Source organism: Ochotona princeps, chromosome 11, assembly GCF_030435755.1.
Source record: "Ochotona princeps isolate mOchPri1 chromosome 11, mOchPri1.hap1, whole genome shotgun sequence".
Lineage (NCBI taxonomy): Eukaryota > Metazoa > Chordata > Mammalia > Lagomorpha > Ochotonidae > Ochotona > Ochotona princeps.
This window is the reverse complement of record NC_080842.1, coordinates 22,450,457-22,738,814: the sequence shown is the minus strand read 5'-3', so window position 1 is coordinate 22,738,814 and position 288,358 is coordinate 22,450,457.

The following is a 288,358-nucleotide window of genomic DNA, read 5'->3' as shown; positions in this document are numbered from 1 at the left end:
ATTTCTCTGTCTGCACAGCTTTTTCTGCCTAGCTCTGCATTTTCTTGCTGACTGTCCAGATGCTTACCTAATTGGGCTATGTCTGTCATTTTTAGAGTTCCTCTGTCCATAGGTGTAGGTTGCTACCCCTGTGGTTACTTCATATCCTACTACTCTTCTTCCTCTACATATACTATCGAAGGATTCCATCCATATTTAGAGTGCCAAATACCCACCAGACCCAACCTGCGGCTGAAAACTTTCTTTTGGTGTTTGGAGTCATGTTCATCTCCAGGTGTGTATCTTTCCCCAGCAGTCCTTGTCATCTTGAGGCCAGCTCCCTCCAAACTCAAATCTTCAATTTCTTCACACTCCCAGATCCCTTGTGTTATAACACAGGGTATCTACTTACCTCAACCACAAGAGAGAAAACTCATGGAATCAGAGCTTATAACTAATTTTCAAGTGAACAACAGACTTAAACAAGTTTAAAGATGGGAAGGGCAAAGAGGAAGTAGCAAGAGTTCTTTGTCTTTGAGTTTTAGATTCTGGTTTCAAGGTCTGCCTGACTATCAAGATTGATGGTCCATGGTCTATTGAGTGTCCCAAGATATCCACAGTGAGGAGAGATGTGGAGTGGCAGAAAGAATAGGGGTTTGGTGTTGGTAGTGAGGGGAGGCATATTGGTTAAAAGTAGCAGTTAATTTTTGCCAGTAGACATCTGAAATAGCAATAGCTAATTTTCTCTCCAGAAAAAGCAAACATAGGCAGTCTAGGGTGGTCTGATTGCACCATGAAGTCTTCAGTGGCACAGGCTACTCTAATTTTTAAACTCTCCCATCCTTACCATTTGCTGTTCATTCTGACAGATTCCCCATGTCCACAGAAAAGGCTGTTGAAGCTCTAGCCAGCCTAGCCATGTTTAATGTAGATAAAAAAGGTCAAGCACAAAGGACCTTTCCAGAAATTCCCTCCAAAAGCACTCTGTTGACATAACAAGCAGATTGGCTGGGCACCTTTTATTTTGCACCTAGCAATGTGTAAGTTCTACTAGTGAAGAGGCTGAGTTCTTGGATATTTGGTGGGAAACTAGCAGTCACTGATGTTTGAGTTCATAAAAATAAATTTGAGCTTTCAAAGTATCATTTCTAAGTCTGTGCTTTCTAGACTCATGTTGTTGGGCATTGCCCATCAAGAGCTATTAGGAAAATATTCCTTGATTTCCATATCTCCTCACCCCCTACTTTTGTTGCAGTTGTCAAGACCTACTGATTTTAATTCCATCATCTCTTTTTCATTCCTGCTGCTACTACCCTAGTTCAGATCATTGCAGTTCCCTGTTGTGTTATGAAAATCGCCTCCTGACTATATCCTTTGCACAGGGGCAGGGTGATGTATTAGCAGTAAGCAGTAATCCACTTGGGAGCCAGAATTCTAGTTTCTCTAAGGAGATAAGTAAAAATAATATATGTAAAGCATTTGCACAGTATTGGCTCATAGCAAGCATTCAATATTTGCTGGTGACTATCACTATTTGTCCTTTTAAAAATTACAGTTTCTGTGTTATATTGCAGCTATCTGTTTAAATACTTAGTTCTGTCACTGTCAAGTGATTCTACAGCATCTAATGGAATCAACACGTGGTAGACTTGAGAAAGAAGGATGCAGTGTTACTTCCATAGGACTGATTGCCCATTATTTCTAGTTAGTAATCTGAAACTTTTAGTAGATCAAATGTCTTTACTTTTCACATGTTGTTTCTCCTGTCTCAGTCTCTACTGCTATTCCAAGCTCCTAATACTTCTTCTTTGATTTTATTTGTTACAGTTGAATACAGATATCAGTAGATTGATAGGTAGATAGGCAGATACTAGGGTAAGATATTATTTAATATTTTCACATGTAGTTTCCATTTGTATTTCATATATATTTTATTTTCAGAAATGCCACACTTGGAAAATAGTATTAGCAGCAGCAGTAGTGACCATATTAATAGCTATATTTTTAGCATACTCACTTTTCTGAGATTTGAAAGAGAGAGCTTCCATCAGCTGGTTCACTCCCCAAATGGCCACAGTGACAGGAACTGGGTGGATTCAGGGCCAGGAGCTTGTTCTGGGTCTCCCAAGTAGGTACAAGAGTCTAAGCACTTGGGCCATCTTACACTCCTTTTCCAGGTGCATCAGCAGGGGTCTGGATTGAGAGTGGAACAGCTGAGACTTGAATTCACATTCATATGGGATGTTAGTACTGCAGGCAGTGGGTTTACCAGGCTATCCCACAGTGCTGGCCCTAGTAGCCTCATCTTCTGGATAGGGAAACTGAGGCACAGGATGATTAGATACCTGCCCAAGATCTCTGGCTAGTATTTGTCAGGGTAGCTGTTAAATGTTCACTGGATGGTCCTAGAAATTTGATCTCTTTTTTTCCTCATGATTTTATTTCCCACTATCCATATTTCAAAAATATTTTAACCTTTACAACACATAATGTACCTTTATTTGTAAATCACTTTTACAGACATATCCTGTTTGATCTTCATAATAATACTCTGAAGTGGGTAAGGTAGATTTCGTTAAATCTATTGACAAATGAGAAAAATGATGTTTAGAAACATTGTTGTTTAAAACTATAGGGAATGGGGTCTGGCGTGGTGGCCTACAGCTAGAGTCCTCGCCTTGAACACGCTGGGATCAACATGTGGGCGCCGGTTCTAATCCCAATAGTCCTGCTTCCCATCTAGCTCTCTGCTTGTGGCCTGGGGAGGCAGTTGAGGACAGCCTGGAGCCTTGGGACCCTGATCAGCTCAGCACCGGCCGTTGTGGTCTCATGGAGAGTGAATCATCAGATGGAAGATCTTCCTTTCTGTCTCTCCTCCTCTCTGTATATCTGACTTTGCAATAAAAATAAAATAAATCTTTAAAAAAAACTATAGGGAATTAATTTTGGAAGTGTTTTAAAGAGCACCTAATCTAGCCCACTCATTTTTAGAAAAAATAATTCTCCTCCCTCCTTCCCGCATACTGCTAGTTGCTGCACCTCTAGCCCATTTTTGAGTTCAGTTTTCAGCTGGACACTGTGGAAGCTGTATACACTTTGGAACCAGTTATTAAACTTCTCTGAGGTACAGTTTATTCTTGGTAAAATAAGACACTGTTTTCTGAATCACAAGGCTGTTTTGAAAAATAAATGAAATTAATATGTAACAATCCTAATGCAATTCAGACACCCATTAAATACTCAACCATGGTCAGTTTTTTTGGCCTCTCCTCATCTCACCTTTGCTCTCTTTTAGATTGTTGAGAGCATATAAGAAGATAAATATTTTATCCCAGATCATGCATTTTATTCTGTACGATGGAGCTATAAAGCAAAAAACTCCTATATCCTCTCCTCTGATCTTCTTTCTGAGCTGGAAGCTTTCCTCTTTCCCTGACTCCTGCCACCATTTTACTCCCCAGAAACCTACAGGTCCCATCTGTCAGGTCACTTCACCTCTCACCAGCTTCCATTTCCAGCCTCACCTCCATAGTTCCTCACTTCAGTCACTCTCTCACCACTATTTATCTTTTAATTCCCTTGCTATTTTTTTTCAGCATAACTCCAATTCCCAAAGCACTTGACTTCTCTGTCTAGACACCAGCCAACCTTGCTGCCCACACCACAATGGTGTCTTCCCTCATAAAGCAACCCATTGTTAGTCTCATCCCAACTCTGCATACCCAGTTTTGCATGGTGATTGTTCTCAGTTTTAATCTCTTGCCTCAAACTCCTGACTTCACCCTGTTACCCTGCTGAGAAAACAGAATCATCCTTATGAATAATCATTAGTGTAAGCTGAGTGCTACCTGCATACAAGGTCCTTAATTTACCTCATCTCCTCTAACCTCTCTATACTGTCATGACATAAATATAGCTATGGTTTTAGAATGGAAGCACTGTAGGCTCAGAGAAGTTGAGTGATTTTCCTAGGAGGAACTGTTTGGGGTGGATGATGGCCATAACAACTTGGTGTGGTTGTGACCAGAGCAACAAATTTCTCAACAGGCTTCTGTTTGTTTGTTTTTCTAGTTATCTATTTAATTGAAAGGCAGAATGGCTAGCAGGGGAGGAGCATCCATGCTGTTGAATAGGACAAACTCAAGTACCTTGGCCATTATCACTGCCTCTCAGGACATGTTAGCAGGGAGCTGGATCAGAAACTCAGAGTATCTGGGATGGGAACACAGGCACTCTATGGCATGTGGGCATTCCAAGTGGTTGCTGAACCTACTGTGTCCTATTACCTGCCCCTACCTTCATTAATTTTTCAAAATTAAATTTAAGGCAAGCATTTGGCCTAGCAACTAAGAGGCCTGAGTTTGGTATTACCTGCAGCTGCTGAATTCAGCTTCTTGCTTATATGCAGTCAAAGTCAGCAGGGGATGGCTCAAGGTCTCTGCTACCTACATGGGAGAGCTGGAGTGAAACTTGGCCCCAGCCCAGGCTATACAGGCAGTGTGAGAGTAAATAGGGTATGCTTGCCTCTCATTCTTTTCCTTTTTCTCTGTTGCTCTACTTCCAAAATGAATAACTAAATAACTAAATATTTTAAAATTAGATTTATAAAAAAGTTTCTGAGTTATTCATGCACGTAAGTCAAGGAGACAAATAGGTATGAAAACAGCAGAGCCTGACCTTCTTAGCCTTAATCTCCTCTTCCTGAGAAGCAACTGCTCTCAGCTGAATTTTTTTTTTGGCATGCACATCTGTTTCTAAATATCATGCTGATGTTGCTACTTACTGATTTGTACCTTTAATCCACTTTGTATTGACTTCCCACAGGAAGCATGAAGATTTAACTTTTTCATACAGAAAACCTCCCACCCACTCAGTGCACCCACCAGTTCTGCTGTTCCTTTTCATCCTTTCACAAGTCTTATTCATCTGTATGTTGTAGAATCTAATTGCTATAATCATGGCTACCATTGGTAACCTCTACATACTCTGCTGCCTTGGAGAAGGGCCTGCAGCAAAACCGTGCTCTTTTTCAAAGCACCAGTGCCGTTTCTGTCTGTCCCCGGGTGAATAAAGATTTTCATCCATGTCAGTCCGCAGATGTATTCAATTCAAATAAATCAATCACATCATGCCATGTGAAGCAGGCATCACCCCATCCCCTCACAGTACCCCTCCCATATTACTCTGTTGGTCACTTTGTTCCTAAGAGCGGTCCCTACAAGTTGCCCTGTGTGGTATGCTTATCCCCCTTCCATGGGCTCGGTGCACTTGTCGTGAATAGGCTCTGTAGGGTTGTCTGCCCAGTGTCAGATGTTATGAGTTTAGTTATTCTTCCTTCATCAAGGGATGAAGGGGTGTCTTAATCCATTTTCTGCTACTGTAACAGAATACCACAGATCAGCTAATTTAAAAGGAAACGAAATTTGTTTGCCATAGTTATGGGTGTTGGGAAAATTCACTATCAAGGTGCCAGCATCAGGTTAATGCCTTCTTGCTGTATCACAACTTGGCAGAGGTTGTGGCATGGTAAGGCAATGGAGTTTATAAGATAGAGTCTCTTCAGTGTAGTATGCATTTCTGCTTCCAGACAAAGATGGACTTACAATGAAACTGTTTACTATATCTTGACAATAGGATTCTGGACTCTCTGCCATTGTCCATGCCCACAATGATGGACATATGACTGTGTATGAGGAGCTATATGTTAGTAATGATATAGAGGAACTAGGTGGGGGGAGGGAATTGGGGAGGGGATAAGGGACTATGGAACTGTATCATCAAATGATAATAATAATAAAATGTAAAAAAAAGTCAACAATAAGTCAGGGTACCATGAAAAATTCAAAAAAAACAAAGATGCAGTCTCTTTTCTTATAAATCCGCTAATCCCATTATGGGAACCTTGCTCTTGTAACCTCAACTGACTCTAACTAATTACCTCCCAAAAGACTACCTTTCAATATGGTGAGCATATGCATTTAATGATTAATTTCAAGCAATGAGCTTTTAGCAGACACAGTCAAACCATAGAAGGAGCCTATTAAAATGTACCTGTTTGTTTCTTAGGCTCCATAATGAACCTACTTGGTTTTCTCTAACCTCTTCCCAACTGTGTAAATATTCTCTTCGTCTCTTCAGTCCAGATTGATAAGTTGCTCTGGAAAGGGCTCTTGTTGGAGCTGCTGATCTGTTCCAGTTTGGTTGGATGAATACTATGTCTTTCGCAGCTGTCATCTTTTCTGACATTTTGCATGTCTGAAAATGTCATTATTCTTATACTTGCTTGATATTTGGCTAGCTTTAGAATTATTGGTTGGAAATATTTTTTTCTGTGGAATTTTGAAGCTACTTTCCATGCCATTTGGTTTCCAACAACACTGTTGAGAAGTTCAAAACCTCTGAAATGTCTAGTACTTCATGTGTGAAATTTTGAGAGAAAACTTCCTTGTATCCCTTTTTTAAAGTTTATGTATGAATTGTACATGTGTAGTGCTAATTCTGTTTATCAACTCTGGCATCTTTCTTTCTTTCTTTCTTTGTTTCTTTCTTTCTGTCTGTCTTGTCTTAGTCTTTCTCTCCTTCCCTCCTTCCTTCTTTTCTTCCTTCTTCCTTCCTTCCTTCCTCCTTCCTTCCTTCCTTCCTTTTTTTGTCTTTCTTTCTTTTTAAACATTTGCTTATTTTTTATTGGAAAGTCAGATTTACAGAGAGAAGAACACATAGAGAGAAAGAAGCATCTGCTGTTTCACTCCTCAAGTGGCTGTAATGGCCGCAGCTAAGCTAATCCGAAGCCAGGAGCTTCTCAGCCTCACAAATAGATATAGAGTCTCAAGGCTTTGGGCTGTCCACCACTGTTTTCCCAGGCCACAAGCAGGGAGCTAGATGGGAAATGCAGCAGCCAGGATGTGAACTGATGCACATATGGGAACCCTGGGCGCATTCAAGGCAAGGATTTAGTCATTATGCCATCGTATGGGACCCTGCAGTCTTTCTAATCTGTGAACAGATCCCTCTGCTTTGGGGAAATTTTCTTCATCAGTTGATGAATTTGTTTCATTTTCTTTACCTGTTTTCTTTTTCTGGAAATCAAATATTTGTTCTTTAGAATGATTCTCTAATATTTTATTCTTTCCTATTTTTCTGTTTTTAAACTTCAACTTTCTTTTCTTCTTCTTTCGTTTTTTAACCTAACCTTTCACTTCAGTCTTTATCCTAAAGTTCTCCTTTGCACAGCTATAGTTTTAACTCCAATGCTGATTTTGGGTGTTCTTTGAGAATACCTGTCTTTGTGGGTAGAGTTTTATGGATGGTTAGCTTCACTATAGAATGAATTATCTGGCTATTTCGTTACCACATCCCTGACATCATTATGTTGGGTCATTTCTTGCAGGTGGACAAGATTCCCAGAGAAGGCTTCCTGCAAGCTCTTGACTGGAGGAACATGCTCCAATGTCAGTATAATGTAAGTCGATTGCTTACATTTCAGCATCCCCAGAAGGTGGGAGATATATGCTGGGTTTATCCTTTAGTTGTCCCAATACCACATTTCTCATTCATTCGTTTTCAGTTTCCCAAATCATGTGGTTAGTGTTGACAAACCTTTGTATTTTTATACCTTTATGTATTGATAATTTTACTTCAATTAAATTGTGACCTGGGGAGGATTTGAAACTAACACATGTTTCTCTTTTCTTTTATTTCTAACCATTGTTTCTTCATTTCCTCTTATTTTAGCTAAATTCTTTCTACTTTAAGGCTGTTACTTCACCAGACAGTTGAATTCAATGCCTTTCTATCTCTGTAGAGGCCTTGTTGCAATAGTCTTCATTGTCCTTTTCAAAAAATTATTTTAAATTGGCAAATTGTAATTTTATATGTTTGCTGTTTGGAATGTGATATGGGGATATGAAGCACAGCTTCCAAGATATTGATGACTTTTCAATTTCTTATCTAAATCAATAGCATCATCATTCATATAATTGACAAAGCCAGAAACTGGTTTGACACCCTCTGATTTTCTCTCTCCTTTTTCTTTTGAATTTAAGTAGTCATTGAATTGGTTGACTTCTGCCTCTTAAACAGTTTTTATCTAGCAACCTATCTCTTTCACCTTAGATCGTCACTTTGGGTTAAGATTTTATGCCTTTTGTCTGAATATTTATATAAACTACATGATTAATATTCTTTTTTCCTGGTCTTAATTTCCTTTTGACTATTATTAATAATGCTATCAGAAGCACTGATGGAAAACACTTTTTCAATCATATCACTACCTTGCTAAAAATGTTTTTTAACATCTCTCCATAGCTTGCTGACTTAGGTTGTGGTTTCTCAGCCTACTAACCATGACTTGTTTTTGTTTTTTGTTTGTTTTTTTCAATCTCTGGAATGCCTTGCCTCTCTCCATTTGGTTATCCCCCATCTCTTCACAATGGATCATGCTGTTTTTCTCCTTTAAATTTTTCTTCATTCTATTTTTTCCTTGCTATCTAGTGAACTGTTATGCATTCTTCAAATGTTTTGAGAGTATCACTTCTTTAAAGACCATCCTTTACAGTCTAATCTAACCTAGAACTTTCTCCTAATTGCCTGCATATTGCCATCTGCTGATAGCTAACTCATCACTTAAATGATGGCTATTTTGTCATTTCCTCTGTTAAAATATAGATATCTTCAGAATTGATAATGTATATTACTTATATTTGCATTTCTAATACTAATCCAATAGTTGACATGAGGTAGGCTGGCAATGTTTACTGAAGAAAGAGCTTCCCATTCTGACATTTATATGGATCTTCTATTTTCAAGGGAAAAATAGAGTGGAGATTATTATATAATATGCAGGAAGCAGAGAACAAATACAAAAGTTCTGATAGATCATCACAAAAGATTGTTCCAAATGATTGTCTTTCTAGTTGTTTTCCAGATATGGCTGGAATTGAGCTAATGTGTGAAAGTAGGAAGAGCTGGAAAATCACCTCATTTGAAAGACCTAGACAATGTAGTATGTGTTTTCAAAGGGAAATTTTACTGGAATGGAACCACTAAAGCATTTTAATAGATTGTGTGTATAGTCTCTTACTCAATTGCATCCTATGATAATAGGACAAAGTTTATCATTTACACTTAAAAAATATTGAATGCTAAAAGCCACATATAGGTTGAACTACTCACAGTAGTGATTTCATTAATTTTCCATGTAGGAGTTTTCTCTTTGTGCACATTTTTTAAATCTAAGCTAACAGTTAACTCTTTGCCTTCCAGTGGTGCGTCTTTCATTCTTTGCTGCAATAAAAAACATTTCATTTGGAGACCTGTAATTCTCTGAATTGGATTACTCTAATATGAAGAGAATTGGACATAGGAATGAACTATCAGATATGTTAAGGTAACCTCTTAGCAGTTTGATAGGTCTAATTGTGACACCCTATTTATTTCTTTTCAGGTAGCATCATATAATGTTAGAGATCAATGGCAATATCATGTAAATTAGATTTTCTACTAGGAGGTGACAAAGATGGAGATGGGTGTGATTTCCATCAGAAGCATTTCAGGAACTTTTTTCAGAACACGTATCTCCAGACTCTTAGCTTCTTTGCTTTGTAATTTTGGTGGTAGGCAAGAAAATTGCACACCACACATACTCACTTTCAGGTGATCGTAATATTTTCTTGGCTTGTCCTTCTCTCACAGTTCAGAGCCACTGATTTAGCATTGCTTTTCTTTTCCAAGGAACTTAAGTTCAGAAACTTCAAGTTTCTATGACCTGTCCTGGTTTGTGGTACTAATCAACAGCAAAACCACTCCAGAACCTTTTTTTGTGTGTATAATTGATATGGCGCTTCTTTTCTGCATAACCTACTTCCCTAGTCTATTCAAAAGCCTGCCGCCAACCTCTGAAAAACCTAGAGAAGGATTTTACTTGACTCAGGACCAAACAGCTCAAAATTCCACAGCCATTTCATTTTTACTGGAGACTTGTTTATTATCTCCTCCTCTTGCTGTATTTCCAAAAGCCAACCACGACATTACATTTTATTTTAAAGATTTAATTATGTATTTGAAAGAGTGAGAGATATACAGAAAGAGATCTTCCATCCACTATTTTACTCATCAAATGACTTCAATGAGCTGGAATCCAGGAACTAGGGACTCCATCTGTGTCTTCCACATGGGTGGCAGGGGCCCAAGCACCTGGGATACATTATGCTGTTTTTTCAGGTACATTAACAGGAAGCTGGACTAGAAGTGGTGCAGCCAGAACTCAAATGGGCACTCAGATATGCAAGTAGAGGCTAAAATTGCTGTGCCACAATGCTAGCCCCACTTCTAGGACTTTAAATAGCTATTTAAAACTCTCAGAACCTTGTTCTTTAGGTGTAAGAGCAAGGGCTGGAAAAGAAACTGGAATAATTATTATTTTCTGTCATACCTTAGAATCTAGGGAGACCTAAACATATGAAGCAAATCCATCGTCAATGTAATATACAGCTCTAATTGTCCAAGCACAGTTTAAGAACTGAGTTGTCCTATTTTCCAACTCTTGGCCTACAAATCACTGCCACCAGGTGCTAGAGAACATTATTTTTAATTCTTAAGCCAATATAGGCAAGCAGGGTTTTTGCACATCTCTGGAAGGTACAGATCAGATGCTTTTGTAGAACAGAATTGCTTTGCCACACAATAGTCTCTTTCCTGTCCCCACAACCCAAAGAATGATTCTTGAGCTTGCATTTTCTTTTTGGCAAAAAGCAGGCCTACACCTTTCTGAGTCAACCAGCTGCTGCTTCCTTTCTTTTTTCAAATGCTGTCATATTAAATAAAAATTCTTTCTCACAAACAGTCTGATTACAAAAGGAAAATAAGACTCAATTAAACACCTTTTTTAAACATCTAAGAACCTGTTTAGTCTTCCATCTCTCTACTGGAAGTGAGAGCCTAATTGCAGAGAAAGGTGCCAAGAAGACACACCAAGGTGGAAGGAGAAAATGGAAGGGAAGTGCACCTGTGAAAGCTCAGCAGTCAGACTACATTCAGCCTGGGTTAAAAGGAGCTTCAGGCCTGACTCTATCAAGAGTGCAAATAGAACAGGTCTGTAGAGCAAATTGGGGGGAGCGGGCTTTACTGGGTTGGAAGATGGCAACTATATTTTATGGCCTTACTGGGAAAAGCTATATAGAAACCTCACTTTTAAACACTGCTACCTATCTCCAGTCACAAAGCCATTGTATCAAATGACTTCTTTTGGGCTGAACATTAATTACGTGATTACAAAGAAAGGTAAGTTCTAGTTTCCTCTAGCAAGCTAAGAAAACAACAGATGGCTGAAGGTTTGCTTATCCTGCTTACAAACCGCATGAAGTAAGGCAGCAAGCTGTCATTCGATTTTTTGCTTTTGTTTTGAACAACCTGGGTTTGATTCAAATGGTTTTTTAAATTTGGGGAAGTGTTTGAACATATCTCACTAGACTTTCTCTACTTTTCAACATTAAGATAGTTGGCACATAGTTCCCCCCTCCCCTTTGGAACAAGCATAACTGATGACCCAGCAGAGTGGAGTTTGAGTGCACATATATTAACATTACCTATTGCCCTACTTCTCCACCTTCCAGGTGTCATTAAGTCCCATCACATCTATTGGTGACTCCATTCAACTTCTCCTTTATGGTCTCTATTCCAGACTAGCATTTCCCAAGTTTGCTGTCTGAAAAAAAAAATTGAGGACCAGTTCTTTTCTGTCCAGGTTAACTCTAAGTCCAATTAGCTTGACCACTCAGTTTTCCAGACAGTAAATGTTTTCTGTACTCAGAAGTCCTCCTTCATGCCCCTTTATTTGTAGAGTGGAAATGAAATCCAAAGCCATCTGCTATGCCTGCCCGCAACACCCCTCACCTCCTTGCTCGGCTATCTTCACAGTTTATCTTGGCCTGCTCTCTTGGCCCATCTTCTGCTGCTGCTCCACATTTCTAGAAACCTGTTTTTTCCCTCTATGTTGTTAATTGGAAGTCCTGCCCATTCTGTAAGACTTTCCTCAGTTCGGTCTTTTCCAGAGGGACTCCCTTACCCTTCACCATGAAATGAGTTTTTGCCTGGGTGTTTTCAAGTAGCACTTCCTTAATGACTTTGATGCCATTTTCCCTAGTCTGTTTCATGTTGTAGCTATATGTATCTGTCTCTGATGTTCTCTTTACACTGTGAGGTTAGGGAGGGAAAGGTATTATGAGAACTAATGGGAGAAGAGCAAAATAAAGAGCAGGAGTAAGGAAGATTACAGTAAAGCAGAGACCTCCCTCATGCCGTCACTTTGATATTATAATTTGTTTTATACCCCAAATTTAACTTTGTAAGGCTTTTGCATGTATATTGGAACTAAACATCAATCCAGTGTTCCACAATATTTGTAAATATATAATGCTCAACTATAAGTTGAGTATATGCATGTACTATCTATCATACAATGTAATCTGAAAATAAAGAATAAAAAATATGCTACGCCTGTAGCTCTGGCATCACATATGCATGACAGCACAAGCCCTGGCTGCTCCACTGCTGAACTGGTTCCTTACTGACGTGGCTCAGGACGCAGTGGAAGATGGCCCAGGAGCCTGGGCCGATGTAATTCATCTGGGAGACTTGATTGAAGCTCCCGGCATAGCCAAGACTGAACTGATACATAGACAGTTTCTTTTTCTCCCTTTCAAATAAATAAATAAATCTTAAAAATGAATCTGTTAAAAATACCCAGAAAGTCTAAAGCATTGTAACTAATTATTAACATAAAATATTTAGAAGAAGGGTTGACAACCATAAAATCTAATCAAATTTAATACAACAGACTTTTAAACTTCCAAATACACAGGATGCCTTGTTACCCGATTAAGTTCTTGGGTTATAAAACAAATAGAAATTTCTGCCCATTATGTTTCAACATTTATTTATGCAAATGAGACATAAGTAACAAGGCTGTAGCGATGAACCCTGATGTATGACAATATCAAAAAAGATGGCTAAAAACAAGCCTGTCTCATGATGACTCAAGGTGGAATAAGGGGATTTCCAGTGACTAGCAAATGTAGCAATCCAACTCTATTTATTTTTTCCAGCAAATATTCTCAAGGAACAAAAAAGTGGCAGCTCTATTATCTGAAGTTAATTTTTTTCGTGATAATTGATTCAGCCTTTTATGTCAATTAAAAATAATAAAGAAAGAAATGAAGGAGAGGAAAAGCGATAGAGTATATGTAATAGATCATGCTGTATTATGAACAACTTTGAAAATAAAACCTCTGATAATCTGTCAGTAGCCTAATATTCTGGTCTTTAAACCTAACTGTATGGAAATCATATCATAAACACATAAAATTATACTCTTGGTAAGAAATCCATGTGCAAGAATTCTAGACCCCAGAGCACTAAGACCATGTGATATTACCGACTTCAGTCTCTTTCCTTTGGCAAGAGTTGTTACTAGCCTGTTAAACATGAATAGCAATTGAAGGTCCAATGTCTTCTTTTAATGTCTGCTCAACAAATAGCCACGGGTAGGTTGGTTTAAGACACAAGTTATTGGGCCCTAACAGCTAGGGTCTTCGCCTTGCTCATGCCCCGGGATCCCATATTGGTGCCAGTTCTAATCCGGCGGCCCTGCTTCCCATCCAGCTCCCTGCTTGTGGCCTGGAAAAGCAGTAGGGTGGTCCAACATCTTTGGACCCTTCACCTGCGTGGGAAACCTAAAAGGAGCTCCGGGCTCCTGTGTTTGGATTGGTGCAGCTCTGGCCATTGCAGCCACCTGGCAAGTGAATTATTGGATGGACGAAAGATCTTTATCTCTGTCTCTCCTCCTCTGTGTTTATCTTACTTTCCAATAAAAATAAATAATAAATCTTAAAAAAAGACACCAATTATTTATTAGCTCACTGTTCTGGAGGACAGAAATTTGAACTTGTTCAGCAGCCCCCACCCTCCACTAGAGACTCCATGGAAGAATCCATTCCTTGATGGATTTCTAGTTGCTGGTGGTGGCTAGCTTTGTTAGTTTATAGTTCTATTACTGTAATTTCTGCCTTGGCTTTCAAATCCACCTCTCTGTATTTCTTCTAGAAAGACATGTCATTAAACTTAAAGACCACTTGGATAATGCACAGTGAGCTCCTTATCTCAAGATTTTAATTCAATGCCATCAATAAATATCTTTTTCCTCCCTACAAGATAATATTCATAGGTTCCAGAAACTAAAGTATGGACACATTTTTAGGAACCACAATTCAACCAACTTTAGTCTCCAAAGATAAAGTTGTTCATTTTGGATGGATTTTATTAGATAGGCTTTTTGGTTGTTTTCAACAGTGTATGAAGTTCAAGGAAAAAATGGATTGATAAATTTAGAAGTTGTCCTGCATTTGAGTACAAGAATTTGGTGCCCAGCTCTGACTTCCCTCCAGCTTTCTGCCAGTGCAGACTCTAAAAGGCAGTGGTGATGGCTCAAGAAGTATTTGAATTCCTGAAATGTACATGGGATACCTGTGTTGAGTTTCTGAGTCTTGACTTTGGACCTTGGCTAGACCATTTTAGACATTTTGGAGTGAACCACTAGATGGGATTTTTCTCCTGTTATTTTTATCTCCCTGTCTCTTAGATTATAACAAAAATTAAAGAGTTTGTTCAAATGTTTTTGAAATCCATGTGTAGTTTTCTCGTAATTAGAATTTTCCATGAACTTCTGAAGGCATTATTTCTCTGTTACTATTTCAGGTAATTCAGGATTTTGCCTCCTATTTGAGCTGAAATGGATTCTCTTTTTTTTTTTTTTTCCAGAACATAGAGCTAGGACATGAACTTACAGTATAAGTAGAATTCATTATTTCAATTATTGGATTCTTGAAGGGGGCACATCAAGTTCAGAGCCAGGGATTGTTTATGGCTGCATTGTATGTTCCCACAGAGTCCAGTGGTACAGGTATCTATGGTGATTTAAGCCAAGATTGTTGTTGCAGGGCTCTTGTCCCAGCCTTGCATTGTTTTTTTGTTTTTTTGTTTTTTTTTTCCTATCTGGACTTGTTTTCTATCACTCCAAGTGCATTCCATAGCGATTTTTATCATTTGCTGCAAAGAACTCTGTCGCACATTAATAGTGGCTGTGTGGTGTCACATTCTCTTCACTGGGTGGTCAAAATGGTACTTGGGAATATACACCAGATACAGTACCCAGTATCCCTGAATTTTGCTCCAGCAACCTCTCACTATGCTGCTCTAAGTGAGCATGATACTCTATCCTCTTCAATTTCCTCCACACACTTTCCTTTCTTCCAAGCCAAATATCTCTAGATTCTTTGTCCATGAGCTAATTTCTAGAGCACTATTTTCTAATATAACATTATTTTACTCTGTTGAATGATTTTCTGTAGAAATCACTAGTGCTTTTAAGTCATGAAGCTACCCTCTGCAAGAAAAAAAAAAATCCTTCTTAGAAATACTCTTCAAACTCATTCCAAAGTCCTGTTCTCTGTTCCTATCAAACTGTTGTCTCCAACTATATCTATAACCCTAAACTTTCATGAAAATCCCTGCTTCTCCCACATCGATCAGTTAGCTTGAATTCTTACCCTTGATTATCTACTTCCCAAATAGTCACTGCTCCCCAAATACATCCTCTTTTAAGGTGCTGCACACATCACTCTGCATCTTAGCTGTATAGATTTGGTTATAGTCAACTTAGAATTTACAGTAGACTCAGTTTTTTGCCCTAAATCTATTTATTTGCAAGTTTTGTCTTTCTAACTATATGGTCAACTCCCAGAGGGTAAGCATATGGTTTTAAGGTTTAGAGGCATTTAATTGACACAAGAGATTTTAGTTTTTCCACTTATAAACAACTTGACACTGTGATTTTTAAACATTAGTAATTTTGCTTAGGTAGGACTTTTTAACCTGTAATGCCAATACAAGATTATGGAAAATAAAAGTTACCTAGCAATACTGTTTTCCAATTCTATTTGTCCTTAATTTTAACCAAAATTTAGTTTCTCTTGTATATCTTTTGAGAAACTTCTTTTATATATATAAAATCATATCATCTCTTTAAATAGATACTGAAAGAAAAAACCGCTGTGCTCATTTAAACTTCTTTATAGGTATTGCTCAATTGTCTCTGAAAGTTTGTAGGAGTTAAGAATTTCCAAAAGCTGCTAACTTTGTTGAGCAGGATGAGTCACTTGAACTACTGGAAAAAGGCAGTTCAGCTTCACATCTCATGAAAATCGTGATTCTCTGCACCTTTTCAATTACCCAGCATGTAATGCTCAGTGCCTTAACTGAGAAAAGTTTCTCAGAAAAGGAAATCAGTTGATAAAGATGTTTAAAACAGCAGAAAAAAAAAGCCCTAAAGTTTTATGGCTTTTGTTTTTGGCTGTAAGGAAGGTAAACAAAATGAGAATATGTGTTTACCAATTTCAGAGACCTCCTTTTAGGAATGTTAAGGATTTACTGTCCATTGAACTGAAAACAGTGACAAAGAACATGAGCATGGCATATTGTGCCATGCCCCACACTGGTAAGCCATTGTTCCTTCTAGTGAAATGGGCACAAACACATGTATACATAAGACAAACAATATTGAAATCTGGAAACAGAATTCCATATTTGATTATCACGTTATCTATTTCTGAGCAATATATAAATATTATAACTGGTAAAGATTTATTATCAATAAATGCTTACAATGTGTGCAACATAAAAGTGAATGAACTTGGAAGTGAACGTCGTCCACATAATTTCAGTTAGAGATCAACAATGTTCACAAGCCTATAAAAATATAGGTTTACATATTTATAGAAAATTAGTTCTTTCTGTGACTCAGTTGTGAAGTCATAGACATTGAAACTTTTATTACCTATACTCTGAAGCCATTCATTTAAACCTGTATTTACTATTTGCTTACTATTTATTGTTAAGTCAAACAACATTGTAATCTTAACAGACAGTTGTAAAGCCTTCTAAGTTAGTCCTAGTCATCTGAGAAAATAAATAGTAAACTTTTGGTATTTCTGGATTTTGTAACATTCTTTTTTTTTTTTGGTATTGTCTCTATTTTTTAATATATTAATTATTTTAATTTTTGATGATTTTGTCATATGAATAATTACCTGTTTTCCATCAACTTCTATGATTTCACTTTTATAGGTATAAAATTTTGATGAATCTAGAAATCTTATGTTTGCCTCAGAATAAGAAATGATTATTTAGTTACATTTTATTTGCTCAATAATTCGTTGTCTTATAATGGCACCAGTGTCATGTACTAAATTCCATGTATGATTAGGATTTAAATTTCTTTTCTTGGGTGAGACTTAAATATCATAGTTACTACAGTTTAACTGTAGTTTTTAATATGAAGAAATATTTACGGAGTGTGAAATACTCAATTTAATCCTGAATAAAGTGAAATCCTTCTGTATTACTTCTCTTCTTGGAGAACAATACTACTCATAATTTGAAACTTACTCTTCTGTAACTTTTCCACACAACATGATGCATAAGCATTGGATAATTTACATGGAATCAGACTATATGCTGATCAGCTGCTTTTTTCACTCAATAATTATTTTTGTGTTTTTGGTAGTTTTACTGTTGTTATTATTTTCCATGACATAGTTTTGAGGGTATCAGGATTCCTTCTTCCACCTCCCCTTCTTCCCTCTCCATTCTTCCCTCCCCCCACTGTTTCTGCAAATTATTATAATAGTATAGTCTTTCAGCAACAGTCACAAGTCCAACATTCTGCTATTTAAGTGTATTAGGCATTGTAGGTATTTAGATCTGATCATATGCATGTGCCAAGTGTTCTGGAAATTATTGTTAGAAAAGGGAGACAGTTTTGTATTTTTCAGCAGCTTACTTCTTAGTGGACAAATAAAAAGACAGCAATACCTGCTTATGTTGGAGGGTGGCATGATTAAGCATTTTTCTTTTTAGAAAATTATTACTTTACATGATATGATTTTGTAGGTGTAGGGATTTCTTCCCTCTAGTTCTGATTCCTCCTCCCCATTATTTCCCCCCTTATTATTACAATAGTACAGTTCTTCAATAACAGTCACTAGTCCAATATTCTACTATTTAAGTGTATATGGCATGGCAGGTATAGGCAATGGTAGAAAATTTTATATTATATTGTCAAGTTATAGTTAACAGTTGGGATCCTTTTATTTGGGAGTAGAGATGCACACTGTAGTGTGTCCTCACTTTCTGGTGTGCTAGTCTCCATTATACAGTTCACCTGTGAAAATACATGCATAGACATGCTTACCTGGATAGCTACTTGTTTTGTATTTTGCATGAAGGCTGCCTTATAAGAATGAATATATGTTATTTGTCCTTTTTGGGTTGGCTTATTTCACTGAGCATAATGGTCTACAGTTGGGACTATTTTGTTGCAAATGGCAGAAGTTCATCCTTTCTAATGGTTGTTCACTCAGTGATTTTTGTGGGAATTTCCAAGTCAATACAGGAAGATACACTCTCTGTTAATAAGTGAATGTATCGTTTGTATGATTATGCCATCTTTTACCGTACTTTTTACTGAAAAAAATTATGAATATTATATGAGTATTATGGTATTTTATTAGGACCAACAATCTTAAAAATATTTTAAGAAAACTATTTTTAGATTTTATTTTATTATTTTTATTTGAAAAACATAGTTACAGAGAGAGAAGGAGAGAAAATAAAAGAGAAATGTTCCAGCCACTGGTTCACTCCCATAAGGTCACAATGGCTAGAGCTGGACTCATCTGCAGCCAGGAGGCAGGACTGTGTTTTAGGTATTCCATATGGATACAAAGGTCCAGGGACTTTGGGCCATTTTTTTCTGCTCTTATAGGCCATAATCAGGGAGGTGGATTTTAAGTGCAGCAAGTAGGACTGGAACCAACCAATCCCATATGTGATTCTGGTGCCACAGGAGGAGGCTTAGCTTGCTACGCCATGGCAGCAGTTTCAAAATATTCTTTAATTGACCTTTGTGTTCTGTCCTTCTTTAGAATCAATTCCTACAAATAAAGTTATTAAGATAATGCTATATATAAACTATCTTCTGAACCCTTAATTGTATTTGGTTGAGCAGTAACCAGTAGCCTGCTTAGCTTTTCAATGTCCTGGAAAATTTTAGAGGACAGAGAGACATACAGAAGAGGTTAAGGAAAAAGAAAGGCTAAAAATAGAATGAAGAAAGAGTTGGGTTAAATGTTTGGTTTTTTAATAGATTGAAGAAAAAGAAGGACAGGTATTTCAGGAATGAGGATAGATTAAGAGAAAAATTGGTGGCATCTTTCTATAGCCCACCCATCCTGCAGTCATTCAACAAAACAGAAAAAAAAAATAGTTGCAATATTTATTGAGTTTCTCTAAAGATTTTGCATAGCAAGTATTCTGAACCTTTTGATTTATTTTCCACAGCTGTGAGATTTGATATAAAAAAAGAATAGTAAAATGATAACAATAAATACATTAAAGGGGAAATAATAATTTCTATGTTAAAGATCAAGTATTTTTCCAATATCTTAAAATAAAACTAGTGTATAGCATGAGGAAATACTGAGATTAATAGAATAAAATCTTACATTTTTATGCAAATGAATATTACCTTCAGAATTTTAATTTCCAGTGAGCTGATGCACATAAAACAATGTGGTTATGATAAAATTTTGAAATAAGATTTAGTCTTCAATGTTGTATTCAGCAGCAATAGCTCGCTCTCTCTCTCTCTGTTAATGGGAGGTAGCTATAATGTGTTTTCTCTCCAAGGAACCTTAATGCAGACATCTATGATACTAGGATGGCACTTGCTATAAATGAAAGGGCTGTGAATGGCTCTGGGGCTTCCCTTGCAAATTGTTCCTTAGAGAAATTTGCCTGCCCTGGCATCGAGCCCTGGCTGGAAGCCAGAGAGAGGGCTATATGGAAAGAGATTAAGGTGTCAGTGCTAGAAGCAGGAAAAAGACATTGGACGATGTGTTTGCCTGGTGGTATCACACACCTGATTTACACTGAGGTTGTGAATACAGTCAGTAAAAAGCCAATTGTTTTTCACAGAGGCTTCTGAGTGATTTCTCTCCTATGTTTTCAAACGTAATGCAATATACAATATAATTTTCATAATAAACAATTTTGGAATGTTTTTCTGTAGTTGTGAAGCACTGATAATATAAAATACTCAATACAAAATACATATATATGATAAAACACATTAGTATTCTTTAAGGTCAAGTATAACTCATGTTTCCAGACAGTGTTGTCATTTATGTTTAGCAATTAGTTTGGTAGTAGAAACACTAAAAAAAAATCTATCTCCGTACAACAACATGATCAATAAAATCTAAATAACATTAATTCTATTGAAAATATGTTTTCATGTTAAAAATAAAGCTTGTTGAGATTATTTCTGATTAGAGAACCATATCGTATAGCGATTATATAAAAAGGCAGTCTTCTAGCTAAATGCATTACTTAATTATAAAATTAGACTGATAGGAACAAAGCTTTTCCCCAAAGTTATTTTGATGGATAGCTCTTCTTATGGGTGGTTCAGCATAGAAATTAAGATTTAGGGCCCGGCAGCGTGGCCTAGCGGCTAAAGTCCTCACGTTGAAGGCCCCGGGATCCCATATGGGCGCCGGTTCTGATCCCGGCAGCTCCACTTCCCATCCAGCTCCCTGCTTGTGGCCTGGAAAAGCAGTCCAAGACGGCCCAAAGCTTTGGGACCCTGCACCCGCGTGGGAGACCCGGAGGAGGTTCCTGGTTCCCGGCATCGGATCGGCACGTACCGGCCCGTTGCAGCTCACTTGGGGAGTGAAACATCGGATGGAAGATCTTCCTCTCTGTCTCTCCTCCTCTCTGTATATCCGCTTTCCAATAACAATAAAAAAATCTTTAAAAAAAAAAAAAGAAATTAAGATTTAAAGACTTTCTGTGTTAGTGCACATTGTAACAAAAACTAGATCTTGTAAGGATTAAATTGATCTTTTTTTAAGATTTATTTATTTTTATTGGAAAGTCAGATATACAGAGAAGAGAAGAGACAGAAAGATCTTCCATCCGATGATTCACTCCCCAAGTGAGTGCAAATAGAACTGGCGTCCATATGGGATCCTGGTGTGTTCAAGGCGAGGACTTTAGCCGCTAGGCCACGCTGCCGGGCCCAATTAAATTCATCTTTAAAAAGATAATAAATATTGCAAACTAATCATGGTTAGTTAAGCAACAATTTTAAAAGCTAAGGCCTTGGGCTTGGCAGCGTGGCCTAGTGGCTAAGGTCCTCGCCTTGATCCCATATGGCTGCTGGTTCTAATCCCGGCAGCTCCACTTCCTCTCTATCTCTCCTCCTCTCAGTATATCTGACTTTGTAATAAAAATAAAATAAATCTTTTAAAAAAAAAAAGCGCTAAGGCCTTCTAAACATCTATTTCATTCATTTTGAGAAACTTATGGAACCAATACAAACCTATGGATGCAGCAGAACAAAAGCAGTGAAAATACAGTGTTTCAGTGCTGTGCAGCTGTGTGGTCCTAGAATGGTATTCTCTCACCTGCGGGGGTCTGCAGCCCACCCCTTTTCTACTCTCTCCTCCGTCTCTTCTTTCCTCTCTTTCCCCCCTCCTCTCCCTTGCTTCGTCTTTTCATCTGACCTGCTGTTAGCCAGTACAAGGGATTCTTAGCTTGCAACATCCACAAGCAGTCAGGCTGAAGTGAGTGATACTCAGAGGAAAGTTTTCTTTCCTTGGGACAAGTGAAGCGAACAGTGGGAGGGTATAGTGCCCTAAAGAAACTGCTGTCTCTGAGAAGCAATTTATCAGTGCTTTTATTGCCAGGGTTGGGGAGTGTCTGGAACGTGGAAAAGGGGGAGTAGCAGGACCCTTCCTGTCCAAGCAACATCCATCTTCATACATTGCATGTTTGAAACTTTGACTCAGACTGGATTATTGCAACCTTCCTTTGCCGGTGATGTTTTCTTTATCCTTTCACAGACAATCCTCTGCAAAACAAACTCAAAAGAGTCAACTCAGATTTTCTACCCATGCTTCTGAGTACCTCATCTTGTCTAACGCCTACACTCTTGGCTACACTTCTTCTTTCTCTTCTGTGCTCCTTCCTTTTTCCCATCCCCAGTCACTTTCTTCCATCCTTCCTTCTCTTACAACTGTCTATTATCATCCCAGCTGCCCACTTTTCATGGTTTCCCTGGTTAACTGCTGGTCATCAATTAACTTTACAGTTGGAAGTTTGCAGCTCTGAAAAGAGTTTCCTGGTACCTAGTGTCTGCTTACTAAGTTATATTACTTTGTACTGGCTCTCCAAAAGGAAGCTCATCACATTATACTCTAACTGCCTCTTTTCATGCTCACTTTGTATCTTTATGGTCCAGTATAGTGTTTACAACTGGTAGGGGCTGAATATCATTTTGTGAATGAACATTGGACAAATAAGCAAAGAAACAGTGGTTTGAGAAAGCAGTGTAAGGTGTAAAAATGTTTTTTGAGTAAAACAAAGTGTAAAAACATAAAACAAACTGTAAAATGTTTTGTGAGTAAATTATTGTTATGTAGATTTTTACATCAGGAATTGGTTAAGGATCTGTTGAAAAGAATGAAAGCCTGTCAAGGTTTATATTTAATTCCCTCCAACTTTATTTATTTCTTTGCCCAAAACATAATGATGAATGAAAATTTTTCAGTTTGTTGTGTCTAGAGCTACAACTACTAGTTTATTTTTTTCATCCTATATTTGTTTGATCATGGACCAAGGTGATAGTTGGTATGTTTAAATTTATAGGATGAATATATCCTGAGGTGAACCTATTGTAAAACAGGTGTCCCAAAACGTGTGACTCATATTTATATGAGTGTAAACTTGGGCTCATAAATATAGGAGGTAGGCAGAAAGGAAAATGATGGTGGTGTTTTCTTCTTGATGTCAAAAGCTTTTATTGCCTAGATTATGATGATTAGTGAGTTTAAAGGGAAATGTGCAAAGTGGTGAAAATACTGTGCCAAAAGCTACCAATGGCCTTTCTTTACTGTCTGCCTCTGTTTCTTTAGTGTCTTTTATTGTTACAAGTGAATTGCTGTAGTATAGCTAGGAGAACTATGGTGTTTACACCTCAGTAAGAGGTTTACAGGTGATAAACACATATAATATAAAAATGGAAACGGGGAAGACTTTCCTCTCTGGGTAATAAATGAAGCCACAAGTGTGACCACTTCATCTGATCACTCAGATTTTTGCATAGCATGCAACATTGTTAGCGTGATTAAAAGCAATTTACAAACAAGTGACTACCTATATGATGCCCAACCCAGAGAAAAACACATAATACTCTATGAAATGAATTATTTAATAAGGCTTGTATCTTAAATGGTCTTTGACTTTGAGAATAGATAGTTTAGGGAGGGTCAGAAAGAGCAGGGAATGGAATGTCTCTAGGGCCCTGTAAGACTAAGTTAATCAAGGATAAGTTATAAATTAATTTCAAAAAGGAAATTCTTTGCATTATAGCACTTTGTATTTGTCAGGTAGATTTAACCTAACAATCTAACTAATATCTCCAAGTAACTCATCTAATATTTTCTTCTAAGTTTAATATGCTTAAATAATAGAACACTTGTTACCTATTTGTAGAAAGAGATTGGGAGTAGTGAAGAGATTATCTGGGATAATTCAGGTCTCAAAGCTACTTTTTAAGGTCAAACATATTCATAAGCTAAAATTTTTGTAAAAGAATTATTCTATAATTTACAATCGGTTACCAAAATCAGGTTCCTTATGCAAAGTCCTTATGCAATTCATACCATGTGAAAGAGGGAGGGCTAGGCATTTGATTTGAAATGAAGTTGTTCTACATCCACGTGTCATGGCCTCACATGCCACCTTCCCTTCTGTGCACTGTCTTATTCTTGTTATTTATTGCTGTTGTTAGGCAAAGCACTTTAAATAGTGTAACAGTCATTATGTGTGCTTCCTGGGAGACCTATTTTCATTTTTTCTAAAAGTATTGGCGAATCACTCCTTATAACAGTTTTCTATTTGATTATCCTTCCCCTAATATATATCCTAAATGCGTTGCTATGAACTATAGAAAAATACATGGCTACAGAAAAAAATGAGATAGAGGGGAAAGTTGAAGACAAGAAGGTTGCATTTGTTCTGAGGTGACTTCACAATGTTCATGGAAAATGAAATTAGAAAGCAAATATTTTGGGTGCAAAGCATGTTTTGAAATTCATGTAAATATCAGATCTTCAGAGAATTCATGAAAATTTTGTATTGTGAAAATGTATGCATGGATTTCAAACTCTTTTGCTCCCCAGTAGTTTATCTTGTAATTGTTTTATATTAAGTTCTTTAATGACAGTGGATTTGTATATTTTATTTTCCCTTTTTTTAAAAAATAAATTGTGATTTTCATCTATTGGAATGGACGTGAGAAAGAGGGAGGGATGGAGACATATAGAGACAGAGTAAGCCAGCTCTATCTATCTATCTATCTATCTATCTATCTATCTATCTTCCATCCATTGGTTCACTCCCAAATGGACGCAGTGGCCAGGGACGAGGCTATGCTGGAGCCAGAAACCAGGAACTCTTTCCAGGTTTTCCCACAGGGCTGGCAGGACTCAAGCACTGGAATCACTGTCTGTTATGTTAGTAGGAAGTAAGGTCAGAGGCAGAGCAACCAGCTTTCTGAACGAGATCAGGATCACTCACACAGTCTGCTGCTTTCTGAACTTTTTGAAGTACTTTCATATATCATATATGAAATAGAGAAAAGGAATTACCTAAGGGTTTGAATTTAGTTGGTGCAGGGAGTCACATCATAGCATTATTGTGACAAGTAAATGAGATGCTGGCCATAAACATTGAATAGAGTTTATATCTTTTAAGTGACAGCTGTAATAAAAATAAATCTTTTTAACTGTACTAGACTCTTAGTAATTAGTTAAATAACTTTTTTCTGGAAAATTTCCCTATTATGGAAGTATTTAGGAAGTTGTTTAAAAGTTCAACAACCACTTTTGGAAATGGACAAAGGAGTGTTTTGCAACCAATTGTAGTCATACTATCTGAAGTCTGAAGCCTTCTTGGTAGGTAAATTGTCTCTGGCAAACAATGGATCCAGCTGCCAGAGAATTTGCAACTGCTGCATTTGATTATGCTAGTAAAAACATTTGTTTACTCTAATTCATTGTCCCATTGACCACCAGAAATCTTTGCTGTAGGTCTTGCCAGACTGGAATTACACAGTGTGTTTCTGCTCCATTCTTACAGCTCTGGTCACTAGTGGATAACCAGGTAAATTTTACTGTCATGTAAAGTGTTGCTGCAGGGGACTTTGGTCTTTCTTGTTCAGGGCTTTCACTCAGAAAAGGCTGACATTCTTATTTAGTACATACACTTAGGGAGCTGTTCTTATTGAAATCATCTGATACTTGTTTCAGAGATTTTCTTTGAACCTGACTTTTCTGAATGTTAGAATTCTATTTAATATAAGCCTAGGTAGAGCACCTAGGCAAGAGAAGGAAATAAATGGCATCCAAATTGGAAAGAAAGAAGTCAAATTGTCACTGGTTGCAAACGATATAATTTTTTCTAATCTAGAAAGCCCTGAAACACTTGACTAAAAAGTTGATAGAAATAATAAACAGAATCAGCAACGTAAAAAATCATTAGTGTTCTTCTACATCAATTTTTGGAAAAGAAGTTAACAAAGCAATCTCATATCCAATAGCTGTACTGAAAAAGTATAAATTAAGCCAAAGAGGTAAACAATTTTACCATGAAAATGATAAATCACCGATGGAAGACATTATGAGTATTTTTAAATTTGGGATTAACATGTAATACTTAGTACAGCATTTCAGCATGCATACTTTGCACAAACTGATCATACCAGATAATTAACTTTCCCAGAGATGTTAATTCTTTACTGCTTTGGATTCATGTTTAATGTTTTGTGGTTCAAGCTGAAAGACTCCCTTCCTACATGGAAGATCTAGTGGTCTCCTTCCAAACTTCATGTTCAAACTTCAAGCTAACACCACAGTATTAAGAGGTCAGGGTCTAGGAGATGATGGAATGATAAGGACTCTACCTTCATGGACAGGATGAATGTCATTTTTTAAAAAAACAAGAAAATGTGCATTTTTTTTTCCTCGAAAGGCAGAGTTGCAGAGAGGGAGGGGCAGTGAAAGAGAGACAGAGATTTTCTATCTGCTAATTTACAAATGCTCATAAAAGCCAGTGCAGAGCCAGGCTGAATCAGGAAGATGGAACTCCATCTGGGTCTTCCACTCTTGTGGTAGAGACCTGAGCATGGAGTCCATCCTCTGCTGCTTTTCCAAGTACATTAGCAGTGAGCTGGATTGCAAGTGGATTAGTTGGGACCCAAACTGGCACTCATACTGGATGCCGTATTCTTTAGGGTAGTTTATCTTAGTAAACCCAGGATGGGTAACTGTCTAAAAGGGCTCAAAAGGTGAGGTCTTTCCTTTTACTGTTTGAAGATACAATAAGGAAATACCTTCTTTTCAAAAAATTAACTTTTGAGTTTTAAATTAAGGTGTAGTACTCACTTTTCTTTTCAAGGACTATAATGCAACTTTTCAACACATGTGTATAGCTTAATGACCATACCAAACCACCAGCCTTTCCATTTCCTTGCTTTTCGTGTTTTGTTTTTCTGTGCAGAAGGTACTGTTTTAGAAACAGAGTGAGCTCTTTCCAAACATCAAGCCTGCTGGTACCTTAGCTTCCAGAACTCTGAGAAGTTCATTTCTGTTTGTTTTCACTTATCTAGCTGAAGGTAATTTATTACAGTGGGTCAAAAAAAAAAAAAAAAAAGCCCAAGCCTTCTGGAAATGTCTCAATTTCTTGCCACTAGTCCCAGGACAGTTTTAGAGGACAGAGCTTTTTCAGTTGATACGTATCTGTTCTTCCACACCCGGCCTACTATCAACTCCTCTTTCTGGTCATTCAGAGTTTCTGATGAGAATCTAATGATGAACTTGGGGGTGGGTGGGGGATGATAATGAAAGACACCTTTCTCGGCATGGTAGCCCAGTGGCTAAATTCTTCACCTTGCATGCCCAGGATTCCATATGAGCGCCAGTTTGCATCCTGGCTACTCCACTTCCCTTCCAGTTCCCTGCCTGTGGCCTGGGAAAGCAGTTGAGGATGGCCCAAAGTCTTGGGACCCTGTACCTGTATGGGAGACCTGGAAAGAAGCTTCTGGCTCCTGGCTTCTGGCTTCGGATCAGGTCAGCTCCAGCTGTTGTGGCTACTTGGGGAGTGATCCAGCAGATGGAAGATCTTTCTGTTTCTCCTTTTCTCTATGCATCTGCCTTTCCCATAAGAATAAATAAATCTTAAAAAAAAAAAAAAGAAAGAAAAGGCACCTTTTCCTTGGCCCTGGAAATATGAGCAACGTGCCCTGATGGTGTCTTGGGTGACAGAACTTTTTTTTTTTTTTTTTTTGCCAGAGAAGCTAGCCCAACATCTTGAGACCTGTCATTCAGAAAATAAAAGAAAAGCAATGGATATTTAGAGCGTAAACGCTAGAATGTTGTCAAAAGCACAATTTATCATTTCTTACCCTAGTAATAAAAAGGCCATTGAAGGAAGCATCCTATAGGCTTCAATTTCTAAAAAAAAAAAAAAAAAAACAAGAAAAAAAAAGCATCAATCTCTATAGCCAACCTAAGTAAATAGCTCTAGGAATGCTTGCTATTGTTTAAATGAAAGATTCTTGAGAAAACTCTGTGGATCATCTGTAGCTGTGATGGGGCCATGTCTTTCTCTGACTTTGTGAAAAGTCACTACTGTAATATATGTGTTACTGCTGGGCCTGTGTTTTTGCTGGCCTTACCCAGGGAGCTATTTTTGGTGAACTGTGTGACTTTGACCCATCTAACCTAGCATTTGTGCTTCTCAGTAGTATTTTGTTTGTTTCTTGACCTATTTTGTTTTTCTACTGTTTTTTTTTCTTTTCCCTTTTTGTAGTTTTATAGCACTGTTAAATTTATTAGTTCTGTTAGTGGCATTTTATAATGGAGTGGTGTTTTTATTTATTTTTTTCGGTTTTCCTCTTGCTTGCTTCAGTTTTACTTAGCACTTGGATTTGTTGCTTATATCATTAGCAAAGTTAGTCATATTAACAGCTAATATCCTTATTGTATGTTTTATTATGGATGATAGCATAGTTGAATTGTTTGTGTTTGTTAATAGAATAGATAAAGTAGTTGATAGAGTACTTAGGTGGGTACCCTTATGGGAGTTCTGAGGCATGTTATTATGGAGTCAGTGCTCTTGACAGGTGTGACTGTCTGTATACCATCAGCCAAGGCAGCATATACTGTCTCTAAAAATCCTCACGCAAAAGCATAAGTCCTCACATAAGTTGAGGACAGAAATGGCCATAATGGAGAGCATGTGGTCCGAGGACACCATTGAGGTCATACAAATGAGGTCCACGTTTAAGTGCGTGTACCCAGTGATAAAGCCTGCCAGAGGGGGTGATCTCTGAACTCCCATGATGGGGCATGGTGGCCTGCAGGAGGACCAAACCTAGTCCCTGTTCTGCTGGCATGGATTATTGCCATGTGAACTATGTGGCACATAGGGAACTGTAGCTGGATAACTTCCTGCTGCAGCATTGCATGACCAGCAAGGTGACAAGTAGATCAGAGCATTTTGTGGGGCCCCAGAATTGTTTTTGTGGGAGTGCTATGATGCCTGCAAGGCTGTTGATTGAAACCTGAAGGTGCTGTTCTCCACAATGGCAGCACTCCTGTCCTTCTTTGGGAACTTGGAAGAGCTTCCTGGTTGCTATTCTGTCAGTCCCCTGCTAAAAGATCTGCTAGGCATGGCTGCTAACTGCAGATGCCTGGGAGACACCCAGGGCAGAGTTTGCAAGGAACCACTAATGGATCATCACCTGCCAAAGAGAGACAAAGAAGAAAGTTAGCTTCGTGCATCTGCTGGGTCACCCAAGATCCAGAAGTCTAAGAGTATACCTGGAGGAGCTGGGTTTGGAGCTGGCCACTGGAGTAGTGACATGGTCATAGTTTCACAGCCATCATAGCCCTGTGTCCCTAAAGCCAGTCTTGCAGAATTCTGACCAGATCTACACCAGGAAGAAGAGCAAGTCTCAGGGCACAACCTCCCATCACAGACTTACCGTTCTGTGGAGTGCACATGCACACACTGATGTGAGGAAGGTTCAGAGTAAACCTGTCCTGCCCTACTCTTAACACTTCCCAATCCCTGTTGCCTCAGGACTTGCAGGAATCACAACCCATGTCCTCCAATGGAACTCCCACATTTTTAATTCTCTGTCTGACCAGTCACAGGAGCAGAGCCCTAGTCCTAGCCTAGCCCCTGTGGCTTCTCCCTTCATCCCTAGAATCAGGAATAGTGTGGATCACATGGAGCCAGAAGCTGTCTCAGCAGGTGAGCATGAGGAGGCTGGGACCTCAGCCACTGTCCCAGGAGGAGATCCAGGACCAGCAGGGAGTCTGCAGGAGGACTGTCAGGTTCCTCCTGCAGGCATGCTGAATCCTGCTGGCCCCACCAACTGGCCATGACATCTGCCAAAATCTGACTCCCTGTGGAATAATTTGGAGCATGAGAAGAGGAGGAACACTCAGTCTGAACTGAGCGTTTTCATTCTCTTGAAGCTTTTCTGAATGCTTTTCATCAATAAAGAGTGATAACTGCATGCATTGACTGTATTCTGTGTAAACTATGGATCCTTGTATATATCAGATTGTGTTGACTGGCACTTGGATCACAATGGAAGAATAAGTGCTGTCCATAGTCATGGCTGTGGGGAATCCAAAAACGTTGACCTCATGGGTGTAGAAAATAGAGTGCTGGTTACCAGAGGCTGGGGGTGGGGAAGGGAGAGGGAAAGAAAGACTCAAAATCAAAACAAGTTTCACATGCCTGGGAGGGCTAGGTTCTGAGTCTACAGTGACATGTATTGTAGCAGAGCTTGTCTAAATCCTGGGGGTGAGAAGGGAGATTGATGAGGAACATCAGCAGCACACAGAGATGGAGGACTGGCAGGCACTGGACTCTTACTAAAGCAAATTCTAGATTTGGAGTTACCAAGTATACTGAAAAATGATACAAGAGGGTTTCTAGGAAGTGGTGAACAAATGTTCAATCCTTTAACTCAGTGGGTCTCATAAACTGGATTTCTGGGACCTCCTCAGATGTATTTTTTGGGATCAGTGAATTCTTCAAATGAGTGTTTAAGGAGTGTTTAGTTTTGATGATAACCTAAAAGATTAACAGAAACATATTCTGCATATTCTCAGTGAAAACTTTATAATTCAGTCTCATTTCCATATCTGTTTCTAGGTCTTTAGAATCTGATTCTTTTTTTTTTTTTTTTAATTATTTATTATTTAACTTCAGTAATTACATTGTATTATGTGACACAGTTACATAGATACTTGGGTTCTCCCCACCCCTCCCCAAACCCTCCCACCATGGTGGATTCCTCCACCTTATTGCATAACCACAGCTCAAGTTCAGTTGAGATTTCCCCATTGCAAGCGTATACCAAACATAGAGTCCAGCATCTTATTGTCCCGTCAAGTTCAACGGTTTCTTAGGTATACCCTCTCTGGTCTGATGACAGAGCCAGCAGAGTATCATCCCAGTCAATTGAAAGCTCCAACATACCATCAGCAAAAATTTACATCATTATGGAATTAATTGACATAGTAATGAGTAACCAATATGTTAAAAGTAAATGCGGGTTCCCAGCCACCTTCTGTGACCACCTCACCTATACTTCAATTTTAGTTTATACACAACATATAACATTCAAAACATAACATGTTATACATAACATCATATCATCTTAAATTAAGGCAAACATGTGGTATTTAACCTTTTGGGATTGGCTCATTTCCCTTAGCATTATGGTTTCCAGTTTGGCCCATTTGGCCACAAAGAACTGCATTTTGTTTTTTTTAATAGCTGAGTAGTATTCCATGGAGTAGATGAACCATAGCTTTCTTATCCAATCCTCTTTTGATGGGCATTTTGGTTGTTTCCATGTTTTTGCAATTACTGATTGTGCTGCTATGAACATAGGAGTACATGTTGGTTTCTCATAGAACAAGTGTTCTGGATATATTCCTAGGAGTGCTATTGCTGGATCATACGGTATGTTGAATTTGAGTTGTTTGAATATTCTCCATACTAGAATCTGATTCTTAAAATGAGAACATTTACTTTGCCAGTTGCTTCTGAGGCAACATAAAGTGACAGCCACGAAGCATCACAATTGTGCAGATGAGGAATTCTTTCGGCACTTAGAGAAAAGTATCTACACGCTGGGAATTCAAGTTGTCATTTTGAAGTATTTTAATTCCTAATGGGCTAACATGAAATGGGCTACTGTGTAAAAGAATCTGTTATACAAAATGAAAGCTTAGGAGATGCTATGGACGTGAGATTTTTCATAGGTGACTGGCTCTTTTTAAAAAAAAAAAAAAAGATTTATTTTTTTTTTTATTGCAAAATCAGATATACAGAGAGGAGGAAAGACAGAGAGGAAGATCTTCTGTTTGCTGATTCACTCCCCAAGTGAGCGCAATGGCCGGTGCTGCGCCAATCCGAAGCCAGGAGCCAGGAGCTTTTTCCGTGTCTCCCATGCAGGTACAGGGTCACAAGTCTTTGGACCATCCTCAACTGCCTTCCCAAGCCACAAGCAGGGAACTGGATGGGAAGTGGAGCTGCTGGGATTAAACCGGCGTCCATATGGGATCCTGGCACATTCAAGGCGAGGACTTTAGCTGCTAGGCCATGCCTCCAGGCCCAGGTGATTGGTTCTTCCAAGTTGAAGACAAAATGTAAACAATGATAAGGAAACTTTATCTGTGGTCAAATTACCTTTGGATCAAGAAGAGTGAATGACACCTAGAATTTGTCTATTTTTTAAAGATTTATTTTATTATTATTTTTTTCATTGGAAAGTCAGATATACAGAGAGGAGGAGAGACAGAGAGAAAGATCTTCTGTCCATTGATTCACTCCCCAAGCGACTGCAACAGCCAGAGCTGAGCTGAGCTGAGCTGAAGCCAGGAGCTCGGAGCCTCTTTCAGGTCTCCTGGGTGCAGGGTCCCAAGTCTTTGGGCCATCCTCGACCGTAAGCAGGCTGCAAGCAAAGAGCTGGATGGGAAGCAGGGCTGCCGGGATTAGAACTGGCGCCCATATGAGATCCTATTGTGTGCAAGGCAAGGACTTTAGTCACTAGGCTACTGCACCAGAACCCAGAATTTGTCTATTTCCTTTAGTAAAGGTTATTTTGAAAGTTTCAGAACTGAAAATATAATTTCTTTAGATGTTTCTAGAACACTGTTTGAGAACATCTGCTGTGTCAATGAGAGGAATAAAACGTGTGTTTAAGAGGATCCTTCAGTCCTTTATCTAACTGTGATTGTAACAAAGCTGAGCCTCTGACAATATCACCTCTGTGTATTACATTTTTGTTTCACAGAATAATTTCTGCTGTGAAAACTTAATTTCTTTCTTAAACTGCAAACTTTTATAATTCTGAAAGAATGAAAGTGTAACTCATACACTCTGAAGGAGGGATTTAGGGGATTAAACTCAGACATCTGAGAATAAAACAGATATCAGATTTCAGTCTAAGACCTATCTTCTAGCTGCAATGAACTGTGGAGAAGCCTATCAGGGACCTTCCCACATCCTGAGTAAGTAGTCAGACATTCACCTGTGACTTTGCAGCATATATAAGAAGTTGCTGATGGCAAAGTTTGACTTAGACATGTCTGAAAATGAGTCATAGCTAGGTATTAAATTTACTTTCAGTATTAATTATATAACTTCAACTCATTCTGTTTTACAGATACCCCAGAAAATATGTATATCTATAGACTAAACTTTAATAACTTTAATTAATTGACTTAATAGGAATTTTAAGCTTAGAAAAATAAGTTACAGTAATTTTATTAACCTATGACAATTTTTATGCCCTTATACTTTTCAGCAAAAAAAATATGCCTATGTCTGCAAACATGAATTCATTATGAGAACAATGACTTTTTACTCCATGGCATGATGCAATTTTTTTAAAAGCTACTGATGGTTTTGTTGATACAAAAATGTGAATTGTATTATGGCAGATATTCATGACTTTATTGAAATTACCTTTCACTAAGATTTTATCTTAGCATATTAATCTTGCCAGAAGTTAAGATTCTAAGTGTTGGTGATGAACTGCCTTGGAAGAAGAAAGTAATATTATCATTATGTCATGAAAAGTTAAATGTGTTAATCAAGCATGGAAGAGCTCAAAAGGATGGCTTTCTATGGAATTTTGGCTCTAGTACATTGTGTCAACTTCAACCACCTAACAGAAAACACCGAAGGATCCTTTTGTATGTTACACTTTCCCAAAGTATTTACTCTGTTGCTCCTCTTTTCTCTTTCTAATTTAGCTTTTCTATGAATTTTGTAGTCTATAAATGCCATATTTTATTTAGTTTATGCATAATTTTGGCTTTTTCCAAAAAATACATTAAAATGTATTTATTGAGTATATATTTTGACATCTGTAATGAAGGTAGAGACTTTAATCAAGTGAAGAACACACAGTTCATAGTCTCTGACATCAAAGAACCCGTATTGTGAGAGAGAGGCTTCTGCATAGACACATAGCATATGATGGATGCGGTAACCCAGAGCTCTGACTACATTGTTTTAGAAGCACCATGGATACATAGCTACACTATAGCCTGGGAAATCAAGCAACACTTAACAATGGGTACTACATTTGACCATGGCCTTTTAGAATAAATAGGACTTCTGTGAGCAAGGAAAAACAATTAGGGGGCATTTGGGAAAAAAAAATCCACCCATGTAACAGCCATGACATATGCAAAAGCCTGGAGTTTTGAAACATTATATTGTATTCAGTTAGTCAATGTGGCACAACAATTACTTTATCCTTCCTTTGCCAAGTAAGAAAAAGAAATAGAGAAGTGAAGGAAGATAAGATTAAGCGTGGTCATCCAATATTAAAAAACTGTGTTTGGGAGGTAATACAAACTGTTAAGAATCAAATTAAAAAGAGAGGTGATGGGGCGGGGGCTGCAGGAGAGAGCATCTTGCTCGGATCCCGATCCCAGCCAACATGTGCTCATGCTGAGCTGGGCCCGGGCCCACCTGGATTCAGGGGCTGCTTCCTTTCTGATTGTCAACAACAATACAATAAAATAGATTTAAAAAAAAAAGAGAGAGGTGATGGATAATTGGGTACAACAGAAGCAAACAAATGGGATTTAAAACGAAGATTCATTGAACAATTATTACATAGCTAAGCATGGTTTTGTTATCTCTTTGAATTAAATACATACCCATCGTTCAATAGAAACGTAATGAAAAATCAACTAAGGGTCAAAAAGTTGTGGGGTGGCTCTTGGATTTGCTGGATCTGGGTCCTTGTCTTCACATGAGAAAGAATTCGATAAAGAGATTTAAGAGTGAGTAGAGAAGTGGGATTTATTTGCAGTAAATTCATACACCTAGGAAATAAGTGCACACTAGCTCCAAAAAGAATGAGCATCCCTTACTAACACTTGGAACTGCCCTTTTACATGACCTGGAAACACAGGAGATGGTGTCTATGTTGATGGGCTGGAGGAAGATTAACTGAATGTTTTACGGGAGTGGAGTTTCGCTTCAGGTCCTGAATAATGACCTTTTATGTGCCCCTTTTTGCAAATCTTGGATTGTATGATGGAAATCTCAGATACACGATGGGAGTGGAAGTGCTGGCCATGGTAATTTTATTACAGTGACTTAAAGGTACGTTTGAGAACATAGCATGCAGCCATATTGGCTATTTCCAGATGGCACTGGTTCTAAGTTGCAACATCGCAGAATTTGTAGTTTTTCTGCTACACAGATGAGAGGGGAGGTTGGGTGGTACACAGAAGGAGAGTTTATGCAGCACACAGAAAGGGAGGCTTGTTTAGTGCATGGAATCTGCTTTTGGGTGGTGCATGGGAAGGGGAATGGTCTGAGCAGCACACGCCAGGCTGTCTAATGGCCGGGACAGCCATACAACACTCATGTGGGTCAGCGAGGCCTGCTTCTTGGGTTGGCTGGGGTTGTCAAACTTCACTTCCTTTCTGCTAGTGCTATATTCTGCCTATATCAAAGTCCAAAATGATATATTTATATTTGCATATATTCATATCCTTGATACAGGATTTGAAACTAGCTTATCTCATTCTGGAGTTCTGAGGGCTTAATCACCATGTGTCCTGCTTCTCCTAATACAAGTGTTTAATTAATAAGACTCTGTGAGACTCAGGATCAGGATTCATGTAGTGATATAGATGGGATGTATAGGGAGTTGAATCGAGATAGAATGAATGCAAAAGGAAACAAAAGGAATAACAGTAATATCTTTTTCTGGACAAGTGTGGACACATTGGTTCAAAGGAGACCTGGCTGAAATGGTCATCAAGTGATATAATGGGATAGAAATGAACTAAGTTTGTCTATACTAAAGCAATATATGCTCCATAAAAGATTTTTCTGGGCTGGCGTTGATCTGAGATAAGGATCGTTGGACACTGTATAAGGACATGTATCACAAGTCCATATACTGCCATCTTTTGAGCATTGTTAGTGTTTTTTCCTCCTCCTTTTAACAACCGGATTGTGATTGTTGCTGGAATCACCTCATATCTATTTTCCTACTATACCATCTTTTACTTGTATATTTTTTCTTGGTAAGCAGCATATATTGGCCAGAACATACTCCTTTGGTTACACTCTCTGAGATTTATGGTTTTATGGGGTGCTGTGAGGACCTGTATATGTGACTACAGAATAACGCTCCAAGATGGTGGGAGAGGCCCTGTGGTGAAGCTGAGGTGAACTTGCTCCCTGAAAGAGAAGTAGCCATAGGACTTGTCACCTGGGGAGGCTGCTGCTGTGTTAGAAGGGCTGCCTCTTTTAATGGCTAGGACATTTCCTGCGAGTTTAGGCAGAAAGTTTAGTGCATCTTATATCAGAGAGGCAGAACAATATCAGATCAACTTGAGATCCAGTTTTGCTGTTGCCACATACCCGTATAGGTCAAGGAAGTAGACAAAGCTTTGCTTGGCTTGTTCTGTGTATGTTACCTTCAGAATTTCAGTGGGCGTTAGTTGCTAGGGAGGATACTAGTGCAACCCTGTTCTGTTTTTGTGCATGATTCACAGTGGATCAGGGTGAGTGGTAGTTAGAGAAAAATTGGTCATGAATAACCAACACTTTCTCCAGAAACAAAGCAGAGATAAAACTCATAATAGGCCTTTGGGCTTCTGGCAGGGAATTACAGAAGGAGACAGGGAATTACAATTACTATAAGAGAGTTCAGGTCACATTTTTAAAACTACAGTAGGAATTTAGCTATGCAGACCATACAATGTAATGATACAGATATATCTGCCATGATGTCTTAAACATTCTTCACATAACTTCTTGGATTCCTGGTGGTCCATTCAGAAAGCTTACATAGAACAATTTACACAATTTTTACCTTTTATAAGGAACATGTACTAGAGGATGTCAAATGTTAAAATTACTTTCCATCACAATTCAAATTGAAACAATGCAGGAAGAGGACAGAAACTGCTCAGAGAGGAACACTAACTCGAATAGGGCTTGCAGATACCTTTATTTTTCTGGTTAAAAAAAATCTTCCAAAGTTTTTATTTTTTTGTGAATTTGACCACAATAGCATATCCCCATGATGTGCTTACCAGTACATTCTGTATATGTAGTCAAGAGGTATTTTGGTTACATTAAGAACGCATCCACACTGAAAATAGATTTACTACCACTGGCTTTGATTTATTTGTATTAGTAGTCTGAACAAGTGCAGAACAGATAATGAAAATATACATTTGTGAGGAGGCATTCTTTCATAGTGCTTGTTACATTCTGAAATGGAATATAGTTCCTTTCTCTCCTTTCTCAGTTCAGTAGGTTTGTTTTTAAGAATCAGCTCTGATTCAATGCCTTATTGAAAGTAGCCCAATATAACGAGCCATGGGCAAAACGCTGAAGAATTCTACCTGCAGAAGAAAATTAAACTTGAGAACAAAACAACAATGTTGGCAGTGAAGTACTGTGTGTCACTGAGCAAATGATATTCAGTATTGTTTAATGGTTCAATGATCTAAGGGCCCGAAGATTACTTAAAGGATATGCCCGGGCAAAGTCCTTTCAATTTGCAGTTCACACAGAACAAAATATCATGAGATCCTAAAAGACAGCTCTGGTTTCATTTAGACCAAAGTTTAGTTAGTACTATTATTAGACTGGCCTTTGTAGTGAAATACAAAATAAAAGGCATGCTTTATTGGTCTTTAAAAACAATTTTCACATGGATATACTTTGGAATGCTTCAAAACCTTGAAGACTTAAATGCTTTTCTTTTGAGATAGAATAGAAATCTGATAATACAATTAAGCCAGATTTGTGCTGACTGCATCCCATTAAGCAATCAGGAAATATTTACATTTAGTGTGGACACATGAATATTTTAAGAAATAGGCAAAAAATATATCCCTTTTTAAAGTTCAGTGTAACTCACCTTCATAAAAGGCAACATATTGAAATATCAATCAATCCAACAATTGCTTTCTTGTTGCATGATGCTAGATGGATCATCAGGGACTTCAGACAGTGCAGAGAACTAATGGGAAACAAGATCAGATGTTTTATATGTCATCGATCCTTGTCCTTGATGAATTGAATTAAAATTGCATCATTGAAATGAAACAACTGTTAAACCATTTCTACAAAGGGAATTTGTCAGTTTATTGGTTCAAAGTATCATCAATCCAAGCGCCCGTGCACAAAGGTCAGAGAGATTCAGACTCATAGCTGCTAGGAACTCGATAACACCCTCCAGCTTCCCAAGCCTGTGTTTTCTTCTTGCATTGGGAGAAATCATAAAACGTGCAGTCTGTTGTAAGCATCAGGGTTTACTCTGTTAAGAAAGATTCATGATGTTTATGTTCCTTTGTTATAAAGTCACAGAAAAACGACATGCATCAATAATATTGCCAGCAAGAGACACATTTTCAGGTTACGTGGAATAAATGACTTTCTATGAAAAATTAATATTACCTTCATTGCTTTTGTGATGATGGAATACAAAAAGAATGCAAACCTCAGGTGTGCATCTTGGCAAAGTATTTTTAGCTGAAGGGAAATACGAACATCTCAGAACCTAACAGTTTCTGGCTCTGGCCTTCTGCTTTTCTCTCCTTTCACCTGGACGTGTGTTTAAGCCACTGCCTGTAGCATTGGCGTTCCATGTAGGCACCGTTTCCAGTCGCAATTGCTTTATTTGTGATCTGCCTCTCTACTATGTAACTGGAAAAGTAGTAGAAAGCAGCCCAAGTGCTTAGGCGCCTGAGTCCATCTGGAAGACCTGGAAAAGTTCTTGGTTGCTGCCTTTGGAACAGTGTACTTGTAACCATTGTAGTCTCTCTCTCTCTCTCCCTCCAACTCTGCCTTTCAAATAAATAAATAAATAAATAAATAAATAAATAAATAAATAAATAAATAAATAAATAAAATAGACATCATTCCAGAGAGGTTCTCAGTTATACCAAGAAGTCAAGAACAATCAGGACTTGTTAACATCCTCCCACTTTATTGCCAGTAGATCATAACCCTGTTTGTACAACAGTGCTTCTATGTGACTATCCATTCTAGTCAAACCTGAGCATAGAAATATAAAGATTTCAGGGTCTTTGGGACTCCAATTTAAAGGTCACCCTGTCACATAAAACTTTGAGTAAAGAAAAAAGTTAAGAAAGGAAGGAGGAAGGAAAGTTGATGTGAAAGAGGAAGGGAAGGTATCTCTGTTTTATTTTTTTAAAGAGTTATTTATTTTTATTGGAAAGGCAGATATACACAGTGGAGGAGAGACAAAGAGGAAGATCTTCTGTCCAACGGTTCACTAAAACAAGCAGCCACAATGGCTGGAGCTGAGCCAATCCAAAGCCAGGAGCCAGGAGCTTTTTCCAGGTCTCTTATGCAGGTGCAGGGTCCCAAGGCTTTGGGTTGTCCTTGACTGCTTTCCCAGGCCACATGCAGGGAGCTGGATGGGAAGCAGGGCTGCTGGAATTAGAACTGGTGCCCATATAGGATCCCGGTGTGTGCAAGGGGAGGACTTTAGCCACTAGGCTACAACACCAGGTCCAGGTATCACTGTTTTAAAATGAAATGTGTTGCCTTAATAAAAAAAAAAAAAAACTAAAAAAATGCTATGTCTTTCCGTTATTAATCTGGCTTTGTCATGTAGGTGTCAGCCACGAATTATGCAATGGCAGAGGGAAAATTATTTTCTTTCTCTAGTGTAGATTTTTAACCTTGAGTTTTTTATTCACGAAATGATATATATGATTAACTTTCAAGATAAATCTGTAGACAAATAATGCTGATCATTAGTATGAAGTAGTTATAATGCCAGATTTTTCCTTACTTATAGTTTTACAATTTTCTCTATTAGTACTTCTAAGAGCAGAAAAGCAATGGAATATTCTGGGAGCTTCCAGTCAAAGTGTATTTTCTTATATGTTTGCCTGTGATTTAGTCAGACAATGACTTTAACTCACATTGTTAGCTATTATTTTTTTACAAAATGGTTTTCTGGACAGCTTTTAACTTGAGAACCCTACATTTTATGCTTATTAAATGTTTTTTAAAATTTTTTTTCCTTCAGGGAGTTTGGTTCTTAAATGTATTTAACACTTCAGTTTGCATCAGAAAGAGAAATGTAAGTTTGAGTGTATTTTTCAGTTCCATTTATTATTTCTCCTCGCCACATTTTAGATTCTATAGTTTCAGCAAGCTTTATAAGTTTTTATACTCAAGCTAGTAGTTTCTACAAACCATATGACAATTTTCTTGTACTGAAAAATATAAAACTTAGTCAAAATTCATTCTACCTTGGAGTAACCTCAAGATGAAATGATATTCCAGGTGCCAAGCCTTAGGGTGAAGTAAAAAGCTACAAGAACGATGAAGATGCCCATCCCTTTATATTAATGTCAGTTCTTCGCTAACATTCATCACCATTCACTGATTCTAACGGCTGTGGGAAAAATATTCAAACTACCCAATGTCTTGTAAGTGCTCTAAGGGAAAATTCCTTTCTGATTTCAAATTTTGGCAGACTTAAATGTAGAAACATGATTCACCAGAGTAAAATATAGAGTTCCATTTATAGTCTGAAACCTCAAGTGTACAATAAAACAAGTCACATACTTGAAAATGATGTCCTATTGCTCCCTGCTAGTGATCTGCTGGACTTCACAATGAAAAAGCAGTTTTAAGAATCATTTATTAATATTTTACCAATTATGGTATATAATCATTTCAATAACTCTTTAATTTTGCTTTCAAAGTACAGCCTAAGAAACTCTTAGAGGCAAGATTTTTTAAATTAAAATGTTTCCATTTAGTTTTTTAATATGTTCATTATAAATCTGAGGATACAGGATTGTAGATCAATGTGGCCCACTGGAGAATGGAAGAGGTTGAAGGGATTGGGAGAAGAAGAATGTGCCTGAGGCAGGGACTCTGTATGTGTGTGTGTGTGTGTGTGTGTACAGGCTCCCTACTCCTTATTGTTGCATTGTTTTAGTGCCAGAGGAAGAAAGTGGTTTATCGATGCAGCCTCAGGGGTCTTGGTAGCAGGAGTGATGGAGGATAAGGGGGGGTAGGAAGTGGGGCGGAGAAGAATGTCCTGGGTGTGTTACTTGGGTGGTAGATAAGTAAGACTGACACAATAGAGGCGGGACAACTTAGAGCTTGTGGCCTTAAGCTTGCTGGGTAGTTGTCCTAATCTGGCCCTCATCAAGTGAATCTTTATCACTAGCTAGAGACTTTCCTTTCAATGGCATCTTTTTGATTGCTCTAAGATGTTGTTGGTCTTTGTACAACAGGTGACATAATCCATCTATCCTCACAGGGGTTCTTCACTGCTTTCTCTGTGTAAGTCTCTATGGCCTACTGGTTGTCCATATCTGTGTAAGAGTGACCGCAGGCCTAGGTGCTTTCCATAGAACTTGATCTGAAGTGTTGTTCCACTTGCTCTTCTTCTGATCCTTTGAAGAGATACTTCCATTGGATTAGAGGAGCTGGTCATCTTGTCTTTCATGGCCATCTGGATATGTTCTTCATCCTTTTTCACAAATCATGTACTCCTTGGTTGGATCACATGTCTATGAGGTGTCCCTGAGGTTGGCCATCATATAGGTCTTGAGTATTCGTGCAAGTCAAGGGGCCCACACCTAACCAGGTTACCTTAGCTAGCCCACCCTAGCCACAGTTTTAGTACACCTCAGTAGGCAATACAGTTTGATCTGGACCACCCATCCTAGCTCTTGTACATATCTTCAGGTGTGTCATATTGGTCATGGCCTCTGCTGAACCCCTACATGGCTGGCCCCCAGCCTCAGTTGCCATGACCTCTGGTAGGTATAGTGGCCCAACCTGGCCTGACCCTAGCCCAAACTCTCATGCTCACCAGCCGATGCCTTGGCCTGGTTAAGACAACCTGGAGGCATTATGAAGATGAAATTTCAAGTTCCGTTTAAAAATATCCTAAATGTTGTGCAGCATTTATATATATATTTTAGAATTGCTTACATACAATAGAGATAATACAATTCTTTCCTAAATACATCCAAACCTATATCAAAGTATATAAAACTGACATTTTATAATGAAAAATTATCTTATTAAAGCTTTGACATTGGTTTGTTTCTCAGTACTATAATTTATATTGGTTTGCTGCCAGAGATAGGATGTCATAAGAATTTTAATGTTGGTAGTGTACTAAGCTCATAGTATTCATCAAGGAAAAAGATGGCCAACAAAAAGATAAAGAAGATGATCAAGAATGGAAATACCTGCAAATAACTTTACTTCAATTTGTGAAAGAGTTTAGCAAAATTCTAGTTCTGAACTATGCACTTTAAGTAAAAAAATTTGACAAACTGAGTTATGATCAATGTTCTCTTATAAACCACCAAGTCCAGGGCAACTTTGTTACAGACTATTTTGTGTCCTTTCAGCCCATATATTTCTCCTAAAAGCAATTTAGTATCCCTTAAAATGTCTCACACCCTTCTTGGCATCTCCCCTGGATGAGGGGCACAGGAGCTCCCGAATCTCATGAGCTTCATGGGTCTTTGCCTTCCTGTGATACACCAGTGCATGTTAACAAATATGTTTGTTTTTTCTTTGATTAAACTGCCTGTCTCCCTAACTATCTAGGCCAAAAAGAGAAATGAAATGTATAACTGTTCCCATATAATCACTCTCAGAAATGACATCCACTATTTATCATTAAGAGTCTTCATTTCTAGTTCATATTTGTAATCTGTACTTATGGTAATACAATGACAAATCCATTGAGGTCACTTTTGTTCATCTGTGAAAAACCTACTGGTTGGTTCTGTTAACAAAAATAAACAGGCTCTGTAAAAATGGCTAATACATGGTCTTTTTAGGGCAGAGTATGAGTGATGCAGGCCCAGGAGACGTGAACCCATTAATGTTGAATGAGTCTTGGGAAGCATTCCAAAGTAGTCAAGTGCTACTTAGAATTTATGTATTCTGTGACACTAAACTTTCATTTTTCTTTATATAGTAAACACGTATTGGCTTGACCCAAAAAGGCATGCCTTAGGTAAGTGAGGGATAACTTTCTCCCAGGACATCACTGGTTCCCAACAATGTGGATACAGGGAATTAAAAAAAAAAAAAAAAAAAAAAAAGAGAATATGAAAAAGCAGGTTATTGGTGATTTTAAGCTGTCCCTACAAATAGATAAGGACTATGTTGATAAAAAAATAAAAGCAATGTGCAAGACTATTGCAGGTGTCACAGGGGGAACAGACACTCTGTGCACAACAGCCAAGGCTAATGGACCTGTTTGGACCCTCCTTGGACAGGTCTCATTATATAGTGGAAATATGATTTATTTAATAACATTTCAATGCATTAAAGCAAGTGATTGTTGAATGACCTGATCACTTATCTACAAGAAGTTTTTTAGTTTTCAAATAATAAAGATAAGCAAAATTTAATTTTGGGAAGGCTGTAAGAAACTGAAGATTAGCAAACAAAAAAATCTGTGTAAAACATGATTTAGTGGTAATAAACTATGCAAAAGAACAATTTGAAGATAATATGAAAACTTTCCCTTTTTGTTACATATTAATAAACATATTTAAATTTATATTTGAATGCAAGTCTTAAAAATGTATGTGTGCATGTATGCATGCATTAGAGAAACTGGGAGAGGCAGAGACATCGAGACAGCTTTCATCTATCGGCTCAGTCCCCTGAAATGGCTGGACTGGGCGAATGCTTGAACCCAGGAACTCAATCCAGGTCTCCCATGTGGATGGCAGGAAGCCAACTACTAGTCATCAACTGCTGCTTCCCAGGGCAAAAGGCATACACCTGGGTGGTTCCAAGATTTAATTTTATCTTTCTCATTCCTTTCTTGAGCAATATCTTGAATTGTTGTTATTGCTATTACTGTGACTTCATTACCAGAAGCAGATGACACTTGGTAGAACAGGACATCTACATTGTGTTCCATGCCTGAACCTGTACTGATGTACAGCCAGCCTGGGTGCAGATGTGGACACACAAGAAATTATTTGTTGCATTGTTAGAAAAATTTGTTGCACAGATATGAGGATCACGGTTGAGATGGAAAATGACAGTTTGGATCAACACAGAGATATTTATAATTCATGAAGTTAGACTGATTGAAGCATAAAAAGAAGGAAAGAATAAAATGCAACAAACGTTGGTTCAGAACGTAAGTCGTAAATATGTCAGAGGCCTAAGAAACCTCTGACTTTCTGTAGGTTTGGAAAGTAAGTCTTGCACTAAGTTGCTTTCCTGAAAAGACAGCTGTCTGCCTCCAAATGACAGATTGTAATAGCAGTGTGGTATACCAGCAGACATTTGATGCAGAGATTGGAAATGCCTCTTGGGACACTTATGACCTTTGCCGGAGTACCTGTGTTCACGTCCTGGCTCCACTTCCGATTCCAGCTTGCTGCTAGTGTGTACCCTTGGAAACAGCAGGTGATAGCTCAGGATTTGAAATTCTGACACCCACAAGGGAAACCCAGATTGATTTCCAGGTTCCCAGCTTTGGCCTGAGCCAGCCCAGGCTGTCACAGACATTTAAGGAGTTAACCAATGGATGAAAAATCCTCCTCCTTTTTTTTTTCTTTTTATCTCTCAAATAAATAAAAACTTGAAAATAATTAAAAGTAAACTTAAAAAATATTGTCAAACTGTTATTATATTTTCAGAGTAATTATAAGCTGCACTATTATTATTAGTGTGACAGATATAAATATTTTCTCAGCACTAGCTGGAGTGGAGCACAAATGGATGTGCTTTCTGAAACAATCACTTTGGGTCGCAAAGTAGAAAATAAAACTGAATGTTTAAGAGGAGGGATGGAACATTTTAGCCAGGGGAAACTGAGTGAATGGCTGGAGATTGGAGCATATCTGCTCTGAGTAAGAAGGAAAAAGACAACATGGAACTAACTGATGGGAACCCTAGTTATTTTGACTTACACCCAACTCCCACGACGGAGTAATACTGTGTTTGCCCAGTGTAGCCAGGAAGATTAAGCCTGGTTCTGGGGGCATTCTAGTTCTTAGAATCAAGCACATTTAGTTAACATCCAGCCAAAGTGATTTTCTTCATGCCTGTTTTGCTGCTGGTTCCTACAGTTCTTACTCTATCATGCATGGACTTTTTTTCATCTGGTTGTTTCTTTGGGGTAACCGAGTCTGTGTTTTTCCCAGATCTTTTGCTCTAGATCTAAGCTCTTACTTCAATGTCTAAGTCTATGGGCTATGATAGTCATAGGATGTTGACTGAGCATTGACTATACTTTGACCTGAATGTAAGAATGAAGTTTGTGGAATTTGATGAGTATCTCCGATTGGACCAGTTCAAAAATCTTGGCAAAAACTGCATAATGAAGATAAGTCTTAAAATAAGTTATTAATATGTTAGAATTCTATAAAAATAACTACAAATAAAATAATTACAAATAACTGCAAATGAAATTAAAATAATTATTGATGAAAATATTTCTTCCAGGATCCTGACAAACGTACTTATTTTCATCTCCTTTTTCATATGAAAATTACATATATGAATATATGTTTAGTTCTAACTGTAGTAAATTGCTTAGTTCTAACTGTAGAAACTATCCAAATTAGTATACCAGGTCTACTCTGAAGAGAAAATGTAGATTGTTTTACTGCCTAACATGTTGAAATAAAAGTAATTTATCAAAGAATATGCTGCCACCCACTGAGCTAACTGGTAGGTACTATAGCTCTTCAAATTCTACTTTTTTTTTTCTTGTAAATGAGCCAAATTTCCTTTGTAGGAAAAGTACCTCCATTCTTAGGAAAATCCTGGAAATGTGCAGAAACCGTTAGTCTGTGCAGTGCGAAGACAGCCTCAATTTTACCTGCTACTGCAGCCCTAACATCACCCGAGCTCATCTTGAAATCAGCTCCCTAAGGTTTTATTTACCATCCTATCCTTACTCCCTTTCCAGTTATGTTTGCAAGAGAAAACAGTCTGAAAGAAGAAATGCAGCAATAATCAGCCCAGTCTGGGCTGTAAAGAAAGGATGATTAAACTTTGGGAAAAGGCACTGTAGCTGTTGTCACTTGTCAGGGAATTTCTGCATATGTTTAATTTGAATTTCATGGTGATACACACAAGAATTGCTCTAAAGTGTGGAAAACAACTATAATTTTGGTGATGGATAACCACAGTCAAGAGAATACTAAATGATACTAGTTTAAAGCAACGTGTACATTTAGTCGAACTTGTCTTTGAATTACCTTGTCCCTTCTTTGTTGTGTTCATCCATACCCATGGACAACCTATAGTACCAAACTACCCAGAAAGATTTTGATGGATTAATGACACAGAGGTGTCAGTGACTTAATTACCATCCTGCTAGCAGGGTATAAATTTTATAAAAGAAATCTCAGGGGACAATGTTTAACCCAAGTGAGAGAGTCTAATAGTGAAATTCCAAGTGCTGCATTTTTGGAGGTGGAGGTATTTGCTGGATTCAAGGCTTCCTGACCCACAATTATACATTAGAGCAAAATTGCTGTGTATGTGTAAAGATATAGTGAAAAAATATGCAAGATCTTTGGAAAAGGGATTGGGTAGATAATCTCAAGATTTAGAGGAGAAAGAGGAATAGGAAACTGAAAATTGTCTCTATTGAAAGAAAGGATATGTTGTGTCTAGTATGTGAATACTCCACAGCCAACCATCTCTCCCAAAGATTTTATCAAGGCAAATATTTTCCTCCAGGAATTTTGTAAACCATTAAGTAAAATCACAGCTTTAAACACATCTGTAATTTTAGGATATTTTGGTCCTCTTAACAATGTATGTTCTGCAGCAATTGGCTTAACAGGTTTTCTAAGACTTCTCCCTCATGGAACATTCGAACCTGCTTTAGTAGCTAAGGTTAAAATTAGATGAACTTGTTGCTGACAGCGCCTGGACACCTCAAAGTCTGATGAAGTGTAAAGGCATGGCCAATTTGCTGTCGTTTTTTTCCTCTTGGAGTTTTTGTGTCATGGGACTTACTTTGTGAGATACAGAATCTTTGCAAATAAAAAAAAATTTTGCAGGTTTTTTTTTTTGCTGATCACCTCATTGTTGAAACAGAGCATGCTTATTTAAATCAAATTTGAGAATATCTTGAAAGAAAATAGCACAGTGATATTTATTTACTTTTGTAAACTCATTTATGCATCTAATTTCTTTGGAATTACATGCAAGTATTAATAGTCTCCCCTAGCTAATATCTGAATGTTCTATTAATTTTCTAAGGAATATCTTAACATAACAAAATCATACTGTATAGAAGAAATACTATGGGTTCAGTTAATTAGAACTTTTCCTTTCATTTTGTTCTTAAGAAGGCAACATATTTAGGTTGTATTATAGCATGTCATAAGTAAATTAAGTAAATGTCTACTTTCATGTCTTTTATATCTCAACCACAGGCATCTGTTTTGTGAGACACTGCCATAAAAATTTATACAACTGGGCCTGGCACAGTAGCCTAGTGGTTAAATCCTCGCCTTGCATAAGCCAGCATCCCATATGGACACCGGTTCATATCCCGGCTGCTCCACTTCCCTTTCAGCTCCCTGCTTGTGACCTGGAAAGCAATGAAGGATGACCCAAAGACTTGGGACCCTGCACCAACTTGGGAGACATAGAAGTTTCTGGCTCCTGGCTTTGGATTAGCTCAGCTCTGGCCATTGGGGCTACTGGGGGAGTGAACCAGTGAATGGAAAATCTTTCTCTCTGTGTCTCTTTGTCTCTGTAAATCTGCCTTTCCAACAACAAAAAAAATCTTAAAAACTTCAAAAACTTCTTACTATCATATTTGGCTAAATGCAAAGTATCGAGTATTTGTTGCTTTGTGGAATTTATATGCACTGATATCTAATGCTTCACTGTGAGACAAGGATGGTTTTGTTTTCATTTGTTCTCAGAGATGAAATGTTTTGGTCTTTTTAATGTATTTCAACGCAGAGCAGATAAGATATTAACTATCTGTCAGTTAAATTAATTGCTCAACTGACAATGAGTAATTCTTGAGCACAGTTTGCAGGTGGTTATCACCAGCTCAACTATTTTTCCTTCTTTCAATATTATTTAGTTATATTCTTGCTTAAAAATATTTTCCCTGCTTGAGAAACAGTGATTGTTTGATTTATTTTTGAAAGGTTGGGAACCCACAAGATTATGACTGAAAGTATGGACATTAAATATCTTGCATTAAATTAAACACATTGTATGGCACTTCTTGGCCAGGGAGTGTCTGTTTGCATCCTTTTCATTTAGCCAGTGAAGTCAGCTCTAAATTCATCACAGTGGCAAGCTGATGACAATTGCCTGACCTGACTGAGAGGTCTGGTGTAGAAGTTCCCTTTGTTCTTTGTGGGTCTGTCCTGTGACACCCTGTGATTGCTTCTGAAGTGGAGGCTGGCATAACGGACTGCAGAAAAGATGACCTGGTCTAGTCTGACTGCGCAAATGTGTTTGTCTTTATTCAAAAGGGCTTTCTGACAAGCCCTTCTAGATGTTACTGCATTACTGTGATATTGGAATGAAAGAATTTGATTATTTTGGCAATCAATAGCTGCTCCAGACATTTTTGAAACATCTTCAGCGACATGAACTTGCCACTTTTTCCCTCCCTCTATTTTTAGACACATGACTCTATTAAGGGAAATTTAATCCGTATGTTTCTGATTCCTTTACACTTAACTCATCAAAATGTTGTTTTGTAAGAGCCTTTGAAGTCAAGGAAGCCTTTTAAGTCATTTTTTATGAGACTTTTTCAAGCCTTTTTTCTTAGGAACAGGAAGTGGCATTTAGCCAACAGTTCACAAACTCAAACACCAAAAGGTTCAACTTGGTTTTGAATCTCTGAACCCACAAGTGTTTGAATAGAGTCTTGACATGGCCCATCTTAGCTGTATATTAGTGCCAGTAGCCATCAAAACAGTCCTAATTACCGAGACGACTCCAGCATCCTAACTGACTGCCAACTTGTAAGCTTTTTGCTAATCAATCTACTTCATGCTAAATTATGACTCATTTAACTTTAAAGGAACTACTTTGTTACCCACTCAGCCTAGTGTTTTGGTGACTTCTGTGAGAGCTATTTAAATCGTCACTCTCACGAAACTAGCTAGACAGAACCTTTAAATCCAGTCACCAGTAAAAATCACACAAGAGTTCAAGTTCACAGAACAATTGAGTTGATTGACCACGAAGGCTTCTACCCACAAAGACACAGATTATTTCAGCCATCCAATTTCCGAGTAGAGAAGATAACATAGCTTCTCCAAACCTTTAGAAAATAAAATGTACATTAAAATAACAAATGAAGCATCTGGCTTCAGAACTCCTTGCTTGATTTATATTCAACAGTTGTTGTAAGTATAAACTAGCCTCCATTTCCCATGAAATTTATAGTCTAAACAAGCCCAGTGCTGTCATGATGGTTCCCAATGCCTAATACATTTGAAGTGATTCTGTCCAGGAGGCTTTGAAATCATCCCATTAAGTCCTAATGTTGCAACTTGCAGATTAGGCAACAATGAATATGCCAACTAGCAACAGCTGGTCCAGGTTAAAAGCTTTAAAGTGTTCTCAAAGGTAACCCACAAAGGGGAAGCAAGAAATAATTCTAGAAACAAGTTTCAGTAATCAGCATAGATGGAAATATGGCTCAGGTAGAATGCTGCACCTTTTTAGGGAACTGTGGTTCAGTAGTCTGTGGCCAGTATTTATTTCCCAGGGCTATGAACCTAGGGATGTATACAGATTACCATCCTGTTGTATAGATAACAACAGGACAGCAAAGCAGCCAAGTATTCAGGGGCTCCAAACTCAAACCATCTCACTCAAAGACAAATGCTATCATTGGATCTGTGATCTTGTGAATATGGATGTAATAATAGGAGCTATTTCACTGAACTGTTGCAAAGCTTAAATAAGATGATATGTGTGAAATTCATGGTAGAGTCTTGATGCATGTTTGCAATGGTGATGGTGATGGTGGTGATGATACTGTGGTTGGATAGTACCAGGGAGTAGTATACCAGGACAGCAGATTTAGGTATAAGTTAAAGATTGTGAATTCCGAGTTTCTCATGGCTTTTTAAGTCTTCCTAGGAATTCTCATCTATTTCTATGGCTTTAAATGAAAGCTAATTATGACTATTATACCAATGTTCTTGCTCTTGGCCTCTCTAAATAAGACCACAAGCCAACTATTAGACTAATCTTGAGCTCTTCTTCATGAACTATGGTTTTTTTTCTTCAACTTGCATGTTCTTTGCATACATGGAGAAATCCAAGATGGCTGAATAAGGTAGAGCATGGCTAACTTAAGCTGCTTTGGGATATGAAAAGAATAAAGGAAAGTCTGTGTTTTCAGAAGTCTGACTGATGGAAATTTTTAAGAAGAAATAACAGTAGTGACAGCGACAGCAAAGACTCCATGGGACATGAGGAAATATGACAGAGACATTGCTGCAGCCACCCCTGCAAAGAAGCCAGCTCTTTGCTGTGAGCCACCATCTTCTCAGTCGCTATGGCAGCAGCAAGCTGCAGTCTGGAAACTGGACTGGGACTTGAACCCAGAACTGGCCTGGGTGGCAGACATCTCAGTTGACATCTTAATCACTATTTCAGACACCTGCCTCCTCCTCCATAACTTTGCATGGGTGTTTCCTCCACATTCAGTATCTTTTTTTTTTTTTTAAGATTTATTTACTTTTATTATAAAGTCAGATATACAGAGAGGAGGAGAGACAGAGAGGAAGATCTTCCGTCCGATGATTCACTCCCCAAGTGAGCGCAGTGGCCGGTGCTGTGCCGATCTGAAGCCAGGAACCAGGAACCTCTTCCAGGTCTCCCACGCAGGTGCAGGGTCCCAAGGCTTTGGGCTGTCCTTGACTTATTTCCCAGGCCACAAGCAGGGAGCTGGATGGGAAGTGGAGCTGCCGGGATTAGAACTGGTGCCCATATGGGATCCCGGGGCGTTCAAGGCGAAGACTTTAGCCACTAGGCCACCATGCCGGACCCCATATTCAGTATCTTAACTACTTGTCCTGCTGGAAAATTTTACTCAGCCTTGGACACTTCAGTTCAAAATTTCCTGTAAAAGCTTCTGACTCCTTTTTTCTGATTTAGTTAATTTTTAACAGCATGGTTGATTTTGAGATTTATTTTAAAGCTACAGAGTGAAGGAGGGAAAAAAAGACAAAGATACCTTCTATCTGCAGATTTACTCTTCAGATGACTGCAGTGGTCATGGTTGGGCCAGGCAGAAGCTAGGAGTGTCATGTAGGGAAGGTTTTGTTATACCTCATCTTGTGGCCTTTGTTGGGTTGCCTTGGGAATTACTTGTGTGTTCATCTCCACATTAGTCTGTGATGACTGTGAATGACTGTGCCTTACTTCCCAAGGAATCAGCTCCTAACATAGCACTTGGCATGTGATCAGTATTCAGTACAAATTTGGTGTAGATCAATGGGTTGTAAATTGTTTTTTTTTTTAATTAGTTCCAATGTCACTGGTGTACTCCACATCTCAGTTCTTGTGCGCATTTGTAGCAAATCAGGATGTCTTCAAGACAGTCTGATTGTCTAGAAGATTTTTATCTTTATGAAGTATATATGTGACAGTGTCCTGTGGAGGAAGAGGACACACTGTGCTTCTTATGTGACATGTTGACTCTCACAGTGCAGCTTTTAAGGCAGCTATGCCAGGATGAATTCTCCTTACTAGATCATGACCTGTTATGGAGGAAGCATACAGCATTAATGAATGCATGAAAGCAAAGGAGAAGTAGTATCTGATTCACTAAGATGAAAACACTGGGGTTCTTAGCACATATTTAGATTTTTGTATCAGTTTTTACACTGCTTTTTCCAGTCTTTTGAGTGACTTCTTATGTCCACCCTCAGCCAATGGGAGTCTCTTCTTCCTCCATGCTCACTGCGAATTGTTCTCACCCGTGTGGTGGGAATTCCCAAGAAACTTGCACACAACATTTACAATGCAGCTATGTGTGCTTGGAGAAAACTGAAATTCACTCCCTGTGAGTGACTCATGTCTCTGTCCAGGAGGTGGCTAGAAGTTCACTAGCTATTCTGGATGAATGTGGACTCTGCCTGGCTTCTGAGTTATGTGAGCTCCAAATTTGCAAGTGGGTGTGCTAGAGATAAGCTTTGGGAGTCAAACCATCATTAAGAGCAGTCTAGACCCCTGTGTCCTGGTGAATCCTTTTCACCAGGAATTTTACTCCAAGGAAAATTGGCTTCAAGTTCCTCTCTCTAACCAAGTCACAGCCCTCAGACTTAGCTCAAGTGGTCCTAATAGAGTGATTTTTTAAATTTACTTTATTTAAATATTTACTTAAAATATTTATCTATCAATCTGTCTATCAATATATTTATTTATTATTAGAGTTAAGTCCAATTTGCTGGTTCACTTACCAAATATTTTCAACAGTCTGAGTTGGGCCAAGAGCCTGGAACTCGATTCGTTTGTCTTTAATGGCTGGCAGAGACCCAAGAATTTGAGCCACTACTTGCTGCCTCCCAGGATGTACGTTAGCAAAATACTGGAATAGGAAATGCAGCTGGGACTAGAATTCAGGCACTCTGGTATGGAATGTGGGCAACTTGACCATTGTCTAAACCACTTAGCCAAACGCAGGTTGAAGGGTAATATTTTAAAATTATGTGTCACAACATTATTTATTGGTCACAGAAGTACTATAGTGAGCTATAAATATGTTTAAAATGAAATAAGGAATATAATTTTGCATTTTATGTAGAGTATGGATAGGTATTGTTCCATGAAACTTTTGGTTTTTAAAAATATACTTGTGTGTGTCTTTCTATTTATGTCTGTGTATGCAATGTGCTATGTGTGCTGGGTCTTGAAGTAAAATTTATTTCATAGTCTAGGTTTGAGCAAAAACAATTTGAAAGCTGCTTAGAAACTGAAGCAACTCAGAGTTTGGATGTTGATCAGGAAATCACAACCAGCCCGTAATGCCAAACAGCTGAGCTGGGACATTGCTTGGCACAAACTCATCCATGTCATGTGGCTTCCATCAATGCCAACTCTCAATTAATCGTATGTGAATGGGAGACGTGACTATCTTACATGATTTAAAAATTCTTTTGTCTAATTCAGCTTCCTTTTCTGCCTTAATTTTAGAAACGTTTGTTGTGTAGCTGGTGTGCATTAGGGGCTTTTCTATATAATGGAAAGATGACAATATGAAAGGCAGTCTCTGCCCCCTTGCTACATCAGACCTTTACTAAGAAAATGTCTTACAACTCTGAGTAATACAGTTGACTCACTAATTATCTCCTCCTAACTCCAGCAGTCAACTTTCTCTGATACGAAAACTGGTAAACAGAATCATGTTTAGTAGCAATCAAAGAGAAAAAAAATTGCAAAGTAGGGGGAAAAATTAAGTCTGAATAACAAGGCACCATTAGCCCCAAGGTATTTGAGGCAACAGGAAAAGTAACAACATTATATACATGATTAATTTGCAAAATAGTAAAAGCAAGCAAAGGGACAAGTAAACAAAAAACCAATCAGAAGGACCTTTAAAAATGCTTCTGCTTTATCTGTGAGTCCAGAATCTCCTGAGCATGATTGTAATGCTTGTTGTTATTGAACTTCCTGCATTTTTTCCTTGGAAGGGAATAACAAGCCTATCGTTTAGTTTAGATGAAAACTTAAAATTTTCTCTGGGAGCAAACTGTAATAGCAAATTACTTTTTTTTCTCTTGCTATTTATTTTTCTGCATTTCTGTCTGCTCTGTGCTGGATTGTGACATTGAGGAATCTTTGAATAAAGTCCCTCCTGAATAATCAGTCATAAACGTTTCATGTTTAGCTAAGCATTAGAGTAGGAAGAGCAATGTATTTGCTTTTTAAAGAGGAAAATGAAAGAACACAAGTCATGACCTAAGAAAGATTTTCCTATGATTTGTTTACCCTGGAATTTCAAAAGCTGACAATATATTTCCTTCCTTCTTGCTTCTTGATATAGTAAAAAAACTTCCCATGTAAGTTTGATCGTTTTCATTTAAAATATTTAAACTGTCTTACGTAATTAAATTCTCTTCTGCGATAGAATCCCACGGTGTAAAGGCTTGGTAGCTTTTAAACACCTATTTTTTCTCAACGAACTCAACTTGTCTTAACTATCATGTAATTCAGCTTTAGGGTGCAGTCCACATTCTTGCAGGAAATCTCCTTTTAAACATGATTATATACTTTGAAAATGGTGATGCTCATTTTTAACCGAGCTGCAGTTTTCTGCAGTTGTTCCCTTACTTCCTGGTAGCGAATTTTTGATGACACATCCATAGCAACCGTGGTTTATTTATAAATATACTCAAGAAGAAAGATGGACTTTGGCTAACCTGGGTGTACAAAGCACACCCAAAATGTGATTGTAGCTATGTCACCATTGGAGCTGTTGTTCAAAGTGAATCAGGATTTCCAAAGAAATCTGTTCTGTGGGAGGAAATCTCCCAGTCATCGCAGCACTTAGTGAAATAAACTAATGTAGAAATTTCCATTCTTTTAACACATTTTATATCTAGTGTTTAAAATAAGTAAGAGTTAGTAAAAGGGTTGAAGTCAGTGAACAAGCTGAATCTACTTGGTAATTAGTTCAACAAACCTATATAAAGTACTTATTTCAGATACTGTGGGAAGTACAGAGACAAAATGTAATCTTCAGCTTAAGGAACTGACTCCTGTGGTGCAGATAAATACATGAAAAGCAAGCAAAATGTGAGGACAATATGCTCTAAAGTTTGGAATGCATTGCATTAAGGTCAAATTGGTTGAGAAGATGGAGCGTTGCTGTTTCTAGACTGAAGCACTGGCGAGTCTGTGGTGGGAAAAGGGGAGCAAGGAATGAGAGAGGTGAAATTTCAACCTCTATGATAGAAACAATGACGGTAATTTTGCTGTAAATGAGCAGTTGAATACACGTTCATTTTGCATGTTGAGTATAGAATATAGAGATGGGGAGAGTATCCAAAAAGTAGGTTGAGGGGCTGAAGTTGCAATTCGGTGGGTTAAATCACTTGCTAAAATCCTATATTCAAGTGCCAATTTGACTCCCTGAGATTCTGCTTCCAAAGCAATTCCCTGCTAATGTACCTGGAAAACTGTGGGAGATGGCCCAAGTATTTAGGTTCCAGGCACCCACATAGATGATTCCTTGATGGAAACATTCTTTTGAAAGAACATTTTCTTTTTCTTGGATGAGAAGACTATAGTATAATGTACAACATGTGAAAGGAACTATCAAGGCAGTAGGATGACAATTACTTTATAGAAAATTAGGAGTGGTCTTAACAGTTCAGAGTGAACTTTGGGAAAAAAGGGTGGAAGGATTTATGTCTGCCTCAATGATGCATTGGTGTGTAACAAATCACCTGAAAACATAGAGTTAATAAACAGTTTATTGTTTCTCACAAAACTATGTGCTGGCTGGGCTGGGTGCTTCAGAGATATCTTCTCTGCGTTGCACAGTATCTAAGGTGTGCCCATCTAAAATGACCACAATATGGAACAGAGGTTTTAAGATGCACCCTGCCTACCCCTTCTTCCCTACCAGACATCTAATCCCTGTGCTAAAAGGCCTGTCTTTTATCCTCTAGGGCCTCTCTTTCTCCATGGCTTTTCCAGCAGGCTGGTGTTGTTGTTGTTGCTGCTGTTGTTTGTTTTCAAGTTGGTTTAAGGCAAAGAAGGAAGCAGGTAGGCCTTTTGAGGTCTGGCACTGTAACACACACAACATCTTTTGGCTATCTTCTGTAGGTGGCCTGGAAAGCTAACACTCACTGGGAGAGGACTGCAATACATTGAGATCATTTTGTGACATTTTACCACCATCTATCCAAAGCATAAGAAAATTCAATTAACATAGACTGAAAGAATTTCAACTCTTAAGAAGAAATCATGAAACAGTTTATATGAATTTAAATATGATTACCTTTTATTTTTTAAAAAAAGTTTTATTTTGCTTATTTGAGAGAGATATTGGTCTCTTTTATCTGCTGGTTTACCAGATGGCTGTAGCAACTGGGCCTAGGTCAAGGCAAAGCCAGGATCATGTAACTCCATCTGGGTTTTTCATGTAGATGGTAGAGACTAAAACACCTGACTGCCTTCCACTGCTGTCCCAGGCACATCAGTGTGGAGCTGGATTGGCAGAAGAGTATCTGAATCCAATATGAGATGCTGGCGTCACAAACAGTGGCTCAATCTGTGGAGTCACAATGTGGTTCCCAGGAATCCTTTTTCCCCACCCCATTTAAAATATAGAGTAAAACCACTCTGGAACTCTAGAATAAAGTTGCTATTAAAATTTTCTGTATTTTTGAGAAAAATATTTTTGAAATTAAAAAGGAGTATATGCTATTTGCACCTTCCTATTTAGTGTACTTTGAATAAAACTAATGTTGAAATCTGTTAAGGATCTGATGTTTTTCCCAGATTGCTAGTTAACACATTAGCTTACTATAGGAGACATGAGACAAAGGATTTCATTATTTACCACAACAGCAGTATCCAGAACATCAGACACATCAGTATTCTCCAAAGTCACTTTTTTCAGTCCTATTCCTACATGACATTGTTGTGTGGGCAGATCACACCTGACTCTGAGTCTCTCTCTCTCTCTCTCTTTCTCTCTCTCTCTCTCTCTATATATAGTATTGTATATGATATGATGTATATATGTTTGAATATAGTGTTACAGGAGAAGAAAGTTGGTATTAGGAAGCCTGAATCTTTTGTAGTAGACAGCAAGTTTGTGCTTTGCTTGGAGGGAATGTCTTTTTTTATTTTACTGTATGGTTTTTATGTATTTCTCTTGCTGTGGAGGAAGCTGTCACCTTATCTTCCAAGAATGAAAGCAAAGTTAGCTTTGCTTCAGAAGAAGACACTATCTCTTGCAATACTGCTTGCTCTGTAAAGCAATTTTGAGAAAGTAGCCCAGAGCAAATATAACTAGTACTTCCATTTGCAAGGAATACAGGAAACGTGAGAGTCATGAGGAATTATCTACTAACAAAATTTGAAACATTACTTTATTATGTAAAAAATTGTCATGATAACATCTAAATATTTTATAGCAAGTTTTAGTACATAACTAGTTAGAAATGGCATGTTCATTTACATTGTGAATTTAAGATCAACACATTTTCATGCAGGCAGTAGAACAAAGCATAGAAATGGGGAACAAGTCTCTTGGGAAAAATGATGCCACTGTGTAATCCATGAGCAAGCAATGAATTCAACAGGAGAAAAGAAAGTATTTGGAATAAATAAAATTGAAATAAAAAGATCAAAACACATGGGATGCAGTAAAAAAAAGTATGGATGGGATTATTGAAGTTGTACTTTTCCGGCTGGTTTCCCTATGTAAGAGAGAACATACGGTATTTGTTTTGTGATTGACTCATTTCACTGAGCATAATAGTCTTTAGTTGGGACCACCTAGTTGTAAATAGTATAATTTCATTCTTAATAGCTGAATAATATTCCATGGAGTAGATGTACCACAGTTTCTTTAACCACTCTTCTTTAGACACACATCTGGATTGTTTCCATGTCTTTGCTATTTTAGATTGTGCTGCTACAAATATAGGATTACAGATCCCCTTCTCATATGCAGATTTCACTTCTATTGGGTATATTCCTAGGAGCAGAATAGCTGGGTCATATGGCAGATTTATTTGCAATTCTTCAAGCACTCTCCATACTCATTTCCAGAGTGGTTGTAATAGCCTACACTCCCACCAGCAGTGAAGGAGGGTACCTTTCTCCCCACATCCACCCCACATCCCTTTTGTCACCCATGTGTTGGTTACTCAGTGGTGCGTTTTTTTTTCATGGTGCTGTAATTTGTTGTTGTTGTGGCTGTTGTTCTAAGTCATATCAGTTGTTGACCTTTTTCACGGCTTCTCAGTTATGGAAATGTATAATGATAGAGTACTGGGATCTACCCTATCTAGATGTGGGGGTATAATGCAACATGCATCCCTGCTTCCAGACGAAAGATGGATTCCCAGTGAAACTGTCGGAAATATATAAGCAATCGGATGCTGGACTGTCTGACATTGTCTGTACCAGCAATGCCGGGGTACACTTAAATAAGAGACTGATGGGATTAAGTTCCTTATGAAGGACTATGCTTTTTGTAGCAACATAGGAGAAAATCTGTCAAGGGGTAGGAGTTTGGGGGGGGAATCCCAGTCTATAAGGAAAAAAGAAAAAAATATATATATATACATATAAATAAATAAATACAATAAAGGTATTATCCCTTTACAAAACAAATAACGACAACAGCAAAACAAAAAAGAAATAGGAAACAACTGACAACACTGATTTCCATGCTCCATTTCTTGGTTGAGTCTTTGAGGTAAATTGGAATCACTCTAGTGCTGGTGGGCCCACGGAGTAGCAGTGACACAAGCTGCTCCTTTGGGTGATTTTGTGTATGTGCCCCTGGCTTTAACATTGGACTCTAGTCTATATCAAAGGTATCTTACAGTTCCTAGAGACAGTTTTGTAACCCATTGCATTCTATGGCTATCCAGAACTTTTAGTACTCCAGGGATTTGTTCCAGCCCAAGATATGAATTGCACATGAAGGTAGAAACCTGATGTGATCTTTATTGTAAGTTTACCATGAGTCATAGGGGTCTGATCAATCCCAAGTGTAATAGAACCCAGAGATGCCTTCAAAATAGGATACGAAATTTAGGATATTGGTGAAATGCTCTTACTTATTAGTGAAGTTTGAGTACTAACGTTTACTAATTATTATTTAATGATGGATTTTTGGCAACATTAAAGAACTCAATTTTTTTTTTTTCTACAAACACGGAAATACATCTCCTATTTTGTTTTACTTTTATTCTGCAAACTCTTATTGGGGAGGATTATCAACTTTGTGTCCTGCTTAACTCAATTAAAACACAACTGTAAGATGCCCAGCAAGTAAGGCAAAGCCTGAACTGAAGTTAAAAATGTTCAACACAGGGCCCAGCGTGATAGCTTAGCGGTTTAAGTCCTCACTTTGAATGCGCCAGGATCCCATATGGGGGCCAGTTCTAATCCTGGCAGCCCCGCTTCCCATCCAGCTCCCTGCATGTGGCCTGGGAAAGCAGTCAAGGACAGCCCAAAGCCTTGGGACCCTGCACCTGCATGGGAGACACGGAAAAAGCTCCTGGCTCCTGGCTTTGGATTGGCTCAGCTCCAGCCATTGTGGCTGCTTTGGGTGTGAACTATTGGCCAGAAGATCTTCCTCTTTGTCTCTCCTCCCCTGTGTATATCTGCCTTTCCAATAAAAATAAATAAATCTTAAAAAAATGTTTAACACATTACCTTAGCCTTAAAACACTAATATTGAATTTGGTGCTGTTTTCTCCAAAATTTATGTCTGCATTCTTTCATTGATTGAATTCACTTTGAAATATAACTTTATTTTACAGGGGAAATCAACTGGTTGTCTTTATTTAAAATATGTTTATTGATGCATTTGAGAAGCAGAGTGACAAAGAGACAAAGCAGGAAGAGAGGGAGGGAAGTAAACAGGGAAGAAAGGAGGGAGGGAGGAAGAAAGAGGGAGAGAAAGCGAGAGTGAGACCGAGAGAGAGAGAGAGAGAGAGAGAGAGAGAGAGAGAGAGAATCAACAAGGAAGGGTTAAAAGGAAGAGGAAGGAAGAGAAGGGAAATATAAGGTTGATCTTCTGTCTACTGGTTTATTTTCCAAATGTTTGCAGTATCTAAGGTTGGGCCAGACCACAGCCAGGAATCAGTCTTCCACAATGGGTGACAGAGACACAAATAATTGGGCCATTGTCAACTGTCTTCCCACATAAATTATGAGGGAGCTGGATCAGAAGGAGTATATCCAGCACCCAAACTAGTGCTGCAGTGTGAGATGCCAGCTTAAGTTGTAGCTTGACCTGCTGCTGCTACAGTACCAGCATATATATATTTAAATGTTCTAGCCGTGCCTGGTAAAATGCTAAAAAGGTTTGGAATATAATTTTAGTCCATCTGTCCAAAAAAGGATAAGAGAATAAATCAGTGGAAAGAATGCATATGTCAATAACAACTTCTTTTCCAATATTCAGTATACTTCACTTTTTCTGTAGGACAAATGTAGTCTCCTCCTAAAATGCTGGCTATATTTTACTTCTTTAGATATTTTAAGCATTTACTCCTTTATTTCCTTTTTTATATGTGCTGTTTTCTTTCTAGAGTTCTTTACAATTTTCTCATTTGAGTTCTTATTTCTTATGTTTATTTGAGAAGCAGAAAAGGAGAGAGAGAGAGAGAGAGAGAGAGAGAATGATAGACAGATCACCTATCCCTTTGATTGTTCTGCAAATGCTTTCAGTACTTGGGCCAGGCTAGTGTCAGGAGCTGGGAATTCAACTCAGTTCCCATTCCTGGGTGGCAGGAACCTAAACACTTCAGCCATTACCCACTGCCTCCCAGAATGTGCGTCAGTAAAAACTGGAGATGGGACTTGAACACCGGTTGTATGGAATGAGAAACAGCATCACAAGCAGTGTATTAACTGCCAGATACCTGCCCCTCCTGTTTGCTTATTTGTTTCTCTTTTCCCCTTCACTTGGCACAGGGTGGCCAGCAAAATAATAATAATAAAAAAAGACTTTGGAGAACTTAGCACACTGTATTTTTATGAGTAAAAACTCATACTTAATATTAGGTGATTTTGATTCTCAAGATTTTCTTCTTTAAATATCCAAGCCTACTTTTTCATATTGAGTATACTGTCCAGTCTGATATTGGGAGATGGTCAAAAAGAACACTGGTTCAGAGAGTCACATACATCATACTCCAAGCCAACAAATATCATGACACAAAAATGAGAAATAGGATTTCTAGGTTCTGTTTGTGTCCCCCCTAAAATTTATGTTCAACCTGTAACCCCCATGATAGTGGTATGTGAACAGATTATGAGAATGATCTCTCACAAATGGGCCTAGCAGCCTTATACAAGAGATCCTGGGGGATTTCTTATCACCCTGCCATGTGAGGATAAGAAAGACTACTGCTGATGAACTTGGAAGTTCTCTACAGTCTCTATAGTGTCTGGACTATACAGTGCCTGGAGCTTGCACTTCCTAGGTTTCCAGGACTATGAGAAATAAAGGTTTGTTATTTACCATTTGTTTTTGCTATTGCAGCCTCAGTGGATTTAAATAAGGATCTCCCTCCCCCCGCCCCCGAAAATCTTTAGTTTCTTCCCCGGGTTTTTTGGACTTGGAAAAAGCATAGACATCACTTGCAAAGAGTGCCTGCTGGCATTCAGCCAGGTAAACAATAATTAGAAAGATGCTTTCCCCTTGGCTACCTATGTGAGGAGAAGGAGAGTGTCAGTAGAGGGAGCTGAAATAGTGGGATTAAAAGCCGAGAAAAAGCTTTCAGAAGAAAAATCCAATTCAAATGTTGCCATTGTGTAGTGAATTGCAGGGGAAATGGCTATCATAAGAGACCATCTCAGGAGTACCAAAATCAAATGTGGAGTTTTGACCCAGATGACCTCCTGACTGCTGGTGTCATGATGTATCTACTCTGAGTGGTGATCACTGCGTTACCTGTTTCTTTGGTTGAAGGGACTTTGGGTCATGCATTTATCTTTCTTCCAATACATGTGCCTGTTGGGAGCCTGGTAGTGAAGAAATGTAGCACTGTGATATTTAGAAATGGCTGTGAGAGCAGGGGGAAGACACAAAACTTGAGTGTCTGCAAGAAATCGGGCAAAGAGTGATAAAAAAAAGCAGACAGCATTTTTGATTGCTATCTGTCAGGCTTAATGCTAGGGTGTGGAGATAGAGTGTCACATTGAGTGAATTTAGTCCCTGCCCTTAAGTTTACAGCCCACTGCAAATCCACCAGGAAGCAGGGAATTCACAGGCTCCAAAGGGAAAGCCAGTGCTTCAAGATGTCAGCTTAAGACAAAATGTCAAAGAAATGAACACCGGATGCTTTGCCATGAGGATCTCGAACAAAAGCTGTTTTCTTTTTGCCAAGAAGTCTTTTTCCGTGTAGTGGGGTGGAGTCTGTTAGCGGAGACTTACCAAGGTAGAGATCCACTGGCTAAGTACAGAGGGTGGGTTCAAGACCACAACTAGACATATGGGTTATAACTCACCCAGGGGTCAGACATTCACTTTTGATAGACATATCCACCTTCCAAACAAGGCATTAAGTGGACTCCAAAATATTTGCAGAAAACTGAAATTTAAAAGAAAATTTATTTTGGTGCAAAATCCATATAGTTTTTTTCATACTATGCATTTCCCATGAAATTTTTGACGATGCCTCATGTGTGTGTATTTTTAAAGAATTGTCCTCAAACAAACTTATCTTTTAATTCCACTTTCCAGGAATGTTTTTGAGATGCTCTCATATTGTGCATGCAAACTCAGATTGAACCCTGAACATGAGATTTCATTTGATTATGTCACTCCTCTTTTTAGTCCTCTACATTTCTGTTTACATCTTTTATGTCCCAGTAAAAGTTGAGGCTGCTTGTATTTTGGGAACTGTGCTTTGTGCCAAAGCAATAACAACGAAAGTTTGCTAAAATTAAAATGATATTTCTCTGTTACAATGTAGAAAAAAGTAAAAAGATGACAAAACAGTACATTTCAGTATAGAGGAAGTTTGTTCAAAATATAAGACGATCTTGAGGGTGGCATCCCTAATTCTAGGTGGCGGAGATTTTTAAGGGAAAAGTCAAATAAGCATTCTATGCTTATATAGAGTTTTAAAAAACAACAAATAGTTTGCTCAATTCTTATTTCTAGAATTTTGGATGTGGAAATAGAAAGGGAAAAGTTTCCTTAGCAGAAAAATAACACGTGAATATATTAAAGGGTAAAATATGTAGGGGACTTAGTGAACTACAGAACTGTGGTTTAGAAAGTTGGAGGTTGAAAAGACAATCAGGCAGATACAAAAAGGCTTTGCTTGTTGCTACACACTCAAATTGGCCTGCCCTAAGTCTTTCTATGGACTCGCCCATCACTCACACTTTGCTCAAGGTGGTCCGAAGGGACATGTTTGTCTCTGTTGTGAGCCACAGCTGATTAGACAAGAGGTAGTTATATAACCCTAGAAGAACCAGACCATGGACTTGTTGATTCAGTGTACTGACGTCTTTTCAAAACTGTGAACTGAAGGTCATATTAGTGTGTGATGGTTCTGTGAACAGAGGTTACACAGGGTCAGGGCTGAGTCTGCCCTACATCATGTGCTTCCTGCAGAGAAACTAGTGTGTCTACAAAGAGAAACAAGCAAATGCAACCTGTGCTCTGAGAGCGTGTGAATCGTAAGAAGGGTACTTGTGGTGCACTTCCTGCTTTCATGTGTCATAAGAGAACATTGTAAGCATTAAAAGCAATCTTATTTGTTCTGGAGTGGGGGAATAGTTTATATCCTTTGCAAACAACCACTCAAGAAAAAGGAAGCTAAAGAGTCTGGAATTTATCCTTTAGGTATAGGGAAATCTATAAGAATAGTTAGAGGTTAAACACGGTCAGTTTTGTTCTATTATTTTAGAAATTAGCTTGAGGGACAGGTGTTTAGTACAGTAGTTAAGATGTTGCTTGAAATGACTACATCCCACGCTGGTGTGCCTGGCATTGGGTCTGGGCTTTGCTTTTGATTTAGCTTCTTGCTGGAAGCCAGCCTCAAATACCTGGGTTCCTGTGAATCATAGGTCTTGTTTTTAATACCAACTTCAGATTTTGGCCTGGACCAGCCCTGGCCATTGCAAGCATTTTGGACTGTGAACCAGTAGATGGACAATCTCAGTCTGTCCCTATCTCTCTGTACCCATCATTCAAATAAGTCGGGAAAATTATTTCATTTTAGTAATTTGCTACAACATGTTGAATGTATCAAAATCACAAGGAAGAATGCTGCTAGGCTGTGAGATTACTTAGGGAAAATGCTGACAAATTTCTTAGCTGAGAAAGGACTTTGTGGATAGGTTCTGGACCTAAGAGATATCTAGAAAGCCTGGGCAGACAGACCTAGGAATCAATTGCTGCCTTGGATATAAGACAGAAGAATGGGTGATGCATTAGCTGGTGTGAGTAGCAAATTGATAATCTTGGTAAGAGCTGTAGAAGGAGATAAATTTGCAAATGAATAAGAAATGAGATTAGTTTTAGAGACACTGAGAGATATATTGGATATTAGTGATTCAGACTTTACCTGCTGTCTTTTTAGGACATGCATTAGCAGAAAGCTGAGATTAGATGCTCAGCTTAAACTCAGACCAAGGTTCTCCAAAGAGGGATGGAGTTAGAGGTTTCAAGAAATATTCTGGGCTTTCAAGTACAAGTGGAATTTGAAACCATTGGAATGAAAATGATTGCCAATGGGAGTAAGTGGAATGAGGAACACAAAAATCTAAAATGGGAAGGGGAACAATAGGCAGAAAAATAAGCCAAGAAAAGGAGTGAGGAGTGAATGAGAGATTTAAAAAAAGTCAATGAACATACTTTTTAAGGCCTGGATCTTGACATTTCAAAGGCCAGAACAAAGTATGTTTTCACTTACAAAACAGGTTCACAGGCTGGATCAAGCCTGACCATTTGGGGGTTATTGGACAGGTGTGTCCTGCAGGGTTAGCTGGACTCCACAGGCACAGGCCATACCAAGAAGGCTATGCGGGGTTTATTTTACATGGCACAGGCCTGCACGCCCGAGAAGTTTTTTTTTTTAACTGCAGGCTTCCTTTACTTTGAATTTTAACTAAGTACCTAATAGCTAACTATCTAATAGCACTTAAGAGCTGCATTTTTTCCTGGCTTATGAAATGCAGAAAGTTAAACCTCCCACTTTGCTAATGAGAGAATATAATTACTGTCTAACCAAAATAATTTAATGGCTAAGTATGATAATTTAAAGAATCCTGAAGTCATGAATGTAAACAAGTCATTTTATAGAATGTTTACCCCTCCCTGCTGAAGTCACCGATATCCGCACCTACAGATTTAACTACATAGTCCTGATGGGACTGGGCCTAGGCAATGTACTGGGGACCCATGTCCCAGTTTCAGGAGGGTTATGAGCAGGCCTGGGGCACCCTGAGCCTCAGCTTTCTGCAGGTGGATCCTGAGATTTTTCTGACACTCATACCCTTTAGTGTCTTCAGTCAATCTTGCTCTCTTACCCAATCTAGACTTTGGAAGCCTGTACTGTTGCCTGTCTGTGCTGTTTGACCCAACCCCATGGATTCATTGAGCAGATTCAGGTCCCAAGTATCCCCAAGTTGCCCTTATCACTCCTGGGCCTTAGCACTGTGAGTTTCTCACAGTTTCTCTCAAGCTGTCCCCACCTTCTCATTTGGCAATATTCCAGAGGGCTGGTCCTCTATTCATGAAAGTTCATGATTAGAGGAAAGTTCAGTCACAGAAAATGACTACTTTCATGAAAATAACATTCAGTTTGCCTCTCTCTGTTTCCAGAGATAAAAATTGAAGTTAAACAGAAGGAACAAAGCATCATATTCAACCAAGTCGGGGGATGATAGCCTGAGAAACTGCATAGAAGTGTCTGTCATGGACATTTAGAACTGGAGTAAGCACTTAGAATGGATGATGCAGTGAGCAGGGAAGGGTTGCGGCAGTCTTTTTGGCAGAGGTGTGCATCGGCACGGTAAACAAGGGGCCAGCGAGATATGCATGAAATTCTGACTAGAGGATTAAGGGTCCAAATTGGTGTTTTAAGGACTGACAACCAAAAAGTACAGATGTGACAAGTATGTTATGCATTTTTGCTTGTAAAACAGATTTGACAAATTAAAGAAAAACATGATTTTATTGTCTTATCGAGCACTTTATAGAGATGCCATAGGGAAATATGTTATAGCACAAATGCCCAGCAAGTTTAAAAAAATTTTTAGTATATGTCTACTGATATACACTAAAACTCCAAAGTAAATTCTATCCTTAGTATATTCTTGTCTGTCTCCACCTCAAATGCTATTCCTAAGAAACAAGGTTGAATCAATCACTAATTTTGGTCCCGGGAACATTTTAAATGCTTAAATTTTAGAATTACAATAAAAATGATTATTGACTTTATCTAGTCTGGAAATGTAATAAGATCTTCTTTGAACATGATAGATTTTAAAATACCTCCTTTTTAAAAAAAATATAGCCACCTTTTATAGAAATACTATTGTACCAATATTGTAAGGTATCAGGTCTATTTTCTCCTATGTGGAAATATTTAGGTAATTTATAGCCAGAGAAGATCAATAGGATAGGGTTGAAAACTTTGTCAATATATTGAGATTCTCTTTATTTCCAGACTGCAAATGGACATGGGAAGCTTTGCTCTTAAGAAGTGAGTATTTAACCACTAAAAATAGCTCACAGAATGTGAAGTCACCAAAAAGACATCATGAGCATGGGAAAACGAGAGCCTTTTGATTCCTTATCTGTGATAAGAAAGTTTCAAAATGAGTTAGGGAGTGGACAAGACATGAGATTCCTGTTCTATCCCCAGAGGGCTTCTTTTGGACATTTTCATGGATGATGAAAACATGTTTGTACAGTAAATACAGGAAAGGCACTAGAATTTCTACTGGGCTGTATTATGGCAGCAAAGGCAGCACTTTCTTCCCTGCTGTCAGGACTCAGTTTGTGGAAAATCAGATTAGGAACCTTATTAGCCTTTCAAATGCCAGCCTGTTTGTCCTGAGTGAGGTTAAGGGAGGGCAGTGAGAAAACCAACAGCTGCAGGAATTAGTGTTAATCAAGTGCAGTGTGTCTTGTGAGGCAGTGACATATTTGGAAAGATCTCACAACATACTTTTTTCCTTTCCTGTCTCCTACTTAATCCCTGGAATTTCTTGTGTCTTGTGTATTTCATCTTAGAATAGGAAATGTCCAGCTTAGCCGTTATTTTAGGGCTAATTCCTCTTTAAGGATATTTGACCTCTGCATTTCTGCAGCCTTCCCCTCTATGTTGACATCATCCTTTCCCATGTAACCTGTGAGAACCTGCTATGTCTAGAGTTAGAGACGCAGGTCATTCATGCCTGTAGCTGGAAGAAGGGAAAAACTCCAAAAACAGAGGGTCTTACTCTCCCTTGCTGTCCTCCCATCTCAGGCCACAGGTTGGCAGTGGAGCCCAGTGTTGAGTGGGAAGTTATGGGGCAGGGGAAACTGTAGCTCTGGCTCAATATTCCTTGGCGATCGCCACAAAGATAGTCAGAATTATACCACTTTATTTACAGACTACCCCATGCAAACAGGGTCAGGGATAGAACTAGTAGTTCCCCTGGGTCTTAGTTTAGGGTGCTGAAGATGCTGAGATGACTGAATTAGACATCCAATGAATTCTAGAAAGTACCAGTCCTGCTCATCAGACAAGAAGAACTGCATCCAAAGTCGTTTTGGGGAGAACTTAAGAGTGCTATGGTTAAATATTAGTGTCTATTTTTATGTCAGTGTCGTGTCTGTTTTTAGAACTCTGTAGTTTTAATCTTTAGAAAATAAGAGTAGGACTTCTTCAATTATTTAATATCAAAAGGAAAGCAGTTACAGGAATGAAAGAAGTCCATGCTGTCAGTGCTTGGCCTTCCTGCATCGGGGCTAACTTGTGGCCCCTGATGATATATGCAGTTGTTAACATAACCTTGCTTCCTCTGCAGCATGATCTTCTGGCATGTACATTCATGGAAACACCAGGCCACCCTTTGCTGGCTGAATAGGCTTGGGAGATCATTTAACATTTCCTAGCCTCAGTGTTTCCACCTGTAAATGCATGGACAATAACTTTTTTCAAGGGTTTTAATTACAAATAACACAATATGTGTAGCACATAGCAAGATTCAATATGCAGTATGCTTGCTTGGTTATTATAAATTAAAATCTCAGGTGTTCTTATGCTTTATGCTTCTATTAATCATTATTAAGACAGCTTGAGTTTCCCTGTCTTTTCCATACCCTCTCATAGCCTACTTCATAATCCCTTGGATTTGAACCTCTAAGAAGTTATTGGTGTTTAAGTTATGTTTTGTTTTCTGCTGTTGAAGGATCACCTGGAATGTGTATTAACATGCAGATTCCCTGGTTCTGCCCCTGGAGTTCTATTTGCAGTGAAGACCAGAATAGCATTGTTAAGGAGCACCCCGATACTCCTGATGCAGATAGCCTGGTCACGGTTTAAAAAATAATAGCACCTTGTATGTATGAGAGCCCTTTGTGGCTCATCAATCTGCTGCTTGTCTATCATTTCCTGAGTAACCAGCCGTGTATCAGGCATCATTTTAGGATCTTTATGCACAGCTCATTATTTTTTCTTTATTATAGTCTCATATGATATAACTGGAGTGTCCCAGGGAACAAGTCTGGTCCTGGACTGAGCTGACTAGTGAATATCATAGATGTCTAACACTGCTCATTCTTTACTTTGGGTATTTATTACACATTATACCTTTAACCTTTAAAATATAATGTATTGCCAAATTCATTATTTGCAGTGTTAATATAGGTATGCTTCTAATAGTTCATTGAAAACAAAGTTAAAAGATGTTTATTTCAGTGCAAGACCTTTTGACGTTCATGCAAAATGGATTTCAGCATTTTTCACGAAAAAAAAAAAAACTTGTATCTTAATTCTGTTTTCCCTCAAACCTTTGGAAGTACCCTCATAAGAATCGAATTGAATGACTATAATTAAAGAATAGTCAAAGACTAAGAATAAGTCTGAATGTAATTTTTTGAGCAAATAACTCTGACATGAATTTAATGAGGCCCTCTGAAAACACACCTTTCTTGGCATGGGTCATTTTAACAGGCTGATACCTTCTGAGTGGTCATTAAATCTGACCTAGCTTATAAAATGTAGGATGGGTGGTTGGTAGAGGTTCCCATAGAGTCAAGCAGCAATGAAGTCTGTTTGGATAAGAACAAGACTGACCAGAGCTGTCTTGTAACAATTAAATCAATATTCATTGTTTTGTTATTTGTGGACATTTGTGTTTACATTTTAATTGCTATTAAAAAAGTAAAACTGCTGTGACCATGTTGAATATGTCTCTAGGTGCACATGGGAGACTTTCTGAAAACACACATGCATGAGTAGAATATTTGGGTCATTATATATGTGTATCTTTAAGTTTATTAGCTGAGACCAAATTGATTTCCAATGGATTTGTGCTAGCTTCCACTTTCACCACTAGTGCTTAAGACCCGCAGCTGGGCATTCCCATAACACCGTGCTTCTCTAGCCAGCAATGAATAAACTTATCCTTTGTGAGTCAATTAGGAATGTGAAATGAGAGCTGAATAAGTGAAACTTGAAATTTGCACACAGTCAGCATTAGGGATCTTCAGGAATTGACTCTGGTCAGCCATCCTTTTGTCTGCAATCAAAGTTTCTGGCTGCACGTTGGCACTTGGAGAATTCTTCACAAACTCATTTTTACTGCAATATGAAATTCTAGCTTGTGAATTGCCTTTCTATCTGGCTTGTGTGTGTTTAAAACACTTAAAAGTCTTGTATGCATTATTTCTGCTCTGAAATCGGTGTAATTCCTACCCATCATTTAGGATTTTTGTGTGGGTTTATAATAATGGGCCTAATGGCTGAAAAGCATAATGTAATGCTCATGTAAATAATGAGGTAAATAAGATACAAGTGAAGAAATGCTCAGAGGCTGAGTTAATGAGACTTAGATGCAAAAAAATGCCTATAAGTACAGTAAAAAAATCAGATATGCAATTATTTAGGGTGAGCCACGATGCAGAACAGCTGTGACTGCCTAGTTTTTAGCAGGTGCAGGTCCTCACACAATCTCTACAGTGGTAGCAAATTTAGGTCACCAGGGAAGGCAGCTCTTGCTGTTCCTGTCACTTTCTAACCATCTGAAAAATGATACAGTGTTGTTCTGCTGGAAGGCTAATAAGCCTTCAAGGAAACTCACAAGGAAATGGAGAACTCTCAAAGTTTCAGGAGCCAGAGTGCACAAGAAAGAAAAATGTGGGATGCATTGTCTTCCTTGTTAAATTGCTTGAAAGAGACCTGCTCACACTGCTCATGACTCACAGTCCGCACTCAGTGCCTGGCAGCAGCCTGTGAAAGCAGAGTGATTCAGCTGTCTTTGACAGGTCGGCACTTCAGAAAACCACTAACCCACTCGGCAGTCCTCAATGCCAAAGCCAATCAGCGACTAAGCTTTGAGTATCTGAATCAACTGCAGAAAGACACCTCTGGGAGCAGGAGTACAGAGGCTGTCAAACTTCTGTTCAGAAATAAAATTTGGGGATCTTCAATCAATTGATTGAATCATCAATTCAATCAAAGAAACTTATGTTGCATTTCTACAATGTTCATAGCAATGAATTGGGCATTGCAAAGAGAGAAGGTAGAGGTGACGCTTTTACATGTGACACTTCAAGGAGCTTGCAATCAGGTTACATTCTGAGCTTGGGAAGGAAAGAAGTGGGAAGAAAGAAGCCATAGATACTGTGAAGATAAAGTGAACCTTTATTTCATCTTGCTTTATGAGCTATAATTTGCAAATTTACTGTGATTTTCCAGAACACGGCAACTATTTTAGATGTATGAGGGTACCTCAAAAAGTTCACAGGATAGTGGAATTAAGATATCAATTTATTTTGGGTGCATAGTCAATGGAATCCATTCATAGTTTTCTTTTAATGCAAATTTTCTGTGATTTGTGAAGAGCCCTTGTGTTTTGCTAGTGACAGAGAAAAGCTATATCCCAGCAATTCTCTGGAAAAAGAAGATTGGAGAAAAATAGGCCCCTCAATTGAAAGAGATGAGTATCTTTGGAGAAGTGTAGTTTGCCTCTCTGTTTGACACTGCAGTGGGGTGAACTGGACCAAAGTCAACCCAGAAAAAATTGAAACAGCCGGAGTCTATCTGGAAGCAAATACTCCACAGATGGAGAGGGAAGAGAGAGGTTAGCTCAGACCACTTGATTTTAATTAAACGACTTTCAATTTTGTGAACTTGGAAAAGAAAAGGCTAGCAGAACTGATAAAGTCCATGTGACATTGACTCTGTTTCTTTAACACCTAGATAAATAACAAGAGCAAAGTCTATTAGCACTGAATTAAAGGAACTGTGTTGCAACTCCCTTTTCTAAGGTGGATTGTGTTTGTATGTCTGGGAATAAGGGTGAAGTATTTCAGAAGCACAGTATCATAGATGGAGGAATTAATTATTTTTGGCATATTACCTGAAAAAAGAGCATATGTAGCAGTGATATTTTCTATTTAGGGATGTTTGACAGGGCACCTAAGGGGGTGGAACACGGCTTCGTGGGTAGTAGAACAGATGGACTAAAGGGCAGTTCCAACCTTGGGAACACAATTGACTGCATCCTCTTGGGTAACATTTAGAATGTAGCCATTCGGAAGCAACATTATGCAGGTGCAGGAGCCATGCCAGTGTCCAGGTGTACACTGGATTGGGGGTGAAATGGTTCGTTGTTTACAGCTAGAGCTGACACCCTGTCTTTAGTTCTCATTCTGCATAACTTGGGGTGTGGCAGAGAGTTGGAGATTTTTTTTTTATTATTATTAGTTGGTCTTGAATATAAAGTTGTTTTAATGAGATGATTCTGGAATTTTATTTTTTTTTATCATTGGAGCCATACAAGTGTTTAGGGGTTTAAGTAAAATAATCAAATATTTAGCAGCTTCTTTTAAAAATCAGAAATAGAAAATTACTTTCCTTTTTCCAAGATGCAATTTATTTTAATTTTTTAAAAAATTCTATGTTTCATAATGCAATTCCATAGGTTCAGGGATTTCTTCTTCCATCCTCCTTACTCCCCCTCCTTCTCACTGCAATTTTTTGCTTTTTTTTTATTTGGGCTGGCAAATTAAGTAAACATGTGTTTATTTATTTTGGTTAATTAGATATGATTATTATTCTTGTTATTTTAAAGGATTATTTCTTGGCCTTATATGATGGCACAGCAGGTTAAGTTGTTTCATGTGACACTGGCATCCCATGTACACAAAGGTTCCAGTCCTGACAAACACGCTCCTCTGCTTGTATTTCAGCTCCCTGTTAATATGCCTGGGAGGGCAGCAGAGGATAACCCAAGTGTTGTTCCTGTGCCACCCACATGAGAAACCCTGATGGAATTACTGGCTCCTGGTTTTGTCCTGACCCAACTGGGGCAGTTACATCCTTTTGGGGAGAGATCCGGCAGTTGGAAGCTCTCTCTCTGCCTGTTTGTTTGCCTTCTTTCACAGATTTATTTGTTTGTTTTTTGAAAGTCAGGAAAACAGAGAGGGAGAAAGGCAGACAACAGCGAGAGCTTCCATCTCCCAATTCGCTCCCTAAATATTCACAATGTCCGGGACTGAGCTATGCCAAAACCAAGAGTTAAGAATTCCATTCAGACTTCCCTCCAGTGAAAATGAGCCCCAGTACTGGACCTATCTTTTGCTTCTTTCCCAGGTGCGTTAGCAAGGAGATGGATTGGAAAGAGAGTAGCCAGCATTTGAGCTCAATGATATGGGATGCTATTGTTGAAAGTGGTGGCTAACCTCACTGCACTAGAAAGTCAACTCCTCTTCAAATATTAGTAGGGAACTTCTACTTGCCTGCAGTCAGAATAGTTCATTTATTATTTGACTGTAACTTGGACATATTGCGAAGAGCCTGATAGAGTTGAAAACAAGTTGAAGAAAAGATTCTTTGAAACATTCACAACGTTGTTAAAGTTTGTTTAAATAATCCATCCTACTCCCTGTTCTGATCTCTAAATCTCAGAAAAAAACTCTTTCTTGCTTGTTGTGGGATAAAAGCTTCTTGAATAATGGCCACATGGGGGAAACCACAAGCCCAGGTGCTCTGTTTGTATGACTTCATCCTGAAACTGCCACATGTTTACCCCCAAAGAGATAACAATATGTTTCTGAAATAATATGTAGGCTAGAAAAAAAATCTATAAGAAAAAATGCATAAAATATGAATCCAAAGCACATGGGTTCCAGGTGTGCATGGCAAGACAGCTTTTTGACAGATGTAAATATTTCCTGAGCAATTAAGCTTATCATAGATGCAGATCTTAAAGTCATTTGAACAGAATAAATTAAGACAGGCAACACGAAAGAGAGTGCCGCTTGGATTTTAACGTCTCTACTATTTACTATCCAGGTGACCTTGGACAAGTCACAACTGCTTTTCCGCTTATCTCTAGGGAAGCTTCTCAAGACAGCTGCCAAGAAACATGTGAGATAATGTGGTTAGAAATGCCTGGCACTTAGGTGTAAGCTAAAACTGATTAGTAAAGCATGAAGTGTTGGTGATTCAGTGATCAGCTGGATCTTTGATTGCCAGTAATTTATTTCTACCATTCTGATGGCTGAGTTTGGAAGTGTTTTGAGGGGCTCTAATCATACGTTATGTTAATAATTTGGAAAAATGACGAATAGTTTTGCCTTCAAATTCGAGACTAATGGAAGCTTGGAATTTTAGAGCATATTAGGTAGGTTTAGTTTTTAATGGATATGGGGGTATGCAAGTCTCTCCCCAATCTGCAGAGTGCTTTGTTTCCTGGAAGTTCTTCATATTAAGTCATCACTTGTTCTTTGTTTGCTTGGGCCTGTAGCCATATCTGACTCAGATCAGTGTAAACTTTGAGTCAAATGGTTAGAATTCTGGGCAAGGCAGAGGAAGCTGATTGATAAGACGATCAGTGTAACAACTCCTGCAGTAACAGAGGGTGCTGGGGTCATTTTCTGGGAGGTAAGTGGCAGCCCACGGAGAACAAGGAGACGTTAACTAGAAATACTAGGAAAAGGTTGTTTTCTCATTGTGCTCTTTTCACCATTCTGCCCTGGATAGTTCAAATATGAAGAAAGCCAATCATTTTAGAAGAATCAAATGGCCACAGGACTAAGACATGTGACAGCAAAATGGCTGTAAGCCAAGACTATATTAGTGAGATAAAGGACTTGACTTAAAGATATTCTCATGAAGGCTGATTACAAAGATAGAAGATGGACGATGTCTAATAACAACTAAAAACAGGAAACAGAAGCAGAAAGGGCAGGACTGACCTACTATCCAAAGCTCAATGGGATAGACTAAATTGTTGTTACTGAAATAATGGCTGCGAATTAAAGAGAGAAGATTCAGATCCAAGTGGCTCCAAAGAGCCACAGATGACACTGATAAGCAAAGTCGCACTAACTGTCACATTATATTTAATACAAGACTCCAAAGGCAAAATTCTATAAACATCAAGAAAAAATAGCATTTCACTATATATTAAAAGTATTTGTCATCAGAATTTTAAATGATAATGCTAAATATCAAAGAAAAAAAGCCTCACATCTAGAATTTAAATACACAGTAGAATATAAAGATATAAAGGTATTCAAATATGAGCATAAGAAGAAAGACATATAAAACTTTAAAAACATTTTGCAGATAATACTCTACAGAGATAACAAATAATTTAAAAAAGAAGTTGACTACATAGACAATGGAAAAAACTATGTGAGTGTGTGGTGTATGTGTGTATGTGTGTGTGCATATGTGTGTTTAACAGCACTGCCCAATGAACCTTTCTGTTTTAGTGGAGATATTCTGTTTGTACTGTTCAATACAATAGAGTTTAGGCATGTGTAGCTGCTAAGAAGTAAAAGTATGGCCAAGTGTGGCTAAGGAAATAAGTTTTAAATTTTATCTAATGTTAATAAATTTAAAATTGAAAAGAAACATGACTTAATGGTCACTACATTGAATAGATTCATGTAATTATTTCCTATATTAATCCACATTTGAATCCCAGATTGCTCCAATATAAATGTATTGAACTTTAGGGAAAGAGTAAATCTTACAGGATTTCTCAACATTGGGGGTTCTTGCTTGCCTTATTCAATAAGAAAAAATAAATAGTAAAAAGAATTCCAAAAATAAAAATATGAGATTTGATATATTGATACTAGCAGAAACAAATTTAAAAGTATACATTGATTTTTTAAAAACCAGATGAGAAAATACATTGTTCTAATCAACAGTAAACAGGAAGAAAAAGTAAATGGAAAGAGAGGATGGTACTTGGAAAATAAATGAGATAGTGGAGATGAATTGTAACTGAAATAAATCTAGGTAGATTATAAACATGTGCATAATATCAAAGAGAACCTTAGGTAAAGAAATAGATGACGTATTATGTACATGAGAGATGCTAAAAACAAGAACTAGAAGATGGTTAGCTAAAATGTATTGGAATAAGTTTTAATACAGAAATGCAATTATCTGTAAGCTATATAACTAAATATCTACTTATTTATTTAAAAAAGAAAATCACAAAGATGATCAAAGATTTTAATATTATTTTGTTTGTAGGATTAAAACTTAAGCTTGTTTTGTTCCAAATTTGTTTAAATCCATGAGTAATTTTTTCATATTTGAAGTTTCTCATGAAATTTTTGATGACTTTATGAAAAGATTTTTATTTTTCTGTCAAAGCATATTTCATATAATTAAATTTTCTCATAAACTTTCAAAAGTACCCCCATTTCTGTATGAAATATAAATTATGAGGAAAAATAAATAAATCCGTAATTACAGGTAAAGCTGTTAACAGATCTTTGAGAAGCCAATTGAACAAGACAAAAAAAAAAACTTTAGAAGATCTGAATAAAAAAACCAGAGTATAGGGCCTGGCATGGTAGAATAGCGGTTAAAGTCCTGGCCTTGCATGCACCAGGATCCCATATGGATGCTGGTTCTAATCCCAGCAGCCTTGCTTCCCATCCAGTTTCCTGCCTGTGGCCTGGGAAAACAGTTGAGGATGGCCCAAAGCCTTGGGACCCAGAATTCAGCAGGAAACCCAGAAGAGGCTTTGGCCTCTTGGCTTTGGATCAGCTCAGCTCGGGCCATTGTGGCCTCTTGGGGAGCGAATCATCGGACGGAAGATCTTCCCCTCTGTCTCTCCTCCCCTCTGTATATCTGCTTTTCCAATAAAAAAATAAAGCAAATCTTAAAAAAACAGAGTATATAATATTTTACGTGTAAAATAGTCAAGATCTATAAAATATAAATCATAAAAATAAGAGATAAAACACTAAAATAGCTTTTAAAATATATTATTATCTTTAGTTTTTGTAGTTTTGAACAAATTCAACAGCATTTATAGCATACTTCTAACATTGTAATGTCTTTCCCATTGCCTCCCTCCCCTTTCATTTTTTAGTTTTGAGATAATATAGTTTAATTTGCCTTACAGTGAAGGGCTTAATGTTCCATGAAATTAAAAAAACAAGCTTCAACAAGGAAAAAACAAAAAATCCTTGTTTAGCAGAAATATTGGCAAGGGTTATAAACAATAATCAAATAGTAAGATGAAGCTTTCACTCATATACAGTAAATTTTGAAGTGATCACAGATCATTACAACTATGGTATTGTAACATTCTTACCCATTGGCTTGACAAAGGTAAAAAACAAGGACAAAATTATATTTTCAGCAATGCTAATATACCCTGTAATTTCTTTAAAATTTTTTTAAAAAAATGATTTTATGTGCTATTTATCTTTCTGTTTCCAGCTCATTTTATTAAGCAAAATGTCCTCAAGTTGCATCCATTTTATTGCAAATGGTAGAATTTTGTTCTTAGTTATAACTTAATAATATTGAATTTTTGTGGAATAATTTTATGTATTTATATTTATATCATTATATTAGATATATATAATATCTTTATATATCCCAATGATGATGGGCACCATTTAGATTCCATATTTTGGCATTTGTGGACAATGTTGTTGTCAATTTATTTGTTACAATGTTTGTGTGTTTTGAGAATGTACCCAGACAGGAGATTGTTGGATCTTATTGCAAGTTCATGTCTAGTTTTCTAAGAGATCTCCACACTGTTTTCCACTATGACTGTACTAATTTACATTCTCACCATCAGTGTACACGTGTTCTCTTTTCTCCACATCCTTGACAGCATTTGTTACTGTCTACCTTTTGGATTTCAGCTATTCCGCCGGAAACCAAGTGATACTTCCTTGTAGCTCTGAATTTCAAGTCATTGGTGACTATTGATGTTGAACATTTTTCCACGTAACTGTTGGTCATTTGTATTTCTTCTTTTAAGAACTGCTTATTGCTCATTTCTTCTTATAACTTATTTTTATTTAAAGTGGAAAAATTTCACACATTTTGCGTTATAGATTTGGTAGCATCCTGATATTTTCCACTCTACCCTCCCTCCTAACCGCATGCCCATTTCATAACTGAAAGTTTTTTTTAGTTATTGACTTTTAAAAGTTGCCAATATATTCTGAATATTAATTATTTATTAGATAGGTAACCTGTAGGTGCTTTTTTCCTATTCTGTTGGATGTCCTTTTACTCCATTGGTAGTTTCCTTTGCTGTGTAAAGCATCTAAGTTTGATAAAATTCCATTTGGATAGTTTTTATTTTTGTTATTTGTGATTTTAGGGTAAGAAAATATTAGCTTTAACTGAAAACAGATATCTGTTTTTTTTAAAGATTTATTTATTCTTTTATTGGAAAGGCAGATATACAGAGAGGAAGAGAGACAGAGAGGAAGATCTTCCGTCCGCTGATTCACTCCCCAAGAGGCCACAGTGGCCTGAGCTGAGCTGATCCAAAGCCAGGAACCCTGTTAATACAAATGTTTAACATAAGATTGCAAGTCATAGTTAATGTATGATAATGAGAAAAATAATTAGGATTTCTAAGAATCAGCAGGATAGCAACAAAAATCTCATTTATTTGCAGGTGTTAGGACCTTCTAAATACAAATCCAAGGAAAATCAACGCAGAAACTCAGGCAGGTGGGCTAAAATTGACCAAAGATGTTTAATGCAGGAAGGATATCTGAAATCCAAAGAATTTTCCAACATTGAACATGAAAATAATATGAAATACAGAACATTATGCAGTTACTTGAAAATTATAACAAGGAATACAATTATTTTTACTATTAATGAGTTAAATCCCTGACATCCCAAGTATCACCTTCATAATAATATTTACTTGAGTCCAAATTATATAAGTGATGTGGTTGTCAACCTTCAAATGGTTTCAAAAGAACGTTGCCTACTTTATTCACATCTCCTGCCTCTTGATACACAGATTATGGCCATGGGGATAGGACATCATTCCTGTCACTGACAATAAAGAATTTTTGTGGCCCCACACTCCTGCTTACTCTCCACACTCCTTTTCTCCTCTCTCATTCTCTTTCTCTGAGGGCAGCCAGTTGCCATGCTGTGAGCTTGCCATGGAGAGACTGTGGAGAGACTCATGTGGCAAGGAAATGAAAGAGGCCAATAGCTAGTGAAAAACTGACTCCTGCTCAAAAACATATTATTAAAGATCTTAAGGCAGAGAACCCCAGCTAAGCTGCCTCTTCTCTGCTGACACACAGATAATATTTACTCTTTTAAGCTTTTGGCATGTGATGTAACCTTTTATGTAGTGATGGCTAACATCGTTATCTAAAAGAAACTAGATAATTTGCTAAAAAGACGTGTTGATGATGATAGACCTCTAAATAGGACCTGCAGTGAATTTAGTTTTTTTTTAAGTTTTTTTTAAACTATCCAAATAATCAACAAAAGAACCCAAAAAAGCCCTTAGAATTGCTGAGTCTATTCAAATGAAAACTGAAAAAGACTTTGTCAGGAGGCATAGTGTGTGCAGTGGATTAGCTCACTTAAAGTCCATTGCTTCTTCATTTCTTGAGTTGAAGGAAATGCTTGGATTTCCAGCCTTCCTAACATTAATAATATACACAATTATAGATGAGAAAAATCAAGATATATATTCTCAAAAAGAGTTTCACTTTTTTTTTAAATAAAGAACAAGTTCTGTAGCAAAAATCTTTTATCTTCATCATTTACACATTCTTTCCATGTTGAATATGAAAGTGTTGTTTAAATTCAAGACATCTTACAACTGGGACCGTAGAGGGGAGCAAACCACATGCTAATAATGACGTAGCAGGAAGCTGGAGCTGCCTTGGATTCTAAAGGCATTGGTGAAGTGAAAGACAGTCTGCTTGTTCCTGTATCAAATGATTCACTTTTTTTTGAGGAGTGTGGGGTGGTAAACCCATGTGATAGAGTCTTCTGCCATTCATATTCTAAACTACATAAGCATTTCTTTCTTTTCTTTCTTTCTTTATTTCTTAAGATTTGTTTTCTTTTTATTGCAAAGTCAGATATGCAGAGAGGAGGAGAGACAGGAAGCTCTTCCATTCATTGGTTCACTGGCCAAGCGGCCACAACAGCTGGAGCTGAGCCAATCAGAAGCCAGGAGCTTCTTCTGGGTCTCCTACGTGGGTGCAGGGTCCTAAGGCTTTGGGCTGTTCTCAACTGCCTTCTCAGACCACAAGCAGGGAGCTCGATGGGAAGCGGGGCGGCCAGGATTAGAACTGGTTCCCATATGGGATCCCATGGTGTGCAAGGCCAGGACTTTAACCTCTAGGCTGCTGTGCCAGCACCAGGCCCCACATAAGCATTTCTTATGCCATGCAAATTCAATTTAAACCGAGTAATTTGAGAGAGGCAGAAAATCCTTAAGCTTACATGATTCAGTAATGGGTGAAATACAGAGAATTCCAAGACTGCCCATTCATGCTTTAGCAGAAATATAGCAGAAAAAAATGCTATGCAATATTAGTAAAAGCATACTAAATTTTTGTGTAGTGTTGGTTTACTTATGGAAGATCCAGTGATTCTGGACTGAAATGTATCTGGTTCCAGTAAGTTTCAAATTCAACCCAGGTATGAATAATTCAAGAAAACCTCTCTTTTATTACCGTGTTTAGCTTTGGGGGAGTTTACCAGCGATATTAAATGGGATTTCCATGACCGGCTGAAATCCGGTGTTGGAATGAGCCTGATCTGTGTAGTATAATGAATCCAGTCACATTTTACCTCTGATTTTGGGTTCCTAAGAAACACATATGAGTTTTAAATTTAAGGCACCATTCAGCACCATCCAGGAAATAGTACTCTCATAGTCTGAGAATCCAATAAATCTCCTGGTTTTACTCAGGGTACTATGTGGACAGCAATAGAAACCAACTCTGGCTGGTTTAGACAAAAGGGAATTTCATTGAAAGGAGCTTGGGAAACACACAGAATTGCCAAAATAGCTGAAGAATCAGACATGGAAAATGGGCAAGCACTGTGGGAGGTGGCAGACCAAAAGCACAGCTGAACTTCCATCAGGAAAAGTCTGGCAGGTGGTGCTGGACTTGGATAGTTCTCTCTATATAGAACGAACAGCTTAGAAACTAATATCTGCATTATATTAAATACTTTTTCAAAATCATTTACACAGCTTAGCATCTTCATCAAATCACTTGTGCCGTTAGTTTTACTTCTCTAGATTTTCCCCCTTCTTTTTGTTAATTTTGATTTACTTTTTTTGATTTCTATCACCTCACTTAACTAAGCTCACATGGTGTTCTGAATCATAAATTTGCCATTGTAATTGTCACCAGGAATTAACCTGTTTATGTGGGTGAATTCTCACCAGACAGGATGTTTTAAAACATTTGCATCATTCATGTGTAAAACAAATTCAGAAATGTTAAAAGTTAGAAAGAAAGAAAAGTAAGACTTTGTTCTGATGTTCTTTTTGTTGAGGAAGACAGATGGTCTGGAAGATTTTTGGTGTCAGATCTGAAGTCTAATCAGTTAAGAAGAGATATTTTCAGAACTGGGTGGTCAAAATGGCATCCTAAGAATTTTCAGACTTGCATTCTTGAATAGAACAAAAAAGAGGATACAAAGAAATTCTCACTCTGGAGCATTTTTATGCAAAATGATGAAATTTTAAAGAAAATTGAAAACAGTCATTTTCTGAGTATTATCTAGACAATGGTCATTATTTGTGATAATACTATTAAATATTTTGGGGAAATTGGTTTCCCTGATGAAAACCAGAATTCTTCTTTTCTAAAATGACTACATGATGTCCTGCATACATATGTCTTTGCAACACTTTTTCATGGTGGAATAACACATGTAATTTCTTTATTGTCTTTGATTCTAGTTGTTCATTTCAGAGGGAAGAAGATAGGACAAAGAAATGCCTGTTTTCTCTTGTTTGCCTTACTTAGCACAAACCAACTTACTTTAAAAAGTTATTAAAGAGGTGTGACTTGAGCCTAGAAGTTTAGATGTAGGTTTGGCCCAAATCTGGCTTCAACTCCTGATGCTGTTTCTCCTTACAGCAGGTCCTGGCAGCCAACTGTGATAGAATTGGGTTCCTACCAACCATGTAGGAAACCTGGCCTAACTTTCCAAACTCTTAATTTTGGCTTTGCCTGGGTCTTGTAGACACTGGGTCTTACAGACACTGGAATGTTTGTTTTAGTGCAAAAAAAATAAGAAATCTAAGAATTCTTCAAAAAGTTCATAGGAATGCATAGTATCATAAACTGTATAGATATCAAAATTTGCATACTAAGAACTTACCTTTTAGCTGCATTTTCCACAAATTTTTTGAAATATCATCATATGTACCTGGCATCTAACAAATTTTATATTTTTTGATTAATTGGCAAGTAAGAACAGAAAAATTATTTGCAGAAAATTACATTTTTCAGATATGCACTGAAAGCAGACAACAGGGTAAATACTCTAGTTAATTCAGCCTCATTTCTTGACTCCTCAAGCTTTTGTTAGTTTTGTTTCAGTTCCAAGATTCTATCTCTGTTTCATGATTGTTCCTTGCAAGTCCCTGGAAAGAACTAATCCTTGTGTACAACAGACTTCCTATAAATATTTATTATTTGGATATTGTTCATTGTTGACTGATCAGGGGGTCTTGGCTGCAATCTTTTCATTAGAGTTTGGTATGAATATATGTGGCTGTGGAATCTGAGGTTGTTACAAGCAGATGTTAAGGCTAGAATTGACTTTAACATAATTATACATATGTAATTGGAATCCATGGACTAGGGGGTGCTCTGTCTGAAATGAGAGCACACCCCTCTTCTCTGTCTGTTCTAGGATGATTCAGTGTTGAAAGCAGTAATGTGAAGGCATTCTTATTTATTTTATGTAATTAAAAGGTATAGACACACACACACACATACACACACACACACACACACACACACGAGGTGGTGGGTGTGGAGAGGGAAACCGGTACCTCCCCATCCACTGGTTTACTCCCCTAATGCCTGCAATAAACAGGGCTAATCCATGCCAAACCTAGGTGCTCAGAATGCAATCCAGATCTCTCACATGGGTAATGAAAATCCAATTACATAAGCCATCCTGTGTTGTCTCCAAAAATCTGCATTAGCAGAATTAGTCTAGAACTGAATCAAGGTATTTGATGTGGGACATGGGCATCTCAACAACCAACAACTAAGATTGTAATTTTTGCCTATACATTTTAAGTTCAGTGACTTTTATCACTGATCTGCAAATATTTTCAAGTACTATAAAACAATGTTTCTGTTATTACTTTTGACCATGCCATTATTTTATTTTTTGGCTTCCGTGCTTTGGTGTTTAATCTTAATTTTGTTTGAGGTATTTTTCTTAGTGGGTAGGTGCTGTAGGGGACAAGGTGATTGCTTGTGACACAGGCAACTACTATCAGAACACCAGCTGGAATCCTGGGGATATTCCTTGCTAACACGTCTGGAGGGCACCAGAGTGAGGCCTGAGTACTGGGGCCTATGCTTTCTGGAGCCTTTGATTTCTGGCTTCAGTCTGGCTCATGCCTATTTGTTGTGGGTACTTTGGGAGTGAACCAGCAGAGGGAAGGACTCTGGATCTGTGTTTGTTTCTGTCTGTCTCTCTTCCCCTTCAACCTCTCCTTCTCTCTCTGTTGCTCTGCCTTTCGAAAAATCAGTCTTAAAAAGGGAGAAATATTTTTCTTAGTATTCTCTTCATCTCAACTCTTCTTTTACCCAATTCCCAAAACTCCAATGATAGTTTCTCTGCTGTATGCTTCCCTGCTATAAACTACCATATGTTTCCTCATTGTTATTGCTTTGCACACATTATATATTGTTGCCTGTTTGAGTTTCTGTCTCCCCTACTAGACCATTGATAAGCCATATGAAGACATATGTTACACCTGTCCTGTATTCCCAGTGCTGGCACAACATCTGCCGTCTGGTCCACAATGTCTTTTTGTTGGGTTAGAAATGAGTGAACAAATCAATGATTGAAAACATGGTCTAAGAAGAGTACTTTTCTGGTTTATGTTTATGTATCTGCTCTCAGTCTTTTTCATAATGTTCAGACACTTGGGAAATGGGAAATAGATGTATCAAGCCTGTTTCAGCTCTGAGTCAGACATGTGACCACATTATTCACATGCCACACTGGTCCCATTGCCAGCACCACGGGCACTTGGCATATCGATGAGACTTGGGAAAAATAGCACGGACCACTGAGGAGTCAGGTAATAAAATGGATTGGTAGATATTAGCTGGGTTTGTTTTTCAAAGAATATATGCATGTGTGTTGTGTCTCACTGCCAGCTCCTTTCTCTTGGCTCATGTCACATGGACCTCTAAGGGATCCACTTCAGCTGATTCACTACAACTGAGTGTAGCCTCACTGAGTCCTTCCTCTATGTCTGCAGCAGCAATTGCACACTGATATGGGTGGAGCACCAACACAGTGCAAGAGTTCTGTTCTTCTACTCAGAATTCTGAGAAGGTCACCAGGCAAGATAAGGATGAGGCAGGCATGCTCAGCAAGGGGGTAGGGATTCTCCTGTTGGAATCTTTCTCAGAATTTTAATCGGCTGACCACATTGAACATCTGTATCATCATTAGATGTGAAATACTGACATCTTGTTGATTCTGTGTGCCACATATTGCATTTCAAACAGCTTTTCTTAATGTGTCAAAAGTGAAATCTAGTATGGATTTATGTTTAATTCTTGACTTGCCTAGAACTAGTTGTATGAACTTAAGCAAGTGACTTCAACCCTTTCAGATTCAACTGCCTCATCTCTAAAAGAATGCGTTGGATCCTCTAAAGTCACTTAGAGTGCCATAATTTTAAGACCTGTCCTCACTATCTTTTAGTGCTAACCTCATTTAGTGATAACTTTTCTAGTTCTCCAGTGATTCCTTTGAACAAAACTAGAACACACAGATACTTCAGATAATGTCCCAGTCTAAAAAGAAAATCACCAAGACCAGAATATGAATTCAGCAATCACAACCGATGTATCAATTTCCCTTCTAGTGGAAAGCGAATGCTTCGTGTGTGAAATGTGTCCATTGCTTTTTGCTTATTTGAAAGCTGGAGTTACAGAGAGAGGGAGAGGGAGCAGGAGGGAGAAAGGGAAAAATAGATTGATCATCCATCTGCTGATTCATTCCCTAAAATGGTCACAATGGGCAGAGCTGGGCCAGCCTGAAGACAGCGGTGTGGAAATTCTTGGTGTCCCACATGAATGCAGGTGCTCAAACACTTAGGTCACCTTACACTCCTTTCCCAGATACATAAACATGGAGTTGAAATGAAAGTGGAGCAGCCAGGTCCTGTATGTACTATAGGCATTGGCTTTATCTGCTATACCATAAGACAGGTCCCAAGCATGACATTTCTAACTGACAAAAAAGCAACACCATTTTTGAGGCCCTCAAAAGATTACTGCAAGTTGAAGTTATTCTTTTTCTTTACACAATTATAAAGTAAAATGAATGTATAGGATCCTGTTAGAGCTGCTGGCATGTCTCTGAGTCTTGATTTTTTTTTTCATACTAGTGTTAACTGCTATAGAATAAGGACAGGGCTGGCTAATCCTCCAAGCACTGGCATCAATATGGGTGCCAGATTGTGTTCCAGCCATCTAGCTCCCTGCTTATGGCAGGGAAAGTCAGGGGAGGACGTCCCAAAGCCTTGAGACCCTGCACCCACACGAGAGATCAGAAGAAGCTCCTGGGTCCTGGCTTCAGACTGGCTTAGCTCAAGCTGTTGTGACCATTTGGGGAGTGAACCAGGCAATGGAAAATCTCTCGGTATCTCCTCTCTGTAAATCTTCCTTTCCAGTATAAAAGTAAATAGATAAAATTATTATTATTATTATTACTTTGACAATGCAATGAGGCTTAGAAAAGGCTAAAACAGTCAGTAGAGAAGAACATAAGATAAAATAAAAGTCCTGTTCACTTCTCATTCACATTTCCATTAGTTTGTGAGCTTCTGCAGGAGAAACAACTGGTAGCACTTTATCTTGCAACCTTCCATATTCCTGCTGCTTTCATATTGAACTCCTTTTTCAACCTTGGCATATGTGTCTTTGAATAATTACTCCTTTAATTTTTGTTTCCAGTTGTGTGTCAGCTCATCGAAGAGAAGCTGTTTCTGACCAGGTCAATGTCCCTCCATGCACATTTTTATTGAATATATTGTTTGTATCCCTCATGAAATGGTGTACAATTATTGAAATTATTTTACCTTTTTCATAATATTCCTTGCCTTCTTTCTCTCTGCCTTTTAAGCCCATGAACTCAGACTAGAAGATATCTTTATTTTATTTGCTGTGTTCTGAATTTTCTTTGTGCTGACTGAAGTAAGTATTGGTGGAATAAATTAACACACATTAATATACCAATATATACTGAAGTATATTTAAGTCAGTACACAAGGGTCTGGATTATTTTTACAGAATCTTTCTGTTTTTGAAATATTCAATCTTATAGAACTTTTTATGCTGGGACATTCTCTCATTGATTGACTAACATTGAATTTCATGGAAAAAACCCATAATTTGCTAATGCTTCTTATAGTAAATGGGCAAACTAGGTTATTTCCAGTTTTTTTGAAATCTAAAACAATGCCTCATTGACCATCTCAGTTTTGCCCAGACCTTATCTGGGTACCCATGGAATTATTTCTTTGAGATAAGTTCCTAGAAGTGGAGTTATTAAACTTAAGAGATGAAAAATTCTTAATTCTCATAGAAACCATAGATTACATTCATAATTGAAGTTCCAAATTATATTTGAGCCAACTGCAATTATGAGTTCCAGTTTGTAAGTCTCAGCATCACCAGCTATTATCTGTCTTCAGGTTTTATCCATCTGAAAAAAAAATGAAACTGAAATCAGTGTTTCAATTTGCATTTCTGATTACTGATAAGGGTAGTCATTTTCAGTGTGGTCATGGTCATGTGTAATTTTTCTGTGAACTTTACATGTATATTTTCCATTTCCATTGAGTTATTCCTTAGCTATTTGCAACAATTTTTATTTTTTATATTTGTCACTTGCCTGTTAAATGCATTCTAAATAATTTCTGCTGATTTTTGTTAAGACTCAACACTTTTAACAATTAATATTTGACAAACAGAAAGACAAAAGAAGATGGATAAAGGGAAAGAGGAAAAGGAAAAGAGAGAGAGAGAGAGAGAGAGAGATGTTCTGTCCACTGGTTTATTTCCTACATAGACCAATGTCTAGAGTTGGGCCAGGCTGCAAGTAGGAGCCTGGGACTCCAATTGGGTCTCCCTCAAGGATGGAAGGGACTGAACTATTTGAGCTCTCTTCTGCCTTCTTCCACACATAAGCAGGAAGTTGAATCTGAGATGGAGCAACTAGGACTTAAACCTGCACTCTAATATGGGATGCCTTTTGTCTCAGGCTTTGTCTTAACCTCCTGTGCTACAATGCCAGCCCTAAGATTTAGCATTTTTGATGGTACCATTGTTCACATATAGCAATCTTTATCAGCTTTTTTGAGGCATAATTGATATGCAAAAACTTCACACTGTCAATTATGTACCATTTGATCAATGTAAGAATGTAAAAGTGCCTGTTTTACCATCATCACAAGTTAAGTTACAGATATTATTCAACAACTTCTGAAATTCCTTGTGTTCTCTAACCCCTTTTCCTGTGATACACTTGACATAGGATTTCCCTCTTCATTTTGAAGGGCATAATACACTGTAACTTGTAGGCATTGTGTTTTACGACATAACTGAAACTTTATACCCATTGAACAATTCCCCCAGTTCCCCTACCTATTCGTCTGTAGTGACAGTGATTAGGTTTTCTGCTTGTATGAACTTGACTATCTTTGATACCTCATGTGGAATCATGCAGGTACTTCTGTGTCGAGCTTTTTTATGTAACAATGTTCTTGAGGTTCATACATGATTTGAATGTAACAGGATTTAATTTTCTTTGTAGGATGAAGAATATTCAAATGTGAATACACACACACATATGTATTCATATATTACATTTTCTTTGTTCTGTTACTCTGTCAATCTGGCATCTTTTTAAAAAAAGATTATTTTTATTGGAAAGGCAGATTTACACAAAGAAAGAGAGGAGAGATAATTTGTTATGGGCTTTCTTCTTTTGTTCTATTGGAAGTTCTTTGGATCAAATTTTGATGGTAAAACAAAATGATCACAATAAAAAAGAAATTGATTATGACTAGATCACACTTGCATTTGCAATGATTTAATAGAAATTGCTGATATGGTGGGTTGAAATCAAATTAATATTGAGATGGAATTGAATGATTATAGATTTTATTTCTATGGTGAAACAGAGATGAGCAACTGTATTCTTTTATATTTCTTTCTTATGACAAGATATAATCTTTCAGAGGAAACTACTATTTTGTTAGTCTCACTAAACTATACAAAGTTAAGAAATGTAATAAAAGCCATTAGTAACTTTCTCAAAAAGAATTTCTGTTTTACTTACCAATCCAATGACTTAGTAGCATAATGGTTAACATAAAGGTGGAGGTTCTTTAAATTATATTCACAGAGGACCAGTAATATAGACTTCATTCTCCTGGGCTTTTGGGAACTGTCTGTGAGTCTTCGTGGGCCGAATACTCAATGGCATTGCGATCTGTCATCTACAAACATGTGATTGTACTGGCTGGCTCGATTTCAAAGGGAGACCTTTAGGGAATGGTTGAAGAAATGCTTGTACAAAGATTTAATTCCTCAGAGAGAGCACAAAGACCTATAATAGAAAAGATTCAAGTTAAACAGTCTGCATCATATTTAGAATTGAATTATTAATGTCAAGTCTAAATAAAAATGCAGCCTGGCTTAATCTAATAGCCTTACTATGTGAAATATACCTATATTTTATACAGTAAATATATGTGAGTCTTTATAAGTAGTTTTTATTGTCAAGTTACCCTGGCAGGTAGAAAGAAATAAGACATCTAGGCTTCATTTGCATTTGCAAACAGAGATAAGGAAGTGAGAAGATAAATGTCTATTTTAATGTTTTCTGAACTGGGTAATTACTTTAAGGAAAAAGAATTTTAATTTGAATTGATTGAAAGTTGATTATCTCACCCTTTCTGGTATAAATGAAAAGCTTAGAAAATTTTTTTAAAAAATCCTTAAAGTAAAATGGCCTTTCCCTGTATCTATGAGTCAGAGAAATATAAGAAATTTTGAGGACAAACTGTATGTGTTATGTAACACCATTTATTAAGGAACTTCTTCTATTACATTTTTACTAAGTTGCTGTTCACTTCACAAGAGGTATGTGGTATCTAAAAGCAAAGCATAATTTCAGGACTTCTTGTACTTCGACAGAAAAGTTTTTTCTTCCATAAGTAATAATATTTGCTGGCAAAATTTAAAAAAACCTTTAACCACATTACTTTCTAAAGTTACATATTCTTTAATTTTACACAAATTTATTGATTACAGGTTTATGAGTCTGTAATTCCCCAATGTGATTTGAGTACAAAACTACGATAAATTATAATCCATATCACAAGTGCTCTAAATCCAATTATAGCAGTTCACCTGATGTACTTCACACATTTTTCCAGTATGTAGTGAAGCAAAGAGAGCTGAAATACTGTATAGTTGAAGGATTTGGCGTGAAAGTCAACCCAAAGACTTGCTAGGGTATGAGTCTTCCGACTGGGTTAAAAAGATACTTCACCTTTTTAAGAGAGTGAAGGTTAATTATACACTAATCAATTTTTCCTCCTCATATAGTAGGAGTTTACTGAAAATCTCTAGAAAGATGTTGTTGGCAGTATGTGCAGTAACAAATAATCTTTGGGGAAGTAATTGTTTCTAAATGTGATATGAAGAAATTTTCTTAGAAGCCCTTCTATCTTTTTGAGGTAGCTCTAGTTTGTGCTGTGTTTGACAACAAAGATGCAAAATGAATTTTCCCTAGCCAACTATTTGTTAGACACTACTCAGGTTTTAACAAGAAATGGATTCAAGTGATGAAAAGATTCTTATATGTTAACAGGACTACAATACATGTTAGCTCATCATAATTAGAAAATAGTGGAACGTGAAATGACCACAGAATTTATTATTGACTAAAATATTTGAGGTATTAAAAGGCTTTGCACAGAAACTCCTAAATTTAGCATCTGCGTTTCTCCTTCATATTCCCTCCAAATAGTCTGTTTCTCATCCTTTCTCTTCCCATTGTATTCCTGTTTGTACCATTTGAAATCAGCTCTCTGTAAACATATCTGAAATGGGGAGTAAAGCCTAGATAGATAGAAAGCACAAGTTTGTTAAGACTGTAGCCCTCATGATTTGAAGACAAAGCTGTCACCAAACTTGTATTTTCCTTAAGTCTATGGTTCATTTCCCTGCTGAAAGTGCCCTTGTGCAGGAAAAACAAAACAAACAGACAAAAACAAAAAACCAGTCAATCAGACCACATTGAGAGTCACAGAGAATGTCTCTGAAGTTTCCACTGTTACACATATTCTGAAAGGGCAATATGTGCTCCTTTTTACAAAATTTTAAATTTTATTTTTAACTTTATTTACATAGTTGAGAGGGATGCATGCCCATGTGGGCCTCCTATAGATATAAGAAGGTTGAGGTGTGAAGGAAGTTGAGTGGAACAAATGTTTAGTTCTTTTTTTTTTAAAGATTTATTTATTTTTATTACAAAGTCAGATATACAGAGAGGAAGAGAGACAGAGAAGATCTTCCGTCCGATGATTCACTCCCCAAGTGAGCCGCAACGACTGGTGCTGCGCTGATCCAAAGCCAGGAGCCAGGAATCTCTTCTGGGTCTCCCACACGGGTACAGGGTCCCAAAGCTTTGGGCCGTCCTTGACTGCTTTCCCAGGCCACAAGCAGGGAGCTGGATGGGAAGTGGAGCTGCCGGAATAGAACCGGCATCCATATGGGATCCTGGCACGTTCAAGGCGAGGACTTTAGCCGCTAGGGCGTGCTGCCGGGCCCAAATGTTTAGTTCTTTTCTTTTTATGCTCCTGGTCTGCTGCGGGGGAAAGGGAGGGGAGTACTTGCTGCCAAACTACATCAGCAACAGGGTATGGGGAATGGTCATTTGATAATGCCATAGAAACGCAATGTAAGGAAGAATGTTTCAAGGGTGTTACTAGAGTTTTCATAATTCTAAGACATTGTCAGCTTCAATGTACCAGGGTTAAGAAAATTGTTGGTTGACCAATTCCACTTCAATGTGCATCCATAGACCCAGACACTTCCTGCAAATCTTGGCCAGGAGAGGTGTCCGACCTGTTCTGCTTTCCACCCTCTAATGAGACACTTGACATCCTTTACTTGCCTAAATTAACTGGCTGTGATATGCCCTTTGTGCATCTGAGCACGTTGTCCATTGCACAGGCATCAGCAACTGAGAAAGTCCAATCCCAACACATGTACTCCAAGGTTGTAGCGCATATGTTGTGATTTTTCTGGTGGCCAAAATTTGAGTCCAGCCATCTAACTGGGAGTCCTCCAGGAAACTTCATATAGGGTCACCTCAGACTTGGTTTTTATGTGTGCCACCCAGTGCAAGGTCAGGTTTGGTTTATCATTTATACCAGCTAATGCATATACTGGTGGATGCAGCTGTCGGGTCAGTTCTATCCCCATCCCCATCTTTCATTCAACTGATGGGTGCTGTGGCCTAGATTAGCCCAGCCCATAATAGACCCAGTCTTCATGTACATGGGCAGGTATAGCAGCCTAGACAGGGCAACCCCCAATGATTCCCACTAGGCCTGACCCCAGCCCTTGTTTTTGCATGTGCTGGCATGTGCTGTGGCATAGCCCAGCCCATCCTGCATGTCATCCAGCCCTGGTGTACACCCTTGGGTCCTACAGCTTAGCTTAGGCTGCCCCTCCCCTAGACCTGGCCCAAACATATGCTAATGGATGCTGCTGCCTTGACCAGCCTGGCCCACCCCCAGCCCTGTCTCTCATGCTCAACAACAGGACATGCAGACCAACAGGGGAGAGCCCACAGTCTTCCTACCAGGCCTGCTCCTGGTCCTGATTCTTATGCCTGTCAGGGGATACTGTGGTCCAGTCTCAGTACTTGCCATCTGGTGCTGCAGCCTAGCCCAGTTGTCCTGTACCCATCCTGGCTCTCTTTCATGTCAGCAGGTGTGGTAGCCTGTTGCAACCTGGCCATCCCCCAGACCCAGCCCAAATTTTGGCTGATGGGTGCTACAGCCCTGCCCTGACTGACCCACCCCTAACCCCAGCTTTCATGCTCACCAGTGGAAACAGAAGCCCAGTAGAGGAGTCCCTGAGGTTTTCCTGCCAGGTCCACTCCCAGCTCCAGGGCTTGTGCATGCCAGTGGGTGCTGTGGCCCAGTATGATATGGCTTGCCTCCAGTTTTGGCATTTGCCAATAAGTGCTCAACCTGACTCAACCCAGTGCAGCCTGGCCTAAGTCCCAGTTCTCATGACCAAGCAACTCTCTCATTTCACTGAAAAATATTTTTGATGAAGCATTACTAATTAAAGCAGTCTCTTAATTGTGGTTTTACTTTCTGTCATTTCAATTACCCTAGATCAGAGAAAGATGAGTACAGAATAATAAGACAGTGACAAAGAAAAAGAAATAGGGAGAGAGCGAGGAGGAGTAGGAGAAGGGGGAAAGAGAAAATATATCCATTTGTTAACTTTCCAATGTCTGGGGTTGGGCCGAGCTGAGGCTACGTGCTAGAAACTCAATCTAGGTCCCCCAAGTTCTTGAGCTATCATTGCTACTAGCTGCACAGAGCTGGAATCAGGAGCTATACCTGGAGATAAAACTGCAACATTTTGATATGGAATATAGTGTTCTAACTGCTAGACCAAATGTCTGTCCCTAGTGGATTTTAATAGAATAGAGCACAAATAACTGATACAGTTTTGGATTCTACATTGTAACTACCTTTTAGTAACAATTGTGAAGTTTTGGTGTAGCAGTGAAAAAAAATGCAATGCCCCCAGTTATATGAAAGGGCAATGAAAATGTTCCTCTTTTTCCCCCGATATGTGTATGAGAATGATTTTTTGACTAATGTTCTTTAATAAAAGAGCTACTCAATTCTTTGATTCTGTCAGATACTAAAGATATTTGTAAAATGTGAAATAATGTTACTGTTTGCCTTATATTGCCTATGTCAGCAGCTTATTTTTAAATAAGTAGTATGTATGTAGAAGTGTTTTAGAATATAAATTTCTTTTTTTATTAATTATTTTGCATTATGTGACAGTTTCATAGGCTCTGGGATTCCCCCCACTCCTCCCCCTCCCCTCCACCACGGTGGACACCCCCCACCCCAGTCTCGCCACTCCCAGCTCGATGAAGTCGTTGCAGAGTTCACTGGTTGACACTGTCCATCATAGAGTTTTCATTCGCCCATTTTTTGCTGCCAACATATATCTGAGATGGTTGATTGACCCGTTCTGTCCTCTGTCTTTTCTTGGCTAGGGTTCTGAGTCCAGCTGGTCATCGCCTCAATCAGCTTGTAGTTGCAGTTCCTGGGCTGGTTCTGTTTTCGGACTTGAGTTGCACTGGAACCAGTGGGTGTTGCAGACCAGGTTGATTCTGCCCAGCACGCACTCGGCACTTGCATCAGCCAGTGGGGGCTGCCACCCAGTTGGGGCGACCTACAATGATCCCCACTAGGCCCGTCCCCTATCCTGGTTTACCTGTGTGCATAGTAGATTAGTCCAGTCTGTCCCACATCCCATTTAGCTCTTGTATTTGTCCCTGGGTTTTAAAGCTTAGTTCTAACCCACCAACTCAGTCATCCAGCCCCCACAGATGTTGTTGAGTTCTTCTCTGTCTAACCACCCTGGGCCCCTTCCGTGTTATCATGTCATCCCGCGGGAGTAGTGATCCAGGAGGGGGGAACCCATTGTTTCCCTCCTGGATCTCTCTCTGTCCTGATTTATGCATAGAGTATAAATTTCTAATACAGTATTATTGGATATAATATACACAAATAAAAGTTTCTGTTTTCTTTTTTTTTAAAAAAAATACTTATTTTATTTATTTGAAAGACAGGGTTATAGGGAGCGGGGAGAGACATATAGGGAGTGGGGGAGACATTTTATCTACTGTTTCACTGCTGAAATGGCCGTGATGGCTGGATCTAGGCAGGGTGGAAGCCAGGAATTTCATCATAGTCTCCCCTGTGGGTAGTAGGGGCCCAAACACTTGGGCTATCTTCCATTGCTTTACCAAGTCATTACAGGAAACTGGGTTAGAAATGGAGTAACTGGAGCTCAAACCAGTGCCTGTATGGTATGCCCATCAGCATAGGCAGTGGTCTTATCTGCTATGTCAAAATGCCAGCAAGCTCCATTTTTTTTGGTTGTTGTTAAAGATATATTTTAAGTCTTTGTATTTTTAGTTTTTATATGGTTTGTCTTGTTTTTACAAAACTATTTGGCAGGCAGAAAGAGACAAAAAAAGACAAATGGCAAGAGAATTCATATCTGATAGTTAGATGCCCCAAATGGTTGGGCATTTCAAGCTAAGTGTGACAGGATCCCAGTTCCTTCATCCGGGGTATAATTTCCAAGGTGTGCATAAGCAAGAAGCTAGAGCTGGGAGCAACAGCTGGATACTGACCAGACTTTTAGTCTGGTAAGTTGTTTTAATTGGTATCTTAACTACTAGACCAAACACTCACCTTGTTTTTAATATTTTTCAAGAATGTAAAGGAAAGGTCTTGATACTGCATAGTTTATAGCCTATTGTTTTGTTCAAGAAAGTCTGGAAAAAACTACAGGGATCTAAAATACAACAATGAATCTCTCAGTTTGCTATTTAATAGTGTTGTGAGAGCTAATATAATATAAAAAAGGAATTTATAATCTTTTTACTGGTTTTCCACCAATGAAAGTTGTTATGTACCATAAAATTGAAGATATATACTTTCTTCCTAATTGCAAAATATTCTTGTAACTGTAATAGATATATATCATCATATAAATTATATTGTGAAATATGCTATGATAATTAACAGTCTAATCAAATTACCTTCCCTCAAATGTTTTCACTGTCTATATTTGTTTTTATAAATGCATACTATGTTATAAAACACTGTGGCTCATGATTTCCAATAAGGCTTCTAGCGGTCAATAACATCCATCAGGATGTCCCTCCAAGTCTTGACAGTGAGAAGACCTTCTGAGAATCAAGCTGTTGTGTGAGGAGGCATTTCTGGGTTTCTTTTGTTGGTACAGAAAGCCAACTGTAGTGGGCACCATTGGTGCCCCAGATTCCCTGTCTGCACTGGAGTTCTCACTTTGGTCTGCTGAGGCTGTTGACTGCTCAAAGTCACAGCTGCAGCTTTTGAAGAACTTCCGCTAGCCAATCAAAAGTGCCTTAGTGATGGCAGTAACAGTTCTGGTGCTTGCAGTGCAGAAAGTCAACTCTGCTTCCAGGCAGAACCTACTGTGTGGCACATTGTTTATGTTCCCAGAGCACTTGAGTGCCAGGCTGAAGCTAAATTGCAATGGAATCCACATCCTGTTTGGCCTTTTTCCTTCCCTGCTTCTGTTTACTTCATTTTCATTTTTTCCTGGGTGCAATACCTCAGCATTAATACTTCAGAGCCTGTAGCAGAATTTTCAGTTTTAGATCTCCCACTTTGAAATTCTATTTTGCCTGCAATTTCCTCTGGGGCTGAAGGAAAGAGGAGAGCTGATTGGATATTTGGGGTACCTTAGTTGGGATCCCTGGAGTGAAGATGTACTCATTACATTGTAATTTTACTTTATTTACTTAATAACAATTACAATTTTACAGCCCAAATTTCTGATTTTTAGATGAGAAACATGAATTATTCATGAGAAAAGTAAAAGTTAATACCTGTTGAAAAACTCTTGTTGAGAAACTGAATCCTAACAATGAAATTGTAGCCATCTAGGCCCAAAGCCAGAGTGGCCTCCCTGCTCCCTCCCTGAGCACTCACCGAGTTTACTGCTCTCCAAGTATCATAGCTGATCCGTTCTCCCAACCGTGCCCCTCGTGGTAAATCCCAGGGGTGACCACTTTTCCACCCAGATATACAGAGAGGAGGAGAGACAGAGAAGATCTTCCATCTGATGATTGACTCCCCAAGTGACCACAACAGCCCGTGCTGCGCCGACCTGAAGCTGGGAACCAGGAACCTCTTCCTGGTCTCCCACACGGGTGCAGGATTCCAAGGATTTGGACCATCCTCGACTGCTTTCCCAGGCCAACATGAGTGGGCCTGATGGGAAATGGGGCTGCCGGGAATAGAACCAGCGCCCATATGGGATCCTGGTGTTTTCAAGGTGAGGATTTGGCTACTGAGCTATGCTGCTGGGCAAGGATTATAGTCATCTCAACACTGTCATGAATGGGAAGAGAGTGCGTATTGCTGGCTGTAGCCTCAGAGGCTAGTGTTACTGTTGAGCATCCTACCATGAACAGTCAGTGCCACAAACAAGGAATTGTTAAGCCCATAATGCCAGTATTGCTGAGCTTGCAAAATCTGATTGAAAATTACATAAATAAAATAAAATTCAAATACAGTGCTCATTAGTGAAGTGTAGTTAGGCTTCAGAAACCATTTGTGAAATTCAAATTAAAAAAGTAAAGGCATATATTTGCCTCCTTAGGAGAATGTATTATTATATCTGTTCTTTTCTTTTTGGCACATCCCATAGGAGGAATAAAAGCAATTTACGGTAGAAAATAACCAATATCATTGATTTTTTCTCCAGAAATTGGCAAGCATAATAAAAATAGAGCTTCTGTTTGTATTAGTTTCAGAGTTTTATTGTATATCAAATGTATTTGAATGAAATGACAAGAGCAGTCAGTATATTTAAACAAAGAACTCTCCTTTAGTCTCATTTCATTGATGGCAAAGCCCTAAGAAATGCTTAGAAGGCAATTATTGCAGCTTTTATTCCCAGGCTGTTATGGGCACTTGACATATTTGTACCTTTTAGTACCGTTGACATCATTCTTGTAAGCAGTCTGTGAAATAATTGCATGAAAGATTTGTCTTTTTGATTTAAGTAAAAAGGAATGCTTTGAAATACTGTGCTACAGTTATTCGTCAAACAGTAGCATTAATGTAAATCATTTAGTTAGCATTGACTTTGAATGACTCTCAGCTGAGTGTAATGTGTTCATCATAGAAATAGCAGATTTTTCATTTTGTGTGTGTGGGATTCCCATATACATCTAGATTTTAGATTTTCAGTAACTCGTTCCTGTCACAGTGATATTTCCACTGCATGCTATCCTTCACTTTCAGTTTTCTTGAAAAGAAAAGCTCTTTCTTCATTATGTAGTCTTTACTTGTCTGTCTTTACTCCCCAAATCTGGGAGTAAAAAATTTTTTTTTTCTTTGTTCATGGATGTGTTTATATATGAGCTGTTTTATTTATCGTAAAGATCTTTCGGCTCAAAAATTCTTCTTTTATTTTCTGCTATGTTTTCTCTTTTGGCCCACATTTTAATTTTATTAAAAATTTTTTATAATTTTTATTGCGAAGTCAGATATACCGAGAGGAGGAGAGACAGAGAGGAAGATCGTCCATAGTTGATTTACTTCCAAAGCAACCTCAATGGCCTGAGCTGAGCTGATCCAAAGCCAGGAGCCATGAGCCTCTTTCAGTTCTCCCACATGGGTGCAGGGTCACAAGGCTTTGGGCTGTCCTCGACTGCTTTCCCAGGCCACAGGTAGGAAGCTGGATGGGAAGCGGGGTGACCACAGGGATTAGAACTGGTGCCCATGTGGGATGCTGGCATGTTCAAGGTAAGGACTTTAGCCAGTAGGCTGCCATGCTAGTTGGCCAAAATTTAAACATACACTATGATATCCACTTCTGTGATGTGTCCTATTTTCTTCAGGTAAAAACTATGGAGATCTAATCATAAGCAAGTAACCTCAGCAGAAGTAACATTTGTCTAAACATTTCTTTCTGTTCTTAAAAAAAAGCATCATTGAAGGCCCAGCGAGACAGCCAATTGGCTAAATCCTTACCTTGCATCAGCTGGTATCCTGTTTGGTTATGGGTTTGTATCACAGCTGCTGTGCTTCCCATCCAGCTCCCTGCTTGTGACCTGGGAAAGCAGTTGAGTATGACCCAAAGCCTTGGAATCCTGCCCTCATGTGGGAGACCCAGAAGAAGATCCTGGCTCCTGGCTTGGTGAAAAATAATCTAGACTATATAAAGATTTGTTGATCTTAAAATTAAAGCATTGCCATCTTTCCTAACTAGTTTTTTAAAATTAAAAAAAAAAATGTTTAGGCTTATTTGAAGACCAAATGGCATAGAAACAACTACAGAGAGAATCTTCCATCTATTGTTTCACTCCCCAAATAGCTACACTGGTTGGAGTTGGGTCAGAGTCTTGAACTCCATCCTGCTCTCCATATGGGTGGCATATCCATCAATGGCTTTTCTAGGCACTTTAGCAGGGGGCTGGAATCGAAACCAGAGGAGATGAGACTCAAGGTACTCTGATATGGGATGTCAGTTTTAGAAGTGGCAGCTTAACCCATTGTATTTCAGTGCTGGCCTCAATATACTCACTTGTTTTTTAAATTAAATTATTTTATTTTATTTCATTATTTTATGGTACAATTCCATAGGCTGGCATTTCTTTCCTCTCTCCTCCAATTCCCCTCCCTCCCCTGATTACCCCTATATCATTACAATAGCATAGGCCTTCATAAATGGTCATAATCCCTCATTTTGCTACTTAAATGTGTCCTGACACTGTAGGTATGAACAATGTAAGACAATCCAACATCCTATTGTCAAGGTGTATTCAACAGTTTCATTGGGAGTTCATCTTTGATTCGGAAGTAGAGATACATACTACATTGTATCTTTATGTCTGGATGTGATAGCCTCTATTACATGGTTACTATATATCCCCTTAAATGAGAGCCATAAAACAAAACCAACAACAGTAAGAAAAAAAGAAAAAATAGAAAACTTACAACAGCATGTAGTTAAATAGCATGCTACTGAATGACCAACGTGTTCCTGAGGAAATGAAAAAGAAAATAAAAAACCTTGAAACAAACGATACTACTGAGTGACCTGTGAGTCAGTGAGGAAATTAATAAGGTGAAAAACACTTCAGTGAAGTAATGAAAATAAAAGCAAAACATCAAATACTCTGTGATGTAGAACAAACAGTATGGAAAGGGCTATTGATCTTGTTTTTGCGTGAAGGTTGCCTTATATCAGAGAGAACATACGATATTTGTCCTTTTGGGCTTGACTTATTTCACTGAGCATCCTGGTTTCCAGTTGGGACCATTTGGTTGTAAATGGTAGATTTTCATTCTTTTTATTGATTGAGTAGTATTCTATTGAGTAGTTGTACTACAGTTTTTTATCCACTCCTCCTTGGAGGGGCATCTGGTTTTTTTTCCCATGTCTTTGCTATTGTAGATTGTGCTGCTAAAATGTAGGATTACAGATCCTCTTTTCACATGCAGGTCTCATTTCCTTTAGATGCATTCCCAGAAGCAGGACAGCTGGGTCATATGGTGTCGTGGGCTAAGGAATTGAATGGTGCTCATTAGCCTGGGCAGGAGCAGGAACTGGGCTTGTGGCTAAAAACAGCAAGACTAATTAAGCTCATCTGTATCCAATATCCTGCTAAATGAGGATGTGGGGGGAAGAGTATGTAAGGAGAGGTGAAGGAGCAATAAAACCAGGCTTCGCAGACTTCTACCATCACTGGTCTCCTGTCGGTGCTTCATCCCCAGACCCTCTCCCTGTCCGCGTTACTGACTGCTGGTCGGAGCAATATGGTAGGCCAATTTTCATTTGTCTTAGCACTGTCCATACTGACTTCCATAGTAGTTGTACTAGCCTGCACTACCGCAGCAGTAAAGTAGGGTACATTTCTCACCACATCGGTACCAGCAAGTATTGTTAGTAGAGTTCTGAATGTATACCAGGCTCATTGGAGTTAATTAAGTGGAACCTCAGTGTATTTTTCATTTGTATTGTCTTGGCAAGTAGGGAGCCTGGGGATTTTTTCATATGTCTTTCTATTAGCCATTTGATTTGTTTTTTTTTTCAAATGTCTTCTCATTTCTTTAACTCATTTCTTCACAGGGTTGATTGTTTTGCTGTCGCTGAGTTTTGGAATCTCTTTGTAAATCCTGGATATTAGTCCCTTATCTGTTGTTTAGTGTACAGAGATTTTCTCCCATTCTGTTGGTTGCTTCTTCACTTTGTTGATCATTTCCTTTGCTGTACAGAAGCTTCTCAGCTTGATGTATTCCCATTTGTTTATTCTGGCTTTGAATGCCTAAGTTTTGAGTGATTTTTCATAGAGGTCTTTTTCAATCCTTTATTTTGGAGAGTTCTTCCTATGTTTTCCTGTAAAGGTTTGATGTTTTCTGGTTGCAGATTTAGGTCCTTGATCCATTTAATGCTGATTTCTCTATAGGGTGGCAGGTGGAAGTCTTGCTTCTTACCTCTGCAGTCTGCTATTTAATTGTCCCAACAGTTATTGTTGAAGTGAAGAGACCAGGCTTTTCCCCTGGATTAGTTTTCAGTTCTCTTGTTAAGATTAGTTGGCTGTACATGTATGGGCTCATTTCTGGTATTTCTATTTTATCCCATTTATCTTCTCTGTTTCTGTACCAATGCCAGATTGCTTTGATGGTCACTGCCCTGTAGTATGTCTTGAGGTCTGGAATTGTGATTCCTCCAGGTTGATCTTTATTCTTCAGAGTATCTCTGGCTATTCATGAACTTTTGTGTTTCCACATGAACTTTTGTATCATCTTTTTCTAATTCTGAGAAGAATATTGTTGAGCTTTCTATTGGGATTGCATTGAATGTGTATATTACTTTTTCTAATATAGACATTTTGATAATGTTGATCCTCCTAATCCAGGAACATGGTAAGTTTCTCTATTTTTCAATGTCTTCTATTTTTTTAAAATGTTTTATAGCTTTCATGATACAGGCCTTCCATATATTTAGTTATCTTAATTCCTAGGTATTTAAGATTGCTCTCCGCTATTTTAAAGGGTACTGTACTTACAATTTCTTTCTCAGTCTTGGAATTATTTGTGTACAGTAGAGCCATCAGTTTGTGTTCATAATTTTGTATCTTGCTACCTTGCCAAAGTCTTTTACGAGTTCCAGTAGTCTCTTGACTGAATCTTTTGGTTCTCCTATGTAGTGAATCATGTCATCTGAAAACAGGAATAATTTTAATTCCTCCATTACAGTTTGAATTCCATTAATTTTTTTTTATTGCCTCATAGCTCTGGCAAGGACTTCCAATACTATATTGAATGGCGGGGATGAAAGTGGACATCATTGTCTAGGTTCAGTTCTTAGTGGAAAAGTATCAGTCTTTCCTCATTTAGCATGATGCTGGCTTTGGGTTTTCATATATTGCTTTGATTGTGTTATAGAATATTCATTCTACGCCTATCTTGCTTAGGGTTTTTGGCATGCAGTGGTGTTGGACTTCATCAAATGCCTTCTCTGCATCGATTGAGATGATTAGATGGTTTTATTTTTCGATTTGTTGATGTGGTGAATAACAGTTATTGACCTGTGAATGTTGAACCATGCTTGCATAGCAGGGATGAATCCTACCTGGTCCAGGTGAATGATCTGTCTGATATACCGTTGGATCCTATTGGCTAATGCGTTGTTGAGGCTTTTTTGTGTCTATGTTCATCAGAGATATCAGTCTGTAGTTCTCTTTTACTGTTGTGTCATCATGAAGTCAATCCTATTGGGAGTTCTGTACCCCTTTTGCCTGTTGTTTCCCAATTCTTTCTTCATATTCAGGAAGTTCTCATTTATTATTTCATTGAATTTATCTTTAAACACAGCTTCTCTATCTGTTCCTTCTGGAATTCCCATAGCTCTTACATAGTGTCTTAATTCTTGAATACTCTTCTGTTTTCTTTTTTCTTTAAGCTTAACTCAGTTTCTCTTACAGCTTTTTGATTGTTTCCCCATTGTGGCAAGAAGTATCTTCCAATTCTGAGATTATTTCTTCTGCCTTCAGTCATTCCATTATTGAGAATTTGCACCGAATTTTAAACTTTCTGGATTGTGTTCTTAATTTCTAATATATCAGCTTTCCTTTGATTCATTGCTGTTATTTCCTGTGTAACATATTCCTTAAATTTCTTGAACTCCTGTATGTGCCTCTCATTGTTGGAGAGAAACTTTATAGTAAGTTTTTAAAATGTCTTAGTCTCCATTTTCTCGATGTATTCCTCAGTTGACTCTGAGGTTAGCAAAGGTTTTTCTCCTCTTCAGGGGAGGCATCAGTGATGCTCATTGTGCCTCTGTCACTTCTTTTATTGTGCTTCTGCTTCAAAGATCCTTTTCCTTAGGGCAGGTTTCTAAGCTGTGTTACCCACAGGCCTACAGGTAGACTTTACTGATTACATTTGGTACCTGGTTCTTTGTTTGCAATCATTTGTGCCACTGCCTCCAGTGAGTTTCAGGCCTGGGCTCTTGTTCTGGGCTTCAGTCACAGTCCATAGCTCCAGTTCCTGGCTCACACCACTCTTCATCCCCTTTTATCCTGCACAACCTTTCTCTTGCTCCCAGCTTGAGCAATGCCCAGATTAGGGAAGCACCAGCTGTCCTAAGTCACTGGGTCCTGGTATTGCCAGAATCTCTGGCCATTAGGTCTGAGGGCCACCAGGCTCATTTTGTCTGGAAGCTGTAGGATGCCACGTCAGTACGGTTTTCCCTGTGGGTCCAGTTTAATGTGTTGAACCAGAATTGAGTTTGCTCCTGGCTTCGTGAATGTGCATCTCACTGTTGTCCCTCTGATCCCACAGCCTTTATCTCAGTACTCAAAATGGTGCCTGATGTGGCACTGGTGTGGTTTGGGTCTGCTGGCCACCCAGACCTATTTTGTGCAGAATGCCACGTTGGTACTGTTTTCCCTGTGTGACCAGTGCAGCATGCTGAACTGGAAGTGAGATAGCTCCTGGCTTAGTGCTTGCACAGCTTGCTGTTGTCTCTCTGGTCCTACAGCCTTTCCCATAGTACACAAAGTTGTGCCCGATGTGACAATGGTGGGGGTTTTGTCCATGAGATCTACCCTGTTCCTGCACCACTGCTTGGGGTCTGCTGCTCTGCTTTTATTAGATAAAACAAACTAACAGTACGGGCAGTTCTTTACCTGGGTTCACCTGCTGATCTCCTATTGAACTCCCCTTCCCACCTGATTGCTGACAGAGCTCTCACCACGGATCGCTGACAGGTGACAGCTGACTGCTTCTGGGATATCTCATCATTGCAATACCACTTCCACATGTCTGTGGGTCTCCAGGTGCCCCTCTGCTGTTGGCCTGTCCTCTCCTGTTTCCTGGAATCTGTCCTCTCTGCTTCACCCTGCTCAATTATTCCCCATCAATTTAATACTGTCCTCACTCTATACTGCCATCTTGCTCTCTTGGACCACTAGTTTTTAAATGGATGGAAGTTTTTGTTTCATTTTGTTTTATTTGCATCATCCAATTGGTTTGGTTATTGCTTATTTTTAAAATTCTTCCTTTCCCCACCATGGCCAAATTCAGTGCAGTTGATACCAGTTGCTGCATTTGTTAAAGCAGATGATGATTGATGACTGCTTAGCTTCATATAAATGCCGCATGTTTTGGTATCTTTTCATACTGGACTTTTATTGCTTGTGTTGATTGATGGTGTGTTATTTACCTGGCATTGAAGTACTACTACTTCATACCACCCAAGGTAAAATATTTTAAGCAGGACACAATGTAAAAACTACTTTCTGTGTTGGAATGCCTTGGCTCTCTGAAAAGGGAGGGGATCTGCATACAGTAAAAATGAATGATATATTCTGGAACTAAGACTGACTTATGGGGTAATCTTCAGTCACCCTGGATAATTAATTTAGTAGTTATTGATCATTTTAATTGTCCCCAGTTTCTTGAGGGAAGGAATTTATGGTGATTGGCTTTTGATAATCTACTTGCTGAATATATTTATATTTGTAGTGTTCAGGATCTAGATTACTCTTTCCTTTTATGTTTTGGCAATGCTGTTGCACATCAACACCAATCTCATGTTTGTAGGGGGCATAATCTTTTTTCCGAAGACGTATGACTTACTTATTAATTTAAAAGGCAGAGTTACAGAAAGAGGGAAAAGAGAGAGAGAGAGAAAGAGACATCTTCTATCTATGGTTCACTCCCTAAATGGCCACAATGACTAGAGCTAGGCCAGTTGGAAGTTAGGAACCAAGAGTTTCTTCTGAGTATAATGGGCCAAACACTTGGGATATAATCCACTGCTTTTCCAGGTATTTTCAGAAAGTTGGATTAGAAGTGGAGCAGGCAGGATTCAAAGTGGTGCTAATATGGGGTACCAGTGCCACATGTAGTGGCTTTTACTGGTTCTGCAACAGAGCTGACATAGTGGGCAGTGGGGAGATATTTCTGATTTGTGTGTTATTTTCTGGGGCTGGCACCATGGTGTAGTAGGCTAAGCCTCTGCATGTAGCTCCAGCGTCTCACATGGATGCTAGTTTGTGTTATGTGTTCCATTTCTGATCCAGCTTCTTGCTTATAACGTAGGAGGGCAGGGAAGTGTGGCTCAAGTCCTTGGGACCCTGCACCTATGTGGAAGACAGAGGAAACTCCTGGCTCCAGGCTTTCGAACAGCTCAGCTATGGTCATTGCAGCCATTTGGGGAGTGAACCAGCAGGTAGGAGATCTCTCTTTCTCACTCTCCTCTCTAAAAATCTACCTTTCAAATAAAAATAAAATAAATATATTTTTTAAAGGATGCATTTTTGTGTTTAATTTATATTCCCCAGACTATTTGCTATGATGCTGATTATAGGATAAAAAATCCAGCATCTAAATATTTGGTAAATAAAAATAAATGATGTAAATTCTACTTTGGAAATCTCATTTTCCAACTTTCTATGTTGAGAAAGTGAGTGAAGTTCTTAAACATTTTATTAAAATGTGTTTTAAGCCCTCATATTTAATTTTATGAGTTTGTTATGTATCTGGTGGAACTGTTTGAATAACACAGATGATAGATACAGTTGTGAATTAGAGCAAGGAACAATAGAAAACATGTTCATGTAGGCTGAAATAATTTAATGAGATAAATGGTGTTAGTGACAATTCTGCTAGGCTCCAATTTGTACATCCAACATTCTGAATTTCTTCTTAAATTTATTAAAATATGTAAGCGTGTGTTAATTTGAAAGACAGAGAAATCTTTCAACCTCTGGTTTGTTCCTCCAATGCCCACAACAACCCCCAGCTCAGGCAGAAATTATATTATTATGAATTACAGAAATACAAAAGAACATTCCAGAAAGAAATTGCCAAATAGGCGGCTACAGGTTCAAAGAATGACTAAATAGAAGGAACTTCTAATATGTTAGAATTTATAACAAGTTCTGGTACTGTTGTTAGCTATATAAAACACCCAGTAGGGTTGCTGGAGTCATTAATGGACACTGTTAAAGAAAAATTGGCAATAAGACAATAGTCTTTGTTTAAATGGAAAAAAAATTCCCTGCATTATTTCTTTTGAGAGAATATAGCTGCATTATGGATGTTCTCAAACCTTCCCGTTGAAACAAGTCACCTTTTCAAAAACTGTCAAGTTTGATGTTTCAAAGATATATGGAAGTATTAAGATAGTGGCTGTGTAAATGTACTAATCGCATAGAAGCTGTTTGTAGTTTCCCCTTGGTGATGTTAGAGTTTCTGAAGGGGAGTGGTGTTAAAGGTTGAATATATAAGTCAATAATTTTCCTTTAGTGAAGCTTTATATAACAAGAAATCTTAAAAACTTACTCTGTCCAAGTAAGAAGCCTGGTCAATTCAGGACAAGGCAGGGTTGATCAATCCTTATTCTGTAATTTTCAGATTAAGTTTGTTAAAAAAAAAAATTCCCCTAATAGTTTTATTGAGATAAGGGATTCTAACTTGAATGTAGTTATTTCAAAAAGAAAATAAAATTCAATGATTTTATACATTTTACCTATACTGTTTCTTGTGTGTTATAAGTAAAAGGTACTGTTCTTTCACTCAAAGATCTTGTAATTTAATTGGCAAAGTTAGCTTAAAACCCATTTCTTGAACAGAAAGCCTAATGGTAGTTGAGTTTTGCAGAATGTCTCAGATTTTGGGTGGTTTTTGCTATGCATGTTTTAGGAAGTAGAAGATTGCTTTGTGTCTGGTTGATTCAGTAACTAGTGATCCTGTGGTTCTACTTAACAGTTACGAATGTATTATGAGCACGGCCCGATGCAATAGTCTAGTGGCTAAAATCCTCACCTTGCACACACTTGGATCCTATATGAGCACTGGTTCTAATCCCGGCGGCCCCGCTTTTCTTCCAGTTCCCTGCTTGAGGCCTGGGATAGTCATTGAGGACAGCCCAAAGAGGGCCAAAGAGGCTCTGGGCTCCTGGCTTTGCATTGACTCAGCTCCGGCCATTGCAGCTGCTTGGGGAGTGAATCAACAGATGGAAGATCTTCCTCTCTGTCTCTCCTCCTCTCTGTATATCTGACTTTGCAATAAAAATTTTTCTTAAAAAAGAATGTATATGAGTGAAATTGAGACTTTGAGACTTTTAATTTTTTACAGCCCTTGTGTATACCTTTGAGGAGGAGCAATTTTCTACTTACCATATGCTTAATTAATTTAGTTAGGGTAAAGCTTGTGATTATGAAATAAACTGTAGGCATACGATTGTAAAAATTAAATAATCTCAGGCCCAGTGCTAAATCCTTGCTTTGCATCCACCAGGATCCTGTGTGGTTGCCTGCAATCCTTACTTGTGGCCTGGGAAAGCAGTGAGTATGGCCCAAAGCTTTAAGACCCTGCACCTGCATGGGAGTCGTAGAAGAAGCTCCTGACTCCTGGCTTCGGATCGGCTGGTCCCCGGCTGTTGCAGTCACTTGGTAAGTGAATCAGCAGACAGAGCATCTTTCTCTCTGGTCATGCCTTCTCTCTGTGGATCTGACTTTCCAATAAAAATAAATAAATAAGTCCATCTCCACTCTACCCTTCTAACAGGCTGATCTCCCCCTGACCTGCTCACGGCCTTTATGAATTTACCTATTTCAGACATGTCATGCATATGCAGACATAGAGTAGTCTCTTGTGTCTGTGTCCCTTTACTTTGTGTAATGTTTCAAACGTCCATCCATGTTATAACATCTATATTCATTTCTTTCCTTTTAAAAATGGAATCATATTCCATTAATGGCTAAATCACATTTTGGTTATCCATTTGCCCGTTGATGGAAATTTATTTTAATAACCCATCTTTTCACCATTGTCAATATTGCTGATGTGAAAATTCATAGGCAAGTATTCATTTAAATACCTGTTTTCAATTCCTTTGGTTATGTAACAGGAATGGAATTGCTGGGTAATAATTCTGCTTAATCTTCTAGAGCAAAGCCTCAGTATTTTCCTTAATGGTTGCATCACTTTACCTACTAATAAAGCGCAAGTGTGTAGAGTTCTCAAAATCTTCACCCATACTTGTAATTTTCAGTTATTATTATCGTTGCAGTTATTGCTTTAGCTATTCAGTAGGAGTGAAGTAATATGTGGTTTTTGACTTGCATTTCCTTAATTGCTAATGATTTTCAGCACCTTTACATAAGCTTGCTGATCATATATGTTACATCTTTGATTCATTGAGTTACTTTTTGTGTCTGGTATCTGGTAAGACCTATTTTTATATTTTTATATGAATATCTGATTATCCTCATACTGTCTGTTGAAGACACAGTCTTTCCTTATTTTGTGGTTTTTGCACCCTTGTCAAAAGATCAGTTGAATATCCACACAGATGTGTGCATTTGTTTTTCAGCTCATCTTCAAATTGTTCCCTCAGTCACTTTGCCTTTTTTAAAAAGATCATTTTGTCTATTTTACAGGGGGTGGAGAGATACAGGAGGAGAGAGAGAGAGAGAGAGAGAGAGAGAGAGAGAAAGAATTTTCCATCTCCCATAGAGGGCAATATCTTGACCTAGGCCAGGCTGAAGCCAGCCTTCAGGAACTTCCTAGTGGTGGGTGGAAGGGCCCTATGCACCTGGACCATCAACTGCTGCTTTCCAGGCATGTTAGTAGGAAGCTGGCTATGAAGAAAAGCAGCTGGAAGTATTCCAATGAGGGCTGTGGGTGTTACAAGAAGTAGCTGGATCTACTGTGCCACAGTCCCCTAGCAGTGTTATTCCTTGATCTATGTGTTTATTCTTACATCAACATCTTACATTTAGACTACTGCAACTTTGGTGTAAGTTTTAAAATTGGAGAGCCTTGTATTTACTTTGGTTTGGAATATTGTTTTGGTTATTCATCCTCCCTGCAATTGCAAATGAATTTTAGTGTTTTGCGGATTCTTTAGCATTTTCTATAGGTAAGATTATGCATTCCGCAAATGTGTACTGTTTTACTTCCTTTTCCAATCTGTGTGCCTTCTATTTCTCTGACTTGTGTGATTGCCTTGGCTGGAACTTTCAGTAAAATGTTGACTAGAAGTGGTGAAAGTGGAAGCTTTATCTTGCAGTTGATCTTAGAGGAAAGATTTCTATCTTTCTCTATTGTATAGGATGTTAGCTGTCATATTTTCCTAAGTGCCCTTAGTCATGTTAGGACATTTCTCTTGATTCGTAACATGTGTTTATTATGAAAGCATACTGGGTTTTTCAGATGCTGTTTCTGCCTCACCTGAGATGCGTGTTTTCCCCTCCATTCTGTTAACAGGGTGTGGTATATTGGTTGACTTGTATACAGTTGAAGCACTCTTGCATTCTGGGATAATTATCATTTGGTAATGGAATGTATTTTTAATGACACTGAAGTTTGTTTTCTACTACTTTTTGTGGGTTCTTGCATCAATAGTAATGGGGGATATTTGTCTAAAATTTGACTTTGACTTTGCTGTCAGAGTAGATTTGACCTCACAGACTGATTTAGGGGAAGATTTTCCTTTTTTACTTCTTGGGAGAGTTTGAGATGAGTTGGTGACAAATCCTCTTTAAAAGTTTCTCAATATTTACTAGTGCAATCATCTACTACTTTCCAAGGCCGTTGGCCAGAAGCTGGATCTGAAGTGGAAAGGCAGATTATTGGAAAGGCAGATTAGATTTACAGAAAGCAGGGACAGAAAGATTTTCTGTCCACTGGTTCACTCAACCAAGTGATCACAGTGGCCAGAGCTGAGCTGATTCAAAAGCCAAGTACCAAGTACATCTTCTAGGTCTCCCATGCAGGTCTAGAATCCTAAGACTTTGGAAGTTCCTCTAATACTTTCCCAGGCTATAAACAAGGAGCTTGATGGGAAGTAAAGCAGCTGGCACAGGAACTGGCATCCATATGGGGAACCCTGGTGCTTACAAGATGACAATTTTAGCCAACGTACTGGGCCTGATTTTTATTTTTCTAAAACGTGAAATCATTATTTAAAAATTTTCATAGGTAGTGTTTGACTATTATAAACACAAATTAGTTGATGACTCAGTTATACAAGTAAATGAATTAGAAAGTATCTAGCCATGATTTAGACATTACATATAATTCTTCTAGATATCAGTATTTATGATATCATTATGATGAAAATATTAGGTCCAGAAGGTATGGATCAGAGAGTGTCGTAGGAGAGACAGATTCAAAGTAATGTCTGACAAGTGTTTGAAGGATAATGATCAACATCCATGAGAGTAACAGAACTGAGTTTCAGAGTTTTTTTATTGTCTTTTTGTAGGAAATATGTCATTGTTCAGATAAAGAGACAGATAAGCACAAACCAATGATAGAGGCAGGAAGTTGATAATTTTGCTAACTCTTGAAATAAATAAAGGCTGTAAAAACACCATTTAGTCCACTTGAAATTTCAGAAACAGAAGCAACCTACATGGCAGACTGCATGGGTTATTGGCAGACATTTCAGACAAAAAAGTTTGTAGAAAGCTTCTGGGTGAATCATATTAGCTTTTCTCCAGATAAGGGTTTGTATCAGAAGGCCTGACTCACTCTGACATTTCATATAGTTTTCTTTTAATAAAATAATTTTAAAGGCCTTTAGAGCATTCTTTTCACAGTGTTACCTCATAATAACTATATTAGCCCATGGACCTTAAGCAGCTTAAAGCCAGAGTTCAAATAATTATTTTGAGTGTGTTGGACATACACAGCAAGTATTCAGTAGACATTTGTCGAATAAATCATCTTAACACAAAGAAGCCACATGGACCTAAAATTATTCTCTTTTAGCTTTAGAAGTATAGAATGATTGTAGCAACTGTGATCACTTAGACCTATAATATTAACTGACTTAAATTTTCTGAACTTCAAAAGTTTGGTTAAATGTGTATTTCTTTCATTCCTCCTAGTTTCTCAATGTGAGGACAAGTATTCAAGAATAGGTTCATGAGAGTCTTTTCAATTGAATTCAGTTTGCAGTGTCTTATACCAAGTCTTATAGAAAGAAATCATTGGGCAAACTAGTATCACTTGGATGTTTTTCACCTGACTTGGTATACCTGTTGGTATATATTCTGCACCTGTTGGTACCTCTGCAGCTACATATGCACTCAGAAATTTTCTAAAGTATAACACATGGTCTGCGCTCTCAAGGAGTATATGATCTCATGCAAAAAGAAAGAAAATACTGTGGGTGAGATATTTTACACTGAACATGACAAAATTCAGTGCGATTTGGAAAGTGCTTTATAATTTCTTTAGCTGTGATTTTAGAATTACTTGAGTCTTGAAATAAATTTATCCAACTGTGAAAAAGAAAATAGCCAAGGTATTATTAAAAAATTATTTGGACATAATATGGAATCTTGTAAATTTAACAGCAGAGTCACTATTCTCTGAATCCATCCTAATCTTTTCCATTTGTAATCTACTTTTCCATATAAAATGTGTGCATCAATCTCTAAGACAGTCCCAGTTTGATTATACTTGTGGTCATGGTGAATCATATTAATGATTTTTATCTAATACTTATTTTCCCAATGAATTCAATACTTTTTTTGTTAGTTTTTTGTTTTTATTTAAATAAATGTATTTTAGAAGGAGTCTTGTTATAAACCCAAATAATTACATATATATGCACATATATTGTCATATATATAATAATTATCAATGAATGGTGCATTTTTCACTTTCCACATGTCTTTATTTCTGACTCTGCCTTTAAAAAAAATCAACTAAAAAGCAGACTGATGGAAATAAAACAATCTTACTTTTTTGAATTTTTTAAAAAAATATATATTTTATTAATTACATTGCATTATGTGACACAGTTTCATAGACTCTGGGATTCCCCCAACCCCTCCCGAAACCCTCCCCGCATGGTGGATTCCTCTGCCTTTTTGCTGTATTACATTTCAAATTCAGTCATGATTCTTTCATTGCAAGCGTATACCAAAGCATTTGGATTTGCCAGTGGATAATGTGAACTGATTCAGCCTGGTCTGCCCCCGACTCATGCCAGTGGGAAACTTTCCATGACCTCTTTTGGGCTGCTTTCTTCCATGCTTCTTGCGCTTACCTGCCGGGTCTGTGTCCTGCCAGAGGAGTTGCCCAGGCTCCTCCATCAGAACCCCTCTGAGTGCCAGATTTCGCACATACCAGTGGGTCCATGAGCCAGCACTGCTCAGTTCATCTCCTGTCCTAGCAGGAACAGTGGCTTTTCCTAACTGGCCTTCAACCCAAACTGGTTGTTGCTGTTGCATGTTTCAGCCCAGCCATGGCTTGTCCATACCCACATACATGGCTCACACATGGCTCAGTAGGGGTTGAGACCTAGCCTAGTCCATCCCACATCCACCCTGGTGCTCCAGAACACCAGAAGGTGTTGCAGTCTGGCCCGGCCTGGTGCGTCCAGTCCCAGTGCAACACCTGTGTCAAGGGAGACTACAACCATATCCTGATCAGAATGCAGCCTCCATTCCAGCCCACGAGCCCCTTAGTGGAAACCTCAACCCAGTTAGGGTGTCCCTTAACCCCCCAGCCGGGCCTGTTTCCAGCCATAGATCACGCACATGGCAGTGGTTGCTCTGACTCAGGTTGGCTCAGCCCGTCCCCTGACCCGACCTCTGCCTTAGACACTGTGGCTTAGTGTCCCTGGCTCACGCAAACCAGAAGATGCAAGAGTCTAGCTTGGCTTGACCTGTGCTCCATCCTGGTTTCTAGTTTCACTTGTGGGCTAAGGTTTGCTCAGTCCTGCTCGGTGTGCTCGTTCCATCGCCTTTCCATACATTGACCAACCATTGGAGCTACTTTGCCCAGCCCGTCTGACCCCCAGGTTCGGGCCACCTGTTCACCAGTGGGGGCCATGACTCGCTAGGGGAGCTTGCCAAGTTTCTCCCCCTGATCCACTCCCAGACCCAGTTCTCATCCATGTCATTGGGTTTAGGCCAGTGCCCGGTGCAGTCCGTCCCTCCCCTTGGCCTTGCATGAGCTGGTGAATGTTGTAGCCCGACCCACCCCACACCCCATTCAGGATGCGCATTCGGGTGCTGCTGCCCTGACCAGTCCAGACTGTTGTGGGTTCTCTAATCTGTGATCGATGGCAGGTTCCTGGTCACACCCAATTTAGTCCACCACCACTCCATCTCTTGAAGTAACCTGTGGGCTAGAATCCATAGGGTTTGGCCCATATCCCCCACAGAATCTTCCCCCGGATATGGTTCTCTAGCTTGTTTGTTAATGTCATGGCCCTGCTTAATGTGATTGGTCTCTGCTGGGTCAGTTCTGTTTCCAGCCCTGTCATCTACTTAGACCAATGGGAATTGTGTTCAAGCTCGTTCCTACCCGCTTCATACTCGGTCCTCACGCAAACCAGTGGGAGCTGCAGCCTAGTTGGGGGCGACTCCCCATAACCCCCGCCGGGCCTGCTCACTTCCCTAGTTCCCATGCATGTGAGTATGTACCGCAGGCTTGTTCAGTATGCCCTACCTCCCATTAAGCTCTGGTACTTGTCAGTGGACATTGAAGCCTAGTTTGACCCAACCAGCCTACTATCGAGCCCACAAACATACTGTAAGGTGCCTTTCTGTTTAGCCACCCCTGCCCCTGTCCTGGTTTTCGAGTCTCCAGTGGGAGTGGTTACCCACGAGAGAGGTGCCCACTATCTCCCTTCTAGGCCACTCCAACTTCTGGATTGTGCACTCTCCAGATGGTTCTAGCATTTAACTTAACAGAATCTGTCCCCGGTGCCAGTCTCTGCCATCTGATGATGTGGCAAAGCCCTGCCAACCCTTGCCCACTCTAATTTTGCTTGCACCATTTGGAACAGTCAGCCCAATCAGGCCCTTCCCCGATCTAGCTCACATGAGGCCCACAGGTGTTCCCCTCACCTGTCTCGGCCTTTGTCTTCAATGCTGTGGCATAGTATCCCTGCCTCATGTAGACCAGTTGTTGTAAGAGCCTGGGTTGGAATGACATGTGCTCCATCCCAATAACATGTATTATTAGATGGTTATGGTCAGATCAAATCAGTGTCCAGAATTGAAACTTCTAATGACTTGATGAATAGTATGCCCGATTTCTTATTTTTCTGTGCTTTTTAGAAAACAAGCAAACAGAGTGGAACTAGTCCCTGTCTGCTTTGCTCTTTGGCTTAGATGTCGCACTTTATTCCCAGCCTACTCTCCAGTTCTCCTTGTAATCCTTTTTGTAGTCTAAAATTCTTTGTGTTTGGTGCAACAGCTTCCCTGGCTGGGTCAGTGAAACACTGCAGGCTGATCTGGCAAGTGTCGTTCTTTGAAGATCTCCAGCATCAATATTCTTAGATATTATTCTCTTTCTAAGATCTCCCAAGAAATTTCTCTTCCAATTCCCTGCCTAGGTTACATAAACCTCCCATAGGAGGTGTTTTATTTAAAAACATTTTTGACTTCTTTTATTATTACAAAAGCAGCATATGCTTTTAAAATTAAAAGGAGAAGTGCAACAAGTAGGAATTGAACAGATATAAATTTTAATTTCACTGTGAAAGCAAACAAAGTAGAGACTCGTTGTTTTATGACAGTCTTGTTTTCTTTCTTCAGCATCTGACAAAGCAAGCAGTAAGGTAAGGCTCTGGACATTTTTGAGAAAGCATTAACATAAGAATCAATATTGTATAAAAGAATGAGGTATTTAAAATGTACAATAGTAATAAAAATATTTAAATGTGAAAACTTTGAAAGATATGTACAGTTTTGCATAACTTGTAATTTCTATGAATTTTTTGATGATCCCTTATACTTACAATGGGCAATACTTATGTATGTAAAGGAAAAATACCATTAAACATTAACTTTGAAAATAGATATGCAAAAAGCTGATTTTGTACAGAACTCTGTCAATGCAATGCAGTGCAGAAAGGTAAATCGCAACCTGGTGGATTCCAGAAAAGTGATGTGAAACAGGACCGACAGGACTGTAGAACATCGATTGTGTGACTGTGGTTAGTGATTCGAGAATAGAGTTTAATAAAGGCAATTACCGGTTTAAAACTTCTTAAGTAATGGGAGAAACCAGTTCAGGCAACGTTCAACTTGGAAGTTTTTGCTATCTTTCTGTCTCCTACAATGCTGCGGTTCTCTGCAGGTGGGTTAGACATCATGCAGAGTTTACTTTGCTTCCAGTCGTTGAATGAAAAAGTCATGAACTACGGCATCGGGTTGAATAAGATGCCTAAAGTTCTAGAAAAGTTATGGTGGAATGAGAATTATCTGCAGGATCGCTGCAAATTCTGAAGCAAAGAAGTGTTTGGTACAGAAGTGGTCTCTGACTGAACTGCCTGGGATTGAAAGAGGTAAAGGAACAACTAATGCTGAGAGATTAGAGCAAAACAAAGAAAGAAAAAATCTTAAACCAGGCAAAGATAATGTTCAGTCTGTCCTGATCAAGGCTTAGGTGAGAACATCTTTTTTTTTTTAAAAAGATTTTATTATTATTGGAAAGCCGGATATACAGAGAGGAGGAGAGACAGAGAGGAGATCTTCCATCCGATGATTCACTCCCCAAGTGAGCCGCTACGGCCGGTGCTGTGCCGATCCAAAGCCGGGAACCAGGAACCTCTTCTGGGTCTCCCACGCGGGCGCAGGGTCCCAAAGCTTTGGGCCATCCTTGACTGCTTTCCCAGGCCACAAGCAGGGAGCTGGATGGGAAGTGGAGCTGCCGGGATTAGAACCGGCGTCCATATGGAATCCCGGGGCATTGAAGGTGAGGACTTTAGCCACTAGGCCATGCTGCTGGGCCCTAGGTGAGAACTTCTAAGAAATCAGAAATAACAAAGTTAATTTTTCTGATTCATTTTATTTTTTTTAAGTGGTTATACATACGAAACTCTCAGTAAATTATTATATAAGTATGCTAATTCAAGCAGTTGAGTCCGTATTTACTTTTTTTGAAAGTCGATGAACATTCAGGTATGGTTACCCTGAACCAACCTCTTGACTGGGCGGATGGCTGAGTGAGACAGAAATGAGTGAGAGTCAATCTTGTCCATCTGTGGTTGGCTCACGGTAGCTCACTGTGTTGGTGTTTGAATCTTCATTCCACAAAGACAGTCAGGTCACTGTGCTCCTCGGATGTGTTCTCACGGCAGTGACATCAGAGCAGTCCTAAGGTAACAAACACATCAGATCTCCAGGTGCTGGATTTAATTCATTGAATCTGGAAAACTGTAGGTTTCTTTGGGAAGTGCTGTCACCAGGTAAGTCAAAAACAGTAGGTAAAAGCTGATACAAGGAATCACAGATTTATCAATGAAACCTCACATGTCCCCACTGGACTATTGTCTGGGGAGGCAATATGGCTCCCTCTGGGTGAGATCAGTATTACTTAAGGCATCAGATTCAGTACTTTCTAGAGTAACAAAACAATCATGGCTTTAAAAATCACTTTTTGTCATTTTCTTTCCTTTCCCTAGTGCATAGACTACATGTGAAAATCAAGCTACTTTCCATAAGACATTTGGCTTATTTTCCAAAAAGAAGTAAAATATTAAAATGTCAAATATTTGTAATTTGAGAAGCAAAAGCAAGTCTCTTTTGTTCTGAAATAGAATGTTCAAGGTAGAAAAGAGGTTCACATTGTTGCAAATTATCTTAAACCAAATTTAAGAGATTTGTGAAGATGACTAAATTGATGTTCACTCTCCACGTGCCTGCAATGGACCTAGCTGAGCTGATCCGAAGCCAGGAGCCAGGAGCACCATCAGGTCTCCCACATGGGTGCAGGTCCCAAGGCTTTGGGTTGTCCTGTACTGGTTTCCCAGGCCACAAGCAGGGAACTTGTGGGAAGTGGATCAGCCAGGAGCCAAATTGGCTCCCGGATTGGATCCTGGTGCATGCAAGGCATGTATTGTGTATTGTGTGAATGTGTATATATAAACATATATACATATATACATATACATGCATGCATATACATACATATATATATGACATGAGAAATCAAATGCACATGTAATTTTGCACAACAAAGTGAAGAACAGAGTCTGCATTTCTTTGTTTGGAAAACTTATTGGGAAGTAGCACTATATTTACATATCCCAGATGTGTTTCTTAGCAAGAAACCTAGAAAACATTATGCACTGATTTGATTTGACTTGAAATGACATAAAAGTAACTAGTCTTTCTGATACAGCTCAAAAGATAATCTTGAAATTTTCACTGGGTGTCAGTTTAATTCTATAATGCTGAAATACAGATTGAAAGTATGCATCACATGTATATCTTCTTTAAAACTAAATGAGAATGTGGCTTTACTCTATCATTGTAGTTTTATTAAAGAAAATTACATTCACACAACTCTTCCTGGGTATCCATAGTACTGTTGCTTTTTAGTCAGCAAGTGAAAATGAAACTTTCTCTTTCTCCTTTTCAGAGCAAATTCAGCTGTATTTTATTTGCAAAGTGACTATAGCAGACAAAAAATATTTTTCTCCTTTTGAATATCCACAGGAAAGCTCATAGTCTGTCTAAAGCTAAAACAGCAAGTAGTACCACCCTCATTATGATTTGCTGGAGCGCTTATCATTTTACTCATCTGTTAAGTTTGCTTTTATGATATAGAAGCAGAGAATATATCTGCTTGATGATGCTCTTTCTGTAGGTATGAACATCAATTGTAAGCATTATACCTGGTTCCCCATGTCAAATATCGCTCTGTGAAAATGTTTTTTCTTAGCCTAGAATTCCTCTGGTCCACTATTGCCAATCAAATTCAGCATCTTAGTCTGGCCAGTGTGTAACTTGATACCCTTGCAGACAAAAGTTATCATTTGCTCCGCTGCCAGTGTATATGTGCTAAAAGCTTCATTATGGTACATATGATGTCATACTTTTTGTGTGACTGTTTTGATTTTGGATTACGGGTTCATGAGCAACCCCCTTGGAATGTAAGCAGCAGGCAACACTGTTGAACTCTTCAGTACAGTTAACTTTGCTGGAGTTACGAGAACTGGAAGTAAAATTCTTTTCTACAACATAAGCCCAAGGAAAGGATCTATCCCCGTCTGGCTCACGATTATGTCTACAGATAACTTCAGGTCCACTGAGCATCGGTAAATATTTACTAATTAAATAAAGAAAAAAATCCAAGGCAATCAAAAGAGCCTTTACCACATACCTTACTTCATTCCGTAAATGGTATGGAATTTGCCAGTGGGATCCCACAGTTTTTAACCATTTTATGACTACTTCCTCCTTTTAAACTTGTGAACATTTCCCTAGGAACAAGTTCACTTTTCTTTGAATCTGTATTTTAAGTAGTGAAAAAAAAAAGAAAACTAAGTATTTGAGCATGTGTTGATGTGTGTGCATGAGTGGGCATGTGTGGTTTTTCAGAAGGGTAAAGTACATTTTCCTTTATCTCCTTGCATTCCTAGTGTGATCCTTGGCAGTAGTTAGGTTGACATCTTTCATTGAGGTGATAGGGAAGACAAGGTTGTGCACATGCTGCCTTTGCAGGTTTTTCCTTGGTAAGTCTACACTCTGCACTGAAGAATTCCCACAGCCCTCCCAGCTGGTGAGCTGATTGGTTTCTTCCCATACAGTTCTTCCTTGGTGAAGAGGGCCTGTGCAGCTTGGAAGGCAGAGGGTAGGGAAGAGAGCTTGTTTCTGATTTTATGTGCTATGTGTGTGAGTAACTTAAGTGCAGCAGTTCTTCAGTCCACATCACAGACAGGGGCAAAATAATCATCCGTTTTATCATCCCACGGTCCATAAAGTGAGGACCTTTTAATGGGTATGGGCATAATGAAAGGAAATATTATGCTAATTGGACAGACACTGATGTAACTGATTGGACAGACTTAAATATAACTGATTGTGGTAGAGTACATTGCTTTAACTTTCACAGATTATATTTCAAGTAATTACTGCTAAGAGAACTCCCAGACATATTTGCAGCTAAAATGATTCCTCTCTCTTCCGTCTTTCTTCTTACCATCATTCCTTCCTCCCTGTCTTCCATCCTTCCTTCTTACCTCCCTCTCTCCCTCTTTCTCTCTTGGTTCATCATCTCTAGTGGACATTAACTATTATGTTAATGATGTTATTTGGATCTTCCACAACATTTTCTTTATAACCTACTTGGAAAAAAATGACTTTTTTTTTTAAACAAGGTATCTATACTCTGAACCAGGAATCCCAAAGTTATGGCTACTAGAAGTCTAGTCACTTTTTATAGACTTGCTTCAAAGCAGGCTTGTATTTTATTTATATCTCTTATTAACATTTCAGTCACCTATAAAATAGAAGAGGAAGATTTTCACTAAATCTAGAGCCATTTCTTTGTGGCATATCCTTTGCAGACAGAGTCCCATGCATTTTAAATAATCTCTATTTAAAATACTTTTAAGATATTTAAAATTTAGTTTTGGCGGGGGGGCAAATCTTTATCTTTCCTCTCTAATTGTCTGGATTGTAGATAATCAACAGCATAGATTCCCTTTCTAGGGACTGCTGTGTTCATTCTTCTCATTGTATTTTGTTCATGTTTTATGGATTTTGCAAAGCTGACTTCTAGTAAAACTCATGCCCTCTGAGGCTCAACTTTTGATTTAAAAGTATTTGAAGTGTTGGTGTCTCCAGAGTCTGGAGTGCATAAAGGCCCATCTAAGGCATTAGGTGAATCCCAGTGAGGAGGTGACATATTCAGAGTGGATGCTAGTGACCAGCTACTGGCATCACAGGATGCAAAAGAGGTGACATTAGGTGACAGTTGCAATAGTACCTGGAATGCTGCAATGGCGCTGGTGAAATCCTCAGCCATGGTCCAATGACACAGTGCCCAGTTACAATAACATGTGGCCCATTTCAAGCACTTCAGCATTTGCATTTGTAATTCATTGAAAGTCTAACATCTGGTCAAGCTTTAACCTGCAATTGTAATGATTTGCCCAATTCTAGAATTTCACCTCCACTTTAGCTCTTCATCAGTCCACCCTGCTATTTTTTTAAAAGGTTTATTTATTTTTATTGGAAAGGTGGATATGCAGAGACAGAGGAAGATTTTCTGTCCGATGGGTCAATCCCCGAGTGGCCGCAACGGCTGTAGCTGAGCCAATCTGAAGCCAGGAGCCATGAGCTCTTCCAGGTCTCCCACGTGGGTGCAGGGTCCCAAAGCTTTGGGCCATCCTTGACTGCTTTCCCAGGCCACAAGCAGGGAGCTGGATGGGAAGCAGGGCCACCAGAATTAGAACTGGCGCCCATATGGGATCCCCGGTGTGCAGGGCAAGGATTTAGCCACTACACTATTGCACTGGGCCGCCACCCTGCTATTGAACAAAACCTAAAAGACTTGACCTGGCACTTCGTGAATGGATTTTACTTTATTGTTCTGTCTGCCTCTTAGTAAGTAATATGTACTCCTGCAAAGACCAATGCCCTTACTCAAAGATCACTTCTGCCAACTTTCCCTGAAAGCTGTATCTCTTGTTTCTAACTGTATTCTGAACTCTACCTCTGCTACTGCATAAATTGCTCTTCTTTTACCACTGCAAGTTCAAACTCATATGTAAATTAAAGTTTATCTTCCCTGTTAACATAACCCCTGCACCTGAATAAATTACTCTTCTTTCATCACATCAAGCTCAAACTCATGTGTGAATCAAGTTTATATTCTCCATTAATATAATGTATACAACTAGAAGGAGCTCATAACTTGAAGTCAAAGCACTTGTGTTTGAGACTTGGCTCAAACTTCAACAGATTTTGTGACAAAATTTACAGAGAATAGTGTGATGTGTTATCCTAATATATTATAATTTTGAATGATGTTTTTATCTTCCTTTTTAAAAATTCTACCTACCAATGATCTAGGCCCAGTATACTCATGGAAATTCCAGACATAGCCTCCTTAGAAATTGTTTTGATAAATTTCTTGTCCGAAGTCAAACTTTTTGATACAATGTTTAAAGCAATAAAAACTAGTACTTATACAAATGTGTTTTCAAATTTCAGTTTTCCTTTAAAATCTTTGCTTTTCTCAAACCAACCAATATCCAGGACCCGCCCCCTGCCCAAGAAACTGCCTTAGTTTTCCACTTCTATTATATTTTTCTTTTTCTTCTCTGCTCTAACCCTTTCATCACTTTCTAAACAGAGTTGACTGCTGACTACATTTAATTGAAACTGTGACATTATCTAACATAGTACCTGCTTGTGATCTAGAAGCTACATTGAATTATTCTTATATTACTTATTATGTAACCTGCTGGTTGCTGATTAAAATCTCATGTCCAATAAAATCTTCATTCCATCTGCCTTTGTTTTCTAATATATAAACTGGCAAATTGTATGTTTTTCTATTACTGGGCTTCATGCCACTTTATAAATGATTAAAATTTTCTGAAAAGCTTCTTGAATAAATATATGTATATTTTTACACATATTTTAACTTTTTAAGTTTTTTTAAAATAAATTTATTTGTTTATTTCTTTCCTATGCTTGTTTTAATACTCATTTCTTAAATTCAACAGACTAAGAAAGCAAGGGGATTGGAGAAACAAATAAGAAGAGAAGGAAAAAATAAAAACAAAATGATTAAAAGTCTGCAAGCAAATTTTATGGAGCTCACTTACTCAAACATTAGAGATAGAGTATTTCATGTCAGAATTGCATCTGCCTTTGGTTTCTTTTGTAGTAGAAGAAATGAGTGGAATCAGTTAGTGTTATCTGTCCTGTTAAAGTGTTCCTAAGAGGAAGAGTAACTAGTCATCAAAACTAGCATCCTGCTCGTGAAATTCTTTTTCCTCACTGGATAAATATTTTTGTTTTCTGTATTGTCCTGTATGTTTTCCCCATCTGGTAACCAGTGGGGGAAGTAGACAGTTGGCATAAACTTGAAAAACATTGGGAGATACAAAATTAATATGAATTTCAGGTTGAAGGCTTTTAGGTAAGGTTGACTTGAGTAAAAACAGCTTTGCCTTTTCAAGTGTTTCTGCTCTAGCCGTTTTGTTAATTTTGCTGGAAATTGGCAGTGCTTCCTTCTGGAGGTAAAGTTCTATTTCTGCATAACAAAGTTTTCAGTAATTGTATTGCTGTATCAGTTGTACAGAGCCATTCATTTTTATGCACGTGTAATTTCTTTTAAGCCTCCCAGCATATTCTATTGGGTCATCAGTTATTGCACAAGATTTCATGGTAATTAAGGCCCAACATTAGCATGGAATCCAAAATCTACAAAGATCCATTTCTCCCCTATGAGCACGCGTGGATGGAATGCTGGCATAGGGCCCAAGTCCAGCCAAGCATAACATCCGGCTTAGTTCTGGGACTTTCAGTCTAGAGCTAGTGCTGCAAAGGAGGGACAGCTTGGAGTTTCCTGCAGAGGCACCAGAGGGAGCAGGATTCAGTGTTAGACAAGTGATAAGCTGTGCTGATGGTGTTGAAGTACTGTGTTAGTAGGATGGTTAACTAGGCTTTTCCTGGGTGTGATTTTTTTCTGTTGTTTTGGAACTTTAAATTCTCATGGTTTCACAATATCTGAGCTACACAGTATCTTTCCAATGAATATTCTAGGAAATTTCTTTCCTACTTGAGGTCATCAAATATGGTGTTTTTGTTAGCACATAGGAACCTAAATACACATAAAGAGGAGGAAAAAACTAGCTTATTTTTTTAGGCTGTGATGAGCTCCTTTAAGCCCACCCATTGATTCCGTCTGTCTCTACCCACTGGTGTGGTGGTTTCAGGGAGTGTTAGGAGTGAAGAAGTTCATCCCCACACAAGAGCTAGAGAAGGAGATCTTCTCAAAAAGGCATCCAGTTAGTGCTAACGTTGTTATAAAAATTTTCACACTGTGTTAAAACAAGGAAAAAGTCAAAGAGCTATGCCTATCTATTCTAGAAAGACAATTTTATTTAAAAAGCATAGACTATTTCATAAAGTTGATAAAGCTTGAGTATCAACTATTTTCCTTCATGTTTGCTCTGTTCCTCTTATTTTTGAAATGATGAGCAGGGCAAATATCTATTTCCTCTACAAAGTAAACAAAATGAGGTCCTTCATGAATTCATCTTCTGAAGTATGTACTTTAATAATGAAAGAAGTAAAGCAGCATGACTCACATAAGGGCTATCACTGGGTTCCCATTTGTCTGAACTAGCACTTCTCTCACACTGTGTCATTTCTCTAAGGATTTTCAGAGAAGAAACACAGTGCTGTACTCTGTTTCTGTTTCCACTGAGACAAGTGATAGAAATCAGCCCCAGAATGCCTGTCAATGGGTGGCCTGAGCAGAATGTAATACTTTAACATTCATATCATGGGCTTGCTATGTACTTGAATGGCTGATTTTGTTTTGTTAAAATATTAATAACTGACACTTAGGGTAGCAAGATACAAGTTCCAGCAGGTACGTGTGTGAAAACTTTCCTCCAAGGTCAAAAAGGTCTCCCTGTGGAACTTCTAATATCTCTTGTGAGGCCAACGGTATTATTAACAATTTTAAAATAAAGTTGTTAGTAATTCTGAAATTTAGAGAGTCAGTGAGCTGGACAGGTGACATGACTTCAGAAAATGGGGAGAGAGGGGAAAACATTTCCATTTTCTTAAACCCTTTCATATTCTTTCTTATTATGAAAATGTAATCTTATCCCAGATACTTTAAAAGAAGTTCAAAAGTAGGTTTCCTCTTTTCATTTTAGAAAGCAGCTTCCATTGAAATACAGAGAAAAATGTCTGTCTATTATGACATTGTTTCTTTATTACGATCCATTATGACCTCACACTGGCATTTGTAGTTATCTACATCATCTCTTCCTCATTTATGGTACCATCAGGCAGCAAAGTAACTTCTACAGAGGCAAACAGAGGAGGCTTCTTGTGTGACCCTTGGGATTATTCATTTGAGGCAGGATTTTTCTTTAATGCTTATAGAAGTCTCCAAACTAGAGTTGTTCACTTGACAGGAAAAGACCTTTGCATTGGAGCTAAAGCAAGAGGTCTCTGTGATAGAGAGACTGTCCACAAGAATTGAGTCTTGGCTTCTCTATTAACTGGGGAGTTGCATAGGGCAACTACATTTTTTTTTAATACTGAAGCTGCCTGTTTGCTAATGCCTGAGCTGACACTATCACAGCACAGAGCTTCATAAAATAGCATGGGAATACATGGCTCACAATGAATGTACATAGATAGATCTTTACTCTTGGCAGCGTAACAGGCCACAGCTTTCCTAAGTAGATTGACTTACTGGTTTTCTAGTATTTATTGCATTTCATTTGAATACATAGTTATTATAGTTAAATAACTAATTACTTTATGGCAGGTGCAACAAGTATCATGGGGGTGCCATCAATTAAAGTGCTTTATCACTACTTCTTCTGTGTCACAAGGTGATTTGGCAATCAAAGACAGAGCTTAAAAGAAATAGAATGTGTTCCATTAGCACAGCAAATTAAAATTTCATTTTCAGACTGACTCAATATGCTTGACTGCTACATGAATAAACTAATGTAGCTCTAAACAATGACTATTGAAGTAATTTGTATTGAATGAGTGAATAAACAGACAAAGATCATCCAAGTCTACTCAGGGGCCTTACCTCTCCTCTAGGAGCTGAAGGTTCACACTCTTTATTTTAATGGTTGGCAGATTACATAAGGAAAACAAACACTTTACTCTTAATTCATGATTATTTTACAGGGGATGTGAAACAAATGGAGATATGTTAAAAATAGCAAGCATACCTGTATGGGTCTATATGGAAGTAATATTTAAAACTAAATATTGAAGTCAGAATAATATACTGTTTTTCAAAAAACTGTAGTAGGTATTTTGGAAACATAATGGCTGATATAACATGTGAAAAGTGAAAATATCCAGATAACCAAAAACCCTATTTTCTGCATTGCTAATTCTCTTGATCTAAGTACACACACACATGCATATACATCACAATGTTTGCCTAGAAAATGATGTGATAGACTCATGGAATATTAGAAGTATTAGAAACCATAGCTGACTTTAAGAATCATTATTTTTTCTCGTTAATTTATATAAAAACACAAGCTGAAGTGTTAAATTGGCTTGCTCAGTTTTCACAATATTAACCAGAATAATCTTTCCTATAAGTGTAATAAACATATTTGCATATTACTGCCAACCCAGAATGTAAAGCTCTCATTTATAAGTGAAGGTGAAATACTTTCCAAAACAATGTAAGTTGAAAGAATTTGTCACCACTCATTCCACATTACAAATGATTGTTAAGGATGTGCTATACACAGAAAAAGATTGTCATCATTATAAATCAATGGAAAGACAGAAAATCTCCTGTAAAAGTACAAAGAAATTCCAAAGCAAAGGATAGAAATATTTATGGAAAGTGGCATTATCAAGGTGTTACTTATCAATCATAAGTTTGCATATATATATAAAGTTCTTAAATAAAAGCTACAGATTGTCAGAAAAAAATTAAAAAACAAGATTAATAATTTTGACACTGACAAGAAGCGCACTTCAGCAACAAAGATGCATGAACACTGAAAATGAAAGTATGGGAAAGGAAAACTGAAGAGATACATTCATCCTAATGTCATGAAAGCACACTTCAATACAAATAAAGAAGGGTATTATGTGATGATGAAAGGATCAGTCCAACAGGAATACACAACTATGGTAAATGTGGATACACACAGCCAGCCTATTCAAAACTGTTCACGGATCTAAAAGGAGAAATTTTCATGCTCATGAAAGACCTCAGCATCCCACTTTCATTGATGGACAGAACGACTAGGCAAAAAAAAAAAGATATCAATAAAGAGAAATAGAGCTAAGCTATACTACGAACTACCTGGGTCATATGGAAAACAGTATGGAGAGTCCTCACAAATTTGGTCTACCATATAAGTTAGTGAGCTCAGTTCTGACATTTTACCCAAATGAAATGAAATCAGCATGTGAAAGAATTACCTAAACCCCATGTTCATTGCAGCTCACTTTTTAATAGTTAAGGTGTGGAGTTAACCTAGGTGTCCATCAACTGATGACTGGATGAAGGAAATGTGGTATAGGTACACTAGGGAACACTACTCAGCCATAAAAAGAATGAAATCCTGGCTTTTGCAACAAAACGGATGCATTATGCTTATTGAAATAAGCCAGTCTCAAAAAAATATATATGCTTTCTGTGATATGTTACAGCTTAATATAAAATACAAAAAATGTGTACAAATGAAATGAGCATCTTGTGATACCATTTTCGATTGCCATTTTTAGCCTTGTGGAACTGTTGACTTGCTATTTTTTATTTGTTGGATATTATGGTTACTGGTGAACTAGCCTGTGATTATAGAATGGTTTAAAATTGTGTCTTTGCAAAGGTTAAAGAAATGAAAAGAAGGGAGAGAAGGAGTGGGTTTCTGGGAATGAGAAGGAGAGGGTAGAATGGTGATCTTAGTATTATTAAAATACATAAAATCTGTTCTCTTTATATTAACAAAAATAAAATTCTTTGAAATTGCATTTAATTCATTGTGCAAAAAAAGATTTTTTTGATTTTGCATCAAATTTAATCTCTCTATTGGCTAATATATTTTACATAGGGATATTGACAATGTGTGAAATGTTTGCATCACCATGGAAAGTAAAGCATTAATCACAGCTGCTTTGAAAATACATTAACCAGTTAGTATATTCTGTCCTATTTATTTTTCAGTTAAGAAGGTGCTTGTAGTAGTATGACACTCCAATCTCCTTACCTCCCAGTTCCCATCCAAATTCTTAGATAGAACTTCAAAGTAGGATCTTTTTCCAAGTTATTTCAGGAATCTCCAATGTGGTAATGATTTTCACAGGAAAACAACTCTGAATGTCCTTTCCTTCCATATTCTTTATGGAAGTGTGCTGCCTCTCAGCTCTGCTTCCTGAGCTATAATGTATGACAGAGGAATAGGGAGATTATCAGTGACTCTGCTTGTGTGTGTTGGTGCTCAGAGACTCTCAAAACTTTTGTGTACTTTCCCGGAATCCTTGAGATTCCATCTTCAGATGTTGTCCAATACTTCCTCCTATTTTTTAAATTCCTTCTTTTACCCTCTCCAAATCTCCCTAAACGTCTTTTTTTCTATAAAATTCTAAAAGGCAAATGGATGCTTTTTGATCATGTTTTGAATGAAACTTGGAAAAGCATTCAAGTTCCATATTTACCCAATCAAGAAAATGCTTCAGGAATATTTGGGGATACATGTTACTTTCTGATACCAGGAGTAGAAAATCAGTCGTTATTCTAGTCACTTATAGTTGTAAGGATAATGAGATTGGTATGGTGGTGTGGCTGAAATAAAATTTAACTCACAAACTGATAGATAAATAAACTACCAATTCATTAAATTGCTGTTGCTATGAGGCTGGAAACTTAAATCTAAGTGTGGAGTCAAGGATGTGGGCCTGGAGGAGATCCTTAGGTCTTTAGGGGAGTGCCTTTTTAGGGAGTGCTCATGAAGTATTGATGCTGAGTTGAGCACAGTCACTCTCCCTGCCTGTTATTCTCACCTCACCAGATGGTTGAACCAAAGAGTCAAAGGCTGAACCCTTGGACTGTGTACTTTCAAAGCTGTGAGTCAAATCTTCTCCCCTTCTACCTGCACCAGAAATATCACTGTAGTAACAAAAAGTTGACTAGTATAATTTGTAGATGATAAAGATTGGTTTGATTGGGCCAAATAGCAAAAGTCAAGAAAAGGTTTCTCCAAGTATTAAAACAAACTTTTCTCTTAAAGCTGTGGAGGAAAAGCTAAGCTCACTTTAGGCAGAACTTGTAATGCCACACTTTTATAAACCCCAAATGTACTTCAAGCCTTTTTCTGGACCAGTGATATGGAAAATGATAGTTGGCAGGTAGTGGTCATTAAAATTTTTTTTCTTGAAATGCTGCGATAGCATTGAACACCGATTGTCATATTGTGAGTGAACAAGATAGAATCATGTTTTGTTTTTTTTTTTTGATGGAAGGAAGCATGACAATGATTTCATTCAACTCCTTTCTCTGATAGATAAGTGTATTCATGTATCAACTTGTCACTTTATAGTCAATTTAGAAGTTTGCAGTGTTTTCTACAAAGTGAAACTATGTAATCAAATATGGCATTACTGCTGGCAGACACATTTATTGAACTTCATGCCCTTCCCCCCTCACGCACACAGTCATGTCCACCTTTGCTAGACAGTGGTCCCAGGCCCATTTTTGAGTGCCTACTTAATTTTATTAAAAATACTTGAAATTAGTTCACATTTTAGTAAGGATTCTACAAAATTCTCTCAGCATAATGGAATATTTTGCAAATAAAATAAAATTAGGTAAATTCAGTAACTCAAAATAATGGGATTCTTAGAGCATTGAGAATATTAGAAGGCTGGAAAGAAAATCTTGACCAGGCAAGAACATTTACTTTATATTTCCATGTATAAGATGTAAGAATATCTAAGTTTTTAGAAATTCTCTCAAAATGTTCAACTTCATTTCCAATTGAACGGATTGCTTTGTTTCTCCTAAATCATGTTCACCAAATGCAGATCTTCACAGCTTCCCTTGCAATTCTGGATCTTCCAACATATGGTTACTTTTTTTCTTTAACTCAAGGTACCTTTAAGTAAAGTTAACATGCTTATTTCTTCTAATTAATTGAAATATTTTAAGTGGTGATAAAAGCCTTAGTGGTCATTTAGAATTCCAAGTGGTAAAAGCCCTTTCCTTACAGGTTTAAACTATCTCTATATAAACAAATCATGTGCTCATGTGCATGGGAAATATTTACATAGCATTCTTCCACAGGTGAAAGTCAAATGATGGAGATCTACTAGAGTGACTGCGGTGACACTTTTTATGTAAGAGCCATGAAGTTTCCAATGACTATAAGTGCATTGCTTACAATTTACATGTGAATGTTGTGATGCCTACAATCATTACCTTCTTAAACTGGCTTTTAAAATCAAAATAGTAGCCTTCTGGACACACTGAATAATGCATTCAAGAAGTCATTTTGCCAAATCCTTTTGAGAATACCTTAAATAGATATTTTGAGCATTCATTTTGATGAATGACATGTTAGTAATGACCTTGTTTAATCCACAGAGCCAACCATACAACAAAAACATTGACTGAAAGGGAATTTATTATAGTGAGATGGGATTAATTTTTGGGACACTGAATGATTATTTGTCCCAGTATGTTCTTTGATTACAGGAAAATACAAAAGAACAAGCAAAAATAAAAGCAAGATTAATCCAGCTCAGAAATTATTTCTGTTTTGCTATAAATGTTTTAGTATTTACATTAATATATTTGTTATGTGTATCTTAATTTGCATTTAACTTCAGTTAAAATTTTAATTTCTGTGTGATTGAAACTAAACAGTATATACTGGTGTACAAATTGCAATTTTATAACATGCATCTAACAGAATTGTTAGTTCTTTATAAGCAATATAATTTATTTCTCTATTTCCCTATAATTGAATACTTATGGAGTGTCCATGTTTGTTCCTATTATGAGTAATTCTTTGATGAGCATTTGTATATTTAAATTTTATTAGCGCCTTTTAAAATGTAAGCAGATCAGAATATGATTAAATTTTGTGTTAATTTTTTTTAATTATTATTTTTTATTGTATTTTTGACAGTCTTTACATAGGGTAAAAAGGTTCAAGGGCTACAGGAAAGTGGGCAAAACTGTTATTTCCATTTTGATTGTTTACTTCAGGTATCTGAGGTAAAGGAGGTTTTAAGGGAGAAGCCCCACCCAGTTTCCCACCAACCCCAGGTCTCTGATGTGGAGCCTGCTCTGAGATTCTTGCTCAAGTGGTTTTGATAGTTCACCAGTTATGAATTACTGCCAATCTCACCACTCCAATCATGATGAGGTCATTGAAGAATCCACATAGTCCATCTTAGAGTCTCCGTATGCCCAGTATTTTGCTGCCAACATATAGCTGAGGTGGTTGATTGACTTGTTCTGTCTTCAGTCTTTTCTTGGTTAGGGCTCTGAGTCCGGAATTTCAACTGGGGAGATCTCTAAAGCAACTTTGTCTGAGGTATTCCCAGACCAGATTCTTATGTGTTCTAGCAAGTACAGGGCCCGGTACAGTCCATCACCCTGATCAGCTGGTGGTTGCACTTGCTGGGTTGGTTCTGTTTCCAACCCTGTCTTCCACTGGAATCAATGGGTATTGCAGTCCAGCCTGGTTCTGCACAGTATATACTCGGCCCTCACATAAACCAGTGGGAGCTGCAGCCTAGTTGGAGCGACCCACAATAATCCCCACCAGGCCCGCCTCCTACCCTGGTTTGCCAGTCTGTGTAGCAGACTAGTCCAGTCTGTCCCACATCCCATTTGGCTGTCATACATGTCAATGGGTATTAAGGTTGAGTTCCATCCAACCAGCTCCACTATCCAGTCCACGCAGATGCTGTTGGGTGTCTGTCTAGCCACCCCAGCCCCTGTCCTAGTTTTCATGCCCTCCCATGGGAGTGGTAACCCAAGAGGGAGGAGCCCACTATTTCCCTCCCAGGCCACTCCCACTCCCACTCCCGAATTATGCACTCTCCAGGTAGTTCTGTGGTTTGACTTGACAGAATTAGATCCCAGTGCCAGCTTCTGCCAGTTGATGCTGTGGCTAAGCCACAACACAACCCTCACCCACTCTAATTTTGTTTGTACCAGTAGGAATAATCAGCCCAGCCTGGCTTTTCCCTGATCTAGTCCACATGAGGCGCACAGGTGTTGTAGCCCTGCCTAGTCTGGTCTACCCCCATCCCAGCTCACACTCTCCAGTGGGAGTAGCTGTCCAGCAAGGGAACCACCCCTTATTCCCCTGCCGACTCTGCCCCCTCCCTTCCTGACCCTCACATGTGCTGGTTGGGTGCTGTGGTCACATCTGGCACAGGCAACCTCACCTTGGCATTCCATGTTGTGCGCTGCTTTTGTCATGACCAAACCTGGCTCGAACCAATCTGTTCTGGTGTTCAGATTTGCCAGTGGATGGCGTGAACTGATTCAGCCTGATCTGTCCCCGACCCATGCCAAATGTATGCCAGTGGGAAACTTTCCATGACCTCTTTTGGGCTGCTTTCTTCCATGCTTCTTGCGCTTACCTGCCGGGTCTGTGTCCTGCCAGAGGAGTTGTCCAGGCTCCTCCATCAGAACCCCTCTGAGTGCCAGATTTTGCGCATACCAATGGGTCCATGAGCCAGCACTGCTCAGTTCATCTCCTGTCCTAGCAGGAACAGTGGCTTTTCCTAACTGGCCTTCAACCCAAACTGGTTGTTGCTGTTGCATGTTTCAGCCCAGCCACAGCTTGTCTATACCCACATACAGCTCACACATGGCTCAGTAGGGGTTGAGACCTAGCCTAGTCCATCCCACATCCACCCTGGTGCTCCAGAGCACAAGATGGTGTTGCAGTCTGGCCCGGCCTGGTGCGTCCAGTCCCAGTGCAACACCTGTGTCAAGGGAGACTACAACCATATCCTGATCAGAATGCAGCCTCCATTCCAGCCCACGAGCCCCTTAGTGGAAACCTCAACCCAGTTAGGGTGTCCCTTAACCCCCCCAGCCGGGCCTGTTTCCAGCCATAGATCACGCACATGGCAGTGGTTGCTCTGACTCAGGTTGGCTCAGCCCGTCCCCTGACCCGACCTCTGCCTTAGACACTGTGGCTTAGTGTCCCTGGCTCACGCAAACCAGTAGATGCAAGAGCCTAGTTTGGCTTGACCTGTGCTCCATCCTGGTTTCTAGTTTCGCTGTTCTGTTACCAATTCACACATTAGCCAGCTATTGGATCTACTTTGCCCAGCTTGTCCGACCCCCAGGTCTGGACCACATATTCACCAGCCGGAGCCATGACTCGCCAGGGAGTTTCCCTAGTTCCTCAACTTGATTCACTCCCAGACCCAGTTCTCATCCATGCCATTGGCTTTAGGCTAGTGCCCAGCGAAGTCTGGCCTTCCATTTGGCCATGTACGAGGTGGTGAATGTTGCAGCACGGCCCACCCCACACCCCATTCAGGATGCGCATTCGGGTGTTGCTGCCTTGACCAGTCCAGACTGTTGTGGGTTCCTTTACCTGTGAGTGATGGCAGCCTGGTCACATCTAGCTTAGTCCATCACCATCCCAGCTCTTGAGCTAACCAGTGAGGATAGAATTTCCACAGGGTTTGGCTCATATATTCCACACAGAATCTACCCCTGGATATGGTTCTTAAGTGCTAGTTAATGTCATGGCTCTGCATAATGTGACCCTTCTCCTGATCCATCATCATGTCAGGTAATTCTGTGTTAAATTTTTATAATCAAATATGTTGGTTAAAGAAAGGGAGAATTGTTAAATGCTCTCAGCAGATACTCAGTGTAGCAAATTGTTCTCCATAAAAAAAGTTCAGTAGTTACTCCTCAGTTCAGATAGTCTATTTCCTTAATATAAATCAATTTTGTCAATTTTGGTAATTTATATCTTTTTATCCCATGTATTTCTATAAGAGAAGAATATTTAATGATGATATTATAATGTGAAAGTCCCTATCTTCACCACCTGACTCTAACATTCTACACTGCTTTAAGGGTGTTGAGGATGCCACAAATTCTTGTATTTGAATACTTCCCGTTCTCCTGGCTCCCTTTTTTCTTCCTTGATCCAACTTCATCCTACTCTCTGTCTAAGCCATCTTTCTTGGTCCCGCCTGGTGAGTCAGGTTCCCTTTCTGTTAGTTGTTAAACACCCAGTAAAATCTCTAAAATACTGTTCTCCCATTTGTCAGGAATTAAATACTTGTTCAACTGATTAGGTTCCATTTTATCTTGTGAAATCCCCAGGAATACCAACTTTATCTTAGTATAGCGAACATTGAATATTGGGAGCTAATAGGCTCTTGGTGAATTCAGGTTAGATTGTGCATCATATGATTTTGGTTTGTGATTTTTCTTAACATTATTTCCTGAAATTCATTATTATCACTAGATGTCTTGAAAGTCATTATTACTCAATGTGTGACAAGTTTAAATACATTTAAATTGTTTTCTAAATAATGTTTCTTTAGAAGAAGAATAGCAGGGCAGTAAAATAAAATTAAGCTAGCCCTGCTATCAAAGTGTGATTACAGAACAGCTTAAATGTAACTAAAAAATTTGTGAATTCTCATCAGTCACTCCAAAGGTAATTCAAGGATATCTCTAATTAGACAGTTGGATAATCTTGATGATCATCAATAGGATCTGTACTGACTTGAAATGAGACAAGGAAACTGTTAAGGGAAAAATAAAACAGAACAACATATAAAATCAGGTACATTTTATATATTGAAAAGTATCAGAATGCATATGAAAAAGCACTAATAGAGTTCATCTCTGAAGAATGTACCATGTGACTCATAACATACTAATTTTCTGATAAAGAAGTAAACCACTGTAGGTTGCTTTTTTAAAAAAAAGATTTATTTATTTTTATTTGAAAGGCAGATTTTATAGAGACAGAGGGGAGACACAGAAAGACAGAGAGATCTTCCAACTGCTAGTTCCCTCTCCAAATGGCTGCAGTGGCCAGAACTCAACCAATCTGGAGCCAAGAGCCAGGAACTTCTTCCAGGTCTCCCATGCAGGTGTAGGGCTGAAGGACTCGAGTCATCCTCCACTGCTTTCCTAGGCTATAAGCAGGGAGCTGGTTCAAAAGTGGAACAGTTGGGACATGATCTGGTGCCCACATGGAATACTGGCAGTTGTAGGCAGAGAATTAGCATACTACGCCACTGTGCTGGTCCCAGCTTCCTTACTTTGTTATTTAAAATTAGTTTTGTGATTCCTAAGAATTATTTACAGATTCAGTTTGCTTATTTGAAGAGAATTATACATGAATTGCAAAAATTTTGAGACTTTTGCATATCCAACATCAATGACCACATAGTCATTGAGATTTTGATAATCCACAGCTGATCTGTTACAGTCAGAAGACAGAACTACTATATTCAATAAATTAGAAAAAAAGGTAGACAAGCAGTATTAGGTTGCTTTACTCTGTGCACTGTTTTAAGTAAAAGTTGAAATTACTATCTACTATTTTCTTAATTAGCATGGAAACTAGTTCTAAGGAAAACTCAGATAAAAATGGCAAGTGTTTGTTTTCTTTCTATTAATGGCAAGATGTAGTTTCTTTTGAAGTCCAATAGCATATTATAGATATTGAAAGAATATAAAATGTCTATCAGAATATAAAATAGTTTGTACCATAGACATCGTTATTTGGTGTTCGTGCTCAGTTAAGATCTCATTTAAGGAAAGATTTCCTGGGGTACTCTGGTGGGCTCCAAATGTAACTACAAAAATCCTTTTAAACTAAGCGGAAGGATGAGGGAGATTTGACAGGAGATGTGGTGACAGAAGTAAGATGTTAGGCTGTTGACTTTGTAAATGAAAAAGCGGCTGCCTGCTAAGGCATACAGGTGGCTCTGAAAAGTGAGAAAAACCATGAAGTAGATTATCCCCCGACCCTGGCCTCCAGAATGAACTAGTCTTACTGAAGTTTTACCTTTAATCCTAAGAGTCTGATTTGGACTTTCTCATCTTTCATTGCTTTGTGTTACCAAATTTGCTAAATTAGCAAAAGGAAGTGGGTATACTGGTAGAGTCTATTCTGAATTCAGCTCTTTCTTCATAAAAGTCTTCCAGTCTGAGTTTCTTTGAGATTTCCCATATATCTTCTTTTGGGCTTCTCAGGCTCCTGTTTCTGAAAGTTCATTGATAGTAGATTCTGGATGATAGCAAAGTATCATTGTAGCTTCACCAATTGTAAAATAATGTTCCAGTTTAAGGGGAATGGTGATTCTGAGTGGGGCTGTGCATGTGTAGGGGCAGGTTGAGTGAGGAATCTGCAGTTTCTTCTCAATTTTTTTTTGAGAGCATAAAACTTCCCTTTAAGGAAAGCATATTTTCTAGGACACACACACACACACACACACACACACGCACGCACACTTCTCAAAATTTGGAAAACATTTCCAGAGAGGGAAACAGAGGGTCTGTGTGCCTGTTGGGTTGCAGTCAAGGCTGCCCGAGAGGTGACATGAACTTTGCTCTTGAAGCACACAATGGCCAGTGGCCGATCTTGGAACATGGTCTCTATTTGCTAACTCATAAATGTACTCCCAGAAGCAGATGGATGGATAAACCAGGAAATGAAGCCACATTATCTGGTGAAATAATCCTACAAAGTGCAAGGATAATTCTTGAAGTTATCTTATTAATTAATTACCTTATTAATTCTTGGAATTGTTTGAACAGATGTAATACTATAATAATGAGGCCCAGAAATTGCCCAGAGAAAGAACTTTTCATGATTCGGTTGAGTACTTTAGTCCTATTTGAATAGACAAGAGCTAAAACAACAGCTAGTACAACATCTGAAGCTTGGAAGCTGATGCTTCTCCTGTACAGCATCATTGAACTTTTCAAGAGTCAGGGCTGATAACACAATGTTGACCACAAGCCAACTTCTCTGTTGGCAGACTGACCAGAAAGAGGCTTAGTCAGCATGGATGTAAGAGCTACTGCTTTTTTTTTGGTGTCTTAGGACATGGGTACATAGGACTTTTAAACAACAAATTTTAATTGTAAGCAGTGAGCCTAAACTGCTGAGTTTACGCTTGGGCACCTTCAGCTTTACTGAATTCACCTGCTTCTCTGTCTTTTCCCTCTTTTTCATAATCTAATTGAAGGATTCTTGGGATGACTTTGCTCCAGTATTGATAGAAAAGTACAGTTTTCACCATTGGCATAACCACCCATTTCCTTGGCAAATGCACTGGGAACAAATTGAACTGCTGTATCTCATGCCTTCCTCATTTCTGAATCTCTCCTTTCTGTCAAGTATCGAGACAAAAGAACTCGTAATACTTTCAAATGTGTCCTTTTTCAAAAAGCTTTTTGACCATTTCTATAAATAAAACTTCCACAGGCAGTTAGAGACTTCTGTATGGCTCTGCTATTGGTTTCCAATGTTTGATCAGAAATACATGAGCTCCAGGAATAGATGAGAAGACTGAGTCTATGACGTGTTGTATGTTTAAAAACAACAAATGCTCAGAAAGGGTGTGAAACAGCAGTAGCTGTCATGGATTCTGTGTTTAGTCGCTGATTCAGGTAGCTCATGGAAGCCTGTGGAAGAGGATTCTGAAGCATAAGGTGCTTTTTTATTATTTGTGTTATTTTTAATCTGTGTTGCATGAATCATCATGTAAAACTTTTTTTTTTTCCTTTCAGTGCCTTGCCTTTTGGCTCTTGCTGAATCTCCTTATCCTATAACTGTCTCTATTTCTTGGCAGAGAGATGGTTTGGTCTGGTGAGAGAACACACATGAGAAAGAGAATGAGTGTTACTGACTTTAAGAGAGATGAGCTTGTATATGCAGGGAAGATGGTAGGAACCGAGAGGATACACCGGGTGTATGGATCTCACATTTCTGGAGAGTTGTAGTTATTGCCAGTGATATCAACTAGCATATGCCACGAATATTGTCATTGTTTAGAGATTAATAAATATTATATATCACTTTTTAAAACATAATACCTTTATTTCACTTTAAAACGAACAAGTTTCTTACTGTTGTCAAATATTCTGTTGAAATTTAATTTGTCTTACTTGTCTCATAGACTTTTTTGTGTTTTTTTTTTCTTTTACTTTGAATTTTATGGAACAATTCCATAGGGTCTGGTATTCCTCCCCTGACCAAATTCCCACCCCTTGATTGATTTTTCTCGATATTATTACAATAGTATAGTTCTTCATAAGCAGTCATAAGTATAGTGATGGCATAATAAATGCAATCATAAGTACAGTGATGGAGTAAGACTATCATACTCAGATGTGAAGATACAATGCAGTACACATCACTACTTCCAAATCAACAATGGACTCCCAATGAAAATGTTGGACATATCTAGACAATGGGATACCTGACTGTCTGACATTGTCTGTACCAGCAATGTCAGGGAACATTTAAATGGCAGACTGATGGACTTATGACTGCTTATATATCAGTTTTTTATGCTAGTAATTTTCCATATAACAAAATATACATTTATTTTAAATACTAATAAAGTCAGGTAAATGTATTTTTTAAATTATTTATTTTTTATTGGAAAGTCAGATTTACAGAGAGGAGAGACAGAAAGAAAGATCTTCCATCCACTGGTTACTCCCCTAGTGGCCAAAATGGCTGGAGCTGAGCTGATGTTAAGCCAGGAGCCAGGAGCTTCTTCTGTGTCTTTCACTTGGGTTCTGGGTCCCAAGGCTTTGGGCTATCCGCTACTGTTTTCCCAGGCTACAAGTAGGAAGGTGGATGGGAACTAAAGCAGTTGGGACTTGAACTGGTGCCCATATGGGGTTTTGGCACATGCAAGGCAAGGATTTAGCCACTAGGCTACTGTGCTGGGCCCAGATGAATGTATTTTTAAAAGCAGTAATATTGTTGTGTGGATATTTGGATGAGAATTTTTTTCCCATTAAATTTTATAAAAACTGAAGTAGGACAATTTTGATATCTTAGAAGGAAGAGATGTTTTATTAAAGAATGAAATTGTGGTTTTCTCAAATGTGATGCTTTTATTTGTGTAAAAGCTTGTCATTAGGTATACATTTATAAACATGTATAATAATGAAGCAGCCTATTTATTTGTAAGACAATTGCTCATAATCAGGTGTTTTTCCCAATTGAACCATACATGTATGTGTTTCCTTTTAGCAAACAGTATATATTCAGTGTAAAAATGTATATAACTGTATAAACAAAAAGGAAAAATAATTTCACAGTTCTACCACTACAGTTAGTCACTAATATTTTGAGCAATTTCCTTACAGAACTTTATACTAGTGATGTTTGTGTATGTTCTTTAGTCACAATCAAGAAAGACATCTCTAAGTCTTGTTTATAACCTGTTGTCTTCTCCATAAACAATGTAGAATCAACATTATTTCACAAGAAGACATGTTGCTAAAATTTGGAATCCCTGTTCCATCATTCTCATAGGATGCTATGATCAAGGTAAATCCAGGATCCTAGAGAGAACAAGGAAATTCATATGCCTTTTTTTAAAAATTGTGCCTGGGAGATGTGATAAGTTCATTTGCACAGATTTTTTTTTCTCCAACACTGCTTCCTCCCATTTAAATATTTTTTTTTTCCTTTAGGCCACATGTTATTCTCTGTGTTTTACTCATTGTCTGTGCCTTTATAATGAGGAACTAGAGCATTCACTATAATTTAGAATTCATTTAAAATTTACCAGTTTGGACTTTCAACTCTAATCTTTCCCTGCTTGTCTCACACTAGGATGCCTGTAGCAGTACATTGCTTCCCATTTTTTAAGAATAAAATGTTCTTTAGCATCATATTTTATAAGACCCTGAGGAGTACAACACCATAAAACAGCACTCAAGTATTTTGCATCCTGTAATTTAAATAAGATAGAACCACAGGAGCTAGATTTTTCCTAATAAAATTGCAGGCTCCCAATTCACACTCTATATTTCTATGGCCTCTAGTCTCCTTAGAAAAGTGCAAATTAAATATTTTTAAAGTAAATTTTAGACAAAGAATTATGAAAAGAACTCAAATGAGGGGAAAAATATTAACTGCTTAAAAAATTGTATCTGCAGAACAACTGACAGAGTTGTAGTTGCAAATCGTGTTGACAATAACAGTTTTGTTCTATGTTAGCTAGTAAGCACTTGGTAACCCCTGTGGACAAAACAAAAATTGAATCTCTTGTAAGAAATTCTTATCTATTATCTCCCAAAGGAGATTTTTTAAATGTTATTTTTTAAAAAGTCTGGGAATTCAATGAAAAGTGTAATAGTGCAGTTGGAAGACAGGAGATCTGAGTTCTGTTTGGGCACTTGCAATCATATCCTACTGTTTCCTTATGTGACAATTCACTAACCTTTTTTTTTAATTAATTACATTGCATTATGTGACATAGTTTCATAGGTTCTGGGATTCCCCCAACCCCTCCTTGTGCCCTCCCCCCATGGTGGATTCCTCCACCTTGTTGCAGTATTACAGTTCAAATCCATTCATGATTCTTCCATTGCAAGCATGTACCATGCATAAAGTCCAGCATCTTATTGTCCAGATAAATTCAACAGTTTCTTGGGGAGACCATCTCTGGTCTGAACGTAGAGCTGGCAGATTATCATCCCAATCAATTAAAATCCCCAACATAACATCAACAGCAATTTACAACATTATGGAATTAATTGACAGGGTATTAAGTAACCAATATGTTAAAAAAATGCAAGTTCTTAACCACATCCTGTGACTGCTTCATTGAGATTTCAATTTCAGTTTATATACAGAACTGGCTGCTATACACCTTAAAATGGTTATAGGGGACTATTCAGCTGTCTCGTGTCTGTTTTCATTTTAATATTTAGCAGTTTATAGTGTTGAAGCATAATTTTGCTGCACTTGGTAGATTTTAGGATAGTCTAAACTGGCTGATAACTCTAACAAGGCATATGTCAACAGTTGAGGTGCAGAACAGTTTTAGGAGGGGTGTGCAGAGAAATCTTCGATACCCTAGTGAGGAGTAACTAATCTTTGTGTTCTACCTAGCAAGGTATATGAGAATTCACTAACCTTTAAAAGGAAGCCATAGTAAAGATTGTCAAATAAAAAAAAAGTAAAAAAAAAAATAAAAGGAAGCCATGGAATTGAGGGATAGTTAATATTCCATCAGGTCTGTGTGATAGCCTCTGATCAGATGAAATCATTCCTACCCAGGGAGACAGAGATTGCTATTTAACCTTTCTAGCTTCCATCTTCCCACTTCGTCACTGAAGCAAACCTCCCCCTTCTAGCTGGACTTTGAAATCAGACTTCTCAGTTGTACTGTATCATGGTGTGGTCATGTAACTAAGGTCTGATCAGATCAGTAGGACTTTAAAGAAGGTCACTTAAATAAAGCTCACTCAGATTTAAGGGGAACCGTTTTTTTTTTTTTTTTTTTTTTTGTCTTGCTTTTTTCCATTTAGATAATCTTGGCCATGAGGTAACCCTGAGAATGGAAGCCTTTACAGACATGGTGGAACAAAGAGAGTAGTGTGGGCTACTTTAATGACACCAAGAGACACCATACAAATGTCATGGGCACTGCTCAGTGCTTCTCTTAACTGAGAGAGATACATTTCCATCTTCTTTAAGCCAGGAGCATTTTTTTCCCTCTGTTAAACAGCTATATACAATCTCAAGCGATGCAATCCAGGAAATGTGATCACTTGTTTTAAAAGGACGACAGCTACCAATTATTTTTCACTTAGTAGATGTCAGATACTGTACTAGTAAGTGTTTTATGAACATAACCCAATTTTATTTGCATAATAAGAGTACTTATGAGATAATTGTTAGTATCTATATTTTAAAATGAGGAAATAGAGGCTTAGAAAGATTGTCTGGTATCTCTAGGGCCAGATTTTGCATATATGTGACAATTTGGATTATTTTATTTATGTGAAAATCAGAAAGACAGAGACAAGTACAGAGAGGTTTTGCATCCACTGGTTAACTCCCTCAATGCCCAAAACAGTCAGGTCTGGACTAGCTCCAAAACCCTTGAGCCAGTACTTCAATCTGGGTCATCCAGGTGGATAAAGGAACTTAAGTGCTTTGACCCATCACCTGCCACTTCCCAGGGTGCACATTAGCAGAGAACTAGATTCAGAACTGGAGCCAGGATGCTGCCCCAGGCCCTTTGACATGTGATGAGGGCATCCCAAATGGTGTCCTAATTTCTGTAAGCTGTACAAGGAGGATTATGTCAGCTAATATTTCTAGGGGACTTTATAGAAGTCTCAAGATCTAGACAGGGTAAAGTCCAATCACTGTCTGGTCAATGTTGATACCAAAGACCCAGTTTGGCCAGTAGAATACAAATAATGATAGCTGTCTCAACTCCTTACCTAGATTGTGAAACATGATAGTATTAAGAGATCTGTAAAACAGAAATAACACAATCCAATGTAAAATAGTGTTGGTGTCTAAAAATGAGCTATGTAAAATGAACAATAGAGTATCAGATATGCAATAAATGCTCCACAAGTGTTACCTTTTATCTAAAGGATACATAGAGGTGTTGCGAAAAATGGTAGGGATTCAGAAACAGATCCAAGTACAACTTCAAGAATTTGGTAGTTGCATGAACATGGTTCAATCACTTCACTTCTTGAAATCATTTTTTTTTTTTAGAAAATTGGTTGCCTATGGAACTGTAATTGAAGATAATGTCTTTAAAGTTTCCAGTGCCTGAAATGCATTAGCAATGCAGCCAATGAGGTGATTCATATTTGCATTATTATTTTTGCTATGCTTGTCTAATAAACATGTTTACCAAGGGAGTGTTCGCTGTTGGGTGTGTCTGAACCGCAGCTTCGTGTGCCCATAATTAAGAGGGCACTGTGGAGTGGATTTAGTCAGAGACAGACAGCTGCAAAAATACGATTAATGTGGCAGTTCATAACTGAGCCATTCTGCTTGTCCTGCCAGATGGCTTTGGAGTTCATTTGTCTCTTCTGTGTTTCATTCTTCACATGCTTTGATCTCCTTTCTATCTTCATGCCATTGCTGAGGCCATTCTAACTTAACCAGGACACAAGCAAAACCATACCATGCATGTCTAAAAGATGTAGTAGTTGTGGGAGAGCCATAGCAGGACAGAAGTTCTGCAAAGTGAGTACTCCACCTAAGAATATTTTCATAAATTTTAGTATTCATTCTCTAAACAGATTCTTCCTTCTGAAAAATCTTGTTTCCTAGAAATCAAATTAAACAGGATAAAAACAAAGGTTTTCTTGTCAAAATATCTTTAACTCTGGCCCTAACACTTTATTTATAAGTTTCTCTAGGAAGTTGTCTTCATTCTTAGGAGCTCACACACTCTAAGCCTCGTGCAAATATCTAAACAAGTAGAAATCTTTCCCAGTCTTTTACTACTCCCTGTCCTACACTTCAGGTTTTATCTTGGGCTCAAATATATATGTGCAATATTTTTAATTAAAAATTCCAAAATGTTTAATTTAAATTTAAAAATTCCTATTTAAAAATTCCAAAATGTGTTCCTATCCCTGATGGCAAAAGGTGCCAGTAAAGCCCTATTTCTAGTTACTAGTGATAAAATATCTCATAAGGAAGCAAGCAAAGAAAGGCATTCCCTGTTTCTACACTTGCTGGCCATACTTGTCACAGATCTGCTCCCTCAGCTATTGTCTCAGGAATAGAATGTTTTGTGTAAGAGTGGAAGGGAGCTGACAAAGTCGGAGCAACCGATAAATGATCACTTGAAATAATTTTCCCAAGTGGCTGAATAAACATGTAATCAGACATTAAACTGTATCTCAAAGAGATGAGTCCTTTCTTGTTTCCTAATTATTATTTTAAAATCTGTAAACAAAAAATTAAGCCATTTGATGTGTCCAAGAAAGTGTATCAAGGATTAACTATCTTTTCAAAAAAAGTAAAACATAATATGGTGTTTGGCACAATGGCTAAGATACCAGCTACAATGCTGGGTGTCCAACATCAGACTATTTATCTTTAATTCCTGGCTCTGAATCCTAAATCCAATTCTCTGCGAACATGGATGCTTGGAGGAGGCAAAAGGAGGTGGTTCAAGCCTCTGAATTCCTGCCGCAGGGTGGGAGATTGGGGTTGAGTGCTTGGCCGGCTGTAGAGATGCTCATGTGGGTATTTGTGGAGGTAACGAGAGGGCAGGCTCTCTCTTTCCTCTCTCACTGCTGTTTTCCCTCTTGCAACAACTGAATTAGTGAAAAATACAGTTGAGTTTGAAGATATGAGGTGTGATGAAGTCCTTAAATTTGGTTTTAAAAACAGGGTAAATGTTACTTGATGATAAAAAAAAATGTAACCAGAAAGATAGAAATTATGACAAAGAAAAGGATGTAGAAAATTGATACTTTAATTGTGTTTACATTTTTCAAATCTGCATTTTGGAGTGGAAATGCCAAACACTGGTTAGGGTTGGTGAAAAATTATTCCAGAAGACCTATCTGCTTAAATCTCGCTCCCTTTCTGCTTCTTCTAGTATGAATATTCTGCAGTCCCATGCTTCCCCTGCAACAATGACTCCCAAAACAGGAGTGATGTCAGCTTAAACTAATCTGGCTGCCTGTGCTGCTAGACTATAGGAATAGGATGTTTTGTATAAGTTCAAACCATGCTCCCCGCATTCAATTCAACACCTGTCATTGTTTATAAGTGTGTTATTGCCATGCTTCTTTGATTATATTTTCCTTTAGGCTCCCATACTAATTCATGCATAACTCTGTGGTGGAATTTTTGAGACTGTTTTATAACTAGCTATTGATATATCTTCAACATACATAATTTTTGATGGTGGGAACACAGTTTCAATAAAATTTTTACCCCCAGTGACTGGAATATTGTTTGACTTGCTATAGAATAAGAGCTCTCCAGGCCATGGCAATCACTTCTAGAAAAAAAATCTTAGGGAGGAATTGGGTTTAACATATGATCTTTTAAAAACAGTGGAAGCTTTCCAACAATAATGGAGTACAAGGCCAATACATTTTTATAAAGGACATTTTATTCTTTTAGTGAACCAGTAGATATGTGTGAAACCCAGAGTTTTGCTTCATTTTCACTACAAAAGAACAATTTAAGAAGACTATTCTATTCTAGGTTCACATTAAATCATTTTTCTTCTGTTTCACTCCTTTAAATATTTTCACTCCTTTGGGACCCATATCATAAGTGCAGGGTCAATGAAAGAAGGGAGCAGAGAATTCCACTTCCATGAAGGATCTCTAGCTTGAGCATAGGCCACCAGCCAAGTCCCCTAATCTATACAGCTAAATATCTTTATTTCTACTGCGCTTCTGAATCCTTCAAGAAAGCAGCACTTCATAGGTGTAGCACTGCTGCTTGGAGACAGTGGAGTAAGATAGGACTGCTCATTACTACTATTGGCTAGCTAACTGCTTGGAGGGCGTCTACTGCATGCTGAGTGAGTTCTGGTTCTTTGTGGCTCAGTCCTGCTGGTGTTAACAGATGCAAATGGAACATAGATGATGTGGAGACTGTGAGGGTTCTGCCAATCCCCCACTTTAAGGGAAAGCACCTATTCTAGCAACTTCCAAATGTGTTGGCATCAGAAGCTTGGCCAATTTTTCATGTAGTTGCACCAAAGTTTAGTTTATCTGTTCATTCAGTCCCACTCCCTTCAATTTGCTATGGGCATTTATCTAGCAGGAATTTCCTTACAAATTTCTGTATGTACATTTCTGTCTCGTATCTGTTTTCCAGAGAATTTTATGCAAAACATGGAGCAAACCTAAGCTTTCTAGGTACCTAGGCTTGATGATGGATTTAAGGAACAAGGGAGGGAGGAAGGGAGTTGGAAACATGTAAATTTGTTCTGTCTGAGCAGTGAATCTTGGAGACTCTCGTGGGAAGATGCTGGGATCAGTTGTCACCTAAGTCCTAGCCTCTTACTAGCTCAGGTCAATAAGTCATGACCACAGGGAACATTCTGAGTAGAGGCTTATAAAGCCTTCACTGAAACCCAGATCTTTAAGACCTGTAGCAAAGTGGGGTGGGGGGGGAAGCCAAATTTCTAACTTAAAGGAACTCAGTTTGCAATTCTTATTTCTTGACTTTATGAGATCAACGATATAGCTTATTTGTTTCATCATTCGGATTTGCAGTATCTTTGTCCATAAAGAGTAAGAGCTACTCCAAATATTTTTGTGAGATATCAGACAGAAAGTTGATTCAAAGCTTATATTACAATACTTGATGTCTGAAAGTGCATAGGATTTTAATTAAGAGGTTGTCACTCCTGGCTTAATTATGTAGTCAGTCCTCCTATTTCCATAGGTTCTGCATCATGGATTCAACCAATTACCGATTGAAAATATTCAAATAAGAAGTTGAGTGTGTGTATGTCTCTCTCTCTCTCTCTCTCTCTCTCTCTCTCTGTGTGTGTGTTTGTGTGGTGGGTACTTAATGCAACAGTTAAGACGTTTCTTGCGATGTCTGTATCTCATCTCAGTTTGCTTGAATTCCTGCCACTCATGTGGGAGAGCTGTATTAAAGTTTGTACTCCTGACTTTAGCCTCACTCAGTCTCAGATAATGCAGACATTTGGGAAATGAACTAGCAGATGGAAAATCTTTGCCTATATCTCTGTGCCTATCAAATAAAAATAAATAAGTTGATTGTTCGATGTCAAAAGAAAATTGAGTCTGCTGAATGTGCACAGGCACTTTCTTCTAGTTACTTCCTGAACAATATACTATAGTGATTATATACATAGCATTCAAATTATATATTTTAAGAGATTTAGAGATGGTATGAAGTATACAGAAAGATGTGCATAGTTATATATAAGTCCATGTCATTTGATATAAGTAACTTGAGCACAGTATCTATTAGAAGTTCTGGATTTAATCTCCCTTAATGCTAAGGGATAACTTGTCCTACTTACCTTTTATTTAAAGGCTGTGTTACAGGTTTAATAATTCCCATCTCAAATCATTCAAATTTGGTCATTTTTTCCTTATTAGAACATTTTCACTACATTCAACCAAGAGTCTCCCAGAGTGAATTCTGCCCCTTTCTATTTCTGCGAACAATCTTTTTGGTCCAGATATATGGAGATAGAGTTAAATCACTTGTGGAAAAAAAAAAGACAAAAATCATACAAAATCAACAAAGTCGTCATAAGTTCCCCTAGTGACATGTGTGCGGCTTGTTTTCCCCGTTGCTCTTTAAATAAAGTTTGTCCAGGTTGTTTCCTACTTGGAGTGCTGTGAAAAAGCACACATTGGCATCCTTTCTATCCACCTGGCATGATGGACTCAGCCTTCCTGTTCGTTTGGGCACTGCAGACCAGATGATTTCCTCTATTCCTGGCATGTTCCTTTTCTCCTGCCAAAGAATCATCTATGACTTTGAAGGAGGTAGAATGAGTAATATGTATGTTAATATCCATCAGGTGTGGCGGCACAGTGGGATGAGATAAGGCTTACCTGTTGACCTTTATAACCTCTGGTGGTGCATTTCCTGCATTTATTTATAGATGAGTTCCTGTAACAGTGGGTAAAGGTGAGAGACAAGGAAGGGAGTAAGTGATGGCAAGGAGAACAGTATATTGGCTGCCTTTGCTGCAGCTCAGAGGCCTGCCCTGGACTGAGCTGGACAGCAAGAGAGCTCCTCAAACTGCCAGGCAGATTCTGCTTGGCTGTATCAAAAGTGTGTGGAGTTGGTTTTTCTCTCATTGCTGGTAGTCTCTTAGATAGCTGGCTCAGACTCCCCGCAACCATTGAATTCTTGGCATTTTATTTTTCCTTTTTTGTTTTTAAATCATGAACTGAAGTGAAGAGAAATACTTCTGTTTGAGGAGTTAATTTTTTCACAAGGTCAGCTTGTACCCATTACCTACTGAGAGAAGGACAATTTGAACTAATGATCACGTTTAACTAGGGAAAGAATGAGGGTAAGCTTATTATGACAATGGGCAATTTGGGAAATTAAAATTATTTTTTAAAAGCATTGGTATCTATCTTTAAATTAAAATATGCTCAGAATCTCATTTACAATTACATGTACATATTTAAATGCCTTTTGTTATTTTTTATATTTCATTTTAAAACTCTTGTGAGCTGACTTTTCCTTTTATGCTGGAGAACATTTTAAATCACAGACTAATAATTGAGGAAACCCCATCAATACTTTAAATTTATTCAGCTCTCAATTGCTTCATTGAAATAGCTAAGGAAAAGGATAGAATTCTAGGAAAAATTGATCTTGGCCTTAACTTTATTATGTTCAGCAGCTTTCTTATTGTTGAAAGTCCCCAAATTAAAATGCAAAAGCTCGGTGTCTTGGCTGGGCTTGCTTGCTTAACCTTAATAAAATATAAGGTTCTGTTTCATTAATCAGAAAGACACTAGATGCAGTACATGCATTTCATCTTCCACTTTGCCTTTTCTATTTCAGAGTAATAATAATAAAAAGAAACCTCTGGGATTTGGCAGGCCAGACAATTGTGCTCTCTTTGTTTCTATCATGTTTTCCTGTGTAAAATGGATTTCTCAGACAGACTAAATGCCTTAAGGGGCAAAATTGCGTATGATCTTTTTCTCTGGAAATCTTTAAAAATCAAATAAACTTTGATTTGTCTGGGTATGATTTAAATACAGTCCTTCTTGGGTGGAGGGAATATTTATGTGACCCATTGATGTTGCTGTAAACTGCATGATTATTCAGATGGAGAATTTTCCCTAATCCTTAACAGACTTATCAGCTGGATGTATATTTCTATGCATATAGTAAACCAAAAATGGAGCATGATCGTTTTTCTCTATGGTAAAGTAGTAAAACAGTTTGTTTCTCAAATCTGAGGGGTGAAGGAAGTCAGAAACTTGTGTAATGTTTTCCTTTCCTCACGTTTTTGCTAAAGATGGTTTTGTGATGTGCTGAATGGAATGTAGTGTAACACACCCGAATTTCAACCTACCAGTCCAAATCAACAAAACTGAATCACATTGCTGCTTGATGTTACCTCCATGCTTCTCAAGTGAATCCAGAGCTGGACATCTAGACAGACAAGGAGGCTGATCAGGGTTACTGAGCACAGATAGGAGAGATGAGGAACCAGAGGTATCAAAATGGCTTCCCCAGTATGGACTGAGCCTGCATCAGCCTGGGCCACATAGTACCCACACATGACTCTGTTACTTGACCAACTTCCTGCTGGATGAGCTTCCCTGTTTATAATGACTGTATTGTGAAAGTTTTCACTTTCCTAAGAAATACCAAAGAAAGCAACAGTTATTGAAAATTCAATCTCTCCCTCTCTCTGTCTCTTTCTGTCTTTTTCCCTCCCTCCTTCCCACACACCATACACCTTGATAGAGTCCTAATAATAGTTGTTTTAAACACCATATTACAACTACATATATTCAAATCCCAAATCATTAAATTCAAACATTCAGGAATGGCTGTTTTTTGTTTGTTTGTTTGTTTGAAGTTTGTTTTTTAAAGGAAAGTTTTACGGAGGTATTATTTTTTTTTACCTGAAAACACAATCATATGCCCTCTAATCAGAATTTTTCATTAATAAAGGCACAGACTGTGTAATAATCACCTCCGAGTTGTTTTAAAAGGTTTCCATTACTCAAGTAAGTTCCTTGTTCACACGTACTATATTTACCTCTCCCCAGTGCAAGGCAAGCCCTGTTTTCTGCCCTACAGATTTGCATTTTCTGAAAATTTATATCAGAGAGAACATAAGGTATTTGACCATTTGGGACAGAGTTATTTCACTGAGCATGATGCTCTCCTGTTGGAACCACTTAGTAGAATCTGTTCTTTTTAATGGGTAAAGTAATATTCCACAGAGTAGAAGTGGCATGGTTTCTTTAGCCATTCCTCTCTCGATGGGCATCTGGGTTGCTTCTATGCCTTTGCTATTGTGGATTGTGCTGCTATAAATATAGGGATGCAGATCACTTTCTTATATGCACATTTCACCTCATTTGGATATATTCTCAAACATTGGATAGTTGGGTCATACGGTAGATCAATTTTTAGTTGAGTGAGCACTTCCCATACTGACTTCGATGTTGGCTGCACTAGTCTACTCTTCCACCAACAATGGAGAAGGGTATCTTTTTCCTGACACCCTCACCAGCTGGTGTTGTTAGTAGAGTTCTGACTGTAGACCAGTCTCACTGGAGTTAGGTAGAATCCAAATGTAGTTTTTATTTGTATTTCTCTGATAGCTAGGAAGCCTGAGCACCTTTTCATTTGTCTAATTGCCATTTGAATTTGTTTTTTTGAAAAATGCCTTCTCATTTCTTTCTCGTGTTTCTTCACAGGGTTGTTTGTTTTGCTGTTGTTGAGTTTCTGATACCCTTTACAAATCATGGATATCAATTGTATAGTGTACAGAGATTTTCTCCCACTGTGTAGATTGTCTCTTCACTTTGCTGACCATCTCCTTTGCTGTATGGAAGCTTTTAGTTTGCTGTAGTCCCATTCATGTATTTTGGCTTTGGCTATGTATGCTTTTGGTGTCTTTTACAAGAAATCTTTCCTTATTCCTTTATCTTAGAAAGTGTTTCCTATATTTTTCTCTAATATTATGATGGTTTCTGGGTGCAAATTTAGACCTTTGATCTATTTAGAGTTGAACTTTATACAAGACCAGGTAGGGTGGTCTTGTTTCTTATTTCTGCAACCTGATATCCAATGATCCCAACAGCTTTTGTTGAAACCAAGCATTTCCTCTGGGTATTTTAAGTTCTCTTTTTGAAGATTAGTTGGCTGTAGACCTGTGTTCTCACTTCTGGAGTTTCTATTTTGTTCAATTCCAGTGATCTCTGTTTTTGTACTAGTCTCATACTGTTTTGATTTCCACTGCCCTGTAATATGTCTTAAAATCTGGAATTGTGATTTTTTCCAACTTAATATTTATTCTTCAAGATAAGTTGGGCTGCTGTGGTCTCTTCTGTTTCCAGATGAATTTTTGCATCTTCTTTTCCAGCTCTAAGGAGAATGTTGTTGGGATTTAGTTGGAATTGTCTTGAATGTGTATACTGTTTTTGGTAACATGGACATTTTACTGATGTTAGTTCTACCAATCTATTCACATGATAAATTTCTCCGTCTTCTAATGTCTTATTCCATTTGTTTTTCAGTGTTTTGTTTCATCATAGATTCTTCCATATTTTCAGATTGATGAGTTTAAGCCATTTGCAATCGGAGTTAATGGTGGTAATTGTGATTTGGCACTGTCATTTTGGTATTTCTCATTGTTTGATTCTGGTTTCTTTTATGTTTTTGCTTAAATGGTCTCTACTTTTGTCCTCATTGGCAGTGGCAGGTGTCATTCTTTTTCTGTCTAAAACACATTTGTGTGTGTGTGAGATAGAGTTCCATAGGATCTGGGATCTCCCTCCTCCACCACCCCACTGACTTCCTCTCTATTATTTTAATGCATAGTCTTTCATGAACAGTCATAAGTCCATCATTCTGCCATTTAAGTAAATCCTGGCATTGTAGGCATGGACAGTAGCAGAGTCTAGCATCCTATTGTCAAGACACATTCAACAGTTTCATTGGGAGTTCATTTTTGGTAGTAGGGCTGCATGTTGCACTGTGTCTTCATATCTAGATATGATATTCTACATTACACTGTTACTATACATCCCTTTAAATAAAAAGCCATAAAACAAAGACGACAACAGGATCAACAGAATGAAAGATAGAAAATTTACAGCAGAAATGTAAGTAACATGCTACAGAATGACCTGTATATAGCTAAAGAAATGAAAAAAAATAAAAAAACTTTTGAAGAAAACAATCCTACTGTATGACCTTTATGTAACTGACAAAATTAATAAGAGAAAAAGAAAAAAAAGTTTTTTGAAGAAATGATAATAAAATATCAAAACCCATGAGGTGTGGCAAAAACAGTATTGAAAAGGATATTTGTAACATCAGTAGCTTACGAGTGATCAAAATGTCTCATATAAATGATCTAATAATGCATTCCAAGGACTCATTAAAAAGGAAAAATGAACATGAAGTGAGAAATGATAAAATACATAGCCAAAAATAAAATGGAATTGAAACGAATTGCAATAAGAGAGGGCCATTTTTTTTTAAAGAAGCTAAGCAGAACAAACTTTTAGCCACATTAACAAAGAGAAACATGTGGGAAAAAACAATTAAAATTAGAGATGTAAAAGAAATGACTCCAACTCTGTGCTCCTTACATGAGTCATGGCACTGTTGGTATAGGTAATGGTAGAAAGTCTAATATTTTGTTGTCTAGGTATATTTATAAGATTCTTTGGGAGTCTATTTTATTCTGTGGTGGAGATGTATTCTGTTATTTTCTTTGATTCCTGGTATTCATGTCTCCATTTCACCCTTTTTTTGTGAGGTTAAAGATGTGTGTTTATTTAGCTTTTTCTGTTGTTTTGTATTTTCGATGGAGGTTCTTTTATTAGAATGAACATATGAAATTTGTCACTTTGGGCTTGGCTCTGTTTTGGCTCCATTTGTTTGCAAAAGGTAAAACTTCATTCTTTTTAAAAGCTGAGTAGTATTGCAAAGAGTAGATGTTCCACAGTTTCTTTATCCAGTCCTTCAATGGGCATCTAGGTTGTTTCCATATTTTTGCCTGTGTTGATTGTGCTGCTTTCTCATGTATATGTACCATAAGAAAGCAACCTGCACCCCGTGTTCATTGCAGCACAGCAATTGGAAGGGACTTCACTGACTAATTCTCTTTCATCTCCGGAGTTGTTTGTATACACTAGGGCCATTGACTTACATTCAATTTTCTACCCTGCCACCTTACCAAACTCTCTTATAAGTTCTAGCAGTCCCTTTATTGAGTCTTTCAGTTCTGCTATATATGGAGTCATGTCACCTGCAGAAACAGTTTGACCTCTTCTTTCAATCTGAATTTCATTAATTTCTTTTTCTTGCCTAATAGCTCCAGTGAGGACTTCTAGTACTATGTTAAAAAGCAGCGGCCATAGTGTACATCCTTGTCTAGTTCCAGTTTTTAATAGGAAAGCTTCCAATCTTTCTCCATTCAGAAGGATGCTAGCATTTTTTTTTTTTTAGTAAATGTTGTAGAACATTCCTTTTATGCCTATCTTGCTTAGAGCTTTTGGCATCACGTGGTGTTGGATCAAATGCTTTCTCTGCACCTTTTATACAATTTTTGTTCTTTAATTTCTTAATGTGGTGTATCACACTTACAGATTTGCGTATGTTAAACCATTACTTCATGGTAGAAATAAATTTCACTTGGTCTGGGTGAATGATCTGACTGATTGTTGTATTCTGTTGGCTTGTATTTTGTTGAAGATTTTAGTGTTTATGTTCATCGGGGATATTGGTCTATAATTTTCTTTATGTGTTGTGTCTGGTTTTGATATTAATATGATATTGGTCTAATAGACATGGATTGCCTCCTTTTCTGTTGTTCTGAATAGATTATGAAGAATTGGGGCCAATTCTACCTGGAATGTTTTGTAGAATTCAGCAGTAGTTTGTTCTGTGGCTTTTTGCCTGCCACAGTTTCCTAGGGGAGGCTCCCACTGGCTTCTGTTCCCTTTGTCCTGGCTCAAAACTCACTAGGCTTTTGTCTCTGAGTTGGAGTGCTTTCCTGAAGCTCACCTGTGCTTGCCTTTTTCTTGGGCAGTAGGCTGCAACTTTGGACATTTTCAGTAGTTTCTCCTTGTCTGCACTGCTTCTGCTTCCAACCAGTGGCCTTCGGGGAGCTTCGTTCACCTTGCCTGGTGATTTTTCTTCTTCGGCTCTTTATTCCAGCTAATTTTGTCTCCTAGTTCTCTCTGCAGTCTCAGCTACACCTGCCCACCCTGTTGCCATTTTTCTAGCACATCTTTAAGCAACATTTATAGGTTTGGGCTTTCAGTGGCAGTCTTTCAGCTTTTGTTTGCTTTGAAAGTTTTAAATTTCATTTTTCAAATACCTATTAAAGCTTTATGTTATTCTAGGTTGACAGTTTTTTTTTTTTTCTTTTAGGATCTGGTATATATCACTCCATTCTCTTTTGGCTTTCAGGGTTTCCTTTAAAAAAATCAGTTTCTGATCTATGTTCATGTGTAAGAATCTGACATTTCTCATGTGCATATTTAAATATTTTTTTCTTTATGTTGAGCTGAAGAGTACTGGACTATATATGCCATGACAAAGATCACTTCTGGTAGAGTCTGTTTTGGGTTTCTGCCCTTTTGCATTTATTTTCTTCTTTCTCCATGTTGGGGATGTTCTCAATGACTATTTCATTCAATATGTCTTTCTACCCAACTTTTCTTTCTGTGCTTTTAGGAGCATCCATGATCCTTATGATTGGCTTCTTGATGATGTCACCTAAGTCTTATGTTTTCTTAGCTTTATTCAGTTCCTCTTCCAGAGTTTTTACTTTTTGGCATTTTCACAAGTGGTGTCTTCCAACATTTCAATGTAATTTAAATTTGCTCTGTTGAGCTCTTCATTTCAGTATGATTTTGTTTCAGTGCTGCTGTTGCCCATGTTATGTGTTCCTTGAATTCCTTGAACTTCTGTATCTGCTTCTCACTGTTTTTAAAGAATTTTATAGTGATTTTTAAAATTTCTTTATGCAGCAGTTTCTCCATGTCTGAATCAGCTAATTCTGAGGTTAAAATAGTCTTTTCATGCTTTGCTGGTGAGGCATCACATTTAAGAAAATTTTGCCTAACCCAATGTTAATGATATTTTCTCACATTGTTTCACTAGAATTTTTAGAATTTTTGGCCCTTATATTTGGACTTGGCTCTTACAATGGATGTTTGATCTATTTTAAGTTAATTTTTGTATGAGCCATATAAAGTGAATCAGGACATGAACTGGTGCCCATATGGGATCCCATTATATGCAAAGTGAGGATTTAGCCACTGGGCCATTGTTCTAGGTCTCTACTTATTTTTTTTTTTTTAGATTTATTTATTTATTTATTTATTTATTTATTTAATTTTTAAATTATTTATTATTTAACTTCATTAATTACATTGTATTATGTGACACAGTTACATGGATACTTGGGTTCTCCCACCCCTCCCCAAACCCTCCCACCATGGTGGATTCCTCCACCTTGTTGCATAACCACAGCTCAAGTTCAGTTGAGATTCCCCCATTGCAAGCGTATACCAAACATAGAGTCCAGCATCTTATTGTCCAGTCAAGTTCAACGGCTTCTTAGGTATACCCTCTCTGGTCTGAAGACAGAGCCAGCAGAGTATCATCCCAGTCAATTGAAAGCTCCAACATACCATCAGCAAAAATTTACATCATTATGGAATTAATTGACATAGTAATGAGTAACCAATATGTTAAAAGTAAATGCGAGTTCCCAGCCACCTTCTGTGACCACCTCACCTACACTTCAATTTTAGTTTATACACAACATGTAACATTCATAACATAACATGTTATACATAACATCATATCATCTTAAATTAAGGCAAACATGTGGTATTTAACCTTTTGTGATTGGCTCATTTCCCTTAGCATTATGGTTTCCAGTTTGGCCCATTTGGCCACAAAGAACTGCATTTTGTTTTTTTTAATAGCTGAGTAGTATTCCATGGAGTAGATGAACCATAGCTTTCTTATCCAATCCTCTGTTGATGGGCATTTTGGTTGCTTCCATGTTTTTGCAATTACTGATTGTGCTGCTATGAGCATAGGAGTGCATGTTGGTTTCTCATAAAACAAGTGTTCTGGATATATTCCTAGGAGTGCTATTGCTGGATCATACGGTATGTTGAATTTGAGTTGTTTGAATATTCTCCATACTGATTTCCATAGAGGCTGTACCAGCCTGCAGCCCCACCAGCAGTGGAGCAGTGGAGTAGGATTCCCTTTTCCCCGCAACCTCGCCAACAAGTGTTGTTGGTGCTTTTATTCATGTGGGCCAGTCTTACTGGCGTTAGGTGGTACCTCATTGATGTTTTAATTAGGATTTCCCTTATTGCCAGGGAACTTGAGCATTTTTCATATGTTTATTTGCCATTTGGGTTTGTTCCTTTGTGAAGTGTTTGCCCATTTCCCGTGCCCATTTCTTGAGTAGCTTGTTTGTTTTGACATTTTGGTTGTTTTGTAGCTCTTTGTATATTCTGGAGAGAAAAGTATGAAATATCTGGGAATAAATCTAACCAAAAATGTAGGAGACTTATTTGAAGAAAACTACAAACTACTTAAAAAAGAAATTGAACAAGATCTAGAAAGATGGAGTAACACCCCATGCTCCTGGATAGGTAAAATCAATATCATTAAAATGTCTATACTGCCAAAAGCAATATATACATTCAACGCAATCCCAATCAAATTGCCCAAAACATTCTTCACAGATCTGGAAACAATGATTCAAAGGTTCATCTGGAAACACAAAAAACCACGAATAGCTAGAACCATTCTCAAGAACAGGAAGTTAGCAGGGGGAATCACAGTTCCGGACCTCTGGACATACTATAGGGCAGTGGTTATCAAAACAGCGTGGTACTGGCACAAAGATAGAGAGGAAGATCAATGGAGCAGAATAGAAACACCAGAAGGAAACCCACACAGATACAGCCAAGTAATCTTTGACAAAAAGACAAACGACAATCCAGGCAAATGGGAAGGTCTGTTCAATAAATGCTGTTGGGACAACTGGTTAATAGCCTGCAGAAACAAAAAAATAGATCCACATCTCTCACCATACACTAAGATCAGATCTAAATGGATAACAGATCTAAACCTACATCCAGAAACCTTCAAACTTTTGGAAGAAAATGTTGGAAACACACTGGAACACTTAGGGGTAGGCCCTCACTTCCTAAAAAAGACTCCAAATGCAGTAGAAATCAAGACCAAAATAAACAATTGGGACCTCATCAAACTAAGAAGCTTCTGTACAGCTAGAGAAACAATCAACAAAGTAAAAAGCAACCCACAGAATGGGAGAAGATCTTCGCACACGACATAGGTGATAGAGGGCTGATCTCCAGAATATACTTATTTTTTTTTAAAAGATCTTTAAAAATTTATTTGGAGGCCCAAGTGACAGAGACAGAGAGAAATCTTCCACCTGCTGATCTACTCTCCAACTGGCCATAGTTGCTGTAGACAGGGTGAAGCTGGGAGCCAGGGACTCATTCAGATCTTCCACATGTGTGGCAGGAGCCCAAATCCTTACAGCAACATTCATTGTCTCCCAGACAATGAGGAAATGTAGAGTAGTTGAGAGTCAGCCGTTACACTTCTACACAGCATGGGGACTTTCCAAGCAATAACTCCAAAATGTTCACCCTTTATTTGCTTTTGTATTTTGAACCAAGTCAGTATCCTACTGTTATGCCTTCCAATATTGACAATAGTTTAATTTTTATTTCTGAAAATTCCTGAGAAAAGGAGTCATCTTCACCTTTACACCTCCATAAATGTGTTTGGATCTTTTTATTTCCTCATGTAGAGGTTAGTTTTTGTTACATCACAACTTACCTTGAAATTAGTGGCTTTAAAAAACCAGCATTCATTGAAGATCACTGCTCAAATCAATAATTTGGTATGTGCTTGGGTAAGCAGTCCTTCCTTTGGCCTGTTGTATCTTTGGTCATCTGCCAGTCACTGTGGCATTTCTGCTTCTGGGATGGACTATCATCGGGAAAATGGGAGTAACTGCCATTTCTCATCACCCATCAGTCCATTCTGAGCTAGCTCCCATGGTGACAGGGTGCCAAAACACACAAGGGAAGGATTTCCTGGTCTCCACTGTGTTTCTCCTGCTGTGTCCTATTTGTCACAGCAGGTAACAAAATCAAGAGAAGTGTCAAAATGAGAGCGCCATCCCAAAAGCAAATACAAATTGTGTGATGTGTGAACAAATCGAAAGTTTGATTAGGATCAGTGTACCATATTTTCCAACCAACCATATTTTCTAACATGCACGTTTGCATGTATAAACCAAAGAAAATATTTAAAGTGCATATATTTCAAAGTAATTGGTTTTGCTATTTGGGGACTTAGTATACCACAGGCTACCAGCACACTGCTAACTATAGTAACCAAAGATTTATGGAAGAATTGAAAAACTCAGAGGAAATAGTAAGAATGAAAGCAATTAGGTAAATTAAAAAAATAGAAATAGGCTGATATGATTTGCTTACAGAAAAGGGGATTTTAGTGGTTCACATAGATTGCATATGAAGGCTGGATGGACAAATGGGTGGGCTTGGAAGTAAGAGGGGAACTGGTGGTGCACCCTTGGAAATGGAGTTGGAATTCTTCTCAGATACAGAGCTTTAGTCAGTAATTTTAATTCATTAAATAAATATTGTGAATTGAATATCCTCTTTGTGCAAGAAGGCCTACCATCATTTATCTATCTAGCTATCCATCCATCTATCTATCTATGTATAATAAATAACTAGGCAGGCAGTTTTTACAAATATGATAGATCTTGTATTTGGATTAGTTTGATGTTTTAAAATATACAGATGAAACTTGATTCATATGAAAATGTTGATAAACTTTTTCTCTAAGCTATTCAACTAATTAATTTCAATTAAGAGAATTCAACAAGGCTTCTTGGTTTTCCCATTGGTCTTCCAAATTTCATAGTTGAAACAATTGTTTTAGTGTATTATGTTGGGATTATGGATATAGAATTGGACCTGACAAATTTAACTTATTATGTGTTCAAATCACTTTACTTGCTGACTAAAACACTAGTTTCTTAGTGATGTTTCATACAGCTGTCATTATCCAAAGATGCTTCTGAGAAATTGAAGAGTTAGTTGTCTTTGGTCAAGGATGGGCATAATTATTGTCTTCTTTTTAGCAATTTTAGTAATCACCTACAGGCTTGAGGTTCTGTTAAAATTAGTGTGTGTAACAAGGAAGATGATGCTTGACAAGGATGAGTTGCTTTGTTAATTAAATTACCAGTGGAAATTTTACTAGCTTTAATTAGTGTAAAATAAGCTAGAGAAATAAAGATAGTAATTAAAGCATGCTAATCTGATTAGAATCACAATATGCATTGTTATAGGTTCCTTGACAATAGGAAATCACCAGACCAAGACTGGAAAGATACAAGGACTTGTCTTAAAGACAAGGAGAAAGTTGCAAATGGTACAAGAACTGAAGTTACTGTTGGATTGCCAAGTTGTTTTGCAAAAGATAAGCTTGAAGAACACTGAAAATCATGGGGCCCTGCTGTGCTGATGGGCTCTATTCTAGGACAAGGAAAGAGTTAAAATACACCACCATCCACAATGTAGGTAGCTAACTCCAACTTCTCTGCTTTTATGGGCACAGCAAAGTTTCAAGCTTGTGGAAAGTCTAAAAGTTGTAAAGATGGTAGTAAGTCTAGACTTTATTTTGATGCACACAGTAGAAGCAGTATCCACTTCAGACATTTATGCAAAAGACATTCTTGTATCTGGTGATCATGAGGAACATCGTCTGGGTAAATTCAGTAGAGTACCAACCCCATCATTAAATAATCCTGTAAATTCTCAGTTTTTGGCCCAAGTTTGCATGGAACTAATTTGGGCTTGTGAGTGGAGACAGGTGGAGACTCTTATATTCTTTTCTTCCCTCTGGTTCCCTCTGTCACTCCCTCCCTCACTTACGATGTGTAAACTTTTCAATGATCTCAAAGAATAAATGGTAAAACAGGTAATCTGTTGTTATCACTTGCTGGGTATATATAGGATGTATTGTTTCTGAGACTTTATCAATATTCAGATAATCAGAAATCATAATAACACTTCACTATTAAACTATAGCCAAGCTTTATTAATACTTCAATTATAAATTGAATAAAAATAACACGGCTAACACTGGCTGACTTCTAATATTTGACATTGACTATTTCAAATTTTATTTCTTCTTTATGAGCTTATTTCTTTATGAGCTTATTCTAAGAATGGATTTTACTTCAGTTTCATAAATACTAAGGCAGTTTATTTATTTTTTATATAAATACTAATGCAATTTATTTATTTATTTTAAGATTTATTCATTTTGTTACAGCCAGATATACACAGAGGAGGAGAGACAGAGAGGAAGATCTTCCATCCGATGATTCATTCCCCAAGTGAGCCTCAACGGGCCATGCGCGCCGATCCGAAGCCAGGAACCCGGAACCTCTTCCGGGTCTCCCACGCGGGTGCAGTGTCCCAAAGCATTGGGCCGTCCTCAACTGCTTTCCCAGGCCACAAGCAGGGAGCTGGATGGGAAGGGGAGCTGCCGGGACCAGAACCGGCACCCATATGGGATCCCGGGGCGTTCAAGGCGAGGACTTTAGCCACTAGGCCACGCCGCCGGGCCCAGAAAGTTCAATTTAAATGATCGGTGTTATGCCAGAAGGTTATGACGATTTCAAATCAAATCATTAGAAAAAAATAGACATTTTATTGTCAACCTGATGGTACAGATTTCAGTTACTAGTGTGTTACTCTGTCTTTTGAAATGGTTTAATTCAAAATAAAACATTACTCAGTATAGATTTTTCATTTAAAAATATCTATAAGAAGAAAATAATTTTCTTTAGTCCTTATGGCTGGAATACATAAAGATGGAGTGAACAGCCATTGAAACAGATTTGTTAAATGTATTTATTCAACTCTTTATATGTATCTGACTCATTAGTTATAAGTCATAATATATAATTTACAGATCTCAGAAAAATATTATTTAAAGTTCAATTTCAATTGCATTACATGTATATGGTAACAGATTGCTTTTTGCTAGCTCATAAATATTTGTTGAGAATTCCAGAATATACATTATTCTACCTTGTGTGTCAGACATCTTTTTAAAGGAAAAAATATATGAGCTAGTGTATTAATTGGTTTCCAATCTTTTTCAAGAGGCACATAATAATGTGATGATATCAATGTAGATAATTAATGATACAAGCACTAACTTGGTAGAATACTGACACTTCATTTAAGTTGAGACTGATTCTCCTTCTCCCTATCTTTTTCCTTTGCATTCTGAATGCCAGTTGGTGGGGTAAAAATAGACACCAGAAAGTGAGGTAGCAAAGCACAAATGTCATTGTACTAGCAGGCTGAGATGACAGTGCTGCAGATTGGTGTGGGAATGTTGAAGGCTGTTTGTGATGAGGTTTCTGTTCAGAGTAATGGCTAATGAGGTGCTTATAGATGTCCCATTGACTGGTGTTGGTCGGAGTAGCTAAGTGTGCGTGTGGAAGGCTTACTAGAGGAGGAGAGTCCTGTGTTGAGGGGGGATGACTGTGACCTGGATGAAGGAATTGGATCTCCTGTGGGTACAGAGAGCATATTTATGGCTTAGCAAGGAATACTGGTGCCCAAAAGGGGAAGAGTGTCTGTGTGAGGGGCACTATGAGTCTGACCCATTGTGGGTCATGAGGATGAAAATGAAGTGAGGAGGATATTGGGTATGGGACAAAGACAATGACAACAGCACAGAATATTGGCACTGGAGGCCAAACAAAGAGGACAGCATCTGCAAGGAGCATGGAAGAGGAGCTAGCAGTGCAGAGAGAGTATTGACATGAAGTGGGTGATGGTGAGGTGTCGCTAGACAATAGGCTAAGCCTTGGGAAACTAGGTGAACAAATAAGTACAATAAACTAAAAGAGATCCAGATAGTCTCATCTGAAATCTTTGCTCCTAAGGGAGCTATAATTTCTGGAAGTGGCTGGTTCTAAGAATAGATCAGGGTCATTCCATCATGCATCTCATGCTGAAAAAAAAAAAAACAGGTAGTAGAAGAATGATGAAGATGTTTGAAAAGTTTATCATAGCCAGAAGTAACTTTAGTTTACAATCAAATGACAAAAAAATTTTTCCTTATACTTGAATATCAACCAATTGATACATAAGGAAGAGAAAAATAATTTGTCAGAATTATAATACTTCAGACAAGAAATATCAGTGAATGCTAAAACTAGTGCTTCGACGAATTGTAATTATCCTCAAGTAGCATCACAAGGGAACTGAGCAATTTGATGGTGAAGAAACCTATTTAATACCTAGCTTATACAAATTCCTACCTAAATCCAGGAATGGAAATATTACCAGGTGGAAAAGTTAAATTTGTGTAATACCTGCAAAGATTCCATGAGAACTCAGCATCACATTTACAAAATTTTTACTAAAACATGCATGAGTGCAATCGTAAGGAAATATCAGAGCAAATGCAAGTGAGGGATATTGCTGTCAGTGATCAGTTGGTGATCTTCTAAAGTGTCCATGTTATGAAAGCCAAACATTATACCCCGAGGTTCTGTTGGAGATGGAGGGAGACTAAAGAATTGTGATCACCAAGTAGGGATGAGGTAGGCATCCTTTTACAAAGATGCATTATTCGTGGCCTTTTGGTGAAATATGTGTATCTTTTTTTAGATCCTACTAACACATTAATTCTAAGTTTTTTGTTTTGATTATTGTGTTGGGGGTTTATAGAAGGTACATTTTTCATTCTAAAGTACTTCATTCTTCCCTGTTTTTGTTTATGTCCTTTTTTTAATCTGGCATACCTACTTGATCATTTTCCAACATTCTAGACTCATGATGAAAACCTGGGGGGAGTAGAGATTTTTAAAAAGTATGGATTCTGCCCATGTCTGCAGTTAAACATTTAGTCCGCTGGCTTAAACTGCCTGTAGTCTGATGCAGAAGGAAAGAACTAGATAGCACAACAATAACAACAAAACCTGCTTAAGCTACATTGTGGTTTTAACAATTTGGTACTCTACCTCTGACACTCTGTCACAATTAAATTTAACTTCTCTATCAATAATCTTACCAGCTTCCTTCACATACATTCTTTACTCCCTTACTGATTCTTTTAAAATAAGTGACATGTGTCCTTTTGTCTTCCTTTGGTAGCTGTAAATTTTATCAGGGAAAAGAAATGCCCATGTGAGGTGAGCATTGCTCTAGACACTTCACCTACCCAGTGGCTCTAGGATTAAAATGGAATCTTTTTCGTGTGATTTTAAAACAAAAAGTTATATTACTTTCCATTTCCCATCACAGGAATGATGGCAATTTAATAATTTACACATAAAATGGTTGATTTTATTATGGTAAAATTGAAATACAGTAAGAATTTGGTTTATTATGAGTGTTGACTCTCCTTTATGCTGGTAGAGAGCATATATTAATTTATATAATATCAGTTTTGTTATAGACAACAGGGGATTAATCCTTAAAATCCATGTATTTTATTTAAGGGTAGTTTTGGAAGAGAATGGAAATTGCATTGTTTACATAAAATATGTTTTTAATTTATTCCCAAGTAGGATTTTCCTTAATGTTCTCGCCTGCTGATTAAGCCTTCATGAAAAGGATTAAAGCACCCCTTAAGTAGGGGTTCAGTGGATCTCTGTTTGAAGTGTGCATTACGATTACAGCCAATAATATGTCTATTGTTTTAGAAAATGCTAATTGTTAAATTGATTCTGATATTCATGTTCTGATACTCCGGTCCTATACTATACAATGTGCCATGTGATGACAGATAATAGCTTCTTGTTTGATGCACTGTGACAGCAGATTCACATCCATCTCCGCTATAAAAGGTTGCTTCGGTGCCCTGAGTGTTTTTCTAAATGTGGAAAGCTGAAACCAGAGAAAGGCAATGTGAGATTTTAAATTATGCTTATTCTTTTCACTAGTCAAGTTGTCTGAATCAACAGACAACTTGAGCGAGGAAATTACATTTGATTTATTTATAATAGATTCTGAGGGTGGCTAAAAACAGGCAGCCTAACACTGTAGAAGGTACAAAGCTCTAGGAAAAGGCACACTTGATTCTGGCAGTCTGTGACCTTGAGACATTGGCAATTTACTCTTTAGTATCTCTTCTAAATAGTAGCGGTTTGGATAAAACCGGAAAAAAAAAAAAAGAATCTCTTCCGACTTGTTTGAATATGAAATGTGACTATCAAGCTTTATTGGTCATTTAATATGGCTGTTAAACTAGTAGTAGGGAAAACTGATCAATAGTCTTCAACAGGGCTTTCATCAACTAGAAACTAGTCCCCCTCCTTTCCTTTCTTTACCAGGAACTGGGCTTATGCCAAGAGTACAGAAATTAACTAATCAGGGCCCAGGGTGATGGCTCAATAGCTAAACCCTCACCTTGAACATGCCAGGATCTCATATAGGCGCCGGTTCTAATCCCGGCAGCTCCACTTCCCATCCAGCTCCCTGCTAGTGGCCTGGGAAAGCAGTCAAGGATTGCCTAAAGCCTTGGGACCCTGCACCTGTGTGGGAGACCCGAAAGAAGCTCCTGGCTCCTGGCTTCGGATTGGCTCATTACTGGCCCTTGCGGTCACATGGGGAGTGAATCATCGGACGGAAGATCTTCCTCTCTGTCTCTCCTCCTCTCTGTATATCTGACTTTGCAATAAAAATAAAATAAACCTTAAAAAAATTAACTAATCAATTAATTATACATGTTATCACAAATCTGTAATCTTACCTAATAAAGGGAGCTTGATGAATGATAAAATTACTGAAGTAATGTTACCAAAAGTGCAATAATATAACTATATTCTAAGATCTAATCTATATTAAAATAAAATGAGTACTTAAAACATTGTGTTAAATTTACTGAATATAATCACATTGTTGTTATTTAGAAATCCTTGCTTTTAACAGACAGGAAAAAACAGTGCTCATCACTGGTGGAAGTATATGCAAAAATCCTTTATGATTTTTGTAATGTTCTGAAGGATCAAAACTTTTCAGAATAAAATAATCAGAAAGCATAATAATAATTAGAATATTAGTGCATGTACAATGCTATCGGCATGCAAGATCATTATATTCAAAATAATTGCAATAGTAAGTTCAACCAAATAGAGCGTTATTATAGTATCTGATATTATAAGTCTGAGCCCTCAAGAAAAAAGTATTGTTGATCAGAACCTAAGGATTTTGAAGAGCAATATCATTAACTCACCTCCCTGAAACCAGCGAAAGGTAGCCTAGACCAGGTCTAGCTCCAAACTTCTCTCAACCTGGGAGAACAGAGCAAGATTATGTTAAGTTAGGTAGTCAAGTAACTTGTTGTGGTGCGTACATCAGGCTGTGGCACCACTGAGCCCAAAGTCATGCTTCCACTGCCTCCCCAGCTCTTTCTAAACGTTTCCCCTTTACCTCCTCTGCCATGGAATTCAGTTGAATTGTTCCATTCTAGACTTTTTTTTCTTACTTTTTATGTTTCATTTGAAATAAAACCAAATATGGTTGGATAGTTATTAATGAAATAGCTAAATGGAAGCATTGTACCTCTGATTACTTCTGCAGCTTAATTATCACAATTGGTCCTTCCTGCTGATCGTAAATGATTGATGGCTTTGTCCAATCATTAACTGTGAAGTCTTTCAGAACAGTCAGATCTATAATGATGTACGTTGGGTGATAATATTTTATATATATATATATATATTTTAAGATTTATTTATTTATTACAAAGTCAGATATACAGAGAGGAGGAGAGACAGAGAGGAAGATCTTCCGTCCGATGATTCACTCCCCAAGTGAGCTGCAACGGGCCGGCGCGTGCTGATCCGATGCTGGGAAACTGGAACCTCTTCCGGGTCTCCCCCGCGGGTGCAGGGTCCCAATGCATTGGGCCGTCCTCTACTGCTTTCCCAGGCCACAATCAGGGAGCTGGATGGGAAGTGGAGCTGCCGGGATTAGAACCAGAGCCCATATGGGATCCCGGGGCTTTCAAGGCAAGGACTCTAGCCGCTAGGCCACGCTGCCGGGCCCGATATTATATATTTTTGAAGCATATAAAGCATAACGTTCCTTTTAAAGGAAACAAAATATACCTAATTCATAGTTAGGAATTGAGGGTTGTATCTGGCAGGACTTCCTTTATCTAAGCTATTCATATGAGAACAGTGATGCAGAAAGACATGATTAAAGTCCTTGAAGGTGTGACAAGTCCCTTTGAGTTTAAGAAAATGTTAGTGTTTTAGAAGATACTAAAAAATGAAGTTACAAATACTTGCCTCTAAGGTTCATAAGATAACAAACAGTAACTTAGCCAAAGGTGTTTTGGGGAGAATGTTGTGGATTCTTGTGTGCCTTTAGAAAAACTATCAAGATGGCGTGATGGTTCAATTGACTAATCCTTTGTCTGCAAGTGCCAGCATCCCAAATGGGGCCCAGTGTACATCCAGCTGTTTTGCTTCCCACCCAGCTCTCTGCTTGTGGCTTGGGAAAGCACAATAGAATGTCCCAAAACCTTGGGACTCTGCACCCACGAAGAAGACTTGGAAGAAGTTTTTGGCTCCTGGTTTGGGATAAGTTCAGCTCTGGCCTTAGCAGCCATTGGCTAGTGAACCAATGGCTGGAAACTCTTTCTGTGTCTCTCCTTCTCTCTGTAAATCTGCCTTTCCAATAGAAGTAAATAAATCTCTTAAAAGAAAAAAAAATCAAAAGAAAGTGTTTATCATTAGAACAGGAAATTATGTAGAAGAAATAAAGGGAGATTTTACTAAGTAATGGTAATCTATGGTTCTGCAACTTTGGGAAAACTTGTCGTGCATATAATCCTTCAAATGTTTGCTTCTTTCCACTGTGAAGAGTCAGCCTTCAAGCAAAGGCTGTAAGGTTATACCCTATAAAACCAGCCTTCTGGAGACTGTCTTCAGTTGAGTAATAGCCTTAACTCTGTGAGCCCACTCCTGCCTTCCACGCTCATTCATCTCAACCATGCAGCAGCAGAGATCTTAAATGAGCCATACAGAAGTGCATTTCACAAACAATGTAAGTTGTGAGGCTTGAATAATGCCACTTTTAGATCTTTTAAACAGTTTTTCATAAGTTCGTTACAAGGCTTACTGGAAAACATTTGACATTTCGGAAAAACGACTTATATTGTCCACATTTACCAAATAGCATTTATTTAAATGGTAGTCCAAGAAATTTAGTCTTAGAAGTAATATTTTATAAATGCTATGAAGTTATGCAGTTAACTGTACTTAATATATTTCTTCTAATACTCTTCTGTGACTTAAAAATATTGGTTACTCATTACTATGTCAATTAATTGCATAATGATGTAAATTTTTGCTGATGGTATGTTGGAGCTTTCAATTGACTGGGATGATGCTCTGCTGGCTCTGTCATCAGACCAGAGAGGGTATACCTAAGAAGCCGTTGAACTTGACGGGACAATAAGATGCTGGACTCTATGTTTGGTATACGCTTGCAATGGGGAAATCTCAACTGAACTTGAGCTGTGGTTATGCAACAAGGTGGAGGAATCCACCATGGTGGGAGGGTTTGGGGAGGGGTGGGGAGAACCCAAGTATCTATGTAATTGTGTCACATAATACAATGTAATTACTGAAGTTAAACAATAAATAATTAAAAAAAAAGAATATATTAATTATTCCTTAATTATATTGAATTTGTCAATTGTGATGTTTTATTTACTTTCTAATTGCTTTATGTATGAATATTTTTATTTCATCTGAATTGTGAGATACACAAAGTTCTTGACATGGAGAAAGAGAAAACTAATAGAGATGAGATTTCCCCTGGTAGAGAGATGGTCTAAATTTGGAAAAAGCTGTCTTGGTTTGGCTTTGTTTTGTTTTAAACATCTGTTTATTTTTCTTGCAAGTCAGAATTTTAGAAATAAAGGAAGCTATAAAGACAGAGGGCTTCCATCTGCTGGGTCACTCCCCAAATATCCACTGTGACCAGAGCTGGACTCATCCAAAATGAAAAGCCAGGAGTTTATTCTGGGTCTCCTAGGTAGGTGCAAGAGCCCACATCTAGAGCCATACTCCACTGTTTTCCCAGGCCATAAGCAGGAAGCTTAATGGGAGGTAGAGTAGCTGGGACATTCACTAGTACCTATATTGGCAGCTGGTGGCATCAGTGGAGGATTAGCCTAGCATGCCATCGTAGTGGCCCATAAGGTTTTATACAACAATGCTCAGGAAGTGGTGATCATGTTGGGGACACATATGGCATGGTAGCTCTCTCGAAGCCTTAATGCCCTAGTAGATTATCACAGCAGAAGGTGGTAGGAATGAAGGTGAGTTATGCCATCTTAATTTCATGGAGTTGTGTCTTTAAGCAAAACCCCAGGTGGCTATTGGAAGTGGAGGGAATGTATCTACCTCTTGAATCTGGAGAGCTGGTAAATCTTTAGTGGGTTCAGGGTCTAGACAAGTGGGTTAAATTTCAGTACAAGGCTCCAACTCCAGTGTCAAGAACAGTAAATTGCCTTAGGAGTTTGGGGAAAAAGCCAGTCTTTAGGGCAGAGTGTGTGACCAGGTTTTCCTGTAAGTAAGCTTTGGATTATATTGGCTCAGGGCCTACAAAATAAAACCCATTCTCTGCTGCTGGGAGTCACTGTCAGTTAGTAGTTGTTTAGGGGGTTGTTTGGGTTGAATTTTGGAAGTAAAGAATTATTTGTTTTGGATAGTATGTCTCAGTGAAAACTGATAAATATTATTTGTAACCTAGTCATCTAATTTTATATCAGCTCCTTGAACCTAGCATAGTATTTACACAAAGTAAGATGCTCAGAGTAGGTATTGAGGTGATATTTGTGAATTATACAATATGATTCCCTAAGTATATTTAAGTAAAAAGGACAAATTCATATCTAGAACCCCTGTTTTGCCTTATTTAGTGTGATTTTCGCGTATGTCCAAATGAAAGAAAGACCATCTTTGAAAGTCGTTCTTTAAAAACATTTCCTTATAGTGTTCCAATGATGACACCCAAATAATAGCATTAATCTTCTTTGAAACTGAAGATACAATACTCACTTCTGTATACCTGTGGATGGGTTATGCAGAATGAAGTTGTAAGGTTTGCCATATTGAAAAGTTAATGCTGTTGAGACTGCCAGTGTAGCTAAATTACTGTTCTCATTATTACAATGAGATATAAATGATGCTGCCGAAATCTATTGCAAGAATTGTCCTTGGTCATTTACATACCCTTAGCTTAACCTACCTTGTGACAACTATATGTACTTAAAGCTAGGGACTAATGTTACCATTAGGAAATATCTTATTTCTTGCTGCTTGCCCCAAAATAGCAACTCACAAATAACCAATCATCTGTATTTTCCGTTGTATTTCTTTTCTTGAACAGAAGCTCAATGATCCAATTTCCTTACAAATTTTCCACTTTATGAAAATTGTTTAGTAATTACTTTGCGAAACCAACTCTGATGACATACATGAAAGCAAAAAGTCAGAGGTCAGATAATTTTGTTGAGGTAAAACAGTTTTATATTTTTGAATACTGGGATGTGATTGTGCAAACTTCTTTTCCTTTTGTATCATTTATCTCTAATATGAAAATACTTGCAGAAGTACTTGGTTGACTTTTTTTAACCATCATCTGTAACCAGTTGATTAATCTTGTCCTTGCACCATTCTCCTTTCTTCTGTTATCTAGGTCCATTGTCATGTATTTCTTTTTTTTTTAAAGATTTATTCATTTTTATTACAGCCAGATATACACAGAGGAGGAGAGACAGAGAGGAAGATCTTCCATCCGATGATTCACTCCCCAAGTGAGCTGCAACGGGCCGATGCTGCGCCGATCCGAAGCCGGGAACCTGGAACCTCTTCCGGGTCTCCCACGTGGGTGCAGTGTCCCAATGCATTGGGCCATCCTCAACTGCTTTCCCAGGCCACAAGCAGGGAGCTGGATGGGAAGGGGAGCTGCCGGGATTAGAACTGGCGCCCATATGGGATCCCGGGGCTTTCAAGGCGAGGACTTTAGCCGCTAGGCCACGCCGCCGTGGCCCATTGTCATGTATTTCTAACAGTGTGGATATCCAACACACAAGCAGATGACATTCAGTTCATGAAGATAAATTACATCCTTATGAAATTAAAAATTCAAAAATTTAAAATTAGCCAAATAACCAGCTGTATTTTAAATTCCCACATTTGTGGTTTTCTGTGAAAGATGTTCCCAAATAAATGCCTGAATCTTTTTAACCTTCATATGGTGACACTATCCATGTAGATATTTTCTAAACCCTTTCTGATATTTTTCTCCACTCCCTCTGATATTATTTTAAATAAGAAATTGAATGACAAGTATTGCCTTCCTAGAAAAATTAGTTTATTTTATTAAATTACATTTATTAAAGATGATATTCTTTCTTATTACCTCACTTTTTTCGATGTAATTATATTCACATTGATATAGACATAATGTTCTCAGTGGTATCTTCAGGCTGTATCATCAATTACTTAACAAGATCATTAAACCCATTATTTAACACCAGCAAAAAGAAGATGAATAATTACCAAACATGATAAATTAATAGGTACCTAGTACCACAAAATTATCAATTTATATACCTCCCTTTATCATTTTTCTTTATAGATGGTATTATATTAATATACTGAAATATTCTGAAAACTTGGGTTAGCTTTATTTGAAATCATATTTTGTGTGACAACATAGTCAACAATAGACCTTATTTGACATTACTTCTAAAGCGTTGTTACAATTGTCATTACTGTGATTTGAGTTGAGTTCAAATTTATATGTTTAATAGTGCCTCACAGAATTATGCTGTCTTCAGATCGTGTAAGTTACTCTTATGAAAAAAAGATTTCTTGAAAATAACCATATTAAATAATGCTTATCTTATTAAATAATTCATGTTTATAAAATACATAGTTAGCATCAACAATGCAAATGATTAATTTTGTTTAAAATATGGATGGATACTATGTGGAATGTGAGTGTCCCAAGCCATCTCCTAACCACTGCTTGCACATCCCAACAATGTCACTTTAAAACTGAATCTTAAGGGCAGGCATTTTGTCACATTGATTTAAATCGCTCCTTGAGATGCCAGTTTCCCAGCATGAAGTGTGAATTCAAGTGCTAACTGCTCCACTTCCTGTGCAGCTTCCTGTAATGCTTCTAGGAAGGCAGCAGGTGATGGCATAAGGACTTAGGTCCCTGCCACCTATGTTGCTCAACTAGATCACTGGCTCCTAGCTTCAGCCTGACCAATCCAGTTTTTGCAGGCATTTGAGGAGTGAACCAGTGAATGGAAAATCTCTCCCCCTTTTATTATTATAAATTATAACAAATGATGTATAAGAGGCCTGTGCTGTGGCACAGCCAGTTATTCTGCCAATTACAATGCCTGTGCCAAGAGACTTGAGACTGTCTCTTGCCATCCTCTCTCAGCTTCTTTTCCTGTGAAAGTTTCATCCTATTTCCACTGGAGTTCTGGCTTCTATGTCTTTCCTACAGATTCTTGCTAATGCAAATGGGAAGGTAGCAGAGGATGACTACAGTACTTGGACTCCTGTTTCCCATTTGGAAAACCCATTGGAATTCCTAGCTTTCAGCTTTTTGTGGTCATTTTAGGGCGTGAATTAGTTGATGAAAGACTTCTTTTTTTTTCTGTTTCTTCCTTTCTCTTTCATGCTGTCTTTGAAATAAATACATATAAAAATTTTTAATAACAATCAATAAAGTGATATAAAGCACATAAAATAAGATTATATTGCTGTTTACTTATTAATTTTTTAAGATGCCATGCCTCATCACATTGTCACCATTGCCCTGTCATCACATTGTCTGACTGCACTTCTGGAAACACTATATTGTGTTGTTTGAAACTGATATTAAGTTTTAGTTTTCATGCATAAGACAAGAGTGCTTCAATGTTTTTAGTTAAAACCATTTACCTGTTGTTAAAAACTAATTTGAACAATTTATTATATGTTGAACACGTTTACTTAAGAATGTTGATAAAAAGCACATAGATATTAGTTTAAGGCAGTTCAGCAAATATATGGCTTTGTTGTTATATGCCAGACACCATACTCGTTTCTGTGTCAACTGAAAAACATTGTGCCTGGGGAAGGTGTTTGGTGCAGAGGTTAAGGTGCTGCAGTGGGGTAAGATGCTAGTGGGATGCTCAAATTCCATGTCAGAGCAGCTGAGTTTGGTCATGGTTCTGCTTCCAATTCCAGCTTCCTGCTCACGTATAAATGTAAGGTAGCAGGTGATAGCTCAAGTAGCACCCACATGGTAGACCTGTATTGAGTTCCTGGCTCTTGGCTTTGCCGGGTTCATGCTTGACTGCTGAGCACATTAGGGAAGTAAACCAGAAAAAAGAGTTTTCTCCCTAAGTCCCTTTCAAATAAAATAAATTAGTATGTAAACATTTATTAAAAGTAATACCTCTGAGAAACTGATCACTTAATTCATTCTTTTGAAGATTTATTTGTTTTTATTTATTTTTATTTATTTTATTGTAGTTGTTATTTATTTATCTCTACAAAGAGAGACAGATGGAGTTTAAGAGACAGAGATAAATCTTGTATCCTCTGGTTCACTTCCTAAATGATTCCAATAGTCAGGTCTGGGCCAGATAAAAACAATGAGCTAGGAACTTTCTTGGGAGGGGGTCTCCCACCTGGCTGGCAGGGGTTCAAGAATTAGGGTCAATAAAGAAGTACTTCCATATAAAATGTTAGCATCACAAATGGTGACCTCATACCTTCTGCTGCACTTATCATCTGACTTATTTTATGAAAGACATAATGTAAATTTGTAATTTACACTTTAAAAGTTCATAGTATATAAGCACAGAATTTTTAAAGGTTTATTTAAACTGGGAAGGCAGGTTTAGAGGGAAGAGAGAAAGATCTTCCATCTGATAGTTCACTGTGATGATGAGTTTTGTGAAAGCTCCCCCAGCAAACTGGAAGGCCTTGGAGGAGACGAAGTTGGTGAAAAGTCAGCTAGTCAAACAGCAGGGATGTGGAGAACCCAAGGTAGGTAAAAGGGACCCCCAGTCCAACTTGAAGGTTGTGGAAGAACCAACATTGGTGAATTTCTCTGAGTTTATCTGCAGGGCTGTGGAGGAGTCTGGGTTGGTGAAAGGGTACCAGTGAAATGTTGTGAAGGAGGTAAGGTTGGTTCAATTCGCACTGTGGAACTGGAGGGCCTTTTGGAGGACCCAAGATTGTTGAAAAGTCCTCCAGTTGCACAAGAGGGTCGTGGAGTAGCCGAGGTTGGGGAATTTCCCTCCCCCAGTTGAACTTCAGGGCCTGGGAGGAGTAAAGGTTGGTGAATTGTCCTCCAGTCAAACTTGAGGGCTGTGGAGATGAGTTTTGTTAAATGCCCCTCCAATGAACTGGAGAGCCTTGGAGGAAATGAGGTTGGTGAAAGGTTCACTAGTCAAAAAGGAATGTCACAGAGGACCTGAGGTAGGTAAAAGGACCCCAGTCAAACTTGAAGGTTGTGGAGGAGCCAACCTTGGTGAATTTCTCCCAGTTTAACTGTAGGGCTGTGGAGGAGCCTGGTTTGGTAAAAGGGGTCCCAGTAGAAGCGGAATGTTGTGGCAGAGACGAGGTTGGTTCAATTAGCACTGTGCAATTAGAGGATCTTAGAATTGCTGAGGTTGTTGAAAAGTCCTCCAGTCACACTGGAGGGTTGTGAAGTAGCCAAGGTTGACGCAAGATACACCAGTTCACCTGGAGGCTTGTGGAGTAGCTGAGGTTGGTGAATTTCTCTCAGTGGAACTCGTTTTTTGTGAAGTAGCCATTGTTGGTTGAATTCATACAGTCAAACATAAAGGTTTTACAGAGGAGCTGAGGTTTGTGAAAGTTCAATTGGAGGATTTTGGAGGAGTCGAGGTTGTTGAATTTCCCCCAGTCCAAGACTGTGGAGTTGTGAAGTTTTTGTAAGTTCCAGCTTGGATCTGGAGGGCTGCACTGAACGGAGGATGGCAAATGGCCCTCCACTCAAAGGTTTTCATGTTGAAGTAGGTGAAAATTTTTACAATCAAACTCCAGTTCTGCAGAGGAGATGAAGTTTGTGAAATATCGCCTGGGCAAACTGCAGGGCTGCGGAGTTGTTGCTTAATTCAAGCTGGGAAGTCGTGGGTGAACCGTGTGGTGAAAGGTTTCTTGGTCGATTTGGAGGGCTGTAGAGCTGCCTGCCGAGTTTGGTGAGAGTTCCCCCAGTGAAACTAAATTGTTTTGAAGGAACCAAGATTGGTGTTTAGGGCCCCTAGTCAAACCTGAGGGCTGTGGAGGAGATAAGATTAGTGAAAGATCCCCAAGGCAAACAAGAGGACCCCTGATGAGCCAGAATTGGTGAAAGTTCTCCAATTGAACAGGACCACTGCAGAGGAGCTGAAATTGGTGAAAGTTACACTAGTCGAGCTAGAGGCTCTGGTGGAGCTGAGGTTGGTGGATTTCCCGTTAGGATCCTTTCATACCTTGATATACATACATACATATAACATATATATGTTATATGCATATATATTATATGCTATTTTATGATTTTAAATATTAACTTGCTCCATATGATATTTTAGCTAAATTGTATGCATCCGGTTTGGAGGACATCTCAGGGTTAGCCCAAAAAAAAAAATCTGGCTCTGTTCAGCATAAACTACAGAGTGCAAACAAATTTATTGGTAAATCTGCATGTAATGAGATTTGCAAACTAAAGAGACAGAGACCTCATAATGCAAGTGCTTTCCTTAGCTTCTGCTCATACCAACTAACAACTCTTTACAACAACATACCTAAAGCTGGAGGACATTCTTAACGACTAGCCAGCCAAAAGAACAAATATTGCATAATTATATTTGTAGAATGCATAGAAAATCATCACCTATACCCAGAAAATTGATGGATCTCAGGCTGCTTTTTTTTTTTTACACTTTAAACAACTTTAATGCAATTTTTGTTTATAATCTCAATATGTGTTCCTTGTGTAAAATTTGAAAATTCAAAGTGCAATAAACTATGCAGGGCCCCGCTACCGGGAGCCAAGGAACTGATGTTTTTGTCTCATCCCTTTTTTCTCCTGTTTGTGTGCATAAACATATAACTGCTATTGAGAGGTATGACTGTTTTTCTTTTCCAAAATCTTTTATACACAACTTTAACTTATACACATTTTAATTGCATCTTTAAATTACAAATTGGCTTCATTGTTTTTACAAAATCTTATATAAATGAAGATTTAATGTTAGCCAAAGGCATATATGCATATGAAAATGTGTACATATATGTAAAAAGACAAAATAATTATTCCCAAATTCTATAACTCAGTAATAAGTATGTTAAAATTTATAAACATCCTTCTAAACACTACTGTGCTTATGTAGATATAACAGATATACATGTATATCTGTTAAAAATACTGAACATGTGGACCCTGTGAAGTAGCCTAGTAGTTAAAGCCCTCGCCTTGCATGAGCTAGGATCCCATATGGGTAACAATTTGTGTCCCAGTTGCTTCACTTCCTTTCCAGCTCCCTGCTTGTGACCTGAGAAAACAGTACAGGACGGCCCAAAGCCTTGTGATCCTGCACCTACGTGGGAGACCTGGGAGAAGCGCCAGGCTCATGGCTTCAGATTGGCTCAGCTCTCAGTCCTTTGTAGCCACTTGGGAAGTGAACCAGTGGATAAAAGATCTTTCTCTCCATCTCTCCTTCTTCCTGCAAATCTGACTTTCCAGTAAAAATAAATAGATCTTTAAAAAAATGTATTGAGCATATATGTGACAGGAATCTTTTTACTCTTTTTAATATTCATAACTTTTTCTCCAACAGTAAAAAAATAAATGACTCATTATCTGTATCATACTATATTTGAAGTATCCAGAATTGGTAACCTATTTGCATAAAAAGCAAATTTACTAATGGAAGTATAATTCTTTTTTTTTCACGATTGAAATACAGTTTAATTCTAGTCAAATATGTAGGAAATTTTGATAAAAGTGACTTGCATACTTCAATAGCAATAGCAAGAAGAGATTAAGATTTAAATTGTAATCCCTGTGTTCTTTTTGTAGTTTATCTCCAATGTGTATATTCAAGCAAAACGATGACCAGGTTAAGTGACTAAATGATGAACTGGTGGAATACCCTGCAGTTTTCAGTGTTTGTTTACCACTTCCTGGTGTTCCGAAATGACTGAAGACCAGGAGATTACAGTCTATGCTTGATCTCACCCATACTCAGTTGGTGGATATTGACTATTTCTTTAAATTAATTTCCTATATTTTATTAATTACACTGCATTATGTGACACAGTGTTATAGGCACTGGGCTTCCCCCACCCCTCCCCAAACCCTCCCTCCATGGTGGATTTCCTCCACCTTGTTGCATTACCACAGTTCAAATTCAGTTGAGATTCTTTCATTGCAAACATCAACCAAGCATAAAATCCAGCATCTTATTGTCCTGGTAAGTTCAATGGTTTCTTGGAGAGACCATCTCTGGTCTGAAGGTAGAGCTGGCAGAGTGTCATCCCAGCCAATTAAAAGCCCCAACATAACATCAGCAACAATTTACAACGTTATGGTATTAATTGACATAGTATTGATTGACTAATATGTTAAAAGGAAAATTCAGGTTCTTAACCACATCCTGTGACTTCTTTATAGAAATTTCAATTTTGGTTTATATACTACCGGTTTCTGTACACCTTAAAGTGGCTATAGATTGCTATTCAGCTGTCTCATGTCTATTTTCATTTTAGTATTTAGCTGTTTATAGTGTTGAAGCATGATTTTGCTGAACCTGATTGTTTTTCGGGTGGTCTGAACTGGTTTATAACTCTGACATGTGTCAACAGTTTAGGTGCAGAACATTTTTAGGAGGGGTGTGCAGAGAACTCCTCAATACCCCAGTGAGGAGTAACTAATCTTTGTGTCCCACCTGGTGAGGTATGAGTGAATCCACACTGACCATTTCCTGTCTGATTCTAAGCTTTCCTTGTTGTTGTCTCTCTATATAATCTAGGGTTTTTTCTTTGTTTTGAGGGGTTTCTGGAGCGATCCTCAGGCTGCTTTTATCTCACACATATACACAAATATAGATAAAGGAATACAAGCGAATTTTGAACTATATATAGTCCATATTATGTACTGTAACTATAACCCTGATTGAGGTGATGGTATCATGTGTACTTGCCTGTGTTAAATGTTTGTGGTTGTCTTCAGAAACGTACTCATTGAAAGCTTGTCAAACTTGTCAAGCTGAGATCCTCAAAAATATATACATTTTCTTTTTTTTCAAGATTCCTATGCCTAAGGATTTGTTTTGTGATCAAATCTTCCTTACAATAGAAATTCATAGAAATCAAAGGAGATCCCAAGATTTAAGATCAAGAAGACACCAATTAGGAACATCTGTACCTAATTACTACAAATATTCATAAGGTAACAATTTATTAGCACTGGAGAGGGTAGCATCATCAGCTTAAGGGAGTTCATCAGCCAGTGTTAATCTTTTCCTTGCACATCATTGATCGGTATTTTATGGGCTTATCACATACTACTATATGTCCCACTGCCACTTTACTAACATTTTGAGAAGCCTCGCCTAGGGCCTCTTTGGTGATATTTCAATTATATTGTGTTGTGAGTTTCGTAACCCTAATTTTTTTCAAGATTAAAGAGTTACTTATTTTTATTAGAAAATCAGACTTAAAGAGAGGACAGACAGAAAGATCCTCCATCTGCTGGTTGACTCCCCAAGAAGCCACAATGGCCAGAGCTGAGCTGATCCGAAGCCAGGATACAGGAGTCTTCTTCTTGTGTCCCACATGGGCACAGGGTCACAAGGCCTTAGTCTATCCTCTCCTGATCTCCAGGGCAACAAACAGGGAACTGGATGGAAAGTGAAGCAGCCAGGACACAAGCTGTCACTCATAGGGATCCCAATGACTTCAAAGTGAGGATTATGGCCCCAGCTATAGTGCTGGGCCCATATATTTAATAACTGAGAGAAACACAGGGGAAAAGAGGGAGAAGTCTTTCATCTGCTGGTTCACCCCCCGCAAATTGTCACAACAGCCCGGACTAGCGTTAAGTTAAAGCCAGGAAGTGAGCACTCTATCTGGTTTTCCAATATGGGTGCAGCAGCCAGGGTACTTGGGCCATTCTCCACAACCTTTCTAGACACATTAGTATGGAACTGGAATGGAAGTGGAACAGCTGGGACTTAAACTGACACTCACATGGAATTCTGGTATTTCACACAGCAGCTTAACATGTTGAAGTGCATGTATTGTATCCTAAGATATTATTGAATATTCTTTTGAACTGGCTTGGGAATAATTGCCAAATTTCAACTCCTATCTCTACCAATAGACCATAAATTGTTCAGAGGTGGAGGTATCTGTTAGATGTCGCATTCTCCTAAATCCTCAGTGCATGTGGTTGTTGCAGATGTCCCAGCATTGCCGGACTGTTCACTCAAGAGGCAAAAATCATGGTCTCCAGAGCAAAATCGTTATGCAGAAATGTTCAGTGGAATTAGAGAGGAACAAATCATAATTTCTACTTATGAACTTTGTAAAAACAAAATGATTTTCTTTTAGAAATTTTTATCTACATTTATTTCAAAAGCAGAGCAAGAGCAGCAGTATGAGAGCAAGAGCTATCTTCATCCATTGGTTTATTCCCTTAATTTGTGCAATAGCCAGGACTAGACAGGCCTGAAGCGAGAAGTACAATCTCCTCTCTTCATTTCCCAGGTGAGAGGTAGGGAATGAAATACACGATATATGAGATACTACTTAAGAGGGCAGGATTATCTGGAAGCAAGGAAAGAGGGATATATGCCAGGCAATCTTACATATGAAGTGGGTTTCCCAAAAAGGGATGAATCAGCAGTAAATGAAAAACCACTACTTCTGAAATGTACCAACATGAAAGAAACAAGCGTTGCTTCATGACTATATACAAAGATCACAGAGATATAAGATGCTAACATATTATAAATGAATTGATAAAACGTTGCAAAGCTTGACAGGCTTAAATAATTTTATTGCAAACAGCAAAAGAGGAGGTATTCAAAGAACAAAGGGTGGAAAAAGATATATAAACTCAACTAGAGAGATCTGGAGGAGAAGAGCTTGGTAATTTCATCAAGCTGCTGGAACTTATGCGGTGATTGAAGGTTGTGAATTTTTCTCGTGTGAGTTTTAGTCAAGATTCCGAGGTTTGTTAAATTCTTGCGGTCAGACTTGTGGTACATGAGGAGCCATTGTTGGTTAAAGGTCCTCTAGTCGAAGAGGTGGATTCCGGAGGAGGCTCAGTTGGTAGACGATCCACCTATTCAACCCGAGGGTGCTGTAGGAGCTGATGTTGGTGATTTCCCGCAGCGGAATCTTGGGGCTCAGGAGGAGCATGGTCCTCTAGTCGAGCAGGCCGATTCTGGAGGAGCTATACTTGATGGAAAACCGACCAGTTCGACTGGAGGCTGCTAGAGGAGCCCAGGTTGTTGATTCCCCCCAACTGATCCTGTGGTCCGAGGAGTTACACGGCTTGTTGAATTGCCCTCCAGTGAAGCTGGAGAGCTGTGGAGGAGGTGAGATGGGGGAAGGGAAATGTATCCCAGTGAAGCTGGAAGGTCTGGGAAGAGGTGGGGTTGGTGAAATACGCGCTGGCCAAAAGAAGAGGTTCTTGTAGGGCCCGAGGTTGGTCAGTACCCTCGGTCAAAGTGAAGGTCTGGTGGAACTGATATCGGAGAGATTTCTGGCAGTTTAACTGCATGGCTGTGCAGAAGCCTGGGATGTTGGATGGCGTCACAACAAAGTGTACATTTCGCAGGAGGCAAGGGTGGTTAATTTCTCACTGTGCAACTCAACGGTCTCGGAGGAGCCTGAGGTGGTGTACATTGCTCCAGAGGGACAGGAGGGTTTTGAGTGAGTTGAGGTGAAGTTTTCTCGTGTGAGTTCTAGTCAAGATTCCGAGGTTTGTTAAATTCTTGCGGTCAGACTTGTGGTACATGAGGAGCCATTGTTGGTTAAAGGTCCTCTAGTCGAAGAGGTGGATTCCAGAGGAGGCTCAGTTGGTAGACGATCCACCTATTCAACCCGAGGGTGCTGTAGGAGCCGATGTTGATGATTTCCCGCAGCGGAATCTTGGGGCTCAGGAGGAGCATGGTCCTCTAGTCGAGCAGGCCGATTCTGGAGGAGCTATACTTGATGGAAAACCAACCAGTTCGACAGGAGGCTGCTAGAGGAGCCCAGGTTGTTGATTCCCCCCAACTGATCCTGTGGTCCGAGGAGATACACGGCTTGTTGAATTGCCCTCCAGTGAAGCTGGAGAGCTGTGGAGGAGGTGAGATGGGGGAAGGGAAATGTATCCCAGTGAAGCTGGAAGGTCTGGGAAGAGGTGGGGTTGGTGAAATACGCGCTGGCCAAAAGAAGAGGTTCTTGTAGGGCCCGAGGTTGGTCAGTACCCTCGGTCAAAATGAAGGTCTGGTGGAACTGATATCGGAGAGATTTCTGGCAGTTTAACTGCATGGCTGTGCAGAAGCCTGGGATGTTGGATGGCGTCACAACAAGGTGTACATTTCGCAGGAGGCAAGGGTGGTTAATTTCTCACTGTTCAACTCAACGGTCTCGGAGGAGCCTGAGGTGGTGTACATTGCTCCAGAGGGACAGGAGGGTTTTGAGTGAGTTGAGGTGAAGTTTTCTCGTGTGAGTTCTAGTCAAGATTCCGAGGTTTGTTAAATTCTTGCGGTCATACTTGTGGTACATGAGGAGCCATTGTTGGTTAAAGGTCCTCTAGTCGAAGAGGTGGATTCCGGAGGAGGCTCAGTTGGTAGACGATCCACCTATTCAACCCAAGGGTGCTGTAGGAGCTGATGTTGGTGATTTCCCGCAGCGGAATCTTGGGGCTCAGGAGGAGCATGGTCCTCTAGTCGAGCAGGCCGATTCTGGAGGAGCTATACTTGATGGAAAACCGACCAGTTCGACTGGAGGCTGCTAGAGGAGCCCAGGTTGTTGATTCCCCCCAACTGATCCTGTGGTCCGAGGAGTTACACGGCTTGTTGAATTGCCCTCCAGTGAAGCTGGAGAGCTGTGGAGGAGGTGAGATGGGGGAAGGGAAATGTATCCCAGTGAAGCTGGAAGGTCTGGGAAGAGGTGGGGTTGGTGAAATACGCGCCGGCCAAAAGAAGAGGTTCTTGTAGGGCCCGAGGTTGGTCAGTACCCTCGGTCAAAGTGAAGGTCTGGTGGAACTGATATCGGAGAGATTTCTGGCAGTTTAACTGCATGGCTGTGCAGAAGCCTGGGATGTTGGATGGCGTCACAACAAGGTGTACATTTCGCAGGAGGCAAGGGTGGTTAATTTCTCGCTGTGCAACTCAACGGTCTCGGAGGAGCCTGAGGTGGTGTACATTGCTCCAGAGGGACAGGAGGGTTTTGAGTGAGTTGAGGTGAAGTTTTCTCGTGTGAGTTCTAGTCAAGATTCCGAGGTTTGTTAAATTCTTGCGGTCAGACTTGTGGTACATGAGGAGCCATTGTTGGTTAAAGGTCCTCTAGTCGAAGAGGTGGATTCCAGAGGAGGCGCAGTTGGTAGACGATCCACCTATTCAACCCGAGGGTGCTGTAGGAGCTGATGTTGGTGATTTCCCGCAGCGGAATCTTGGGGCTCAGGAGGAGCATGGTCCTCTAGTCGAGCAGGCCGATTCTGGAGGAGCTATACTTGATGGAAAACCAACCAGTTCGACAGGAGGCTGCTAGAGGAGCCCAGGTTGTTGATTCCCCCCAACTGATCCTGTGGTCCGAGGAGTTACACGGCTTGTTGAATTGCCCTCCAGTGAAGCTGGAGAGCTGTGGAGGAGGTGAGATGGGGGAAGGGAAATGTATCCCAGTGAAGCTGGAAGGTCTGGGAAGAGGTGGGGTTGGTGAAATACGCGCCGGCCAAAAGAAGAGGTTCTTGTAGGGCCCGAGGTTGGTCAGTACCCTCGGTCAAAGTGAAGGTCTGGTGGAACTGATATCGGAGAGATTTCTGGCAGTTTAACTGCATGGCTGTGCAGAAGCCTGGGATGTTGGATGGCGTCACAACAAGGTGTACATTTCGCAGGAGGCAAGGGTGGTTAATTTTTCGCTGTGCAACTCAACGGCCTTGGAGTAGCCTGAGGTGGTGTACATTGCTCCAGAGGGACAGGAGGGTTTTGTGTGAGTTGAGGTGAATTTTTCTCGTGTGAGTTTTAGTCAAGATTCCGAGGTTTGTTAAATTCTTGCGGTCAGACTTGTGGTACATGAGGAGCCATTGTTGGTTAAAGGTCCTCTAGTCGAAGAGGTGGATTCCAGAGGAGGCGCAGTTGGTAGACGATCCACCTATTCAACCCGAGGGTGCTGTAGGAGCTGATGTTGGTGATTTCCCGCAGCGGAATCTTGGGGCTCAGGAGGAGCATGGTCCTCTAGTCGAGCAGGCCGATTCTGGAGGAGCTATACTTGATGGAAAACCGACCAGTTCGACAGGAGGCTGCTAGAGGAGCCCAGGTTGTTGATTCCCCCCAACTGATCCTGTGGTCCGAGGAGTTACACGACTTGTTGAATTGCCCTCCAGTGAAGCTGGAGAGCTGTGGAGGAGGTGAGATGGGGGAAGGGAAATGTATCCCAGTGAAGCTGGAAGGTCTGGGAAGAGGTGGGGTTGGTGAAATACGCGCCGGCCAAAAGAAGAGGTTCTTGTAGGGCCCGAGGTTGGTCAGTACCCTCGGTCAAAGTGAAGGTCTGGTGGAACTGATATCGGAGAGATTTCTGGCAGTTTAACTGCATGGCTGTGCAGAAGCCTGGGATGTTGGATGGCGTCACAACAAGGTGTACATTTCGCAGGAGGCAAGGGTGGTTAATTTCTCACTGTTCAACTCAACGGTCTCGGAGGAGCCTGAGGTGGTGTACATTGCTCCAGAGGGACAGGAGGGTTTTGAGTGAGTTGAGGTGAAGTTTTCTCGTGTGAGTTCTAGTCAAGATTCCGAGGTTTGTTAAATTCTTGCGGTCATACTTGTGGTACATGAGGAGCCATTGTTGGTTAAAGGTCCTCTAGTCGAAGAGGTGGATTCCGGAGGAGGCTCAGTTGGTAGACGATCCACCTATTCAACCCGAGGGTGCTGTAGGAGCTGATGTTGGTGATTTCCCGCAGCGGAATCTTGGGGCTCAGGAGGAGCATGGTCCTCTAGTCGAGCAGGCCGATTCTGGAGGAGCTATACTTGATGGAAAACCGACCAGTTCGACAGGAGGCTGCTAGAGGAGCCCAGGTTGTTGATTCCCCCCAACTGATCCTGTGGTCCGAGGAGTTACACGGCTTGTTGAATTGCCCTCCAGTGAAGCTGGAGAGCTGTGGAGGAGGTGAGATGGGGGAAGGGAAATGTATCCCAGTGAAGCTGGAAGGTCTGGGAAGAGGTGGGGTTGGTGAAATACGCGCCGGCCAAAAGAAGAGGTTCTTGTAGGGCCCGAGGTTGGTCAGTACCCTCGGTCAAAATGAAGGTCTGGTGGAACTGATATCGGAGAGATTTCTGGCAGTTTAACTGCATGGCTGTGCAGAAGCCTGGGATGTTGGATGGCGTCACAACAAGGTGTACATTTCGCAGGAGGCAAGGGTGGTTAATTTCTCGCTGTGCAACTCAACGGCCTTGGAGGAGCCTGAGGTGGTGTACATTGCTCCAGAGGGACAGGAGGGTTTTGTGTGAGTTGAGGTGAATTTTTCTCGTGTGAGTTCTAGTCAAGATTCCGAGGTTTGTTAAATTCTTGCGGTCAGACTTGTGGTACATGAGGAGCCATTGTTGGTTAAAGGTCCTCTAGTCGAAGAGGTGGATTCCGGAGGAGGCTCAGTTGGTAGACGATCCACCTATTCAACCCGAGGGTGCTGTAGGAGCTGATGTTGGTGATTTCCCGCAGCGGAATCTTGGGGCTCAGGAGGAGCATGGTCCTCTAGTCGAGCAGGCCGATTCTGGAGGAGCTATACTTGATGGAAAACCGACCAGTTCGACTGGAGGCTGCTAGAGGAGCCCAGGTTGTTGATTCCCCCCAACTGATCCTGTGGTCCGAGGAGTTACACGACTTGTTGAATTGCCCTCCAGTGAAGCTGGAGAGCTGTGGAGGAGGTAAGATGGGGGAAGGGAAATGTATCCCAGTGAAGCTGGAAGGTCTGGGAAGAGGTGGGGTTGGTGAAATACGCGCTGGCCAAAAGAAGAGGTTCTTGTAGGGCCCGAGGTTGGTCAGTACCCTCGGTCAAAGTGAAGGTCTGGTGGAACTGATATCGGAGAGATTTCTGGCAGTTTAACTGCATGGCTGTGCAGAAGCCTGGGATGTTGGATGGCGTCACAACAAGGTGTACATTTCGCAGGAGGCAAGGGTGGTTAATTTCTCACTGTTCAACTCAACGGTCTCGGAGGAGCCTGAGGTGGTGTACATTGCTCCAGAGGGACAGGAGGGTTTTGAGTGAGTTGAGGTGAAGTTTTCTCGTGTGAGTTCTAGTCAAGATTCCGAGGTTTGTTAAATTCTTGCGGTCATACTTGTATTACATGAGGAGCCATTGTTGGTTAAAGGTCCTCTAGTCGAAGAGGTGGATTCCGGAGGAGGCTCAGTTGGTAGACGATCCACCTATTCAACCCGAGGGTGCTGTAGGAGCTGATGTTGGTGATTTCCCGCAGCGGAATCTTGGGGCTCAGGAGGAGCATGGTCCTCTAGTCGAGCAGGCCGATTCTGGAGGAGCTATACTTGATGGAAAACCGACCAGTTCGACTGGAGGCTGCTAGAGGAGCCCAGGTTGTTGATTCCCCCCAACTGATCCTGTGGTCCGAGGAGTTACACGACTTGTTGAATTGCCCTCCAGTGAAGCTGGAGAGCTGTGGAGGAGGTGAGATGGGGGAAGGGAAATGTATCCCAGTGAAGCTGGAAGGTCTGGGAAGAGGTGGGGTTGGTGAAATACGCGCTGGCCAAAAGAAGAGGTTCTTGTAGGGCCCGAGGTTGGTCAGTACCCTCGGTCAAAGTGAAGGTCTGGTGGAACTGATATCGGAGAGATTTCTGGCAGTTTAACTGCATGGCTGTGCAGAAGCCTGGGATGTTGGATGGCGTCACAACAAGGTGTACATTTCGCAGGAGGCAAGGGTGGTTAATTTCTCACTGTTCAACTCAACGGTCTCGGAGGAGCCTGAGGTGGTGTACATTGCTCCAGAGGGACAGGAGGGTTTTGAGTGAGTTGAGGTGAAGTTTTCTCGTGTGAGTTCTAGTCAAGATTCCGAGGTTTGTTAAATTCTTGCGGTCATACTTGTGGTACATGAGGAGCCATTGTTGGTTAAAGGTCCTCTAGTCGAAGAGGTGGATTCCGGAGGAGGCTCAGTTGGTAGACGATCCACCTATTCAACCCGAGGGTGCTGTAGGAGCTGATGTTGGTGATTTCCCGCAGCGGAATCTTGGGGCTCAGGAGGAGCATGGTCCTCTAGTCGAGCAGGCCGATTCTGGAGGAGCTATACTTGATGGAAAACCGACCAGTTCGACAGGAGGCTGCTAGAGGAGCCCAGGTTGTTGATTCCCCCCAACTGATCCTGTGGTCCGAGGAGTTACACGACTTGTTGAATTGCCCTCCAGTGAAGCTGGAGAGCTGTGGAGGAGGTGAGATGGGGGAAGGGAAATGTATCCCAGTGAAGCTGGAAGGTCTGGGAAGAGGTGGGGTTGGTGAAATACGCGCCGGCCAAAAGAAGAGGTTCTTGTAGGGCCCGAGGTTGGTCAGTACCCTCGGTCAAAATGAAGGTCTGGTGGAACTGATATCGGAGAGATTTCTGGCAGTTTAACTGCATGGCTGTGCAGAAGCCTGGGATGTTGGATGGCGTCACAACAAGGTGTACATTTCGCAGGAGGCAAGGGTGGTTAATTTCTTGCTGTGCAACTCAACGGCCTTGGAGGAGCCTGAGGTGGTGTACATTGCTCCAGAGGGACAGGAGGGTTTTGTGTGAGTTGAGGTGAATTTTTCTCGTGTGAGTTTTAGTCAAGATTCCGAGGTTTGTTAAATTCTTGCGGTCAGACTTGTGGTACATGAGGAGCCATTGTTGGTTAAAGGTCCTCTAGTCGAAGAGGTGGATTCCGGAGGAGGCTCAGTTGGTAGACGATCCACCTATTCAACCCGAGGGTGCTGTAGGAGCTGATGTTGGTGATTTCCCGCAGCGGAATCTTGGGGCTCAGGAGGAGCATGGTCCTCTAGTCGAGCAGGCCGATTCTGGAGGAGCTATACTTGATGGAAAACCGACCAGTTCGACTGGAGGCTGCTAGAGGAGCCCAGGTTGTTGATTCCCCCCAACTGATCCTGTGGTCCGAGGAGTTACACGACTTGTTGAATTGCCCTCCAGTGAAGCTGGAGAGCTGTGGAGGAGGTGAGATGGGGGAAGGGAAATGTATCCCAGTGAAGCTGGAAGGTCTGGGAAGAGGTGGGGTTGGTGAAATACGCGCTGGCCAAAAGAAGAGGTTCTTGTAGGGCCCGAGGTTGGTCAGTACCCTCGGTCAAAGTGAAGGTCTGGTGGAACTGATATCGGAGAGATTTCTGGCAGTTTAACTGCATGGCTGTGCAGAAGCCTGGGATGTTGGATGGCGTCACAACAAGGTGTACATTTCGCAGGAGGCAAGGGTGGTTAATTTCTCACTGTTCAACTCAACGGTCTCGGAGGAGCCTGAGGTGGTGTACATTGCTCCAGAGGGACAGGAGGGTTTTGAGTGAGTTGAGGTGAATTTTTCTCGTGTGAGTTCTAGTCAAGATTCCGAGGTTTGTTAAATTCTTGCGGTCATACTTGTGGTACATGAGGAGCCATTGTTGGTTAAAGGTCCTCTAGTCGAAGAGGTGGATTCCGGAGGAGGCTCAGTTGGTAGACGATCCACCTATTCAACCCGAGGGTGCTGTAGGAGCTGATGTTGGTGATTTCCCGCAGCGGAATCTTGGGGCTCAGGAGGAGCATGGTCCTCTAGTCGAGCAGGCCGATTCTGGAGGAGCTATACTTGATGGAAAACCGACCAGTTCGACAGGAGGCTGCTAGAGGAGCCCAGGTTGTTGATTCTCCCCAACTGATCCTGTGGTCCGAGGAGTTACACGGCTTGTTGAATTGCCCTCCAGTGAAGCTGGAGAGCTGTGGAGGAGGTGAGATGGGGGAAGGGAAATGTATCCCAGTGAAGCTGGAAGGTCTGGGAAGAGGTGGGGTTGGTGAAATACGCGCCGGCCAAAAGAAGAGGTTCTTGTAGGGCCCGAGGTTGGTCAGTACCCTCGGTCAAAATGAAGGTCTGGTGGAACTGATATCGGAGAGATTTCTGGCAGTTTAACTGCATGGCTGTGCAGAAGCCTGGGATGTTGGATGGCGTCACAACAAGGTGTACATTTCGCAGGAGGCAAGGGTGGTTAATTTCTCGCTGTGCAACTCAACGGCCTTGGAGGAGCCTGAGGTGGTGTACATTGCTCCAGAGGGACAGGAGGGTTTTGTGTGAGTTGAGGTGAATTTTTCTCGTGTGAGTTTTAGTCAAGATTCCGAGGTTTGTTAAATTCTTGCGGTCAGACTTGTGGTACATGAGGAGCCATTGTTGGTTAAAGGTCCTCTAGTCGAAGAGGTGGATTCCGGAGGAGGCTCAGTTGGTAGACGATCCACCTATTCAACCCGAGGGTGCTGTAGGAGCTGATGTTGGTGATTTCCCGCAGCGGAATCTTGGGGCTCAGGAGGAGCATGGTCCTCTAGTCGAGCAGGCCGATTCTGGAGGAGCTATACTTGATGGAAAACCGACCAGTTCGACAGGAGGCTGCTAGAGGAGCCCAGGTTGTTGATTCCCCCCAACTGATCCTGTGGTCCGAGGAGTTACACGACTTGTTGAATTGCCCTCCAGTGAAGCTGGAGAGCTGTGGAGGAGGTGAGATGGGGGAAGGGAAATGTATCCCAGTGAAGCTGGAAGGTCTGGGAAGAGGTGGGGTTGGTGAAATACGCGCTGGCCAAAAGAAGAGGTTCTTGTAGGGCCCGAGGTTGGTCAGTACCCTCGGTCAAAGTGAAGGTCTGGTGGAACTGATATCGGAGAGATTTCTGGCAGTTTAACTGCATGGCTGTGCAGAAGCCTGGGATGTTGGATGGCGTCACAACAAGGTGTACATTTCGCAGGAGGCAAGGGTGGTTAATTGCTCACTGTTCAACTCAACGGTCTCGGAGGAGCCTGAGGTGGTGTACATTGCTCCAGAGGGACAGGAGGGTTTTGTGTGAGTTGAGGTGAAGTTTTCTCGTGTGAGTTCTAGTCAAGATTCCGAGGTTTGTTAAATTCTTGCGGTCATACTTGTGGTACATGAGGAGCCATTGTTGGTTAAAGGTCCTCTAGTCGAAGAGGTGGATTCCGGAGGAGGCTCAGTTGGTAGACGATCCACCTATTCAACCCGAGGGTGCTGTAGGAGCTGATGTTGGTGATTTCCCGCAGCGGAATCTTGGGGCTCAGGAGGAGCATGGTCCTCTAGTCGAGCAGGCCGATTCTGGAGGAGCTATACTTGATGGAAAACCGACCAGTTCGACAGGAGGCTGCTAGAGGAGCCCAGGTTGTTGATTCCCCCCAACTGATCCTGTGGTCCGAGGAGTTACACGGCTTGTTGAATTGCCCTCCAGTGAAGCTGGAGAGCTGTGGAGGAGGTGAGATGGGGGAAGGGAAATGTATCCCAGTGAAGCTGGAAGGTCTGGGAAGAGGTGGGGTTGGTGAAATACGCGCTGGCCAAAAGAAGAGGTTCTTGTAGGGCCCGAGGTTGGTCAGTACCCTCGGTCAAAGTGAAGGTCTGGTGGAACTGATATCGGAGAGATTTCTGGCAGTTTAACTGCATGGCTGTGCAGAAGCCTGGGATGTTGGATGGCGTCACAACAAGGTGTACATTTCGCAGGAGGCAAGGGTGGTTAATTTCTCGCTGTGCAACTCAACGGCCTTGGAGGAGCCTGAGGTGGTGTACATTGCTCCAGAGGGACAGGAGGGTTTTGTGTGAGTTGAGGTGAATTTTTCTCGTGTGAGTTTTAGTCAAGATTCCGAGGTTTGTTAAATTCTTGCGGTCAGACTTGTGGTACATGAGGAGCCATTGTTGGTTAAAGGTCCTCTAGTCGAAGAGGTGGATTCCGGAGGAGGCTCAGTTGGTAGACGATCCACCTATTCAACCCGAGGGTGCTGTAGGAGCTGATGTTGGTGATTTCCCGCAGCGGAATCTTGGGGCTCAGGAGGAGCATGGTCCTCTAGTCGAGCAGGCCGATTCTGGAGGAGCTATACTTGATGGAAAACCGACCAGTTCGACAGGAGGCTGCTAGAGGAGCCCAGGTTGTTGATTCCCCCCAACTGATCCTGTGGTCCGAGGAGTTACACGGCTTGTTGAATTGCCCTCCAGTGAAGCTGGAGAGCTGTGGAGGAGGTGAGATGGGGGAAGGGAAATGTATCCCAGTGAAGCTGGAAGGTCTGGGAAGAGGTGGGGTTGGTGAAATACGCGCTGGCCAAAAGAAGAGGTTCTTGTAGGGCCCGAGGTTGGTCAGTACCCTCGGTCAAAGTGAAGGTCTGGTGGAACTGATATCGGAGAGATTTCTGGCAGTTTAACTGCATGGCTGTGCAGAAGCCTGGGATGTTGGATGGCGTCACAACAAGGTGTACATTTCGCAGGAGGCAAGGGTGGTTAATTTCTCACTGTTCAACTCAACGGTCTCGGAGGAGCCTGAGGTGGTGTACATTGCTCCAGAGGGACAGGAGGGTTTTGAGTGAGTTGAGGTGAAGTTTTCTCGTGTGAGTTCTAGTCAAGATTCCGAGGTTTGTTAAATTCTTGCGGTCATACTTGTGGTACATGAGGAGCCATTGTTGGTTAAAGGTCCTCTAGTCGAAGAGGTGGATTCCGGAGGAGGCTCAGTTGGTAGACGATCCACCTATTCAACCCGAGGGTGCTGTAGGAGCTGATGTTGGTGATTTCCCGCAGCGGAATCTTGGGGCTCAGGAGGAGCATGGTCCTCTAGTCGAGCAGGCCGATTCTGGAGGAGCTATACTTGATGGAAAACTGACCAGTTCGACTGGAGGCTGCTAGAGGAGCCCAGGTTGTTGATTCCCCCCAACTGATCCTGTGGTCCGAGGAGTTACACGGCTTGTTGAATTGCCCTCCAGTGAAGCTGGAGAGCTGTGGAGGAGGTGAGATGGGGGAAGGGAAATGTATCCCAGTGAAGCTGGAAGGTCTGGGAAGAGGTGGGGTTGGTGAAATACGCGCCGGCCAAAAGAAGAGGTTCTTGTAGGGCCCGAGGTTGGTCAGTACCCTCGGTCAAAATGAAGGTCTGGTGGAACTGATATCGGAGAGATTTCTGGCAGTTTAACTGCATGGCTGTGCAGAAGCCTGGGATGTTGGATGGCGTCACAACAAGGTGTACATTTCGCAGGAGGCAAGGGTGGTTAATTTCTCGCTGTGCAACTCAACGGTCTCGGAGGAGCCTGAGGTGGTGTACATTGCTCCAGAGGGACAGGAGGGTTTTGCGTGAGTTGAGATGAATTTTTCTCGTGTGAGTTTTAGTCAAGATTCCGAGGTTTGTTAAATTCTTGCGGTCAGACTTGTGGTACATGAGGAGCCATTGTTGGTTAAAGGTCCTCTAGTCGAAGAGGTGGATTTCAGAGGAGGCTCAGTTGGTAGACGATCCACCTATTCAACCCGAGGGTGCTGTAGGAGCTGATGTTGGTGATTTCCCGCAGCGGAATCTTGGGGCTCAGGAGGAGCATGGTCCTCTAGTCGAGCAGGCCGATTCTGGAGGAGCTATACTTGATGGAAAACCGACCAGTTCGACAGGAGGCTGCTAGAGGAGCCCAGGTTGTTGATTCCCCCCAACTGATCCTGTGGTCCGAGGAGTTACACGGCTTGTTGAATTGCCCTCCAGTGAAGCTGGAGAGCTGTGGAGGAGGTGAGATGGGGGAAGGGAAATGTATCCCAGTGAAGCTGGAAGGTCTGGGAAGAGGTGGGGTTGGTGAAATACTCGCTGGCCAAAAGAAGAGGTTCTTGTAGGGCCCGAGGTTGGTCAGTACCCTCGGTCAAAATGAAGGTCTGGTGGAACTGATATCGGAGAGATTTCTGGCAGTTTAACTGCATGGCTGTGCAGAAGCCTGGGATGTTGGATGGCGTCACAACAAGGTGTACATTTCGCAGGAGGCAAGGGTGGTTAATTTCTCACTGTTCAACTCAACGGCCTTGGAGGAGCCTGAGGTGGTGTACATTGCTCCAGAGGGACAGGAGGGTTTTGTGTGAGTTGAGGTGAATTTTTCTCGTGTGAGTTCTAGTCAAGATTCCGAGGTTTGTTAAATTCTTGCGGTCAGACTTGTGGTACATGAGGAGCCATTGTTGGTTAAAGGTCCTCTAGTCGAAGAGGTGGATTTCAGAGGAGGCGCAGTTGGTAGACGATCCACCTATTCAACCCGAGGGTGCTGTAGGAGCTGATGTTGGTGATTTCCCGCAGCGGAATCTTGGGGCTCAGGAGGAGCATGGTCCTCTAGTCGAGCAGGCCGATTCTGGAGGAGCTATACTTGATGGAAAACCGACCAGTTCGACAGGAGGCTGCTAGAGGAGCCCAGGTTGTTGATTCCCCCCAACTGATCCTGTGGTCCGAGGAGTTACACGGCTTGTTGAATTGCCCTCCAGTGAAGCTGGAGAGCTGTGGAGGAGGTGAGATGGGGGAAGGGAAATGTATCCCAGTGAAGCTGGAAGGTCTGGGAAGAGGTGGGGTTGGTGAAATACGCGCCGGCCAAAAGAAGAGGTTCTTGTAGGGCCCGAGGTTGGTCAGTACCCTCGGTCAAAGTGAAGGTCTGGTGGAACTGATATCGGAGAGATTTCTGGCAGTTTAACTGCATGGCTGTGCAGAAGCCTGGGATGTTGGATGGCGTCACAACAAGGTGTACATTTCGCAGGAGGCAAGGGTGGTTAATTTCTCGCTGTGCAACTCAACGGCCTTGGAGGAGCCTGAGGTCGTGTACATTGCTCCAGAGGGACAGGAGGGTTTTGTGTGAGTTGAGGTGAATTTTTCTCGTGTGAGTTCTAGTCAAGATTCCGAGGTTTGTTAAATTCTTGCGGTCATACTTGTGGTACATGAGGAGCCATTGTTGGTTAAAGGTCCTCTAGTCGAAGAGGTGGATTTCAGAGGAGGCGCAGTTGGTAGACGATCCACCTATTCAACCCGAGGGTGCTGTAGGAGCTGATGTTGGTGATTTCCCGCAGCGGAATCTTGGGGCTCAGGAGGAGCATGGTCCTCTAGTCGAGCAGGCCGATTCTGGAGGAGCTATACTTGGTGGAAAACCAACCAGTTCGACAGGAGGCTGCTAGAGGAGCCCAGGTTGTTGATTCCCCCCAACTGATCCTGTGGTCCGAGGAGTTACACGGCTTGTTGAATTGCCCTCCAGTGAAGCTGGAGAGCTGTGGAGGAGGTGAGATGGGGGAAGGGAAATGTATCCCAGTGAAGCTGGAAGGTCTGGGAAGAGGTGGGGTTGGTGAAATACGCGCCGGCCAAAAGAAGAGGTTCTTGTAGGGCCGGAGGTTGGTCAGTACCCTCGGTCAAAGTGAAGGTCTGGTGGAACTGATATCGGAGAGATTTCTGGCAGTTTAACTGCATGGCTGTGCAGAAGCCTGGGATGTTGGATGGCGTCACAACAAGGTGTACATTTCGCAGGAGGCAAGGGTGGTTAATTTCTCACTGTGCAACTCAACGGCCTTGGAGGAGCCTGAGGTGGTGTACATTGCTCCAGAGGGACAGGAGGGTTTTGCGTGAGTTGAGGTGAAGTTTTCTCGTGTGAGTTTTAGTCAAGATTCCGAGGTTTGTTAAATTCTTGCGGTCAGACTTATGGTACATGAGGAGCCATTGTTGGTTAAAGGTCCTCTAGTCGAAGAGGTGGATGCTGGAAGAGTTTAATGTGGCAGAATACCAGTAATACCTGTATGATGTTATATCATCTCAAAATGTTGATTTTTCCCGAATGTCTTGTCTGCCCGTTTACATTGCTTGGTAATTGCTGTGACATGAATTGTACGGCTTTATGGAAGATGTTATGGTTGAAGGATAGCCGTTTGCATTGTAGATTACTGTGATATCTTTCGAAGATTCAAGAGATTTGATTTTCATTTTGAAATTTTTCTGTGAATCTTGTCTTGAAATGTTTTCATTTTGTCTTATTGCTCTGGATGCTCAAATTTTTATCAAAATTCCAACGGTGAAACAAAATTTTTGTGGATGAAGTGCTGTTAGATCCTGAGGTCTGTGGATGAGACCAAATGTGTTAAAGATTCTCCAGGCAAATAAGAGGGCTGTTGGTTTACTGAAGTTGTTGAAAGTCCTCCCATTGAATTGGATGGGTGTGTTGTAGGTGCAGTTGGTGAAAGTTACTCCAGTGAATGTGGAAGCTGTGCTGGAGCTGAGGCCGATGTATGCCCCACTGGGATCCTTTGATACCTTGACTGTGTGAGAATGTTAAGGATGTGACACATCTAAAGTGAGATCATAATGCAGTTTTGAAATTCCACCCAGGTTCCTTGGAACACTTTTCTCAGGATGCTTGATACCTAATGTAGTTTTCTGTACATGCTAATACTTCCAGTTTTTTGACAACTATGCGTGAAATCTGGCCCACCAAGACTTTAGACATGATTGTGGTTAATTTGTCGCCTCTAGAGGAGACCATCCACCAGTCACATAACATGGCTGATGCCTCCCAGAGCAGGCAAATTACCATGTGCTTTGTTGAATTTGTGACCAATCCATGTAAAACCAAAGCCCAGAGTAAAAGCTGGAGCAAACAAGGTGTGTCTGCATCCTAACCATATTACCAAACTCCCCAGCCCTGCTCCTGCTATTCCTTCCACTGCTCTTGGTCTCTGACTGATTCAAAGCGGGAGAGGTCAGATGCTTGTAGTGCGAAGTCTTCCTCTGTATCTACCACATACTGTCATCTTGCTTCAAGGCTATGCTTATAGGAGAATTCAACTGCCAATTAGAGAGCGTTCTCTTCCCATCAGTTATGGAAAAGCAAGAACCATAAACCTATGAAAGCAAAAGATGATTCAGGAGAGTTTTGACCCACAAAAACTGCCACAGTCTTTCTCAGAGGGCAAACAAAGGGCAATACTTGTCTGTTGGAGCCAGTGAGCTGGTTGACATTAAAAGTTTGATGCTAAGAGCCTGGATGCCCTGATGACCAGGGTAGATGTGAACTGTGGAGAAGATGTTTGAGAACTAAAGAATATTCTGAAATGCAGCTATTTCAGTATCATTAAGGACTGTGCTATTATATCTACTCCTCACCTGAACTCCCAGTTAGTAATAAGCAATTCTTGTTTTAGAGCCCTCTACAGCTTTTCCATTCTGAGTAGAGGCAAAGCCAATTAAGGCTAAGGTTGATAAAGATGGGAATGCTTGGCTTATTACTGGGCAAATAGAACAAATAGGGGCTGTAGCAATTCCTAGAATCAGTTACTAAGCAAAGGCGAGTGGTGTTCAAGTGTTAATTATTTTTTTTATGGTTAACGCTTAAACTTTGGTTCAGCTGCTCAGAATGCTGTATGTGATTACAGAAAGTACACAGGAATATAATTCTTGAGCTTCAAAACAGAGATCTTACACCCTACCTGACAGACCTGCAGGACATGGACTGCATGGATGAATTTGAACGTGGTGGTTTAGTTATCTCAACCTTGATGTGTGCTTTGCCTGTGTCCTTTGCTGCACTCTTCAGTAACACTAAAGCTTCCTCCCGTGCTGAATTTCTAGTTTCTAGTCTGTGCTAATAACCAGGACTTCGAATCAAAGCAACTTTGCTGGTGAAAGTATGCTGATGTAAGTATGCCCTCTCATCCACTCTCAAGTCAACCTTGCAAAGGTTCTCTTGCTATTTTACTTTGTATTGGAAAGGCAGATTTACAGAGAAAAGGGATTACAAAGAGAAAGATCCTCCGTCCGCTGGTTTACTCCCCAAGTGGCCACAATGGTGGAAGCTGAGCAGATCCAAAGCCAGGAGCTTCTCCCATGTGATTGCAGGAACCCAAGGCTTTGAGCCAACCATGGCTTCCTTCCCAGGCTACAAGCAGGGAGTGAATGGGAAACAGAATAACCAGGACACGAATCAGTGCCCTTATGGGATGCCTGCACTTGCAATGTGAGGATTTAGCCACTAGGCCATTGCACCAGGCCTGTAAAGTACATAATTTCAGTCAAATTTGTGAGAATTGTGATAAAAATATGTTCAGATTATTACCTCATGTAAGTTTCTAATCTCTGCCTAATTTCTACTAACAGCAGGTTATGCATAAAATTATAGTGGAACATGAGAAGGAGTATAAATGCTGATATTGTATGTTTTTATTGTGAAGTGTGAATGTTAATCTCAAGAAATATGTGTTAAGAAACAACATATATTAAAATATTGATAACTGGAGTTGAATAGTGCATTCATACAAAATTCTCTTTGCTTTTAAAGATTATTGCTTTAGGGCCCGGTGTGGTGGCCTAGCGGCTAAAGTCCTCGCCTTGAACGCGCCCCGGGATCCCATATGGGTGCCGGTTCTAATCTCGGCAGCTCCACTTCCCATCCAGCTCCCTGCTTGTGGCCTGAGAAGGCAGTCGAGGATGGCCCAAGGATTTGGGACCCTGCACCCATGTGGGAGACCTGGAAGAGGTTCTGGATCCCGGCTTCGGATCTGCACAGTACCAGCCATTGTGGCTCACTTGGGGAGTGAATCAATGGATGGAAGATCTTCCTCTCTGTCTCTCCTCTCTGTATATCTGACTGTGTAATAAAAATAAATAAATCTTAAAAAAAAGATTATTGCTTTAAAAAGATTAAGAGTCATACATATTAACGTATTTTAGGAGATAATACATGAAAGCCTCACCTTAGGAGGTCCTTAGTGTAGTGAAGGGAGGCCATGCACTCAAAGCTGAAGCACTCGAAAGAAGATTGAAGAACTTAAAATATCCATAGGACTTGGCTTTGTGTATATATCAACCTTTTATAAAATATAGTAATATCTATTACCAGATTCTTGGTTAAAAATAAAAGATTTTTGAGCTGCATGAGCCAATAGTAATTGAACATTACAACATTCAAGACTTTTAAAGACTAAGACAATTTTCCATCCACAAAGTATAAGTGAAATAGAAATTTTGGTTCTGACATAGGTGAACTTTTCAGTATAGTGTTAAGTTAGGTGTGACCACTGTATTGCATATATTTGTCTCCCTTACTTTCCATCTTCCATTTCTCCATTTCCCATTCATCCCTGCCCGGGAAAGTAAGAGAATTAGGGTCTGTAAAGATTAGGTGTGCTTCGGGGGGGTAGGGTGGGAGCTGAAGAGAGAAGGAAGAATGAGTAAAGGAGTCAAGGCGAGAGTAGGAGCCCAGTGTAACCTGTGGGAAGGTGGAATTATACTCTTTTAGACAGATACTGTATTTTAAGGCTGTTCTTGAGTTCTATGTTTAAAAGAGTGTTGTGCATATTTTTGTACCTGTGTATAATTTTGCTGTCTGAATCAATGAAAATGAGATTATTTTGAGGGATGTTGTATGTTTTGCTTATTTTTGTGTGTGAGAGTTTTTATTCTTGTCTTGTACAGATACTTCTAAACTCATAAGCTGACTGACTGTGGAACTCTCTGTTACTATTGTCCCTTCCCAGTCAAGAAGGAAATATGATGCAGTTTATCACCATTCACTGATCTTCCTGCATTCTCCTTTTATGATATATAATAAAACTTATTAATATAAAGCCAAATGCACATTATTAAGCAGCTTCTTGTAGTTTTCAGACAAACATGTTGTATCAGTTTGATCTCTCTTCTTGTGGTGTGACCCTGATTATTGTCTTTTTGCTTCTGTTCAGTAATTTATTCTACACAGCATAGACATAAAGGTCATTACTGTGGGTGCTAGTACGTTAGAAAGTCAGGGTGTTCCAGATAAATTCTACAGGGAGAATTCTGTTAGATGTAAACAGTTTCTCGCAAATAAATCCCATCCCTGGAAATGTATCAAATTTATATAGGGAAATGTGTTTTTCTTAAGATTTATTTTATTTTTATCGCAAAGTCAGATATACAGAGAGGAGGAGAGACAGAGAAGAAGATCTTCCGTCTGATGATTCACTTCCCAAGTTACCGCAACGGCCTGTGCTGAACTGATCTGAATGCAGGATCCAGGAACAACTTCTGGGTCTCCCACATGGGTGCAGGGTCTCAAGGCTTTGGGCCGTTCTTGACTACTTTCCCAGGCCACAAGCAGGGCTGGGAACTGGATGGGAAGTGGATGGGAAGCAGGGCTGCTGGGAGTAGAACCAGTGCCCATATGGGATCCTGGCACATTCAAGGTGAGGATTTTAGTTGCTAGGCCACCATACCAGGCTCTTTTTTTTTTTTTTTTTTTTTTTTTTTTTTTTTACAAAGAACCATTTCTAGTTCAAAGCATTTAGACAGAGACTAGTATATATGTTCGTGATTACCTTTTTATCTGAGCAACATTCTAGTAGTGAAATTATCTGGAAATATCTTTGGAACACATTAGCATCTTTTTAGATTAAGCGCTCATATTTCATGTCTATTTAGGTTGCTGTTTTAAGAAGCAGTTTTAGGCCTTCTGAATATGCAAGATAATGTTAGGCAAAAATCTGAATTAAGTTCTAATGAATTTAGAGTTTACTTGCCTTTAAAACAGCAGTCACTTCAAATGAGGTCATTTTTGTTGCCCCAATTGTAATTTGACGATGTAAGCTCTCAAGTTTCACAAATTGTCTATGCTGCTTATTACAATATTAACATTGCTAGCCATCTCTTTGGGTTAGTTTACAAGCTTAATTAATCATGTTTCATTTTCTTCTAGGCTTTCAGAGCATTTTCTCTTATTTTTCAATTAAATGACTTTTGAAAAAGAACATCCTGTGGGGACTCACTAATTCTCCCATCTTTATAGAAATTCCTTCTCAGAAGAGGTAAATTAGCTCACTATTGAAGCCCAGACAGGGGAAAGCAGTGCTGGATATAGGAGTCTCAATGCTGACAGGGACTCAAGATCAGAACTTTTGAAGTCTGTTTCTGCAGCTCACTGTGTTGCATTTGGGACTGTGCTTCATCTTTCTTTGCTTCATTTCACTTGTCAGTTAAAAAGGACATAATATTTTTATCCCCAGTGTCTTGTAAGTAATTTACTTTTCGATTTCTATTACGAACTCCTTGTTCCTATTAAAACAAGCCCATATTATTCACAAATGACGCAGTCATATTGAAATCTCTCTTCCTTAGAGAATCGCCTAAAGGACAGCTCCATCTGTATCACTCAGCTTTAGTCCTTTCTACATGAATGATTCTGTCAAGGAACCTAAAGGTCAGTACACCATGAAGCTGCTGACTCAGCCTACAACGATGAGAGTCCAGAGTTTGTTTCCCTGTTTAAGACAGAGACTCTAATTCTTAGCAGATAAAACCCAGGAACACTAAGAAAAGAATAAGCACGTTTTTGCAAATATTATGAGTTTCATATCTCTTCTGGGTCATGGTTACTTAATAAGCCACATCAGAGAAACAAATGTTTAGATATAACTCATCTCACGTGCCAAGGTTCTCCCAGCCAGTCTTCATCAACTGTGAGAACCTCAAGAAATGAACCTTTCTTCTGTAGCAGGTTGTTTATGGAATGAGGTGTGATACATACAACTCCTAATTAAAGTATCTAATTTTTCAAAATACAAGACTACATTTTTTCTCTTATCTTCCATCTAGTGTTGATACCATAATAAGACAATGAGTGGTCTCAAAAACGAGGATGCTAAAACCAAATCACATGGTTGCATTTTTAAATGCAGCTAAGTAGGAGACCTGGAACATTTTGACTCCTGTTTCTCGACTGGTTTAGTTCAATTGTTGTGGACATTTGGAGAGTGACCCAGCAGAGGGAAAATCTCTTTCCCTGTATTTCTAATACAACTGAATAAGTCTTTAAAAAAAAAAGGAAGAGAAGAGAAGGAAAGAAAAGCAAAGCAACAAAAAAGAAATAGCAATTTTTGGTCTTTACCCCAGAGCAATTATTGATCAGAAATGAAGGAGATGGAAATCAATAATCTGATGTAATCTGATGTAATCTGATGCATGATAATGCTCAGGATCACTTACCTTGGCTGTTAGTAGTGAAGGCACTGAAAAATAATGCTCTATGTTTTATGTGTCTGTTACATTAACAAAGTGCAGTACAGTGAAGGAAATTAGGAACAATGGAAGTTGTCACCAAAGGTATGCATATCTGATACCAGTGATTTATGTGAGTTCTTAATTAATTTAATTTTATTTTTTTAAGATTTATTTATTTTTATTACAAAGTCAGATATCCAGAGAGGAGGAGAGATAGAGAGGAAGATCTTCTGTCTGATGATTCACTCCCCAAGTGAGCGCAATGACCAGTACTTGTGCCGATCCGGAGCCAGGAGCCAGGAAATTCCTCCAGGTCTCCCACACGGGTGCAGGATCCCAAAGCTTTGGGCCGTCCTCGACTGCTTTCCCAGGCCACAAGCAGGGAGCTGGATGGGAAGTGGATCTGCCGGGATTAGAACCAGTGCCCATATGGGATCCCGGCGCGTTCAAGGCGAGGACTTTAGCCACTAGGCCATGGCACCAGGCTCCTCTTAATTTTAAAAGTGATGATTGAAATCATTGTTTTTCCTTCCATGATATTATAACAAAATTCAATTCTTGATCACAATACCAAATGATTAGAGCATTCAGGGCCAGGCTAATTCTCTGCTTGGAAAGCCAGCATCCCATATGGGCACTGATTCCTGGTTCGTGTCTTGGCTGCTATACTTCAATTCAGCTCCCTGTTTATGGCCTTGGAAAGAGCAGAGGGATGGTTCAAGTCCTTGGCCTCTACCTGTGTGGGAGACATGAAAGAAGACAGGCAAGACAGGGAAGAAGCTCCTAGCTCCCAGCTTTGGAGTGGCCCAGCTCTGGTTGTTGCAGCCAGTTGCAGAGTCAACCAGCAGGTGGGATATCTCTCTCTCTCTCTCTTTCTCTCCCTCCATCTTCTCTGTAACTGTTTCAAGTAAAATAAACAAATCTTTAAAAAAAGATTTGAGTGTTCAGTGTGTTTGGAGAAGACTAAGTTAAATTCTCAAAATTTGGAGAAGTTTTGTTATTACTGAATGAATAAAGATAAATGCCTAATTAAAATCTTGGATGGTTAATCCTGGTGTTACCATAAGCAGCAGGAAAAATGAACTAAACTCTTTTGTCCTAACTGTCTGAGACCTGTAAGGTAGCAGTAGCAATGATGTCCCAGTGAGTCCCTTCTGCGGAGCTAGTCTTGATAGGCACAAGCATCTTCCATCATAATCTTGTGCCATTCAAAGGACAAAATTCTATTTCTAGATGATGCATTCTGAGTTAAACAGCATGATGACAATTCCCTTCAGTTTTAGAGGAAAAACTTTATACTAACAGTTTGAAAACTCAGGTTCTTGTAGAGATTGTGTTACTTCTTAACAAGCTTTGTATCATTGGGAAAATTATATATGCTCTTCTGAACTTGATTTTTAATTGATAAAATAGAAATTAGGTTGTGTGATCCTCTGGCATCCTTGGATTCTGAGTAGTCCTAAAGGGCAGAAAGAGCCTTACAATATGAACAATACCTGCCAAGATTGGTTCCTACATCAAGTCACAGAAACTCCAGTGCCAGTAACATTCTCCATCTCATCTTTGGATGACTTTGTGTCTCATGTTCTGTGTGTTCTGTTCTGTGTGTTCTTCCTTGTTCTCTATCCTCTGACTCTATCTTCTGAATAGACTTTGCTGAAAGAATACACACTAGGGAAGCAGGCACCTGGATCGGACTTCCCTAAGGAGGAGTTATCCTATCGTTGGATCACCCACTTCTGGTGTGCTTCCTGATGAATGAGAAATGATGCAGGTGGATGCACTGACCTGGCCAAAACATGCTCTTCCACTTTGAGCAAATTCCCAGCATTCTCAGAGGTCCAGCTCTTAAGGCATCTTGCCATGTTGGTTGACAGTGTCAGAGTAGAGAACATAGCTTCAAGCATACCCAGAAGGCACTAATTTGAAAATCTCAGGGTTGTCAATGGGAAATGCTGTGATATTTCTCATTAGGCAACGGGTAGCTTAACACTCACAATCTGATTGAGAAAAAATGGGGCTATTTTGTGATCTAATGAGCTTTACATTGTTATTGTACTCAGAACTTTATTGTTTGGCTCTTTTAATTTGATAAACAACCTGCAATACTAGTAAAAAAATACAGATGTTGTAAGTTACGATTTAGAAATTAAATGGCCAGTGACAATTGAGAATACAGTTTTCTTAAGTTTTCTCCATGGCAGATTTTATTTTCTTCCACGTCTATGCAGACAAACTGGTTTGGTCTTCTGAATATGATTGGCTGACAAAACTGTGGAGCTGTCAGTGACTGAGTCACCATGATGACGCACTGGGGGCCACAATGACTTAATTTTACCAAAAGTTATTGTTGGGAGTTACAAACTTGAGGAGATCTCTGTAGTGCAGCCTTCTTATGCTTTGTCTGTAACATTGCCTTGTTATGTTCTGAAAATCAGATTTTTGAAATCATATTTATATGTCCCAGGAAACCAATTTGTATTGAAGGATAGTCCACATTGCTAAAAATTATGGCTCTCAAGAACAACACTCGAGCATCATTTTCCTTGAAAAGATCTCTGATAGCCATGCTGGCAATGTATTTAAAAATTGACAAACCTGAAAGTTGTGTCTTCTCTTTGCACACATTGTTTCTGCCATTTTTCCTTTGTTCTTGATTTTCTTGCTAGACATTTTAGGTTCATCCTTCGATTATTTGAAAATGGACTTTTCTCAGTTTGTGGTTCTGATTATCTCTTTGTGAAACCATTATCCTCCCTACAGCTGAATCCACACATTTTACTTGATCTCTTTTTCTGGAGCCTGATGCAAATCCTTCATCTTTACCTCTCAGGGGTTTTTACCCATACCCACCTTGCATGGGCTCTTCCTCTTTCTGAATCATAAGTTACAAGGAGGCAGGGTCATTTCCCAAATCGATTCCTGGCAGAGGAGAAAGGGCTTCCATGCATCAGGAAACCACTTGCAAAGGTTAACAGTTTATCCAAGGACATTAATTAAACTTCTTTCATAAATAAGGTCTCAAGGCTGTCAAAAGGTGGAGTGCGTGAAGAGACAATTCCAAGGCTAGAGCTTCTCTCACTAAAGAGGAAATGAAGCTCTTTACGGTCAAAACCTATTAAGCACATTCGCTTTCACATGGTTTGATGTAACAAATGAGAAGGAGGGAGACACACAGATGGTGGAAAAGCCCTTAATACAAGGAACAAAGACACCGTCTATGTTCTCTGGTTTCGGAAAAAATTCAGAGCACTGAAGTAGGGGATAATTAAGCGAATGATTGATACCAAAACCAAAGATGATTTTTTGAGACTCATTTGGTGTCAATTTTCTCCAGAGACTGTTTATTCTTTTTAGCATTGATCTCTGAATGTGAGATTAAAAATGACATAGCCCTTCTTAACAGTTAAAACGAATTAGAGAATTTTTACTCTTAGGCTTTAATGAGGCTCTTTGCCCAATTAATGAAAAAGGAAAATGGAAATATTGTAGAATAAATTTTCACAGTTACTTTAGTTGCGAGGTTTTCATATTAAGATTTGAGATTGAAAAAAGTAACATCAAGGGCAAAGAAATAAACAGCCTGTAGTTTGTTCCTGCATAAGAACAGGCCATATCAAGATGAAGTGCAGGTATTAGGAAACTGTAAGCAAATGTCAGGCAACAGAACATGAAGCAGCTTATCCACTGACTTGTGTTGTATCACATATTTCTAAGATGAGTGACAGACATGTCATAGATAAGATAGAATGTATGTGATGTAAAAAAATAAGCTCAAAGCACAATAAAATTTCAAAGTACTATTTAACAAGTATGCACATTATCATACTGAAATCATCCAACCTAGCATTGTGTGTATATCTGAGAGCTGCCAAATCTTCCAAAGGACGATTGGCACCAGTGGTAGAAAAAGCATAGTGATTCTGCAGGCCTCGGCTGCAGACATCTATATTTAGTCAGAACTCCTTCATGCATCCATATGCAGTGGCTGTCAATTTCCACATCTCTCTCTGCACCTTACCTCACATCCCTCAGAGACATGAAAAGCTATGAGAATAAAAGAGAAGTAAATGGAGTGGAGAGTTTTCAATGTGGATGGTGTCAGAGACAGCCAGGTACAATGAGCTCTACGCTGTTATTCTACTCAAAACTTTATTAGCTAAACAGATAAAGGCGATGGAGGAAGGCAGATGATCTGTATACTGGCCAAGAGTGAGTGTTCATCACGCAGAATCAACATTTCAGGGACTCCCAGAATTGCTTGTCCACCCTCTTGAGATAATGTTTTGCAACTAAGACAGGGCCAGAACTAGGGTGTACTGGAAATTTGGGTCTATTGATTCACAAGTCATCTAATTTTTCCCTCAGCACAAAGGGAGGTTAGGATAATATGCAGGCCACATACAATAATACAGCAGTGGGAAATATCTCTTCTAAGAAAGAGACTGAAGGCCATGTAGGATGACCGACTTCACAATCCAGGCCGATGATGCGGTTAACCAATCAGAAAGAATGCATTAGAGACCAGAAGTCAGATGAGGGGATCCAAGAATCTAAAATTTAAAAACAGACAAAAATCATAGGAAATAGGTTAATTTCTGACCATTTTTAACAAAAGCTGGAAGATGCAAATAAATCCAGAAAATCCAGTCTGAAATGCTCCCAAACTAAGTATTTTTGAAAGCTGACACGATGACAAAAGTGGAAATTCTGTACCTGACGTTCTGTGTTGGGGGTGGCAGTAAAAAACGTAAGTACAGGGAATGGTCATTTTGGCTAGTGGTTAGGATGGAAACTGGGACATCGGTCATGTGTAGCAAAGTGCTTGGTTCAAGTCCTGGTGTCAGCTCATGAATCCCACTTCTTGCAAACATGAACCTGAGGTGCAAGCAGATGACAGTCACTCAAGTGCTTGTGTTCTGTCCCTGTTGGAGACTTGGGTTGAGTTATTAGCTCCCAGATTCAGTCTTTGAGAAATTAACCAGTAGATAAAGATGCTCTTTCCTGCCACCCCTTATTTCTCTCTCTTCTCTCTTCCTACCGCCGTGGGAAAATATATGAAAAACTAAAACCAGAAAAAAAGCCTATATAATCTTATTCACCTTGTGGTTTTGCAAGATATGCTTTGTTGCTAAACATATCCCTAAAAAAATTTGCTATGAAACATTTTAAAAACAAAGGCAGTGGACAGCATATATAAATGTCTCTGAAGACAGAGTCTACATATTTCATTTCTGCTTTACAGCAATGTGGGGAGCTATTGAAGTTGCTCAGGCTCAGACCCCAGGAGATGGGAATTGTAACCCCTCCATTGCTGCTTCCAGGCTAAGCGACCTTTAGTTGCATCTAGCCTTCCAATCAAAAAGGGAAATTAAAGCATGTAATATTTATAACTCCTTTCACTTCCTTACTGTTTGGGGCTTCTCTACAGAAATATATGTTTACACTTAAGATTTATGTATGTTTTCTGTGTTTATTTGTTAGGTTTTGATGAGTTTATTTGATAAAAGACCATCTATCATTATGATAAACTATGTGGCACCAGTCATCCAATAAAACAAATTTCTGACAATTTAAGCCTCTCACATTCATTTGGAGTCCAGGGGGATGTAAAAGAACTGCTGTTTCTGATATGCAACATTTTGCACTCTTGTGCTGCTGTGCCTACCCTGAAACGCATGTTTTCATACGTGGATCATTTGAATACTCTGTTTTTGAGGCAGTGGGCATTTTAAAGTTCAAGTTAATTTCATGATTTAAACACAAGACATTATTAATCCTTCTATTTAAAAATAGTCCCAGTTTATCTGTTGTTTATTCTCCCCTGATCTATGATTTCCATTTTGAATTCAAGCTCCAATCTCTCCCTGAGCCCTCATAGTCACATTTCCTTATGACCAGAAAAGTTCCTGAAAAAGTTTGGAATGGGATATGGGATTCTTAAAAGATTAAGTGGGTGACTGTTGCAATGCTTTGTTCTATGCTGACATCTCACACCCATTCTTAAAGGCACAAGGACACAATTATTCTCTCTCTCTCTCTCTGTGCGTACGCATGCGCATGTGTCTATAGTCTTCCTAATGCTCAAAGGAGATTTTTTTTCCCATTATGGATAATTTAAAAAGCTGATTTTTGTGGTTAGTATTCTAATTGCTGAAGTGAATAACAAAGATTGTTAAATCTAACACAAAGGATATTTACAGCACACAAGTGTATGTTAGCACATGTTTGTGTAAAATTTAAGTTATGAACATATGCATGGCGCAAAGGATAAAAATAATTAAGAATTAGGAACAATAGAAGTATGCATAAAGCCTCCAACGTGACCCATAATGACCCTCTCTCTTGGCATTTATGTGAAATTCCGCTTTTTAAATTTTTTGTTTTCCACAATACATTCTTTTTAAACCATGGAATTTTCTTTCTTGAACTCTTTTACTTTTTATGATGCTGTTTCATAGGTTCAGGGATTTCCCTTCTATACCCATTTTCCCTTTCGCCACTGGTTTCCCCTATATTAATAGAATTATATAGTCCTTCATTGAGTCAGAAGTCCATCATTCTGCTTTTTAAGTGTATCCTGACATTACAGGTATAGACAACGGTAGAAATTCCAGCATCCTGTTATCAAGATGCATTTTAGAGTTTCATTGGGAATTCATCTTTTATTCAGGGGTAGAGTTGATAGTACAATGTATCTTCATTTCTCAGTTTGCTAGTCTCCACTATACATTTCTTCTAAATGAAGGTATGCATGTACACATTTACTTACGTATCTATTGATATTATGCTTTGCTTGAAGATTGCCTTATATCAGAGAGAACATATGATATTTGTCTTTTGGGGATTGGCTTATTTCAATGAGCATTTTGGTCTGCATTCAGACCAATTTGTTATAAATGTTAGAATTTTATTCTTTTTTATGGCTGAGTGGTATTTAATGGAGTAGATATACCATAGCATCTTTATCCATCCCTCTTTTGATGGGCATTTGGGGTGTTTCCATGTCTTCATTGTTGTGAATTGTACCGCTATAAATATAGGATCATAGCTCACTTGCTAATAATGCAGATTTCACTTCCTTTTGATATATTCTCAGAAGTGGGATAGCTGGGTCACATGGTAGTCAATTTTCAGTTGACTTAGTGCTCTCCATACTGATTTCCATAGTGGTTGTACTAGATGATAAAAAAAAGTTCATCTAGAAACACAAGAAAACACAAATAGTCAAAGGTATCATGAGGAATAATAGTAAAGCTGGTGGGTTCACAATTCCAGATCTCAAGGCATAATACAGGGCAGTGGTCATCAAAAACAGTTTGGTACTGGTACAGAAACAGAGAAGAAGATCAACGGATCAAAATGAAGACCCCAGAAGTGATCCCACACATGCACAGCCAACTAAGTGAACTGAAAATACTCAGGGAAAATTGTTGGTCTCTTCAACAAATGCTGTTGGGAGAATTGGATAGCAGCCTGCAGAAGTAAGACACACAACTACCTGTCACATTACATAAAAATCAACTCTAAATGGATCAAGGACCCAAATCTATACCCAGAAACTATCAAACTATTGTAGGAAAATAGGAACCACTCTATAAGATATAGGTATTGGTAATGACTTCTTAGAAAAATCAACAAAAGCTGAGGCATTCAAAGCCAAAATAAACAAATGGGACTATGCCAAACAAAGATGCTTCTGTACAGCATAGGAAATGATCAACAAAGTGAAGACACAAGCACAAGAATGGTGAAAAAGTCTTTGCACATTGCACAACAGACGGGATTAATATCCAGGATTTACAAAGAGCTTCAGAAACTCAATGACAGCAAAAATCAAAACAAAAAACCCTGTGAAGCAATGGACAAAGAAAATGAAAAGACATTTTTCAGAAGAACAAATGGCTAACGAACATGAAAAAGTACTCAGCTCCCTAGCTATCAGGGAAATACAAATAAAAGCCACATTGACTCCACCTAACTCCAGTAAGATTGGCCTAATAACAATACCTGCTGGTGGGGATGTTGGGAGAAATGTACCCTACTCCACTGTTGATGGGTGTGTAGGCTACCACAATAAATTTTTGTATATACAGATTCATCCCTTCCCTTCCTCTTTGTCTTTTGCCATTTTCTTCTGCTCTTTACCCCCTTCCATTTTACCCTCCCACCATTTTGCCCCAACCACCCTGTATGGTCAGAATAGTATAGTCGCTTAATACAAGTTACAGTTTAAGTTTCTGACATTTACATATTTCATGATGTGGCAAGTACAGACAAAGGTAAAAAAAAAAAAAAAAAAAAAGCCTAACATCGAATCAGTCATTCTCTAAGGTGATGGATGAGGTTATGTTTTAATACCATTATAGCAATTAAGAAATGGTGGTACATGAACTTTGTCTCAATATATAATGCCTCTTGATGTAATTCAAGGTCAGAGTGCAAAATACCTCCTTTTTAAAACCAGAACCTTCAAAAATAGTGTAGATACACTCTATGTTGACAATGAGGTTTGGCCTTAAGATAAAATTTAGAAAATGCAGATATGTGAATGAACAGATATTTTATGAACCTATACTCAATAATAATTAGCATAAATGTCAAAATAATAATCAGAATTCAGATCAAAGGCTGTGCTATTTGTGTTGTGATTTGTAAAGTCTAAAAATTTAAAAGCAATCAAGAATTCATTGAGTAAAATCAATGTCCTTTTGTTAAGCTTGAACCCAGTATTTGGTGATTACCTTGCCTCATGTATCTAGACAAGTTACCCTGTCAGGAAGTATTTCACAAAATGGGAGAATATGAGCAGTTTCCACCCTATAGCAATTGCTCCAGCCAGTGTCAACTATCAGTAATGAAAATCTTGTAGTAGTCAGATCATCTCCTTGCAAAGTCTCACTTTGCTCAGAACTAGGGAATGACTTTTTAAAACTGACAGAAAAGAAATAGTATCAGCTTTCCTTTACCTACAGTTATCCATCCAAGTTGGTAAGTTCAATCAACTTTGAACTGAAGATAATTGGGAAAAATTACATTTGTACTGAATATGTATAGGTTTTATTTTACTCATTATTGTATCCTTAACCATGTTTGCATAGCATTCTTTTGTATTAGATGTAGCAGGTAATGTGCAGGTGACATACAAGTACTATGACATTCTATGCAATGGATTTGAGTGCCCAGGGATTTTGGAATCTATAAGGCTGGGTGTGGGGAGGGAGGTCACGGAATCAATTCCTTGCAGCTAAATCCCTTGAAAGGATGGTATTTACTTTCTTAAATCCCAAATAACTTCCTAACAGAAAAACTTATTCCATGTATTACTAATGACTTGATTACAATGATTTGTCGATTGAGAATAGCTTTATCAAACCTCTTTTCCCCCTCACTCCCCTTGCTGTTCTGCAAATATAATTTTTTCTATCTTACCAATCTCCTGTACATATTTGATATCTTGAAGCATATTAGAGACAAACCTACTGTTATGTCCCCTATTAACAATGCAAAACCTTATTTTCTGCTGTACTTTTCTCCCTTTAGATCAAAGGAAATGTGTGGATTTACAGAGGGAGATTTGTCAGCTTTTTCTTATTTACTTGGATTGTGACATATAAATTGAATTTGAGGCTCTTCAAGAATAAGTTATTTGTTATCAAATAAGTTTATGTGAATGGATTGTACATGGATAAGGTGTTTCTGGTATATCATTTGTTAGGTGAATTCAAGTGCTCTGAGTTCTGGAAGATGATTTGCTTTCTTTGTGTGAAGTTGGTTTTCATTTCTGACTACCTTGTTTGAACAGACTTGGTCAGCTGGACAGTGAATTCTTTTCACATAATACTGCAGTCTGAGGACAGCTGAACTGCTAACTGCAGCCGTCTCAACAGACTCTCAGGTTATCACAGAATTGCCCGAGCTGCTGTGACTATCACTGACTTAAAATTCAGTCTGTGAAAACTATGTCATTGTTCACTGAAGTTTTGTGACTGTTTTCAATTTTAACTGTGGTACTCCTATGTTTGAGAAATAGTCAAAAACTGAAATTAAAATGCATTGTGTATTTGGCCTGGTAGATCTATAGTTTGATTTTGTTACTGCATTGCACGCACAACAGAGTGTTCAACTCTCACCTCTGCTGCCAATTCTGGCTTCTCGCTAATGCAGTCTCAAGAGGTGATGGTGATAGTTCAACTGATGGAGTGCATGCCACTCACATGGGATGCCTGGATTGATTTTCTGGATCTATAGTTTGTCCTGGACTACTCCTGACCTTAATAGCCATTCAGAGTATGAGCCAGCTCATCTGTCTCTCAAACAAATAATAAATTAAAAAATTTAAATAAAACAAAATATAATTATTAAAGTATGGATTTCCTGTTCATAGTCATCCAAATTCCTTGATTGACTTGTTTAGGAAATGTGAGCCATCTAATATAATCTCAAATATATTGGAGAATATTTATGCACATGTAATAATACATTATCTAAAATAACTAAAATTCAGCTGCAGCTGCATAATGAATGCATTGCCTGCTGTACCTCAGCACATTTATGTTTCTTTTCTGTCCTGGTACTTATTTATTTACTGACTAGATTGGTATATTCAGTAATTTGCAGTGTGGCACCTCATCATTAGCGTGAATTAACAAAATGATTCTGTTTTCCTTAATAATTAGCCTGAGCAGGAAATGAAGAAAAGAACACATTTGAGGACTTCTCAGTACTAACTTTATCTTCCTATAATGTTTGTTAGCTAAATATGGAATTTTAATTTCCTCCTTAATTATCAAGAAGTCTTTTTGCTAAATGGGCATATCCTCCAGGCACAATTGTTTATTTTCACTCCCTTTATTTTTACCTCACTTTTTTGAAATGTGTTGTTTATGGACTTACCTAGTAGCAGTTCAAAAACACCATGGAAAATGGAAAAAGGGAAAAACTGCTGTTCTTCAACAGTTACCAAGCCATGATGTTCTTCAACAGTTCTTCAAGTGTTCTTCAACAGTTACCAAGCCCGTCCTGCTGGGGACTAGCAATGAAGTGATATCTCCTTTGGTCTAGTTTGTAAAGAATGGATGCAGTCATGGAAAACAGTGGTGATGGCTCAAGTAATTGTGTTCCTGCATTCATACTGGAGAGCTGAATTGAACTCCTAGCTTCAAGCTAAAGACTTAGGTGTTGTAGGTGTTTTGGAGAATGAATGAATGGCTGGGCGCTCTCTCGTCTGTCTCTTCTGTGTCTGACAAAACTAGATAAATAAGAACTAATTCCTGCTGAACTTTTGGTGTGAGTCAAGTGCAATGATAAGTGCGTTTTGTTTTAATTGCAGACATGCCATGTATGATGACCTGATGTAATAGGTTGTAGTTTCAAGAAGCACTTTACAAATGAGAAAATTGAAGCGTAGAGAAGTTAAGCAACTTGCTCAAAACACATGAATGCTATGACTATTACATTGTCAGAATTAAAACATGGAGATATTTGATCCCAATACCAAGTTCTTAACTCCATGCCGCATTACCCATATAAGACTGGCACAAACAGACCTGTCATTAACAATAAAACAAACATTCCTGAATTCATTTAAAAATACTGCAAGATGCATTATTTTTTACCTTTCTTCTATAAAATTTAAAATTTCTGGGAGAGGCAGTAAGAGCAAACATTTGTAATATCAGTAAGGATCAATATATCTTAAAACACTGACCACTCAACAATAATAATGATAGCTATCTTTCTAAAGTGCAATGTGCTTTATGAAAATATTTAGTATAAATATTGCAAATTTACTGCCCCTTAAATTTTGTAAGAACTTTTTGTGGGTGAAAATGTGAAATTTAGGAAAAACTTTAAAGAATCATCAAATAAGTTGTACAAGGGTTACACTGAAATCAGTTCTAGAAATTCAACCTAGGTTTCTGATTCTGAATCTCATACATTTTCTTAAAAGCCATTGCTAAAAGCTTCCTGTAAATGCAAACTAATCTTCATTCTAAAGAGAGAAGTAAACAGCAAAATATCTACCCGGTACATGTAATATGTAGCAGTTAAATTTAAACTCAAGCTCAAGTTTTGTAAAAACCCTTATTATACTCTTTAAGTAAATACCTTTTTTGATTGAATAATTGATCCAGTTCTCTTCATATGTGCATTTATTGTTTGTGTTCTGTATGATCCAGCTGAACCCAGTGATTCATGAAGAGCAATCACAGCCATAGAAATCGGTCTCTAAGATATATTTCCAAAGCACATGTCAAGCATTTGAATAAGCTGCAGTAAGCCTTGCCATTAATCCTTTTTGCTGCTTTATAGTCATGGCCCATTGCTTTATATTTAAGTGAATTTCTCTGTGATTCCAACAAGATAGGAATCTCCTTAAAGAGTGCATCTCAAAGGAATACTGTGAAGAAAATATGTATTATTCAGAAATGTATGACACTTTTTCATTTCTATTTTCATTTTCAATCATTCAGTCACTATTCACTGACTGCCTCCTCTGGACTGGGTTGTAGGGTCTGTGTGTACCAGCACTGAACCAACAACAGAGCTAAATACAAGCAACAGAGCTATGGTGAGCAGATAAGAAATATACAAATAATCAAGAGAATGCACGGGAGTGACAAGTGCTGTAAGTTTGGTAGGCTCGAATAGCAATACATCAATTCAGGGCCTCTGTAGTGGACTGGAGAAAACAGAAGTAGTCAGAGATTAGACTGGTACCAATCAGAATGGTTCTTTCTTACAGGAACTGCTGCTCTGTGGGTCCTTCCTCACACTGAAAAAAACCTGAGGGATGACAGATGGGGTGAAATGTCAGGTGAGGGAGACTAAAGATTTATGTTACTACTGTAACCCGTAACTAATTGGTTCAAAAAAGCTATTGCAACAGCTCCTTAAAAGTGCAAGAAAAACAAAGAAAAGCAAAATCTAGCAAAATAGACTAATATTAAACATTGAAATGATGGTTTCTGCATACACACATACATATCTGGATAGAAATGATAACTGTGTATCATTGTCACAAATTTTAAATACTGAAACTGCTCTTTGCTTAACCCTTGGAAGTTCAGTTTAATTCCTCAGCAAAATACTTGAAAATTTGTATTTGTTGTACAGCAAGAATTTCGTTGTCAGTCCTATGAATGTGATAAAGAACAAACAAGAGAAAAGTAAACCAAAAAGGAAGAGAGGAAGAAAGAATGACAAAGGCATTCTTTGGCCAATAAATTTCTTAATATCAAGTAGTATAAGTCATTGTGGGTTAGTGTCAGGCAGGAGGAAGAAAAGAAAGCAAGATGAAACTCAGATTTCATCAGGATGTGAACTCTGTTGTTTGATGATTTTTTTTGGTCTGATTTACCTGTCTACTGATACAAATTAAATGTGAAAATCTGTATCTATTTTATTGGAGCTTATGATTCCCTTTAAATCAATTGACATTGTTTTATAAAACTGGGTGCCCTAGTATTGGGTGCATATACACTTAATATAGTCAGACATTCTGCTTAAATTGATCCCTTAATTATTACATAATGACCTTCTTTGTCTGTTTTAACAGTTTTTTTTCTTGAAGTCTATTTTTTTCTGATATGGATACCATGATTCTGGTTCACTTTGATTTCCATTTGCATAGAATAATATTTTTGTGCCAGGCAAAGTAACCTAGTGGCTAAAGTCCTTGCCTTGCTCGTGTCAGGATCCCATATGGGTGCCAGTTCTAATCCAGGCAGCCCTAATTCCCATCCAGCTCCCTGCTTGTGGCCTGGAATAGCAGTGGAGAATGACCCAAAGCCTTGGGACCCTGCACCCACATGGGAGACCTGGAAAAAGCTCCAGGCTCTTGGCTTTGGATTGACTCAGCACCAGCCTTGTGGGCACTTGGGAGGTAAATCAGCAGATGAAAGATCTTCCTCTCTGTCTCTCCTCCTTTTTGTATATCTGACTTTGCAATAAAAATAAATACATGTTTTTTTATTACATTGTATTATGTGACACAGTTTTATAGGTGCTGGGGTTCCCCCCACCCACTCCCCAAACCCTCCCCCAATGGTGGATTCCTCCACCTTATTGCATAACCACAGTTCAGGTTCAGTTGAGATTCCTTCATTGCAAGCATATACCAAGCATAGAATCCAGCATCTTACTGTCCAGTTAAGTTCAACGGCTTCTTAAGGAGACCTTCTCTGGTCTGAAGGTAGAGCCAGCAGAGTATCATCCCGATCAATTAAAAGCTCCCAACATACCATCAGCAACAATTTATAACATTATGGAAATAATTGACATAGTATTGAGTAACCAATATGTTAAAAATAAATGCCAATTCTTAACCACATCTTGTGTCTACTTCAAAATATATTGTTTTTTTTAAAAGAATAACATTTTCCTTTATTTTACTTTGAATCTGTATGTGTATTGATGAAGTGTGTTTCTTGCAGGCAGCATATAGATTTTTTTTCCTTTTTAAAAAATCAGTATGTATTTTAATTGGAAAGTTTATTGCATTTACATTCAAGATTATATGAATAAATAATGACTGTTCTGTCATCCTTATAAAATTGTTCCTATTGCTTGTTTCGAACTTCTTTGTTCTTTTACTTGAAAGTTTTTGACCTTTAAATTCTTCTATGATGTTGATTGCCTTTCTTTGTTTCTATGTAGGATGTCCTTAAGTATCATTTGCAAAACCAACCAGTTGGGTTCACATCTCATTTTTGTTTGTCTTGGAAAGTCTTTGTTTCACTTCTGAAGAAGAACTTCCTTTATGGGATAAAGAAGAGCATCATTAGATTGGCAGGTTTTTGTTTTTGTTTTTGTCCTTTTTCTTTCCAGACTTGAGGGCTATCTTTCTGTTCTCTCTTGGCAAGGAAAGTTTCCTTGAGTAACCTATCAATCTGATTTCTTAAAAAAATCATCTCATGTTTCTTCATTGTACATTTTTGGATATTCTCTCTAAGTTTTGCTTTTGAAAGTTAACTATAATTTGTTGTCACAAGGATCTTTTTGATCATGTATATTTTGGATTCTTTGAGTTTCCTTTGCTTGGACATCTGTACCTTCCTCCTTATTGGTAACAGTTTCTGCTATTGTTTCACTGATAAGTTTTCTAAGCCATTCAGTTTTCCCACATCTTCAGGAAGTCCTTGGACTTGATCATTTGGTAATATCCCATGGATCCCCAGCATTATTTTTGGTTTTTCTATTCCCTCTTCATTCTTCTTTTGTTTGAATGATAGATTTCAAAAGACTTATCTTTGAGACCAACATTATGATGTAGCAGGTTAATTCACTATCTCCAATGCCAGCATCCTATATGGGTACCAATTTGATCTCTGGATCCTCCACTTTCAATTCAGCTCCCTGCTAATGCATCTGAGAAAGCACTGAAAGATGCTCCAAGTACTTGGGCCTCTGTGAGAGAGCCAGAAGAGGCTTGGGCGTGAACCAGTAGGGAGTAACCAGTGGATGGAAGATTCTTTATCTTCTTTGTAATTCTGCACTTCAAAAAAAGAATCCTGAGTTTTAGACGGGGTATTCTTTCTTTTCCCTCACCAAGTCTATTGTTATTACTTTGCATTTTCCACTGTATTATTCATCTGATTTATTGAATATTTCATTTCTAATATTTCTGTTTTGATTTTCTTCAACATCATTATCTCTTTTTACCCTTAGTAAAATAATTAACCAAAAAACTTGCACAATTTTTCAAGAATTTTTGCACCAAAACTGGCTTGATGCTATTTTTGAAACATCATTGCATTTTACCATATGATTGAATAGTAAAAGAATTTTTAAAATCCAATTTTTTTTCTTTCCCCAAACCCAAGAGTTTTATGCATAGAAAAAAAGTAATATAGAAATAGGTCTAAAAACTATCTTATTGAAACTTCATTGTTGAAAGTTTCCACAATAATAAATCTACAAATATCTGAAACTTGGTTGATTAGATGAATCTTTAGTAGTTTAATTCTAATTCATAGCCCAGTGTAGTCCTTGTAAGTGTTTGTTGGTGAAAAGCTTGCGTCACAGAAATCACATTTCCTCTTTGAAAGCTATGTGTTCTTGTTCTTTATTTCAAAAAATCTAGGCTATAGAGCTTGTATATGATCATAATCTGGAAAAACTCATCAGGACAACACCAGCTTTCTTATTCTTCGTTTTGCACAGAGCAACATGAAGAGAGAGTTACCAAAATTATTCAGGTTGTCCAGCCTTATAGAACTAGACCCTGGAAAGATCATGGAATGATGGGTTCAGGTTAGGAACAGGGTATCTGGCAAGAAACAGTAGTAAAGCCAATAGAACATTGCAGAGACTGCTTTGGATGTCTGCCATGTAAACAAACAGACAAACAAAAACAAGAGGCATTGCTTTCTTCCAGGGATTTTAAACAAAATATGTATCTTTTGCAGTGCCTAGCTTACTACTGAGGAATGAGTTGGCTTCTGGAAATAATTTACCTCTCTAAATATGGGGTGATGATGTAGACAAAGATAATATGTAATTTGAGGTTAGTCTTCATGATCCACAGTAGCAATTTCTCAGTAATTCATCATCTTTGCTTTCAATCTATAACTGGGTAAAGCACAAGCATAAAAATGACCATTTTTTCCATCTACCATTCTAGATACTGTATCTAGATTTGCGTAATTTTTAAATGTTCACTTTTTGAAGGAAAGATAATGCTTAAATCACATCTCTATCCCTATGCTTATTTATCAGATTGGCAAGAAGAGCTTTGACATTTTTATGTCATTTTTAAATGCATCACTTTATACATAAATATGCACACACTTGAATTTTTATAATCATTAGCAATCATATTGTCTATTGTAATTTGCTTAAATTTTAAAACCTTATGTTTGAATATCACAATAAGTATGAAAAATATTATAGCCTTCCGCAATGGGAAGGCATCTTTTTTCTACAGAGAATATAAAAGATGTTGGGTGAACCTCTGATGGTTGGATACTATTTTCCCTTCTGAACACAGAAGGACTTTGTAAAATTCAGCAAATTCAGAAAGCAGATCACCCCATTATTGCTGTCCATATTCTGATCTAATATATGGAAAATTTCATAAAGTTTTAAAGTGGCAAGTCTTTAAAAATGCCTAATTCCAGACTGTGTATTATTTATAACTAGAATTGAAATAAAACATGCAATTTGCAACAACCAAAGTTGCCAAACCACAACAACAATCATAAAGTATGATTAATCATCTGAAAAGAACTACTTGAAAGATTAAGGAATATAGTCAGGCAGGTATATTCTTCGTCAAGAAAACCAAGATAAAACTGAAGTGTGTTTTATGTGTTTGTGTTATAGAATCCTACTAACCTCTGAGTTTTGATTAAGTATAAGTAATTTGTGGAGGTCAATGGTCCTTATCCTCCTACTTTCCAAACTCGCACACACACATGCGCGTGCGTGTACACACACAGAAAGAGATTTCACTGGAGAAATGTATGGCATTGTAACAAATTTTCTTCATTGATGTGGAGGGGGGTAAGATACTAGACTTTTATTTTCTCTCCATTCACTTACAAGCCTTCACATTTTGTGAAGTTTGCAGTTTTGTTGATCAAGTCATCAGCATAATGAAACATTTGGTTTATTGAGTACTTAGAGTAATGGCACCATCATTAACTGTACCAGAGAAGGAAAACATGCATTACAGAGTCCCATTACTGCATATTTTTGAGAAAAAAGAAGTATTTTTGCTATGATTTTTCATGATAAATGTAGTATCAAATGTAATCATAAAAATAATTATGTAACATAACATTACAGTATTGGAAAGAAATGGAAAATTCATGGAAGTTACAACGCTTATTTCTGGAACACTCTTCCTAAGATAATTTCTTCAAATCTTTAACAACCACAATGACAACGCTTAGCATTTTCCTTAACTAGTATCCCTGAAGTCTAATGATAACTCTATTCAAAGGTTCTTTTTTAATTTAATTGTTTAAAGCCTAACTTTAAGAGTTTTTCCCAGGAGAGAAATCATTGGTTTTCATTGTTGGAATTCCTTAAAGGGTTTTCATGCAGATGTTTCAGTCTTGTCATTGTGGGGATGGCCTGACACCATGGCCTGGTCTGCACAGAGATGCAGTTCAGATGGGTTGTCTTGTTAGTCTATTGCAGTGAGGAATGAGAAAGAATCCCGCACAAATGATGGGTCCTTGTGGTATGAAACAATTCTGTGGGACAAAGTTCTCAAGGGGAAATGCCTAAGTAATTCTTCAGTTTTTATACAATACAGATTTTCTCAAATCTCTTATCTACATATAAATGAAGAACAATCCTTCTTTCCCTGTGTTCCCACAGATTTGTATCTTTTCCATGTTTGCCTAATTGGCTAAGAATGAGAGTTTCATGAGGCTGATGTCATGACTCAATGATCTTTAAACCCTTGATGTCTACTACAAGGCTTGGAACAGTGTTGAGTGATGAAATATCTGCAGCACCCATGTTAGAGATAAAAATCTTGATGTCTCCACTTAAAACATTCTTCTAATTATTCAAATGCATTCTCTACTTCAGAGACTGTGAAAAAAGCTGACACTATTCAGAATCATTTAGAAATCTACTTGATGGACTCGCCTCTCCTTTTTTTCTCCAAGATTTATTTATTTTTATTGCAAAGTCAGATATACAGAGAGAAGGGGAGACAGAGAGGAAGATCTTCCATCCACTGATCCACATCCCAAGTGGCTGCAAAGGCCTGTGCTATGCCCATCCGAAACCAGGAGCTTCTACTGGGTCTTCCACACGGGTGCAGGTTTTGAAGGCTTTAGGCCATCCTTGACTGTTTTTCCAGCCCACAAGCAAGGAGTTGGATGCAAAGCGGGACTGCTGGGATTAGAACTGGCACCCATATGGGATCCCAGTGCGTGTAAGGTAAGGACTTTAGCTGCTAGGCTACTGCACAGGGCCCTGGAATCTCCTCTTTTGCATTCTCTTCTATTACACTATCATATTGAATTAAATACCAGCTATAATGTATGTAATTAAACAAACAGAAAATATTTTGTCACTATTTTTCAACTCACACATCATAATGGATAATATTGCATTTGATGTGTTTTGTTGTGCAACTTTAAATGTCTTTCCTCACAATGAGCTTAAATGACTAAGAATTCTATTTTTCCTTTGCTCCATTCATTCATTAAACATTTATTGTCAGGAATATTATCATCAGTGAAAACACAGCTTTTCAAAGAATGCATAGTATAGTAGTAGGCAATATTGTCAACATTTTTTTCTTTAGAATTTTTGATAACATAATAAAAGATTCCAGGCCTGAATTATTGCTCTGGATTTCTTCGTTATGATCTCCCCTGAGTACCTGGGACATATCTGGAGTTTTCACTGTGGAGAAGGCATGTGAGACGTTTGGCAGCAGGGAATGCTGGTGCGAGTTTCCATCTGCCTTTGCAGAGTGTTCCATACACAGGGAAAGGAAGAAAGTGGCCCAAATCTTCTAATACTCAAAAGTCCTGTAAGGCATGAGGCAAAGTTCCTGCCTCTCTATCCACACTTTCTTTGTTTTATTTCTAAGTGAATGGAAAACTAACCTCTCTGACTCAGATTTAGTACAAGGTTGACCGTATCTACCTTTCAATTACATGCGTCTCCCTGGCTTTCTACATTCTGAAGCTGCCTGGACAAACATGCCTGCTAGCTAGCTTTGTTCTCATCTGTTTTCACATGCACACTGACCTTCTGCTTCTGGTGAAAAAGATTCTTAGGATCAGGCATCGTGGCATAACAGGTTAGGCCTCTTCTTGGGACACCAGTTCTTGGTTCAAATGTCAGCTACTGTTTCTGATCCAGCTTTCTGGCTAATGCAAAATACTGGGAGGCAGCAGATGGAGCCTGCAGTAGTGCCATTCATATGGAGTTTTTGGTTCTTGGCTTTGGACTGGAGAATTCCTGCCTGCTGCGGGCATTTGGGGAGTAAACCAATGGGTGGAACATCTCTTCTTTCCACGTATCTACCTAACTCCTGTTACTCTGGCTTTCAAATGAATAAATACATCTTCAGTATAGTTTCATTCTTTTCTTTGACATAAATTTTATTATTTAAAAATTTTTTGATGATGTTTACAAAGTCAGAAAGGATGCATGTCAATGTGGACCACTGATTATGGTAGGAAGGGTTGAGGAATAGGGGAAATGGATAAGAAGAGAAGGGGAGAAGCCACACTCAACCTCCCAACTGCATCAGTACCCAGGGATGTGGGATGGCCACGTCATGTCATGCAAGTGTCCCCTACAGTATGCCTTAGAGTCTCCATTACCCAAGATATTTGCTGTCAGTGCTTGGCTGAGAGAGTTGTCCAATTTGTTCAGCCTCCCATCCTCTGCTATGGTACTAGATGTCCTCTCCAGGCCCCAGTGAACTGCCATATCCCCCATGTGCATCCACACATGCTGTTCACAGCACCATCTTGAACAACAGTATTTTGGGTATCTTCTGAACTCTACTCTTGGAAGAAAACAGCCAATTATCAAGAGTTTACATTTTCCAACTTGTCTTACCCTTCACAAAAATATGTTATTTATGTAGCTTAACTACTTCTGAGGGCAGAGCCCACTGATTTTGGCTCAGGCTACTTGAGAAAGGGTCATGAGTAGGTTGGAGAAGTGTAGGGAAAATTCTTCATTCCATATATTATACATTTCGGATCACCAACAGGAGCTACACAAATGGATCACTTTGAATAACTTCCCCTGAATTTGTTTATATATATATATATATATATATATATATATATATATGTGTGTGTGTGTGTGTGTGTGTATTTATATATATATAAAATACATATATATATATATATATATATGTATTTTATAACATACTTTCTCTCATGACATTGTTTGGGGAGTGTTCTGATGATGTCAACATTGCCATATTTAAATTGAAAGAAGTTAGTGTGGTCACTTTAAAAAGTTTGATACTTTAATCCTTCAGTAATAGCCTGACACTTTAATACGTACTCTCAAGTTTATCTCTAATCTTGCTGTGGAATTCTTGTTACTGTCTACAGACGTGAGTATTTTGACTCAGGAAGGCTTTGGCATGTGCTCATTATGACAAAGTTAGTAAACAGCAGATCTGGGACTAGGGGAGTTCTTATGACTAAAAATCTTTTGTGCATTCAAAGTTTATTGATTGTTTAAAAATGTATTCTTTTTGATGTAGCGGATCCACAGTGACCATAAAAGCCAGACTCACTCAGCACCCTTTCTTCTAAAGCCTTCTCCTTGGATTTGGCCACAGATCAATTTACATGTTTCTGAGTTCTTACTATACCCAAGTGGAAGGGTGTATTAAGCACTGTGCCAGAAAATGAGCGAGATGGCTCAGAATTATCTGCAAAGCAGACCAATGTAGGGGAAGGTGGTGCATCCTGACTGCCAGCATCTGTACCTCTCACTGCTCACAGTTTGTTAGGCACATGGAACTCCAGGCGACTAGAATGGATGGATGAATCATAAAAGAGATGCAAACACTAAAAGAATTATGATCTCTACATCAAGGAGAAGGTAAAAAAAGGAGAGAAACATGCTAGCCAGCTCATGCTTTTCCAACATTGTAAACTGCAAATGAGAAAAAGGTGGTGTTTCTCAATATGAGAAAATAACACAACATGAAATAAAACTTAAGAAATCATGATGATTTTTCAATACAGATTTACACAATACCTCTATAAAAAAATAGAATTGCATTGTCAAAATCATCATGAATTTGGAATTAAACCTCATGAATAATATTTTGAATGTTTTGCTTAGGACACTAAATATTAATAATTCTGTATTGAACCATGACATCCTTTCTGTTCCAAATCTTTAATGACAAAAATTCTGGTATTTCATTCTTCCCTCTCCTTTTTTATATTCTACATAGCTTTACTAAAAAAGTGTTAGCCTTAACCCTAATAAAATAATAAAATGAAAAAGTACCTATAGATTAAAGCATATGTATATTTTAGAATTCCAAAGAGTATGTGCAAGTAAGGAATAAATTTCTCTTTGTGTGCTTATTTTTGTGCACAACAGTCATATTAAAATGTATTAAAACCAACATAGGAGTGAATGTTTAATTTAGCCTGCTAGTTAGTGTCCACACCATGCAACAGAGTACCTGGACGAGATTCCTGGTTTTGGTTCCTGACTGTGCATACTATGTTAAATTAATGATGTCTCAAGTGATTTGGTTCCTGCCACCCACCTGAGAGACATCTGCTGGGTTTCTGGCCCTTGACTATATCCCTGGTTGATCCCTGCTCCTTGTGAGCATTTGAAGGCTGAACCAATAGATTGAATTTCTTCTCTCTTTCTCTGTCTCATACTATTTTTAAGGGAATAATACATAAACAGCAAGGTAAGCAACTGGTTTGAGGAAAATGGATGGATGTGTCTTCTAAAAACACACTAAGACTCTCTCTAGGCCATGCTATTACTTTTGCCTCTTTTCATCTGAATGAGTTGGGGCAAATCAATAAACCTCTCCGGGCCTTGTTTTCTGCATGCACTAAGAGGAGCTGAGTTCTAAGTGCCCGAGACCAAGGCCTGACTATGCTCTTAATTCCATCTTCCTACTAACGTTCCTTCAACAAATGATGGCTGAAGTAGTCGGATCCCTATCATGCATGTGGGAGACCTGGAATGAATTCTCAGCTTCCAGCCTCAGTCTGGGCTAACCCTGACTGTATCTGGAATATGAGGAGTAAACAAGCATATGGGGGATCATTCTGTATGTCTCTCCCTCTCAAATAAAATAAAAGCAAGTGACAAAATATTAAGAAAGTGACATAACATGCTTGAGATATGATTCTGTTGTTATTTATTCATAGTTACCTAGATATACATGTTCCAGCTTCCTGAAATGCTACAGAAAATAATTCATTGGTACCATGACTCATTCACCTACTTATGATGTTCTTGCTTCTTTCTGCTCCTCAGAGACAACCTTTAGGCAGGTAACCTTCCTAAGTTGCTGGATAGGAGGTGGTCAAAGGAAACTGCCCACCCTTGCTGTACCCCTTTACCAGGAAAGCAGCAAGTACTTGCTGCTCTGTCATGCTCTCTCTTTCACAGAGTATGACTGTACACGCGAGGGCCACTCACAAGTCTTGGCGTCCCTGAGTCTCTGAATATTACTACTGCATTATTCACTCCACTAGTTGGCGTAAGATGAGATGTTGATGCAGATCTTTTCCCTCAGTTTAAGTTCTAAGTGATAGGTATTTCCCAAGGGGTATCCTTGTTTTGTCCTTTGCAATGTGTATGTTCCAAATGGCAAAACCTTATCATAGCACTTATGATACATTGTTTTGGTGGATATGTCTGTGCCTCTGTTTGTAGCGCATAAGAAATATGAGAAGGGAATAGTTGCACCTTTAATAAAGTAGTCCAAATGAGGAAGGAATGACAGAATCTGGTGAGATTTGTTAAAAAGAGCTGCAGTGGAAGTACAGAAAGGTCTGCTCAGTTCTGTTCGTGGAATTCTGTAAAGCAAGCATTTCATGAGGTTTGTGAACCTACCACTCTTCCTGCTGTGATTGCACCTGACCTGGCATGTGCTGACTCAATCCAACCTGGGTACACATAGTTACAGGAATAATTATTGGCTGTAATCCACACAGTCTCCTGGAGCAAGTTACTATGGCAACTACTCTTGTTTAAGAAACATGGGAATTTTGGGTCCAGTGTAATGACCTAGAGGCTAAATCCTCAACTTGTAAGAGCTGAGATCCCATATAGGTACCTATTCATGTGCTGGCTGTTCCACTCACCATCCAGCTCCCTTTTTGTGGCCTGGGCAAATAGTGTAGGATGGACCAAAGTCTTGAGACTCTGGAACCTATGTGGGAGACCTGGAAGAAACTCCTAGCTCCTGGCTTCAGATTCGCTTAACAATAACCATTGTGTCCACTTACGGAGTGAACCAGAGGCTGGAAGATCTTTTTCTTTGTAATTCCTTCTTTCCATAAATCTTCCGTTTCAATAAAAAAATTAAATCTTTTTTTAAAGGAAAGAAATGCAGGCATTTGGAAGTGTGGGTGCCAACTTCACTGGAATAGTTGTCTGGTGGGCACTGACTTGGGCAGGAACACGGGTGTTTTCATCTTTCCTTCTCCTGCATTTTACAACTGAGACATGGGTTGACCAAGCCAGAGAGGGATCATGTGATTTTCGAATGCAAAAAGATCTTAGCAAGTGTCTATTCTTGTCACATGTAAAAATTCTGGGCCTCCAAAAGTTGAAGTCATTTACTTAAACATGGAGAAGTAAAAGTTTAATGGAGGAGTGAAAGATAATCAGTTCTCAAACTCTACCTTAAAAGAAGTTGTTTCATCAAAATTTAATACCTTTTTAGTGCTTTTTGGGTATTGCAATATATTCATCTTTCCTCCAGTTTGTTGGGATCTGCAGCATGGACAAAATTCATTCTCTGTATCTCACAGATATTGAAATCCAGCTCCTGTGTGCACGTTAGGGTTGGCTGATTCTATCCTTGTCATACTGAATTTTTTTTTTTAGCTTTCTTTGAGGCATGGTGAATTAGGGAACACGAGGAGCTCCCTCAGCATTACGGCAGCACTTTCGGGAGGCTTGAACATGCACCTCTGACTCAAGACCGAGTTATTATAAGAAAAACAGGAGAGGAGGAAAGCAAGTTTTAATTTCTCACTGTCGAAGACAGCTTGTCAGGACGGGAGACAGACACGCTGAACGTGCACGGACTTGCACTTCTGTTGGGGGAGGAATAGGGCAAGTGTTGCATCTGTGCTGTCTTCAAAGCACCGCCTAGAATGCAAAATGGTACCTTTTTTTTTCTTTCTGGAATATGGTTCTGTTTGAAAGGCCAAGAAAAGGTGCCAGGTTTTTAATGTGCATTCGGGTGCCTTCAAGGTTTCTTCTGAACCAGAATGGGGATGTTCCTAAAAGGCTGTCTGCAGAGAAAATGTCACCCGGTTAAAATTCTATTATTATTATTTTTTTGGCCTGCATGGTATAATTGAAGATGTATACAAAACAGAAACAGATTATCACTTCATTTGCAAAAGAGAAAAAGGCATACATGTATGCAGAGACAGAGAAGTCATTCGTGGCCACTTGCCAGCTAAGGAATGCATTGCTTTCATCTACAAAGGGTCCTCTTGGCTGTGACGCTTCCTTGAAAATCAATCCATCTGTCTTTCTGCCATCACATCCATCTTCCTAAATTGACCTGATCTTGCTTCTATTCTCACAAACCCTTGAAGATTCTTTTGGTTAATAGATAATTCAAATCCAGTGCTACTCTCTGTCTCTCCTTACTAATGATCAAATCTCTTTGTTCTGATAAATCTAACTTATTTTTTTTCTTTCTAATTCTTTTGCAACTTGAAACCAGTTTCATCATTTGCTTGGGCAGTTCTATCCACTCTTTTTTTTATTTACTTTTTTTAAATTATTTTGCATTATGTGACAGTTTCATAGGCTCTGGGGTTCCCCCCCCCACCCCTCCTCATGCCCCTCCCCCACGGTGGACCCCCCCACCCCGTTGCAGCATTACAGTTCAAATTCACTCAAGATTCTTCCCTTGTAAACAGATGCTAAGCACATAGTCCAGCTGCTCATTGTCCAGATGGAATGTACAGCCTCTTGGGGAGACTATTTAGCTGCGATCAACCCCTAGTGGTTTTAATATTTCTCTAGTTACGAATCACTGCCAGTCTCGCCACTCCCAGTTCAATGAGGTCGTTGTAGAGTTCACTGGTTGACACTGTCCATCATAGAGTCTTCATTCGCCTGGTTTTCGCTGCCAACATATATCTGAGATGGTTGATTGACCCATTCTGTCCTCTGTCTTTTCTTGGCTAGGGTTCTGAGTCCAGCTGGTCATCACCACAATCAGCTTGTAGGTGCAATTCCTGGGCTGGTTTGTTTTCGGACTGGAGTTGCTCTGGAACCAGTGGGTGTTGCAGACTAGGTTGGTTCTGCCTAGCACGCACTCGGCACTTGCGTCAGCCAGTGGGGGCTGCGGCCTAGTTGGGGTGACCCACAATAACCCCCACCAGGCCCGCCCCCATCCTGGTTTGCCTGTGTGTATAGCAGACTAGTGCAGTCTGTCCCACATCCCATTTAGCTCTTGTATTTGTCCCTGGGTTTTAAAGCTTAGTTCTAACCCACCAACTCAGTCATCCAGCCCCCGCAGATGTTTTTGAGTTCCTCTCTGTCTAGCCACCCCAGCCCCCATCCAAGTTATCATGTCCTCCCGCGGGAGCAGTGACCCAGGAGGGGGGAACCCATTGTTTCCCTCCTGGTTCATTCACTGTCCCGGTTTATGCACTTTTCGGGTGGTTCCGCGATTTGACTTGACAGAATTAGTCCCCAGAGCCAGCTTCTGCCAGCTGGTGTAGCGGCTAAGTCCTTACACCCCTAATCCATTCTAATTTATGCTTGCCCCAGTAGGGGATAATTTGCTCAGTCTGGCTTTTCCCTGGTCTAGTTCCCATGCGGCACACAGGTGTTGTAGCCATGCTTAGTGTGGTCTGTCCCCAAACCAGCCCACACTCTCCAGTGGGAGCAGCTGTTCGGTGAGGGGACCAGCCCCTGAATTCCCATGCCGGCTCTGCCCCTCCTGGTTCTCACGTGTGCTGGTTGGGCGCTGCAGTCAAATCTAGTACCGGTAACCTCGCCCTGACATTCCACATTGTACGCTGGTTTTTTTGCAACCAAACCTGGCCCAACCCACACTCTGTTCTGGTGTTTGGATATGCCAGTGGACAACATGCACTGATTCAGCCTGGTCTGCCCCTGTCCCATGCCAAATGTATGCCCGCGGGAAATTTTCCATGGCCTATTCTGGGCTGTTTCCTATTGTGCTTCTTGCGCTGACCTGGAGGGTCTGTATCTTGCCAGAGGAGTTGCCCAGGCACCTCCCTCTGAGCCTCTCCCCTTGCCAAGTTATGTGCATACCAGGGGGTTTTTGAGCCAGCTCTTCTCAGTTCACCTCCTGTCCAAGCAGGAACAGTGGCTTAACCTGGCTGACTTTCACCCCATTCAGGTTCTTGTTATAGGATGTTTCAGCCCAGCTGTGGCTCGTCTATACCCACGTACAGTTCACAAGTGGCTCAGTGGGGGGTCGAGACCTAGCCTAGCCAGTCTCATGTTTACCTTGGTTATCCAGGACACCAGACGATGTTGGGGTCCGGCACAGTCGGGTGCATCCAATCCCAGCCCACACTAGTGCCTTAGGAGACTACAACTATTTCTAGGTTAGGACACAGCCCCCATTCCCGCACACGTTCCCCTTAGAGGGAGCCTCAACCCAGTCAGACTTGGCTCCCAGACTGGGCCTGTTACTAGCCGTAGATCATATGCCTGCCAGTGGTTGCTCTGACTCAGCTTGTTGCAGTCCCTCATTTGTCCTAGCCTCAGCCTTAGACATTGTGGTTTCGCATCCTTGATTCAAGCAGAGTAGCAGGTGTAATGGCCCAACTCGGCTTGACCTGTGTTCTATTCACCGTCCAACGAGGGCGGTGGGTGTGTTGTCCTAGAGATTCAAGCCTCTGTTCCTGGACACTGCGAGGAATCCTGTCTCCCCTATACAAAAGTTGGGCCTATTGATGGGTGTCCCCAAATAGCTTTCCATATCGTAAAAATCTCTGAGCTCACCGCTGGGCGGCCAGCAGGCAGAGCCTGGCACCACTTGGTGCACTGGCTGCCCAGAACAGAGGACTCGCCCTCAGCCTCCCTACTGTGGGTTTGGCGAATGGAACTCACCCAAGTTGCCCGTTCCCAACTAATGGGAGCAGGGCGGAGCTCAGACTTTAGTCCAGCTCTGAGGTGGCCTCCATGGCTGCTAACCTGGGGGCTCCGTTGCCCCCCCCCCCGGGGTCTGGGGGGAACTGCGAATGCACCTGCGGGGTTTGGCGCCATTCTGCAGCCGAGTTTCATGGAGTAGAGTCACCCCCGGCAGGCCGCCACTTTGCCAAAGTTTCAGTCTGCCCCCACCCTAACAATGAAACTCACCCAAGTTGCCCACTCCCAACTCTATCCACTCTTTTAAAAGTTATTTCCATCCTTCAAGGTCTAGCTCAGCTTCTTTGTCTTCTAACAATAGCACTGCCTTAATTGTCTTCACAGTTTCTGCACATGATGTCACCTCTATAGCTACGCAGGGCCCCGTGCTCAGAGGTACCCTAATCTTGCTTTACTGTTCTGCTGTTTTAACATGTGGACAACCAGCCTAACATTTTCATTTTTATTAGGCTTGTAATATAGTAGCCAACCCGTCCTAATACTATGAAAATTAACAAATCTGTGCCTTTGCTCCAAGAATTCTAAATCACACTGCTTTGAAAGTAATTACATGCATATCTACCTGTATGGGGGAGAGCTCTAGGATATCACAGAGTCCATTTTCTGGGTTTCTGCAGATGTTTGGAGGAGAAGTTTATGGAGTAAAGATGTAAATGATAAGGTAAAGATACCTCTACAGTGCTTTGGGAAAGAACTGCATGCAATTCATATCAACTAAGGACAGAAATCTAAGGTCTGAGTGTACATATCCCTCCAAAATATGTATGTTTAAATGTCTTCTCCAATGTTTTGGTACAAAAAGGGATGTGGGACTGTCATTATAGCCTAGGGAACTATGCTGCCACCCACAATGCCAGCAACCAGTTTCCCAGTGCTAGGGCAACTTGCGGCTGCTGGGTCTAGTCCCAACTACTCTGCTTCTGACCCAGCTCCCATGGAACTCCAGGCTCCTGGCTTCCTCCTGGCACAACCAGAGCTATTATAGCTCTTTGATGAGTGAAGCAACAAGTGGAAGATTTCGCTCTCTCTCTCTTCCCCCCCCCACCACATACATACACACAAACACTATCCCTTTCCAAATAAACTTTAAAAACACAGAGAGATGAGTAGTAGCTCATGAGGGCTGAATCCTCACAATTTGGATGAGTGTCCCTAAATCAAGCCCTGTTGGAGATTTCTTACCTCTTCTGCTAGGTGAGAACACATGGGAAAAAACCTCTATGGAAAGGAGGACTTACCAGACCCCTGATCTGTTTGTATTTTGATCTTGGACTTTAGAGCTTCCCCAACTGAGAGCAGTGTTTTTGGTTTTTGTTTCATTTCTTCAAAACACTTTTTCGTCTCATTAAATTCTTCCCTGACTCATAGATAACACAATTGCATCATTTTCTGCAAGAAAGTTCTTGATATTCTTTTTCATTTCTTCAGCGACACATTAGGCATTCAGTAGCATGTTATTTAACTTCCTAGTGTGGTAAATTTCTTTTTTTCTTCCTGTTGTTGGTTTTGTTTTGTAGCTTTTCACTTAAGAGGATGTATAGTAACTGTGTGATGGAAACTATCATATCCAGATTTGAGAATACAATGCAGTATACATCTCTGCTTCCTGAACAAAAATGGACTCCCAGTGAAACTGCTAAATATATTTTGACAATAGGATGCTGGACTCTGTGCCATCATCAATGCCTGCAATGATGGACTTATGACTGTTCATGAAGGACTATACTATTGTACTAATATAGGAGAACTCAGTGGGTAGGAGGGGAATTAGGGAGGGGGTGAGGAAAATCCCAGGGCCTATGGAATGGTATCATAAATGATGATGATGATGATGATGATGTCATGATGATGATAATAAAATGGAAAAATTTAAAAGGAGACTTTTATATCTGCTTCATAGAATACTACTCAGCCATTGAAAAGAATGAAGTGCTACCATTTGCAACCAAATAGTCCCAACTTGATACCATTATCTTCAATAAAATAAGTTGATCCCAAAAGGACAAAGATCATATATACCTTCTGAAATAAGGCACCCATCATGCAAAATAGAGGATTAATAGGCCTTTTGATACTGTTTTTACTAGATCTCATAGTTTTTATATTTTTGCTTTGTTTTTCTCTTTTATTAATTTCTCCAGTGACTCATAGGCCATAAAGTAGCATCGTTTTCTCCAGGAAGGTTCATTTTCTTTCTCATTTATTCATTGACGCATTGGTCATTCAGTAGCATATTATTTATGTGCATGGTGTTGTAAACTTTTTAACTTTATTCCTGTTGATTTTGTTGTATAGCTATTCATTTAAAGGAATGATTAGTAACTATGTTATAAAAACTGTTCTATGCAGATGTGAGAAAAAATTACCAAGTCTAAAGCATATAAAAAAATATTTAGTTTCATTTGAAAGGCACAACTGTAGCAAAAGAGAGAGACAGATCTTCCATCTGCTGATTCTCTCCAAATGGCAGCAATAGCCAGAACTGGGCCAGTCACAAGCCAGGAGCCTGAAGTGTCCTCTGGGCCGCTTACATGAACGCATGAGCCCAAGCAGCTTGGTAATTCTCCATTGCTTTCCCAGGCACATAAGCAGGGAGCTGCATCAGAAGTAGAACAACAAGGATTTGAACTACCACTGATAGGGATGCTGGTGCTGCAGGCTGATGCTTCACATACTACACTATGGCAGCGCCCCTGGGTATATTTGATACAGTAGTTAGAATTGATCCAGACCAACAGTAAATTGATAAGACATTTTGCATATATGGGAGGCACCAATCATTGTGCTTCACTCTCAGCAAGTAAGTCTAGCAAGGTACTATTATGACTTTGTTTTCCACAGAAGGAATCAAGTATTACAGATGATGCCTGAGAGATGATACAATAAATAGTAGAACCAGGGGTTCCCATCCAGCTCCCTACTTGTGGTCTGGGAAAGCAGTTGAGGATGGCCCAAAGCCTTGGGTTCCTGCATCCACATGGGAGACCGGGATGAGGCTCCAGGCTCCTGGCTTCAGATTGTTGCAGTGCCGCCATTGTCCTCACTTGCGGAATGAATCATCAGATGGAAGATCTTCCTCTCTGTATATCTGACTTTGCAATAAAAATAAAATAAAACTTTTTTTGAAAAAATCAAAGTTCTCTTAATATAATAATGTGTAAAATTAACTAAAACATCTAAGTAGCCCTACTATCACGTGTTCCCACTTGAACCCTCTTGGGCATGTTTGTAATGCTAGTATCAGTGTCTTAAAATTGGGTAAATAATGACTGATCATGAAGGATAAATAATGCCTGACCGTGAATAACACTTGCCAAGCTATGATTTTTGAATTATAGAAACAGCAATATATATATGAATATATATAAGAATATGTATAAGAAGGAATATATAAGAAGCATCAAATCTCTTGCTTTCCAAAATTTTGTGTTAGTTAGTTTCTATTTTCTCTGGCTAAAATATTGCTTTGGAAACAAAGATTTATTTTAGTACATGATGAAATTTCCTTGGACTTCCACTTAAGGTGTTAAGTAGGCCATGGGATATCCAATAAAAACTGCCATATAAGCAAGTCATAATAATTTGGCTGTTATTTTTATCAGTGTTAAAACTGTTAATATAAAATTTTTATTTACGTTGAAAGATGACAATAAAAATTCTGAGTTGCATTTCTTAATAAGACCACTCACTTCTCACGTTGGCAAATTCTCCTTTGAACAAAATATGTTGTTGAAAGTGAAAATAATACTTGGATTTTTGAACAAAATATGTAACAATATAATACTTGGATTTTTGGACACCCAGAATTAAAGAATTAGAAATAAGCAACAGCAAAGGTGTAAGTATGTTGTTCAAACCACATAAAGAAAGGGAGAGAACTCTAATTTTATTCAGATCTACTGCTATTACTCCAGGTGCTGTGAATATTAACCGACTTAATTGTCATAGAACTAAATGGTAGGAATTCTTACTTCTCAGTAGGATGCTGAAACTAAGGTACAAGGACCGCTCTTGGCTTAAAATACCACAGCAAACCTTGTTATCTATTTCCAAACCAAGGTGATTTTCAATGTGCCATGCATAGAAAGAATCCTTTGGATCTTAAAATTGATTCAAGTTTTAAACATGTTGATATTTACCTTCATAAGGAAATGAATTCTATAATGTTCTATATGTGTTGATTTTTAAATGACCAGGCAATAAAAGATATTTATTTACATATAACTTATCTGTAGTTATATTTAAATCAAAGTTGTTGCCAGATCATTCTAAGAGTTTTTATTTTTTTCTGTTTTTTTTTCTTTTTTCTTTTCTTTTTTTTTTTTTTTTTGTCACTAGAAAAATGAATTGACCCTATTAGAACAGAGATTAATAGACACCTTCACTAAGCCCAACTTTTGCCCCAGGTTTATCATCACTCTTGAAATAGACTCTGTACAATCAATTTCAAATATCAGGGCATAACACACACTCTACAGGGAACTCATAAAAGAAAGCTGAGGAGGCAAAGGTTTTACTGCTAAGGAAAAACAACCGTGTTGACAAGGCATGGAAAACATCAAGTTAAAGTTCGTGTTTGGTATGAACTCAATGTATCAAGCTTCTCTCAATATTCTGGCTGAAGTTTGATCTGCTAACTCCCTGGAGTGAAACTTTTGCTCTCATGGTATTCCTTGGTGAAAATACAGAATTAAACAGGTGCTGGCTTCAGGGAATCTTCTGATTAGTTTATTTAAATGTGCAAAGTCATATTTAAAGGAGATAGTCTCCTAGTGATCTGAAATTTGAAAGAAAAAATGAGGAAGAATGTAATTTAGAAATTCTTACTTTTATTACTGATTTTATGTTCAATGAACATTTCTGCTAGAATAATTTTCCCTGTGTCTTAAGCTTGACCTTCATTATTCCCAGAGTAGTTTTGTTTTCTTTTTATTTCCTTAAAAAAAAAGATTTATTTATTTTTACTGAAAAGGCGAATTTAGAGACAAGGAAAAAAAAAAGATATTTCAACCTGATTCAGTCCCCAAATGGCCACAATGGCTGAAGCTGAGTTTATCTGAGGCCAGGAGCCAGGAGAAAGGAGCCTCTTCCAAGTCTCCTATATGAGTGTAGCATCCCAAAGCTTGGGGCCATCTTCTGCTTTTGAAGGCCACAAGCAGAGAGCTGTATATTAAGTGGAGCAGCTGGGACATGAACCAGTGCCTGTATACGATTCTAGTGCTTGTAGCAGAGGATTAGCCAATTGAGCATCATGTCATTAACCCGAAGTAGTTTAACTGTGGTTAAATTATGTGTAATTTTACACATTGCTCTCACTACAGTTAAGCTAGGTTCTTTCCATGTGTAGGAAAGATAGTCATAAAAGGTAATATTGAAAAGATCAAGGTTATTAGAGTTGATTGGAGAAGGTGGTCAACTTATTTACAAAATGTACTCTAGAAATCTGCAATAAATATTGTCTCACAAGTGCTAAGAAGTGGCACCACAAGATAGGTTAAAAGTTGGGGAATTTCATGATGTGATTAGTTCCAAGAATTTATATTTCAAATGGGTAAGTGTCTGAAGACAGCATTTGTTGAATAAATGAGTGATTCAAAAAGCAATACTGATTCAACTGATAGGCTAAGAGCTAATCCCTTATCACTATGAACAAAACTCGAAACGTCTGAGCATCTGAGAGAAACTGCCATTTCCTAATACCCACAGTAGTATTTGTACCAAGTATTTAAATAACAACTTTATGGATTTTGAAATGCCAACCACCAGTCTGAGTCCCCATTCTGGTTTTGTCAGTGTGTAGTTTCTTCTCACCGTGAGTAGGAGTGACTTGGTATAACCAGTTGAGTAATAAAGAAATGATGTTTGACTTGTGAGATTAGATCAAACAAATCATTATGGCCTTTGCTTTACCTTCTCTTGGTTAATCCTCTGAAGAAAGTCAACTGTCATGTCACAAGAACAATAGAGTATGTCTACAAAAAGCACCAAATCTATTTTTTAAATATATTTTTATTTTGAATTTTGAATTATGTGGTACAGTTTTGTATAGGCTGGGATTTCCCCCCAAACTTCCCACCTCCCGACAGATTTTCCCCATTTTACTACAATGGTGTAGTCCTTCATAAGGAATCATAATTCTATCAGTCTCTTATTTAAGTGTACCCCGACATTGTTGGTGCAGACAAAGTCAGACAGTCCAGCATCCCATTGTCTACACATATCCAAAAGTTTCAGTGGGAATCCACCTTTTTTCTGGAAGCAGGGATGCATGCTCCATTATACCCCCACATCTGTGTATGATAGACCCCAGTACTCCATCAATATACATTTCCATAACTGAGAAGCCATGAAATAAGGTCAACAACTGGTATGAGTTAGAACAGCCTCAACAACAGCCTCAACAACAACAACATCAACAACAAATTACACCACCATGAAAAAATGTGCCACTGAGTGACCAACACATGGGTGGCAAAAAAGAAACACAAAAGTCTCCTGGGAAAAATGATGCTACTGTGTAATCCATGAGCCAGTGATGAATTTGACAAGAGAAAAGAATTATTTGGAATAAACACAACTGAAGTAAAAAAACATCAAAACACATGGGATGTAGCCAAACAAACAAACAAAAAACGGTATGGATCGGATTATTGAAGTTACACTTTCCATGCTGGTTTCCTTATATAAGAGAGAAGATATGGTATTTGTTCTTTTGTGATTGACTCATTTCACTGAGCATAATGGTCTCTAGTTGGGACCACCTAGTTGTAAATAGTATAATTTCATTCTTCTTAATAGCTGAATAATATTCCATGGAGTAGATGTACCACAGTTTCTTTAACTACTCTTCTTTGGATGCACATCTGGATTATTTCCATGTCTTTGCTATTGTAGATTGAGAGCACCACATCTTAAGAACTAAATTTCTTACCAACAACCTGCAACAATTTGTCAAGAGTGTGGTGAGTCACTTCTAAAGCTAATCCTCTAGGCCCTGTGTGCATGTATGTATGCAGGTGTGTGTCTGTGTGATACTGTCTTATAAATAAATAAATAGATAGATAGATAAAAAAGGAGTTACAATTTCCAAGTCTCCAAACAGAGATCTATGTGCGACGTAGAAATTGGTCTCATTATCCATACATATGTAAACACAGATATCATTGCGTTGTTTAGCATTACCAAGGGTCTGAGGTAGCTACAAGAAGAATGTATGCGACATGACAGTGGGAAGATTAAAGGCTCATTAGATCGTTTTCCTACAAGAGGTAATAAGGGCGCTCAAATTGGCATTATTGTAGCTGTTTAAATATGTTTACAATTGTGAGTGAAAGCATTTGATGACTAAATATTTCCAGGTGCACTTGTATCAAAGTGGGATATGTATTTGTGAGTTTGTGTTTGGCTACATAATGACCTCTTAAGATGTCATTTTTGCTGCAACCTGAGACTGCATCATATGACACAGCCATTGGGATTAAAGCTGCAGAGGAAATTAAATTTGCCAATCTGCTGATTCTGAGAACAGGACATTATTGTGATTACCTAGGTGGAGCTAATATAATTAAAAGTTTCTCAAGTAAGGCAGAAGGCAGAAGTCATTGTCAGAATGGTAGGATGTGAGGAAGACATGGTTGACCATTGCTGGCTTGAAGCCAGAAGGAGGCCATGAGCCAGTGAGTCAGGGTAGCCTCTAGAAGAAGGAAAAAGAAAAGAAACTGCCCTCCAGTTCTTCCAGAAAGGAACAAAATCTTTTTAAGCCAGTGTATTTGTTTGAAGTGGAGAGACAGAGAGACAGGAAGAAAGAGAGAAAGAGAGAGAGGGATTGGTTGATTTTCCATCTGCTGGTTCACTCCCCAGTGTTCATGACAGGTGGGGCTGGGCTGAAACCAGGAAACTGAAACTCCAACTAGGTCTTCCACGTGGGTGGCATGGACCAAAGTTCTGGGGCCAGTATTTGCTGCCTCCCACAGTGGTGTTAACAGAAAGTGGGTTGAAAGTGGAAGAGAATCTTGATCCCAGACACTCAGACGTGGGGAGGTAGCATAGTAACATTTCACTATGCCGTAACACCCAACCCTGTAGAATTTTTTTTTTCACAGCAGCAATAGAAAGCAAAACTTGGACATTTTTTGAAAACGCAAGTAATTTTCAGAAGTGAGCAATGGAGGAGAGGTTTCAGCTCACAGTCTGAGAAATTCCATGTGGAAATCAGGTCACAGGAATAGTCCCTTTCACTCCATTGAACCTCATGATAAATAATGCTTATGTTATCTCTTATGTCCTCTGACACATTGTAAAGCTGCACATCATGTCATATATTTCCTAAACTGTAGCATTTAGAGCAATTGTTCCCATCTAAATGCTACTTTCTACAACCATTTGTTTCAGATTTTTTCTTTCTTTAATGCATTTTAATTAAAGGTAAGAAGAGAATAAAAAGGGACTAGGGAATGAAGGCAGCTGTAATGTGGGGGTGTAAGATATCACAGTGTGAAGCCTTATGCTCAGTCTGAAGCTAGAAAAACAGTGATTACAGATACATTTCTAAACAAGAATCTACATAAACCCCATCTTTAAGCATGGAACTTTATGTAAGAAAAAATACATGAATTTGCCAGGAATGCATATTGATTTTCTTAACATTTGATTAATTCTAATATGGAATACTAAGAACTAAGTACACATTCAACAAGCTAATGATCTTATTTTAAGGATATAAGTCATGGCACAAATAATTACTGGTAAGTACTTGAAGTTGTTAATAGAAATACCAATTTTGAACATAATATTTTAATGCAAAGGGATGTTCTCTTTAGAGAGAAAAATGACAAAATCTAATTGTGAGTATATGAATTTAACATTATGCAAAGCAAAGTCTGTTTTCCATGAAGGGTTGATAAGACCTTTAGGTCTTCTAGGGGGAAAAAAATTATCTTCATCCTGATTTCTGTCTGGGAATATCTGCTGAATTGGGACCAGCTAGAATATGCTCAAGGTAAACTAACTGATTTCAACAGTACAATAAGGAAGAACAAATTCACCTGGTGACATTTTATTACAAAGGTCTCTTAGTGAAGCACTGCTTTCCTCATGTTTTGGTAGCTTAAGTTACCATAGTATATCATAAAACCTGTGAGACACAGCACTGCTGAAGTAAGGAACTCAATAGCTAAGCTACAATCAGCATTACCTTGCTTCCTACATCATTACACTAAAGAAAAGACTATTTGTGGGAATTAAAGTCACTATTGTTGTGTATTATTGTCACACATTATTAATGGGAATAATTATCTTGCCATATACCTAGTAGCTAACCTTGTATTTTAAAATATAGTAAGTCCCACTGCTCCCTGTTCAACTCATACACAATTCCATGACTTCTTTATGTTTCTTTGCTGTTTCTACTATAAATCCTGCTTAGGCCATCAATATCATTGTAAACATTAATATCTCCTGAAAAAGGTTAAGGGAGTTATTGTTTTATTTATAAGATAAATATGTACACATATAAGATATCACATCAACTTCAGTTGAATTATCTAACGGCCAATGGAGGAAGCAATACATAAAATAATATTAAAAATGAAATAATTTAAAGTGAAAGATACATGAGTTTTACTCCTGCTTCACTACTGATAGTTGTACTGTTTAGGACAAGTTATTTATATGTTTGAACCTCATTGTGAACTACCAGGAACTGAATGCTTCCAGAAATATTATTTTATGGTGGGATGACTCCACTTGCTTTAAGACTGTTGGTAGAGCATTATGCTAATTTTAGGTACACCTTGACCTTAAGGAGCCAGGGATTGTTAATTATTATTTTTGATGTTGCTCTAGCATAATAAAAAATAGATTACAAGATATTTGTAAAATGATTTGATAAGTTTTCAGATGGTCTCATGGGGTGGCTGGTGTCTGATCCAAGAATTTGTGGATGAGATAACGGGCAAATGTCAGCAGGAAATCAAGACTTACTTGAATGAAAATGTGGGCTTGCTTAAATATGAGATTCATTCAATGAAGTTTGAATCCTTCCTTTTCTATGATCTTAAGGCAGAGGGAGTTGAGTCTGGTGTGAGGTTTTATTGACTAGTTAAGGGAGATAAAGTTTGGGAAAGGATTTGTGTGCTGCCCATTCGCTTGTCCTTTCTTGAATTCTCAGAAGTATCATTGTATGAGATGCATGATGGGAGTATGAGTGTTAGCAATAGTGATTTTGTAATAATGACTTTATCATTAGTAAAAGTCACTGGAAGGATGCATCTGTAAGTTATGTTGTCTATTTTTGGCCAAGTCTGTTTCTGGTACTTTTTGCACAGCTGATGTTTTCCACATCCAGGGGTTTTGGGCAGGCAATGCGTTTGTGCAATCTCTTTACATAAATCAATGAAAGAGCGAATTCTGACTGAGATGACCATGGAAGATTTCTGGAGGAATAATCAATTCATTGAACTTCAATGAATTTCCCATTTGGAATCGAAATTCTGTTTTGAGGAAAAGGTCTGTCCATGTGTGTGGGTATGTGAAGTGTTGGAGCCTGTTACTCAACCCTGAAGGCCAGCTGCACTCACAGATCTCTCCCTAGTAATTCTTTTTTTGTATTTTAATCCTTTATTATTATTATTATTATTATTATTATTATTATTATTATCATTTTATGATACAGTTCCATAGGCCCCTGGGATTTCCCTTATCCCCTTCCCAAATCCCTCCCCCACCGAGTTGCCCTATATCATTGCTAAAGTCTTGTTCTTTATACACAGTCATATGTCCATTATTGTGGGCATGGACAGTGGCAGAGAGTTCAGCATCCTATTGTCAATATATAGTAAACAATTTCATCAGGAGTCCATCTTTAGTCTGGAAATAGAGATGGATACTGCATTGTATCTTCACATCTGGATATGATAGTCTCCATTTCACAGTTACTGTACATTCCCTTAATTGAAAAGCCAAATACAAAATTCATTGCCTTAATAGCAAGCACAGTGCAGTACTAATTTGGTTTCATTTTGAAGGATATATTTTTAGATCATGTCCTTTATTTCATGTGCAATGCCTAATTTTGATTCTTAATCAAAGAGGATCAAAATTACCTCAATAATACAATGCAACCACTTTGATTTGTTGTTAAAATAATCAGTTTTTTGTTTGTTTTGCTTTAAAGATGCACATTTTAAGCACTTATTGAAAGAAAGTTTGATGATACTTTGACTTGAAAATAGAAAATGGTCCTTTTAATCTTCTTACCTTTAAACAAACAAAAAACCACATATGAAACAATTATTGGTTACATGTTTATTGTAACCAAATACATTGTTACACATCAGGATAAGGATGCTTGGCCTGTCTTTACTTGAATATTTCATGTTTATATTATGTGAATTATAATTCTCCACTGCATTTTGAATGAAGTGAAATAGATATTAATTTAAGAATTGAAAATATATATTTGGGATCAATTCTCACTTTACACTGCTGACAATTAAGTTGTAAGATAATTAATGATAGAAGAATAATCAATGTTTAAAAGGGTTTTCAAATAAAGACTTTTAAATTTTAAAATTATTGTTTAAGTTTTTAAAACATAAATAAATATGCTATTTAAGGCTATGATTTTCCTTTAAGGTTTGGGGCCATGTTATGTTTGATAGACATGATTTACCAAAACATTCATTGATCTAAACTAGTTATTTGAATTTAATGGAGTCTAGTAACATAAATGTCATCTGCTCTTAGCAGCATAAGCTAAGCAAAGCAATGTACACCTAAAATGTGTTCACTTATGGTTTACTAGGTATGTTTGATTAACTTAAATGTGTGTAAGCTCTTCCTTATTAATATAAATGGAGCATATCAGAGTTTCAAAGGGAGAAGGAAATGGAGTCGAGGAAGCAACACAGATATCTTAGTTAGCTGGGATATTTTAAAAAACTTTGGTTCTTCCCTTTAATTAAATTAAATCTCCTTTATTCAATTAAATTAAAGTGGTTATACCCAAATAATTAAATTTCCCTGTATATAATTTTTGGTAACAACTACATATTGTGATGTAAAAGGCAAAAATATGATAGAAAATCTATTAAAGGAAAGAGAACATTTTCCCTCCTCTCATCAGATTTAGTGTTACCAGTATGGAAATAGGATTTAGTTCATTCTCATTTTTTATACTGTGCTTTTCTGCTTCTGGGGATGAGATTATACAATCTTTATTTTCTGTCCATTGTAATCTCTGAACTTTTAAACATCAAATTGTACATATCATTTATCACTAGAAAAAAATAAAGCTGTCTTACTTGGGAAGCAATCATTTTATTAAAAGCTTATCAAAATAAGTGGGATGTCTACTCTGCTTAACAGCATATTATTTTACTCATGAAAATATGCTTAATTGCATATTATTCATTTTAAAATTCTGTACAGTTCCCTAGGACTAAGTGTCATACTGTGCTGGATGTGCTTGGGGTTACAATAGATTCCTGTGTGGGACATTTTGTGCTAATCACTTTTCTGTGGCTTGGTACTGTGTTACCTGGGGTAAGTGATATGCTGACTGTCTGCTCTGTTTCCTCTTCTGTAAGTGATGGTAAATATATTAACAATCTCAGTGGGCTGTTGGGAAAGCTTCAGTGTCTTCATTCAAAAACAGATCCTTAAAATGATACTTCATGCAGAGTGAGCACACTGGAATGCTGTGCCTGGTGTTGTTATGAACCACAAAGGATGAAGTTTCCCAGGAATATTCAGTCCACCACAGGGAATTACATGAAAAACAGCCTGAAGTGTCCAGGGGGCCTGTCTCTAGATCCTTTTCTCAGGATTCCTCTGCTGCAGAGGCCAGGATAACTGAGCATTTGCCCCAGCGTCTAAGGTAGAATATGTCAGCAGAGTGAAGAGGGTTGGACACACAGACAAGTGCAATTATAGGTGGGTCCATTTAATAATACAAGGTTTCCAACTTCACTGATAATCAAGAACTGGTAAATCAAAATAAGATATGGTTCAACAAATTATCAAAGATTGTAAAATGAAGGCTAAAATGTAAACTTAAAATCAGAGTTATATTCTATCATCCTACTGGAAGCAAATTCATCACTTTGCAAGCACTTTAGCAACATACAGAACAGAATATATAAATACTAAAACTGTTGAGTTAGTAACCCTATTTTCAGAGAATATTATTGAAGAAATAAATAGAAAATTATTCATAGTATAATGTGTATAGTGCTAAAATGAAATAATCTAAATTTCTAACAATGGAGGATTGGTTCAATAATTTAAGATTTGATGTCCCCATGCAGGGCTGCCCAAGGAATGGTGTGGGCTTTATGGGGGCCTGAGGATGTTGGCTTGCATCAGGGAGGCTAGAGTCATAGCACCGGTGGGGCATGTGGGAACCTGGGAGCTCACGTCTAGGCAGGTGGCATGATCCTGGGGATTTCCCAATGTGTTTGGTCCTGGGTAAGCTGACGAGAGGGGAAGGGAGAACCTCAGGTCAGCATGTTGCCCTGGTGTGCTGGTGGTCCTTCAGTGGACCTGGATCTTGGGTATGGGGAAGGGCAAGACACCAGGTCATCACATGTGTCAGGAGCTTGGGACTCTGGTGGGTGGGCAGAACTCTGGACCAGCACATCACCCACAGGGCTTCTGAAGGCTGAGCTGGAGAGCCCATGCACTGCTGGGCACGTGGACTGTGGGTTGATTAGGGAAAGGGGTATAGGAGTATGGGAAAGGGAAGATGGCTATGGTAGTGTGTTGCAGGGGATGAATGACTCCTGAGGAACTTCCAGTGACAAGACCACTGTACTTTCATGTAAACAAGGAGACTGAGACCTGGTGGTTTGAAGGGGAGAGCCTGGAGGATCTTTACGGTTCAGACTAATGAATCAGCCCACGTGGGAGACCTGAGCTAGACTTGTTAGCATTGAACACTGCTAACTACCAATGCCAGCCCACACAAAAGCTAGGGCTGGGGACCTACCTTGCAAGACTAGACCACAGTACCTGACAGTGAGTGTCAGAATTGGGGACGGGTAACGTTAGGCAGTACCATGACACTAACCAGCACATAAGAGAACCAGATCTGGGGGTATATTCGGGGGGAGATATGTGAACCCAACTCTGCAAATACAAATCCTGTTAGTAAGCTTAAGAGTTGGGCTGGTAGACAGTGACACAGTGGCTAAATCCTCACCTTCCAAATGGTGGGATCCTAAATGTGTGCTGATTCATGTCCTGGATGCTCCATTTACCATTCAGTTACCTGCTTGTGGCCTGAAAATACTACAGAGGATTGCCCAAGGTCTAGCGACCCTGCACATCCATGTGGAAGATCCAGGGGAAGCTCCTTGCTTCTGGCTGCAGATTGTCTCAGCTCTCACCACTGTGACTGACTGGGGAGTGAATCCGTGAAAGGAGGATCTTCCTTTCTGTCTCTCCTTCTCTCCATAAATCTGATATGCCTTTCCAATAAAAACAAATAAATCTCGAAAATTTATTTTAAATTTACAGTGAATCTAACTTACCTATGACATCACTGAAAGTAATTTTGAACGGTGTGTACTTTCAATACTGATTCTGAAAATGTAATTAATAAAGATATTTCAATTAAAAAAAAAAAAGAGTTGGGCTGGTGATGGGCTGACCTTGGTGTGAACATGGAACCCCCCAACACTCAAAGATACCGGGGCTGAGAACAAGATGGGCAGGTCCAGGCTGTAGCATCCACATGTACACCCTAAAACAGGGTGTGGGACAGGCCAGGCTGCAACATCCACTAGCTCATACAAAGGCTGGACGTAGGGGCAGGCTATGCTGGGTAAGTACCCAGCACCCACTGGCATACATGAGATCTAGGTCTGGGAGTGGGCCTGGTAGGGGAGCTTGGGAAACTCCCCTAGTGGGTCATAGCTCCCACTGGTGAACATTTGGTTCAGAGCTGGGTGTTGGGCAGTCAGGGCAAGGTAGCTCCACCTGTTGGCAAGTGTATGGGTTGGCTGTGGAGCAGGGTAGACTAGGCAGAGCTGAGCAAACCTTATCCCACTGGCAAGTGCGGAAGCCAGGCTAGAGTGCGATTCATGCCAGGCTAAGCTATCACACCTACTGGTTTACATGAGCCAGGGATGGGAACAGACTGAGCAGGGCCAGATTGTAGCACCCACCAGCAAGAATTGGGACTGGGGGGCCAGCCAAGTCAGACCAGGCTGCAGCATCTGGAGGCAAAGGCCAAGATAGGAGAGGGACTATGCCAAGCTGGGTCAGAGCAACCACTGGTACATAGAAGATCTGTGGCAAGGAACAAGACTGGTTGGGGAACTAAGTGGACACCCTGGCTTGGTGGCAGTGCCCACTGGTGAACACAAGGGCTGGAGATGGGACTGCAATCTGGTCTGGAAATGATTGTAGTGTCCCTTGGGACACATGTGGACCGGGTTTGGGATGAGTCAGTCTGAGCTAGATTCCAGCACCCAGTGGTGTTCATGAGAACCAAAGTAGATATAGGACAGGCTGGACTAGGTCTCTGCTAAGCCATGTGTATGTTATGTCTAGGTGTTTGGACCAGGTTTGACTGGGCTGTAGCACCCAACAGTAAGAACTGGAATGAGTGAGGGCAGGTCAGGAAAAGCCACTGTTCCTGCTAGGCCAGGAGATGGACTAAATTGAGATCTGGCACTGGGAGAAGTTCTGATGGAGGAGCTTGGGAAACTCCTCTGTTGGAATACAATCCCAGCAGGTGAGCACAAGAACCACGGCTGGTATCAGCCTAGACTAGGCCAGGTTACGGTACCCACTAGCATACATCTGGCTCAGGTCTGGGGTGATCCAGGCTGGTCCAATTCATATCACACATTAGCAGATCCAAGAACCAGAATGGGGTGCGGGACAAGCTGGTCAAGCCACATTACCACCCAGTTTTCATTAGGGCCAGGACTGGGGGTTGGCTGGCTGGTCTAGTCTGTAGCCCCCACCAGCATGAGCTAGAAATAAGGGTGGACCAGGTCACAGCAGCCACTGGCAAATGCTGAGGTGAGGCAGGTCATGCCAGACTGGGCTGCAGTGCCCAATCAGCACATGTGAGATGTCGGGGAGAGGGTTGCAAACCTGGTAGGGGGGCTGGGCCATTACTTCCACTGGTGAGCATGGAGCTGGGATCATGGCAGACCAGGCCAGGCAGGGCTACAACACCTGTTAGCCTGTATGCACATTGGGTTGGAGGGAAAGCCAGGTTGGGCTGACTGTACCCACTGGTGCATGCATAAGCCAGAGTGGGTGTGCGTTGTTTGGGCTTTGCCACAGCATCAGCTTGTAGGTGCTGGCACTGGGGACAACTTCTGTCAAGCTAAACTGCAGAACCACCTGGAAAATGCAAGATCCTGGAGTGAGAGTGGGCCCTTTTGGGAAGCTGGGCACTTCTCTCTTGGGTTTCCACTCCCACTGGTGAGCATGAGAACCAGGGCTGGGGGCAGACATGGCTAGACAGACTGGTACCCACTGGCATGTGTGGTGGACAGTGGCACTAGTTGGGTTTAATTAGAGTTCAATGCACATTGATATGTATGCGAGCTGAATGGGATGTGGGACGGACTGGATCAGTCTGCTGTACAAACTCCCAAGCACAGGAACCATGGCAGGAGGTGGGCCTGGTGGGGGTTATTGGGGGTCACTCCAACTAGGTTGCAGATCCCACTGGTTCATGTGAAGACTAAATGTGTGGTGGTCAGGACTGGGCTGGCCTCCAACACCCATTAGTTTGTGTAGGAGATGGGGCTGGAGACAGAACTAACTCAGCAATTGCAACCACCAGTGTGTGTGTAGGCTGATGTGGGTTATAAACTGAGTCAGACCCTGTATTGGCAAGCACACACAAGAATCAGGTCTGGGATCACCTCAGATAAAGTTTTTCTGGGATCCCTCAAACTGAACCACTGTACTCAGAACTCCAATCATGGGGAGAATTGCAGGCTCTGTGATCTGACTGTGGAGTGCATGTGTCAGAGCTGGGCCTCCTCAGTGGCTTAGATGGAGCAGTGGACAGCATAGCCAGATGCACATATAGGATATTACAGTCCAGTAGAGTCTGCAGCAGACACCTGGTACCATAATAGAGGAAGGAGGACAGAATAAATGAATCAACTACCCCAGCCAAACATTGGCAGTGAACATCTGAGCAAACGGAGACTCTAAGTTGGACTATATCATCCAGTGGAACGTGGAAGGATTTCATCATGCTTGGAGTGGTGAAATCGACAGTATTTCAGAACTATCAAAACCACTTGAGCAGGAACCTCTAACCATGCCCCACATCAGGGACCCTGGGATGTCATCAGGTGACTGTCCCCCATCACAGGGTATAGAGGTGGTCGGGATGCTGGGTGTGGTTTCTCCCCTCATTTCCTCCCTTTCCCCAGGTACGTGAAGACAAAAAAAGAATTTGAAAATAATGATCTCACCCAGTTTTCTCTAACCCTTTGCCCTTCCCAACCTAATCAACTATGTTATCAAAAACAAAATTAAGCCCCCCCCAATAAAAGTTAAGATTCTGCCTACCACATAATAGATAGCCAACAATGATTCCAGGGATAAATGGCTTGTACTAATACATGCATGAGACTGGCAGCATTATTTATACAGTGTGCCTAAATAGCTTACAGGGTGTGGCCTCCTGACCTTCCTTCCATGCATGCTCCCCCTGGTGCAATGATTCATTCAAGGTGGAGAACTGGGTGTGAGCTGCTCTGTTATTTTGGTCTCTAAATCCTAGTTTTTATTGGAGTATCTATTCTGGCTTCTCTCTAGTGGTGGAACCATTTTTCAAAGATGTGTTCTTACTACACTCATGAGGCAACTAGTTCCATCTGACATCACCCAAGACAGGGTTCTAAACCAGGCTTCTTATGAGATCTAATCAGGAAGACCATTTGTCTTTCACACCGAGACACATCATCTGGTATAATCTTCATCAGCAGAAACACAATATGAACTCCTCATTTCCCAGTCTTGGTTTTCTATCTCCTTAAAAAAATGATGATGGAAAATAAAACTTCATGTTCTTAAGGAGTCATTGAACACACTTGAGCTCTTGGAACAATCCATTTAAAAAATCTACATAACACTTACCTCCAGATGGGGAAGATATTTTATGTTGACCCACATTTATTATTTCAGTTTCTGTGAATCAGGTCACAGGTGTACCTTAGCTGACTGCAGCCATTTTAAGGTTGCTTACAAGGTTGCAGCCACATCTGTACTAGGGCCATGATCTCACGTAAAAACATGATAGGAACCCACTCCAAGCTCTGTCGTGATGCTATTGGCAGGAGCAAATTTTTGACTGGTTGTTAGCCTAAGGCCTCCCTCTGCTCCTTTCTGTGTGGGTATTTTCACAGCAGAGTTCACAACACACCAGCTTCAAGAGAGTGAGTTATGGAAGGTACCTAAAGCAGAAGCCACACTTGTTCTGTCACCAAGTCTTACAAGTGATGTTTCTATCAGTGCCCCTGCAAGGTGTCCCTGAGTTCAGCCTCTGGACACACAAAAGGCTGACATTACACAGTAGATAGCAGAGGCCGGGGTCCTGAAGGGGAAGGCTTGAGTTGGGGGGAAAGGCAGAAACATCATACCTGCCCCGCCAAAAATAACATTACACAGGTGATCTCATCTAATCCTCATGGCATGTCAGGTAACAAGATCATGTTATTTTTAAAATGAAGGAGCTGAAACTTAGAGATATTGAGGAGCTGGCTTAAAAGCTCCCAAGATGGCAAAGTGGCGCTCGCGAATTGAAATTCTGACAGTCTGCTTGCAGATCAGGCACATTGAGTTTCTTGGAAGATATTAGCGGAAAAGTTGGATTACACATATGTGAGCACATTTCATAGCCTACGTTTGGTTGAGTTATGCATAGAAAATGAAGGATAGAATATTTTAAATTTTAAAAAAATCAATCTTTAGAGTGAAAGGATTATAGGTGTGTATTTTTCGTATTTTATGTTAATATTTTCCCAAGTTGCTGATCTTTATCCAACCTGGCAAAAATCTACAAAATAAAAAAAAGGCTTGTTTTCTTAGGGCTCACACTGGTGCATGAAGAGTGTGGCAGAAGGAGCAGTTTTCTTGGAAGGCAAGCACTGAGGGGTACATTGTGGAAAACTGAAAATGATAGTAAGAACTACCAAAAGAATATTACTCAATGTGGAAAAGAATTCCCTTGATACTGTTCTCACTGTCTCCTTCCCTGTCATTGCTTGTTTAGTCTGATAGAAAATAAACACACACACATCCATCTAGAAACATACATATAATTATGCCAGATGGTGCTAAGTTCTAAAAAAAATGATAAAGCAGAGTAGAGGGGAACAGACTAAGGAAAATAGGGGACACAACTAATGCCTCTCTAAAAGATGATTCACATGCGGGGCTCAATAAGCTGAGCAAAGAGTGGCACTGAAGCCTTTTCTCTTAAAAATCTTATGCTTTATTCATTTCTATGGTAAGTCCTTTAGTTAATCAGCCTCTTTTGTTGAGTACCTTTTAAATGTCAAATACTATGCCATGCACTCGAAACAAAAGAGTGAATGAAAAGATGTGTCCTTTTCACAATAGCTTTGGAGTAGAGTGGGGAATAGTGTTCATCAATGACAGGTGAGGTCTATGAAGATACCTCAAAAAGCTCGAGATAAGTTGAATTTTGGTATAATTAATTTGTTTTTTAAATTCCACACCTACAAGGAGTCTTTACAATGACATTCAGGAAAATGTGTATTATAACAAAACTGCATGCATTTTAAAACTTTTTGTACCAAAGTCAATTTAGGCTTTAATCCATTTTGCATGGATTTGTTGAAATACTCCTATATTTTTTAAAAGTATTACTTGCAGAGAAAGAAGAAAACGTCCTAGAAGCCAGTGAGAAGGACACTTCTGAGGTCACTGAAATGGTAGTCACCATTGGCAGGTACCAACTGTAGTCACCAGTGACATCCATTTCAAAAAGATCACAAAAGGAAGAGAATCCGGAAAAGAAAAGAACTTTGGAGGATTCCCAAACTCACTATGAAGGGGAGCAAAAGAACTGCAAGGAAGACTGAAAAGGAGCAGGTGGAGAGGTAGGGGATGCCTCACACAGTGGAACGTTGGAAGACAGGGCCCCACACTGTGAAGGGAGACAGCGACATCAGAGAAGCTGTGGGGAAAGACGCCCCAAGGTATAGTGACTTTGGTAGTAAGTCTAGGGACATTTGTGCAGTTCAAATGAGTCAATAAATTAGGAAGAGAAGATAGACTATATCTATAAATACCTTTTAAAAAGATATTGGACTGTAAAAGAGAAGAAGAAATAATAGGATCATAGCTGAAGAGAAAGATAGATGTGTTTTAGAAGGATTTGGAATGTGTTTCTTTTCCCAATTTTAAAAACAAAGTAAAGGTTAGTGACTGAATTAGCAATGTTTCAGTTTTGTTGAGAGGAAAGAGATTGGCTGTTCATGGGTGTTATCTCTTTTCAATATGGGAACCAATTGGAAAAACGGCTTCTAGCTCCAGAGAAGTAGGAAGTAATTCAGGGAAGCCTAGAAGAGAGTTAACTTGCTTCCTAGTCCTTTCCAGTCCAATTCCTGTGGTCCTGCTCTTCCTTTTGAGGAAGCAAGAGACCCCTTTAAAATGTTGAATAATATAAAATTCAGGAGTCATATAATGCCATCTTCTTGCTCAAAGACATTTTCATTTCACTTTTTAAAACCCTTTCATATGAATTCATTATTTGTATTTCCACGACAACCTGGTGGGATTGGCAGAACATATGTCAATCAATTCTTATGACTTATCTATGGCAACACAATGTCAATCTTGCTATTTATAAAATGAAAAGAGACCCAGATCTTCTACCTGTCATGCTAGTGCAATTTTTAAAAGTTGCATTACATCTTCCTAGTCTTCCAAATCCATTAACTATAATCATAATGTTCATAGCTTAAATGTATGACTTACAAACAAAGAATGAAGCATCAAAGGAGAGTTGGGGCACATTTACATCTTGAGAACCACTTACATGGTTTTTTATAACTCTCATCTGAAGGAAATTACTTTCAATACAATACACAAAGTATGCCTGTAAAGCACATATACAATGTCTTCCACATGAACCGAAGCATGCAGTTAGTGACTGAAACTGCATGCAGGCTCAGTGCAGTAAGCTCAAACCAATCCTGGGAGCAGAAGGTCCAGTGAGCAGATCACCTCAGGCTCTGGATCAAACGTGGAGGCCCCTTTGCCTCTTGTCTAATAATGTGAGTACCATGGAGTTTATACTTCTTTGTGGTTTTGTGAAATTTTATATTATTTGTTAGATTTGTGTATGGGGAACTATTATGAGTAAAGCAAAACTATATGGAGATAAGCAATATCATTAATAAAATAAGGACTACTTGTGCAAGTGAATGTTCTGGAAAAGCAGTTACATAGAGATCATAACTGTAATAACAGAAATACATTAAGAAATTAATACTTATTGTTTCCTGTTTTCAAGAGGTGGAGATGATCTCAGCCTAGCATTTTTGCTGCTTTTCTATTTTCTTATGTTTTTTGAAACATTTATTTATGTATTTGAAAGGTAGAGCTACAGAAACAGAGGGAGGTAGATCTTCCATTTGCTGGTTCACTCCTCACATGGCCAAAACAGCCCTGGCTGAGATAGGCAGAAGCCAGGAGTCCAGAACCCCAACTAGGGCTCCCAGGTGAATCACAGATGTCTAAATACTTGGTCTATTTTCCATTGCGGGGAGATGTACTGGAAATAGAACAGATTCTAACTCATGTCCATATGGGATCATGGCATTGTAGGAGCCAGCTACACCTGCTAGAACACAACGCCGGCCATTATTATTCCCTTTTAAATGCTTAATCAGGAATGTAGCAAATAATCCTAGGTTTGTGTATTCAAACGAATACTATTGTTGGTTCTCAGTAGATCAGGACTTACAGGAAGGACAAGTGACATAGAATGTGGGGAAATCCGCAAGCTTTTCAAGCCTGTCGGAAGGGACCCTTCCATTTCCGGCTCATGGCTTCACTCTGAGACTAGTCAGAAGCCACTGTGGCTGTGTTCTCTGAATCCAGCTTCTACTGCACAGAAGACTGCTTCCTGCTCTCACCTCCAACCACACTTTCACCTCCATTATTCTGGTTAATTTCAATTGTACCTTCAGGGCTTTTGGAGAAAGTCTGCTCTAGCTCCAGGAGCTCACCCAAGTCTACATCCAGGGTCTCTTTGCTGAGTTTCCAATGCAATTCCTATCTTTTCCCTCTCCTTTCAGCCAGGCACAAATAAACTAGAAACTTCTTGAAGGGAAATACATGTCAGTCACTGCTGGTTGCACTGGGATTGACAGTGTCATACACTTTGCATTTGAATCCAGCATTGTTGATTGATGGACCTTGGGCCATTGTTTAATCTTACTTGAATAAATTTCACTTCCCTATAAACTGAAGTGATGTTACCCACTTACAAGGCCTGCAAAAAAAAAGTATAAATGTTCATAAAGCATCAGCTCATCATCATAAAACGTTTGAAAATGATTTTGCTTTAAACCAGTGATTCCCAGTAGGAACAAAGAACTTTCAGTAACACCTGGAGATACGAAATTTTGATTGTCATAATATGGGAGGGCACACCACTGGAGTTAGCACATGGAGACCAGGTTTCCTGCTGAGTGTTCTACAATATGCAGGATCATATCTCATAATAACAAAACATATTTGAATTTTTGGCTAAAGGTATTGTAGTTGAGATACTCTATTTTAAAAATATTCTCAGCCTACCACTTCTTTTTAATGGTAGATGATCAGCTTTTTATGGCCTTGCTGTCCTAGTTCATGAAGCACTTACATTCCTTGCTGGTATAAAAGGCCAAATGTGGTTAGCAATGAGATTTAAGCACATAAGAATGATCTCTTCAATATTTTAAACTGATACTAAAATCAGGCATTTCTCATGGGTGGGATAATTGCCAAATACTAATATCCTAAAATGACAACATGCAAAATGGTCTGCAAATTTAGTGAAACAAATGAATTATCTGTGAGAGTTCAATTAGTTTAATTCTTTTCAGTTGCCTTGGACTGGAAAAGAAATGACAGAAATAATGAGATTCAGTTTGTCCCTTCTTTCTAGTCAGGTGGAATGGCTGGGATTTACTTCTGAACACCACTACTGCCCTAAATGTTTCAAACAAGCGTGCTGATATGTGTTCAAAGTACTTGAAAATGCATCATACATGACCTCATATGAGTAGTTCAACTGAAGCTTGTATACTTGAGGGTCAGACACCCTGTAGCAGATAAGTTTGAAATATGGCTTTAAAAGAATTGTCTTCTCATCATCTTGCAGTGACTTTATGGTTATGCTTGCATTTTCCTACTCTATTCCGTGAATTGTGTAGCATTTCTTCAAAGAAAATTTTGTCTGTTTATTCCATTATGATTTCTTTCTTGAGAGTCTTGGCATATTAATTTTCTTTCTCTCCTAGGTCCTCCTTCTATATTTATTTCAATTAACCCAATTGAAGTGATTGGTTGTATTGCTCAAAACAGCCACTTGATTAGCTAGCATTAATGCATAGTTCTCTGTGTAATGTGTGACACAGTAGCAGTTCCACAGGTATTTGCTCCATTGCTGCCGAATAAACTGTTCTTGTTTTCTCAGAATACCAATCTCCACTTAGGATATCTCTGTGGGAGACAAAAAACCTTGGTTCACAAATTAATAAATTCATTGTCCGCATGATGAGAAATATGGTCTTTCTGTGTCTCTGCTCTGTCTTCCCTGGATTGGATTTGTCCAAAATTGTGCACTTCCAGGCTTTGAATAGTATATCCGATAGGATAGAAGGACAGTGTTTTCTTTGTTCTTTCTTTTGCGATTCTCAAATAATACTAGCTAGAAACACTAGAAAACTTCTCCCGTTACTCATTTATATTAAAATGTATTACATTCTCATTTTTAAAGCAATGTCTGATGTGAGTAGTCAGTACTGATTGGTTTAGGCCTAGATGATTAAGTACTTTTAAGAATGGAAGAATGGGACCCAGCACAATGATTCAACTGGCTAGTCCTGCTCCTGCAAGGGTTAGCATATCACATGGGTGCTGATTCATGTCCTGGCTGCTCCAGTTATCATCCAGCTCCCTGTGTGTAACCAGTAAAAGCAGAGGAGGATGGCCCAGAGCCTTGGGACCCTGCACCTGTGTGGGAGACCTGGGAGAAGCTCCCGATTCCTTGCTTCTGATCAGCTCTGCTCCAGCCATTGCAGCCATTTGGGGAGTGAACCAGTGGATGGAAGATCCTTCTCTGCTACTCCTCTCTGTAAATCTGTTTTCCTAATTAAAAAATCTTTTTAAAAAGTTTTTTAAAGATGTATTTATTTTTATTGGGAAGGCAGATTTACAGAGGGGAGGAGAGACATAGAGGAAGATTTTCACTCCCTAGCAGCCGCAAAAGCTGGAGCTGAGCCTATCTGAAGCCAGGAGCCCAGACCCTCCTCCAGGTCTCCCACACAGGTGTAGGGTCCCAAGTGCTGTGCTGCCATCAACTGCTTTCCCAGGCCACAAGCAGGGAGCTGAATGAGAAGTGGGGCCACTGGATGTGGAACTGTTGCCCACATGGGATCCCAGCGTGTTCAAATCAAGGACTTTAGCCACTAGGCCATTGCATTGGGCTTGAAAATGTTTTTAATATAGAATAAAAAATAAAATAATGGCATTAAAAAGATTGATTTGGTCAGTTTTTGACCTTGGAAGCACAGGTGCATTCATGCTGTGCAACAATGGTCTATCTTGTGTGTATATCTGACTCAAATGAGAAGGCAGAATGAGAATTCACAAGGCCAGGGCCTAGGACATACTTTACTTCATATTTCCTATGTTCTTTCATATTATTTACAGGTACACAAATATTTTTTGATGTCAACAGCATAGCAATCTTTAAATACAGGCTGCCTTTAGGTTTGCTCACTTTCATGGATTGCAAGATTATTTGGCACTTACTTTATGCTGTGTGTAGAGCAGATCCTAATGAATAAAGCAGTGCATAACTCAGTTATTGGTAGGTATATACACAACTGCAATCAAACGCAGTAATACTAGTGCAGATGGCTACTGGGATTCACAGATATGTACTTGACTTGGAGGTGAGGTGGCAAGTTAGAGGAAGAGGTATCTCCGTGAAGATCTGCCAGGCTTATGTGTATTTGCTAAGAGCATGGGTGGGAAGGTGAGGGACAGGAAGAAGAATGATTTGCTTTGGCGATACCCATAATCACTTGACAAACCTCAAGAGGAGACAGTGTAATATGATCCATGTTGACAGAAGTAGTCAGTTACTCTAACCAGAATACACCTCAGGGGTGTTCTGCTGGTATATAATGAGGAAGCTAATAATACAGAATCAGCTTCTGCAAGTGTTGCAGCTTTTATATCAGCACCAGAAAGGCCTGTCACTCAGAATAACTAATCCTTGACGTGTGTGTTCCTTAATGTCTTAGTCTTTTCAGGCCGGTTTAACAAAATTCCATAGTCAGGGCATTAGCAATAACAAAAAAATATTTTTCCTTAATTCTTGAAGCTGAGAAGTCTGAGCTCAAATTGCCGGTAAATTCTCTGTCTGGTGAAGGCCCAGGGACAGTTCCTTCTCATAAGTCTTCACATGGATATAGCATTAGGGCAGCTCCCAGCAGCCTTGGCTGTAAGGCTCTAAGCCTATCCATGAGAGCCCCTTTCTCATGATCGAACAACCTCCCAGAGACTGTACTTCCTGACATTTGGGGATTATAATTCAGTGTACCAATTTTTGGGAAAACACAAAATTAGAACAATAGCAATTGGAGAAATTGCAGCTTTCTGGGATAACATGGTGAATATTAGAAATAGATTTCCATTTATGAAATTAGGGCTATTCAGGAAGTGTGAGATTTGTTAAGTATTTTGGAGACATTCTCTTCCATGTAAGCAAATAGTAACCTTTGGGATGGGGCCTGAGGACTGACTTACTAATGGGTCTCTATCCAACTATTGACTCAGAAGATACAAGCTATAATATTAGCTGGATATTGCCTGTAGCATGTGACCACTTTGCCTGCAGTCATCTCTCGTATGAACATTATAGTACAAAATCAGGGCAGGAAATTGTGACTTCATATTAGCTTACATGATGTATGCTATAGATTTTTTTGAACCTTTTATTTAACTCAGACTCATCTGCTGTCTACATCTATTGATGGTAATTTTTACTGATAAAGAAAGACCTGCTATTATCTATGACCAATTGATTTGTGACATTTTCAATGAGTCAGTGGCCAAGGATAAACATGGCACTGTCAGGTCCAGTAGCAGCTCTTAAGAGAAAATGAGAATAACGTAGCATGCTGGCCAGGAAAGTGGAGCATCCTAGTAATGCAAGTGTTAGTGGTAGGGAGTGTCAAGGCTGACAAAAAGGTTTGAAGTAACAGAAATTGAGTGATACACATGGAACTTGGCAATATGAAAATGGATGATACCTGGGCAAATGGAAGGGGATGAGAGGTGGACAAAGAAGAAATGGTACTTCGTAGGAATAGTGGTTGTTTGTCTTGTGTTTGGCATTTATCTGAGTGCTTTAACTGTAATAACCAGTTAAGTATTTCTATATTCCATAGTCACCAGGGAAGGAAACAGCCAAAGAGGGGTAGAGTTGCTTGCATAAAGCTACAGAGCCACTGAATGACTGACAAATGGTCTCTTTTCTCAACAGACTCCTGACCCACTGTGTGTGAGTAGGAGAAGCATTGGGAAGAGAGGCATTCTAGAGAAAGTGGGGGGTGGAGTGTTTGCCATAAAGGAAAGAGAAATTGTAGTAGGTGTAGGGATACCCGGGTTCAGAAGCATAGAAGACTTCTCAATTTACTTGAGAATTAAAGAGACTGAAACAGAGACAAATAGACCTTCGTTTGGCTGGTTGCCTTCCCAAATGCCTGCAATAGCTGGTGCTGGCCTTGGTTAAGTCCCAGAGTCCACTGATGGAGCCAACACCTGCTGCCCACAAGGACGTGCACTAGCAGGAAGCTGGAATGAAAACAGGGGACAAGACTTGAAACCAGACCTTTGGATTTGGTGTGTAGGTGTCCCGAATGGCATCTCCACCACTGTATCAACTGCGCCCCACCACCCACATTTTTTATTAAATTGGAGACATTTGAGAAGGTTTACAAACTAATAGCAAGAATCTAGGATACAGTATAGAAAGGATATCTTTGAAATCAAGTTTCTCATGAGGCTGAAAGTCATGAAATGGAGGTAAGGGGCAAGTTTGTGACAAGGAGAAAGGAGAAGAATGGATGCATATGGAGAACACGCAGAGTAGGTGGAGGGAAATTTAGGCTGGTATGTTTTCTTTCCTTGGAAAATGTGAAACAAAAGGAAGAAGAAAAAGGATTCAATATAATACACAGATACAAATCTAAGTATATAATGATGCGGCGTTCCTCCCTTCCTCTTCCTTTCTTTCTTTTTTTCACTCTTTTGAGATAACATTTTACATTTACATTACAGTAAGAAGGCTTAATGCTTCATCAAATAAGAAGTTAAACAACTAAAAAGATGCTTGTTTAGTGGGAATATAAACAATAGCTATCAATATTTCACCCATAGACAGTAAATTTTGAAGCAATCACAGATCATTTAAACTATAGTAGTATAACATTCTTAACCATTAGTCTGACAAAGATATAAAACAAAATGTTTAAGAACTGTTTTGCAGCAATATTGACGCACGAGCATTTCTTTCTTTTTGCCATTGTTTTATTTTGTTTTAATTTTGTCTCTCCCTAAAATAAGGGAGCATCAAAATTTTTATGGGGCAGTATCCATTGAGGGATAGCATAAGACCAAAAATGGAAGATTATCTTTATGGGGTCAATATAATGTAAAAGAAAAACACTTATTAATCTGGGTTGTCACCCTGGCTCAACAGGCCAATCATCCACCTTCAAGTGCCAGCTTGTGATATGAATGTTGGTTCCTGTCTTGGTTGCTCCACTTCAATCCAGCTCTCTGCTTGTTGCCTGAGGAAGCAGTGGAGGATGGCCCAAGTCCTTGGGATCTTGCATCCACCAGAAGACCCCGAGGAAGTTCCTGGCTCCTGCGTTTGGATCAGCTCAGCTCCCACTGCTGTTGCAACTATTTGGGGAGTGAACCAGTGGATGGAAGATCTTTCTGTCTCCTCTTTGTAAATCTGCTTTTCTAATAAAAACAAATTTTTTAAAATAAAAAAGCCTATGACTCTCCCAACATTACTGCCACCTTTGAAAGCCACATTCCTAGACAGTTTGTGAGGTGGAGTAATGGATACATGTGGCCAGGAACGAGACATGCGAGTGGAATGTATACAAGGTTGCTCTAGTTGCTATAGCTAAGGTGAACATCTCTTGTTAAGGAAGCCTTCACTCATGAACTGGGCCCCAGTGGAACCACACAGTTTCAAAATGCCATACCTCTGCTGGAGAAAGCCCAATTCTCTATTAGACAAGGAGTCATCAGTGTGAACCAGACTATATTCTTTCTGTATTCTCATCCTTTCCTGATATGCATCCTGGCCAACCGGAATGTTGTGTGTTCTTCAGGACCTTTGCATGTTTATAATTGTATCTTCCTTTTCTTCGCTCATACAACACTTTCTTCCACCAGTCATCATGGTTGGCCACTTCGTAAATACTTCTCTTCAAACCTCCTTTTTGTAGTTTTCCCTTTCACAGAAATTTCTTCTCATTCTCTCACCAATATGTCTTTCATTGTGACTGTAGTTTTCTGTGCAACAAAAATGAAAAAAAATTCTCACAAGTAAATTTTACTTTTGCTTTGTCTCTAACATTAGCCTACTATCTGTTTGAGGAGATGGATAAATTCATGTTGCTATTCTTACTGGTTAGCACAGTATCAACTACACACATCCAATGCTTTTGTTTGTTTTATTTAGTGGATGGATATTATTTTCAGGGGCTCTAAGCTCTTGTGGAAAAATGTCATATAGCCAATATAGGCACATTTTGGTACTAACTTCTCATTATATCAGCAATAAGCTTAATTTGAGAATACAGATCGAAACTGGAGGACAGAGCAATCTAAGATGCTTAAGGGCAAAGTGGCCAATACATGTGGCTATTTTCAATCAACAGTACAAAGAAGCTGCTAACTGATCGGAGCATGTTTCTACTGAGTCAAGACTAAATTTTTAAGTCCTTCGCAGGAAAGCCTTCCAATCGGTCACGATAACTTAAACAGAAAGGATATGCAGTGGGTTTACTTTTGGTTCAATAACATTGTTCTAAAAACATGCCCCATTTCACTAGTAAGGACAAAGTGATGGATTGAATTTGTGTTAAAACCTTTATTTTAAATCATTTCATCTTCCATCAGGACTACATTTTGATTTTCCAAGCATTGAAACCATCTCATGTGCTAATTTACAATGTAGAAAAGGGTTTGAATCTATGTCAGTTGATTTTGCTTAAATATTCCCATGTCTCTAAATCATACAACCTCTGTTTTTCATATAACAAACAGTGCATTTTATGTTTTATTATCACATTGTAGTTCTGGATGTGTAGATGTCAGTAAGCCTTTAAAAATCAAGTGGTGGTTTTTATATTTTTTATGATGCTGAGAATTCAGTTTTCTCTTTCATTCTAAATATGTATTCCTTTAACCTGCAAACATTTCATATTATGTCTTTGATAATTTAATATCTTCATTTTTCCTTTTAAATTTTCTACTCTGTCTTAACTTTCAATTTAAATTGTACTCAAATTTATTTTTAATCATTCTGATAGGTCATTTGTTTGAGATATTGCAATTAATATTCTATGCTTCATTTCTTTTCCATCAAGTTTTGGCTGTGTTTCGTTAATGTTCTACATCTTTTTATTTGTTGAAGCAAAGGGATTTGGCAGATCAACTATTTCTGTTATTTCCTAAGTTAGCTCTATGTTTCCATTGTCAGGTGTCTTTTATTTTGATTTTTAAATTCATCCGCTTTTACTTGCTTGACTCTCATAATGCGTCTGGAGTACGCACCAAATTTCATTCAGGAAAAGAGCAATAACAGAGTATTTCCTTGCAGGAAATAATTGAACACAGGGAATCAGAAGGTCACAAAACCATCGCAGATTCTGACTTTTTTAGGTCCTGGGGTTATACGTGGTGTTCAGGAAATCAGCAAGCAGAGAAACCAAAGCAGTGAATAACTCACTGACACTCAAACAACGCTGGCTAAATTTCACCTCTGTTGCTGGAAGGCCTATCCATCTCCCCACTAATGCAGGAGGCAAACTGGCTTTTTCTTCTACAGCTTGCAGAGCTTGTACAATTGCATCCAATTGTGTTAGTCTGGGAAATGTAGCTTGCAGGCCTCCCATGTTTGCATTTATAAAAGCAGAAATATTAGTGAGACCCCTACAGGTAATTTCTAACAACTGGTCCTTCTACCAACTGAGACCCCCCAACAGGTAAACCCAACAACGGTTACTTAATTCATGTGAAAATAGAAGGGCAGGAGTGTGGTTTTCATTTGCTGATCTGCAAGTTTGCTGTTTTGTGGCTAGATCTCCTATCCCACTAAAGCAGCCAGGGAGACATATTAAAGGAGCATGCTGATTAGGAGGTATTTTTTTTTTTTTTTGCAGCAGTAAGTGGCTAAGGAGTTAATTGTCAGTTGTAAATCCCCCAAAATAGTGAAAGCAAGAAAGATTTATCCCAGAATAAGTACAGGCTAGGAACATCAGCCTCTTCAAACACTTTCTTCAGTTTCTTCAGAATGCAACCTCTGGGATTTAGTACTGGGATAAAATCCATTATTTGCTTTCTGTTTTGGATAATGATTGAGACATGCAAATGCTGATTCGATTCGTCACTCCTCAGTTGCTCATCTCAGAAGGACCTGCAGACTCAGACCCCAGATCCCCTTTAGATCTTCTAGGTGGATGGCACACACCTTCTCACAGCTTTCAACAGCACAGCAGAATAGTGAACTCAGCAAGGCTCTACCCTTTGTTGTCTTTCAAAATTCTGTTGAAATCATCTCACTGTTGTCTTTGAGAGACTGGGCTTATTTCTAACTTTTAGGTTTTCATTTCTTTAGGGCCATAGTATCAACAGGAGGAAAATACATAGGTCTGCTATTTTAACTTAGAAAATTGTGTCTGTTTTCTGAGGCATATTTGGGTTCTTAACATGGGCCTCTATCACACCTTAATGAGGTGATTTCAACAACTATATAGTTCATGCCTAACATTCTGTCATCTGATCATGTTTTAACTTCCTTCTGATGTGGGATGTGAATGTGCAAGACAGATTCTTAGGGACCTGAAAGACCAGTCTCCTTTTTTCTCCTCTGTATTTAAATAATTGCCCCAGGCCAAATTAATTTGTTTTCCTCTGTAACAATGAATCCAGCTAACTGGGACTACCTTTCTCCTCTGAAAAGTAATTGAATTATTATCACATCATAAAGACATGTGTCCATAATATGCAATCTAAGACTATATGTGTGTGTGTGTGTGTGTAATTGTACATTGCTCTAATTAATTAAGAATACCTTACTGGATTCCAGAAGTTATTTAACACATGCAATTAGATTTAATCTACTCAAATCAGTGTCTCTTTTATGACATAAATGGTATTGGAGATATGGTAGTTAATATGCATGTGTTCAATTTCTGATCACATGAAATTTATACTGCAATCAACTCCTCTTTTTCTCCATTTTCTTTTTAATTGTCGTGCTCATTTTTTTTCTTTCTGAAACTTCCGAAGAAATAGCTAAAGAAGTCAATGAAAACAAGGGATTAAAAAATTAAGAAACAGGCTGAAAAACATTGTGACAGGGGCAGGTGTTATCCCTGGGAGTTAAGATGCCCACATCCAGATTAGAGTACCTGGGTTCAAGAGCCAGCTCAAACTCCTGATCTCAGCTACTGATAATGTGGGTACTGGAAGGCAGTGTTGTCAGATCAAAGAATTGGGTTGCTGCTATCCACATGGGACACCTGATTGAATTGCTGGATCCCATTTTGGACCTGACCCACCCTTGACCACTAGGTGCTTAGTTGCTTTGGGGAAATGAAGCAGAAGAATGGTGATCTCATTCTCTCACTCCGCTTCCCAAATAAGCATATTTAGCATATATATATATATATATATATATATATATATATATATATATATATATATATATGCTTATACATATATACACACACATACACACATACATATACACAGATAAATATTTTAAATTTTATTATATTTTACATACATATATATATAAATTTATTGATTAGGTGGCTGTTGTGGAAGGTTAAAATATTGCTTAGTAAGTCTGAAACCTTTATTAGAAACCTTGGAATAAGTTTCACCTCCAATTTTGGCTCAGCTTCCTGCAGACACATTTTGAAGGCGATGGATTGTGGCTCTAGTATGTGAGTCCCTGCTATCCAAATGAAGACCTAAATGGAGTTTGTTGCTCCTGGCTGTGACCTACCCTGGCCCAATGTTGCAGACATTTAAGAAGTAAACCAGCAGATGAAAGGTTTCTCTCTCTTGCTCTCTCTCACTCTCTCTCTTTCTCTGCCTTACACAGAGACATACTCTCACACACAAATACTCAATCTGCCTTGCAAATAAATAAACTTTTTAAAAGCAAAGCAAACTTGTCAACAGTTGATGGTAATCTAGTACTTCTTCTTTGTGATTATGTCAACTATGTTTATTTATGCAATAACACATTATAATTTTTCCTTGGTAGGTATGTGTTGGATAAATATTCTTATAATATTTAGGCAAATTACTATCACACTCTCTTGAGGTAAAATGATTTCAGTGGATTTTTTTTCAGTTTGAAGGTGTCCTATATGCTGTTCTTTAATTTTTGTAAGAAGACACTACACTATCTGCCAAGAAATAGTGCGATGAAATTCTTCCTGCGTTGATAAATACAAAGAGATGGGCATAGTTTTATCTGTCTGGCCAAAACCCCTTAGATATTGCTGTGGTTTTTTGACAAACCTGCTGCATTATTGAAGTCAAATTGTTTCCTATGAGCACAGACCCTTTCAACACTAATCTGTAAAAATAAATCCACCTTCCTGCCTGTTGTTGGCTGGAGGACTCCTGTGCCTTCATGACTGTTATTTTGTTTATTAGGCAGACGCTGCCTGGCCTGTTGCCAGCCTCCCCGATGGTGTTTGAGCACTTGCCCCAAGCAATGTCTGTGACATGTCGTTTAGGAATTATTAAAGACCAAAGACTTGCTTCGGTCGTTCTGCTGATGTAACAGCCATTTTGAAAATAATCAATGAGAGAGGATGGAAAAATTTAAATGAAGTCCCAAATTTACCTCTTTCACTTGCAGTTTCAATCACTTATGTTTCATGGGCAGAAGTATTGTCTTCCATGAATCTTCCTAGTGTTTATTTCCTTTTTCTAGGGTGCAGACTCAAACTTCATATACAAATTATGTGTAACTCAATTAACATGCAGTGATGGAAAATATTAAAATTATAATGCTGTTTAAAAAAATGAAAGAAAATGCAGTGCAGGGGAAGCATTTGGCCTTGAGATTGACTTGCTGGTTGGGATGTCCATATCTCTTACCACAGTAAGTCAGTCCAGCTGACAACTCCAGCTTTCTGCTAGTGTGTGTCCTTGGAGGCAGCAGGTGATGGCTTACTGTAATCGGATGCCTGCTATCCGTGATGGAGAGCGAGCTGATTTCCCAGCTCTAAGCTTCTGCGTGATTAACCGTGGGTAGTGAAGAAACAGGTTAGGAGTTTTGTCTGTCCATCTCTGACTCTTTAAAAAATCACACACAAAATATAATGCTCATATATTTCAAGTAATTATATTCATACATCCAACTGGGATTTATCAATAACTTGAATACAAAGTGTGTATATATAGTGGTCACATATTGTTTGTACCATGTGTTCTAGAATTAAATCTGGATATTTGCACAAAGCTACTGAATCCCCTTTTTGAGTCTAAGCAGTTTCCCTAAGGATTATTACTACACAGCGTACAGGTTGGCTGCTGTGGTGGGAATCTGGCTTATCTCCTACTGAAACTCACATTGAAATTTATTCCCCACTATGAGACAATAAAAGATGGGATCACATAGTAGCACCTTTAGGGGGTACTTATGGCTCTGCTCTCATCAATGTGTCAATGGATAGATAATGAGTTACATACAGAGTGAATCTGTGATACAGGCCCGGGGGGCTATGCTGTTGCACCTTCCTGGGAAGACGTGTGTTAACTCAGGACTGTGCTGCAAGAATAGCATTGTAAGATGCATTCTGTTTCCCTTGGACCATGCTGGGCACCCAAACCAACTGTTTCCTATAACATTATGCTAATAGCAGCAGAAAATATGCAAAACTGGAAATGACAATGGACAGTATAACAACCAGATGCAAATGAACTTGACTGAGAATTTAGTGAGCTGGAACTTAGGAAACAAATTTCAAGTAGGACACCTAGACTGTTAAAACTTTATGCAGAAACATCTAGATTCTTTCCTTTTCCTCCTGATTTTGTTGTTGTTGTTACACGATCCTAAAGTCTATTTTTAAAAATATTAATGTGGATCACATTCTTAGGCTTCTTAAAAAATTAATTAGTGCATTTGGACTACAAACATTTAGTGTGATGGACAAACACCGTGCAAGGGTTTTGCAATGATAGACATTCTCTCTCCCTGCACGGTCTCATGAGGTAACCCCTAGCCGTATGCGGTACTGGACACTAAGGAAGGTGACTGGAATGACTGAAGAACTGGCTTGTTTTTTTTTCTTGAGGTTTAACTCATTTAGTCTAAATGACCACTTATGATTAATTATTAAAAATCACACCATGCAACACTGAAATTTATGAGCGCTAATTTATTTTTGTAAGATTTATTTTATTTTTATTGGAAAGTCAGATATACACAGAGGAGGAAAGACAGAGAAGAAGATCATCTGTCCGTTGGTTCATTCCCCAAGTGGTTGCAACAGCCAGAGTTAAGCCAATCCGAAGCCAGGAGCCAGGAACCTCGTCCGGGTTTCCCACACTGGTGTAGGGTCCCAAGGCTTTGGGCCGTCCTTGATTGTCTGCAAGCAGGGAGCTGGATGAGAAGCAGAGCCACTGGGATTAGAACCGGTGCCCATATGGGATCCTGGAGCATGCAAGGCGAGGACTTTAGCTGCTATGCTACCACGCTGGGCCCAAGCATGAATTTATCTAAAAATAACAGGAATTACACTAAAACTGTAACTTTGATGAAAATTGTGTAGCATTCTCTGGCATTCGGAAAAGTGCATGTATCACTAATAGTTATTATATAACTGCTAACAAGTGAACAATATAGTATTTGATTTTTATAAATAATCTGTAAGATGGAAGTTGTGTGTATGTATGTATACATACACACACACACACACATACACACATATAGTTTATTTGAAAATTTTAGAGAGAGAGAGAAAGAGAGAATGCAATCATTGACTAATTCACTCACCCAGTGTCTACAATGAGTGGAGCTGGGCCCAGGCTGAAGTTGGATACTGGGAGCTCAATTCAGCTCTCCCACATGGGTGACAGAAACCTAGCTGTTTGAGGTCACAGTACTTCCCAGAAGCTGTATTAGCAAAGAGCTTATATTAGGAGCTGGAGATGGCTGTTGAAGCAAAGTGCTTGGATAAGAAACATGGCATCTGCAAAGCCAAATAAACACCTCAACCGTTGTATTATTTTAATATAGAATGTTAATGAAATAACCCAAAATTTTAGAATTGATTGAAGCTATGAGTTAAGGAATTCTGTTTCATTAAAAATAGAATGGGAAATGTAGTAATGATTGTCTACAGTTAAAGTGTATCATTTTTTCCAGTATCATTAATGGCAGCCTGTCATCTTCCGCTGTTCATCTTTGGTGATCTTCTATTACTAAACGCACACATGGATCACATACTAGTTTTGTGAAAAAAAATACATCTTAGTTATAGAAAAATACAAAAATGTGCAGATTTTTTATACATTTCTGAGAGCCCAATCCAAAAAGCACAAAACGCAATCAGGAGATTTTATTTTAGTGGAATCAACTGCAAATAACATTATTGGATCTCCATTTTAGCCTCTGTAATGCGAGGAAATCATATTGATGATCTCTGTGACCTATTCAGCTTGAAAAATTATCCTCTGGGAAAGAAAAGCAAAGCATTATGTGACCAGGAACATTCCTAGAAAAGACATCGATATTCATTTCCCAGGAGATTGTTGTTAGAAATTGCCACAAACTAGATGACTAAAAACATTGGGGATGTTTATCTCTCCTGTCCTCCTGAAGCCTTAAAATCAAAAGACAAGTTACAGCCAGGGCCATGCCCTCTCCATCTTTGCCTTTGCTAACCTTTTTTTTTTTTTTACTTTTATTTTTAAGAATTTTAGATATTTATTTGAAAGGCAGCACAACAGATACAGGGCACATGCGCAGGAAGGGAGGGATCTTCAATACACTCAACCCCCAAAATGCCTGCAACAGGCTGCACTTGGCTGGCCCTAGCCAAGGCTAAGGGTTTGGGATTCCATCCAAGTCTTCCAGGCAGGTAGCAGGGGCCCAAGTCCTCAGTCCATCATTTGCTTTCCCAGATATCTTAGCAGGAAGCTGGACCAGGAGTGGAGCAGCTGGGACTGCAACAGGCACTTTGCTGTGGGACGCAGGTGACCTAAGCATTAGCTTAACCAACTATGCCAAAAATGCTTACCCCTCCACTTGATGGCTGGTGACAATCCAGACGTCTCCTTGGTGCAGAGATGCATCACTCCGTTTCTGCCTGTTATCTTCAGGTGCTCTTTCCCATGTGTGTATATCTGTGTCTAAATTGCTCTCTTGTTATGACACCAGCCATTGGGGAGTATTATGACTTTATCTGGACTTGACTACATCTGTAAAGAACTTGTTTGTGAATTAAGTCACAGTCACAGAAACAGATCAGGATTTCAGAACCGAACATTCTTCTTGTTAGGGAGACAAACTGGTAACACTGCCTCAAAGCTTAGTGTTTTTCTGTCAGAAGACTCATGAGTCTCAAACCTGACAGCAAGATAGTTTGCCCTCAGCCCTGATTTCTTGGAGCCTGGAGTCTTCCTAGTATTTTAGAATACATGGGCTTCACTGAGTACATTCTCAAGTTACTGCTGTTCAAAAGAAATGAGTCCAGCAACACAGCAGTGTTGTTAACTTCCAACCCTCCAAGCTGAGAGCTGAGTGGGGTTTATAGTACTTGTGAAAACAATCTCATTCTAGAGTGAATTTCATGGTCATCAGCCAAAGGATCAGAATGAGGTGCTGTGAGGACTTCAGGACATGGCCTTTGCCAATCAGCTGCATCTACCTCTTTCATAGAGAGGTATCTGTGGTGATCCAGATACTCAAGTCAACCCAGCCTGCCTTTGCAAAGCTCAGTGATTTGGAAGAAATTACTGTGCACAATTTAATTTCAGAATTAGAATAAATATCTGTTTCCTTAATGCCTAAGTTGTCTATAAGAAAACAAAGGCTCTGGTGGGAAAAGGAAACTAAGCATGCATAGTGTTCTCGACAGCTTCCACACATCAGAATATTTGTATTTTAGTGACTTCCAGAAGTCAGTGACCATGAAGTGCAGTAGAATGCATGCACACACATGCACGTGCATATATAATATGCTTATATAATATAATGTGTGTGTGGTTGTAACATTTGAGCATCGCACACACATACATACACCCAAATTTTACAACTGATTCTCATTCATGGATTCAATTTTTGTGAATTTGCCCATTCTCTAAACTGTTTCTAATCCCCAAATCAATATTTATGGTCCCTTTGTGGTCAGTGGTCAGTTTTGGATACATTTAGAGCAATAACAATTTGAATTAGCTGATACACATGTTTCCGATTGAAGTTAAGCAAGGCAATGCTTCCTGTTTTTGTTCTCTTGTCAATAATGTGTTTTCCACCAACCACTTGGAAATGCGTTTCTATATTTTAGGTCCTTTCTCTCTTTTTTTGCGTATTCATTTATTTACTCACTTATTTGCTTGTTTGTGTGTGTGTGTGTGTGTGTGTGTGTGATTTTTCTGCTTTCAATGTCCCACCTAAGCATTTGCTGAAATGTTGTCATGGTTTCTAAGAGAAAAGGGATTGGAATTTGCTGATGGAGAAAGACCATGTATATTAGCATCTTTCAGACATAAGTAATAGTGCTACAGCTTGTTGTTTCAGTTTCAGTGAATAAACAGTATGTATTAAACTGGATGCCTTTAAGCATGAAAATCCACAAAACACATTTATACATTGATCTACTGCCAAAAAAAAAAAAAAAGACTGTAGGCTTGCAGGAAACAAATACAGTATTTTTACTAGAACAATTGTTCTACATTCAATATTTAATGCTGCAGTGGCATGTAGAATTCTCCTATGCATAATGAAAATCAACTACATATACATGTATAACTATAAATGTATGTATAGAAAAGATTCAAGGACGTGGCGCAATACCGTAACGGTTGAAGTCCTCACCTTGAATGCACCCCGGGATCCCATATGGGTGCCAGTTCTAATCCCGGCAGCCCCGCATCCCATCCAGCTCTCTGCTTGTGGCCTGGGAAAACAGTCGAGGACGGCCCAAAGTCTTGTGATCGTGCACTCGCGTGGGAGACCCAGAAGAAACTCCTGGCTTCTGGCTTCGGATTGGCTCAGCTCCAGCAATTGTGGCCACTTGGGGAGTGAACCATAGGATGGAAGATCTTCCTCTCTGTCTCTCCTCCTCTCTGTATATCAGCCTTTCCAATAAAAACAAAAATAAATCTTAAAAAAAGAAAAGATTCAAGTTATACAGTTGAATATATACATCATATGCAAAATTAGTCCAAAATTGATTATAGAGCTAAATATAAAGATGAAAACTTAGAGGAAAAGCCTCATTGTATTGGATTTAGTCATGCTTTCTTGTACATCACAGTAAAAACAAAAACAACACAAAAATAGATAGCTGACCACATCATGATTAAAAACATCTGTGTATGCACGAGCACAATTAGTTATAAAAATGCAATTCATAGAATGAAAAAAATATTTGTAAATCATGATAAGGAGTTAATGTCTAAAATTTATAAAAACTCTTGTATTTAATTATCCAAATCAGAAAAAAATCTAAGTAAAAGTGAGCAAAGGCCTTGAATAGACATTTCTTTAAAGAAAATATACAATGATCAACATTCTTGTAAAGCATGCTCACCACCACCACTAATCACCAAGGAAATGAAAATGACAGTGAGTACCACCTCATATCCATTAGGATGGCCAGAAAATAACCAACAACAGTTTGGAAAACATGTGGCATAATTTGAACAGTTGTTTACCATTATCATGTAAAGTAGTGCAGCTGCTTTGCAAAACTGTCAGTTCCTCACAAAACTAAAAGCAGAATTACTGTATGATTATTTTTTGTTATACACCAGAAAGAATTAGAAGCAGGTTCTTGAAGATGTATTTGTATGGTTTTGTACAAGAGCAGCATTTTTCAAAAAAGTCAGTAGCTAGGAAACTTAAGTATCCGTTCACGAACGAATGATTGAATGGACATTAGGTAATATGTACATACAAAGGAATATGATTTAGCCTTAATAAGGAAGAAAAATCTTACATATTCTCCAACAAGTTAAAATTGCATACATAGTGCTAAGTGAAATAAACTAGTTACAAAAAAAACCCAACCAAATACTGTGTGATTCCAGTTATGCATGCTCATGCTTGTTCACACACACAATCAGAGTAGTTAAATTCATAGAGACAGTGGATAAAATGGTGGCTGACAAGAATATGGGGAGAAAGAAATAGGAAGATAAAAAGTTCTGCAGCTGGAAAGTAATGATTGTGTACCATGTGAATATTCTGAATCCCCCAAGCTTTACGCCTAACAATGGATAAGACGACAAACTTTGTTTTGTCTATTTTTTTTTTTTTTGGCACAATTACAAAGAAGAGAACCATGGCTCAGTATAGTGAGATTTAACATTAAAATATGTAAAAATAAAACTGGTCAGTTTCAATAGCATATAACTGGTGAGAACTTGGAATGGGAAATAGAACAAGTCTATACAATCTAATGATTTAAATTCTTTTCAGAAGTAAGTCGAATTATTTTAAAGGGGAAAACTTAGGAAGAAATGGCACTGAGCTACTTCATTCATAACACAGTAGGTACTAAGAATAAGGTATAACATTTTAAGAAAGCTTACACCTTTGAGAAAAAATTTCCTGTTATAATATGTCGTTCAGCGAAGATTTTAAGAAATGCACTACAGCCTTCCAAACACACACGTAGACTATTCAAGCACATGTTGAAAGGAGTCTTAATGTTCTTGGAACACAAGACCTGCAAGGTGCGTATCTTGAAGCTTTATCTGCACACTTTCTGTCACCTCAGTTAGCACTTGCATTTGCAAATGGGTTTTTTTTTTGCCACAAAAGACACTTGCACACACATTTTCTTCTATGTTTTTGCACATCCCAACTCATACTGCGCATGTATAGCGGTTGCTTCATCGTATGTGACTTTAACTGAGGGCAAATGTTTGTCGGTCTCACCTGTCAACTTGGATGTTCCTTTCAAGTCACCTAGCTACTACTGTGTTCAGTCATGAAGACCCTTGTTAAACACGAACAAGTGGCCTCTGTGGGCTGAGTGGTATGGGGTTTGGAATGTTCTGCTCTTTGACGGTAGGTGAGGAACCTCTGCGAAGCCCTTTTTTTGAGGTACAAAGTAAGCTGTAGTATTTTGTGGAGTGATGTGAGGTGTGCAAGAAGAACGCAAGCCGGAGCTTCTGTAACAGCGTTTAATACAGTATACTACTACACAGCTTCAGTATTAGGCCTCGGTCATAGTTTCCAGATAAGACTGACTCAATGAAAAGGGCAGGAACATGGAATTTGTGGTTTTAAGTTACTCTGTTGGTATCAGTATCTTGTAGCCCCTTTGTTTTTAAATCAGAGATATTCAGAATTTATGCACGGAGCCAGTGTGGTGGCATAACAGGCATATCTTCATTTGCAGTGTTGGCATCCCATTTGGGTGCCAATTCTAGTTCTGGCTGTTCCACTCCCAGTTCAGCTCCATGCTTCTAATGTGGGAGGTAAGTGGAGGATGGCCCAAGTCCCTGGGCCCTATACCCACATGGAAGACGCAAAAAGAAGCTCCTGGCTCCTGGCATCAGATTGGTTCTGTCTCTCCTCTCTATAAATCTGCCTTTCAATAAAAACAAATATTTTTTAAAAGCCTTCACTCATGAGGAATGTGGTATTAATTATAGAAACAATGCATGAAAGGCTGATGCACAGGGTATGCAGAAGGCACTCACCAAATGGGAGCTGATAGCGCTGGTTTAAGTTCATCCTATTGAGTTCAAGGAGAATCTGTGGGGAAAGCGAGATATTCATTTAGAGTTCCAAAGAAAGCATTCAATTTGAGAGTTGAGAGAATCACAAAGGGAATTTTTAATTTTTATTTCCTATGGTAATAAGCCAAATAAGAAACTTCTAATTACAGCGTAAGTAGTGTTGGAAGTTTATTGACAACAATATTTAAAAAAAAGCAGGTGTGAGGAATGATATCGACCTAAAGATTGATGTTGTCTCCCCTATTTTGGACCCAGCGCCATTTTTAATACCTGCCTCCCCTAGATCTCATCCTCCTTCCCGTGGTTTGCATCTGCAAACTCCATGCACTTCCGCTGTTGGCCAATTCACTGTAACCTCTTAATCCTATTTACACCAATCCGGTGTAACCTCATGGTACCGTGCCTGATGGCCTTTCCACCAACCCTTCATGGCCCCACCCTTTAATCCTTGCCAGTCTCTCCTCCTACCAATCCCGTGCGGCCCCGACAGTCCTATCCACCAATCCCTCATGGCCCACCCGTGGCCCACCCATGGCCCCATCTGCAAATGCCTCACAACCTGCTGCTCCCAAAACCCACCTTAAGGTCATAAAAATGGCTCCTGGCCTGGGGTCGCTCTCTCTGCCTCTGCTCCTGTCCCCGTGGCCGTCATCTCTGCCGGAATAAAATCTCTTGCCCTGGCTCCTTGTGTGTGGTGTTTCAGCTTGTGTTGAACCACTGAAAAGAGTTCATATAGGACAAAACTTACACTGAAAAGAGCGAACACCAAGTATTAACACCAGACATCTATGACATTGAGTTCATCTCAGAGGCTAAGTAGAAACACTTGAGGGCAGTTGTTGGTTCCAATATGAGTTTTCCTATTTGCAGTGTTTTCATGTTGAGTAAAATGTACCCTTATAATTGAACTGAGCGGAGTTCCTGAGCAACTTCAGATTGAATTATTCATATTTTGCTACTGATATTGCATGAAGATACAAACTTACTGCTTTATGTGCAATCTGCTAGGAGTATTTAAAATTTATCAATCCTCTTAACTTTACTGCTCTTAAGACCAGAAAAAAAAAGACCTGTCTCAAAGAAACCTTGCATGTTACAATTCAGTTTTTAGACATGACAGGAAGTCATTCATGAAAGAATTTATTTCACATTACATTTGGGGCATGCACGAGATTTAAAAGCAATGCTTTTTCTCCAAAGTACTCACTACAAAAGATATATCACACATACTCAGGCTATGCAAAACTCAGCAAGAAAAATATCAACAGATTTTTCTCTGAGTGTGCTCTCTCTCTCTGATCAACTGGGGAAATAAAAATCTTTCTTATGAAAAGCAAGGAATCGAAACAATTCTGATGCATTCATGCCTACGGCTACCTTATCCTACTTGGTTGGAATATTTGATAGTTTCCAATGCAGCTGTTGTGTTTACTTGGGTGTACGGATGCGTGCATGCTATTCGTGCATAGGTGTATGGGTTCATGAACATTTTACTTAATAGGTATAGGTACATAAGAAGACTAATTTTTATAAACGTGTATATGAAGACTTTCCTGCATAGGTGTTGATGGTCATGAGTATTAATAGTTACACAGGTATAGGTCTATATATAATTGTTATTAATGCATAGATTTATGTATGCATGAATGTTGTACAAGCCCTTATGGATGGTTTGCTGATGTATACACTTTCAGTCCTTTTAAGAATTTTTATGGAGGATCAAAATGCTTTTAGTGAATTTTGACTTATACTATATTTACATATCAATAAAAACTTTCATTGCACATAATGAAAATCATACTAATGTTATTTTTTCTTGACAGAAAATTTATAGGCTCTCTAATTGGTATATTTAAGAGGAACAATTTTAGATGTGGTACGATCAATATTATCAAGGAAAATTTTTTTCACTGTTCACTTGAATCAGAAGAAAAGGATAGGAGGGCCTGGTGTACTGGCTCAATGGCTAAATCTTTGGCTTGAATGTGCTGGGATCCCATATGGGCACCAGTTCATATCCTAGCTGCTCTACTTCCCATTCAGCTCATTGCTTGTGGCCTGGGGGAACAGTAGAGGATGGCCCAAAGCCTTGGGACCCTGCACATGTGTGGGGGAACTGGAGGAAGCTTCTGGCTCCTGGCTGTTGCTGCCACTGGGGGAGAGAATCAGCAGACAGAAGATCTTTGTCTCTCCTTCTCTCTGTAAATCTGCATTTCCAATAAAATAAATAAATCTTTTAAAATATATTTTAATTTTGAATTTTGAATTATGTGGTACAATTTTGTATAGGTTGGGATTTCCCTCCAAATTCCCACCTCCCGACAGATTTTCCCCATTTTACTACAATGGTGTAGTCCTTCATGAGGAATCATAATTCTATCAGTCTCTTATTTAAGTGTACCCCGACATTGTTGGTACAAAGTCAGACAGTCCAGCATCTCATTGTCTACACAAGTCCAACAGTTTCAGTGGGAATCCACCTTTTTTCTGGAAGCAGGGATGCATGCTCCATTATACCCCCACATCTGTGTATGATAGACCCCAGTACTCCATCAATATACATTTCCATAACTGAGAAGCCATGAAATAAGGTCAACAACTGGTATGAGTTAGAACAGCCTCAACAACAGCCTCAACAACAGCAACATCAACAACAAATTACAGCACCATGAAAAAAATGTGTCACTGAGTGACCAACACATGGGTGACAAAAAGAAAACACAAAAGTCTCTTGGGAAAAATGATGCTACTGTGTAATCCATGAGCCAGTGATGAATTTGACAAGAGAAAAGAATTATTTGGAATAAACACAACTGAAATAAAAAAACATCAAAACACATGGGATGTAGCCAAACAAACAAACAAAAAACGGTATGGATCGGATTACTGAAGTTACACTTTCCATGCTGGTTTCCTTATATAAGAGAGAAGATATGGTATTTGTTCTTTTGTGATTGACTCATTTCACTGAGCATAATGGTCTCTAGTTGGGACCACCTAGTTGTAAATAGTATAATTTCATTCTTCTTAATAGCTGAATAATATTCCATGGAGTAGATGTACCACAATTTCTTTAACCATTCTTCTTTGTTTGCACACCTGGATTATTTCCATGTCTTTGCTATTGTAGATTGTGCCTCTGCAAATATAGGATTACAGATCCCCTTCTCATATGCGGATTTCACTTCTATTGGGTATATTCCTAAGAACAGGATAGCTGAGTCATATGGCAGGTTTATTTGTAATTCTCTAAGCACTCTCCATAATGATTTCCACAGTGGTTGTAATAGCCTACACTCCCACCAGCAGTGAAGGAGGGTGCCTTTCTCCCCACATCCACGCCAGCAGGTGTTGTTAGCTGAGTTCTAAATGTAGGCCAGGCTCACTGGAGTTAGGTGGTACCTCAACATGGTTTTCCTTTCTATCTCTCTGAGGGCTAGGGATCCTGAGCATCTTTTCATATGACTGTTAGCCATTTGAATCTGTTCTTTTGAAAAATATCCGTTCATTTCCTTTGCCCATTTTATCACAGGTTTTGTTTGTTTGTGTGTTTTCTGTCCCTGGGTTTCTGAAGCTGTTTGTAAATCCTGGATATTAGTCCCCTGTCACTTGTGTAATGTGCAAAAATTTTCTCCCATTCTGTTGGCTGTTTTTTCACTTTATTAATTACTTCCTTTGCTGTACGAAGCTTTTTAGTTAAAAAGAACAGATAGGCTATTTAACTTCATCTTTATCTATATATTTTTCTGTCATGTAGGGTCATCTAACTATATGTGTCTATCAAAAGATATATTCTACGGAACAGGTTGGCAGGCTGGAGACCCAGCAAAGAGATTATGTTGCAGATAGTGTGTGAGGATGGTGTGGTAGGCTACATCTCACTTCCTTAATGGTGTTCAGTATTCTTTTCTCAAGGCTTTTGACTAGTTGGGTAATAACACTCATCTACATTTTGGAGAGTAATCTACACAAAGTCTACAATACTTTCACAGAAACATCTAGACTGGTGTTAGACTTAAAACAGGGTAACAAGGCACAACCAAGTAACAAAATTAGCCATCATATTACTGTTTTTTCAGAAAGATAATCCTCCATAACTACATAGATAGGGACTAGTAGTCCAGACTGACATTTCCCTGGTTGTCTAACAATAATGGAGAGAGAAAATGCCTCCTCAGTTGGAACAAAGTTATTGTTTTGGGTGCTGGTGTAGTAGCACAGCAAACAAATCTGTCCTGTGGCACCAGAATTCTGAAAGGTCACTGGTTCCTGTGCCAACTGCTCTACTTCTAATCCAGCTTGCTACCTGTGGCCTGGGAAAGCAGCAGAGGATGGGCCAAAGCCTTGCGACCCTGCACCCATGCAAGAGACCAGGAAGAAAGTCTTGGCTTTAGGTCCACTCAGCTCTGGTTGTTGCAGAAAAAATCAGCAAGTAGAAGACCTTTTTTCTGTTTTTCATTCTGTCTTTTTAAAATCTGTGTTTTCAATACAAGTAATCTTTTTAAAAAAGAATTCCTGTTTTGCCTTGACTTATATACATCTAAATGCAGAAATAGTGCTTGGAGCCAAGATTTACTAAGTGGGCTTTTGCAAATTGGAGATACTCCTTACCTATTCCTGTTCTAGGAAAGGAAACACAATCAACATCATTTAACGATGAGGAACTTCTTACACATTGAAAAGAGCCTAGTAGGAGAACAATGAGAACAGATGAAAGCTTACCTTCCATTATCTAGCAGAGTGATATTCAGCAGGTTAGTCCTATCTAGTCTTTTGCTTATTTTATGCTATTTTTGAATGAAGAATAATATTAGATTTTACATTTTATAATCATTTTTAAATCAAAAGAATAGTATTTTGACACATGAATCAATAAAATTGTCTTGGAATATGGCCATGCTCAGTTAGGATATAGTGTCCATGGCTGTTTTTAGTCCATGACAGAACACTGTGACCCCAAAAAATCTGATTCAGAATCTTGTCCTTTACAGAAATGTGTTGTTGACCCCTAGATTAGAAATTTGCATTTATAACTGGGATTTAGAATGCTAACCCATTTTAATTCATTTTGGAACAGTTTGTTTATGTATTAAAACTAGGTTCACACAGAGTCTAAAATATCAATAGTGAAAATTTTATAAATCAAAATGTTAAATTTTATTTTCCATTTCTCTTTCTAAATTCCTCTTTCTAGATAGAACCAATTGTACCCTTCTAAATTTTAATTGTTTTAGTGATCCTGGCCCTAATTCAATATTATGTTTTTATTTTCCTCCTAGCTGATCAACATTAAATATTATATATTAGATATGCAGATGAGAGTATTTAATTTATCCTGTACCCCTTTTCAGAGCACTCTTTAAACTATATTTATTTGATTGGAAGCATTAGAGAGAGGGAGAGATAGAGAGATCACTCATCTGCCAATTCTTCCCAGAAGGCTGCGGTGGTTAGAACTGGGCCAGGATGAAGCCATGAACCAGAAACTTCATTTGGACCTGCCACATGGGTGCTGGGATTCAAACACTTGCGCCATCTTCTGTTTCTTTTCCCCAATCAAGTAGCAGGGAACTGGCCAAAATTAGAGCAACCAGGAAACCAACCAGCACCAATATAGTATTCTGGTATTGCAGACAGTGACTGTGACACAACATTGTTCTAAAGAATATTTTTAATATTTAACCTTATTAGCTATATTTATATTGTCATCATGCTGGATATGTCACAGTTCTATAAATAACTGATAATAATTCAGCCTCAAATATTATATTGTTTCTGAAAGTGACATATCTTTTTAATCTTTACAAAAGGTTAACTGCAACGAACACAAAATCAGAGAAAAAATACAAACAATAAATGCAAATAATATATGGAAAGATAGGCAAAAATAGGTAAATAAAATTACTGACATGATAGTGATGAACCAAATACTATGCATCCATGGTTTAAAGTTTCCAAGTGGTATGGGAAAACAGTTTCCTTCATGATGATGCTCAACGATTCTGGATTGCTGATAAGTCAGCAGCATTGTAACAAAGAACTTTTCCCTGCAGGAACATCTCCAGTGTCCTAAGCATTTTCTCAGTGAATTCTTGGAGAGACGGGAGTAATGTAGTACAAGTCAGAAGTTGAAGACACTAGTATTTCTTGCCCTAGAAAGCATATTATATTAGCCCTGCAAGGTGTCTTCTCAATGGTGGAGGGAAAAGTCCTGTCCTTAAACTTTCACTCGCATATCAGCACACAGTTGTTGACTTGGCTGTCAGCCAGTGTAAAGCAACAGGCCTGCTTGCTCTCAGTTATCTCAGTTACAGCTTGCCTTACAAGAAAAAGGTGAAAATGAAATGAGATATGCCAAAGTGGGGTGCTAGTCACCATAATTAAAATACCAATTTGTTTAGATGCACAGGAAATCCTGACACAATGAAACATAAATTATAAGAACTGAATAGCACATACTTAACTTTCTATGTTTTGCCAATGCTGTGTAAAGAGAGGACTTTTGGGCTCCCACAATTCCCTCCATCTCATTCCGTTCCCGTCATTTGCCAACTTTGCTCGTATTTGAATTTTGAAGATTAATAACATTTGCACTCTGTTCTGTAAAATTAATCTTACATTCTTCATCTCCACATTGGATTAAAATTTCATTTTATTCAATGATTGGCGAGCTCCTTTTGTCTGAAGATGCATATCATTTTACAATTATAAGTTTCATTATTTTCCCTTCCTTTTTGTTCCTTCTCTTCAGTACCTCTTAGATAAATATTGAACTGATAGTTCAACTCTTAATTTTCCTTCATGTTTTTTCCTTTGACAGCATTCTCTTTACTTGATTTTGTGTATCTTTATGAAAACGTTTTTAATCGACATAAACTTTTCCTTACTATTTTTTGTTTGAAAATAAATTATGGTCTTTTTCTAATTTTTATTTTTAATAATATTTACATTGTTGATCAGGGTGGGAGGGATTGAGGATTAGGGGAAAATGAGTGTGATCATTGCTTCTACTTTTTCGACTTTTTGTTTATATATCTGAGGGAAGAGAGGATACAAGGGGAAAAACCTTACCCAACCTCCCAATCACCCTAATGCCCAGGGCTAGGGGAGGACCAACCACTCAGGGTCCCGATGTGGCGAACGGTCTGAGAGTTCTGCCCAAACTGTTTTGATAGTTCTGAAATGCCATCGATCTTGCAAATTGAAGGATGAGGGAACACTTCCAATGGCCATTGACTGACACAGTCAACCTTAGGATCTCCACTCACCCCAATTTTTGCTGTCATCGTTTAGCTACAGCAGATGTCCAGCTTACTCTGTTCTCTTTCCTTTTACATGGCACCGGATGTCCTCTGTGGACTCAATGGCCATCAGTAGTAATTCCTCACTTGAATATGAACGCTGAGGTCCCCACTCAGCCTCACTTGTGCCATAGCCCATACCGCCTGTAAGCCAACATGCCCAAGTCCCTAGAGCATGTCACTGTCAGGCGGCCCAAGGGCTTCTCCCAGTACCGTTGGCACCAAGGGTCCAATCTGGAGTCACTTCTGCTGATACTGGGTGGGCAGAGGCAATTGGACCCAATATATGCCCTCCGAGGTTACCTGCTGCCCCTGCCAGGCATGCGGGGGTCAATGAATTATGGTCTTGCTTCTCCACAGATTTGATCCCTGGAGGAAAGACAATGGTACCTTTTCGGAGGGTCTGGGACCTTCTGAGTTCTTTCATTATGATGCAGTCAGGCTAACTGTCTGAAAGTATGTGGTCTTAATCTACAGTGCTGATTCCTACTCTGTCTGGCTTAGTTGGTAGATATAGCCACTACTGCATGAAAGGAATTGAAAAAAGTAATGACACTGCTTTATGCAACTGACCACTGAAATGTTCTAATTTTCTAGAGTCTATCTGCTTTATCCTTTCGGGTTCTCTGTATCTATCAAACATAAGGGTTCCGTTGTGAAAACTCTTCCCTTTGCACTGAAGCTTTCTCCAGCATCTTCCAAGCTGTGGCTCCCTTCCTTCTGACTTATCCACTAATGTAAGGATAATGAAAAATGTTAATTACATGCTTAGAATGCAACAGGCGATGTTCAAAGCAGTTTAGATGGGTTGTTTTATTTAATCTTCACAGGAATTGTAGGGAATGATCTTTACTCTTATTTGCATCACATAATGAGAAAACTGTGGCCTAGAGAGGCTAAGTAACTTGTCTAAAGTCACACATGAATGGCAGAGTTAGATCCCAACGCAAGCAGTCCAGAACGAGCAGCAAACTCCTTCCTACAATGAAGTATATTGATCCTAGTCATGGACACATCCAGAAATTTGTCAGAATGCTTGCAGGCATTATACTACAAGTTATATTTTTACTTTTAATTTTTCAAAATTGGTTACATCTGGTACTTTAAGACTGTAATTTTTTTTTTCAAACGAGAAGGACCAGAAATGTGTGTCCAGTTTACTGTTCTGGTGAGAGTCACAGCTCAGCTTACAATATTGTTTCTGTGCTGCTCACTTAGTGTGAAGTTGAGGATGGGGAGAAAGGGGGAGAATTCCCATATTTCCCAGAGGACCTTCAACAGCAACATTATTATTTTCTAAATGTCGTGTTATTCAGGTTTTCTTCTTTTGCATCTGTGCTGTTATTTGCCCTTTTTTTTTCCGTGGTACTTTTTTAATACAAGTTTTGAAGTTCATCTCCTCTAAGAAGTCTTTGCTCATGAGTTTAAACTTCATAGGTTTACAGTACCCTGAGTGTGCCCCATCATATCATTCTGTAATACTTGAGGTCTTTGATGCCCTCACAGAATACCGATACAATTTCATGGTGAAAATATATTATTTCCAATGTCCATTGAAGGCTGTTTGCTTATTTTTGATCAGTGAAAAAGGGAGTGAAAACAATGCATAAGTGGTGATTTTGCTATTTCTAATCTCTTAAGGAAATTGAGTGTATTCAGAGGAATTAGATGTACAGTTGTATTCATACACATTCAGTTGGGCCTTGGCTAAGAAAGTCGTCAAACATCCTCTGAATTTGAAGTAGAATGACTGGACCTGTAAGTGTTGTCCAATCTTCTCTGTTGTGTGTGTGAATGTATACGTGTTCATGTTTGCACATTTTTTGGTTTTGTTTGCATTTTGCTTTTTTTCTTTTAATTTTTTGAGTCCAGTCACATGACAGTACTTTGTTAAAATATTTTTTTCTTAATATTCTGTGTGATTTTTATTTTCAGAGAAATTTAAAACAGAATAGATGAGTAGAAACATTAACTGAAATGGTTTATAATCAAACCTCAAAAATGACATTATAATTGTTTACTTTCAGAGAAAGTGAAAGCAAATTGTTTTCAGTGTTTGAGCTTTGAGAAATAGACCTAAATCAACCCCTAAATTGGTACCAAGATTTGTCTTGGACCTCTAGCTCTATGACACTCTAGATCTATGGCATTAACTTAGCATCATGTGTAATCAGTACATCTTTTTGTCTGTCTCTATTTGTACAACTATGCCACTAACACAATGTTGTGTACTAATGAAACAATCTCTTCATAGGTCTCCCTCCAGCCTCACTGTCTTCCACTGTACCCTTGACATTGGTTTCAAATCCAGCATTCCAAAGCAAAGAACCGATTATGTGATTCTGTTTTCATGGCACTTTATTCTTACAATAAAGTCCAAATCCCTCTGGTGATGCTTCCATGCTCTTCCAGTCTGTTAATCTTAGCCCTTTGTGTGTTTCCAATGACAGCTATGATGAATTACTAAAAGTTCAGTGATTAAAAGCAATACAAATTTATTGTCCTCAGCTCTGTAGTTTGGCAGTCTAGAATGGATCTCAATGGCCTGGAATCAAGGGGTTCATCAGGGCTGCATCCCATTCTGGAGGCTTGAGGTATACTCCATTTCCTCCTCACTTCCACCTTGTAGAGGCCACTGCATTCCCTAACCTGTGTCTCCTTCCTCCCTCTTCAAGGCCAGCATTAGTGGCCAAGTCCTCATTTTGGTCTTCAATGATCTTTTCCACCTCCTTCTTCCATTGTAAAGATACCTTTAATTAATATTAGTCCCACTCAGATAATTTCCTTATCTTTATATCAGCTAGTTAAAACCTTCATTTTCCTTTGTGAGGAAATGTGACACATTCACTGACTCCAGCTATTAGCAAATGGACATAACTGGGAGGTCATTACCTACCACAGTGTCGCTTCTTGCTGAGTAACCCGTGTTCTAGTCAAACCAGAAAACAGTGTTACTCAAACCACCATTTCATATTACGGTCTCGATTTGTTCATACTTTAATTATACTATCCCTGAATTCTCATATATTCATGAAGTGTCGATGCTAGTGTCATTTTCTAAATGCTTTTTTTTTTTTTTTTTTTAATTATTTATTATTTAACTTCAGTAATTACATTGTATTATGTGACACAGTTACATAGATACTTGGGTTCTCCCCACCCCTCCCCAAACCCTCCCACCATGGTGGATTCCTCCACCTTATTGCATAACCACAGCTCAAGTTCAGTTGAGATTTCCCCATTGAAAATGCTTTTTTTAAAGAAAAATGCTTTGGGAAAAAATCCATCTTTTATCATTTTCTTCTATCCTTTTTTTTTAATGGTCATTTGGGAAGTTTTTATTTATTGGAAAGAGGGTTCTCTTAAAGGAACTTTTCTGTAAGACCAAGCAAATTGTGCATTTCTCTTTGGTAAATTACATTTACATTGGCACAATTAGACTCATGGTAACTGGTCTACTTTGTTCTAGGACAAAGAAAAGGTATTCTCACAAATCCATTTGAATGGTTTATTTCTAAAAGTTTAGGTCTAGTCTACCAGTTATAAAAATGAAAACCAGTTAGAATTCTAATATAAATATTATTTACATTAGTTTATAAAAATAGATTTGTGTTTAAGAAAAGTAGAACTAGGAATTTTTACTTCCCTTAACCAGCATACCAACTCCCTTGATTTTTCAAGGCTGATTCCACGTCTGTCGATTTAGGCCTTACAGGAAAAATGTAAGGGGTCACTTCATCTACTTCCAACTAGGTAAGTTACTTAAAAAACTAATGAATCCTGCGCATGCTGCCAGCATTAGGAAGGAGCCCTTGCTGCTGCAGTCACACTGCAGGGCGCTCCTTCCTAAGTCTGCAGGTTACACTGTCAGCCGTGCTCTTGGGGAAGCTGCTTGTTTTCTCAGGCCTTTTCTGGAACAGTCCCCAGCCAAACACCTTCTCTTGGGGAAATGCAACAAGAGGTCTTCTCTCCCCTGCAGTTTACTAACTTGGCTGTTTCCTGTTTGGGCATAACCTGACGGGACATCAGCTCATCTCTGCTGATTGCATTGCGTGCTGGGCTAACTTTTCCACCTACTTTAATTCTCCATAGTTATCTAACTTAATCACTTTGCACCTCCTCTAATGTCCAGCAATACTTGTGTATATGTAAGGAGCTCAAAAATATAGATTAGACCGAATGAATTTTTACTGCTTTTTAAAGATACTAATTTCATTTGAAAGGTAGTGTGACACAAAGATACCAAAAGATGACTGAGGGAGAGAAATAGATTATTTATAGAGAGGAGGATGCAGAGAGAGAAATCTTCCAATCACTGGTTTACTCCCCAAAGGTTCCCAGCAGCTGGAATTTGTCTAGGCCAAAGTCAGAAACCAGAAACTCCAGCCAAGTCTCTTCTGTGGGTGGTAGGAACTCAAGTATTTGAGCTACCATGAACTACAATCACATTAGCAGGGAGTTGGATTAGATATAGAATAACTGTGTCTTGAACCAGACACTTCCAGATTGCTAGTGTCACAGGCAGCAGCTTAACAAATTGTGTCACAACACTGGCCTCTGCTAATATGTGTGTGTGTGTGTTTACTCATGTTCCCTTTACACATATGCTGTGAGCATTCCTAGAGGAGACTTAATCTGCTTGTATCACCAGGCCTGACGTAAGGAATAGATTTTGTGATTTATAAAGTTTCTGGGAGAAAATTATGATTTTCATTTAAGCATACTTAATCACCTTACAACGGTGAATTTTATGTATTGTTCAGAAAGCCTATGTATCAATTGCATTAAGTGATGCCACCTGTGGTGAACCATGGTTCTGAAGGAAAGCTATAGGCAATTTTTTAGTCACTGCTGAACTGCCTGTTGTGTATCTTATTTATTTCCTTACAGAGACTAAAGGATAAATTTCACATTAAGCTAAATACTCAGAATCCCTTTCATGAAGCCTCTGGGTTTACACTGTATTTGAATACTTATGAAGGGGCTTCACAGTGACATTAAAATGTAATGCACGTTTTCCAGAAACACTCTCTGTTTGAAGCACTGTCTCTGTCTTCTTCGATATGTGCCAGGTTTATAATATAAAATTCTAAGACCAATTTTTAAAATTACTATAATTAATTAGCTGATTTTTAAATTTATTTATTTATCTGATAGAAAGAGATAAAAAGAAAAATCTTTCATCTGCTAGTTCATCCCCCAAATGCCTGCAACAGTCGGGGCTGAGCCTTGTGGAAGCCAGGAGCCAGTGACATCTGTGGGGAAGATTGCAGGGGAATGGCAGTGACCCAAATACTTGAGACTTTATCCACTGCCTCCCAGGGCGCTCATTAGCAGGAAGCTTCAAGAGAAGTGAAGGTGGACTTTCTACCAGGTTCTCTGTCTCACATCCTCTGAGAAGTACATTCCAAGTTATTCGTGCAAACTTGTAGCACATGTTCTCATAGATGGAATGGTTGTAGACACAGTTTTCAGAGCTGATTATTGCCATCACGTGGTTAGTTTCTCTTTCATTTTTTCCATTGCTCATTCAGTCCATTCATTTTAGGAGCTGACTTTAGAGAACAAACTATTGAGTTCCCTCTACTATATGGGTTGGGGCAGACTGCACTTACCCCACTTTTCCCTTCATAAGCAAGCTTTGAACAAGTATCTGAAGCTGTTGGAATCTCAATCTCACATGATATGGCATGGGAAACACAGCTTTTCCCATGATAAAACATATAGGAGCATGGAAGAAATCTGACGGTAAATTCCTGTGCCTATTTCACATTTGCTACATTAAAACAAAAGAAAAATAACTTCATGCCACCCTGATTTTCAAGAGAGGATGGTCAGGAGTCTCATCAGAGGATAACTGGGCTTCAGCTCCATCCACCTGTCTGTCTTACACATGATCCTGTGATGTTTATGACCCTAGGGAAAGACTAGGAGTGGGGTTGGTGGCTGTGGGAAAGGGAGCAAAGCCTGGTGACAGAGGGCACCAGAAACACTACTCACGGCCTGTATTTACCATGGTTGCCTTGACTGAGTTGGCGGGAGAGAAACCAGATTCAGTGTGATTAGGACATTTGAACTGGCCTTTTTGTGATACTGCACTGGTTTCACTGACAGGGAATCTCTAGGTGGGCTTCCTGTTTTACAAAGAAGGATCCTGGGATCTGATGTTTTTGACTGGTGAGAGCCAGAGTTGCCTTGCTCCCTTTTCAGAGGCAGTGCTGCTGCCTCTTCTCATCCACGTGGGGCGTGGCCATAGTGGTGAAATTTCGACACCAACAGCTTGTCTGCTGTAAAAACAGCTCTGCTGGACACGTTGAAGCTCTATTGCAAGTTCAGTTTGGCAAGGGTCTTTGAAGACTTACCTAAAACAGTCCTATTAGAGAAGGCTGAGATTGTCTCTATCCATCACATTTGACATTTTTTTCATTAAGACTACTACTGAGGTTTCTTTATTGTGGAAATCTATCAGCAATAAAGAACCTGACTGATCAGTGGAAGATGACTTTTACTGCTGTGTGGAACCATGGTTTTATTTTGCCATCAGGAGAAATGAGATCTAATTGCAGAATGAGTGATTTGTAATCCTCCGCATGTCATTCCTGTTGCCCATTAAGGCACCAATCCAAAGACTGCATCCTTTTGGACAGCATTTGAGTTTTAAACTTTTCCTGGATGTCTTATTTCCTTTAGATCCTAGACCTGACATAAGCCTAATGCGTCTAGCACACTTTTTGGCTCCTTAGCAATTTCCAAGAAATTACATTCTACCTCCTCTTTTTTGGCTCAAGATTGTGGAAAGAAAAAAGAAGTGGGGGTTGGGGGAAAGTTGTAGGGACATTTAGAAAGTATGGTTTTCTAATAGAAATGACTAGGCTGGATCTATGCAGGTCTATACTGGAGGAAGGAAACAGTGAATCAACAATTTAAAGATGTGATCCTTTGTCAATTATGTGGCTAATATTACCGGAATTAGCTCAAGGTGATGCAAAGATAATCACTCCAGCTTCCCCTGGCCCTGAGGCAGAAGTTGTAGACTGAGCTTCTACTGGTGTTCAGAGAACATTGCAGCTGGATGCAGGAAAGGAATGAGATGTCTGAGAGGAGCGGAGGGAGGGGTGCATTCCTCTTCCAGCCCACATCTGCCCTCCTGTCTCGGGGAGCTTATATCAGACTGCTATGCCCTTGGGAAGAGCAGGATTATCAAAACTTCCCCTTCCTCTGGCACCTTGGTCCTCAGATGGTTCTTTTTGTACTTGCTCCAAGTACAGTCACTTCACACCAGTGGGTCAGAAAATCAAGCTCATTTCTTTTGGAACCAGTAGTTTCCCACCGCGTTGACATATGCTATTGCATTTTACAGCTTATTTCCCATCAAGATCTCTCACAAGAGCTATGTTATTATTCATGTTTATCTTTGGAAAAGTAAAATGGTCACATTCTATTGGAAAAAAGATCATTGCTAAGAAAGACTAAACTTGTTTTCGTATTTTGAAAAATAAATCAACAATTTAATTCACCTTGGTGAAGACAAAAGAAAAAACTTGGCTTCGAAAGTGAGACCTTCTTCTGAGCTGGAGCAACCAAGCAGGTTTTGAAATCAAACCAGACAGGGAAAAACTTCCAACTGTGTCTGGGGAGGAAGCAGATTTGTTTTACACAATTGGACTGCAAGAACCTCCGAGAACAGACGGGACAGACACAAGCATCTCTGGAGACACTGAAGTTCCTGGCAGCCAAGTGGAACACAAGGCCTTCTTCTTTGGGAAATGCATTTAAACATCTTCTAATGTGAGAAACAGAAAGGGACATCTTAACTTTTCACCAAAAAAAGTAAGTAAACATAACTGCACCGATCTCTGTAATCTGAGCTAAGTCTCCCACTCTAATGGGTACCGTGTGACCATAACATGGGAAGTGACAAATAAAGCCGTACAAAGTGCAGGTAATGGGAGTCAAACAGCAATGGAACAGCAAGTCTGAGCAAACAAACCCATGGCCTGAAACACTTACGGGATGGAGAGTACCTCTATCTAGACGTCCCACAACTAGAACTGTGCACTAAAAATAGATTTTAATTGAAATAAACCAAATGTCCTGAAGAATTTTTTTTAATATATCATGTGGATTTGTGTGTGTGTGAAAAGTTACAATGAAAGTAAAAACAATTCCTTACTGCTTTAAAATCATACCATGCTTTTTTAAAACACACACACACACACACACACACACACACACATCTCCTTTTATTTGAAAGGCAGAGAAAACAGAGACACTGGCAAATGGAGAGAGCTCTTCCATTCACAGTTCAATTCCCAATTGCCTGCAATAGTCAGGACTGGACTAGGCCAAAGCCAGGAGCCTAAAACTCAAACTGAGTGGCCCTAATGAGTGGTTGTAGTTCAAAAGCTTGACCCAAAACTTGCTGCTGCCTCCGAGGGTACATGTTAGCAGGAAGCTAGATCGGAAGTGGAGGAGCCAGGCAGTCGGATATGGGGTGCAGGCATCCCATGCAGTCACTTAATTGCTCTACCAAATGTCAGTCCCACACCTGATTTTCTTTTAAGAAGAAAAACTGTACTATTAAATTAAACTACAAAACAGAGAATTCTTGATATAAAAGCAAAGTGTCAGAAAAAAATAACTGAAACGTGAAAGTTCTCTCATGAGGTTGGAAGGAGTTAGTCATTTTGTGGTCTTTGTCATGTCACTTACTCTCTTTAGGCGCACCAGGGCCTTTCATCTCTCCTGCGTTTCTCTGATTGTCAAAATACGAAATCAACAAATATTGGCTCAAATTTAGACACAGGAGTTCCCTGACGTGTCAGCGTAGGAAGGATGGCCTAAAATATTCAGAAATTTGCCTTAATGTCACACATCATCGTTTGAGTATAAAGTCTAATTCACAATAAGAAACCGGTAGACACTGTTGAACAAGTCCATTTTATATTTGAAGTAATTATGCTTCACCAGTCAGAATGAGTGACTACCTGCTCAACCAACACTGTGCGAATTTATAAACATTGAGTGTTGGGAATTCCCTTCCAACTCACTGAGGAGCAAGCTGAATAACACCTAAAACTCTATGAGAGTGTGAGTGGATAATGTTGGTGTTCCTGCACTGTGTGGTTTTTTGGTGACTGGGACGTCATTTTCTGTTTGATGGGGTGGTTTCCTTCTCAAGTTCCTAAATTTAAAGCAAGTGCAACTGAAATGAGCAGTCGCTGCCTTCTCTGACACAGGAAGACGCAGTTCACGTCGTCTCAGACCCTTAACTTTCACATTCGCTTTGTCCATGTATACCAGGAATGTTGACAGTGAGCAACTTGCCACATGTGTCTTCCTTCACGAACCAGATTATAATCACGTGGCTATGGTAACTGTTTGGCTGGCTTTTTGTTTCTTTCTGAAACTCAGCAGCTAGAGTTTAACATTCAGGATTTCCTTGCACATTGGTACTAAGCAATGGGAAAGCCTTCCTGGCACCGGTGTTGGTGTGAGAGAAACACTTTGAGTCCTCCTGATGTTTCTTCTTTGTGAAGGGAGATCCATGGCAGTTTCTCCGTGCCTGCTGGAGTAACTTACCGGATCAGTGAATTAGAGGAGATCTGGACTTCTCTTCACACCCCCTTTGCAGTTAAGCTTGGACATGAAAACCAAATGTATTTTTTTCTTCAAGAATCAATGTTTATAGGACCTGCCTGTACATAAATGGCTAAGACTGTTTTATCACTGGAATTCACAAGGCCTTCTATAGCCCTATCTGCCTACTCTATCTTCTTTCTTTGAAGATTTATTTAATTTTATTTGAAAGGCAAATTTATAAGGAAAGAAGGAGAGACACAGAGAGAACAATCCTCTGATCCACTCTCTAAATGGCCACAGTATCTAGAGTTGGAGTTATCTTCATCTGGGTCTCTTCAAGGCCCAAAGAGTAGAATCACCCTCCATTGCTTTCCCAGGCATTAAGCAGGGAGCCATATCATAAGTAGAGCAGCCAAGACACAAACCAGTGCCCATACAGAATGCTGATGTCACAGCAGAGGCTTAGCCCACTATGCTTCAACACTGGCACTGGCTCTTTCTCTTGTTTTTCAACTTGTTAAGAACTCTGTTGAGAAAGATAGGTGTTTTTTTTTCAATGAGAGTCTCTTAAAAACTTCTTCAAGTGTCATCATTGTCCTTCATGAATAACAGGAAAATATAAGAGTTAAAAATATCTTAATAGGCATCCCATTGTATCTTCTTTATTGCCCTACTGTGAAAACAGAATTATCCTCCATGACATAAAGTATTAAATTACATGTTTTTAAGGAGTAAGAAAAGACATCTCCTTCCTGATTGATTGCCCTAATAGAGTATAATTTTACACACAGGATTTAGGGAATCAGATTGACTTGGGTTAAAGTACTGATTTTATTAATCAGTGGCTGTACAGTTGTGAAGATTTCCTCAGTCTATATTTCCAATGTTTACAGCAGGAAAATGAGAAAAAATAATAATTAACCTAACATTAGAAGGATGCATTTGAGGAGCTCAACAAATATTAGTTCAAGCCTGCCCTTTCACGTACAGTGGTATTTAAAAAAATGTTTATATAATTTATTTATTTCAGGAAGAACAGAGGATGGGAGAGAGAGAGACGGAGAGTTCTTCCATCGGAGAGAGAAAGTGTTCACTCTCCAAATGGCCTCAATCCCAGGAGGCTGAAACGAGGAGCTTATTTTGGGTCTCCCATGTGAGCACAGGTGCCAAACAGTTGGGCCATCTTTTGCTGCTTTCTCATTCCTTAAGCAGGAAACTGGATCTGAAGTAGAACAGCTAAGATGTAAACCAAAACCCAAATGAGATGCAGGCATCACAGGCTTTATTTGCTATGTTCTGACACAGGCTCTTCCGCATCAAATAACTTATGTAACATTTGTTTTTAAACTCTTCACTCATATTTTGACAAATAATATCTAATGTAAACTTTTTTGGGAATGATTTGTCCTACTACAACTATTAAAATTAATATGCAGGATCTGGAATTGTAGCATAATGGATTAAACTATTGTCTGCAACACTGGCATTCCACATGGGAGTCCTGGTTGCTCCACCTCTGTCCCTGCTTCCTGATAATGTGCCTGGGAAAGAATCAGATGACCTAAGTGCTTGGGTCATCCAGATTACATTTTCCCCATGTGGTATCAAAGTGTCTAACCTTGAATTGACATTATTTAGGGGTATCTGAACCGTAACAGTCATAATTTGATCTTATTCATTTATGTAACTCTATTAGTCATCATCACCATTACCATTAGTTTCCTAAAACTTATCAAGAAAATATTCAAGGGAAACTCAAGAATTCTATTCTATTCTATTCTATTCTATTCTATTCTATTCTATTCTATTCTATTCTATTCTTTCCATTACAAACATGATTTAGTTTCTCTTATTCCCGTCTGGTTTTCTTTACACCTGGATAAAATTTGGCTGGGGTGGTAGAGGTATATTCCAAGTTTTGTTTCAGAGTTGATTCATATCCCACACTAAGATCTGCTAAGAATTTTTCAAAGTGTAAAAATGGTGAACCAGTATAGCTGGTGAGCTTGGTAGAAGGGCTCAACTTTGGCTGTTGGTTTTGGACTGAGAGGATATCAGGAGGATTTGGTTTTCAGTGGAGGATGTGGTTTCTGCATCTTGTGGCTGCATGCACTCTGAAGACACCCTTCCAGGTTGTGGTTTCTTCATGGAGGCATGATTAACCAAGCAAGATCGTTCTCTGTTGTGGTTTTGGAAAAACAACTGGGTAAGGTCATGGTGTTTAAAGAGCACACTTTGTTTGGTCTAAAAGGCAGTGCCTTTTCATAACCACGCCTAAGGTTTAGATCAGTAATTCATTTAGTTTCTGATTTACACTCAGGCCCTGTCTTGGAAAAAAACTGTGCCTGAGAAGAAATTAGCACATCACTCACCATCCCCCAAAATCCTTGAAGCAACAGAGAACTGCTGCTTGTTTAGCTCATGACTTTAGAGAAACCACAAAGCCTGAAAATACTAATTTTTTCATTAAAATACTGAAAAAACTTACCCAAGGGTTTTTAAACAGTGGCTTTTCTATACTATTAAAAGCTCTATAATAAGAAACTTTTGGAATCAGGATGAAAGCTAATTATAGAACTTCTTTGCTGTAGCTGTTCTATTTACGTCTTCAAAACCACAGAAGCAAATATTGTAGGCTTTCCTAACACATCAGCATCTTCTTGATTTCTGAGCTCTTTGAAGCTACTCTTAAATATTTCCCTTGAAAACTCATTGTGGCTGAATATTCTTAGTTCAAGGACAATTTCACTTAAGTTAGCCCCAGTATATTATTCTCTCTTTGAAATATCAAATCTCAAGACAATTAAACTCCAAGTATTGAAAAGATCAAAGATATTATGTGCAAGCTATCCAGCCTGTTGTTGTGTATGCAGTTAATCTGTTTGTGATTTTTTTGCCTTATCAGTAGTGATGAAACATGGATGAAACACACAGTCAAGGATGTGAAATATCTGTCAACATGTAGGTATTTTTTATTATCGATTAATTTTTAAGAAGAATAAAAATGTGAAAGTGATTTAAATGGTTCAGAGCAAAAATTTCAACATACTGTCATGTTTAGCTGAATTTTGGTTTCAGTCATTATCTAAAGACTGGATTCCCAGATAAATATCTTCTCCTTAGATTGTTATGTATAGTCACTGCCATTTTTCCCACTGGAGTAAGTTCTTTTTACTTTTTATTTGTTGAAATATCTATTTGATAAATCCACGAATCTTTTGACTATGATGCACATTAAAATGTATTGTTTTTGGGATCTGGCACAATGGCGAAATAGGCTAAGATACCTGTGACACAGGCATCTCATATGGATGCCAGTTCATGTACTGGTTACTCCACTTCTGATCTAGCCCTCTGGTTATGGGCTGGGAAAGCCCCAGAAGATGGCACAAAACCTTGGGATTTGTACCTATGTAACAGTCATGGAATAAGCTCTTGTCTTCAGATTGGTTCAGACTTGGCTGTTGCAGTCATTTGGAAAATGAACCAGCAAATGAAAGATCTCTCTTTCTCTCTATGATTACCTTTCAAATAAATATAAAATAAATCTTTATATATTTATTTGTATGTAGTCTTAAAAAATAAGGGACAAAATCACCAGAAAAAAAAATGCAAGATTACATAGCCAGTCACTCCGTCTTCACCCTGCCAGTTGCCTCAACTGGCCTAAATAGTTGACTTATCACACCTGAGATCCTTTCCAGCATCAAGCCTCCCAGACACACCCAACTGACCCTGAATTAATCAGTACCCACCCACACTACAGATCTCAGTCTTGGCTGCACGTTAGGATCACCCAGGGAGCTTTAACAATCCCTGTGCCAAATAATTAAATCAGACCAATTAAATTACAGTCTCTGGAGGTGTGGCCCAGTCATCAGCAGTTTTTAAAATCTCCCAGGTGATTATAATGAGCAGTCAATGTTGTAAAACCACAACTCTCTCCAGAGCACATCCAAGGTTCTGATTACCTGGCGTTTCTGTTCTTCATTGTACCTAGAATGGGATAAGAGGCGGCTTGGGCCTTCCAGAAAACTTTCCATTAAGAAGGAAATCCCTGAATTGGAACAATAGCTGTATAAGAAATAAACAAAAAAGAAAGCATGCATATCTAAGTAAGTTCTGTAAGTTCTCATAAATAGGCACATCTTTATTAGAGGAAAATCTTTATGTACCTAGTCTCATGTAGCAGTGAGTAGAAAATACTCAATTCCCAATGACTTTGAAATTGAGAGATAAAGATCTTGTATAGTTCTGTGGCTATGAAAGTATTACTAGTATTAAAACATATTTTATTTTTATTTGAAAGGCAAACTTACAGAGAGAAACAGCAGAGACAGAGAGAGGTCTTCCATTCACTGGCTCACTCTAGAAATGGTTGTAAAGGCCAGAGCTGAGCTGAACTGAAGCTGTGAACCAGGAACCCCTTTCCAGCCTACTCAAGTGGATGCAGTGGACCAAGGCATCAGGCTTTTCTGCTGCTTTCCCTGGCCATAAACAGACCTGGATCAGAAGCAGAGACCTGGAAGAAGAATCAGTGCCCATATGCCAGTGCTTGCAGGTGGAGGATTAGCTTGCTGCATCACTATGCTGATCCCATTACTAATAGTTCATTGAAGGCTGTGAATTTTGTGCGAGCGATACGCTGAGCTAGAAATTGTTCTAAGTACTTCATAACTACTAACTTATTGTGGTCCTCATGCTGATTAAATGAGGTAGAATCAGTTTCACTTATGTCACAGAACAGATTTAGGAATCATCCCCATTTTCTTTGTTTCTAAGATTTACTTAATTTTATTGTAAAGTCAGATTTATAGATAGGAGGAGAGCTAGAGAGAAAAATCTTTCATCTGTTGATTTAGTCTTCAAGCGGCTGCAACGGCTGGAGCTACGCCAATTCAAAGCCAGAGTTAGGAGCATCTTCCAGGTCTTCCACACAGGTGCAGGGTCCCAAGGCTTTGGGCTGTGCTCGGCTGCTTTCCCAGGCCACAAGCAGGGAGCTGGAAGGGAGGTGGGTCTGCCAGGATTAGAACTGGCATCCATGTGGGATCCCAGCACATTCAAGGTGAGGATTCTAGCCACTAGTCGATTGTACCAGGCCCAATCATCCCTATTTTCTACAGGAAACTGAGATGCAGAGGTGGTGTGTCACATTCCTGACATTATATTTCTAATACAGTAATGGAGCAAGAATGCAGGCTCTCACAGGTTAGGTCCAGAATCAGGATTCCTGGGGACACACAGAAAGGAAGAACACGTAGACACTGAGTCATTACCTAACATGATCCTAAGACAGTAAAACTCCACTATCAGGGACTTGTCTTGACAATGAAAAGAAAAGTTTACTGTATGCCCATTAGAAGTCAAATAAAACATTGAGATAAAAGGGGAAGTGGAAAGATCACAGATCATGGTGGTTAGTTAAACTACCCATATCATAGCCATGGATGTTCCACCAGAAACCATAGTGTAAAGTGGTTTTTGTCAACACGCTGTACACTGCAGCCATGACAAGAATGAAGACTGTTTTCATCATGCATTAAGGTAAACATAGCGTTGGCCAGGGGTGACTTCTGGAAGCTGAGGGTATAGACTCTCCACTTAGCCAAGGTAAGAATCCTGAGTCAATATCTTGACATAGCTATACCTCACCAAAGACCAGTTGGAAAGTTCTCAGGCACAGGAATGTATTTTACCATGGGAAAATGCCTGCTAGATTTTACCAAGTAAATAAAAAGCAAGCCATAAGGAAGCATGATGGCATACTCCTAATTGATGAATCCATCAGTGCATGTGGGGACAGAATGTTACAATGGTTGTTAAACATGGAAGTGTTTTCAGATCCATTGGTACTGTCATCACTCCCAAAGACTCCATTCCAGTCACCCCTCCCAAACAAAACTTTCTCTGGACAATCCTGTACCACCAATAAAGCCTTGCTAGAGAAGAGTTTCTGAGAAAATATATGCATGTATAAGAAGTGTTAATTTACCTATAAGAATATCGTTGAATT